Here is a 288,358-nt window from a genome sequence, read left to right on the forward strand (position 1 = left end):
CTACAAGCATGGCACACCTGTATTTGGGGAGTTTCTCCCATTCTTCTCTGCTGATCATCTCAAGTGTTGTTAGATTGAATGGGAAGTGTCGCTGCACAGCTATTTAAGGTCTCTCCAGAGATGTTCGATCAGGTTCAAATCCGGGCTCTGGTTGGGCCACTCAAGGACATTCAGAGACGTGTCCCGAAGCCACTGCTGCGTTGTCTTGGCTGTGTTGCTTAGTCTCATTGTCCTGTTAGAAGGTGAACCTTCGCCCCAGTCTGAGGTCCTGAGTTCTCTGGAGCAGTTTTTCATCAAGGATCTCTCTGTACTTTGCTCCGTTCATCTTTCCCTCGATCCGGACTAGACTCCCAGTCCCTACCGCTGAAAATCATCCCCACAGCATGATGCTGCCACCACCATGATTCACCATAGGGATGGCGCCAGGTTTCCTACAGACATGACGCTTGGCTTTCAGGCCAAAGAGTTCAATCTTGGTTTCATCAGACCAGAGAATCTTGTTTCTCATGGTCTGAGAGTATTTAGGTGCCTTTTGGAAAACTCTAAGCAGGCTGTGCCTTTTACTGAGGAGTTGCTTCCGTCATGCCACTTTACCATAAAGGCCTGATTGGATGAGTGCTGCAGAGACGGTTGTCCTCCTGGAAGGTTCTCCCATCTCCACAGACGACCTCTGGAGCTCTGTCAGAGTGACCATTAGGTCCTTGGTCACGTCCCTGACCAAGACCCTTCTCCCCCGATTGCTCAGTTTGGCCACGCGGCCAGCTCTAGGATGAGTCTTGGTGGTTCCAAACTTCTTCCATTTTAAGAATGATGGAGGCCACTGTGTTCTTAGGGACCTTCAATGCTGCAGAGTACCCTTGCCCAGATCTTTACCTCGACACAATCCTGTCTCGGAGCTCTACGAACAATTCCTTCTACCTCATGGCTTGGTTTCTGCTCTGACATGCACGGTCAACTGTGGGACCTTATATAGACAGGTGTGTGCCTTTCCAAATCATGTCCAATCAATTGAATTTACCACAGGTGGACTCCAATCAAGTTGTAGAAACATCTCAATGATGATCAATGGAAACAGGATGCACCTGAGCTCAATTTTGAGTCTCATAGAAAAGGGTCTGAATACTTATGTAAATAAGGTATTTCTGTATTTTGGATTTTTTTTTCCAGAATTTGCGAAAATTCTACAAACCCTGTTTTGACTTTGTCATTATGGGGTATTGTGTGTAGATTGATGAGGACATTTTTTATTTAATCCATTTTAGAATAAGCCTGTAACATAACACAATGTGGAAAAAGGGAAGAGGTCTGAATACTTTCTCAATGCACTGTATAATGTGGCTTACTATAAAATAACTACTGCTGTACATATCCTTCTTATCTGATCTCATGTAAATTCTCCCGATGTACATACACATAGATTGAATTTATTACTGCTACAGTGCTATTTGAGATGTTAAACAGATTTGTCCCGCTGTTCTTGATTTTTAAAATCTTGAACATATTTTTATTACATTTTTAATTCTTTGACATTTTACTGCATTGTTAGGAGCTAGTAACACAAGTATTTCGCTATAACACATCAAACTGTGTACTCGACCAATAAACTTTGATTTGATTTGAGCCCCGACTCCTCAGGGAGCCGGTCCAGTTTACATAACACTGTGCCTCCTCATTGGCTCAGCCAGAATCTCTTTGAATTTGAGTGGTTGAAATGTTGTGCTGACTGACATATTTTTGGACTATGTAAAAGTTGTCTGTAGCTATCCCCTTATTCAGAGTCAGATATTTTAAATCGCTAGCAAAATAGGTTTAAATTAGGATGTGTGGGTACAGTATCTAATCCCTGGTCTGTTTTTACAGGCAATGTGTACACTCGAGCCCTATCGTTTCAAAATTGCTGCACTTGACTTGTTTTAAATATTAGCTAGTAGCTAGCAAGCCAGACCTTCTACAATAATTGCTAGTAGGCTATGGAATGTATCCCCTCATATGGAATTTTCACCTGAAATCATTTGAAAGGGGGATCTTCTGCAGTAAGATTATTCATGTTTTTGAGGATGTATTGAAGTCAAGTGCCTATTTTTCTTGTAAATGTTCAAACTTAGCAAGCAAATCGATAGCAAGCAAATCGACAGCTAGCTAACATTAGCTACTAGCTAAAGATTTGCCGATAACCGCTTTGTTTCCTATAGCTATAACATTAGGCTTCTAGCTGTAAAATACTCTACACAAGCTAATTTGGCTATTGTCATTGGACTAATGGAGGGCTGTTGTTTAGGAGTTAACATGTGTATTGCTTGGTGTCTTGCAAATCCTTGCATGATTTTCAATGACACATTTAGTACGTGTAGATTTGACAATATTTGGTGGTCGAGTTCGACGTCATTCTCTCTCACCTCACGGGCGTGACCGCGTGTGTGCACGTGTCCACGTGTGTTCACGTGCATATGTTCCAAAGATTGCAAGCACCCCTATGCAATGACCAAGCTACCCCATAGCTTCTCCAGTGAATAATTCCTGCTGCCCGTCCCAAAAGCAGCATTTCTTTATATAAAATGTTTATATGTCCCTTTATATGTAACATTATATGAACTTCAGAATGAACACTGCTTACTGGTCAATCTTACAGAAATGTCATATTCCCCCATTATTTTCCTTATTCATGAAAGGGCAAATAGCCTGAACCAAGATTGGACATAATTACTTAGTTAGAGTATATCAATAAAAAGCAATGAGCCATAACATTAGATCACACCCCCCCTCATTATCTACAGGATATTTCCGATTTCAATAAAACAGAATCCATTCACCAAATTGATTCATGAATATCACATATAAACATGTCATTATCCATGACCTTGGGCAATTACTGCAACCAGAGTGTAAGTCACCCAAAGTCATCATTCCTGTAATGGTGGGCCACCCGTCATTCTGGAGGTTGGCTTTGTGGCAGGAAATGATATCATCGTACGTCTGACAGCGGGCGGGCAACTTGGCCTTTTTCAACATCATGAAAGAACAGTTGTAATGGAAAATGGAATGGAAGAGTGAACTGGATTATTGAGAGGGTCTGTTATTTCGAATATTCTAGAGGACCTTTTGTGTGACCAATGACTGCTTTGACTTGGACTATTGAGAGTCGTTTGCTGTTTGCCAGAAGAGACATCAGTAATGGAAGGTCACCATTTTTACCTTTCATAAACTGGACTATAGTCCTGTGAATATGGCACTATAAACACGAAATGGTCCTGTGTGGCTCAGTCGGTAGAGCAAGGCACTTTCAATGCCACGAGTTGTGGGTTTGATTCCCGCTGGAGCCACCTATACATCAAATGTATGCATGCATGACTGTAAATTGCTTTAGATAAAAGCATCTGCTAATTGGCATATTAAAAGTAGAATGATAGAAATGAACTAAATAAGTAACAAGATAGGTTGCAGCAGTTGATAGTTCACTCAATGAATCACAATTACTCAAACAATAGTATTAAACAATTTTGTTTAATAACCAAAACGAATTGAAAACTATATTTAGCGATGTGATTTGGGTGTTTGTATGCTGTCAGGGGTCCAACCACTACCACACAGTTTTGTACTGAAATATGCTAATGCTAAGCCGAAGTTAGCTAGGTGTTGCTGACATACTTGACAGGTTAGATGAGGCTTGACATTAAATTAATTCACATTAATCTACGTGTAGTTGTCTGATACAGTGCGTTTCTATCTAACGACTGAACATGCTTTCGAAAGACAAAAAAAAACTCAATTTAGCTTTCAAGTCGTGATTTGCAGTTCAGATGCTGTTGTCAGAGCGCAAAAAAAACAACTGTGGACCCTCTTCTGCTGCACCAAAGTATTTTAATCAAATCGACCACAAATGCAAATATTTATTTTACCCTCCCTGCGTCTCAACTGTGTGCGTCTATTTAAATGTAAATGAGACGGCTTGCTCGTCTTTTACCATCTTCAATGAGGTCTCCACTCCTTTTCAATTTGATGGTGACTGTTGATCCTGACTATAGTTTGTCCAAGCCTGTTTTATCCATTTCACAGTTCGCTCTTGTTAAATCTAATCTGATCCTTGTATGAAAACAGACCACCGCTGTTCATTTTCTACACAAACTGTTGCACTCCACGTCTCACACGGCGCATCAAGACCCTGCATGTCTTCTAGCATGCACAAAGTAGCACAAAGAAGAAGATAAAATCTTTATCTTATTACGCTAATTCATGTAAATTACCTCTCAGAACCCAGCAAACAAGGACAGGGCGATAAACTTGAGGAAGCTATTCAATCAAAACCTGTATTTCAGGTTCTGGCAAAATCACATTCCTTTACTCTGAAAATGTGCTTGGCTTAATTGAATCTACAAATTCAATGTTTATTACTGTATATCAATACGAAGCAGGTTTGTTTGGGGCTATGGCCAGATCAACAGGTTTGATTGAGGCTATGGACAGATCAACAGGTTTGGTTGAGGCTATGGACAGATCAACAGGTCTGGTTGAGGCTATGGACAGATCAACAGGTCTGGTTGAGGCTATGGACAGATCAACAGGTCTGGTTGAGGCTATGGACAGATCGCCAGGTCTGGTTGAGGCTATGGACAGATCAACAGGTCTGGTTGAGGCTATGGACAGATCAATAGGTCTGGTTGAGGCTATGGACAGATCAACAGGTCTGGTTGAGGCTATGGACAGATCAACAGGTCTGGTTGAGGCTATGGACAGATCAACAGGTCTGGTTGAGGCTATGGACAGATCAACAGGTCTGGTTGAGGCTATGGACAGATCAACAGGTCTGGTTGAGGCTATGGACAGATCAACAGGTCTGGTTGAGGCTATGGACAGATCAACAGGTCTGGTTGAGGCTATGGACAGATCAACAGGTCTGGTTGAGGCTATGGACAGATCGCCAGGTCTGGTTGAGGCTATGGACAGATCAACAGGTCTGGTTGAGGCTATGGAAAGATCAACAGGTCTGGTTGAGGCTATGGACAGATCAACAGGTCTGGTTGAGGCTATGGACAGATCAACAGGTCTGGTTGAGGCTATGGATCACAACATTAACATTATTATTCTGCTACATGTGGAAGTGTGCACACTTGGAGGGGGTGAATGGTAAATAGGGAGGTATTGAATGTGCCTGAGTGCATGCATCTCATTTAAGGGTTTAAGATGGAGGGCAGCACATGAACAAATGGATAAATAAATTAGATCTAACCTGCATTCATTGTATATTAACCCCCTGCGCCCTGACTCATCGATTATAATTCTCTCTAACCTGAGGCGCAGCGTGACATAGATTTACCTCGCACAGAGTAATGAGCTGTGCTTGTTTCATTAACAATGATAAAATGACTATTCTCCTGAAACATTGACTCACAGTGTGAATAATGCAGATGATTAATGTGTCATAAGGACTGTTCAGAAAACAACCGTTTGCACAGTGGGTGGGGGGAAAAAAAACCTGAGGTACTGTACATTGAGTAGCTTATCATCATTTTGGGGTGTCTGTCACGTGTTGAGTACGTTATATCTGGCGCTGGTCTCAAACGCCTGTCCTGTTGCCTACATAAAATAACATAAAAAGGAGAACCTGTTTTGCACGGTTTGCGCTCAATGCCAAGGATGGAGTTTCTGTGCCTGAAGCACCCTCCTTCTCCGAACAGAGAGGAGACATCTGCTTGCACTTATGAACTGGTTCAGTTTGCATGAAAGACACTTAAATAAATGGGGGAATCTATGAAAAAGAGACAATTAGGATGGGTGAATGTTCAGAGTTCGAAGTTTCTCTCCAAGCTTAGGGGAAGTAGTAACTTGCTGTTGGCTTTATAATCCGAATACACGGACTTCAATAGAGTTCTATTCTGAAACTTTCTTACATCCTGTCATTTTATGATAGTCTTAAATCTTTATCTTTGCAACAGACCTTTGCGCCTCTTTGGCTTTACCTACACAACATTGTTCCTCCTTCCCTTCTCTCTCCTTCCCTCCTCTCTCTCTTCCCTCATTCTTCCTCTCTCAGCCTCAACACAGATGGTGCTCATTAATAAAGAAAGCCAGTCCTTCACCCTCTTGTATTTGAGAGAGTGGAAAAAGGCTCCAGTGAATGAGAATCATCTGGCCGAATGCAGAATCAATTAGCAGCAGATTGTCTCGTTCCTGTTAATTATGCTAAAATATGTGTTAAATGAAGGAAATTAACATTGCAAACAGAATGTATTGTAACTACTTACCGCTGGAGTACGTGTCCTGAAGTTAAAGAAAGGTGGGAGAGAACTGGCCTGTGAAGCGAGGGTTGTGTTTTATTTGAACCTTTATCTAACTAGCCAAGCCAGTTACGAACAAATTCTTATTTACAATGACGGCCTACCGGTGAACAGTGCCTTGTTCAGGGGCAGAACAACAGATTCTTACCATGTCAGCTTAGGGATTTTATACAGCAACCTTTCGGTTGCTGGCCCAACGCTCTAACCATTAGGCTACCTGCCACCCCAGGGCTTGTTTTTAGCAAGGCTTGGGGAGGAAAGTTCAAAGGAAAACACACTTGTCATCAATCTTTTTCTACAGTAGTGTTAAACATGGTTTCAACAGATCTTGCGTAGGCACCATGCAATATCGCACAGTCTTGCATTTGATGTAAGCAGTTGACGCTTTTCTTAGTATCATTATTGCCATGTCATGTTTCTCATTAGCACATAGACAAAATATACTTTGAATGAGAAAACATAAGGTATCGTCATAGATGTGAGGTAGATCACTAAGGAAGGCTCACAATTGTTGAAGCGTAACCTTACCTCAGACCTGAAGACCCAGCCAACGTTGTTCAATAATGGGATGGTTACGTTGGTGCCGTGACCTCGATCACAGAAAATTAGTCTGAATACAATTTGAAACAATATACCTTCTACAGATCACGACAGACATGTCTCTTCTATAATAATGACTCACCGACGTTGGAGTTCTATGATGTGATTTTGGAGGCCAGAAATGGGTAAAAACTATACTGTACAACAGGAACCGAAACTGCAGTACTTTGTCTCCTGCTCCATGTATGGCTGGCCAGAATTCTTCATGACTAAGTACAACATGTCGTCGAGGAGAACTCTGGGGCGGGGTGTTTCGCAGCTTAAGATTGCGAGTCACGATTTGGCTCTGAGTGAGCTATGATAGCGGCCGTGCATTATCTTGTTAAGCGACGCCTGGGGTGCAATCTCTTGGCAAAGCAGAGCTGTCGAAGTAACTCACACTGGGGGCTTGATAGGCCCTCAGCTATTGGCCGTTTGATTGTGGAAAGGTCAAGCAGTGCTTTGTGGCGGCATCTCACATGGGCCCGCTGTTTGCAAGACGGGAATGTAGGAGAGACACTTGAACCAAAAGAAAACAAAGATGAGGATCAATAGAGGACCAGAGGGAGAAGATGAGTCCAGGAGCAGAGGATAACTAATCAGTCTGTTTTTCTATTAAGAGTTCCCCATGGAACTTCAGACTCCTGTTGCTAAAGAGTGGCGACGCTACTTCATCTGGTAATTGGCCAAGAAGAGGAGGGGTATCTTTGGTCTTTTCCTTTACCACTTTCTCCAGGGTTTGCCAACTCATATACCTCGCATGGTTAACGAAGTCCCGAACAAACCAGATCAGTAAGTCATAAACAGACATTAGTAACGTTAGCAATGTACTGTACCTGAGTTAGATGCGCCGACTGAAAACATGAGAAGGATATCTTATAATGGAGAACAGATGAGAGGCCCGTGAAACAGTTGTGCTAGCCCATTACCATTACTGCAATAACCAGAGACAGCAGAGGGCCATTGAGATTGCTCCATTAGTCCTTAAAAACTGGGTTAATATCATCCATCTGTGATTACAGTTGTGATTACAGGAGTTCCATCTGAAAGCTACAGGCCCAAAGGGCTGAATCCAAACTTGAACTTTGTGTTCGTAACTCAAACATTTGCGTGAGTCATAGGCGTGCATGTCTCGGGGACAGAGAAAAATCTAGGACTCATGTAACGGTCATTATAGGAAATCATATTCTCACCGAACCCCAGATGAGATGTCTTCAATACGTCTACAGGTGGTCGGATGTGGCTGCACAAGGGGTAGTGGGTCCATCGGAGATGGTCAATGCAGATATGACTGCCTGCGATGTATTGAAAGTACAAAGCACAGTATGCTTCAGCAAACAAATAGCAGTGAGAGACACCCAGCTGAATCTCCAACGGGGGATGGTGTGGGGGAAAAATAGAAAACAAGGGAAATGGGTGGAGAGAAACCCATCCCAATGCACCCTCAATTATACCATCTCCTCTTTATCAGTCTCCCCAGGTTACCAGTTTTTGCCTCAGCATGAGGTACCTGCAGCATTCACTGCTATCAAACCCCATTTCCTGAACACGACTCCACCATCTTTTCTAACAACCCCCCCCCCATCTCTTCTGAAAGAACAGAAATGGTTCAGATCAACATGGAGGGAGGAACCAGTGCTGTGTATTTTAGGTTTTTAGGTATAATTAAGTATTGTGTCTCTGCTCGAATTTCATTTACTATTTTCTTGTATTATATTATTGCACATAATAGTTGTTATACTTTAAGGGAGCCTGTATCAGAACTGTAGAAACTTGTATCATTTGAGGGAACTGGTATCATGGCAAAGTATTGATCATTCTCTAATCCACCCCTAGGCCTTTTGCATAATCCTCTGGGACATCTGATTTCATGAGATATAGAAAAGTTCTCTCTAGTTTTTTTGTGTGAGTGAGATGAGTCAATCTCACACCAGTCAGAGCAGCTCTTTGGGAAGTGGTGAGGTAGCGACACGGACAGAATCGAGCGATAAGCTCATGGTTTTAAAGCCAAAATCAAAGAGGCCACTTTTAGTGGAAGCTTTATTTGTTGTGAAATTATCAAACACTGATTGATACATTTCTGAAATGATCTTCCCTCTGAACACTCACTAGAATTCAATCAGCACAGGTCTGAAAGTCTGTTCTTTGATTAAAATAGGTTTTATGCTAGGCATGCATCACAGGGAAGAGAATTGTCAGAAGTGGCAAATCCATCAAATTGATTACCTTTTGGAAAATCTTGAGAGACGATCCTTAGATTTGACCATGTTAAACCACCCCAGCTTTCTAACAAGTTCAATTTCTTAAATGCATGAACTGTTTTAATGTTGTTTTTTTTGACAAGCAACCATTAACAAAATGTACAAAAAACAAGAAATCTTTTCAAAGAATATATGCAGACATCCTTTTAAACTACAAAACAGCTTATCAACATTAGACTGCAATTTACTTTAGGTAAAGACGCTCGAAACAGTGGCTGAGAGCTCATGTTTGATTGAAACAGCAGTTCTGAATACTCTGATGATGTATTCACTCTGTAGCCTACAGTATAGACAGGTCACACTGTAAACCAGAGCTATTTTCGCTACAGACAAAAAAGCTTTATTTGTGTTTTTTTCCATTTCCCCCCCATAACTTTCCTATGCCAAAACAAGAACATTTCATATGAAATCAAAACAGGTTTCATCCACATTTAAACCAACTAAAAAAGGAATTGATCTGATAACCACACCATGTTCTTCACCTTTAAAAATAATGATTACAGGACTACAAGTACCAGAATGCATTGTGATACAAGCAGGAAAACAACAACAGCAATAGCAAATGGCTGACTTCTCTAGACTTGTTTGACTGCAGAGACTGTCCCATCATTGATCTAGTAATTCAAGGGTCTACATTATAATTTCATATCACATATGAATAATTTCTGCTGCTTTTTTGAAAAGTAAAGTAAAAAATAACATGGAATAAAGTAAAATATAAAAGTTGTATTTAGCGAACTTTTTAAAAAAATGGTTGTTTATTTCTGAGTTTCTGCGGATGTTGTAGGCCAGCTCTCTGTGTAACGTCATGATCATGAGGAGCGTTCTATCACAAAGCCACAAAGTGCTCCTCATACATACACTTCGGTCCCCGTCTTTTCTTCTCATTTCTTTCTTCTTCATGAAACAGAAGAGTCCATTTTGTGAGCGAAAGTGCTACTGAGATTCCAAACTCCTAGTATTTTGGGGGCCATCCATTTCCCCATTGCTGTCCATGGAGGCCCGGGTCCCTTAGGTTGCACAGTGCATGGGGAGTTCACATTGTCCATTATCTCAATCTCTCGGGAAAAGTCCCAGCGGCCCACAGCCGTAGTAGTGGGACTGAGACAAGGGGACCTGACATAGCAATGGGCATGTGTCACACAGCAAAAAAAACGTCACGCGGTGAAAACTCACATTCAGAGCATGAGAGAGACAGAGAGAAGGGCTAGAGAGAATGCTAGAGAAGAAAACGTGGGAGAATGAGAGGAAGGAAGGATGGGGAAACAAAAAGCAAAACCTGAAATTCACAAAACACTTCACCACTACAGGATGTCCCACTTCTACTCAGCACCGCAGCTTGAGACGGAGACTCGTTTTGAATTCAGCACCAGTGGAAAAAAGGCAATTTTTGAAACGGTTCATTTGTTTGTTTTCTTAAGGAACATTCTTTAAAAAAAATCTACACTGCCCTGTCCGTAAGCAGGTTAGCGCTTTTCGGGCATGAATCTTGTACTTGAGGCAGCTCTGCAGAGTGGACACTAGCTGGCACAGCCACAAAGTCATAAAATCAGATTTTAAACCTAACTCTAACCTTACCCACACTGCTAACACTAATCCCTAATCCTAACTTTAAACTGCATTTTAGTTTGAATTTGTACAATACAGCCAATTTTGACTTTGCAGCTGGCCTATCTAAGAGGAAATCGCTCAGTTCTGCCACCAGGACAAGACTCATGGCAAACGTCAAACGTCCGTGATAGGACCCCCATGGCATGATTCGGAGGGTCTACACAGAGCTCTATGGCTGCTTACGACCTCGTTGGATAGCCACAGCGCCGCCATCCCACACCCCTGCCCCCCCCCCTCGTATAAAATTTCAACAAGTGTCTTTGGCAGATTTACAGAAAAGGTCCTTATCTACTCTGGATTGCTACTGCTAGAAATTGCCAGGATATTAGAGACTGGTCAGAGACACACGAGAAGAGAGGAAAGAAGAGAAGAAGAGAGATAGAGAGAGAAAGAAAGACGGTTCAGCTGTGATCTATCGCTGCAGGAGTCAAAGAAAGATACTACGATATAATACACTGTAACAGAATGAACATGTACAGGTGGGACACTATTGGGCATTATCAAAGCACAAAGACTCATAGAGAAACGCAAACAGTCCGAAGATGAACACGAGAGGGTCCTTAAGTGGAGAAGACGTCGCTGTCGACGACAACGGTCACTGTCGATCCATCTGCAATCAAGAAAGGGTGGGAGAGGAGTTCGTCCTCCTTTTAGTTCATTTCAAACCCACCCCCTCCACTTCCTGCACATCCCAGCGCTCCTCGGTAGCTGGGAGGCTGTTTTTGTAAGGTCTTTAAGGGACTCCTTCCTGGTCCCAGGAATACTCCCTTTAATCGCCCACTGGACTTGAGCTGTGTGCTGAGGGTCAGAGGCCAGTGGTCATGAAGCAGGGGTTCCGCTGAGGAGTTGGAGGGAGGAGGGTTCTGGGTGGGTGGGGGAGGGAGGGAGGGGCAGTATGAGTTTACGGTGTCCAGGTGGTGCCTGTCGAGAGGTGGAGGAAAGTGGACCAGTATGGGAGAAGGAGAGGACGGGAGATGGGGAGGAGTCGTGTCACTTTCTCCCTTTATAGGGGGTCAGAGGTGGCAGATTTGAGGGGAAGTCGATTGGGGCTGGGGGTGGAGGGATTCTAGTGGGGGGCTGTTTAATGGGGGTACGGCCTGCGGGCCCAGGATGCTATGAGCAGGAAAGGAGTAGCGTGAGCAGCATTGCTAGCATAAGGGAGAGGCAAGGGGCGGCCATGCAACAGCCACCGGTGCTGTCGTCTGTCAGGAAGGGCTCCGGGGACTCATACACCGAGTCATCTGATAGAGAAAGAGAAAAAGAGGGGGGAGGAGAGAGAGAGAGAGAGAGAGAGAGAGAGAGAGGGAGAGAAAAAGAGTGGTTATGCTTCAAACAGGTTCCATTCTAATACAGTCAAATCCTTGTGCAGTTTCAATCTGGCTGTCTCTGGGCTGTGTCAAATCGCTGGGAAAAGCATACATTGATGCCTTTTGGTTATTTTCTTCCCTGTGACCCAGATATGCTCTGTCAATAGTCATACATACAACTGTAATGTTGTTTACACCTCTCACGTTGACTGTCATCTCCACAGTTGGCATGCAGGAGCAGAGTGAGACGCTCTACGTGTTGTTGACAGGTCTCCGTTGGGAGCCTCGTCTTGAAGACACGAGTCACACTGATGGAGCCAATCAAACAATGCGTGGGGCCTAAACACTGCTTTGGCATATGGTGCACATTTTAGGACATCTGAGGTCGAGGCTTGACAATAGAGGATTGACTCAAGGAGAGTTGAGGCGTGAGGCTGACAGTGTCCTCAAATGTACTACGTACAGGCGTATGAAACGTGAGCTACAACACCTCGGCTCTCTCTCCCTTGAGCAGGTCTATTTAACATGACTTTAATAGCTTTCTGATTTTGGATGCCTTGACTAAATATTAAAGAGTAGGCTGTTTCCATTCCGCCAAAATACATTAAAAAGGGGGGTTTCTGGGGGAAAAAACAAGGTTAACCCCCGTCTCCCAAACAAGATTAGGGATTTTACCCTCTCAGAGCAGATGGAAAATAAACAGCCACACCAGACTTAGGGAGAGGAATTATGGTAATGGTTTGGGCCGAGGCTGGCGTGAGGCTAGGCCAGGTTGTTTTGGATAATAAAGGCCTTAAACAGACAGGTCCCCGCATTCTCCGCCATACTGCAATTGTAAATATGCACATATATATTTCACAATCTCCAATCCACACAGGATCCGTTCGGGCCTATGGAAATGCAATTCCCAACTTCAGAGCGAATCCACACCCGAAATCCACCCGTAAATCCTGATTTAAACCATAGTATCAATTAAATGCGTTTCTCCTCGAGATATTCAAATAGCGAGAGTGGTGCATATTATTTGTGCGGACAAGCTTTTGTTTTAAGAAAGAGCCAGAGCTTGCAAGAGCAATCCTCAGTCATAGCATCAAATGGCTTTCAGGGATACTGTTAGTGTAGATCAGGGGCATAGGTATGGGTGGGCCTGGGTGGACGCAGGCCCCCCAGCTGGGGAGCTAGGCCCTGCCAGGCCCATCCAATCATTGGCCCATCCAAATTCCTGCAGGCCCAACCACCAATTAATTTCTGGTTACACCCCTGGTGAATATACTGTAAATGGACTTGTGGGATTGCTAACTGTCGAGGGATACGTGAACATTTGTTGATGTCTAACGTCCGTGACCTGACGGGTGACTGAACAGTCGTTTCAAAAACGACTAAGAGAAACAAATCAGTTCATTTGACTGTGAAACACGCTGGTAAAAACAAAGCAAAATAGCAATCAATCATCAGCTATTGTTTGGTTACAAACTACAGTATTCTTTGTCGTTTTTGAAAAGTGTACTATTATAAATGTTGAGGTAACTGGATTGTGCCTATAGCATTAATATTAACTATGACTTTTACTTACCATATACAATTGAATTCCATCCGTTCAAACAATATATCTTAATTATACTATACTGCACAGGGAGGGAAAAAGTAGGCAAAAATGCTGTCATGCTAATATGCCGTAGCACCAAAGGAAACTGACAATTGAAACACTCCGTAATAGACAAACTGTATGACTTTCAATTTACATATAATTGTTTTAACTGCCCTGTGAAATTGATCATCTCTAACATGTTTATTCACAATTATACAGAGATAATGGAATAGCACACCCAGTCGGGTTAAATTCCAAATGAAAATCACCAAACTAGAGCTCAGGGATATTACTGCAAATAACACCGTTCCAAATATTGACACAGTAGTCTGAGCTGTGAAGGGAGTTTAATACCTTTCATTCTCCATAGGCTTTGTACAAATAGCTTGAAACGAATGAATGCCTTCTGTGAGCCGAAAGAACGTACGTCTTGCAAGCGGACCACTCTTTCTTTGGGCTCTAACTGGCCATGTCTCTGCCGCCTTTAAAAAGCGACTTGATAAACAAACAGTTGGTAAAGAAACCTCTCCATTCAAATCTCGACAACAATGCTTATGGAAAGGCATAGGTCCACAACAGTGTATGAGCCCGGGAAAAATGCTGTACCTTTTGTGGGTGCTTCATAATTCCTCCGTAATGACCCGGATGGTTTTGCAACATAGGAACATTTTTTTACGTGTATAACACTACAGTGCAACCTGCGGAGCTCTACTACATTAAGTTGTCGTTTTAAAAGAGCACTGGAGAACGTCACCTCGCACATAAAGCTGGTCTGAGGTTAAGTCAACTTTAAACCCCATTTTTAAATGGCTAATACCTGCTCCGGTGCCTGCCGCTGCTGTGACTTGTAAAACCCCAAAACAGATCCCTATGGGACGCCACAGCATCAAGCTTCGGACGAATGATGACTAGGCGGATGTCAGCGTTTGGATTGTTATCTTGACCTTGTCAGATGAATTATGTCCACCAGACTGTGCCCAGAGGGCAGCAGCATGTACCTCTGACTGCAGTGTGTGTGTGTGTGTGTGTGTGTGTGTGTGTGTGTGTGTGTGTGTGTGTGTGTGTGTGTGTGTGTGTGTGTGTGTGTGTGTGTGTGTGTGTGTGTGTGCGCGCGTGCTTAACTGGGATCCTAAGCAGTTCTGAACAGGAGTCTGGATGATAGTGTGCTGAGCAAAGACAGAGACGGCGAAGGTTTACCCTTATCAATCAAGAAGCAGAGGGCTTTGCAGGTTAGGCTCCGACCACCCTCAGCGGGGTCACTAACAACCGGATTTATCCAGTTTTCAGGGGAAATGGAAGAGAGCCTGTGACGAGACTTCCTCTTTTGAACGTAAACAAGGCGACACCATCTTAACTCCTCCTCCACACTTACTGGATTGGCTGAAGAGTGCAGAAGAGAACCTCCCCCGACAGTTTTTTCTCTCCTGTCAGGACCAGAATGTCCCGCTCTGATGTATCTTTTACGCCTGCTACTTTAGGTTCTGTTTGTCTTCCTTCCCTGGGTTAATATGGGCTCAGAATGAGAGATTTGTGGGACTGCTGAGAAAACAATTGCATGACAGTTTACACATTTTATAACCTAACGTAGCCGCCAGCTGCCCAGTGACACGGGCCTACCAGACGAGCTAAATGACTTTTGTGCGTGCTTCGAGGCAAGCAACACTGAAGCATGCATGAAAGCACCAGCTGTTCCCGGACGACTGTGCGATCACACACTCAGTAGCCGATGTGAGTAAGACCTTTAAACAGGTTAACATTCACAAGGCCGCAGGACCAGACAGATTACCCGGACATGTACTCCGAGCATGCGCTGACTAGCTGGCAAGTGTCTTTACTGACATTTTCAACCTGTCCCTGACCGAGTCTGTAATACCAACATGTTTCAAGTAGACCATCATCTGCCACTCTGATCCTCAACACAGGGCCCATCAGGGGTGCGTGCTCAGTCCCCTCCTATACTCCCTGTTCACCCATGACTGCATGGACAAGCATGACTTCAACACATTAAGTTATTAAGTTTGCTGATGACACAACAGTGGTAGGCCTGATCACCGACAACGATGAGACAGCCTATAGGGAGGAGGTCAGAGATCTGGCAATGTGGTGCAAGGACAACAACCTCTCCCTCAACGTGATCAAGACAAAGGATATGATCATGGACTACAGGAAGAGGAGGGCCGAGCATGCCCCCATTCTCATCGACGGGACTGTAGTGAGCAGGTTGAGAGCTTCAAGTTCCTTGGTGTCCACATCACCAATGAACTGTCATGGTCCAAACACAAAAAGATAGTCGTGAAGAGGGCACGACAACGCCTATTCCCCCTCAGGAGACTGAAAAGATTTGGCATGGGTCCTCAGATCCTCAAAAAGTTCGACCTCTGCACCATCGAGAGCATCCTGACTTTTTACACTGCTGCTACTCTCTTTTTATAATCTATGCATTGTCACTTTAACTCTACCTACATGTACATATGTACCTCAGTTACCTCGACTAACCTGTGCCCCTGCACCCCTGTATATAGCCTCGTTACTGTTATTTTACTGTTGCTCTTTAATTATCTGTTGTTTTAAAAAAATGTATTTTTATTGTTTACTTCAGTTTTTTTAGTAAATACTTTTTTTGTTGTAAAGATTTTTACTCAAAACTACATTGTTAGTTAAGGGCTTGTAAGTAACCACTTCATTGTGAGGTCTACCTACACCTGTTGTATTCGGCGCATGTGACAAATACAATCGGATTGGATTTGATTGAAAAGAAACACCTACAACTAAACACCCCACATTCTGGTCAACAATCCAGTAAATGTGGAGGAGGATTATAAAATGGGGGTGGTCGCCTCGTTAATATTCCGGATGGAAACAACCGTGCCATAGCTAGCTGCTCGCCGGATATTAACTAACGTCACCAGGCTGTAGACAGCGAGATGCACGTGCCAAAAGTTGCATCACAGGAGCTCCTCTTTTTCGCCTGATTGGTTGATTTGAACTGGTGCACATTTCATAGTGGAGTGCTCTCCAAGTGCTCGGAGAGTGTTGTAGGAAAACTGAACTAAGACAATTGCCTTGCCTGTTTGGTAAAACTTTGAACCATCTGTGTGATAAATGAACCCGTCAATTTATTTGTAGACATTAATACTTGTGGATGCCCATAGAACAATTTAATGCACGAGATGGGTGTGATGGAGAGCTCTACAACCTCATATAATATGTTACTGTCTCGTTTGCTGACTAGGCCCATTGTTAACGCGGCAAAGTTATCGGCAAAGTTACAAATGTAAGGTTTTTATTCTGAAGGAAGGCTAGTGTTACCAAACTTGAGTGTAAGCAATTTCACACGACATTCCCTGAAGACTGGATAGAGAGAAAAAAAAGACTCACTTGTGGGCTTGACATAGACTTTCAACTTCAAGCAGGGTTTACCGACAAGGTTAGGGTGTGGAGACGCTGGAACGAGAGAGAGAGAGAGAGAGAGATAGAGAGAGAGAGAAAGAAAGAAAGAAAGAGAGAACGAGAAATACACACAAGCACATGTTTGTTAATGAATAACACATTCAGCAGCATTTTTCTTGTCAGATCTCAGAGAAAATAGCTCAAACTACACTGGCTGGGACAGATGGTACGTATGTTCCATTAGAGGGCTATAACTGAAATGTCCACCCTCAATGGGCCGAGATTTCACAGAGGTGATCCATCAGGCACTCATTTCAGTCAACTTTCAATCTCCCCGCAAATGCATCCAACCCTATTTTAAAAGCAACCCAGCTGAGGGCCAGGGTGCAATTGTGGATGATAGCCTGTGAAAAACGGCGGCCATCTTGGTAGTAGAATTTGGGGGCCAGAAGTCAAGTTTGTCACACCTGAGGAGTTTTTGACCCGTCTTCTTGTGTGACCCTGTCCCTCTGACATTGCCACCAGAGTTGGAACTCGGAAGGCCTCAGTGACCAGGTGCTGTGTGTGCAGAGACGTTAGCGTGGCTCGCTAATCCCTTAGCAGGCTGTTACTGTGAATGGGAGTGCTAAAGAACAAAACTCCACGACTCCACGATCCAAGTGTCTCAGTGTACTCACACAACATATGGCTCAGTGAGGGAAAACAACAACTCCATGCAACCACTGATATGCTAATAGCATCACTAGAAAGAACCAGTGAGAGAAGCAGAAAGAGACTTTGGGCGTAGTGCTGCATTCTTAATTAACCTTGAAAATGCATTTTTTTCTGTCAAAAGTGTAGTCTTTTGTGACCAAAATTGAAAACAGTACTTTCCTAATTTAACCATGGCAAATTATGTTTCATTTTGTCTCTCGGGAATCCCAAAAAAAAGAACACCGATTTTTGTTGCCATTAAAAACAAATATCAGGCACCAAAATGGCCACTCTCCTGCAACAGCATTTTTGGTAATTGGTCTTTTAAAATGGCTCCGTATTTGGTGGGGTAAATGCCCGGAATGCTGCACATAGATTATAGTCTAGACAGAATAACATGAAGCCAACTAAAGACACACAAACAACACACTGACATAGCACACATCCACAAAACACATATAGTGCATAAATGCAAAGGCATCTGTCACTTATTCCTCTCTCTAAACATTATTCTTCTAACCTAACTTGAGACTTCCATTTACATGTGTGTCTATGTGCGTGTTTCTAGTTGGGGTGTGGGGTGTGTGTGTGTGTTTTCTTTGGGTTTGCGTTTGAGTGTGTGTATTTGGTATTTGCACGAGTGCACATGGGGTGGGCATTGTTATTGGTGGTGGCAGTGACTGAGCAGTCACAACTCTGTGTGTGTGTGTGTGTGTGTGTGTGTGTGTGTGTGCGTATGGAGATGCAGAAGCATAGAATTCTCCAAAACCACTGCCTGATAGGGCTCTGTGCCACCACTAACCCATCACGTCTGGGAGTTGGGGGTAGGGAGGTCACATTAGGGGTGATGGACGTGCCCCTTTGTTCACAGATAACCAAACTAAGCCCCCTTTTACCCCGGTAACTCCCCACACCCGACTTCTCAAGCATCCCCCTTTGCCCTAACACTCCAGGGGCCATGACAGCTACAATATTGGTAGTAGCCAAATCATTTTCTAAGGGAGGGGAGAAAAAAAGGAGTGCTGAATGGCGGGGCAAACTGCTTCCCAGCCTCGGCTGCTGTTGGGGACAAAGGGCCACACAATGCGGGGCCTGGCTAGGAGCTACGGGGCGGAGTACATTAAAAACAGCTCAGGACGGGGAAGAATCATCAGACACTGAATGCTAACTTTGAACTGGCTTTTCTTTTTGTTGCCAGTCCTCTGTCTCCCCTCCACTCCTCCATTCCAGAAGTGACAACATCCCGCAGAGTATAATAAGTCGAGGGACGCCCCACTGGTTAGGAGGGGGATGTTTAGACATTGTAGCACCTCCCCCCCCCCTTCCACTCTTTTCCCTCAGCCTAAATACCTTTCCATCACCCAGAGGATAATAAGCATTGAAATATATACCATATGTTGGAGGGGCGGCATCCATACACATTGCAGTGAGTGACGGGCCAGGGGGGCTGGGTTGAGGTATAGAGCCGCCCTATATGTGGTCCCCGGCCCTGATCTTGTCACACAGGGGTGCTGTCGAAATACTGTCACAACTGGTCCCTGCGAGTTATGGATTTATAGTCTGGCAGGCTACAGTACTGTACACACACTTCCACTTCTTAGAAATGTCGTCATGAAAAGCTTTCTAAAAACATTATATTTTTTAATATTTTAAATATATAAAGTAAAAAATATACAATACCATATTGTACAGTTTGGGTGTGTCATATCATAGTGGCAAATACAAATAATTATACTCTTATAACGCAAAATTTCTTGTCTTTGTGATTTAAGTTGGGCATTACCAACAACAGATGGCAGTGAACAGCTAGAAATGATGAGCTGCTGAGTAGCACTGTGCTTTAAAATGATCCTGATCTCTCCTCATCTCCCTTCACATCACACACGAGTCATGTGCTGTGTGCCGAATCAATCTTAGAAGTGCTGTCTGTCGTGTGCCTGTCTTTCTAGCCGTTCGGTCCGCCACAGGATTTAGCATCACAAGGCGGTGTCACCTTTTCTCCTGTGGGCTAAGTGGCATCCCCCTAGCAACACAAGGGCACACACAGAGAGAATTAGAGCAACCCAGTTCTTGAGTTTTATTAATATAACATGAAAAGTCCTCATCTTACACCCAACCCTGAAATTCACTGTATTTTTTTTAGGTTCTAAAGTTTTTCCTCTTTTGGAAAAACCAAGGGAAAAGATGAACTAGAAGGAGCGAGAGGGGGCACAGACAGAGGGGAGGGGAGAAAACAAAACAAAAAAGGAACAGAAATTGCCTCATTAATGCATCCGGCATGCCGCTCTGAGCCTTTTCCCTGCCTGTGCCCAGCAGGGGGCCTTTTCATCAGACCAAAGGACACCTTTCACAGGGCCATTAGCAAAACGGGGACAGACGCACCCTGGCAAACCCACGCCTGTCCTGTCATGCTCATGGACACACCGCACCGGGAATGGAATGGACCACGGGGGGACGGCTCCGACGGAGGGGAAATGGGAAGCGGCGTGCGCGCCGCGACCTTGAAAGTGAAGTGGGCGTGGAGCGTCCAGTAGGCAAGGTGTCAGGCCTGTCTGGAGAGCACGCCACCCTGGCCGCTTTCAACCCACCGCACCACTAATGGCTTTCAGCACCTCACGTCCAAAAAATGGTAATGACCACGGTCCGGAGCCAGAAGGACACAATTACCCCCATCAAGTTCCCTCGGCTAAATATGATTTGACCAATCAGCATAATTTGAGGTGTTCCGCATGAGGGCGCCGCTAACTGGTCTTGCACCGATCTCACCCTGTGAAGCTAAGCACCCAGCTAATAGCTCGCTTGCCATTTGACAAATTGACATTTTCATCAAGGGGTGGAAGGAGATGGGATGCGCCAGGGTGCCACACAAAAGGATGTCAGGTCAGGCAAAAAACACGCGGACGGACAAGTCAACCGGAAGCCGGAGATAAACGATTTGTCCGGGGCTCCCCTCTGGTTTGGCTGCTGAATGTTGTGATTGGTAACAGTGCGCCTGTTTAGTTACAGGCTATGGCTTTAGTTCACGGTCCGTGGTTTACCTGGAATTGACATTGTAACAGCACAATGACATCGCTTTTGCCTCAATAACTATCTTTTTGTTTTCATTCAATCAATTAGCGCAAGGAACCATAAATTGGAACCATCTGGTTCACAATTATATTGAATTACCTCAAATAAATACCAGTTAACAATTATCTAGTAAATACAAGGACATGTGGGTTTGAACAGCCCGTTCCTGGTTGGTTCCTAGCCTTGGCACCCATCCATGGCAGAAAAATGACACCACCACGCAAAGCCTATTAATTAAACCCCTACCGCTATTGTGGCTTCCTCCCCCGCTTCCCACCAAATTGGATCAAATCATCCTTCAAACAACCCAAAAAACGAACATGTACAACCCAAATGACATTCCCTGATATTCCCTGATAACTAAAGAGCGATGGGTTGACAGCGCTGAATATTCTTGATGGGTCACAACTGTGTCTGTTTTGTGTGGTCAGTGGGGGGGTCCAAAGTCATTTCTACTTGCATATTTTATTTCTCTACCTTACTTGGGGACATAACCAGTGTGGGGGGTGAATAAAAGGGTGTCACAATATGGGGTCTGATAAAGATTTCTATTGGCTGAAGTTAATCCTTCACCAGAAGCCTGACTGGTCCTGACTTGAATGCAGCCAATAGCTAATAGCCAATTAGATCCATGTTACTAGGCCATGTGACCCATCGGCTAAGAAGCAAGGTTCTTCATAATCTTGGTGCTAAGGACCAGTACACAGGGGTGCACATTCTTTGTTCCAGTCAAGCACTTACAGACCAGACTCTCCTAATCATCAAGTCCTTGATCAGCCAAAGAAGGTGTGTCCGTGCCGGGCAATCAGTTCTACCTGAAACCTCAAATAGCATGTATCTGTAAGGCAGCTGTGTGTGTGTGTGTGTGTGTGTGTGTGTGTGTGTGTGTGTGTGTGTGTGTGTGTGTGTGTGTGTGTGTGTGTGTGTGTGTGTGACATTCGTCCATGTGACAACTTTTCCACTTACAGATATAGTAATACTCGTGTCCCGGCCGGAACTCGAAGCCTAGTGAGAAGGGGGTGAAGAGCTGGAACTTCTCAGAGAACTTGAGCGGTCCGTTGGGGCTCTGTGGCCGGTTGCACTCCCAGCGCTTGAATCCCTTCATGCGGTGGTCGCAGGTGGTGTAGCCGTCGTAGTTGACCATGAAGAGGATGTAACGCTCCATGCGCTCCAGGGGGAGCGGGTCCTCGTAGTGGGGGCAGTAGATGTCCAGGTAGTCATTGATGGCCACCTCCACGGTGTACTCCCCATGGAGAAACCTGCGGATGAGACAGGACAAGTATGGTGTGTCTGAGGAGAAATTACCACAACAGATAAGAAATAGAATGGCATTTCGCTGACACTTTTTATCCGAAGCAACTCAAAACAGACTTGGATCTACAATAGACCTGGAACCCAAAACATCTCCACAACGAACAGCAATGGCGATCGTTTTCGTCCAACTTGTGCAGCGGATACAGACAGCTGAAGATAACTCAACATGATGCTACTATTCTATATGGATGAAGGCGCTAGGCGAGGAGGACGAGGAAGAGAAGGAGAACGGGAGCAGGAGGGGAAGAGGGCCTGGAGATTGACAGGGGTTTACAGAGTGAGGCCGGCTTCATTAAGCTCTTTCACAGGGCCCTGTCTCTCGCCCAGCTCTGGCTAAATGACTTTGCCGCTCTGGGCAATTTCGATACAAATTGAGCACCTGCACGGTGCCACAGATCTGACCCTTTAATAGCGAAATTCCAGAGAGTGGCGCCGTGTGCGAGTTTACAGGGGGCTATATCGGCAACCCTGCCATAGCTATTAACTGAAACGCAAGGGCTCAAATCACGGCCCAGAAGATGATTGTGTGGTTCCATCTCCACTCGCTCCTTGTCACAGTCCTCTGTCTGGCTCAATCCCATTCCAAATATCCACCCTCCACTTGGATTTTCCCTGGCCGTTTTACAGCTGCAGCTTAAGTGACAAGACGTGTGTCGCGCGCCCCCCCCAGTGGAACCGGATTTGATCTCTTCCACTCTGAAGAGCATAACGGGAATGTGATTTGACGGGCTTTCTGACTGAGGAGGTCTAAAAATGCTTTGATGCCTCCTGCCTCTGTTGACACACCTGCCCCTAGACCTAACGCAGTTAATGCTGAGACCATAACCTAATGCCTATTCTAAATCGCCATGAACAAATCATAGATAATCACAAATTCAATGGTTTTACAGGTGGTTTACAGATAGGAACCGTTTCTTTAAGTGTGAAATTTGATCTTGGTGTGCGCACTACATAATTGCGGGCCGTTGTGTTTCATAATTAGCCACACATAACTCTAACGCCAATATGAGAGGTTTGACACACTGACCACAAATTCACAGGCTGACCCCCGAATAGGTCACCCCCAAACAGTCCCCCTTGGACGGAGCGTCACTTCTCCCTCGACTGTCCTTATCAGTCGCGCCATGAGTGAGATCCTCAAAGAGGCCCGTAATCCTTCACAGGGCTCTGGTGGGAAGGCCATTTTGCGTCTTGTTGCGATAAACCATAGCACAAACACCAGCCATGTTGGTGGAAGCCCGCCAGATCGACTGTAGCTCATTGGCTCAGCGTAGGAAAGCACGGGGCAGAGGGAGCCAGGATGGGGGTGCGAGGTTATGAAGGGGGAGTGGTGGGTTCAGGCAGACCTGGCATCAGATGACAGCTAATCTGGGGGGTTGTCAGAAGGGCCCGGGTCCACATCCAGCTGCAGTGTAAGGATCTTCTCCACCCCCCCCCACTACCCCTCCTGCCCCCGCCCTCTGCTGCCCCCTGCCCCCAGTCGCTTATCGCACCAGACCAGAGATCAACCCCTTCCCTTCTCTCTGTGTGAGCTTGCCCGGGCTCTCTTTCCCGCATACCACTTTGTTCTCCGGTCATCATATCAACACCCCGATGAAACAGGCATGCATTTTGTGAACACAAGTCACCCTCCCGCTTCTCCACAACAGCCTCTCCTCTCCTCATTTCCTAACTTCTTGGCTCCTCTATCCCCCCCCCCACACACAGAAAAATAGTGAATCTAAATAAGAATTAAGTCGGCGCAGCCCTCACATCTGATGTAATCTCCGAGCGGAGAGAGCATTGAGAGACTTCATCCAGTCTTGACGAGGTTCATCTTCAATTATGGACTGCCAGAGCTTATGTTAGTGTGTGTGTGTGTCTGAGCGGCCGAGGAAACAGGGGGACAGGGCGCTCCATCTACTACTCCTCTTCCTTCATCTCACTGCATTACTTTTTTTTTTAGGGGGATATCGAAAAGTGCACGGGTTGCACTTCTGTATTACTCCCCTCGGCCAATCAGGCGGCGGTATCCTCACGTGTAACTACGCGGTAACTACGCAGGGAATGTAATAATCCTCCTAAGGCCACGCTGCGGATGTAAACCTGTGGTCTATTAGATGTAATTCTCTTTCCACAAAACATGTATGGGGGGGTCTTAAATGGATACCGCCTATCGTCTCTGCATATTTTCTTTCTATTTTCCCTGAGTGCATGAGGCCATCGCCATCTCGCTTTCAGGATCCAAATAGGGCATTATGTCTCGATAGATCAATACCACCCCCCTGCCTTCTCCCTTCTCTTCCTCTCCCTCACTTCCCGTCGTTCCAGCACCATTGCCAGTCATTAAGGGCCAGTGGATGCAAATCGAGGGAAGGGTTTGATGTGGCAATGCTGCAGTGCTCAGTCTTTGATTGAGCTCCGTGACGTGTTACGTGTTAGTGGAAATGACCTCGTTAGGCAGTCAGGTGGGAGGTGTGGAAGAACATCAGGACAGATCCAAATATCAATAGCAAGGCAGCCAGGGGTGTGTGATGTGTGTGTGTGTGTGTGTGTGTGTTTGTGTGTTTATGTGGATGTAAGGGAGAGCTAATGCATGCAAGCTATTTGTGGTCTTGCAATCAATCACGGCAGTCTTGGCCCGCCCCTCTCCAACTGTCACCTACATGTGGTGATTGGTGGGTCTGGGGGGGAGACAGATTCCACCCTGATGGTTGGCTATGACAGCCTCTAAACATACGCTAGCGCCTGGCCCGGCCTCTTCCCTTCCACACACCAAAAGCATTCTTGCCACATTCTCACTACCCTCAAATCCAACGTGGGCAAGCAAGCCACATGCATGGCGGACATTTTGTAGACCGCCCGGACCATTCCTCGGAGACCAGAAACACATGGTGGTGATTGATCAATTTAGCTTTCAAACTCCGAAAAAAACAGAGGGGACTTTGAAAGTTCCTGGACTTTGAAAGCTTCCAGAGAGTTTCATAGTCTTCGCAATCTGTCTGTCCACCCACAACCCCCTGTGGGAGCTTAATTAATCAGGCCCAATGTTTATAAGTGCATTATAAAGTGTTTATAGCTGGGTGATTTAGGAGGGCCGAACTTTGAAACCGGTCAGGGTTTCTTACGTGGTTTTTTCCGAAGACCACTTCTTCTCTGATTTACTGTCTTGTCAGGCTTGGCAAGGCCCCGGCAATGTGGTTTAACTCGGCCCCACTTTATGACTTCATGGGCTAAATGTTTGTCCGTAACGTTGTCTGCTTTTGAAGCCCTGCATACAGGAAGAAGCCATCAGCAAAGGGAAGATGTCAAAACCAACCAAGGACATCTGACGGGACAGAATGGGTCATTTGGAACGCTAGTCTTAGTTCCTAAGTCTTCACGGGGTGCAAAAAGAGGATGCTGTTGTCTATACTTCAATCAAATGTAGTTAAAAAGAAACTTTCACTGGTATGCAAATTGGGGCGCCATACTTTCATTGTTTAGCGATTATAGTTCATGCTTGAAAGGGATTAAAGACACAGACAACATAAAAAAAATGGTAATTGTGAATTTCAAACCATCTTAAGAAGATACTGTAAGCTGCTGACTTTAAAGCTGAACATGTTATGACAACTTTGTGACCAAATTCTTTCAAGCTTACAGCAGCATCACCCATGGAAGATGTGACCAATCATATCAGACCTTCCTGGTCAACTGGACCAATGAGGTGAAGGGAGTGGAGAGAATGAGAGAGAAAGAGAGAGAGAGGGTACAGTACAGAACAGATCTTTCCCCTTCCAGTATTCCTTTCCCCTCTCTCTCTCTCTTTCTCTCTGCAGGCCATTTCACCTCACCCGGCTAAAAGAAAAAACGTGTTCTCCGTGCCACCTGCTCGACCCGCCGTCAGAAAACTCCAGCTGTGTGTGTGTGTGTGTGTTTGTAGGGGGGACATTATTCTTCAGTTTCAGCCCAGAATACCCGCCTACAGCTACATTTCATGCCCTTAATGCCTGCACCAATATGTATGGAATCTTAAGCCTGACGCTTGCTAAGGAATTGAGCCCTAGCGTTGATTCGTTTGTAGCACTTGTCTTGGAATTCAAGGATCAACAGAAAAACCCAGACCCTGTTAGTTTACATTGCGTAGATTTTGGCTATCGGGACACGTAGTCTGGAGGTCGCCAGGACTGGTATCCTAGACGGCCGCCATTTCATTATTGACACACACCCAAAGCAAACAGGGGAATTTACTCTGCAATTAACGATGACCTGGGCAAGTTGACTTAATACAAACAAATGGACTTAATAACTTGACATTGTTCCTGGACCCCAGGAAGAGTAGCTGCTGCCTTGGCAACAGCTAATGGGGATCCAAAAAAAATACAAAACTACAAACACTTCAAACCCATTTTTCATCTGCACGTAATCTGATTACTATGGAGTCTTGGTCTAAGGCCTAGCTGGCCTGGCCACAGCAACTTCCAATCTAGGATCTCGCTTTATAGTATCCTCACTTGTTTTCTGGAGCGAGTCCAACGCAAGCATGTTAAAATCAGCGATTTTGGTGGAGAGTTTCCGAGGGACAAGTCATGTAACTGAAGTTTCCCTGTGTTTACAACTGAATGAGCTGGACAGTTGATGCTAGGAGGGAGAGAGACAGGAGAGACAGGAGAGGAGCGGGTGCTGCGCTAGGAGGTGGTTGAGAATGGCCCTTTGTGCTCTCACTGAGGCCTGTCTGGAAGCCATTTCCGCGTTTTAGTCCTCCGGTCCGGCCTGCATCTGGAGCCCACCTCTCGCCATGTGGAACATGTTTATTGTTCTTTGTGTCAGGCAGACGCACAGACAGCCCTCCGCTCTCTACTCTCTCTCCCTCTCCCTCCCTTCATCTCTCTGTAATTTCTGCTGTTATTTCAACTCGGCGTACAGCAATTTTCCTATCGAGGCGTTTGCACAAACTTAACCTCCAGTTGGTTTTCGGCCAACGCCGAGGAAAAAGCGCCGCGGCAAAACAAAAACAAACATAAGAGGGAGAAGATTTTGGGGGAGGTGAGGACCCCTCGGGCAGACACAATGTGTGTGTGCAGTGGGAGATGAAAGAGATTGAGGTCTCTGTTTAAAGTTCCTTTATTTCACTCTCTCTCTTTCTCTCGCTCTCTTTCTCTGTGATGTTAGATTTTAGCTGGACAAGCAGAGGTGTGTGTGTATACACTTTCGAGGTCGACCGAATTAATCGGAATGGGCGATTAATTATTTTTTGGACCTCGTTTTTGCCGATTTTTGAACATTTATTTTTTACACCTTTATTTCACTAGGCAAGTCAGTTAAAGAACACATTCTTATTTTCAATGACGGCCTTGGAACAGTGGGTTAACTGCCTTGTTCAGGGGCAGAACGACAGATTTTTACCTTGTCAGCTCAGGGATTCAATCTTTGCAACCTTACGGTTAACTAGTCCAACGCTCTAACCACCTGCCTCACGAGGAGACGCGAATGCAGTAAGAAGCCAAGGTAAGTTGCTAGCTATCATTAAACTTATCTTATAAAAAACTATCAATCAATCATAATCACTAGTTATAACTACACATGGTTGATGATATTACTAGTTTATCTAGCGTGTCCTGCGTTGCATATAATCGATGCGGTGCGCATTCGCGAAAAAGGACTGTTGTTGCTCCAACGTTTACGGTTAGGTACACATCAATGCCTTTCTTAAAATCAATACACAGAAGTATATATTTTTAAACCTGCATATTTTGCTAAAAGAAATCCAGGTTAGCAGGCAATATTAACGAGGTGAAATTGTGTCCCTTCTCTTGCATTCATTGCACGCAGAATCAGTGTATATGCATCAGTTTGGGCCGCCTGACTCATTGCGAACTAATTTGCCAGAATTTTACGTAATTATGACATAACATTGAACGTTGTGCAATGTAACAGCAATATTTAGACTTAGGGATGCCATCCTTTAGATAAAATACGGTACGGTTCCGTATTTCACAGAAAGAATTAATGTTTTGTTTTCGAAATGATAGTTTCCAGATTCGGCCATATTAATGACCTAAGGCTCGTATTTCTGTGTGTTATTATGTTATAACTAAGTCTATGATTTGATAGAGCAGTCTGACTGAGCGATGGTAGGCAGCAGCAGGCTCGTAAGCATTCATTCAAACAGCACTTTCATGCGTTCTGCCAGCAGCTCTTCGCAATGCTTCAAGCATTGCGCTGTTTATGACTTCAAGCCTATCAACTCCTGAGATTAGGCTGGTGTAACCGATGTGAAATGGCTAGCTAGTTAACGGGGTGCGCGCTAATAGCGTTTCAAACGTCACTCACTCTGAGACTTGGAGTAGTTGTTCCCCTTGCTCTGCATGGGTAACGCTGCTTAGAGGGTAGCTGTTGTCGATGTGTTCCTGGTTCGAGCACAGGTAGGAGCGAGGAGAGGGACGGAAGCTATACTGTTACACTGGCAATACTAAAGTGCCTATAAGAACATCCAATAGTCAAAGGTATATGAAATACAAATGGTATAGAGAGAAATAGTCCTATAATTCCTATAATAACTACAACCTAAAACTTCTTACCTGGGAATATTGAAGACGCAAGGAACCACCAGCTTTCATATGTTCTCATGTTCTGAGCAAGAAACTTAAATGTTAGCTTTCTTACATGGCACATATTGCACTTTTACTTTCTTCTCCAACACTTTGTTTTTGCATTATTTAAACCAAATTGAACATGTTTCATTATTTATTTGAGGCTAAATTGATTTTATTGATGTATCATATTAAGTTAAAATAAGTGTTCATTCAGTATTGTTATAATTGTCATTATTACAAAAAAAAAATTGTCCGATTAATCGGTATCAGCCCTTTTTTTGTCCTCCAATAATCGGTATCGGCGTTGAAAAATCATAATCGGTCGACCTCTAGTACGCTTGCACGTGTGTGTGTGTGTGTGCCTCTGTGTGTGGGCTATAATTATCTGCACCATGCTCTACCTTCAGTATGGCCTGAATTAACCATGAGCCGGTGTTTGAATCCACCCCCTCTTAACATGGTGCTCTTTTTTTCCCTCTTTCCCCCATGATGCTCTGCTGCGTAAGGCCTGGGAGAGGAGACGACTATTCTCAGCGCCTCCCTCTCTGCCTCGTAAGCTAATTGCATTTCCATGTCTTTGTCTGTTCCGAAAGAGTGCCGACTCACACTGTGACACCTCGTTTTCAGAGGAGAACCACTGCAGAGCTGCAATACTGTAAAGGTCCACTGTAAAAGTCTACTGTAAAAGTGTGAATAATAATAACATGAAAGGGAATTTACAATGGGGCACTTGAGGAATCTATGATGATGGAGGATAGGTTGTGACTCCAATTTACAGACAATTGAGAGGCTCCAAAAAATACTGGCTAGGTTATTATGCTAAGGCATAATGGTCAAAGAGCTATAGTAATGCTAACCAGTGCTTGAAGTGGACTGAAATAGGTGCAGGGGTGGGTGCCCATTCTTTTTAGGTCCGGGTAGTCATCATGTTTTAGAACTAATTGTCTCCGAGAGGTGCCGGGACTCAAGCAGTAGAACGTTCGCTCACCGGCCCAACTCAATCCCCGGCCCAGTTGAAGTACCACCGCTATCGTAAAATAATCAATAAGGCTCATGGAGCAGAAGATTACCCCGAAGCCACTTTAGGTAAGTGGGACGCATCCCTAATGTTACCACGAAATTACACCGATCAAATCACATGACGACAGCTATGACAGCTCACGACAACATGGCTGACGCCAACGCCACATGTTACCGTTTTCAGCTATGCTCCTCATAACAGTCTAACGACAGTTGCTTTTACGCGAAGGTTGTTTGAGTCATCATGACATGTTATTACACATGTGATGACACCTGTTGTGGCATTCTTCAACCTGCAATACGGGCATCAACTTCAAGTGAGGGCTTTACTGCTCTGAAGGGGAAGAATGCAAAAAAACACCTTGTTTTCTTGATTAAAAAAAGAAATAAAACACATTGCCACCAAGGGAGGTTTCTTAGTACTCGTCCGCCTTCAATTTCTCTTCCCTCTCTCCCCTGTGCTGCCAGCACAGCGAGCTCCCACCTCGACCGCGGTGATAATTGTGGAAGCAATGAGTCTTCGCTAGTAAATGAGACGGCGAAGACACTACTTCTGCATACCTGCTGGCATCTGCTGAGAGAAACTAGGCTCCCTCTTTTCTATTTCACACTCCTCCAGACAAGGGAGGAATAATTACACTTCATCTGATGGGAAACTATTTATCCCCCCACATCCCTCCATCCCGCTCGCAACAGCACACAGCACACAGCAACAGCACACAGCAGAGGCAGCAACAGCACACAGCAACAGCACACTGCAGAGGCAGCAACAACAACGCTGAACACAACAACAACAAAAACTAGAGCACATCTGTGACAGTTTGTGCAATCGAACACCCAGGAGTGGTCTGCACAAGAGGGATGGGAGGAGTGGTGAGTGGGGGGGGCGGTTGAAGACTAATTGGGGATGCTTGAGCACACACACACCTTGGGAGGGAGGCGGCTGACACGCACGCACACACACACACACACACACACACTGCAGCATCCCCCTCACCTGCCAGTATATCACCTCGGGCCAAACACAGGTGATTTAAGGCTAAGTAGCATTTAAATGGCAAATGCAATCCATGCCTTTCAAGACTGTGGGGGACCACTCTTCTTTAGCCCACAGAGTTCCATCAACTCCCCCCCCTCCGCTTGGGAATAATTGGAAGAGAAAGTGAGCGCTCTTCCCAAACGCCAGGCGCATCCCTCGCAGATGGGGCGCAGATCAAAGGGGATGGGTATTGGCAGAGGCATGATAAATTACACTCCCACTAATTCACCACGGACACTCGCTCTGTCCACCGGTTCTTCTGTTGTGGGCTGTTTGGAAAATAGCTCACCCCACTGCTGCAGTGGTCAATGAGTTTACCTCTGCATAGCAGAGACAATGGCTGCGTTCCTGTGTTTTTGCAGTCCTCCACCAGCGAGACCAGACAGAAGCCGCAGGGACAGCATTTCCTTAAAGCACAACCGGAATATATTGAAGGTAGATATACCTGTGAAATTCATTTAAAGCATAGCAAATCCTGTTCCCAAAGCATGACTCCTTTTACCTGTATTGATTGAATAAACAGAAGAAGAAAAAAATATATCCACAGATTCAGTCCCCCCCCCCAAAAAAAATAAGTCTATTACGTTACTATATCTTAAGTTTGCGTCGTCAAATCTGGCACTTTACTGCGGGCCTAAGCCCAGCATTTACTACCTGCAGATGTACAGTATGGCTGCTGGGTTCTTCTGCATAGCACCTGCTCCTATTTTTGCGCCTTCCTTTGTAGTTACACAATTTATGGATCCCAATCTGTTATCTATTTACGATGACAACAGGGATAAAGTAGCGGGACCTTTTACAAGCCGCCAGAGTTATTGGATATTCCTGAGTTGGTGAGTTTAGGGACTGGGGTTTCTATAACCCTTGACTTCAGGAGTAACTGGACCTCTGTCACTGTACCAACGAATCAGAAGTAAAGAGTCGCTGACTGCAGCTACATGAGAACCACACAACGCCAACAAACAAAAACCGTCACAAACTGTCCAGGACACTGCTTTTTTCGACAGAGGAAATTCTATTGTACATGAACCAAGTGCAGGGCTTCGTAATACACCTTCAACACAGACGTGCGGATTAACGAGGCGAAGGAAAAAGTCAATCGAGCTAACGTGGAGTTATTTGTTTTAGGGCAAGACATCAGGCGCCTGTCAAAGGCTTAAGTCAAGATGAAGCATCACAGTCGGTGCGAGTCTCAGGGAAGGACTCCACTGCATTCAACAAGGACATGATTTATGAGGCTTTAAGCTATTTAAACTTGTTTTTTTTTTAAAGGAAAAAGAAAGACGGCAAACTAGATTGTTGACATCATTCGGCCTTGGATAGAGTTTGCATACTAGCTAGCATACTTGACAGACTTCACGTCAAGATGTTTCTATTGTGCCTATCTATCTCCAAGACGCGTGCCGATATAATTTGTCAAGGGAAAACAAATGAAAGTAAGTGGCCCCTACACTGCAATCCACTAGTTCCGAGTTTGGAACAAAACGGTTGGTTCATTGGAGCCTGTCACAATTTGACTGACGGAATAGTCTTGATTAATCATAATTCTAGCCCCCCCCCCCCAAATCCCAAAATCAAAACATGTTCCCTGTGCTCTGAAAACACTCTCGCGTATGACTTTAGGATGGAGAACAAAAAACAAACGCAGGGTTCAAAACCAACTTAACCCCACTAATTCCACCATGTGCATGTGCTCACTTTCATGTTCGACAAAGTGGGGGATTTTATGGCAGCTTAACACATTAAGTCACCTATCATAGAGGGAGTGGAGAAGGTAAATACGGCCTCCATGCAAGACGACATTGACATCCTGTCCTCTAGGGGGTTTGCCGCTAGTGAGATTTTTGTCGGTAGTGAGATCTGCAGGACGCCAATTTCGTCTCGCAGTAAGACGGGGACATCATGCTGGCGAACAGATCACGGGGCGGAGCACACCTGGCTTAGGAGAAGACATCAAAACAAACTAGAGAGGCCCACAACTACTATGTACGCAGATACACTCACTTGTATGCGCACGCGGCGCTTACGGCAAAATCCTGTAAAAGGAAGAAAAGGAGAAACAAAACACGGTCTGTTTTCCTAATTTATCCCTATCAAGTTTCTCCGGGCTCTTTGTGCCATACTGGCTAAGGGGCAGGGGAGGGAGGGGGCTGAGGGGGGGAGAAGAGAAGAAGCATCAAAGCTAAATCAAAATGATAATGATGCCATCCACTTTGGAGTTAAGTGTATCATGCCCCCACCTTCTCCTCGTCCTGCCCTCTGTCTTTTTTAACACCATTAGCAAAGTGCAGGCTAATAGAGTTAGTGAACTAGCACAGTCCAGTGGTGAGGGATTGGGTGACGCTAACAGCCCAGAAGCTCACTCTCCTCCCTGGACTCCCTACTCAACTTGCAAAGTTCCCTCTCCGGGTTCAATTGTTGCCGTGCTATCACATCATTAGTCAAAACTTTTATAACCCCCCCCTACTCGTAAGGGCAGCGGGTCCATTTGCTCAGGCACTACACTCACGATTGCTTTACAAGCCTCAGTTCCAACCAAGCAATGACGTCACACGTTTGTTTCCCTCATACGATGCATTCGGGAAAGTATTCAGACCACTTGACTTTTTCCACATTTGGTTATGACGTTACAGCCTTATTCTAAAATGGATTCAATTGTTTTCCCTCATCAATCTACACACAATACCCCATAATGACAAAGCAAAAACAGGTTTTTAGACATTTTTGCAAATTTGTTAATAAAAATATCACATTTACATAAGTATTCAGACCCTTTACTCTGTACTTTGTTGAAGCACCCTTTGCAGCGATTACAGCCTCGGGTCTTCTTGGGTAAGTTGCTACAAGCTTGGCATAGTCGTATTTGGGGAGTTTCTCCCATTCTTCTTCGCCTATCCTCTCTAAGCTATGTCAGGTTGGATGGGGAGCTTCGCTGCACAGCTATTTAAAGGTTTCTCCAGAGATGTTAGTCCGGGCTCTGGCTGGGCCACTCAAGGACATTCAGAGACTTGTCCCGAACCCATTCCTGTGTTGTCTTGGCTGTGTGTTTAGGGTCATTGTCCTTTTGGAAGGTGAACCTTCGCCGCAGTCTGAGGTCCTGAGTGCTCTGGAGCAGGGTTTCATCAAGGATCTCTCTGTACATTGCTCCGTTCATTTTCCCTCGATCTTGACTAGTCTTCCAGTCCCTGCTGCTGAAAATCATCCCCACAGCATGATGCTGCCACCACCATGCTTCACCGTAGGGATGGTGCCAGGTTTCCTCCAGACATAACGCTTGACATTCAGGCCAAAGAGTTTAATTTTGGTTTCATCAGACTAGAGAATCTTGTTTCTCATGGTCAGAGTCCTTTAGGTGCCTTTTGGCAAACGCCAAGCGGGTTGTCAGGTCACCTCCCGGACCAAGGCCCTTTCCATCCCGATTGCTCAGTTTGGCCGGGAGGCCAGCTCGAGGAAGAGTCTTGGTGGTTCCAAATTTCTTCCATTTAAGAAAGGTGGAGGCCACTGTGTTCTTGAGGACCTTCAGTGCTGCAGAAATGTTTTGCTGCCCTTCCCCAGATCTGTGCCTCGACACAATCTTGTCTCGGAGCTCTACGGACAATTCCTTCGACCCCATGGCTTGGTGTTTGCCCTGACATGCACTGTCAACTGTGGGACCTTATATAGACATGTGTGTCCCTTTCCAAATCATGTCCAATCAACTGAATTTACCACAGGTGGACTCCAATCAAGTTGTAGAAACATCTCAAGGACGATCAATGGAAACAGGATGCACCTGAGCTCAATTTCGAGTCTCATAGCAAAAGGTCTGAATACTTATGTAAATAAGGTATTTCTGTTTTTATTTTGCAAAACAATCTAAAAATCTGTTTTCGCTTTGCCGTTATGGAGTATTGTGTGTAGATTGATGAGGAAAGTTTTATTTAATCCATTTTAGAACAAGGCTGTAACGTAACAAAATGTGTAAAAAAGGAAAGGGGTCTGAATACTTTCTGAATACACTGTAGCAACTGACAATATTGACACATTTTGTTCTATTTTATATGGAGAAATCTTTACATTTCAAAACACGCATATCACACTTTCCATGCACCGACACTTGAGGTCTTTTACATTGATTATTTTACATGCATTCTTGAATAAAAGCCATCTTAGTTTATATTTGAATAATTCCTCTCAAACACACACACCAGGGAGACATTGAATGCCAAAATCTGCGAGGAGCAAGTTGAAAAAAAGACCCTATATCTATGCAGTCCTGAAGACGATACATCATCACAACAAACACCTAGTCCGACCGACACATACCTCCAGCAGGCATATATATCACACGTAAACACATGAAAACACCTGAAAGGAAGGAAGAAGGTATTTTGTCGACTTCCCCGTGAGGGAGACTCATCACACATAAAGATAGACGTCGTCTGAAACAGAGAGCAAACTGGTAGCGACAGAGATCAAACAGGTAGCCAACCAAGCAGGCTCTGAGCGCCTCGCCCGCTTTACAATGATTTACGGTTCAATCTCCAGTACGACTGGAGATATTCCCTCTAAGTGGGAATGTGTCTGTGTCATTTGTCCATTTGCCACGCAGGTCCATACACGAGCAGAGATGTTTCACCCGTACTCTCCACCTAAGATCATTGCATTTTGATGAATTGCCATTGTTATCAATTGGAGCGCCATCAATACTTGATTGGTGTTAAATATGTGAATGCTTAGGCCTTTTGCTCTGTTAGTACTGGGTATAATGCTACTGATAGGGACATTCAGTGCATGAGAGACAGAGTGCTATCATGTGAGATACTCAACACATTACTTGCAGTGACTAGTACCAAGTACTGATATTAGTATTGACAGTAATCCAGGAATATCAAGCATCTTATCTCTTACTTCTAATCTAATCTCCCAGGCACCATGTGGGTTTCCATGTGGGTATGGTGGTACCCATGGGTGGGGTATACGGGCAAAGCTCAGTTACCTGGCATCTAGATTCTAGGTACACACCACGTTGCGACGTGCCAACTGGTCCCGGTCGCCAAAGTTCACACAGCGGATAAGACTTCCTATCATCTGGCCTTGTGCTGCTCTCCTCCCCTAACCTGACACCTATCCCCATTCGCCCATGCTGCATTTACCCATGAGGCCTGCTCCGCCCCTCCCAGCCCTGTCCTGCCATCCTATCATGTTGTGCAATCACGGTCTCTCTCCCCCGTTTCACAGACATGCCCGAAACCGGAGCCTTGTCGTGACAAGGCCAGGGACAATGGAGCCAGTGTTGTTACCACACTGCTTCCAGGCAAGGCTCCCAGATGTGAGATAAAAGATACAAGCAGGGAGACAAAGTTATCTGTGCCTGTATCAGCAGGTGGGGGCCAGGAAACTGGATCCTATTGTGGCTGTCGGAGCGGTGGGTCTCAGTGAGTCTCCAAGTTGCCCACAGGGGCAGCAGACAGTGCCTGCCGGGGCGGCCCGGCCCCCTGGGCTGACAGTTAGGGCTACCGGGTAACTCAAGCTGCTCTCTCCCACTGCCTGCTTTCCCAGGATCTCACACACAGAGATGCAAAAAACACACACATGCAGGTAAACGCAAACTCACACGCGGACACACAAGAGGGCATTGCACGTACACCCAGACACAAACTCTCACTCACAGATGCACACATACACAAACCCCTTGTCAGGTATCTCGCTGGAACTATCCCCGCTCAGTGACAGGATGACAGAGCTCTCAAAGAAAACGCATTGACTATTATGTTGGTTTTCAAAGGACTCTGGTTTCCGTTGCTGGACGTGAGAGTGTGCCTTTCTTTCAGGCCTATTCAGATTCCCCATGTTGAGCTGTCTCAGCGATTGGCCAGGGCAAGAGGTGGTGCATTTTTTATTGAGACAGGACCCTCCACACAATGTTTTGTGTTTGTGCTCTCAATGCCGGGTTAGGTAGCCTGTTAATCTGAGAGGTGTGCTTGGATCAAAGAGGAACTCTCTTGCCTGACAGACGAAGGGGGGAGGAGGGACAAGCAACATTGGCAGAGGAGAAAAGAAACACTACACAGAGAGAGGAAAGTAGTGGAAAACATTACGGGGAACAGAAACGATGGCCAGCTTTTTCAACCACACTCAACACAGGAGTCCCTCAGAACTGGTTCAAACTATTATGGAAACTATTTCACACGCAGTCCTTCAGTTGTGGGGCAGAACAATCCCCCCCCCACCAAAACCCCCTACCAAAAGTGAACGCGAGTGGCACCTGTTCGTTTGACCACCGTTGGCTCAACGGGACCCAAAGCCGTCAATTAGCCGCTACGAAAGATTAAAGCGGAGCAATGTTCAATGGGGTCAAAGGGAACTGATAACCTCCAAAGGGAGTTGATTGGTCCAAATAGTCCAAACCCTGGGTGCCAGACAAGCAGTCCTGTCAAGCCCCTATACGGGCGGAAGGTGAAACATGTTTTGCTTTGCCAACATGGCGTCGGGAGGCCAGGGAGAATCAATGGTGAGCCGGGACCAAAGAGTAACGCCTGCTTTAGACAGGCGAAGAGAGGGAAAGGGGTAAAGCGGCTCTGACTGAGCAGGGGAAGAGGAAACAAGGGGACGGAGGATGGGAGGGAGGGGGAAGGAGAGAGAGAGAATGAGAGAAAGGGGCTTCCTCTCCTCTTTTGTAATAATAAATAGTCGGTTGGCAAATGCTTTCATCCAAAGAAACGTACAGTTAACACAAACATTCTTCTCTTTTAAACTTAACATGTTCCATGAACCCCTCAAATACTACGGACGTGGCTTGAAATACACAAGGTTACCAAAACCTGAGAGGAACAAGTTGAAAAAAGACTACGGATCCGTCCAGTCCTGACAGCTAGTACGACCGACATACTTCAGCAGGCCTATATACAGTATCCCACAGAAACACAACAAAACACTTGAAAGGAAACAAGAAGGTATTTATTTGTTGACTTCCCCCCGAGGGAGACTCATCATACATAAAGATGGATGTTGTCTGAGTCGCTCTGAACCTCAGAATGTTGTGTTTTGAGGCTCTTGGACACATTTTTACTGGGTTTTACTCACATAACAGCGACAGAGAGCAAACAGGTAGCCAAGCAGGCTCTGAGCACCGCACATGCTTTACAATGATTTACGGTTCAATCCCCAGTTGACTCTTCCATGGTATTGATTAAATATAAACTGACCAAAAATATAAACGCAACATGCAACACTTTCGACAATTTTACTGAGTTACGGTTCATATAAGGAAATCAGTCAATTGAAATAAACGAATTAGGCCCTAATCTATGGATTTCACATGACTGGACAGGGGCGTAGCCATGTGGAACCTAGCCAAGCTAATCAGAATGAGTTTTTCCCCACAAAGAGGCTTTATTACAGACAGAAATACTTTGCTGTTTCATCAGCTGTCCGGTTGGCTGATGGCTGACGATCCCGCAGTTGAAAAAGCCGGATGTGGAGGTCCTGGGCTGGCGTGGTTACACGTGGTCTGCGGCTGTGAGGCTGGTTGGAAGTACTGCCAAATTCTCTAAAATGACGTTGGAGGTGGATTATAGTAGAGAAATTGACATTGAATTATCTGGCAACAGCTCTGATGGACATTCCTGCAGTCAGTATGCCAATTGCACGCTCCCTCAAAACTTGAGACATCTGTGGCATTGTGTTGCGTGACAAAACTGCACATTTTAGAGTGGCCTATTATTGTCCTCAGCACAAGGCGCACCTGTGTAATGATCATGCTGTTTAATAAGCTTCTTGATATGACACACCTCTCAGGTGGATGGATTCTCTTGGCAAAGGAGAAATGGAGATGTAATCACTGGGCCAATTGTGCGCCGCCCTATGAGACTCCCAATCACAGCCGGATGTGATACAGCCAGTATTTTAACCAGGGAATGTAGTGATGCCTCTTGCACTGAGATGCAGTGCCTTAGACTGCTACGCCACTCGGGAGCCCAAACAGGCTTACTGGAGACATGGTTACTGGCTATATATTTTCAATGGATTGAATGGCAGTTCTTACCTTCGCCACAAGGGGCAATGTGCCAATTTCTAGGGTGCTTTTGGCACCCGCACTGCCTCACAGCACTATTAATGGCAAAAAAAAGTACATGTGCACAACCAAAGCTCTTGCTAATAAATGAGCAATTATCAACTGTTAGCAGTCTCTTACTGGTGGTAAGAACGGACAATTGTCATCACTCAGTTATCACATTCAACAAACCAAACATTGACATACGGTTATGTAAGGTAAAGTAAAAATCCAAACCAGTCTGTGCATCAATACAGGTATAGAGTAAAATATGGTTTACTGTCCGGTCCTGTCCGGTACTTCCAAGAGATGCCAGGAGAGTAAGTCTACCCCCCACCACACACACACACACACACACACACAGCAGAAACTCAGTGCTCTAAACCACATGCCCGTTGAAATGTTATCTTCAACGGGCATCTTGGTCTCTTTGTCTCGGATTACCACTGTGACCCCTAGTGAACTCTTGGCGAACTTGTCTGGGAGGGGTACCCAAAGGAAGCAACAATGAACACTATGAAACCCAAGACATGGGTTGGAAAAAGGGAACATATTACAGTGACACACTTTGGCAATGTACTGTATCAACATCTGTAAATGTCTACATGAACCCATGTCTATATGTATAAGGAGCATGGTCAGGGTTTGGTTTATCATTTGTGCTAATTGGCTTGATGATTAACAGAGTCCCTTCATTGATATTGTTTTACACATGCCTATACTGCCTTATTGACTTATGCTACTGTACACGTATGGGATGGAAGAGAACTGGCGTAGAGAAAGAGAGAGACGGGAGAGAGCGTGAGAAGCGGAGGGAACCTGGAATAAAGAGGTGGGTGGGGTACTTGTTACTTAGGCCGCCCCAGTGATCGAGATTAAGCCCTGGTTGGGAGTGGGGGGGGGGCTTGGAGAAGCTGGAGATGACGGGTCCTGGTGAGTGGATCAATGTCGGGTCACCACCCCCAAAACCCCTCACAGTCTGAGTCACTCACAGACAGCTGGGATTGGCCGATCGATTCCCGTCCAGACGGAGGGGCTGGAGGGATGGGGGTGTGTAAGTGTTTGTGTTCAGTGTTTTCTCTATCTGCATTTAACAGCAGCCACAACATTTTTACAAATAAAAATACTGCCACCGCTGCTGAAAAAAAAATCTAGGGAAACACTGGTGTGTGTGTGTAAACTGGGGGGCATCATTTAGCCACTGTGTTAATCAAGGAGGAGGACAAGGGCACAGCGGAGCAGCAAGTCTGGGGTCAGGGATGCTGGGGCACTCCATTTTCCTGCTGTGCTCTTATTAACCGCCGATGAAAACCCCTGGAGCCCACGCCACCCCCACCCCCACCGGCCTCCATCCCCCAGCCGCCTCAGCTACAAATTAATGACAAGGGCTAAAACCACTCACGCTGGCCCATAACACGCCTCTCAATGAGGCCATTCATGCTCCGCTTGGGGACCGGCAACAGCTCTCTGCCTCTGACCTCCATTCCACAGCCAAGTACAGGGATCGGGCAAAGGGGAGAAGAGAGGAGGATCGTACGGTGACTCCGCAGCCCCATCCAGTCTCTGTGATAATTACAGCTCCTCTCTCCAATACCACTCAGGTCCAAAGCACCCAAAAGCATAAAGGGATGGTGTGTGTGCTTGTGTGTGCACAATGTCCATCACCAACGGCACTCACGACTACGCTTCCTTCTCAATACCAAGTGGTATTCATAAAGGTTATGACTGGCCGCGGTCAATATCGGGCAGCTAGATGAAGTAGGCTCTAATTGTCCTGACAGCATCCAAACACTCCATCTGTCAGCATTCTCATCGCCGGAGGACTGGAATTCTGAGCTCAGACGCGCAAGCTGCTCGCAGTTGTCTCCCAAATGTCACATTTGGAGTGGCGTCAGAGATGTTTATTACAACAACAACAAAAAAAGAGATGAGAGATTCATGGGCATATAGAAACAAGGGGAAATGGTTTCTGTTGAGCATCATAAAGCCTTAGGGGTGCTTACAAACATTTGCTAAATATTAGGTTTACCTTGAGTTATTCCCACAAAACACTGAGCCAAACATTGAGTGTTTGAGGCTGAGGGATGTCGTAAATTAACAAACCAATAGAATCACTGTTCACATATACACGTCAGTCGACTTACTTACATTTTACCCTTCAAAAATAGTATTTAGCAGACGCTCTTATCTAGAGCGACTTATAGTAGTGAGGGCAAACATTGTCCTCCATCCACTCTGCCTCTCCTCCTCTCTCATTTCCTGGGCCCTGCTGATTGGATCTAATGAAGTGTCTCTCCGTGCTGAATCCAGACAGCTGCTGCAACATGCTCGCTCTCTGCGTGTGTGGCGCTCGGCTAGTTTGCCTGCTGTGGACAGCTCAATCTATCTCAGAGCAACAAGGCCTCATGGTGCAGGTGGGAACTGCCTGGCTGGAAGGAGCAAGAGGAGCCCGGGCCGAGGAAATATACCGCGCGGCGAAAGTGTCAGGGCAGAAGCGAAGAACTCTGAATTACATTTCCTAGACGAGGGTGCCAAACGTGAGTCACTACGATCAAACGGCAGCTACCGCTTGGTGCCGCCTTTTCTCTCCTGTTTATTTATTTACTGATTGATATTTTGGCCATGTTTCGCTTTCTAGCCCAAAAAAAAAAAAAAAACATCTTCTAAGGAGAGGAAGGGAAAGACAACGGCAAGTGGCAGTGCACTCAGATCCGAAGCTGCTCAGATAGGCTCCAAAGGCAGCAGGGCTTGGCAGCGTAGCTCAATGACACACAGGCAGGCATGGGTACCCACAAGAGACAGACGCTCTCATGGTGGTGCGTGTGCCAGGGCTAGGGCTCATTACCCAGGCTCCCTACCCGAGCTGCCTGAGCCACACAGCTCGTTAAAACACCGCCGCTGCCACGCTGTCTTTCGTAACACTCGCTGGCAAATCACTGTCCAACGTGTTACTAGGGAAAAGTTCCAACTGTTTCGGCAGAACTTCATAGGCTTTTTGCAGACTGTACTGTACCGTAACATGCTGTCTAGTGTGGCTCCCTAGCATTACAGAGGATCAATCGATTTAGCGAAAGATCAAATGAATCACAGCTTCTACCCAGAAGCATTGTACTTCCACATGCACCGAGCGTTCACCTTTCGGACACCTCAGAGATACCAATTTCGGTCGTGGTCTCGAGACCAGCAGAGTAAAAATATCTATACTCCTTTCTTGAAACATAAATATCTTCCCGCCTATTGAAACCTGGGTTTCAAACTTTACTCGTAAGATTACTGTCCTTTACTTTCATTGATAAAATATCCTCAAACTTTGTCCGAATTTCCTTGATTCGTTGGTAGAGAAGAGTGGGGGAAGTTGTTGGAAAGTTGTGCACCCACTATTAGTAAGGGGAGACTGGGGGAAATAGTAACAGTCTTTATTTTTTATTATAGACATGTTTGTGCACTGGCAAACCTATTGGACCTAGGCCTTCAGTGTGTGACAGGTTAGTACAGTGGGAAACCTATTGGACCCAGGCCTTCAGTGTGTGACATGTTAGTACAGTGGGAAACCTATTGGACCCAGGCCTTCAGTGTGTGACAGGTTAGTACAGTGGGAAACCTATTGGACCTAGGACCTCAGTGTGTGACAGGTTAGTACAGTGGGAAACCTAATGGACCTAGGCCTTCAGTGTGGGAAACCTAATGGACCAGCCTGCGTGACAGGTTAGTACAGTGGGGGAAACCTAATGGACCCAGGCCTTCAGTGTGTGACAGGTTAGTACAGTGGGAAACCTATTGGACCTAGGCCTTCAGTGTGTGACAGGTTAGTACAGTGGGAAACCTAATGGACCTAGTTCTTCAGTGTGTGACAGGTTAGTACAGTGGTAAACCTATTGGACCTAGGCCTTCAGTGTATGACAGGTTAGGTTACAGTGGGAAACCTATTGGACCTAGGCCTTCAGTGTGTGACAGGTTAGTACAGTGGGAAACCTAATGGACCTAGTTCTTCAGTGTGTGACAGGTTAGTGTACAGTGGTAAACCTATTGGACCTAGGCCTTCAGTGTATGACAGGTTAGTGTGTGACAGGTACAGGGAAACCTATGGGACCTAGGCCTTCAGTGTATGACAGGTTAGTACAGTGGGAAACCTATGGGACCTAGGCCTTCAGTGTATGACAGGCTCGTGATGCTGAAAGAACAACAACCATAATACCAGCGCACTCACGTAGGAGAGTTCACTTTTTGTCAAACACAAAGGGCCAGTGGTGTATTGGAGGCTATACGCAGGCCGTATACCTAGTTTTTTTTTCAGTGGGCTTTGCTTCTACTCACTTCTTAATCCCCACTGATCCACATCAAAGCAGCGTGGTGGAGGTATAGGACTTATCAATTATGTAGTACAATAGAGAAATCATGCACAAAGTAGCCTTCACTTTCGCAAGGCACGTGGAAAATATATTCACATGCGCGCCTCACACACAGCCTAGTTTCAGCAGAACATCTTCTGCAGGCAGCAAGAGGGCACAGGTCTCAACTGGTTGTTGCATGGAGCTGCTCACGAAACGACATCGGTAGCCGGTAGGGTAGGTAGGAAAAAACAGTTAAATGTATGATAACTACCAGTAAAGGGTAACTAAGGCAACAATGGGAATGTGTTCAAACCAGGTATTGATCAAGTTTGGTCCGAAGTCTTGTTCAGTAAGCTATTTGCAATGTGCAATTCAGTCATCACGCACTGTTCGCATGAGCGTTTCTAAAGGGTTTTCAAAAAAGAAAATCTTCACAATTAAATGAAAAGTCTACCTGACAGAATGATAACAGTCTTTAAATATCTGATAGCATGCTGATTAGAATCAATGGGGATGGCATTTGTTTTGCTCATTTGAATTAAAGGGACACTACACATTCCCAAAAAATATTTGTTAGATTTTCCCCTGACCTCAAAAATGGCCTCCTGATGTGGTTGAAGCATTGTTGTGGACTTACATTTGATCTTTTTGGTCTCGAAAAAAATGTATAAATGTGATTTTGAGCGTGAAAATCTATAGGAATACCTGTAACTCACTTCTCCAGGTACCATTACACCACTGGATAGGGCCGATGGAAAGACAGCAGTCACACACAGCATGATGTTAAAGGATAAACAGACCATTCACTCTAACATAAAAAGCCAGTAGGTCCCAATCATAAGAATACAAAAAAACCACAATCATTAGGCTAAGCATTTCCCAATCGAAACATTTTGAACTCTCATCATGATGGCGATTTGACAAAATGACAATCGTGGTCTTGAATTGGACTCGCATTTCTTCTGTTCTCGGTTTTGACTCGGTCTCGGAGTTTGTCCCCTTGTCCCCCTCCCGGTCTTGGTCTTGATTCGGATTGGCCAAGTCCCAAATCAACCCCTAAAGCCTTGGGGATGTCTGAGAGGACCAGATGGTTTAAAATATAACACAACATTGTAAGGGTAAGTACCATCTTGCAAGTCCGATCTCCATAACTGCATTCAGGGTTAATTCTAGATTAGGATTAAATCTATATCATTCACACTCCACTCTACAGAGATAACACTTCAAGGAAGATTCCTAGAAAACCGCCTTCTAGCCCTGGACTCCCGGTAGCCCATTAGGCCAACTGGCAGGTTAATTGGCCATGGCGTGGAGCGCTGTCTTCACACCGGCCTGAATGCCTTCTGGCCACAGCACCCTTCCAAGAACATATCTTTCAATCTGCCCCCGGAGATGGACCGTTTTAGAGCAGACACAAATAACAGTGCATGGGGGGGGGGGAGACGAAGGAAGAGAACAAATTGTGCAAATGAGGAAGACATGTACAGTACAGTCTATTCCTTCTGCTGCACATCTGAAAAGAATTACGACAAAAAAGACAGTGTGCACATCGTATAAGCGCACACACTGTTCAGTAGGCTACACTTCACTGGTCCACACTGAAACATTCTCTCTCAGTGTTTTGGCATTACATTACATTTACATTTACATTACATTTACATTACATTTGGCAGTGTTTTCTCTCAGTGTTGTAAGCCATTACATTTATCAGGGATTGACTGGATACTACATATTAAACTATACTACATATTACACTAGGCTACATATTACACTAGGCTACATATTACACTACATATTACACTAGGCTACATATTACACTACATATTACACTAGGCTACATATTACACTACATATTACACTGGGCTACAAATTACACTAGCCTACATATTACACTAGGCTACATATTACACTACATATTACACTAGGCTACGTATTACACTAGGCTACATATTACACTACTTATTAAACTAGACTACATATTACACTAAACTACATATTACACTACATATTACACTAGACTACATATTACACTAGACTACATATAACACTACATATTACACTAGGCTACATATTACACTACATATTACACTAGAGTACACATTACACTACATATTACACGAGAGTACATATAACACTAGAGTACATATTACACTAGACTACATATTACAATACATATTGCACTAGACTACATATTACACTAGGCTACATATTACACTAGACTACATATTACACCAGGCTACATATTACACTAGGCTACAGATTACACTACATATAACACTAGGCCACATCTTACACTAGGCTACATCTTACACTACATATTACACTAGACTACACATTACACAAGGCTACATATTACACTGCATTTTACACTAGGCTACATATAACACCAGAGTACATATTACACTACATATTAAACTAGGCTACATATTACACTACATACTACACTACATATTACACTAGAGTACATATTACATTAGGCTACATATTACACTACATATTACACTAGACTACATATAACACTAGGCTACATATTACACTAGAGTACATATAACACTAGAGTACATATTACACTAGGCTACATATTACACTGGAGTACATATTACACTACAGTATATATTACACTACAGTATATATTACACTACATATACCACTAGACTACATATTGCTGCTGTTCCAGTTTCAACTGACCTGAGCCCTAGGACCATGCCCCAGGACTACCTGACATGATGACTCCTTGCTGTCCCCAGTCCACCTGGCCATGCTGCTGCTCCAGTTTCAACTTCCACCTGACTGTGCTGCTGCTCCAGTTTCAACTGTTCTGCCTTATTATTATTCGACCATGCTGGTCATTTATGAACATTTGAACATCTTGGCCATGTTCTGTTATAATCTCCACCCGGCACAGCCAGAAGAGGACTGGCCACCCCACATAGCCTGGTTCCTCTCTAGGTTTCTTCCTAGGTTTTGGCCTTTCTAGGGAGTTTTTCCTAGCCACCGTGCTTCTACACCTGCATTGCTTGCTGTTTGGGGTTTTAGGCTGGGTTTCTGTACAGCACTTTGAGATATCAGCTGATGTACGAAGGGCTATATAAATAAATTTGATTTGATATTGCACTAGACTACATATTAAACTAGGCTACATATTACACTAGGCTACATATTACACTAGGCTACATATTACACTACACTACATATTACACTAGGCTACATATTACACTACATACTACACTACATATTACACTAGAGTACATATAACACTAGAGTACATATTACACTAGACTACATATTACATTAGACTACATATTACACTACAGTATATATTACACTACATATTACACTAGGCTACATATTACACTAGACTACATATTACACTAGAATACATATTACACTAGGCTACATATTACACTAGACTTCATATTACACTACATATTACACTAGACTACATATTACACTACATATAACACCAGGCCACATCTTACACTAGGCTACATATTACACTAGACTACATATTCAACTAGGCTACATATTACACTACATATTACACTAGACTACATATTAAACTAGGCTACATATTACACTACACATTACACTAGACTACATATTACACTACACATTACACTAGACTACATATTACACTAGGCTACATATTACACTACATATTACACTAGGCTACATATTACACTACATATTACACTACATATTACACTAGGCTACATATTACACTACATATTACACCAGACTAATGTAAATTATCCTCTTCCTGATATGAGGAAACGCTATGGCGCCGCCAAATGTGCCCGGTGATAAAACACCGGCTCCTCTGGTGCTGTAAACCAGTCAGCGCCGCAAGAACTGGTGGAGTATGGAGAGGCGCCCAATCAGAGAGCTGTTTCTGGCTGCTTGGGCAACACTCCCTCCTGCTCACACCCACCACACACACACTCTCTATCCCTCTCTTTCACACACACAACTGTACAGCGACGAGCAACACCCCACCACACACAGGAAGCCATGCTCATTTCTAAAAGGGTGCTTTTTTTTCTCTCTCCCCTCTCCGACTGAACCCTAACCCTCAAATAGATCTGGAAATAGGCATATCGTCTAGGGAAATAGGGCAGAGCCGCTAACCTAATTTTATCCTCCCCTTCCCAAGAAATAGTGAAAAAAAATATGAAGAGATCAAACATGGCCTCCGTGTAGTCAGGGATTCTAGACACGTCTCCTCTCCACCTTTTTATTCCCTCCATCACCTGTCAGATGGAATCAGTTCAGACCTGGGCTAGACACACCTGCTCCCTGGACTACCGGCGACGCTTGTCCTCCGGGTTGCACTGCACACTTAGCGACACACATTGGAATGCTGGGCTCACACACACAGTGCACACACACACACACACACACACACACACACACACACACACACACACACACACACACACACACACACACACACACACACACACACACACACACACACACACACACACACACACACACACACACACACACACACACACACACACACACACACACCTGCCCTTGCATGGGCCTTTAACCCCATCATCCTCTTTATTGCTGAGTGCTGATAGAAGCTATGAACGAATTGTGGGTAAAAGTCATGCAGTGGATAAGACTGGTTTAAAGTAGAGCATTTGGGGGGCTGAGGTGTGTGTATGTGTGTATGTGTGTGTGTGTTGTGTGTGTGTGTGGGGGGGGGGTCTGAATACTACAACCATGTGGTACTTAACCCACTTTTGGTAAGTCATAGAGGTTGCTAAGTGAAAGATATTTCGTATTAAATACTTTGAATTATTAGGATAATAATTTGAAGAATCAAATAGGCATCCCAGAATTAACATCGTGGGTAGCCTGATTTCAGATCTGTCACGGAAACAGGATTATAAGGGGAATCGTTCTTGTTGCAAAACGTGTAAACGTTTTAATCAAACTATTATATTAATCTGAATATGTAAAGTACCCATTGTCATGGTTATATTTGCTGTACAACACAAAGTTTATAGCTTTATAAATAAAATACAATTACTATACATACATTTATAATGCATTATAATGCAATATACTGTGATGGTTTGTTGAAAACTAGGTCATAGACAGGTGCAGTGCTACCAAAATGTCTTCCAATGATTATTTTTCAGAAGATGAGATGAAATGAATTCATGAATGGCCCTCTTAAGAATGATGATGCAGAACTGTGTAAGAGAGAGCAGAGAGAGAGAGATGGGAGGGGTTTGTGTGTTTTATGTGTGTATGTGTGTCTGTGTGTTTATGTGTATGTGTGTGCCTGTGTGTATGTGCTTGCTTGCTTGCGTGCTGTATGTGTGTGTGTATGTATTCGTTGTGCATATGCGGTGTGTGTGTGTGTGTGTGTGCGCCGTCTGGCAGCAAAGGTAGATCCAGTCTGCTTCTAATGAGGCATGGATCAAAGGACCACAGGAGGGAGATTAGAGATGAGTATTGTATTGATTTTTAATTGACTGGAGTGGAGTTGGAGAGCGAGGGGAGGGTGGCCCGGGCCAGATTATGAAATGAGCTGGAGATGTCACTCACTAGAGAGAGTGTGTGTTTGAGAGAGAGAGACACACACTACTGGCCGGAGTGTGCTTAAGGTAAAGAAAGAAAGAAAGAAAGAAAGAAAGAAAGAAAGAAAGAAAGAAAGAAAGAGAGAGAGAGAGAGAGAGACGCACTCTACTGGCCGGAGTGTGCTTAAGGTAGAGAGAGAGAGAGAGTGTGTTTTTTAAGGTAAAGAGAGAGAGATATTGGGGCGGCAGTGTAGCCTAGTGGTTAGAGCATTGGACTAGAAACCGAAAGGTTGCAAGTTCCAATCCCCGAGCTGACAAGGTACAAAATCTGTCGTTCTGCCCTTGAACAGGCAGTTAACCCACTGTTCCTAGGCCGTCATTGAAAATAAGAATTTGTTCTTAACTGACTTGCCTAGTAAAATAAAGGTAAAAAAAAAAAAAAAAAGAGAGAGAGAGACTACTGGCTGGAGTGTGCTTAAGGTAGAGAGAGAGTGTGTTTTTTAAGGAGAGAGAGAGAGAGTTTTTAAGGTAGAGAGAGAGAGAGAGAGAGAGAGAAAGAGAGAGAGACTACTGGCTGGAGTGTGCTTAAGGTAGAGAGAGAGTGTGTTTTTTAAGGTAAAGAGAGAGAGAGAGAGAGAGAGAGTTTTTTAAGGTAGAGAGAGAGAGAGAGCGAGAGAGAGAGAAAGAGGGAGCGAGAGAGACTACGGGCCGGAGAATGATAGGTAGAGTATGTATGAGGCAAAGTACGCAGGGGTGGGGTATTCATCCACGGTGGTGGGGTGTCCATCCACAATGGAGGGGTATCCATCCACAGATACAGTATAGGGATTTGGGGGGAGAAAAATAGGGCTTCGAGAAAATCTCTGTAGCACAGGACAGCTGGTCTGAGAGAAGCTACACTGTAACCTTCACCCTCATTACTCTCCCCATCTTTAGTGGAAGAAGGAGGTTCCAGGTCAGGCATGACTGTGGCCTCTGACCCCTGGACTGGGCTGTGTGTAAAAGGACAACCAGCTGTGTGCGTCCCATACAGAGTGGGTTGACTAACGAGACTAACCCTGCCACATGTGCTCGCTCATAATGCCATTCCTCTCTACGCTTCCCATTTTCTCTACTGTTGCCTCTCCCTACTTCTCCCTGCACCTGTTTCTTTCCCTGTCTCGCTAATTCTCTCTCTTTGCCTCCACCTCCCTCTCTCTCTCCCCCTTCCCCCCCCCCTCTCTTTCTCCTCCCCATCTCTCTCCCTCTTCCTCCCTCTCTCCTCTCTCTCTCTCTCTCTCTTTCCCCCTCCCCCCCCCATCTCTCTCCCTCTTCATCCCCCTCTCTCTCTCTCTCTCTCCCTTCCTCCCTCCCTCTCTCTCCTTCTCCCACTTTATATCAGTCTCCTGAGGGAAAAGCGCAGGAGCCTTTGATCTGGTCTGGGGGGGTTTTTTCCCCTGAGGTTGAGGAATCCAGAAATGGGACGTGCTCTCCAATTTAGTTTGGGTTAAATATTTCAGAGGCTACGGCAGCCAGCCTCTCGTTTCCTTTTCTTTTCTCGCCTCCATTTTCCCCTTTCCCCTTTATAGACCGGCTTCCATGCTTCCATCAGTTTCCCTAGTTGACACTACAGAGGACGGCATCAACCTAGACTCAACCTTGTAATGCATATACTCGACTGGAACGAAACGGCAGCTAGGTTTGCGCTTACAAGGCCCCCCTCTAGTGGAAAATATCTTTGAAATGATGACTGCAAGAGAGAACGGGAAATACCAACAGGTTGGATGTTGAATCTTCAAGGGAGAAAGAGAGCAGGAAATGATGCATATCGTGACCAAGCGCGTGGTGAAAGAAAATGCCTTTGATATGAGGAATGAATATGTAAATATCAATTGTGCTCCTCATTATCCTGCTATTGTTGAATATGGTACGTTGTTTTAGTAGTGGTAGTACAGAGGTGAATGTAGGACTGGTAGCAGCAACCGCCACAGGACCAATGATGATATTTCGTTCCATGGTAATACAATTGTCATAGTCTGATGGGTGCAACGTGCAAATATCACATACGGAAATTTGTCCTTACTTGCTTCCAAATGGCAGCTCCTCAACGCTCCCACTATGTATCGCGGAGCGAACACTAAAACACATATACATCTGGCTCGGATATCTGGTCGAGATTTCTCCTTTGGGGCATGTGTTTGGAAAAGTGAAGTTTCTCTTTCAATTGGTTCCATGAAAGGACAGGAATGTGTAGTGTCGCTTGTAGGCCCTTGCTGGGAATTCGAGAGAAGAAAAAAAAACTATGGGAGAGGAGGGTGAATTCTAGGGCTTGGCTGTAACGACTTGTACTGCTACACTCTGCATTCTGACAAACACCCATTTATATCACCCTACGACCATCCAGGCCCCTGCCTCCTTTGTTAAAAGTCAGGCAACAATTCCAGGGTTCAGGCATTGCACCCAATAGGTCTATTGTGTCCGTGTTTCACCACGTTGGGTAAAAGGGTGTGGAGGGTTCAGGTCCCAAACACATCTCCACCACGCTCCTTCGCCCCGGCTTCCACTCCATCAATTAACATCAATCACTGGTGGGCTCAATGGCCCCCTTGTCCTGCGGGGTCTCCTCTTCACTGCCTCTATTGACTTCAGTGTTTGGGAAGAGAGCTGTCAATCAAAAGTCTCTCTCTCTCTCTAGTATCGCAAGCTCCTCCCCTTTCAAGACAGATGTCCTGTTCAGCCCTGTTCAACTGTTTGGAAAATGCATCCAGGCTTCCCTCCTGGCCCCAGTTGATCACCCCCCCCTCCCCCCCATCAATCATATGACATCAAACCCACTGATCAGATCACTGGCAAAGGAAGCACAAAATGCAACCATGCTCACGCGAGAAAAGACAATGTGTATGAGGAGGAGGGGAGGGGATGAAAGCCGGTGATTTTTCGGTTCTCACTCAGCTATATGGCTCTTTAACAGAATCTTGGGGAATAGCACGACAACTCAATTATTTAATTTACCCAAACTGTTGCTCGGTGATGAATTTTTTATACTTCCTTTTGAAGTGTGTTAGTAAGGTTTGCAAGCACTGCGCTTTTAGAAAAATGTGGCTTTTTTTCCTTTGTCAGCACCCCCCCCCCTCTCATGTTAATGAGCACGTTTACATAATTCGATATTAAACTGATTATGGCAGTAGGCCGAGTATGGAAATAGTCCTGTAAACACCTTGCTCTGCTTACTTTAATCGGCGTAAGGTCAACATCGAAGTATGCGTACGCCAATTAAAACACCTTTCGAATTATTAGCTTAGTCGGTGTTCCAGTCGGCGTTTCTGCCGGTGTATTTGATCTGCACACGTGCCAGCACCAGCACCAGCACCAGCCGAGCGAGCCTCCCTCTTGTGCGCGAGTGAAGAAGTGATTCCGGGGAGAGAAAAAACTGAACGGGCGCATCTTACAACTTTACATGTCCGAACTCAATCAAACAGGCCTCACAAAAATAACATGGTCAAATGTGGTCATTTCCTGCATTAGCAAAGTCCCGCCGGGAAGCCCGATTTCAGATATGTCCCTGTCAACAGGATTACAAGGGAAATCGTTCTTCTTGACAAAAACATGAGAACGTTTTAAACAAACTATCCACAATAATTGAACATAGTGTGTAACAGTGGTTAATGTGGAATAAGCAAATGAACATAAAAGAAAAGGGAGACCCGGTAGTGGATCAAAGACCTGCAGGTGAGTGCTCTGTGGCTTCTCTGACAAGGCAGGTTAAAGGAAGCTGGGAGTGCCAGGTGGGCTTATTGTCGGTATGACTGAGGAGCTCCACAAGTCTCTCAGGCACAAAGGGAGGCCCATTTTCTCCCATTTCTATTACACCAAGGGACTGGGTATAGACAGGCTTAAAAGGTTGAACAATTGCAATACCTTTCTCTGCCTTTATACGACGGAAGAGAGAGCGCAACGGTGGAAGATAGAGAACGTGAAAGAGGGGGGATGTGAGAAAATCGAGGCGGAGAGAGGGCAACAGAGAGAGAGGGTGAGCTTCGAGTTTCTATAAGCGAAGCAGTGCTGACCAATCACAGCCAGTTAAATCCATTTGTTTGCTGCACTTGGTTAATGGCTCTATTGATTGGTCTCAGTGGCTGCTCTAATGAGCCAGCAGCTCTGATGAGGCTGAAAGGTTGGTCTGAATGAAGAGGCTTTCCCAGACCCTCTTAGAGCCTGGACCCCCATCCCCAGTCCCCATCTCCCCCAAGGCTAATGACCACGTCACCCCCTTGGAGCAGCTGGAGCCTCAATTACCTGACTCAACTCGAAAAGTGATCACATCTCCAGACTCCCCACTGAGCCATCAATAAGCCTAGGGTGTCTCAACCCGCTCCTGGCTCTAGGTCCCTCCAGAGGCCCGAGGGGCCCCGGACCCCCAGCTCCAAAGTTACGACATGTCCCTAATTGTCTCACCATCGTGATGGACCTCGCAGATGAATCTGACCTGATGTTAGGGGATGCCCAGAATCCCCATTGGACAATGAACAAAGGGAGGACTGTACACTTTTCTCTAGATAGTGGCAGGTAGAGCCGTTCATGTAGAATCAGCTGTGTCAAAGCAGAGTAGACAGTTACCAGGCTACACTGAACATTAGAGACCTGAGACATCAAAGCTGAACCGTGTGGTTACATACAGTACTCTTCACCCAGTGTCCCGTTGAACTCGTCATTGTCCCCACTAACAGTGTCCTGGGGAGAAACTAATGGCACCCCTGACATGGTAAGTAATTACAACAGACTGAATTCAGTAAAAGTGCTGAACCTGTTCACTTGCATAGCAATGTACAGTAGATAGCGACAATAGCTGCTGTAAAACAGAGCCCATTTTTCCAATGTCCCTTCTGGAACTTACTCCAAAGGATCCAAGTCCAACACCATCTGTAACAATCTGGTACCAGGTACCAAATGGTGCCAAGAGGAGTTTATTCTTTTTGTGTTCCTAAGCAGTGTTGGTAGACCGGTCTTCACAGTTAAGGGACAGACAAAGCCGTGCTAAAGTGGGCAGGCCTGGCACCAAAGACTCCTGGCACCAACACGGAGGCGTCTTTTCACTCCAGTAGAAACATGAGGCAGGGCGACTGGCCAAAACCTCGGCGCAAGAGACACAAAATGAGAAATGGCCCCTTTAGGGGCGTAATCAAACAGGGGGAGATGGAGGGGGTGAAGGGGAACTGTGGCACTCCGGACAAATAAACAGCTCCAGCCCAGGATGCAGCAAAGGCTCCTCACCGAATCTGAATTCCTCCCGGTCCTGTAATGCGTCCCAGGCTTTTGGTATGTTTATCGCTGGCGTAAATGTTCGGTGATTTAACTGAGTGCCACAAAACAAGACGCTTTTCTGGATGATTTCTCTGGCTCCGGGTACATGTGCCCGGCATCTGTTACAAAACACCCAAAAGTTTAATGACATTCGGAGATTGTCAAGCCAAGCCTTCGAAACTGGGTAAAAGGTAGGGAGGGGTGTATTTTCTGTTTGTTGAGATCGGCATAGCCTACTTGACTGTGGTGTTGAAAACGAAAGCCATGATGTTGAAGCACCCAAAGTCGGTATGCGTTGTTTATTGGTTGTGTGGCGCATTGGCACAGAAACCTGGTGGCGGAAACTTCATTGCATATATTTGATATAATTACATAGCATCAATATGATTCCCCCTTAGCTGATCATCTGCAGCCAACCCCTGACCGTAGTGGAATGTACTGTAACAGGCAGGTAAAGTGAGCTCGTCCGTGGTGGTCGACGAATCCTCAACCTTCTGGCCCGTAGCCCTGAGTGGCATCGACTGTGCCACAAAATCATGCTGTGGCATAGTATATATCCACATTCATTATTTGTGTTTTTTTTTAAATGACATGACCTTTTTAATGACACCTCGATCCAACTTGTGGTTGTTTCAATACCAATGACACAAACTTGCAAACCTACAGAAATGCAGCAGGAAGAATTGCATTTTTGAAGGGAATTGATAGCTTCACTGTCCTTCTGACGTGACCTTTTGTAGCCTATAGCAATGCAAATATAGTAACACAGAGAGAGAAGATGAACAATGTAATGTACAGCCAGGAACAGATGGGTTGGTTTGGGTCAAACCGCTCGGAGCTGCTTGGGCAGGCGAGATGTCGAAGCTCATTTGTTGCCGGTCCAAAGACGTTGAGGGCTGACCGACACCGGAGAGCCTTGTTCCAGAGTCCACGGGGGAAGGAGGAAGAGAGGGTGATGAGGATGAAGCCGCACTACAGCTCCCTTCCCCTCCGTTAGCTGTTAGTGCTGTCCAGAAAGCCCAGTGGGCTCTAATAATATCTCCCGTGGAATTAGCAGGGATCAATGCGCCCAGCGAACAGAGAGCTTTGCTGAGGGAAAAAGCTCTCCAGTGGCAGATGGTGGGCAGTTTATCACTTCAATTAACTCCCAGGCCGGCGCTGGCATGGCCGATTGGGACGTATCCAGTCTCTTCTCGACTGACTCAGAATTACAACATCCTCTTCAAATCACATTACCGCAACCTGACAGGGAATTTAGCCATCATTTTCTTTTTCATTGCCATGTTCCCATCACGCTTCCCGGGTGAAGCGGAAGAACGTTTGCTCGTTCTACCCGGTAACAAGTACATCAGAGAGAAAGACTGAAATCGTCAATGTCTAAAATGCTAATTATGTGTTGACTTTGTTGGTTTTGGGGTTTGGCAAGATGCTGTTTGTCTAACAAGAGGGGATTATTTCCTATTTCATTGAGGTTTAATTCAAATTGATTGTATGAAGAGATAAAAAAGTGTTTACGGGAAGTATTGTGTCAGTATTCCTGTCTTTCACGCCTATCGGTTAGATCCGTCAGAGCAGCACTGGCAGGAGACATGGGCTGAGGGGAGATGACTGAGATTCCCTTCACTTCTCATTCCAGTAACGGGACACACACGCCTGTGCTACTCCCCCTTCTCTCTTTCTCGCTCTCAATTTCTCTCTCCTTTCGTTCTTCTGGAAGGCTGCCAAGGATTTCTTCGACAGATTTGCAATCCAAGACTGTCACAACAACCAAATTCATCCTGTTTGTCATTATATTGTGGGTGGAAGTGGGAGTATGCAAAGCCATTGTCCATTATCACTTTGCGCATGATCACTTTGTCCATTATCACTTCACGGCGCACATTATCACGTTGTCCATTATCACTCGGTGCATTGACACTCTGCCCATTATTACTTTGTGCATTATCACTTCACACTACACATTATCGCGTTGTCCATTAACACTTTGTACATTATCACTCTGTCCATTATCACTTTGTGCATTATCACTTTGTCCATTACAACTTTGTGTGGGACTTCTAGGTTTCATTTAGCTGCTCTGCTATTTACACTATGATTCTACATGAAGATCCCCACGACACCGAACCTCATGCCAGCATGTGCCTCAGAAGTCTCCAACACTCCTCTCTATCAAATTTTCACGAGAGCACGACTCTATGTATTCAATCAATACAAGCACCTTGGAGGTTTAGAGTCTTACCTCTACATAAGAGACCCAAAGGCAATCCAACCTTGTTACGTGAGAGGGTTACAGTATTATGTCAGACGCCAGTATCCCAATGCTTGTTCAGAGGCTACATTTGAATGAGGTATGTACATTTTAATATCAGATTACTAGCAGCGAGAGTAACCATAACGGGTGTAAAAAGACTGGCTCGCCCTGTGAGGTAAGGCGCAGCGCGTTGACAGTGCTTGCGTCAGACTCGGGCTAACGGTTGGTATGTGAACATCCTTTCCTTCTCTCCTTCACTCTCTCTCCCTTTCCCCTACTGCACACTTTCCTCCTTGCTTGCTCTCTCTCTCCTACTCACCTCCCCACTCGCTCGTCATCTCTCCCTTTCCCTAACTCACACTTTCCTCCTTGCTTACTCCCCCCCCTCCCACATTTCTCTCTCACTCTGGTTCTTTTGAACGAGGCCTAGCAGTGGGTAATGTATTCCTGGGCTGGTTGCGGCTCCATCCACTCTCCTCCTCAGTGGCTAAGCGAGGATCAGACGGGGAGATGTATCAGCCGTCTCCTGGCAGCGCTGGCACGCCGTCTCTCTCTCTGCCGTTCTGTGTTATGTAAAGTAACACTCACGCTGTCAAAGAATTACAAAAAAAAAACACCCCGCTCATCTCCATATCAAAGTGAACCAAGTCGCCGGGCCAGGCGGCGCTCGGGAAAAGTGGCACGCTAAGTGTTGTGTAGGTTAAACTTGACGATAAGAGAGAAATGGGATTGTTTCTTCCCCTCCCTTTATGTCTGATTTTTTTTCTTTGACTTTCCCTGAAACAAAAAGGGCTTCGTTTTGGTTGAAGTTGCAAAAAAAAAATTTTTGGGGGGGGGGTTTAGGATTATTTCATATATGAACTGGGGAGTTTCATAATGAGGTCTTGAACATGAGCACGGATGACCTTGAATAAGTGTTCTGTGACCTGTGCTTATTCCTGCTGTTAACTGCGACGGGCAAGATTAAAGCTAGACCAGATGCCTGCCGTAAGAGCCCGGCTTAGAGAGGATGTGTTGACACCAGGCATCCCCAAGCAGCTTCGGTAAGCTGGCCCGGGATGCATTCATGCTATTTGACCTAGGAAACCAGTGAAAACCAGGCACAATTCTGTTTGAAGTCTTCACGACACAAGCGGTGAGTTTGTGTTACGCATTAGCTGGGCACCACAGGTTTACTGTGTCTGTCCACGGGATCGTATTTTCCTGTCCCTGTACTAAACATAAACAAGACAGTCGCTCTGGGGGGAACAGTCCCTGAGGCCTTGAACCCCACTCCCTCCCTGAGGAACAACCATGCCTCAATCAGCAAGAACCTCACTAACACTGCCAGACCTGCAATAGTGCCCAGGAGTGGCCTTGACCAAGCCAGAGAAATCAATTGCAGGGGTGAGCGAGGACAGAGGGGCATCAACACTCTGCTAAGCTCTATGTTCTGCTATGGAGCTGCAGCCAGCTGGGGTCCTGAGCGGTGCAGTGCATGTTGGTCCCCATGTGGCGGCCGAGTGGGTCGACGGTGTGCGCTCATGTGCAGAGGAGTGCTAGGTGGAGACGAGGAGGAGGAAGGTTGTGCTGACTGAAGGTGACCTGGAGACAGATTACTGACAGGTCCTGGGCAAAGAGAAAGGGGAGATGGAGGGAGGGAGGGGCGGGCGGGAGGGGGAAGGGAGGTAGGGAGATGGTTGGTTGGCCGCCCGGGAGGAGGGCACACAGCCAGGCTCCTGAGTGGCAGACAGGTCCCGCCAGTCGAGACGGATTGACTGGGGCAGCGAGAACGAGAGCTCAGGGAGAGTCGACAGAGCATCAGTGGATGCCCGCGGTCGTGGGTAGCCAAGAGTGGCCCACCTATCCAGTGGGGCTGAGGGGGAGGGGGGGGGGGCGACGGACGGGGCGTGTGACAGGCCAGAAGTGGCCCTCGCTATCAGAGCGAACAGGTGTAGTTGTCAGTGTCATGGGGGCTCAGGGAGAGAGAGAAGGGAGGGCAGGTATAGATGGAGCGCTGCCTGCTATCTGACAGGCCTGCCACGCTCTCTGACAGAGGAGCCTAAGAGGCCTGAGTGACCAACCCAGGGTCCATGTCCCACTATTGGGGGACTTGGTTTGATGGCCCAGGACGATTGAGGAGGGGGGTGAAAGATGTGAGGGTAGCGAGATGGAGCGCTGTCACGACTGACTTTCAGAGCATGGCCGCACTTCCCATCATGCCCCTCACCAACTGTCGGAGTCCATCTCTGTCCGTCATACCTGTTTACACTGTTGACACCTCATTATCCCAGTTAAAGGGAGGGAGCAATCGGACACTCGTTTCCCGGCTCCGACTGTTCCCTTTCTTTTTCCTTTACTTCTCTCTATCTTCTGTTTGCCAAACGCACGGGTTCTTCTTCTTCTTCTCTGGGAGTTGAATTATTGACTGAATCCCCTGCACTTGATCCATTCATCTCTCTCTTCGGAGAGTGTCAGGGCTGAATGTAAAAATGTCCAATAAGAAACATTTCCTCCTCCCCGTGCTCTGCTTGACTGCGAGTCATCTATTATTGAAGTGCCCCTCCGTAAAAAAAAAGAAGAAAAGTTGAAAGCAAATGTATTTTTAGTTAATGCAACGGAGCAAATCGTAGTTTCTCTGCAGCCATCCATAAAGATCTTGAACATGAGCCTTTTAAAAATAAAAAATAAAGACGTTTTTTTAAAAACTTTGATACATTCCATTTCTAATCAAGATGGCCTGGGATATTATGCAGGAATATTATGCAGTCGCTGGATTTTGTGTGCTTGTGTATTTGTGAAAAACCTTTTGCCAACATAACACATGAAAGCATGTGTACCAGGCTGCATGTGTGTGTATGTGTGTGTACGTTTGCATGCGTGACCGTTAAGACAGGGTAAGTGACATATAGAAAACCACCATGCCCGCCGTGGCGCCGTGGTGAGCGGGCATCATCGGTTGAGATCAACATCAGCAGGGTCGAGGCTGGAGTGGAGCGGGTGACAGGGAGCACCTTGCGGGAACATTTGATTGACAGCACGGCACACTCGATGTCTGCATCGATCACTGCGGAGGGGGAGATGGGAGTGGAGAGGCCTAGAGGGGTGGGGTAGCGGGATAGGGAGAGAGGGGTGACTGTCAATCGTAGGGGTTCGGGTATTGCTTGCGTGTGTTTGTGTGTGTGGGGGGGGGTGTAGAGTGTATCTGTTTGCGTGCACTTGTCTGTTTGTGTGTATGTTCTCATGTGTGCATGCCTGCGTGTGCGCTCGTGTTTACAGTATACCAGTGCGGGAGGCAAGAGGAGCGGGCGTGGAGGGCAAGCGGAGGGGATCCAGCCCAGAGCCTGAGGCTTGTCTTTAGGATATCCTGTCTGTGTCGCGGCCAGCGTGCCCAGTCCAGAGCTCCTTCTCTCCAGGAACTCCACAGGCCCTGGTGACCAGCCATGAGTTCCAGTCAGAGTAGATTAGTGCCGTCTCCCCCTGTTAACCCTGCCTGCAGGCTACAGACCCGGCTACAAACAGCCTCGCTGCCACACAGGCCAAGTGTCATGGCTCAAACAAGCATAGCCACATCTGAAAATAGGGTTTTCATAGGGAAATGTACACAAATCTAAAACGGTGATGATCATACGCTTTCATCATCAATGCAGCAGCTCATGTCTTCGCCCGCAAGATAAACAAACTGATTTTGGAATAGACACACCAGCATTAAAGAACGCATCTCTTAAGTCTATTTAGGACAGAAATCTGCAAAAAGAAAACATTGTTCAACAATGTCCCCAATGAGGGCAATCAAAGTAATTTCTTGACCCACACAGAAGGAAAACCATTTTGGAAAGTCTCCCTACTCCTAACTCCTATGTTTGTCAAATGGTTTGGCGCTGTGGCACAAAGTTGAGCGGCCCCAAAACGAGGCCAAAAGCTTTATGTATCTCCAAATGTATGAGCACGAGAGTCACTGATGGCTTCGTTGATAGGGTAGGATTTAGCTGCTTAGCTACGGTCCAAGGCTCTTGGGTTCCATGGTAACATCGGGCAGAGGGAGGCAGTGTACAGTGCCAGATATGAGACAAGCAGAGAAGGGTGGGGGAGTGGGCATGTAATTTTCAATTCAATATCCTAATAGCAACCACGCTGCTTTTTAATGCATAGTTCATTCAAGATTCCCCGCGGAATGTCAGAGGCGGCTCTGTTTTGACATGAAAAGGCGGGCTTCGAAAAAAAAACGTCTTAAATATTCCTGGAGCTGGTGCCATTCTTAAGCATATCTAAAGAGCCCCGGTGTTAAAAGCCAAATGCGACTTTGAAAACAAACACCAGTAAAGCAACGGGGAGCAGTGTATTAACCAATAGGAGTCAGCGATGAAGAAAGACGTGGGGCCTTAGACGTCTCCTACTGGAGACGGGCCAAGGCCAAGGGAGAAGGCAGGAAAGTGATAAAAAATATATATAAAAAAACGAGCACAACAAACACACTGACTGAGCTCCGATTCTGGCAGCCGTGCCCGCAATATGTGATGAGCGAAATTAGGTTATATCCAATACTCTGCAATATTTCAATTTGCATCTAATTAAAGGCAATTCCACCACTCCGGTCGGTGCCAGAAAATGTATTTGACAATTGGGTTTGAGGAGTTATGTAAAAAAGAAACTTAAAAAAACAGAAACATCTTTTCTTCGTGTTTCGTTTATTGTCGCGTTGTAGCACCACGACAGATGTTCATGCAACATTAAGTTGTTCACAGGTGGAAAAGCACAGAGGGTCAAGCGTGAAATGTCCTTTTTGTATTTTAGACGAAGAGGCCCCTTTATTTCTGTGTCACACACTGTGTTCCACTTTAATTCTTCCCCACTCCAGCTCCAAAACCCTCGTCTGAGGTGACACAACTAGTCACCCGTGGCCAATTACCGTTACACACGGTACCTGTCTCTGTCCCCTAAAGTCCCCTTTCGACACCGCAGGAGACAAGCCGCAACCCAGGGGTGGGCCCTGCGAGCACAACACAGCCTCAGCCTGACTCACCTTGGCTCAGATCAGCTCAGTTCATCTCTCTTCCGCTCTTCCTCCCTCTCTATCGGTCTTTACCTTCATCCTCCTTTCCCTTGGATAGACACCCTTCTTGCCCTTTGTAAACCTACACCACCACTATAGAACGATCCATTCTGGAAGACGCCATACGCACAGTCACGCACACAGTCACGCACACACACACACACACACACACACACACATACACGGCAACCAGCATCACACTCCCATGAGCTTCATGAAGAGAAACATGTTTCACAAATGCTGCAATCTCTTTGTCCCCAGCCACCAACAACCCCCTACCCCCACAGCCCTCCTCCTTACCCTCCCTCCATCTCTCCAGCCCAAATACATTGTGTGGATGGTGATCTAGCATCAGAGCAAGTTTCCCAGAGTTAAAATAACAGAAATGTATCCATTAGAATAATTATTGTTGTCTCTAGTTCCTCCTGGGTTGGGTGCCCTCAGGGGGGAGGGGCCCTCTCTAAATGAAAGTAAATAAACCAAATCAATTCAATCTGCATAGGTTATGAGATGGTTATGAAAATACCAAGCATCCCCATTAAAATCAATAGCGGGTGCAACATCACAGAGTAATTCCTCAGTGATCAGATGCAGCGCGAGGCACAACAAACTGGGTATAAATAGAGTGTGTTTGCCCTGCCGACTACGCCATTTATTCTGACGGGGGAAATGTGCTCTACATAGTGTTCCGTGCTTTTCGACACGCCTCTCTTGAACAGATCTAATCGTGTAAGACAGGGGTTTTCGCATGCGGTTGTATTTGCTACATGAGTATCTAAGACCTGCCCGATCACGTATCTACGAAGTGAGCTGTATGCATCTCACTAGCTATTGACCTATTAGTTGACTCACCTAAGATGGCTTCTCAGAGGTTCTAATACTGTGCTTTTTATATGTCTAATAGTTTAACGTTTATTCATTTCTATGGCAAGAAAACTCATGTAATAACATTCATTGACATGTTTGATACTCTTCTACTTTACAGCTTGTAAAACAAATAGAAATGCTCTAAAACAACAATCCCCTGTCTCATGTTCTGCGAGGGAATGGTTTATCGAAAGAGTAGATCAACTTTTGAATTCAAGTGAAATCCATTTGTTTCACTTCCTGTTTTATCAGCGAGTGTTGACAAGAGTATCAACAAAAAAATATTGCCGTCTCTAGACATTATTCTTCAATTAGGCCCTTGGAACACTCGTGCTGCACGTAAGCTGTGTTCTTGACACGCATTTCCACACACAATGCCAGAAGTAACAGAAAACGGATCATTCTGGTTGCTTATCTTTATTAAAAGCTGTATATCTGAAATGGGGACATTTGCACGACAGACTGCTACAGACTGTTACATAGTCTGTGTGTTGTTGTTGCCGTGCAACCTGGACCAAGCACACTTCCAGGCCCAGATTGCTAAAGCAATCTGCATATTTCACACATAAACAGGAAGCAAGTGTTTCGTGGGAATTGTAGGGCGCTGCAGCTACACCCAGGAGAAGCCATACACAACAACAGGGCCCGTCCTGTAAGGCTGAGAGGCAAACCGATACGAGTGGAAGAAGCTGAATATATCGCATCCAGAGCTTTAAAAAAAAAAAATCGGCCTTAAAGTACTTCTCACATTTCTTTAAAGTGCATTGTTTACTAAATGTTTATTTCAATTTCATTTCAGATTTTGCCCATATTTCCCGTTCATTCGGGATTGAGGCATGTGATTTGATCAACAGACCAGATTTTGGGAAGTGGACATCTCGGTTTAAGAAAGGGTCCACGGTTTTGGAGTGAACTCTCACTTTCAGACGCAGCATACAGAGCAGTCCAAAGACTTGTGTCAAGTGTCAAACTAGCTCAGGCATTTTTTCGGGCTTAACTACACCTCCGAAAAGTAGAACAAGAGAATTCCCGGTTCAAGGGCACATAAGAGTCAGTGAATCTGAGGGCAGATTTGACAACGGCACTCCTGCGGCCGTAATTGTCTAGCACAAAATGAAGCGAAAACATTTGCAGCCCACTCAGTGAATTGTTATGCATTATTTCAAATAATGAAAAAAGAAACATCTAAATTGTGTTTAAATTGCCCTCTGTGGCCCTGGCGTCCCACTCTGATGACCAGTTTGGCCTGTTCTGTCTACCCCTCACATTAGTCTTCTGGGCTCTGAATGAGTCAGCGTATGCAGCATCTACACAGCAATCACTAGGACAGGCTAGTAAATCACCTAAAGGTAAACGCTAAAAGAATCAGGTGGACATGTCCAGAGGAATGCATGTGCACAGACACACACACACACACGTCTATAATGTACTGTACATAGACAACCACACACGCATGTCTACAATGTACATACAGACATGCATACCATACACACACGCACATACTGTACAGATACAAACAAACACACACATACATACACACACATACACACACAGTGCCTGGTAATATTAAGATGTAGGATGGGACATAAACCCCAAACAACTTCAATTACTAATTTCTCTGAAGAGGGGGGGAAACTATCACCAAATTCTCTGACAGTACATTACATAGTCTGAAGAAACAATTCTCTAAGCCACAGCTCCATACTACTTGTCAGACATAGAGAACTGATACTATATACTTGTTGTTGGGGTGGGATGTGGGTGTCTTTTGACCATAACTTTGGATTCCTCATGTCTTACTCATTCTTAGAAAAAAGTCTGGTCCAAATCAGATGTTAGGTACTATAATTATTGACTATTATATGAACCCTATTAATTGAAATGACCAATTTGGGTGCAGTCGATACCCCAATACAGCGTTCCTCTCCAGGGCTCCTCAATACCACATCAATACAACCTTATTCAACACATCACACAACGGAAGGGGTCTTCTTTCTTTCTCCCTCTCTCTCACACACACATACACACACTCACATGCCGACAACATACAGTACACATACTGGAGTGTACAGTGAAAACACACACAGACACCTATAATATCATGCAAATACAGACACAAAACACAGATATGAACAAATATGCATTAACACACACAAAACACCAGCTTAAAGGAGAAACAGAGCATGACATCTACTTGAATGGTGTCACGTGATGGATAGCTTCATCCATTCATATATACATGTGAACATATGAAAGGACAAAGCCATCGATTACGTGACACCATTCATTCCTATGCGAGGAGTCAATACGGCATTGAAGTCAAATAAAGTTGGTTAAGATGGCGTCTCATGGAGACATGCGCAGTTTAAGCTACTCCAGGAAGTGACAGTGCAGGCTTTGTTTGCATATTTGTTCATATCTGTGTTTTGTGTCTGTATTTGCATGATATTATAGGTGTCTAGTTCAGTGGTGCCCCCTCTCATTGAGTAACTCAAGGTGAAGGCCGACCGGGGTACTGACTTTGGCAACAAAATTATCCTTATAGCATATTTTGATAGCTATTTTAAAATAATAGTTTCAAGGACATACATCTGGACTATTAGAAGCAATTATGGATTTTGTATTTATTTCTTTACATGAAGATTGACCACGAAGATTGACATTATTCCTTTCACTCCAATGAAGGATCCTGTTTTCTGCTAACAATACCTGCAGTACCGTGGTTGGGGTTGAACGCCCATGGCTTCAATGAAAGGGGACAGTCACTCTCCCCTGATCAATACACATACACTCAATGGCCAGTTTATTAGGTACCCCATCCCATTCACAAAAATGGTTCGCTCCTACAGTCAGTGAGTCACATGGCTGTGGCTTGCTATATAAAGCAAGCAAACAGGCATCGAGGCATTCAGTTACTGTTCGATTGAACATTAGAATGGCCAAAACAAATTACCTAAGCAACTGAGCGTGGTATAGTCGTCGGTACCAGGCGCACCGGTTCCAGTATCTCAGAAACGGCCAGCCTCCTGGGCTTTTGACGCACGACAGTATCTAGGGTTTACCGAGAACGGTGCGACAAACAAAAAACATCCAGTCAGCAGCAGTCCTGTGGCGAAAACAGCTTGTTGATGAGAGAGGTCAAAAGGAGAATGGCAAGAATCGTGCAAGCTAACAGGTGGGCCACAAACAGGCAAATAACGGCGCAGTACATCAGGGGCGTGGAGAACGGCATCTCGGAACACACAACTCGTCTGCCCTTGTCATGGATGGGCTATTGCACCGGGGTTCACTCCTATCAACTAAAAACAAGAAGAAGCTGCTCCAGCGGGCACGCAATCACCAACACTGGACAATTGAAGATGGGAAAAAAACATTGCCTGGTCCGTCGAATTCTGGTTCCTGTTGCATCATGCTGATGAGTCAGGATTTGGCGTATTGCCCCATTCTGTCTGGTGTCAACGGTACAGGCTGGTGACGGTGGTATTATGGTGTTGGAAATGTTTGCCCGGCACACTTAAGGTCCCTTCATCATACCAACTGCGAAATGTTATCATGCCACAGAGAATTCGGGATGTGCTGGATGCAAAGGGGGGTACTAGATTAGGTGTACCAAATAAACTGTAATTCACTCTAAGGACTGATGAGACGGTAACAGCAGGGAATGGCCGATGTGTTTCCAATGAGTTCGTGTTGTTGGTTAATTAGTTTGGCTCTTTATATAAGACACTCCAACATGTTTCAGAGGGATCAAACCAGCCATCTGTTAATGCCGGAGAAGTGTAATTGTACTGATTCAAGTAACACCCTCCAGAGGCAAGTAATGTATGGCAAATGGAATGTATATTATATTATATTATGTAGGTATGGGGATCGTTTGGAGACAGTCGGATTGAAGTTCAGCTCTCATGGTAGCTCCACATGTGTTCAGATGTGTGTGTGTGTGCATATCTGGTGGGTACTGGAAAAGGTAATGAGGCTAGTTAATAAGCCTGTGGGTGGTATGGTGCTGCTGCCTGCCCACCCTTCTGTCACGGGCTCCCCCATTTCCTCCCATTAATTCCAGACCGGTGAAGGCCTGTGGAGGCCTGGCAAGAAGGGCCTTTCCTTTCCATGAAACTACCACTCTCTCCATATAGAAGCCCAGGCTGGTGTCTAACACACAGACACACACACACACACACAGTCACAGACTCGGACAGACAGGGGGAAAAAAAGCCCATCTGCCTGTGGAGGGCTCCTCACTCCCTGGGCTCTTGTCAACAGCGGCTTCTCGAGTGCCTGGTGACACACTGCCTGCTGCCATCTGCCCTGCCCGCCGTTGTCTAATGCAGGGGTATTCAATCAGGGGTCCACTGCAGAGGGTGTGTGAAAATAGGAATATGTATTTTGCGTCGTTCAATGTTTTTATGAATATCATTAGCAACCATGTTGGATTACATACCTACAGTAGAAAGTAGGATAATATTTTCTTCCTAATGATGTCAATTTTATTTCTCAATTCCTAATATTAAGCAAGTTATACTCATTGGATCCAATTACTGGAGTATCTGATGTACAGTTGAAGTCAGAAGTTTACATACACCTTAAACCAACTACATTTAAACTCAGTTTATCACAATTCCTGACATTTAATCCGAGTAAATAAAATCCCTGTTTTAGGTCGGTTAGGATCACCTCTAAATTTTAAGAATGTGAAATGTCAGAATAATAGTAGAGAGAATGATTTATTTCAGCTTTTATTTCATTCATCACATTCCCAGTGGGTCAGAAGTTTACATACACTCAATTAGTATTTGGTAGCATTGCCTTTAAATTGTTTCACTTGGGTCAAACGTTTCGGGTAGCCTTCCACAAGCTTCCCACAATAAGTTGGGTGAATTTTGGCCCTTTCCTCCTGACAGAGCTGGTGTAACTGAGTCAGGTTTGTAGGCCTCCTTGCTCGCACATGCTTTTCAGTTCTGCCAACAAATTTTCTATAGGATTGACGTCAGGACATTGTGATGGCCACTCCAATACCTTGACTTTGTTGTCCTTAAGCCATTTTGCCACAACTTTGGAAATATGCTTGGGGTCATTGTCCATTTGGAAGACCCATTTGCAACCAAGCTTTAACTTCCTGACTGATGTCTTGAGATTTTGCTTCAATATATCCACATCATTTTCCATCCACATGATGCCATCTATTTTGTGAAGTGCACCAGTCCCTCCTGCGGCAAAGCACTCCCACAACATGATGCTGCCACCCCCATGCTTCACGGTTGGGATGGTGTTCTTTGGCTTGCAAGCCTCCCCTTTTTCCTCCAAACATAACGATGGTCATTATGGCCAAACAGTTATATTTTTGTTTCATCAGACCAGAGGACATTTCTCCAAAAAGTATGATCTTTGTCCCCATGCACAGTTGCAAACCATAGTCTGGAATTTTTATGGCGGTTTGGGAGCAGTGGCTTAATCCTTGCAAAGCGGCCTTTCAGGTTATGTCGATCTAGGATTAGTTTTACTGTGGATATAGATACTTTTGTACCCGTTTCCTACAGATTCTGCTGTTGTTTTGGGATTGATTTGCACTTTTCACACCAACGTATGTTCATCTCGAAGGGGACAGAACGCGTTTCCTTCCTGAGCGGTATGATGGCTGCTTGGTCCCATGGTGTTTATACTTGCACACTGTTGTTTGTACAGATGAATGTGGTATCTTCAAGCATTTGGAAATTGCTCCCAAGGATGAACCAGACTTGTGGAGGTCTACAATCTTTTTTCTGAGGTCTTGGCTGATTTCTTTTGATTTTACGACGATGTCAAGAAAAAAGAGGCACTGAGTTTGAAGGTAGGCCTTGAAATACATCCACAGATACACCTCCAATTGACTCAAATTATGTCAATTAGCCTATCAGAAGCTTCTAAAGCCATGACATCATTTTCTGGAATTTTACAACTTGTTTAAAGGCACAGTCAACTTAGTGTATGTAAACTTCTGACCCACTGGAATTGTGATACAGTGAGTTATAAGTGAAATAATCTGTCTGTAAACAATTGTTGGAAAAATGACTTGTGTCATGCACAAAGTAGATGTCCTAACTGACTTGCCAAAACTGTAGTTTGTGAACAAAAAATGTATGGAATGGTTGAAAAATTAGTGTTAATGACTCCTAAGTGTACGTAAACTTCCGACTTCAACTGTAGGCTTTGAAAAGCTCTCGGGAATAGGCTAGTGCTGCTGTTAAGCTTTCTTGACTTGGACATATTTTTTGGCTAACTAGCCTAGTGAGCGCTAGATCTGCACTGTCGTCTAGGATTGATGTGCATTCCCGGTAATACGCTCGTGTCCCCCGTGGACCGGCTCGTAAATAAAGCCTCGTCCATTTAGGCTACAAAGGCATCATTTTCCTCCTTAACTAGCTTTAATGGTGAGAAGCAAAAAAATATATTATAAAATAAATCAGGACAAATATGTGTACTGTCTTAATATAATGCACTTTTCTACCACCATTTTTGTATTTTTGGACAATTTAGGATGTTGCACACCCTAGCTAATGGCTAACCTTTGTTTAACCAGCTAAACAGCTGCTCTTAGCGATGTGTTCGCAGTTGCCTTTCTAGCTAATACACAACGTTAGAGTTCACATTTCCTCTTCCAAGATGTGAAGAAATCTTTTTTTGCTAACGTATGATGGGGACCCTGGGTCGCCTGTTTGCCTGAGAGGGGGTTCCCTTAACAAGAAAAGGTTGAAGACCCCTGGGCTACAAATGTGTTGGCGTCGTGCTAACTTTAGTGGATAACACAGGCCCAGGTGTGTGTGTGTGTGTGTGTGTGTGTGTGTGTGTGTGTGTGTGTGTGTGTGTGTGTGTGTGTGTGTGTGTGTGTGTGTGTGTGTGTGTGTGCGTGCGTCTGTGTGGCGTAGAGAAACAGTGACAGAGGATCGCAAGAGGCTGAGAATGGGTAGGAAAGCGAGTCAAGGAGAAAGAGAGCTCTGACAGACAGATACTGTCACTGTAACATGAGGGTAGCTCTTACATCTATAGGACTGTGTCTTGCCCGGACCACACTCACTGCAGGACAGTCGACTTCACAGAGATTCCTTGCTGTGTACAGGACTAGAGAATCAGGGCCGGCTTGGTTAGAAAGCAGGCTCATTTCCGTGTGATCCCTCAGACCTTATCCTTTACATTCTCTGCATTCAATGTCAGGCGACGCGTCCATGGCTGCTGTGAGACACAGGCCTTTCATATCCAAAACAATCACATCTTATCAGATCATGGTGGACTCCCGGCGACATGGACTTGCAGCCTGGGAGAATGTCTAACATGTATTAGGGGCTGCTGAAAGATCCCTTTGGGTAGCATGAATCACGCTTCAGTCCGCATGAATCACGCTACAGGGAAAAATGTACCGCCGGCCTGACCCTGCTAGTGTTGGTGATTTACAAGGTTCCAGAGGACGAGGGGTCCGAAAGGGATCCTGAGAGGGGCCAGGGCCTGCCTTTTGTTGTGCCTGACAATTAATTATCCCCCTGCTAATGATGAACTCTCACCTGCTGGGAGGAGAGGGGAAGGGGTGGCCCCATTGGCTTAGAAGGGGGTTGAGGGGGTGGTGGAAGGGTGAAACCAGAGGTCACCGTCACTGTAGATGCCCAAACAGGTGTCATGGCAACCGCTCCGGAGGCCGGAAAAATCCAGAAATTAATGTGCTGTCATCACCCCCTTTATATCAGCCAGGCAGGGTTAGCTACAGCCTGGGTTGTTTTGGTCCTCCTTCAGCCTGACTGATGGCGCATGTCAAAGGCTGCACGGAAGCCGTGAGAAACTCACCCCCCCCCGGGGATCAATTCCATTCTGGGGTTAGATTCATTACCATAGAATACTTGGAGCTGTAAGTATTTCAATAACCAGTTGAATACACCGTAAATTCTTCAACAGTTGACAAATGTGTTGGCGTGGTGCTAACTGTGGTGGGTAACACAGGCCCAGGTGTGAGTGTGTGTATGTGTGTGATTTATACCCTAACCACCTCTCAGCCGTACCTCTTGTCAAGATACTATTTCACCCCAGATCAGGTTTCATAAGTCCTGTGAAACCGGACGCTAAATTGATGGAAATTACACGGCCCCCGGATTGGAAGGTAGAGGTAGGAGAGCAGGGGTCGTTGGAGTTTCAACATGGTAACCGCACCCAGGTTTTTCCCAATTACTGGTTTCAGTCAAAGCCACTGTTGTATGGTAACAAAGTGTGAGCATATGGACTGATGTACACTTTCCCCTGTCGGATCCAATCAGCTCCTAATTAACCGGCCTATGAAAGATGCATATGTCCGTGAGCATTTGTGGAATTATATACATGTCATTTTTTCTCTCAATAATAATCGTTTTTATGCCCTAGAGGTTCGCTTGTGGGAACAGCTGCAAAACTGCCTGAAAACTGCCTGAAACATTGACAGCTCGATTCCCATTGTCCGAGTGGCAATGAACACATACAGCATTAAGCAGAACAAATCTGAGCTCATGTTCTCCCTCTCTCTCTCTCTCTCTCTCTCTCTCATGATGAGCGTGGAACATGAAACCTGTGCACACGACAGGAGGTCGTGAGCCAAGCCTGTCGGCGGTTTCGTACAGACGCTTCGCACTGAACGACTGTCTGAAAGACCCGCAAATAGAACGAGGCAATGTTCTCATCTAAAATGGAGGAGATTTACTAGGTCACCATTCGTGTCCTCTGTCGTCGCCCCCCCCCCCGTGACTTCACCTCACCTCCTACTCTGGGCGCAGAAGGAGTCAGGCGGTGTGTTTACACACTTCACCACCATTCTGTTTCTGTTCCCAGAATAATCTACTGGAAATGTTATTCACAGACAGAGTTGTGTGCTGCGCAATCCAAACCACAGCCATAGAGTTGCGCTGTCTGGATTACACCCAGACACCCGGGTGAAGTAAAACTAAGAGACATCTGATGAGGTCACCGGGGAACTCCTACTGTCAGCCAGTGGGAAACCAACACTACCTCTTGTCTCTTGGGTCGCATACTGACAGTCAGGTGTCACAGTCCTCTTCTTCCCTCCTCATCCCTCTCAGCCCGTGACCCTTTGCCCCGTCCGCTAACTAATGCAGATAAATACCCTTGCTTTGTGGAAAACACTCTTAGATAATTGCCCGTGACTACTCCCCTGTGCCCCATTTCTGCCTGAGTTCCTGATTCCCAGACATCTGCCATGGAGGGTGGGCACAGAAGGAGCCTGGCAGTGCTGTTTAACCCGTGGCGAGCCCATGACCAATCGATTGGCGAGCCCGGCAGCCCGAGTGCGACTGGTTAGGGCCCTCTCTCCCACAGAGGGAGGGTCAGAGAGAAGGAAAGGAGGGCTGCAAAGTTTATCCGGAGGACAAACGCCTTTCAGGCTACCAGTGTGGAGCGTGGTGGTGTTGGTGAGGGGAGACCCAGCCAACCAGTCACTGAACCGAGACCCCCCCCCCTCTGCAGCATCTTAAGGGCTTTTTCCCAGGGTTCACTTGTGGGTTCTATTCACCCAGAGGACAACACCCCTTTCCCCCCCCATACCGTATCCACGGCATGTTTGCGTAAATAAATGACCGGCCAACAAGTGGAACTATCCACTTCACACTCGGCCCTATTTTTCATCTTCGGTAGTGAATAAGCCAGGTTTGAAAAGAGAGGACTGGCCATAAATCCTTTAAGATCCCTCCACTCCACCCTTGTAAAGGCCGGGAATATAAACTGATGGCGGAGAGAGTAAGAGGTCCTCAACGCAAGCTAGCTTACCCCCACCACCACATTTCACAGCAAAGCGGCATATGTCATTTCAAAAGAGTCCGAGAATCAATCCTCGTATGAAAAGAACACATTAACATTAGCTTCATTCTGTCCGGACTGCGGGCGGATGTGCATTCCTCACCGCTACACCGTTACATGTGTGACAAAGACAAGTGTTTCAGTAGAAAACTAAAAAAAAAAAGTCTGAGGAACTTGGCCATAAAAAGGGGGCAGTTGAATCCCGCTTCCATTATTGGTCATGACATTTAATTACTTAAAAAGGTTCCACATGGCCCCTCTTTGCGGCTCTCTCCCTCTCTCTCTCACTCTCAGCTGGTCTGGATAGATGAAGTCAAAGACACAACCCGTGGGCCAGACACTTTCACCACCCGTCATGCTGAGAAGAGTGGAGAGAACTGGAGACCTCAGAAGTCCCCCCCCACCTAACCCATTAGTTGAGGGAAGTCTCAAGTACACGGGCTAGAGAGGAATCTCGGAGATAATAAGGCTTGAGCCATGACTATTTTAACCTAATCGTACATAAGAATACTTGGTTTTTCGTTTTGTGGAGTAACTAAAGTGCTGACTAGAAACGAAATAGAAATCAACCCTTTAAATTTCAGAGTCAAAGTAATAAAATCCAAACTGTAGACAATGAACGTGGCACAAAAGTGTGAGGTTTCTCACTAATTCTCAGGTGCGTGCTCAGAGCGGCACTCGCTCAAAGGCCTTGTATGCTTTCAGCCCAGTGGGTAGTAAAAGTCATGGGTCAATGGCATTGATTTGTAGCACTTCAGAGACTGAAACTCAATGCCCGTAACACCTCCACAGCGTATGACATACAAGGTACGCAAACTTTTGAAGGGTGTTTCTTATTTCGGCATATCTAAACTTGTAAAGGAAAGCGGGTGCGAACTACCGAGCCCCACTCAAATCTTTTTCTACTTTATTTTGCGAGATTCTTTTTGCAAATGAGAAACCAGGATAGAAAGGTAGACCCCAGCCATAAACCAACATTTATGAGGTGCTTAGGTTTCACCAACGTTTCCTTAGCAATACTGGGTAATCTGATAATCGGCCTGGATAGATTTACTGCTGGTCTTGAAGATTGTCCACTGTCTTAAGAGAACTCCATTTCAAAGCATGGGATGCTATTAACTTTTTCCCTCAGCCAATCACTGTGTTGGAATGCATGGCTACGCTAACCATGGATGGCACTCAGCTGACCCAGTGTAGATCATGTTCTTAAATCCCCATTCTCACGCCGAGGAGGTATATTAGGCATTTTTTACCTCAGGTCAGAGACCATCTTTTTTAAAATTGTATTTTTTTTAATGTGAACGATATGTTATATTGTTGTACGATCTGCCTCCTGCGCCTCCTATATGAGCCAATGTTTTCCTTTTATGAGCTTGTGTATCCCACACTTTCTTTTCGGGCTACTTGCTAAATCAAATGCTATCTCCATTGATTCAAAATAGTTATATTGCCTGCACTTTCCTGTCTGGGGAGATCTTATCAGACTTAAATACAGGTTGTCGAAATTCCAAGTGGGCCCACTTCTCAGGGCTTTTCTAGGTTTTAACTCCGTTCGATCTACACACACTGTGGTCTCATCACAGGATACCTATCCTCGACAGACAGACAGACAGACAGACAGACAGACAGACAGACAGACAGACAGACAGACAGACAGACAGACAGACAGACAGACAGACAGACAGACAGACAGACAGGCAGACAGGCAGACAGGCAGACAGGCAGGCACCCACACGTAATGTAAGTTATTCAACCCGGTTGGGATTTCAAAGATGGTAACTCAAGAGGGTGAAATACACTGTTCCATATGGTTGAACACATGCCGTGAACTTTATTACATTTCAATCTTGTGGTATGGAAGTGTTTAACAGCATTGAAGAATCCCACTCACGTTGCAATGTTTTCCGTTTTTTTTTACCAGGTTGCCTTGTTCTTATGACCTTATACGAAACAATGCATTAGCGAGAGTACCTAAACACTTGAAGCCGCCAAAATATAATCAAATTAAGCCACATAATTCAAAACATTTTACAGTAAAAGATTTTTTGGCAAGGTACGACCCTCCCAACAGGTTCTATATTTCTCCATAAATAGCTTAACCTACACGAGAATAAATAGTGGAAAAGGTTTCAATTTACTACATTCACTACATTCAAAAGGAGCAATTTGCAGTTTGCTTTGGTTACTATTTATTTTGTGTGTGTTTGTGTGTGTGTGTGTGTGTGTGTGTGTGTGTGTGTGTGTGTGTGTGTGTGTGTGTGTGTGTGTGTATGTGTGTAGTGACCAGTGCCCTCAAACTTAACTACAATGATTTCAAAGAAAAAAAAAGGTTGAAAAAACCGGGAAGCAGCAGGCGTTGGGGATTTTTTCCGCTTGGTCACACCCCTGCTTTGTTCACGTAACCCCTGAGGTGGCGGCCTGTCAACGATGGATATGGAAGGCAAATCAAAGAGGTTGGACAACAATAACACTTCCCTGTGAGCAAGCCAAGGATTTTCCCAAGGAGCATTTGCATACTGTACGAGAATGGTGGTGCCAGGCCCTGGGGAGTCAAACACAGTTCTCAGTGCCCTTTCCTTTGCACTACACCATGTGCAAATGAAGGAAACCCGACAGCGATAGCCTAGACAGGCAAGCCAAGAATAAATACAGTCATTTGACTCTATCGAATGGAATACGGTCAAATCTCATTTGTCAGAGGATCGGCAATTTTCTGAACGTGTTCCCCTTTTCGGGAAATATTGCAGGAACCGAGTTGATAACGGGGGCGTTTTGTGTTGGTTTTCAAAGAGTGAATTTGCCACTAAAACCTTCAGATGGCTAGCAGTGAGCGCCAAGCCAATCGACTGCTTTAACCCTCCCGTTTGTCATTTTCTCATGAAAATGGAGCCATTAGCCGAGAAGATCATCATGGAACTGTTTTGATTTTCAGCCTTGGGAGAAAGTCTCATATAGATGGAAAATAATTGTTTGTTTGACTATAGGGGCGAGTTGATCCATTCCTGCAATACGGTCTCAGCAGCACCGGCCCAATCCCCCTGGCCTTTCTGCTGGTTCAGACAGGGCAAGCCCAGACGAGACCTGGCCATGGAGCGTAGAGGAGGGTCCTCAGCAGACGTCCCAGCCTGCCTTCAACAAGTCGCACGCTCCCCTGGTCTCAGTGGCAACGACGGACCGGGGACCGAGCCCTTATCGGCGCCCCGACCCGACCAGGATTACACGCCACAGCCCACTGGGAGTCGCACTAATCCAATCGCTCATTAATATTTCACGCAAATCCCGCCCGAGCGACGGTGTAAAAAGATTGGGACGATGCAGCTCAGTCTCTGTGGAAGATGCTCCTCTGTTGGACCTTAGCCACGGCCGCTGCATTCTCTCTAGCCTCTCCTCAGGGCAGTGAGGCAGCTCACTGCTCCCATACAATCCCTTCCCATTCGGGAAGCTTATTTCCAGTGTGTCTTGTTAACAACCTGCTCTTTGGCCCTCAGACATATCTTTACCTAAAGCCTTTATGGACCAAATGATCCATTATTTTCTAATGCACTGCACTGTGCGACTGGGACAGAGCAGTGTCAAGAGAGACTCGCAAAACCGACTGAACAGATGTGTGTGTAATGTGCATCAAAACGAGCCAAAGCACAGTTCAACGATGTGAATTGGGATGTGATATGAGCAATTTGAGTTTTGGGGGGTTTTCGTTACTGAGGCCTTAGTTACTGTACTGTAACTAAGGCCTCAATATTGTCAATTCCTTGAGCGATAAAATTATTATTTTCATTCTTTAACCTTTTTGACTGAACGCGATTTAAAAATTATTATTGTAATATATTTTTCAAATGGTACGATTATCACCAACCCCCTCTCCCACCGGCTAAACATCAATGTCAACATGCCACTACGACAGATGCAACATCAACTAGTGCACCGACTTGAGTCTGTGACCATCCCTATCTGCGGGAGTTTCATTCTCTGTTGACCAATCAATCAATGCGAAAGCTCTTAGCCATAATGACATGGAGCAGCAAAAACAACAGCGAAGCTCTCAGGCCCCGTAATGAGGCTTCCTCACCCAGCCACACATGGGGCCTTGCCACTGAAGTAGTGTCTCAGGTATCCACTTGCCCTCTGCTTAGTGGTCATCAAGATGCCTGCTCAAAGTGCATTTGCAACCAGCCCCAACTTAATGGGTCCCATGGCGCCCCTGTGATTCCGCTGTTAGTCGGATGATGGTGAGGGAGGAAGAAAGGGTTCACTTGGTAGAACAGAAGAGGGGACTGAGAGATAGAGGAGGGAAGGAGGAAGGAGAGAATATTCCCAAACAGCTGGGAATTCATAATGATAGGGTGACAATGGCCAGATAATACGCCGGGGGGCTCTCAACTCCGGAGACGTGGGAATGGGACGAGGCATCTGTTGAAGGGGCTCTGGCCGTTCCAGATGAGTAGCCAGGCTTCCTTGGCAACTGGACCTCAGGCCCTTCCAGAGATGACCCCCCCGGATCAGATTTCCGCTCCACACCGGACAATCGGGGCAAAGTTGCCTGCTGATCCTTGACGAGTCGTCGACCCAGAGCCCATGGAACGGGTGTTGGGGTTGGGGTGGTGGGGTCAGGGAGGTGGCAAATTGGTCAAAAGGTCAAGACTGACTTCTGATCAGTTTGAAGCAGAGCTTTAGCTGCAGGGTGGCCTCTCCAGAGCCTTAGACAGGTGTCAGAATGACGAGTGAGCCAATGGGGGGGCTTCAATAATCAGTAATGGGGGGCCAACGCCCCAGGAAGATGAGAGAAACCCGACAAGGGTAATTACCTGTTGAGAGGCAGTGGGGCTCGGTTAAAGGTCTCTTTGGTAAAGCAGACCACCTATTGACTCCAGCCCTCTTCATTCTCACCATGTCCCTGTCCTGAACTCTCTGAGAACACACCGGATCCCCCTCCTTCGTCCAACCGGCCTTGTGATAGACGAAGAGCTTCACCAATATCTCTGAGGTAGCCCCCCTCCCCATTTGCTACTGTAGGTGGGTAATGAACTGGGGTGCCAAGCCCAACGGACCTGGTGAGTGACGTGCTAACTTGAGCTCTTACACCTCCAATGGCATTTGCGTCACATCTTATAACAACAGAAAAAATGGGGGACACATCGTCGCAGTTACTCCCCGGGAACAGATTTCTCAAAGATAATTCAATGTGTGGAGGGGCCTCATTGAAGAATTTTTAAAAAAAGGGGCACCGGCGAGATATCGTAGGACTTTGTACATTTTGGATACGCTCCGTATCGCAGAGAGAACAGAGCTACTTCAGATTTCTTTAGGGTGAAATAAGATTTATGAGGTAGCAGGCACCAATTCCCAGTCAGAACCTTTTGACTGAATCAACATTAATTGAATCATTGGGTTCTACTTTGGAGACTAGTCTTTTTCCAGGGTTGGCATTAATATAAGGGCCTGTTCTCGTGCCATTGGGAAATGGCAATTATCTAACACAAATGACACAGTGAATAAAGAATGAAGCCCACCGCACAGCTTTAAGCTATTCTCCACCTGACTCTCATTCTATTATGTTATCACGGGAGAGCTTTCAATTCATGCCTTCCTGATAGGGGACCTTATTGAAGTCAATTTAATTCTGACACTGGTTGCCCCCAATAGAGATGGATTGTGTATTTCACCAGGACTATTCTGAGCAAAGAGCATTTGGATGGAAATTATTTTTAGGCCGCCATATTTATCCATCGAAACCTTGTTTTTATATGTTGTTGTCCCCCCCCTCCCAAACTTTGACTGTTTTTTTTTTAAGGAATCATTAAACACTGGAATCTCATAGATACTCAGAGACCAGCATTGGGATACACATAGTGGGTTGTTGTGGATATTTCTCTTGTAAGGATATCAATCCCAATTGTTTACGGGGTTCGATCCTGCCTTTGAGCCAAACACTATACATTCAAGTATTATTTATCCAACACACACATACATACACACACACACACACACACACACACGCACGCGCACATGCGGCACGCACACTTGTCACGAGGAAGTGGAATAATCAAATGCTGACGCTCTGATTGTCAGGCCAATGCAAACTGTAGGATGATGAAAAAATAGATATATAAACCAACAAAAACACACATTTGCACATTCATGCCAATGCATAAACACATGCCTATCCACACTGCAGCATCAAAATTCCAATCACATGGGTTAGAAGTGAGGTTGCTTTGCGCCAGTGGCATTCCACAGCTGTTCTTCAAAGAAACAAGTTGACTAGTAATGGGTCTGAATGTGCAGCGGAGTCTGTTTAAGTAAACGATACTGTTTGCGGTTGGGATGGATTATGTGGGGGAGTGTATGGCTGCTCTCTTCTCTCCATTGTATCAAAGCCAGCCTAAACCACTTCAAGTCCACTCCCCTCTTTACTGTCACACTATAGTTGCTGCTGCCCAATCCGTTACCCTCGGCCTGCCCACCGCGCACCGCTGTTCGAGTGCTGCCGAGGCTAACACCATGGAGAGCTGTTCCTGTCCGAACATGGTAGACTTGAGTCGAGAAGACGGACATTCAAATATGTTATCAACACATGCCAATGTTTTCCCTCCCAAGTCTGGTGCTATTTCAATGACTCAGCTAAAATATTCAATCTGAAGCCATTTGATACATTGTGGAATTGGTAGACCAATTCGGGAATTGTGTTTCCCTAAACCTTAAGTACTTCTGAGAGAAATGTTGGACAAAATAAATCACAAAGGAAATATCAGAAAAATCACTCACCTTTTTTAACACAGGTACGGGAGGAGATGGACCCAGGAAAAAGAAAGAGAAAATAAAAATAATTAACACCAAGTCGACATACAGTAACAAACACCGACATTTCAAGGCAATTACCTCAGCAAAGGTTACTTTCAGAAAATACATTTAAGCTTTCAAAAAGTTGTAGGTCTATTATCAGGCAATCAAAACTTGACAAAGGTCTAAACTTTGTCCAAATCGTTATAGTTCTCAATAAATGACAATTGGAAGTTTCCTCCCCCTCTCTTTTTCACAGCGGTTGATTTGACCCATATAGTCCCCGCCAGTCCCTTTTGTCTCCCTTCTCCGCCACTCCCTCTATTCCGCCTCAATCACTCCCCTGTTTACTTTGAACTGATCGATAATTGGACGAGTGTAAGTGTTTCTGAGAGGCCTCGCTGTGCTCCCGGACATAAGGACATGTCAATCATCGAGATTGGGGACCATCCTAAGTGGCTACACGGGGAACTCGTTCAGAGTGCTGCAGTGGATCAAATAGCATCTCTCCAATTAGCTGAGCAAAGATCTAACAAAGTGTGTGTGTGTGTGTGTGTAAGAGTGACAGGGATATCGGAGGGCACGTTTACGTGATACTTCCCTAAACAGCGTCTTCGTCTGTGTTCATGGTAAAGAACAATAAATGCTTTGGAATTGAAATCAATGTTAGAACATAGCCAGAACTGCATTTCATAACCTTTATCTTGTTGATGATGCTCTCTGTTCGAGATTTTTCCATATATTTACTATAACGTCCAACTAGGAGGTGCTAAGTAAAGTAGTCACCTCGTCCGGCCGGCCACCTAACCTTACATTTTTAGAAGGCCTTTCCGGTACCCTACAACACAGGCTATTCCCTGTGTAATGAGCTTTCTGGAGAAAACCTTTTTTCCCCCGTAGTGAGTAAGTTCAATGAGGGAGAGGGTGGAATGTTGCATGTCGTGAAAATCCTTAAAAAGGCCACGTATGACCGAGGGAGAGCGAGAGAGTCCTACTCAGTCTTTCTTCTGGCCAATGAAACACTAATTGGTCACAGAGCTCGTCTCCAGCGAAACAAAGGGGAAGGAGTCTCCCCGGACAGAACCTCTCCAGTTTTCAGAGTCCCCACATTGTTCTCCGGGAGAAGCCTGAGCACTTGAAGTACGGCTCTCTCCGAGCGGGAGAGGTTGCTCACCAAAAAGAAGAGGAGGGAGGCAAAAAAAAAAGCGGGAGTTTGTTTTTGCTCTTCGTTGAAGAATGAAAGAGGACAAAAAAAAAAAAACAGGAATGTCGGTTCTAGGTTAACAACGACAAAGCTCTGGGGATGTTTACCAAGTCCTCTTGAAACGGTAAGACTGATCAGCCAGCTGAGAGACAGAGGTTTTTCAGTTCCCCAAACATTCACCGACAACTCCGGAGGACCATCTTAACAAAAAAGTGGCAAAAAAAACAGCATAACCTACATCTGCCGAGTACTCCTCCAAGCAGATCAACAGTTTAGAGATGACTTGAAAATGTGCCTGATGTGAGAGTGCCGTTTCCACACTTTGGGTGCAGAGCGGGAAACTTATTGAACGCAGATGATTCCTCGTTGCTTCCAGTCTGGGAATGAGTGACAGGCCGGAGCTATAAACACGTCTGGTTCAGCCCAAATTGAGTCTATTTTCCATGTGGATTATCATGGAAACTATAAAAACAGCACACTCGCTGACTACAATCCCCTCAGCTTTTCCAGGAAGTACTGCACGAACAGCTTTCTCAATAAATCAGGGTGATTAAATTAGCGTTACATCTAGCCAGCCAAGATGTACTGGTTAATAACAATAAATAAATCCATATAACATCATGTTTGATGAGGATGGTAAATCAAGGGCGCATATCAAACATGTGAAAGCAAGCGGGATACAGGAACTGACCGCGCCTGCACAACTTGCATAACTCCCCAGGTTTACATGTTGGGCCCCCACGCTGTATGCTAGAATGATCTATCCAAAGGGAGGGAGAGAGAGCCTCTCTGGTATGTGCATCGCAGATGAGATATTATTACAAGAAACAGCAGGGATCTCTACCAGTTGAGTGTCATCTCGTGTAACCCAGCTATATGAAATCACTTACGGGCCACGCCTTTCATGGATACTCCTGTAAAATATCAATCTGCAAAAGGCTCGAGTCACAGCTGTCAGGCAACATTTGTCTGTCATGGGTGCAAAATTTCACACGTCATTTTATTTTCTCTCTCGCTTAGCGCCCTGATTTTCTTTTTTTCCCCCTGCATGGGCATCAGCAGTATCGAGTGCCATGTGATTGAAATGCATTCCCTATTGCAGGCTGCGAGGGGAAAGGGAGAGGGACAAAAGGACCATGAGCCTCCTAGACCCCGATTTTCCACAGTAGGAGCAGATTGGAGACCAAATGGCCATATCATGGATTCATGTAGTCCAGGACCGGTGCCCAATTTACCCACAGTCGAAAGGGAGAGGCGGTGGCATGTTCTCACTGCAGCTGAGGTTAGGCTAGGACTACTACTAATCTGCTGCTAGACCAGACCTTGATTGTGAGAGTGCGAGCTGGCAAGGAGTGAGAAAGAGGGAGGGTGAGAGAGGCTCAGACGGGGGGGGGACGGCGGGTTCTATGCCCAGACTCTGTTTTCTTCTTCCTTTCCTCATTCTTTTCTCCTCCCCTCTCCCTCTTCCTCTCTCTCCCCCTCTCCCTCTTCCTCTCTCTAAGGACTCCTGTCCTTTTGAAGAGCTGAGATGTGGGTCAATACGGGTAAACAGAAACATGGACGTTCTCATCGTTGCAGCCCTCTCCGCCGTAAAAATACATGTAAAAGCCTAATTTGCCATGATATATTGAGGCCTCTACTCAGCTGGGTACAAAAGCGAACGGACCAGGGTATAAACCTCCTCCATCCACTCTCTCTCTCTCCTCATCCTTTCTTTCCATACGCAGCTTAAAGGCTAATCAGATTGGGGGGGGGGGATGAAAAGGTTTCCAAAGGACGAGCTCCCCATAATCCTGACCCCCCTCGCGTCCCTCTTTCAGCCTTTCATATAAAATGGGGAGAAAAAAACGCCACTGAGGCCTTGCTGCTCTCCCTCCAACCTCCAATGACCTCATCACTGCCGGCTTTGTCCCGTCGCTCTGGGCAACCTTGGCCCGCTCCTGAGTGGCAGTTGGCTGCGTGAGGGGTTGACCTCCCCATTGACAGGAACATGCCCCACAGTCCCCTCCATGGGACCCTGAGGATGCCACCCCAACAGTGCGGCCTACTGCAATGCATTCTGGTTCCTTCCCTGGCCCTTTGCACGTGTCCATTGGAGAAAGAAGGCTCATTGAATGGCTAATTTACGACCGACATTAAAAAGGTGGAAATATGACTGTATTTCTTGCATTTTTTTTTGTTGTCAACCACTGTGTTATAACAGGTGACCCATTAAAGTCTAGGTATTTAGTACTTATTGGGGGGGTCGGTGCTTTAGCTCTCGCCAAGCGATGTATCTCTGTGGTGTTCGATTTCCACATGACTGCACTTACTTTATAGCCCCTCGATAGAAATGTGCTTATCTTGGTGTTCATCCATGGCCTTCCTCCACACCTGTGAAACATAACGTTGCGTTGCCTGTTGCGCCCCGTGCTGTTTTCTCTGGCCCCAGAGTGTACTCAGTCAGCGACAGAATGTCTGCGAGATTCATTCATATGTTCTCCCACGCTACTACCTCAAGTTCCACGGAACACAGTCCTTCATTGAGAAGCGGAAAAAAAAGAAAATGTCTTACTCGTGACCAATGCGAGTCAGGTAAAGAGCTTTGTCTCTGTCTTAAAGGGGCAGTGTTGTATTTTGAGTGGTCTTCGAATGAGCTTAAGTAGCCAATAGGCAGAGGGCAGCATCATTTGTCTGATTCTCTGTAATAAATGGTATTGGAATAATAATGAATGTTCTTTTTTTGAAAGTGGTTTCTTGCATCAAACAACACAACATTTTCAGTCACCTCTTTGTCTGGATAAACAGGTTAATGTCAAGCCCTGCATTTTCTTCTTCTGAAGTCTCATGGAATGTAGGCCTACGTTGAACACCACACATTTTCTGCTACTGTAGGCTGAATGATAGAACAGCTATTTCCATGTTAAAATGTTTTGGGGATGCATTTTTCTCCATTGTTTTTTGATGCTATGCCCCTCTGGTAGTACTACACTATGATCAAGTATCCACAGTAGTCTACTTGGTCACTGTTAAAATGGTAACTTAGAGCGTCAGTGTTCAGTGTTCGGGTAGATCGTCAGTGTTCACAGTAAACGTGCTGGGACTTGCACAGAATTTTCACAACGTTCAAGTTTGCACTCAGCAGACCTGAAATTTACTCAGTGGCCCCCAAGAATTGAGGGAACATTGCACACGACATAGGATATATTATGTCCACATAACACACAAAGTGTACTTTTTTCGGAGGCCCCATTTTCCCTTTGCTAGAGAAATCTACAATATTGCATCATCTTAAAACGCTATCAACCACTGGGAAGCTTTTAAAACAACGAATCACGTTGGTGGGACCTTAACCGATGGAGATGGACGTGTTTAATTAAATAAGATATAAACAACTGAAAGGTCAACGTCAGCACTTCGCTGGGAGCACTCAGTGGCGTACTTTGTTAGAGGTCCAATTTCGAGATTCCCGCTCTGTCTTCGGCCCGGGGACAATTTACCCTTCACCGTCCAACACGGAGGCTGAAAATCATTTGCATTTCAGATTAACGCCGAGCTTCATCGGGGAGAAGGAAGGGACGTTTCGATTGCCCTTTACCCGAGCATCCCCACGCATCCTCCTTCATTCCTGACACGTTAATATTTCCTTTTGCCTTTGTGTACATCCTCAATGTCTTCTCTAGTCTCTAGGTCAGCCTCTTTGGTGTGGGAGGGGGAAACAAGAAGAGAAACGCGGTCTCTCCGAGTAAAATGCTGAGAAAAGCTCAAACGAGGCTTTTCTACCACACCCGCACAATAACAGCCTTAGACATCCCAATCCCGGCTTCATCAACCCGCTTGTCAATACTTGCAAATAAACTCTTTAGCGGAGCCTATTGATTCCAACGTGTGGAAATGTGCCTCCTGCCATGTGCAGCCATGCCCCAGCCTCCTGTGTGGAGAGTGGGTGTTGAAGCAGGTGAGTGGGAGACAGGAAGGGGGAAACGCTGAAGGACTTGCCACAATTCAGGCTCATCACGGGCTTCTCGTCGTCGTTAGGGGGTCTTATTGATTGGAGAACCTCATTAGGCTGCTTTTCTCTGTCGGATCCTGGCGAATCAGCAGCCTGTAACAGGACCGGGCGTAATTTGTTCCACACAGGCCTCTAGCTATCTAGCCCCGCTCCACTTTGCCTGCTAAAAGGAATGAGATCTATCAAGCAAGGGATTCAAAAAGTGGCAGACGGACGGGCTTTCTTCTTCTTCTCATAAAGTCATTATAATCAACAGTCAAAACAGCTTACACACTCTTGTCCCTCTCGGTCGAGGGAATTTTAAGACACTTTCAACGAGAAATCCCAGTCTTTTTCACAGCGGTAGATTTCACAAACAAAAATCTCAATGAGCATCTCCTTGATCATTTTTTTTTACATCCACTACAGTGTGCACATTGGAAGCATCTCAGACACGCTTTGAGGTGGGTATTGAATGGAATCGGTCAACTTCTTTTCGGGTCATTTGGAGTTCTCAAATGCAGTTTGGAAAATCTGCAGTGCCCGACGCATTACAAACAGCGCATTCCAACAGGAACTGTGGGGGGACTCAAGTCACGTCGTATGTCATAGCTGGTTGTGCCGTGCCATAGGATGAGGGAATTGAACCGGTGCGTGCATTACAAAAAGACAAGGGAGTATGTCAGACCCTTCCAGATTACTGGACTTTTCCTCTTGTTATGATTTACTAGGATACTATCAGGCCCAGATGAAAAAAAACGAGTTGCTGGGGGAAAAATAACAACACCAGCGTAATAGAGGCCGTGTGGGAGGGAAGTCCACAAGAAATGGGAGCATGATTTAGTCTTTGATGAGATCGAGCCGGAGAGGGAAACATGACGGGGCCTGAACAAGCACCCAGGGACACGTGAATCTCTCAATTGTAAAAAAAAAAATGTTTTTTTAAAATGCATCAGCATGCTATTAAACGTACCCACTACCCACACACCCGCAAATGCACACTACTCTTCCTGCTTACTGTCATTGTGCAAAAACATGAATGGACACAGCGAGAAAAAAAACATATTTTGCGCTCATGTGGCCGAATCTGAAAACAAAATAAGAGCACCACAAGTTTACTGCCGTGCAAAATAGTGAGAAAAGCTGGTAAAGATATTTTTGGGACGAGGTGAACTAGAGCTGGGAAGTGCGGTTAGAACAAGGCCACTTGCAGCTAGTCATCTATATTTGCTAGGAGCCATAAAGAGTGTGGAGAGCTGTGTGCGAGACAGAGGAGGCCCCTTTCATTAGAGCACTTTAGCAGGGCTGGAAAAATCGGCTCGGGGGTTAAAGGCGGCAATTTTTCTTGCCATTCTCTTCCTGAGGGGGAAAAAAAACAACAGCAGACTGACTTAATCTAAAGAGACATCCGCAGCACTCTCACAGAATCCAAGAACAACTCCTCAGGTTTAGCGTTAGCATAACAACCTCAGCCACTGAAAGGGAACACAGCTCTCGAAAACAGACAGGTATCACAGCCCCCGTGCCATGTGTGAGGGACAAACTGGATTGTCTTGGCCAGACTTGGCCCCCATAGTCTCTGTTAAGCAGAACTGGGAAATTACAGTATCTTTCTTTGTTTGGTCGTGGCATTAGAATTAGCATTAAGCCGTGACGCTAATGCTAAACAACGCTAAGCCAAGTCCAAGGCACATTTACAAGGGGACAGGGAAGAAGAGCCGACAGGGCAGTGGTCGAGTCTATGAAAGTTGCAGTTCAAAGCCCCGAACTTGCTGAGGACGTCTTGATGAAGACAGTTTGAGGTCTCTAATCGCCCCGAGTTCATTATCGCCCACACCCAATCCCCCACTGTCATGGCCGGCAGGGCCGAAAGGAAGACTGTTTGCAGGAGACTCTGTTGTATAAATCATGCAACTTAACACAGCAGGCCCAATGAGGGAAAGCAATAAGCAGAGAGAGAGGGGGGTGGGGGTTGGGGTCCCTGTGCTGATGTATCGATGCCTGAGACACGTGCTTGTGAATTCATAAAGAGCCCTCCCTCCTAACACGTGTCCGTTGGTAATGAAGAGCCCTTAGGATGATGTGCTATCAAAAGCACCGAGAGAGAGAGGAGCGAGTGAAGTCATGGCACAGCTCGGTAATTGAGATTCCGAAATCAATATACTTTTCTTTTTTTCTCTCGCCGTTCCCCACCTTCCCTCCTAAACAGTGCCCGTACCTACTTCATAAACCCCCCTGTATTCTTCTTGGACACACTCGGCAACACACCTACCTCCATGACTGTAGATACTAGTCTGTGCTCTGACCAATGCCCTTCGTCCTTTCACTCACTTCCCATTGTGAGGCAAGGTTCTTAATGTCATCAGTGAATTCACTTTAAGGGATTATGGGAGGAAATTAAAGCCTCATAATCCCCATAGACCTCACACACATCCTCATATTTAGGCTTTTTCTAGAGGATTAGAGGGTGTGTTTTTTCTGCCGGCAGCACTGGTTTTGACATGGCACTCCTTATTACTTTTGTTAGGGCTACTGTAAATCTGTCTGGAAGGGTGAGTAGGAAGAGGGACTATGGTTCGACACTCCACATAAAGTACGGAGAGTCACCTATGATGTATGGCACGCACATGGCTGTACCTGATGTACCAATGGGGCGCTTACTAAAGTCAGACCGAGGCAGGACATTCATCAAGAGTGTTTTTCCTCAGATAGCCTCTTGTTATCCCATCTGTGCCTAACCCCCCCACCCCGACAAGCGCTCAGCGCCTGGAAATAAATAACTCCTGGTCCACCGGTGTTAAAACACACACACACACAGAGGCACACACAGAGGCACACACACCCACCCACACACACACACACACAAACGCACAACACACACGCACAACACACACACGTACAACCCGCACAACACACACACACACCCTCAAGACCACATTTTGGTACTTTTCAACATGCTGACTTGAGCCCTTTCCTCGGCTTGGAGCTGGGCTGTCGATACATCTTTTCAGCGCTGATGGGTGTGACGATGGCGGACGATTGATTTTGTTTTGTTAGAACCACAGGCTGGGGCCCTGACAGATTGGGTTTGTCCATTGACGTCTTGTTAGGCAAGGCCTCCGGCGCGTACAGTGTGTCTGCAGCCAGCCATTCAGTGTGGCAGAAACCCCTTGAAGAAAACCTGATGGAGGAATCAATGCATGGCTCTATAAATAATAGCCTTCAATAGTTGCCATGACCTCGTCACTAAAACATGGACCTGCCTCAACCCGACAACTTGGATTCATAGAATTCAGGGTTCATGACCCTCAACAAGTAGCATCAGTGCAAAATACTCACACTGGCACATTTGCTCAGTGATATTTTTCGAACCTTTTCACGCAACAGTGGTGAGAGAAATCTTTGTAGCCCTGTAACTATTGACTCATGGCAATATCTGTATACAAGCACAACAGCTATAATTGCCAAATAATCAACAATTGTCTGCCACCTCTACATTTCGGTATATTGGAGGCACTGCGCTGAGATAAGGGTTACGTGTACGACCATGATAAGAGAAAAGCAGGACAAACATTAGGAACACCTTCCCCTTTTTCTCTCAGAACAGCCTCAATTCATCGGGGCATGGCCTCTACAAGGTGTCGAATGCGTTCCACAGGGATGTTGGCCTTTGTTGACTCTAGTGCTTCCAACAGTTGTGTCAAGTTGGCTGGATGTCCTTTGGGTAGGTGGACCATTCTTGATTACACACGGGAAACTGTTGAGCGTGAAAAACCCAGCAACATTGCAGTTCTTCACACAAACTGGCGCGCCTGGCACCTACTCCCAATACCCCGTTCAAAGGCACTTCAATCGCTTGTCTTGACCATTCACCATCTGAACGGCACACATAACACAATTCATGTCTCATTTGACTCGAAGCATAGAAATCCCTCTTGAACCCGTCTCCTCCCTTCCAACTACACTGATCGAAGTGGACTTAACAAGTGGCATCAATTAGGGATCGTAGCGTTCACCTGGATTCACCCGGTCAGTCTATGTCATGGAAAGAGCCAGTGTCCTTGGTGTTTTGTACACTCAGTGTATACTGCAAGTTCCCATTGGCGGGGATACAACAGCACCGCAACGACTTGTTTGTTATGGGAACGAATGTAGGGCCAGCTGGTGAAAACAGCACCGCAGGAGAACACAAATTAGACACATGTACCGGGTGGTTGTGTTGACCCAATGGTAATCAAGCGGTCATCAAAACCATTACTTAAACACTCTGTTTAATCAAGGGAAAAGGAAAGGGGAGGAGGCACACGGATGAATATGGAGCTAATTAACGAAGCAGTAAGCACAACCTCGCGAGGGAGGATTCCCTTGGAGATGAGGGGGAGGGAGGGGTGTTAGGAGGGTAGTTAATGAGTACAGTTTGTGTGGCTAGCCTGCATGCTCGTCCGTGGTTTTGAGTGTCCGTCATAAAGGACAAAGTAGCGTCCTAGGGCTAGAGGGACACGGAGGTGAAAGCTGCGCCTCTGAGAGTGTGTTTGACTGGGCAATTACTGTCACCATACTGGCTCCGTAGGGCCGCCACCTGACCACCAGGCACCGGGGCACTGAGGGACACACACACACACACACACACACACACACACACACACCTTCACTTTATGCGCTCCCCTACGCCCCCGCGGTCCTGGCCATGCCACGAGCTAACCCGCCCAGCTGCGGTCGGGTCAGGAAATGAAACAGCGAGGCGGGGAGGAGAGAATCAGAATCGAGCCACCTGGAGACTCTATTTGCAGTGCCCTTGAAGTCATTGCAAGTGAGTCCTTTTTAAAACATTGATGAAGAAAAAAAAAAGAAAAAAAGAAGCTACATCACATTGGGCAAATTGTTTTCTCCATTTACTTGGCACTATCAGCCCAGACACTGTAATTGTAATTGCAGGAACTTGGGTCTGTATTCCAAAACAACGTTTCTTTATTTTCTTACTGGAGGCCATGGTTTGCAAATGGGCACAATTAGAGCTTTGGTATTAAATGTTCCTCCAGGGAGGGAGGTAATGTACTGCTAATCACAGAGGGAGGGTCACTGGTCTAGTAGTGATGGGGAGGGGGGGGGTTATCTGGGTTAAACTAGTACTGTAGCCACAGGGCCCTAAGATCATTGACCACAAGTACCCAGCACATGATCCGGACTACTGAAGTGGTGAATGTGCTGAACTTTGGGGATTCATTGCTTGTGCCACTGGTGCCAAGTAATTTTTTTTTTTAAACAAAATGTATTTTTTTTTGAAGAAGAAGAATTCTGTATTGTTGAAAACTCTGATGATCCCACACAGAACAACAGCAAACAACACAAAAAAACGGAGTAAAACGAAAACAAATGTTTTAATCAAATCCTTCATATGATAAACTACAGAGCTATTCTAGGTTCCACCAATACAAAAATGAGGCCTCGTGAGTCTTGGCAAGGACGGACATCACAGTGCTCCCAACGATATACCCGGTGATAACAGCATTAGCCAAATACACATGTAGTGTAAGCCAACACGATGCTTATACTAGTCCTGCACCAACTATAGAAAAGGGAGCTTAGGCTATGTTCTTCAGTGAAACAACGTCACTGACTTGTCTATTATTCATTCTGTGGGGAGTACAGTTTCTATCTAGTAGGATATACTCCCCTACCAAATCTACAGCGGTTTCAGCTCAGCTCTCATGCTAGGTGAACTCAACAATCCCCTCGTCTATTTTTAGACAACAAATCACTGCCTCTCCTCTCCTCTCCTCTCCTCTCCAACCAGCCCAGTGCAGTTTCAAGGAAAATGCCATCCGGTAATTCGGATAAGTAATGACCTTTTATCTAATAGAAGAGTGAGACCAAATCAATGCCGTCCCAACCTCTATTTTGGACTAATTTCAATGATCTGCTACAAACAAACAAAAACATTGCTATTTGGACATGTTACATTCAAACACCAATGTAAAGTCTGCTCTGCTTTGAAATTCAGGAGCTCCCCAAGCGCGCGAGTTCTCCCTGGGTTTGCTCCGTTTCCATTGATCAAATTAACTACCGTATTCACACGTCCCTTGAAATGAAACCGTACACGTGGGATCCAAAACAATGTCTGTAGTCTGAAAATCATGCCCTGACTGTTCTCAAGTGAAACATTGGTCACGAGTCGTGAGCTGAATTAATTGCTCTGTTCAATGAAGACCTCGTTGAATTTACTACATGCTGTCAACACAATGATAGCTATGAAAACACACAGAAACTATAACTACAAAACTATGGAAAGTTCCCTTTGTGTGTTTAGTATGAGGTCTCAGCGTTAAATACAATTACCTCAATGCTTCAAGAAACCAATTTTCGTGTTTAGAAAAAGAACAACAGAGATTTCTTGGCATTCCAATCGCTCACTTAAAAGTGCTCGCCAACATTTTCTCAAACAATTGCCTTAGAAACCAGGTCACAATTTCCTTTGTTTACAAATGTTTCCTGCATCTAAAACTTGCCAAACGTGATTTTAGTAGGTAGGGAGAATGCTTTAAAGACTTGGAAAGTAATCATCTACAGGAAAATCTCAACCTCTTGCTTATAAGTATGTATATCTATAGGTCCCTTAAATAAATGCATCTTCGCATTTATTTCCTGCTTTGGGTGACTTCAGAATAAACATGCATAATTGGGAGACCAGGAAAGCACTATATTGATGATAAGCAATGTAATATCAGAAAATCTAGACTTAATATCAGATATCCCAGACGTAATATCGGAAACTCTAGACTTGCACATGATGAACGGATGCTGTTGTTCAGTTGAACCCTGCACGGCTTCCATATCAGCTCGATTCCTACATATCCAACATCTAAAAAGAGAGTTCATCAACATTTGGAGGCATAGACGTCGTGAATAAGATCACATCAAACGTCACATCGGAAATAGACCACGCAGGTATTGTGGGTGCATTGAAATCAAGTTCAGGATCATCTGAGGCTAATTTGTCTGCGAGCTCAATCCAGTCATCTTGAAACAGAGTGAAGATAGAAAGAGTAAGACAGAGAGCAGACAGATCTACAGTGGCAAGGAAAGGTATGTGAACCCTTCGGAATTCCCTGGACGTCTGCATAAATTGGTCATAAAATGTGATCTGATCTTCATCTAAGTCGCAACAACAGACAAACACAGTCTGCTTCAACAAATAACACACAAATCAAATCAAATGTATTTCTATAGCCCTTCGTACATCTGTTGATATCTCAAAGTGCTGTACAGACACCCAGCCTAAAACCCCAAACAGCAAGCAATGCAGGTGTAGAAGCACAAACAATTATACGTTTTCATGTCTTTATTGAACACACCGTGTAAACATTCACAGAGCAGGGTGGAAAAGTATATGAACCCTTGGATTTAATAACTGGTTGGCCCTCCTTTGGCAGCATAACCTCGACCATATGTTTTCTGTAGTTGCGAATCAGACCTGCACAACGGTCAGTAGGAATTTTGAACCATTCCTCTTTACAAAACTGTTTCTGTTCAGCAATATTCTTGGGATGTCTGGTGTGAACTGCTCTTGAGGTCATGCCACAGGCATCTCAATCGGGTTGAGGTCAGGACTCTGACTGAGCCACTCCAGAAGGTGTATTTTCATCTGTTGAAGCCATTCTGTTGTTGATTTACTTCTGTGTTTTGGGTCGTTGTCCTGTTGCATCACCCAACCTTTAGCTTCAATTGGTGGACAGATAGCCTTACATTCTCCTGCAAAATGTCTTGATAAACTTGGGAATTCATTTTCCGTTGATGATAGCAAGCTGTCCATTCCCTTAGGCAGCAAAGCAGCATCAAACCATGATGCTCCCTCCACCATAATTTACAGTTGGGATGAGGTTTTGATGTTGGTGTGCTGTGCCTTTTTTTCCCACACATAGTGTTGTGTGTTCCTTCCAAACAACACAACTTTAGTTTCATCTGTCCACAGAATATTTTGCCAGTAGTGCTGGGGAACATCCGGAAGCTCTTTTGCGAACTTGAGACGTGCAGCAATGTTTTTTTTGGACAGCAGTGGCTTCTTCCGTGGTGTCCTCCCATGAACACCATTCTTGTTTAGTGTTTTACGTATCGTAGACTCGTCAACAGAGATGTTAGCATGTTCCAGAGATTTCTGTAAGTCTTTAGCTGACACTCTGTGTGCTCTTGCAGTCACCTTTGCAGGACAGCCACTCCTAGGGACAATTTGTGTTACTGGACTGATGAACATCAAGGCTTTTAGAGATACTTTTGTAACCCTTTCCAGCTTTATGCAAGTCAACAATTCTTAATCTTGGGTCTTCTGAGATCTCGTTTGGTCGAGGCATGGTTCACATCAGGCAAGGCTTCTTGTGATTAGCAAACTCAAATTTTTTGAGTGTTTTTTATAGGGCAGGGCAGCTCTAACCAACATCTCCAATCTCGTCTCATTGATTGGACTCCAGGTTAGCCGACTCCTGACTCCAATAAGCTTTTGGAGAAGTCATTAGCCTAGGGGTTCACATATTTTTCCAACCTACACTGTGAATGTTTAAATTATGTATTCAATATATATATATATATATATATATGAAAAATACAATAATTTGTGTGTTATTTGTTGAAGCAGACTGTGTTTGTCTGTTGTTGTGACTTTGATGAAGATCAGATCAAATTTTCTGACCAATTTATGCAGAAATCCAGATAATTCCAAAAGGATTTTACATACTTTTTCTTGCCACTGTACTGTAGAAAGTGAGAGAGAAAGAGAGAAAGAGAGAGAGAGAGAGAGAGAGAGAGAGAGAAAGAGAGAGAGAGAAAGAAAGAGAGAGAAAGTGAGAGAGAAAGAGAGAAAGAGAGAGAGAGAGAGAGAGAGAGAGAGAGAGAGAAAGAAAGTGAGAGAGTGAGAAAGTGAGAGAGAGAGAGAGTGAGAGAGAGAGAGAAAGAGAGAGAGAGAAAGTGAGAGATAGAGAAAGTGAGAGAGAGAGAGAGAGGGAGAGAAAGAGAGCGAGAGAGAGAGAACAACTCTCCAGAGATGTTTATTTACAATGCTAAATAGCCAGCTTTGCTCCCTCCACCCCATCTTTTTGGTTAGCTTTCGCCTTTGTAGCCTGGCTTCCAATCCCCCTCTCCTCTCCTCTCCTCTCTCCGGACCGTTACTAACCCTGGAAGCATATGCAGAAAGCAGGCCGGCCAAGGAGACCATACATTATTCATGGAGCCCTGTCTCTCTGAATTAAAGCGTGCAGGCTGAGAGCCTCACATTGTACCACGTAAACACAGAGAGAAGGGGTGGGGAGGACAGCCTAGAGGTGGAGCTAGAGGGGGAGAGAGGGGTGGGGGGGGAGAACAAGAGAGAGAAGAGAGAGATAGTTTGGGAAGGAGAGGGGGGTTAGATGAATGGGGTGATGTCAAATGTGAAAAAGTACATGTGGTATTTAAAGTTGTTTTTACATTTTAAATTATGTTGTTGTTGACGTCTATAAGCAGGAAGTCACCCCGATGTCTAGGGTGATGTCATATTGAGGAGTCTACCTTTAAGGTACTGTAACTGAGTCTTAATTACTACAGTTCATTTCTGTTGAGATTGCCAATTTGCTTGGCAAATATATTATTTCTAGGTGTATGTGTACACACTCCCAATGCACATTTCAATGACTGTGCACAGCAGAGTTAAAAGCCCAAGAATTGTACATTGTTTTAATTATCATGCACCTGGATACTTCAGCAGATTTCCCATGCTTCCTAGCAGAGTGAGCGGTTTGGATGCTGATAATAGGCTAAATAATTAAAATTGGGCATATGGTAACTTAGGCTAATTTAAAAATGTGGGCTTATGTGTGACCCTACCTGATTCAAAGGGAAATCATTTAAAGAGTGTGAAAGAAATGTCTGGAAAATTCTATTGAAGTCAAACTCAAATCAACAACAACAATCCACACATTAGAACTGCAAACCTCTCCCCCGTAAAAGGAATAGACTTTCATCGGTGTCGGGACAGAGAAAAATAACGAACATGAAACAGGGAGATGAGACATTTGGGGAGGGTGTGTGGGGGAATAAGATTTCCAAAAAAAATTCTGCCCAGTTTCTCCTTTTCAAGCAAAGGAAGATGTATGATTCGATGATGCGCGGGGAGGTAGATACAACCCAAAGCATCCTGGGAGGGCAAGGACAATGCTCAGTCCAAACATGGGACACAGTGTGTGTGTGTGTTTAGTGTATGTCCCTAAAGAGTGCAGCATATGAGATGACTCAGATGACTGTGTGTGTGTGTGTGTGTGTGTGTGTGTCTGTGTGTGTGTGTGTGTGTGTGTGTGTGTGTGTGTGTGTGTGTGTGTGTGTGTGTGTGTGTGTGTGTGTGTGTGTGTGTGTGTGTGTGTGTGTAGATCTTCTTGTAGCAGTGTGCAGGGTTTGGGTTGGGAGGGGCAGAGTATGCTAACAGAGGGCTAGGTGGGGGGGGACAGACGGGGGGCCTGCTTATCTATGCATTGAATAAAAAGCCATTTCCCTTGGCCAGCAGGCCCACCGACACCGCCCCTCCACTTCTCCATTCCAGTCTGGAAGCCAGGGATGACGGAGAAGGGATGACAGAGGGGTCGCAGGGAGGACTGGGGGGGGCGCTGGGCGAGGAAAACACACAGGGCCATTAAACCCTCATCGGGAGAATGTCATTTCAACTTTTAGCGACAGAGAGGGGACAGCGGGGACGCCCATGACGCCAACTACCCACAGTGCACCGGAAAGCACTTTGCGAGCAGCCGCGTGAGTGTCGGTCATCTCCTCTGCTCCACTGCAGGAGGAAAAGTACAGACCTGCCAGCTCCCAAAGCAAAACATGCCAAACGTGTTTCAGTGTGAAACCTTGAATCAACTTTTGTGGCATGTGCAATCTTCTGCATTGTACACATGATACTTTAATACAAAATGATACAGTGATAATACCTCTCAATCTCTATCCCCTTTCTCTCACCACCTCTGGGCAGAGCCCTCAGAGGAGAATTGGCTGAGGTGAGAGAGAGCGAGAGAAAGAGAGAGAGTGAGAGTAGCTTTGATTCAGAGACCACAGGAAGGCCGACTTTCACAGCAGATTGGTGTTAGCCGATTAGCTAACCACAGAGCACTAGCACGCATGGGGATGACTTTGATTTAGCTGAGCTACTGTCTAAGCACAAGAGACTGAAATACACACACGGGGGGGGGGGACCAAAATATTCACGGTTGTTTTTCATCGATAAGGTCTAGCCAATTTCTGACTATGGTTTCAATTTGTGTGTACGCTGTTAGCCACTTGAACTAACAAAAAATTCAGCTTGAAAAAAGTTGCACTGGTTTCAGTCATTTTCCATAATGTTGCTAGTGAACGAACCAGCCGAGACATATATTTGTCATTACAATAAAACTGTGCTGCCAGGTTTAAAGCTGGGTATTGGAGTCACTGATCACAACGTAATGACAGTAACAACACACACCAGAATGCCTGGAGGAAGGTACTGCAGGTAAATGCCAAATTAAAGCAAGGCCCATTGATCCAGCATGTCACAGGCCTCATCATTTACAAGTCAAGCCACTTGGATACAAAACTGTGTGTTCTGCTACTGTAAGCAGATTCATTAGACTGAAGGAGGGGGGGGGGGAGAAAGAGGGAGGAAAGCGAAGAGAAAGGGACGAAACTGTAGGGCAAGGAAGGGGCATCAGTTGTCTTCAGCAAAACCTGCTCCCCGTTCCGCCCCCAAGCCCATCGCCACGGCAGCCAGGGGGAAATCGCTATGGCAACACCCACCTGGGAGCACTTGTTAACACAGAGAGGAGGGGTTGGGGGAGTTCTAAACTGAACGCTTTTCAGTCTGTATATCAGCAGATTGGGGGGAGGGAGGGAGGGGGGAGGGAGGGAGGGAGGGAGGGAGGGAGGGAGGGAGGGAGGGAGGGAGGGAGGGAGGGAGGGAGGGAGGGAGGGAGGGAGGGAGGGAGGGAGGGAAACAGAAAGGGGGAGGCAGGATGGAGAGAAGAGAGGCAAGAAAGAAGGGGCCCCCATCAATCTGAGGGAAAAGTTCATCTCTGTCATCGGCTCGCCTGCTTTTCTCATGAAGCCTGTCTCTCCAGGAAAGCCCAGGTCACAGGCCCAGACGCACAGGGACTCTGGGTGCAAGGAGAGGTTGGGAAAATAAAGCCGCCATCTTGGAGTACTGTCGAAAATATATACGTCGAACTGCCTATAACTCCTCTGGTTAATCTTGGAACTCAGGCAACCCGTTTCATTTAGGACTGACATCTATTTTACCTTTACTCTTCTTGAAAGAGTGATCGAGTGTTTTGGGGGGTTATGTTGAGATTTTTCAGACACGTGTTTCAAATAAATTGAACCTGCCATCAGAACGCACAACACTAAATCTTCCGCGAATATTTTACAAGCCTTCATTTGACATTGAAAACTGTGTCCCGATGCATATATACATGCATTGGGACAGAGTGTGTTAAGCAGACGTGTCATACAGTATAGAAATAAAACAAATGAACACCGCCCACTGAACATCCCAAATCGACCCCTAACCCCTACAACATTCTCCACTTCCCATTGCCCATTCCATTCAAACCAAGGTGATCTGTGCGTATTTTGGGTTTGGGCACTTCTCCCTTGCTATCCACTAGGGAACTGGGATGAACTGAGAAGTCTCCTACCCCAAGAGAAAAGAGCCACAGAAGCTATAACTCTGACAGCCCAGCCGGTGCTTCTATTTGCTTGGCCAGAGAGAGAAAACTCTGTGGAACCGAGGCGGTATTCTCCTGAGTCTTTTATTTATTTAAAAACCACAATCACCAGTCAGTCACAAGATTGTCAGGAGAGGCAGTTACCATTGGACGGATGCTTCGCCTTTCAGAAGGAAGAAATCCTCTTCGCTGTCAATCTTTCAGACCTACAGGTGTTAAAAAACACACACACGCAAGTGTAGGCAGCTCTATTCGTTTCTGTCGTTCAGGTCCGCAGCCTGGTTTGAGACTTGAGGCGAGAAAAGTGGATTTTATTTGGAGAGCCGCTGTTCGAAAATTCACCGAGTCAATTGTATTCACCTCTGCAGTCTCCCTCGTGCTCTCTCTCTCTTTTGTGTGTGTGTGTGTGTGTGTGTGTGTGTGTGTGTGTGTGTGTGTGTGTGTGTGTGCATGTGTGTGTGTGTGTGTGCACAGGCATTGACTTTGAAGTGAAGCTGACAGAACAAGGTGTCTGTGGCTGTTTTACATTTCCAACACAGCCCTCAGAGTCTTCAGCAGCTCTACTCTTCTGACCGACCAGTTGATACTCCCTTCAAACAGATTAGTGTTCACTTAGCAGGCAGAAGGGCTGGAGTGACAACGAGTGGGGGAAAGTAAAAGAGGGCCGTTGCCAAAGACACCACATCACATAAAGTGAAGACGTTCTGCACACACACGTACACACATCGTACACACATCGTACACACATCGTACGCACATATTAATATGAAATAAGCGCACACACACGGGCGCACGCACACTTTAAAATGCGGGCCGAGCCAAAGCAGGATGACGGGGCCTACCGGTGCTGCAGCTAAGTCATCATGAATTATTACTGGTTGTCAGGACAGCTCGTACAGCTGGGATTGTGGTTGCTAGTAGACCAACTGAAGGCTCTGCTCTTAATTCACCAGCGAACAACTCAGTACAAACGGCAAGACACTGAGTAACTATTGAGGGATATCTTTCCATTTTGTTTGAAATTACAGCTATCAAGATTTTCCAAGAGAATGCTTTCGATGCTGTTTGAAATTGCACATGATTTTTTTTTTTAACTAAAAAAAAACGTTCTTGTGCCTAACTGAACTGGTTACACTTGCCATTTCTCAATGTGTTCCAAAAGTCCCAATGACTGCATATCAACCCACACACTCCATCACAGCAGCATAACACCAGCATGTGTTTTAATAATGTATCCGTCTGAATAATGAATCGGTTTCAACCGACATCATAGTAAACACAGATAATAGTTTATAATGAGTTTCTCTCCTGCTTTATACATTGTTACAAATCCGGGCGCGGGGGGGGGGGGCGACGACGACGGGACTACAGTTGAATATTTCCTGGTTTAATGTTACATTGTAAATGATACAAATCACAGGAGGCTTATTTATACCAATGATTGTGAAGCTATAAGGTTTTCTCCGCTCTCCGATCGGATTTCATATCGATTCCAACCCGCAGTTGTAGGGCCACGATGGCATCCATTACGCCTCTGTCTTTGGCCAGCAGGGCATTAAACAGTGTGACGTTTCATGTAACCCCTCTCATTGACCAATCTCCTTCTCGCTGAAGCTTTGACCTTTGTTGGCGCCCAACATAAAATCATCCCCCCCCTCAGCCCGGCCTCTCAGGAAAGGACAAGCGGGTGGCAGTAAAAGCAAGGTCGGGGGAATGTTTACGTTCCCTCTCCGACAATATTATAGCTTTATTACCGCGGCCATAAAGTACGTGTAAGATCGTCCGTCATTAGCATTTACGTATCTGTCGCCGGCGAACCAGACAGTTTCATCTGTGTTTATGTCTCTGCACTTTAAGTTGTGGGCTGCATACATGTGCTTAGGATGACACCTGGCCGACCTCGTGGATGGACTTCTAGACACACTCAATTTCTAGAAGGCATTGGGTAAGTAGGATCTCAGTATGAGAAATGATAGAAATAAATATCTGAACAACTGTCACGTCCCAACTGTACCCACTTTATCGGGGGGGGGGGTTAAAAAAAACACACCACCAAAAACAACTACAAAATAATGTCACTACATCTACACTCAACGTGATGAGGTTTTCTGAAGTTACATATTCCTGTACAAATCCTAGAATATTCTTGCGTGTGTGTGGATTTCAACTAAAGGGGTTCCTCTCATCAACAACGATACTTTCCAGTTCGTGTTTGTCCAAAGATCTCGTCTTTCTACTACCACTGCCAGGTCGTGGGGCTGAGGCTCTGCTTAGTCTCTGTAATTAAATGTGCCACGGCTTCTTTTCTTTACGACGGCAGCAGCATGTTAAATGGTTTGCGCTCGCTCAGTCCAAAAGGCAATCAACCAGCCCTCATAAAGGTAAGGCTGGGCTCCCATTCATGATAATCTCTCTGTCTCGTCCTGAACTCATGACACAATGTTTGTGGCAAAACTAGGACGGGCCAGCGCTGGCTCTGCAACGTTAACTTTCCCAAATGTAAACGTCGTTAGACGGCGTGCTTACTTTGGGAATGTAGTTACGGGCAATCAGCGCCTAAGACCAGTCGGATGTTATTTCAAATCACTCAGAGTTGTGTGTAACTGGCTGGATAGCAAACGATTGCTTCTTCTTTTAGCACGTTCATAGGATTGCTTTCCACCGCCTAACACTTTTGGAAAGGCGTAATATCATCAACTCACTACTAAGTGGTTACATGTTTCGTGATTAAGTCCAACGCAGCCACGAGTAGAAGATAATGGAGGGCAGCTTTTGCATAGTTACCGAATGTTCCACCAGGACCACACAATAGCTCCTTCAAGCCAATAGGTAAATGTTTTGCAAAAACTTGCTGGTGAGATTTCAATTTTGACCACATTACAGTGGAAGTATGGCCATAACGAAGGCAATTGAATAGATATACAGGGCCTTCAGAAACTACTCACACACCTTGACTTATTGCACCTTTTGTTGCGTTACAGCCTGAATTCAAAATGGATTCAATCGTTTTCTTTTCTCACCCATCTACACACAATATCCCATATTGACAAAGTGGAAAAGTGTTTTTAGAAATGCTTGCAAATGTATTGAAAACTAAATGCAGAAGTGTTCTCACATCCCTAGGTCGATAGAAGGACCATTGGTAGTGATTACAGCTATGAGTCTTTTTGGGTAAGTCTCTAAGAGCTTTTTCACACCTGGATTGTACAATATTTGCACATGATTATTTTTTACATTTTTCAAGATATGTCAAGTTGATTGTTGATCATTGCTCGACAGCCATTTAAGACTTCATAGATCGTCATAGATTTTCGTCATAGATTTTCAAGCTGATTTAAATGAAAACTGTAACTAGGCAAATCAAGAACATTCAATGTCGTTTTGGTAAGTAACTCCAGTGTAGAGTTGGCCTTGTGTTTTAGGTTATTGTCCTGCTGAAAGGTAAATTTGTCTCCCAGTGTCTGTTGGAAAACAGACTGAATCAGGTTTTCCTCTAAGATTTTGCCTGTGCTTATAGCTGTATTCTGTTTATTTTTATCCTAAAAAGACTCCCTAGTCCTTGCCGATGACAAGTATACCCATAACATGATGTAGCCACCACCATGCTTGAAAATATGAAGAGTGGTACTCAGTGATGTGTTTTGTTGGATTTGCCCCAAAAATTACACTTTGTATTTAGGATATAAAGTTAATTTCTTTGCCACATTCTTTTGCAGTATTACTTTATTGCAAACAGGAAACATGTTTTGGAACATTCTATTCTGCTTTCTTCATTTTCACTCTGTCATTTAGGTTAGTATTGTGGAGTAAATTCAATGTTGTTCATCCTCAGTCCTCATATGACAATCATTAAACTCTAACTGTTTTAAAATCACCATTGGCCTCATGGTGAAATCTCTGAGCAGTTTCCTTTCTCACTGGCAACTGAGTTAGGAAGGATGCCTGTATCTTTGTAGTGACTGGGTGTATTAATACACCATCCAAAGCCTAATTAGTCATTTCACCATGCTCATAGGGATTTTCAGCTTCTGCATCTTTTTAATTTTTTTTTACACATCTACCAATCGGTGCCCTTCTTTACGAGGCATTGAAAAAACTCCCTGGTCTTTGTGGTTGATTCTGTGCTTCAAATTCACTATTCGATTGAGGGACCTTACAGAGAATTGTATGTGTTGGCTACAGAGATGGGGTAGTTATTAAAAAATCATGTTAACCCCTTTTATTGAACACGGAATGAGTCCATGCAACTTATTTAGGCTTGCCATAATAACAGGCTGAATACTTATTGAATCAAGACATTTCTGCTTTTCATTTGCTAAGAATTTCTAAAAATGTTCTACAAACAAAATTCCACCTTGACATTATGGGTTATTGTGTGGAGATCAGTGACACAAATTCAGGCTGTAACAACATGTGGAAAAAGTAAAGGGGTATGGATACTTACACCCTCAACATTATTTTGGTAGGACCAATTTAAACACTGTGTTGAAATGTTCCGTTTGTTCGTCCAGTACATCATTATATGACTCACTTATGTATGTTTTCAAGGGCAGCAACAGATGTACCATCCAACATTTTCTCCGATATAGTCACCAAAGCATTTTCTAATCCCAAACCACAGGCATTACACACGAGCTATCCACCCGCATTTCACAGATCGGTTTGGCCTACAATGAACCTCAAACAATACCCGTTACAGAGAACCCAACACAATATGACGCTAATCAAAAGAGCTTGGGGGAGAAGCCAAGAGGCGAAGATGGACAGGGAGAAGCACATGAAGACAGCGAAGTCCCCCCCTAAACTCCCCCACCCACAGAATACTCCTCCCCCACCCCCCTTCCTCACACAGTCCTCTCTGCAGCTTTTCCCTCCCACCTGACACAGGATCGTGGCCCCATCCCATCTCCCATTGCAGTCCCCACTGCAGTCGAGCCGGTCCATCATATCCATTTTTTTTTGTTATTTACTTATTTATATATTTTCATTCTCCTAGCCCACACTCTCCCATTGCCTTTCATTTCCACTGCGAGCGTCTTAGCCAGAGGACCATTTCCATAATCTCCATTAACCACTTCAAATGGGCCCTTTAAGAGCGCCTTCATTTGCATAATCCCATTAACTCTCCAGTTATTGCGCTGCCTTTACTACAATCCTCTGCTTCCCCACACTCGTGGAAAAGACAAGAAAAGAGGAACTAGGTAGGGACGGAAGCAAAGGTAAAAATAAATTGATACAGTGTGGAGACCGGAAACGAATTTCCTTTGTGTGAAATTATTTTCTAAATAAGGGATGCAAGTTGGGCATTTACCACCTAGATCAGTAATACGGGAGATGGGTTTTCCTTTGCCATTTGTTGGCCACCAGTGGAAATTCATTGAATCCTCCTGTTCCATCTGAAGTCATTATTTCTGTGGGAATTGTCATTGTGCAAATCTGTTTATTGTATTTAGTGCTTTTCTGGCATAAGAGAAGTCCCTTTACTATGTGTGAATTTCCTGACTAAGAAATGATTCATGCCTCTTGATGACAAAAAAGTAGGTCAAATTTCAACTCAGTGTGCAAATCCAAACATACCCGTAGTACAGATGTCGTAAATGATAAAATCATGCATTGGTCCTTCCAAAAAATATATATATAATTCTGACGTTTTAAGATGAAAACCTGAGAAAATAAAATCTTATAACCTCTATAGGCTATAATGTGTTTTCGTCAAGACTTTAATTAATGCCCTTCATTTCTATATCCAACACTTAAAACTGGTTTCTGGAATTCTTTTGGGATTTTCATGCACTGTCCCACATTCACACAATTCCATGTAAAGTAATCCCCCCAGTTCAAAATGAGATGTGGGTAGGGAGGACCTCACAGTACTGTGATCCTACAAACACAAAAGCTTTGTGTTGCTGATGCAAATTGTATCTATGTGTGGAATAAACACACAGCACTGGTCTCTTATCAATAACATAGAGAGGAAATGAAACAATCCATCACATATCAAACTATCAATAAACAATAGATTTCTCTGGGCGGTAAATAAATCTCCCATCCCTAAGGAAAAGAGTAATGAATTAACCGTTCCACTAGAGAGGAATCTTATTAACAAGGTGCATCAGCAGAGAGAGAGAGAGAGAGAGAGAGAGAGACAGAGAGAGAGAGAGACAGAGAGAGACAGAGCGAGAGAGAGAGAGACAGAGAGAGAGAGACACACAGAGAGAGAGAGAGACAGAGAGCGAGAGAGACAGAGAGAGAGAGAGAGAGCGAGAGAGAGAGAGAGAGAGAGATCCTACCACTGCCACCAAATGTAAGATTGAGAGAAATACAACAGCCCAATAAACTCCTACAAAAAAAACTAAACAAAGCCTGGAATAAACAACAGCTCCTGTATGAGTTATTGTCTCCTGTCAAACCGAATAAAAAAAATAGAATATTGCCTCAGGATGCAACTCAAGTAAATAATGATGTTATCAAAGTAATTCATCTATAAGCTCAGTGCTAGAAACAGAACCCTAGTCAGAGGTTGCATGTAGCTCGACAAATTAATATCTGATCCTAGAAAAATGCTGTGTATATAAAGTGAGAAACTGACGGTAAAATGAACCAGAAACAGATTATATCACCTAGATAGTGTTTAGTTGGGAGAACAGAGAACGAGATATTTTGAAGGAACCATTTTTAAGAATTTCAAAACACTTTATACGGAACCAAATGTGCATTTAATGAGGTCAACTGGATGCCAGGGGCTAAATGTACTAGTCATTTTTTTAAATATTAAACCGTAGGCAATTGTGGGAGAAAACAGACTGATGGCTGCTAATAAAAAGAGGAGGATCCCATCAGCTTTCTATAGGCTAGGCCTAATATATTTATTTCTCAACTTTCCTAATATTAAACACATTGCTTGTATTTACAACAGGAGTATAGCCTACCTGACTGGCATGAAAATGAACCACGGGGAAAAGCGTCCTCCATTCACTATTTAAGTGCATAGATGACATGTTTCAATACAGGTGCGTGATAATGGTCCATTCTAAATCAAAACAAATGTCCAAAATATATTGTTTAGCATATGTGAAGACAAGATAAAATCAAGAATAGTCTGATGGGGGACAATATTATCCAATCACTTGTGAATTATATATTATCACTTGTGAATGATGCCCAGCATAAGAACCCATGCTTTTTTTTGCGAGTTTTTCTAAACGTAGTCGCACACCTCATGTAGCCTAGCCCATAGGCCTATATGTTTTGATAAGGTTTGTATCACAACTAAAGTGGCCAAATAACTTATTAAAACGAAGCACATTAATTCACTTTACAAGGGGTGTAGAGCCTAACTGGCACATATAAACCACGAGTAAGTTTCAAGTTTGGGGAAGATCATTTTCACCATAAAAATGCACCTTCATAATAAAAGCATTACGTGGATAATTGCATTTGAGGTAACTTTTGATAAATGGTGTTTTCTGCTAATGTAACATTTGCACTTATAGCCTACTACCATGTTGCACTTATAATGTGAAGAAATAGCCTAATAGTTTATCAACATTTTAAGTAAACGTTCTGATCTGTTGCGTCAGCCACATTGCATAAAGAACGTTTTTTTGATGCTAGTAGTTGTATTATTTTGGGATCTCTCATCCCACAACTGTCCCAGACTATATTTGGAATATTTATTTCTCGCACAGAATAGAATAGGTTGAATTTGTACTATGGGGGATAGTAGATTGCTATAAAAAGGCTAGTGCTTTTGCTGTTCATTAGGCCTACTATTTTGTCGGCTGACTAAAAGTAAATGTGGACAGTTCTTCCATTATCTTCAATGTGCACCTCAGAATTGGATAAGGACGCCCGCAGTTGCATCCCCGATGTGTCTGTCTTCACTTGTAGCCTGTGAGAAAGACCCGGTCACGTGACAGAGAGCCATGTGAGTGAGAGACTATTGGAGTGCGTACAGCCCGTAAAGCCTTACAATGTATTAAAAATCAAAACATAAAGCAAAACGTTTGAAGAACAATTAAAGTTACATTAATAACTCTAAATTAAGCATATAGGAGTACCAGTTTCTGTGTTAACCACTCTACACAGAATAGTACACACTCCCTAAAATCATTTTGAGAAAATATTAATATTTTATTCAGCTTTGTTCCATTGAATTCTTCATACTGTAAAATAATATTAAATAATGCCATGGAATTATAAGCAAATCTTGTCTGCTTAAATGAACTAGTGTAGCCCACAGCCATATGGCATAGCCAGATCAGGACCTAACATAAGGACAACTCAGAGAATGCTATTCTGTTCTTCTGAAATAGACTACATTTTATTCATATCATGCTTCTTTAGACCTGTCTAAAATAAATAATGGATTTATTGTGACGTTGTGGGGTATATTACATGGATTTATGTGTAGAAGCCAGGATATGCTAAATGTGTTTATGTTAATTAACGGTCAATTACCGTGAGACCGACAGTTATCTGCTTGCCATTCGCTGGCTGACGAAATTTTGTGACCGACCAAAGCCATACCTCTACAACATTCTTCATTCACAATATTTGAAATTCAATGTTATATTTTTCTGGAAATATTCATTCAAAGTGAAGTCCAATGTTGTCAATGCCAACAAAATACCAGGATAGATAGAATCCTTGAGGTATTTATTCGACCATTGTGTGAGGAGTCGTCAAACATTAAACGATAAGAATTTAATCATATTTTCTGCTTGGGGACCACCAATGCTCACGTGTTAGCCAACACGAGTGAGCCTAGATAACATGGCTAGAATATCCAATACCACACACACACACACACACACACATACACACATACACACACACATACACACATACACACACACACACACACACACACACACACACACACACACACACCTGGGCCTGTGTTATCCACTAAAGTTAAAGTTAATTCTTTGGAGAAATCCCCCCAGTTGGGGCAGTGATATATGAGTGCCACTTCAGTGGCTCCGCGCGATGGGATGAAGGGGTATCAGGCTGGGGATATTGCAGGGCTGTCGGAGATGGAATGTGGCGTGAGCAGCCTGGTTCTTGCAGCAGAGGGGATGGCGAGAGGCCTCAGCCTTTCCTTTTTTTTACCGCTCGGCTCCACTAGAGATCAATAAGCAATCTGTTAAGGTTTTATTCTGTGAAAATGTTCCTAATAAAGACTCCCTATGGGCGCCACCGATCGCTGGGCAGAAACACAAGAAACAACAAGAGCGGGCGGCAGCACTGACTGAGCGTCGCTGCTGTTACCTGACTAATGCATGTCGAGGAATTCTGTCCCCGCTTCGGGTTATCAAGATGGGGAATTCGCACACAGGCTGACTCCCGACTGATTTCTGGCTTAGGCTGCCTGCGAGCAATGTTGGAGGTTGGTTGGTGGTGCTCAAGGCGTTGATATCGCGTTACACTTTTTTTTTCCCCTTCCCCAACAACTCCCCCACCCCCACAGTGCGTGATGAATGTCCTACTGTTTCGGATGATATACTGTACGATACACGTGTGTTTGCGGCAATCGATAATCAATCACGCAAATGTGGCTAAGGTGCAGGGAGTAATTGACTTAATGTGTGGAGGTTGGAGAGAGGGGGCGGCACGAAGGAAAGATTACACTTTAAGCTCGTTCTGGTGACCTAACGAGCCTTTAAGGATCTACTGGGAAAACATTACAGGGGTCTCATTTGCTCATTTATTCCAATGATGTCCAGAGAGTCGTACATACCGACACGTAGGCCTCGCTCCCCTGTGGATAAGGCAAGTTATGAACCACTGTTATTCTTACGTTTTTTTCAAGGATTTATGAAAAGGAACACACTCATTTCAGCTCATCAATAATGAATGGTGCAAAACATTAAATGTTTTCCTTTCCTTAAGCACACTACGCCACACAGTACTCAGTAGAATCAAATAAATGCATATTAAATAACCAGGGCCTAGGAAAAGCAATAACAACAACAACAAAATCATCATTTTGTTTGTTTTTCATTACAAGAGAAAATCTCTTACTTTAGCCCCATATACGAAAGCAGCCAGGATCTGGAGGAGGTCACCCATTTACCAAATACTCTACTTCATCTTAATAAGCCCATCATCAAAATATGCCTTTTTCTGTTTGCCAAGTGCACACAGCGGTCAGAAGCGTGACGCGGGCAAGCCTAAAACATGCATCCATCCATCTATTTTGTCCATCCACACATATATCCACCGTAGTCAGTTCCATTCACCGATGACACTGACAAGTGATGACAGTCTGTGTGGCTAGGGGAAGCTGTGGCTGAAGCATGGCCTCCTCACTCCTAACTTAAGACGACTGTTGTTGGCGCTGTGCTCGCCCAAGCGAGAGGAGCGACAAGACGAGAGGGGGCCGACCTCGGAGCCGGCCAGCTGTGTCGTGGCCCCACATGGGCCCTGACCTTGGGCTAGGACGCAGGCCTGTTGGGGGGTAATCCCATCGGCCTCTCTCCTGCCCTCTGGCTGTTTGTGTATGAGGGGCCTATAAATGTAGTACCCCCATCCCCCAAACACACATGCACACACAAACACTAAGAGCACGGGGGTGGGCCTGTGCCCTATCAGCGGGCATGGAGGAGGGCGGGGGGGGGGGTCCTCCAGTGGCTCAGAGATTAAGCGTAGTATCTGCTCTTGGCCGGTGTTACCCTTCCCTCTCACACTCCAGAGGGGCGATCCAACATGGCCCCCTTCTTTCACAGAGGAACAGGGGTGAGAGCACAGAGGACCGACTTTTCAAGGACCTCGAATAAACTGTCGTCAAACTCAAACACAGCCCGTGGCTGTACCGCAAAACTAAACTGCATGCTGTTTTTTTGGGTCGATGTTTATTGTCCGTCCAATTCGATAGACCTAAGCAGTATCTCCAGATAGTTACAGAGTCAGATATGAAACAACAGAGTCCTTCAAAGGAAACCTAGTAGAAGATACAATCGGGTCATCCAGAGGGGGTGTTTCATATGGAGAGCTTTTACTGGAGAGCTTACACCGAGCCCACACCCATCATCGCCCTGAACCCTCCATCCTACTCCAACCCACTACCTAACTCCAAATTCTGTTCAAGCTGACCAGCCAAGCGACCTGGTTCAACTGACAAGCCTTAAGCCTCAGTTTCCTCAAGAAAATACCTGTACTTAAAAGGCTCAGTGCAGTCAAAAATATGATTTCCTGTGTTTTATATATATTTCCACGCCATGAGGTTGGAATAATAATGTGAAATTGTGAAAATTATGATAATGCCCTTTTACTGTAAGAGCTGTCTGAAATTTTTGCCTGTTTTGCCTGCCTGGCGACATCACCAGGTGGTAAATAAGTTAATGGACCAATAAGAAAGAGTTTCAAACCTCTCTGCCAATAACAGCAAATGTTACACCAAGCAAACCAAAATTGCTTCTGTGAACATTTCCAGAACATTTGTAAGGTCGTGGGAAATGTTCACAAAAACGGTCCTGTCGTTTTTTGCCTAATTTTCCAAGAACATTCCTATAACAGATTTCATCTGTTCTTTAAAGGTTCCAAGAATGTGTTATTAGCTCGTGGGAGAACAGTCTGGTGGGAGCATTGTGAGGGCATCACAAAATAATTGTTCCCAAAACACAAAAACTGTCCAGTAGTGCAGATGATTCTACAATGTTTCTCTCGGGGTGCCAAAAAAATGCAGAACACATTTTGCCTGTACTTTAAAAGGTTCCCAGAATGTTTCACTGGGTTGTGGTAACATTGTGTGGACATGACAAGAGATATCTTCCCAAAACAACAAAAACGGTCCAATTGTGCTTACTATTACAATGTTTCTATTAGTTTACAAAAACCATTTGCCTGATCTGAACACATGTTTTATGTTCTTTAAATGTTACAAAAACACTTATTTAGGTTGTGGGAACATTGTGGGCATATGACAAGAGATAGGTTCTCAAAACACTAAAACGGTCCAGTTGTGCTGACATTCAGATAATGTCAACATATCTTTGATGTTGCAAGAATGTTGATACAACAGCCTTTCTGAGTTATTTAAAGGTTCCCAGAACATGTAATTAGGTTGTGGGAACAGTGCGGATACATTACAAGAGATTGGTTCCCAAAACACAAAATATGCTCATATATATGACATTCATACAATGCTTAAGTTAGGTTGCACAGGAAATTCCCTTGTTGTTAGAATTAAATAAGTATGTTTTTATGATGCTGGTAGCATATTTGCTTTACGTTTAACAAAACATTCCATTGATGTTTACATACTATACATTTTACCTTGTCTTGGAGGTCCTCAAAACATTTTGAAAATTGTATCTGTAAGTTTGACCTAATATTACCACAACATTCTCAGCATGCAAATTTGTAGCTCCTTATTAAAGCATATTGGAATCCCCATTATGTTTCTCTCAAGAATTAACGTCAATCTGCATTTGAGGACTGTAATTGTAGGTGATTAAGACACACAGCATTTTAATTTCAATTAACAGGACATTTGAACAGCCTTAAATCATACAGACACAGCCATACATTTTACACTTCATATGTTGACAATCTGCACATACAGGGATTGGACCCACAACTCGTTGTATAAGCCATGGCAGTATGGTCAATGGAGAATTCCATGCTTAGACAAAACTAACCCAAGGAAAATGCTGGTAACTGGGTTATTCACCATCACTTCCACCAGCCTCTTTATATGCTGCATACTTCTGGGCCCATATCCAAGACTATGAATGCTGATCTATGATCACTTTTGCTTTTCAGATCATGAAAAATAAGTCGGGAGGGACCATATCAAGCATCTCGAAGTAGGAATTATATTGGGTGTGATTTTTTAAAAGTTGAACAGTCAATTTGTACAAACATTTTTTTTTATTTTTTTTTTACAGGTTGTCTAAATTCTTCATTTCTGACAGGATTTATAAATCTTGATGAAATAAATACATCCTCTCTTTCAGCAGAATATATTTTTTTAAAGAAACATGGTTAAATAATATGTGGGATTGAACCCGCAATCTTCAGAAAGATCATTACGCATCTGCACCAGGGGATAATTTTTTTAAACATTTACCTTTATTTAACTAGGCAAGACAGTTAAGAACAAATTCTCATTTACAATGACAGCTTAGGAACAATGGGTTAACTGTCTTGTTCAGGAGCAAAATGAGAGATCTTTACCTTGTCAGCTCAGGGATTTGATCTAGCAACCTTTTGGTTACTGGCCCAACACTCTAACCGCTAGGCTACCTTCAGCCAAGATATCTGCAGACTTGTGGGTTTTCGGCCAAATATGGTCAATCAGGACGGACACATGCTGTGTGCTTGTATCACTGTATTTTACGATTTTCTTTCTTCATCTTGTGTCGAAAGTCTTGTGAAATGTGATTTTGAACTTGAAAAAGGGGTCAAGTTGTTTTACACAAGAATACAAGTTATTTAAACAAAGCCCTATCCAACTAAAAAGACTTTCAACACGTGATGAAGAAAAAAAATCGTAAAATACCGTTTTATAAGTACACAGCATATGAAAGGAACATTTTAATGACTCTGAAATTGTGTTCTGTGTCATTCTCTGGTGGTTAATGATCTTGCTGAAGACTGCAGGTTCAATCCCACATAATCTTTAACCATGTTTTTTTTGGGGGGGGGGCTCAGATGTACTCCAGTAAAAGAGAGGATATTATTATTTATTTGATCCACATTTATAAATCCAGTCAGAAATGCGGTTGTATATATGGTTGTGTTTGTATGATTAAATGCAGTTCAAATGTCCTATGAATGAAATGAAAATGCCATGTGTCGCTATATCACGTACAATTACAGTCCTCACATGAGAAATGCCGTTAAGTCTGGAAACATAACAGGGATGTTTGCTAACCTGAGTTATTATGCATTATTATTAATTGGGGCGGCGGGTAGCCCCGTTCTGAACATGACATTTAACACACTGTCCCTAGGCTGTCATTGAAAATAAGAATTTGTCCTTAACTGACACGCCTAGTTAAATTTAAAAAATGACAACGTTGTGGTAATATTAGCTACAACTTAAATGTAACATGTTCTAAAGACCTCGAAGAGAATATAAAATGTATATTGCGTCAACACCAACGGAATATTAAGTTAAACCTAAAACAAATATGCTATGAACGTCATAAAAACATCCTTATTTTATTCTTACAGCATTAAGGGAATATCCTGTGCAACCTAACTTAAACATTGTATGAATGTCATCACAACTGAGCATATTGTGTGTTTTGGGAACCTCTCTCTTGCCGACCTCGACCTGCACTGTTCCCACAACCTTATTACATGTTCTGGGAACATTTCAAGAACTCAGAAAGGCTGTTGTATCAACATTCTTGCAACATCAAAGGAATGTCTTGTGAACCCTGATACAAACATTATCTGAATGTCAGCACAACTTGACAGTTTTTATGTTCTGGGAACATATCTTTTGTCATGTCCCCACGATGTTATCACAAGCTAATGGAACATTCTGGGAACCTATAAAGAACAGAGCAATTGTTCTAGGAATGTTCTTGTAACATCAGCTGACTGTTTTTGCACCCGAAAAATAAACATTGTAGGATCATCCGCACAAACTGGACAGTTTTTGTATTTTGGGAACATACAGTGCCTTGCGAAAGTATTCGGCCCCCTTGAACTTTGCGACCTTTTGCCACATTTCAGGCTTCAAACATAAAGATATAAAACTGTATTTATTTGTGAAGAATCAACAACAAGTGGGACACAATCATGAAGTGGAACGACATTTATTGGATATTTCAAATTTTTTTAACAAATCAAAAACTGAAATATTGGGCGTGCAAAATTATTCAGCCCCCTTAAGTTAATACTTTGTAGCGCCACCTTTTGCTGCGATTACAGCTGTAAGTCGCTTGGGGTATGTCTCTATCAGTTTTGCACATCAAGAGACTGACATTTTTTCCCATTCCTCCTTGCAAAACAGCTCGAGCTCAGTGAGGTTGGATGGAGAGCATTTGTGAACAGCAGTTTTCAGTTCTTTCCACAGATTCTCGATTGGATTCAGGTCTGGACTTTGACTTGGCCATTCTAACACCTGGATATGTTTATTTTTGAACCATTCCATTGTAGATTTTGCTTTATGTTTTGGATCATTGTCTTGTTGGAAGACAAATCTCCGTCCCAGTCTCAGGTCTTTTGCAGACTCCAAAAGGTTTTCTTCCATAATGGTCCTGTATTTGGCTCCATCCATCTCCCCATCAATTTTAACCATCTTCCCTGTCCCTGCTGAAGAAAAGCAGGCCCAAACCATGATGCTGCCACCACCATGTTTGACAGTGGGGATGGTGTGTTCAGGGTGATGAGCTGTGTTGCTTTTACGCCAAACATAACATTTTGCATTGTTGCCAAAAGGTTCAATTTTGGTTTCATCTGACCAGAGCACCTTCTTCCACATGTTTGGTGTGTTTCCCAGGTGGCTTGTGGCAAACTTTAAACAACACTTTTTATGGATATCTTTAAGAAATGGCTTTCTTCTTGCCACTCTTCCATAAAGGCCAGATTTGTGCAATATACGACTGATTGTTGTCCTATGGACAGAGTCTCCCACCTCAGCTGTAGATCTCTGCAGTTCATCCAGAGTGATCATGGGCCTCTTGGCTGCATCTCTGATCAGTATTCTCCTTGTATGAGCTGAAAGTTTAGAGGGACGGCCAGGTCTTGGTAGATTTGCAGTGGTCTGATACTCCTTCCATTTCAATATTATCGCTTGCACAGTGCTCCTTGGGATGTTTAAAGCTTGGGAAATCTTTTTGTATCCAAATCCGGCTTTAAACCTCTTCACAACAGTATCTCGGACCTGCCTGGTGTGTTCCTTGTTCTTCATGATGCTCTCTGCACTTTTATCGGACCTCTGAGACTATCACAGTGCAGGTGCATTTATACGGAGACTTGATTACACACAGGTGGATTGTATTTATCATCATTAGTCATTTAGGTCAACATTGGATCATTCAGAGATCCTCACTGAACTTCTGGCGAGAGTTTTCTGCACTGAAAGTAAAGGTGCTGAATAATTTTGCACGCCCAATTTTTCAGTTTTTGATTTGTTAAAAAAGTTTGAAATATCCAATTAATGTCATTCCACTTCATGATTGAGTCCCACTTGTTGTTGATTCTTCACAAATAAATACAGTTTTATATCTTTATGTTTGAAGCCTGAAATGTGGCAAAAGGTCGCAAAGTTCAAGGGGGCCATATACTTTCGCAAGGCACTGTATCTTTTGTCATGTCCCCACAATGTTCCCAGAAGACTGTTCGCATAACCTAATGAAACATTCTGGCGAACCTTTAAAAAACAGATTAAATGTGTTCCTGGAACATTCTTGCAACATCAGGTGAATTCTTAATACAAACATTCCACAATCATCACCACAACTGGACAGTTTTTGTGTAATACGAACATTTCCCGCAAACCTAACGAATGTTTTGGGAACTTTCACAGAACCAGCTGGTACATTGTGTTATTACATTACCTGAAAACCTAATGAGAACTTTTGGGGAATATTCTATGGTTGTGGTTACAGATGTTGTGCCCAACATTTAGGAGAACATTCCAACGATATTTCATTTAAAACATTTTGTGGAAAATATTTTGTGGTCAAAAATATTCTCTTAAAACCCCTTACAAGAACTTAATGGGAATCTTAGCTAACGTTCTGGGAATGTTCCCGCATTGCTGGATAGACAGTCTTAGCAAAATTCTTGCTTGAGAATGTTTTTTACATTTTAATTGAAAAACAATCACAGTAAGGTACTTTATTGTTGTCCAGAAATGATTTGATATTGAGATTAAAATGGCTGCATTGGACCTTTAACACTCCCACCACACACACACACACACACACACACACACACACACACACACACACCAAAGTCCCTTTCTCGCAAATTACAGCAGTGATGGGACAGGGGCTTTCTCATAGAGTCTGACCCTTTCCTTTAACTTTCAATAGGAAACTCCAGTTAATTGCAACCGCCGAACGCAGGCAAGGGTCGGAGGAGAAGATGGGGTTGGGGTGGGTGTGTGTGTGTGTTTGGGGACCAGGAGGTTTTCCTAGACCACAGTAATCCTCTTTGTTAAAGCTAATGTGGCAGAAAAGACCCTTCCATCGAAGTCCCTCTCGGCCGGTTTAATCCCAGTGTGTACGGAGCAGCCTCTGCCATAAAGGGTTCACTGGCCCAGTGCTTCCGAGGATACCCTAATTGTCCCGTTCCACCGACAGATTAAAACAGTCCTCTAAAATCTCGGAATACCGCCGCTCTCTCTCTCTCGCTCTCTCTCGCTCTCTTTCCCCTTTCCGGCTGGTATTCAGAGGGAAAGCTGGGATAGGTCCCGAGCTCCCTGGAGGTCTTCACACACTCGTTCACACAGGCCTTACAGTAGACCCTGTGAGGGAGTCATGAACCTCAGACTGCACTCTGTGAGCAGTGAAGGATGGAGGGACCCAGTCAGGAAGAGCTTTAGCCCTCTTCTTCACACTGATCCAGCCCTCCTCGTGCTTATTTACCTTGGATCTCAGAAGTGAGAAAGAGACTTGGGGGAAAGGGGCTTAGACTTCCCCCTTGCATCATTAACCACACTGTTAGTCTGTTAGTCTTACACACACACACACACACACACATGCTGATACACGCACGCACACACACACACACACACACGCGCACTCACAAAAGAATGCACACACGATACCCCCCCATACACACACACTCCCTGACAACCCCCGATCGTCACGTACTACTCTGGCGTCGGAAGTTCCGCCAAAAGCTTCCCATATTCCGCCACGTAAGCATTTTGTTTTTAAGACCAGTGCATTGCCCCCCCCTGGAGGGCTCCAACTGGCCCAGGCCATCAGACAGTATGTCACAGGGTCCCGTGAAGGCCACATCTTGCAAAGTCCTTTTCACTAGGTGTGGTTATGAACAGCGGTAATGACCCATGAAATGCCTTCTCTCCCAGGCACTACTAATGCGCACGGCCTACACCGAGTGGCAATTCAAAAACACAAGTTATTTGGACTACGCTTGAGCAAGCAGTTATAGAGACCACAGATTATCTTTTGGGGGGGGAGTCATGAAGACTATTTTAAAAAGGTGCACACAGGCGAAATGGCGAGTGCTTTTTCTAACGATGTGACCACAGCTGCCGGCAGAGAAGGCAGTTACAGTAGCAGAGTGTAGTGTAGCATATAAGCCCTTCAGATCCTCTATTGCCGGAGGAGTGATTGTCACAATGTCATGGTAACAAGGCAGTTTGAATGACTGGCACAAAAAACAGGAATACATTTATACAAGGGGTTATTCTGGGACAGCGATGGATTGAGTGAGAGGGAAATGAGTGAACAAACTAGGATCATAGAATATCTCCCGGCTTTATTTTTCTAAATGGTTTTCCTTTCTGACACAGAGGTTTAAAACACAATGCTACAAAAGCGTTAGGCTCCACAACAATGCAAAGCTCCGAAAAGATTCTGCTTGTTTCAATGATATGGAATTAGTACATGTTCTAAACTACCCTAGGTAATGTGTATCTGTCCATAGATATCAACTTGTGGAGTTCCTCGTTGCACGAGTAAAACAATTTGATTGACTTTACCGTTTTGTTTTACAAAGTTACATACTGTAGTGTACAACAATATACATAGTTACAAGTGTGTTGGTGTGTAAGATGGCGGATGTCTGTGTGTAAGGGGGTTTGAGCCTTTTTTGTACACAACAACGTGACTCGTTAGAGAATTTAAAATCATTTTGGGGGAGGCAAAGTAAATGCATTGTCTTGATCCACCAAATGGAGACAAAAGACTATATGTTGACGTTCTGAGTTTCAGAACCGCAGGATTCACCATCTGGAAAGCATCCAAGTAGTTTTAAGTAACTGTTTCCGCTCGTCGAGACTAAACATCGCTCCCCCCCCGCCCCCATGACACGAGAGATATGAGGTCAAACATTTGTCTGAATGACAGACTTAATAAGCAACTGCAAGATTTAATGGTGATTTACGATTCATGGAGCATTCAGACAGATACAAATAGGCCCTGAAGGACAAAATGTAGAGACTGCAGGGTCAAGAAGTTTAATCTGAAGGGACTATATACCGTTTGTACGTTTCAATCACAGGTCTTAGCAAGAAAAACATTGATGTCAATCAACAGCTCATAAAAATGAAGGGGAAAATGTACTTTTACGAAATAAAACCTCAAATCAAAGCCTCCGTAGATTTAAGATTAATATCAATCCAACTCATAACATGTCACAATTATTTCACTGCATGGCCATTTCAGAGTTTGTATGTATATCGGACTAAATTTGTCTAAAAAAGAATTAGTCAGTTTGAAATGGCAACAGGTGGTGAGAACCAGCTTTGCGTCTTATATTACATGTGTATAAGAAACAGCCATCGTACGATATAAATCTATGCATGGGGTCGGTGTTACAGTGCCGATACAGCACCACACAGTATAGGTTGTCATTTCTGCACTGCCTGCGAGGGTAAAAATCTATCTGGATAATTGGAGGGTGATTCAGACGAAGGGGGTTGGAGTTTGGCGCTGCTTGTGGTGCTTCCAGCTGCATGGAGGGTTAATGAGGCCGGCTCTGGAGGTAATGAGGAAGTGCCCTCTTGGTCGCTGGCATCCTCAATGAACCCCAAGCATCTGGACGACACGGGGAAGAAAGGCTGCCACGTCCTGACCCCATCAGATGCCTTGAATATTTCTGAAGGATCTCTGTCATAATGAAGTATCTGGGGAGAGTGCAATGAGAGCGGGTCACAGCACATGAGGCGGGTTCCTCGGTTCAAAAGAGTCACAATCAACTTAAAGGGTGACCCGTCAATTGGTTGAGGTTAAGGAACCAAGCTTGGGTGCACCACACCACGTTTCTTTTAATGTTGGTTCCTCACTTTAGAGGGGGAGAGAATGTGGTAACGCTTTCTAAAATAATGAAGTATCTCATAACTAAGCCATGAATACACTTTTCATAAGTAGTTTATGCTTTATTAATACATTTGTATTCCAACATTTATAAATGTAAGTAGGTGTTTATTAAAATGTTTTATATGGAAGCTCTTAGAAAGTGTTTCCAAACATACATTTCAAAACCAAATTAAAAAATCAAGACTCCTCCTCGTCTTTAAATTTCAAAAAATATATGCTGCAACAGATGTCAACAGGCTGAATAGCAAAGGCCAGACTGTACTGCAGCCTGTAGGTTGATTGTTAAGTTAACTGAGAAAAAAGCTCAAATTTACCACAAATGACACTCATTGAACAATTCCACCAGACATACTATTCAAGGCCATGATCGTCAATATTACCATCGCATACGCCATTGACAGGTTTGCTGAATGAGCATCTCTAAAATTTGTATTGACAGCTGTGGTCTGAACTGAGCATCAGCACGGCCGTGGCCTTGCTTTCATAATAATCAATCACTTACCCTGCTTTCAGCTGCATGATTGTCTAATATACAAATGACACTCAATTGAAGGTATTTGACTGCATACTACTCATCAATGCACTTCTAATCAGTCAATGAAGTAAAAGCCCAACCCTAGAGAATTCATTTCTGTGCCCTGACAGATTGCTATCAGATGGGGTTTCTGCTTTGTGTTGACTGTTGGACTGACAGGGAACCTTAACCCCCTTAAGCTAAGAAGCGGGGAGTGATAAAGCTCGTCTAGGAAGCCCAAAGCTAAAACACATGGACCATCAGTCTTGAAAGGTGGTGCCGAGGTAGTATTTCAGGGTCTAGGCTTGTCGTCATGGCTGCCCTCCCTGAGACCTAAGCCAAGACACTGCTGCTTTTAGGGTGTGAATTGTCAAAGCAGTCTTGAGACAAAGGACTACTTGCATACGGTTGCGTATTTCTTTTGAGGGTTTGGGGCGATCACCCTCCTTTATGTAGCAATCTTCGTTGGAGAACCATGCGGTGAGATAAAGGTGGTCGTGGGCAACTCAGCCTTCTGTGTTTACGTCAATTCCTGAACAAAATCACACTGTGTAGGCTGCCAATGAGGCGGGGCGAAATGAAAGGCGGGTATTGAAGAGCAGACCTAATGGTTCCTCATTGAGCGTAGGTGCTAAGTGCTTTAAATGAACAGTGCATTCTTCACATAGCTCTCTGAATCTCTACAGGAGGAGAGAGAAGCAGGCAAGCCAGGCTTTGAGGGACAGATGTAGGCCTAGCTTCAGAACATGGATCTCCCTCCAGCTAGCAGGGGGACCCTGGGAGTCCTGTCTAACTGGTGAGAAGCAGGCCTCTGAAAACTCAGAGCAGCTTCACCTGCTATCCTCCAATGGCATTCCCCCTCAGGATCTTCAAGAAGATAACCAGCTACGCCAGCCCAGAAGTGCCTCTCTTCCCGCCCTAAACGAACAAGCCCTCCCCACTTCGGCAAACGTGAACCCCTCCTATTAGAAAGGGCTGCGGAGCAGAGAGTTGTGTGAAGAACCTCAAAGCCTTTCAGAAAAGAGTGGCTTTTGAAGGCTAAACCCCGGGATTAGGTGGAGGTCCCTTACGGTTTCTCCTGTTGGCCCCCACAAAACTGGCACAAAGGAGATATCAGCTCCTCTTTTCACAGCCCATCACAGTAACCGCCCCCTAGCAAGATTATATCTAAAGTGATGGGGAAATTGATACGGGATCACTCCGGTGGAATTGGACCGATAACAGTTATCATGATTGGAGAAACTCAAATGTGTAGAGATACAGACTACTTGAAGTCATGGTGACCACTAAGCTCTAAGGGAGCATTATAAGTCTCAATGCTTTACACTCCATATCTACAAGGTCGTTTAACCAAATGTAAAGACAGGTTGGCTAAATAGACTATTCTGACAGCTGAAACTAAATGGTATAATAAACTAGACTGTCATTGAAATCAAAGGATAATACATCTAAAATGGAAAGGCTATGTGCTTCTATTCTCCAATAAAACAAAACAAAAATCTGATTCGTATTACTAAGGCCATCCTTTAGAATAGATGCTTGCATTTCCATTAAACAACTTTGTTCCTCCATCCTGTAAGTGGGTTTGTCTTTTAAGCAGCACTAATCTTTAAAGGGCTATCGGGACCGTCAGCAACAATGCAATCATCGCTCAAAACACTTCCTCCAGCAAAGTGGCTTCTGTGCCCTGAAAAATGCATGGACTAATTAAAGTTCCATCGCCAACTAAGGGGACCCCCAAAGTGTTGGGTGACAGTCAATATGGGGGTCACTCCCTTCAGAACATGTGAGGGGGATCCCCCTCCCCCCCCTAAGAGCGTTGTCTATCCCTTGTGCGTCCTTGTGCCGTCCGAATATACACCTTTGTTTTGGGGGCCCGTAATTCGTCTTAACGCTGGGATGAACAAGAAAAGGGACTCCCTAATCCTATTAGCGTAGCACCTGAGCTGGAATGGCTAATCCTGTTTAAACTCACTCCACAGGCTCTGTAATCTCCCCATATCCTGATGTTCAGCTGGCTTCACCGCCGCCCCGAGGTGAGACTGCACTTTAGCATCGCACGGGAGCGAGGGCCAAGCGCCGAGAGATCCCGCCGCCACCAGGATTACCGCAGGACGAGTTTCACACAACACCTAGAATCTCACCCCGGTATTGTTAGGTATTCATGTTTCTCTACTGTACCGGCATACAGAGAAGATACTGGAGTGTTCAATGTGTTTCTGAGGCACTAGAGATGTGCCAGATGCTTAGACATGTTACGTGTTGTCGTGGAGTGTGGGGCCAAAAGGGGCAAATAGCAGATTAATAGGGAAGGGAGTTTCATTCAATTCTAGTCATCTTTGTGCGTATGAGGTTTTCAAAACAATGTTTTTAAATCTTCCCTCGATGTGCTCAGAACTAGTATCTCATACACAGTACAATGCCATGCGTGATGCTGAAACTGTCAATTGTGCTGAATCATTTAACCAAGAAGAAACAATAGAAGGCAACTGTAGTCGCATGCAGTCATAAGCAGCAGTGCTCCAGCATGTTAGTGTTCCTAATAATGTCTATGTTACTACACTTTGTGTTCACATCTTTCATTTGTGCACATTTCTAAACAATTGGTCCATTTTCAAGCTCGACTCTTCCTAAATTGAGACACTGAAACCCAAACAAGCCTATCTAAACCTTAAAAACTGCACCGATTCCCTCGCCGCTTTTGGTAACCCACTTTTGGAGCTCCTTGCCCCTAGTCATAGAGAGATTTAGGAACATGAGTGGTGGCGGCCCTGGCTCGGGTTTCCATTGTCACACCAGTCATGTTCCCTCTCCTGTTACTGCCACTGTCCCCGTCTTCAAACAGTCTTCCATCCCCCTTCTCTCTCTCTCTCGCTCTTTCTTTCTCTATCTCTGAAGAGGCATGCCTGCCAACACAGCTCAGTCAGGAGGTCACCTCCATTAGTTTCTCTGTGATTCAGGACTTCAGTGTCACAAGAAACTCTGAACATTTCAAGGTTTTTTTGCAACCTGCTATGTGATTGCCTTTGTGCAGGTGATATTAAAGGATCCATGTCAGCCTATTCCTACCATTGCGACTGGAAGGGTAAAAAGAGCTCACACAAAAAAAGCGGCAGTACGTTACGTGCAGTTGCTGAAATCAAATCACCTCGGTTGATATCAAAGTCCTGTGCCATAGCTGACGTCAGTTCACATTCGGAGCACATCACTGTCCCGATAGCATTGTAAAAGGCCATAATACCACGCCGGGTGAAAAACGATCCTTTTGTGCAGCTTTAAGCTCTCGTCTCTCATTTCTCACATTTTTCACTTTCCCGGATCACAAGCATCCTCGCTGGATGATGTACTTATTCATAAAACGTCAGAGTCCTAATAAAAAAATATTGGGAACTTGGGAGTGTAATTCCATTTCCCATTCTGTAGGGATTGAGAGAGATTGTTAAAAAGTTTGCGATGCAAGAAATTATTTTGAAATGTTGTCAAATGCCAATTTATGAAGAGGGAATGAGATATCCAAACGTTCACAAGACACTGGGACAGCAGAGGGTTTCACAGTGGGTTATACAACACCTTCTCTGACAACAATATACAGTGCCTTCAGAAAGTATTCACACCCCTCGACTTTTTCCACATGGAAATGTAATCTATTGAAATGTAATCCATTGAAATGTAATCGATTGAAATGGATTACATTTAGTATTATGTCAAGGCCCTACACGAAAAACCCAATAATGTCAAAGTGGAATTAGGTTTTTCTAAGTTTTTACAAATGAATTGCAAATGAAAAGCTGAAATGTCTTGAGTCAATAAGTATTTGTCCCTTTTGTTATGGCGAGCCTAAATATGTTCAGGATTAAAAATGGCCTTAACTAGCCACATAATAAGTTGCATGGATTCACTCTGTGTGCAGTAATAGAGTTTAGCATGATTTTTGAAGGACTACATCATCTCTGTACCCCACACATACAATTATCTGTAAGGTCCCTCAGTCGAGCAGTGAAATTCAAACACAGATTCAACCACAAATACCTGGGAGGTTTTCCAATGCCTCACAAAGGGCACCTATTGGTTGACGGGTCCAAAAAAAACAGAAATTGAATATCCCTTTGAGAATGGTGAAGTAACTAATTACACTTTGAATGGTGAATCAATACACACAGTCACTACAAAGAAACAGATATATTACATATATGGGTATATATTCCAAAACATGCATCCTGTTTGCAACAAGGCACTACAGTAATACTGCAAAAAATGTGGCAATGCAATTCAATGTTTGGGGCAAATCCAATACAATTCATTACTGAGTACCATTCACCATACTTTCGAGCATAGTGGTGGCTGCATCATGTTATGGGTATGCTTGCAATTAAGGTGTGTGGAAGTTTTTCAGGATAAAAAATAAATGAAATGGAGCTGAGCACAGGCAAAACCCTAGAGGAAAACCTAGTTCAGTCTGCTTTCCACCAGACACTCGGAGATTAATTCCCCTTTCAGCAGGACAACAACCTAAAACACAACGTCAAATTTACACCGGAGTTGCTTACCAAGGAGACAGTGGATGTTCCGGTGTGGCCGAATTACAGTTTAGACTTAAATATACTTGAAAATCTATGGCAATAATAATTTTTATATGCATATATTAGCAATTTTTGACAGATTTTTTTTCTGTTTACTATGGGCACGCAATTCCTCCAAAGGGGGCAGTAAATCAGCCCTATCTTTAACAGGTTACCAAGGAGACAGTGGATGTTCCGGTGTGGCCGAATTACAGTTTAGACTTAAATATACTTGAAAATCTATGGCAAGACCTGAAAATGTTTGTCTAGCAATGATCAACAACCCATTTTGGAATACTTTCTGAAGGCACTGTGTCTCAGAAGGTACGTCTTGGAAAATGTATGCTGTTCTGGCATTGTGGCATCCATAATATGAAGCCAAAACATTATAAATGACCAGTTCCTTCATGAGGCCACTAATCATGAGATTGTAGAGCAAAATGGAAGGCTTTTTATTCATTTTTACTTGTCATTAATTTAAAAAATGGTCTAAGAGAATTACATATTACCTTCATAAGGCCTCATTCACCATTAGTAGTTTATGAACTCATGGAAATAGACTACACTATACAGCATCTGAGAACACTCTATTCAATATTGGCGACAATGTACAGTACACCTAAGCAGGTTAAGTGTTGGCTACTTCTGTTTGTACTGTCTGTACCTAACTCCTCCCCTCCACCTGCCCACCGAACCCCAAGACCCCAGATAAAAGCCCTTTTTTCGGTCCATGTGAATGACAGGCTTGACATGTCTGCTATTCAGGAAAGAAGTCTCCCAGATGACATGGGAGCAATGCTCCACTTTTTCACAAGCTTTTCTTTCTCCTTTCTCTCTCTCCAAATCTCCAGTTGTTTGAAGGTCAAAGCTTACTGTGCACTGTGGTATAGCAAATCCCCACCCTCTCACTTGAAGACAGAACCATGTGTGCCAAAGCCATCGCTCGTTCACCCCGTCACACAGTCACGCCATGCTAAGAAGAAACAGGTGAGGGCCTACAAGGCACAATGGCTGTTCTGCAGAGACCTACCAAGACCGTCAGGTCACACCACACATGACTGTCAAATCTAGGCTAAAACATCATCCAAGCATCCAAAACAAAAACAAAAAACATTTGTTTTGCTGTAGCCAAAGTATTGCTGTGGTTGTAAGCCTACATATTCATGTTCATTTACAGTACGTAAACCTGATCTAAATGACATTCACTGAATGAGAGGAGACTAGGCTCTTGTATTCAACCTCATTGTGTCTTTAGTTGAATTTCCACAATTCACACATCAGGCAGCTAACTCTATCCTGAGGTAAATATTGTTTTCAGATCTCCTGGTATGTGTTTTCTCAATAACTAGTTAAATATCAAGTTCAGAAATATGATTACACCTAGTTGTAGAATGGTCAAAATGTAAAACTTTACTTTTAAGATTGTAGTGTTAATTATGTTAATGATGTAGTGTTAATGATGGGTGTACACATATATTTAATAAATATTTTGGGGGTTGCGGTCAATGTTTGTTCCTCCAAACATTTTTCTCAATAGCATTAACTGTTATTTATTATTTTTGTTGGCGGTAAGAATAATGCCCAAGAAGAAAAAAAAACATTGTCTACTAAGAATTTTCGACTTACATTATAAAGTGCAAAATAAACTGCTGTATACATTCATAAACAACTCGCTAATTCATTATTTCAGATTCAACTGAAGAACTGCATGACCCCTTTACTGTTCACTCACTACTTAATGCCTTACCCTCAGTGAATTCTGTGGGATAGCCACTAATGCTAAAAGCAAGTTGTCCTAATGGCGCTGACTATTTTTTGTAGGCCATGTATGCATAAGATTATGTCGTGGTACTAATGTATAAAGTGTAAGGCGTATAGTATAAAATTGAGGTATGTTGTTTTTTGTTTTCTTATGTACGAAAAAAAGCAGATACGAGGATTTTTTGGGACGATATATGCTACATATATTTCAAATAATGACAATTAATGCAACATGTAGGATACTCCTTGTCAAAACATTATGGTGGGAAGGCATTCTGAACTCAATAATCAATATCAAAACAGTGAAAACATGTCAATATAAATAAATAAAAGCTCTAAATTATTAACTACATTATCCTCTGTATGTTACCCAGAAATCGAGCATTTATTTAATGGAGATCAATATAGAAATGGAATAGTAAAAATGTTAATAATAATTCAAAGCGTTTTCTAAAAAATGTACAACAAAGACAGCGTTAAGATATTATCACAATTTAATCCGAAAAAAAATACTAGTTCAATATCATCCATTGCTAAGAATATCAAATATATACAAATATTTTTGACCAATTTCCAACCAATCAATAAAATGATATGGACCTATTACCCATGTATAAACTATGCAAATATCTGAAGCCTAAATATACATAGGCCTAACTTCATTCTTTTACATTCTGGCCGCCATTTGGGTCAAGTTTACAAGACTACCTTTGGGGGGAGAGGATTGGACAATTATACACAGGAAATATTGTTTAATTAGTAAAGCATATCCTTCTATGTGGTGATATAAACATGATTAGAGTGTTCTAATCTATGCATCAATCCAGAACTAGCACTTCAATTCAAAGCACACATCTGTGATAATAAATTCCTGCGTACCTTTTCACAGAAATCAAATTAACACACCAGAACAACAACAAATCCTTTCTCAGAGACAGGTTAAACCCTTCTTAAAAAATGTTTCTCTACAGTCAGAAGTGCACTATTTTATCACTCGGAAGGAGTGTTGATTTTGTTTCCATTGTGGCATGTTAGTGTAATCAAAACAAGTCCGCGTATCAAAACACATGCAAGTGTGCAACGTCGGTAGCATAGTAAAAGACTCATGGGTTCAAGCCAGTTCATCTTTGTCCGAGGAAAGGACAATGAGGCTAGTAATTCTGCTTCAGCAAAACAGTAGAGCTAATCCCTACGACTTCACTGATTCAGTTGCATGTTTGATTATTTACTTGTATACATGTATATATATATATATATATATGGCCCTACAGATGTAGCAACATCCTTTCCAATTCCATGACCAATATATTCAATTGGTCCGCGGTCAAAGAAATGTATGGTGAAGAAAAATCTCTTTGAGGGAAGAGGTAAAAGACTTGGGAGCAATATGCTGGTCCTGCTGGAGTCTTCCTGTCTCCTTGACCGCCTGCATTCTAATGTGCTCCCCTGCCCTCTTATCACTGAGAGACGTTTCCCTACACATTCAACCGTGAAAGTTTGCCATTAACGTAACGCGCCCCCCCCCCCGTGATTGAATATGGTGCGGAAACCAAGGGGACACAAAAGTGGTGTCCTATTTTGAAAGGGTGCTCCATCCACCACAAGTAAATCCACCACTTCATAACACTACACGAATGGGCGAGAGGAGGACATTGACCCGAAAGCGATCGAAAATGCCTTTCACAGTTCTGAAGGAGCATCTCCACTCTCCATTATATTCATTCAAATGATGTTCTGCTGGAGGATAAAAAGCCAAATCAGAACCTGATGAAGGGGTAATGAAGAGAGAGGCAGAGCTTTACGCCCAATGTGCATCAATAAACCTAAACTATTACCGTGGATCAATTAGGGAAACACCGTCGTTACTTTTACGAGCGGGGCCCGTCCGAATTCGACAACACCCATTACATTTATCAAACGCCGGGCATTGTTTTTACAAGCAAGAAGCGATTAGGATGTTGACGCAATTAACTGCTGTCCGGCTTTATTGTGTTTGGCGGTAAAGTAATACAAGAACAGAATTACATTTATATCCCTCACACGGTAAATCACATTAAAAGGTCTACATATAAATGGGAGGAGAGCATTAGAAGACATGATAGCAATATGCCAACAACGTTCAAAAATAATGCAGGACCAGTTTCAGAAGGCCCAGGGCACAAAGCAAGGACAGGAGAATAGGCGAGGTGCTGGGCTCTTTCATCCCGGGAGGCTTTCGAAGGGTAACACCAATCTGCCTTAAATCTGCTAAAAGAAATAAACCCCACTACTGACTTGTTATGGCAACAGAGATGTGGAACGCTAAAGGCCATAGGCCTATCCTGGGCTGAGAGAGGTGGAGAGAACGCCTCACCAGTCTGCACATTTCAAGTGTAACTAATGCAGTATGTGGTTAGGGGGATTTATTCACAACCCTGATTAACAGTAACACAGAGATTTTCACTGTTTGCCCTCCTTTTGGAACATTCTCGTGGTGGATACAGTTAGTTTTTGAGAACACCTGGCAAAGTTCAACGTTTCTAGCTCTCTTGATACACGAGACTGCCTATGTGGAAAGAGAATGTGGGTCTGGCATTAAAATGCATGAGGAGTACATAAGGCTTGATGAAGTGCTGGTAAGCACTGTCGGGAAGAACAAGAAACATCAAATAAACAACGGCAAAAGGGGTCTTTATTTACCTTTTTGATAACAAATAAAATAAGCTATGGTTAATAAATGAGACGGCAGCCATTACTCGTCGTTCATCAATATTTGAGATCCCGGCGGCAAGACGGGCTGCTGTGAGCCATGCGGAACAAGGCCGACAAAACTCGCCACCTAGTTCACTGTCTGCCACCGATGTGACCAGTACAGCCATTCTCAGTGTCTCTACACAGGTGGGGGTACAATTGAAGGGAGGTTGGTGACAGACTGATTGAACAAACGGGACACCCGAGTCACCCGAAACTCTACATTTGTTCACCATATCTCAGAGAGAGAATAGAAGCGAAAAGCAATACACTCTTGTCTCGAGTCAAAATGGGTAATCGCTGACACATCTAATGCAATTTCGGGAAGAAAATATAAATAGCCAAAGTCCAAAGCACTACACTTAGGTCAGAAGATTGTTTATAGATTTTTCAAAACTATCACTGCTTGTCAGATACAACAACTGAAGAATGGGGATTTTTTTTTTGTCCGTAGGGACAAGGACTGTAAAGCAGGCGATTCATCATGTCCAACATTAGCATAACCTTGATTATCATTGGACATGAAATGCAGTGTCCTACCAAATAAAGCAGGCTTTGGGCTTACACACTCTCCGGGTCATTTTATTTCATGAAGCTTTGAACTTAGATTACTGATTAGCGAATTCATCTTTCATACCAATTGCTTTTGTAGATATTATGCACCAACTTTAATCTTTAATGAGATGTTAGAGCCATTTAATGTTCAATTGTGTCAGGCCATTAATGGCCAATTCCATGTTAAAATAATTATTCCATTCCAGGCCAATTTGCTGATTTGGAAGTGAAACTTTTTTCCCCTTTTCATTTTCATTAAGATGGGAATATGGTCTCGTATTTTCTTGCGAAAAAAAGTTGATTTTCTCTCAGTCAACCTTTTATTCCCAGATAGTCTTTCACTAGTCTGTTCCTAAAATGCCTTGGAGGAGGAATTTGAAAATTCAGAGCCAAACTAGTTCATGACCTGTGATGAAAACAAGGAACCTTCATTGGAATAGCTACGAATAGAGTTGGCCTCCCATCTTGTATAAATGAGACGGCAGTCCACATGGCTCCACATTAGGGCTGGCTAAAAGGAGGCTGTGTTTTGTACAAGTGAACATAGCAGACAATCTTTTCATTTAAAATCGAATTCCCTAACTAACAAATATGCTGAGCCTTGTGCTCAGCCATGGAAAATGCCTATTCCCCAGTCCAGAAAAGAAAAGGGTAATTTTATCAAGACAAAACAATTACGTATATACTTTTAACATATTCTCTCCATGACGGATTTTTAATTGCAGTATATTACTGAGAGAAAATGTCAGTGTTTCCACAACAACGAGCCCAATGGGGTAGACCATAGTCTCAAGCTTGTCACGAGAACTCAAGCCTGTTCAATTTCACGTCCATGCTCATCTCATCAAGTGCTTGTGAGTAAAAAGGCTTCTATTTTTTACCTTCAGGAAACAGATCTCCCATTAAAACGGGATATGAGTTTGAGCAGTACAGTAATTAGTGCATTATGTGATCCCAGAAAAGGTCGAATTCAAGTTGAGATGGCATTGCAAGCCGCCACTCTCATGACACCGTGAATTAATTACGGGGGGCATATGGGTGATGCTGAATTGTACACACACAGGGCAAGTGGCCCATAAAGTGCTGTCCAGTTTAAATTGAAAAATGGAATTAATGCCAAATGAGTAGTAAACTAGCAAAAGATTTACGACAGTGTTCTGCTCCCTGCTTGCGGGAGAACAGTCCGGTTTCAATACAACACCCCATTAGAGAAACAACATACACTGCACTTTGAAATTCAATGCCATATCCTTATATCTGAAGGCCTTAAAACAGTAAGCAAGAATTTCATTTCTACAGTAACAAATGTAACTTTACATTCAAATATGTTTTATTTTTGTAACAAATAGGAAAAAAATCGGCTACACCTGAGTAGTAACGCACAACCTATTGCACTATATGTACAAACAGTACAAACAGTGTTCTAAAGAAACACTTTGAGGACAGCCAACCCCTACTATATCCAAACTGTGTGAACCATGAGAAACATGTATTTTTCGCAACTTCACCTTTCTAAACAGCGAAAACATAAATTCTACAGCAATAATATATACAAAAGTACATATTAACATTTCTGCAAACTGCTCTAAGATAAGATACATGGCAGTTCCTCCACGATTTCGCAGAGATTTGTTTGTGATATTTGATGGGGAAAAGGCTTTATTTTGCTGCGGCAATTCTGACATTTTGCACGGCAATACGTAATGATTCTGTCCAATTTGTCGCGAAAATGCGCTGACGAGGGAAAACGTTTGTGTGGCTTGACTGAACCATATTATGCTGAAAATGTGCCGTGAATGTTTGAATTTGCGAGCGCTCTTTTTGTACTGTGGTGATGGTTAATATTATGTGAAAATATTGCGATGATTTTAGTGTTTAATTCAGAAATAGTGTGGTGATTGGTCAAATTTGCAAGCCTTCCCATAATACGCGGGGAACCTGGGGGGACTGACTTGGTCTTTCAATGCAGTGGTTCAAGTCTTGAATATAGAGGACTTTTTTCCCCAGAACGGTCCATTTGTGAATGCGAGCAGATCTTTGGGAAAGAAAACATGAGATTGTTTCCCGTTACTCTCCACTCGTCCATTCGTTTTGGCATGGAGCCGAGTGATGCTTCTCCACTTTCAACAGTATGAGGTTAAAGCACAGAACTCATTATTACTCATATGTATTGGTGTAAAAAGAGGTTAAAGTTCCTAATTTCCTTATTAAATTACATTTTCAAGATAGTTCTATCTGTCAACACCAATCAATCTTTGACTGTTCAAACCAGATTCAATTCCGCATAAAAACATTTGACCCATTTAAACTGTTGGTTACCATCTTTAATCATCGTCCATGTCATTTCTTTGTCTTGGCTCTCGACACAGCATAAATGAAGGTCTTCCTACTACGAATGAGAAAATGGCGGACCACGTTGCCGAGCAGAGCAAAAACGATGTAACGCCACCTACAGGAACCCCAAGCCACCATTGCACAGAAATGTTTTACTATCCAAAAACTCCAAGGTTATACCCTCTGAAGCTTATTTTCATGATTTGAAAAGTATTCCCTTCATCGTTGACTTCAAAGCTTCCTAAAAAAATATAATCATTGAGTACAATATAATCTAGTGTCCTCACAGGCCAGCTACCACTACTATTTCCCCTCAATACTCCCCAATAACCTCAGCGAAACTAGGTCAGAACGGAGGGGACGGTATGAGGAAAGCAGATATCATGGAATGGCAAAGCATGGCATTAAATTAGTAGGCAAAATGGAAGACCACAGTATCAAATCATAGTATTTCTTAGAGTATATCGTTCTAATAGCTTTCCGTGTGGCATAGATCATAGCCATTCAATTTACTCGTAAGTTACATAGCAACTGCAACATGCCGAAAACCAGATACGTAAAACACATACGAAAACACAAGGGGGATGTCATTAGCAGCGGAATGGCCGTTCAACTGATGACAAACCTAAATTCCTTTCATAAACCCACATTTTCTTGGGGTGCATTTGATCCACTTTTTTGTGCACCATTTATTATACAATTTTAATTGAGCATCTACAAAAATTCAAGAGTGTTGCATATGGAACTCGGGCGATCAGAAAGATGTTGACGAACTGAAATTGCTTTTCCAACGGAGCTTAAAATGCACCAATAATGAACTACAGACAAGTCACCCCCAACACACAAAAAAACCTGAAAGCGATGTTAACGGTTTAAGTACTGATCAATACATATAGCGACCTCCTTTTAAGGACTTGATTGGACCGTTCAAACGAGCAATTCTGTAATGGACACTGCAATATGCATCAACAGTGGCCCGGATCATTTTTGTTGAATGCATGTTATACTTTTGTATAGATCATATTATACTTTGACATGTCTTACTTAAGGTCAATATCAAATCATTTCAATGTAATAGAACCACGGTACACCGAAACACCAATTAATACACCTAATGCGTCATTATGCTATTTGTATTGAATTAGTGATGCAAATTATATATATATCTTTGGCTAACAATTGTTTAGAGATGTAGAGCAAAGTAGGCCAGTGGTTCTGCTCCCTCACTAAGGCCCCTCACTCGCAACCAACAAAGTCTCACCGGTCTTTTCCCCTTTTTAATCCTTACTATGCATCCGGTTTTCTAGCCTCGCTACTATCCCACAGTGTAAACCACATCACTGATTGTTGGAAACACACCTCAGACCAACAATTAACGGATATTACATATGGACTGTTTCAACAACCATTTAATTGGAGGACGGTATAGGCTAATTCAAAGGATTCCAAAATGTCTGCCTAAACCATTTTTCAAATTGGTTCTTTTGTTTTCAACCAACAAAATGTTTGCCAATGTCATAAAAAGAAAGCATATTACATCCATATGACATGCATATTGCCTTTGCCATCACATTTTTTTAAATTTTGAATGTTTAGGCAAACGAGGAAAGTTTTTACAATTCCGCTTACTGCATTCTATGATTGCTATTGGAAAAGACACCACTTAACAACTGACTTTTAAAAAATAAACCACATCATACAACCTACTCAGGATCCAAGCCCTGTTATGCCTAGTGCCAAAGTCACTCCTATCGATGCCCTACACAACTTCAAGCTCCTTTAATAGAGATATACAGTGTGAGACTCTAATAGTTCTCACATGATTTTGTGTCAGAAAGGAAGCATCGGATATCACGGTCATGTGACTCGGTAGAAAATTCACTGTTATCCAAAAAGCTCCACTTGGGCTTCAAAACACTCATGATGTAATTTTTTTTTTTGCAGAGTCAAGACAAGTTATTTCCAGTATGGCAAATAAGTATTGAAGCAGCCATGGTTCGTGTTGCATTGTAATCCATTATGTATGCACTATTATTTTTCTCATCACTCTAGGAAGGAAAATAACTAATGAATTCAACATGCACCAAATACATAGGCATATTTCATTTTCTTTCCTTTTTATATCTGTGCCCTGCCTTAAACAAAACATTGGTTTCTAGGGAGATTTGAGAAATTTGCTTATGTTACACAAACATCATCTTTGTCAATTGTGGGGGAACTTGTTTGTTTTTTTACAACAAATTGCTCTCTAAACTTGACAAGAAATGAAGTTTGATTCAATCTTTCGAGGGTGTGCTGGCACAATTCCAATGCGTAGAATATTGCAAGGGTCAAGCACAAACAATTTCCCAAGAGCTCAATACTGATGGAATGTCTTACTTAATGTCTTCCTTCTATCATTGATCTTAACCTTCCTCCAGTAATTAACTAACTGGAAAGAACTAGTTCATGTTCAAAATGGTTCCAACAGCTCCAGGCCAAAATATCAATAGTGCACCGGAGTGAACTGAGGGGCTAAAATGAAACAAGTACGGGATATTCTACATGGGAGACCAAAACCTTGCTGCGTGTCAATAAAATGACTTGACAACATTTTTTAGTTTTGTGTATAACCATGTAGTCTGCCTCTAAACCGAGTTTTGCGTGTCTTAGTGGAGATTTTTACTCAATCTTATTTTAAAGGGGGATGGGGGAAATCACATTTTGCTTTGGCCTACAGTATTTTATCACACTTTCAAATGCAACTTCATAATGACAAACTACAGACACAATGCATTTTGAATTCAATGTGATACGTTTGTGAACGTGAAACGCGAAAGCCTTGGCAAGATGTTATAATCAAGTGAAATCCTGGTTTAATGGGACTTGCTTTACACTCAGCTGGGAGAGATGTGATAATGGGGGTAAAAACAAGAGAAGTTATAAGTGATGTAGTAAGTAGGTCTTACAATGGAAGCAAAACATGGGATACATAACTAGAACGATACATAACTAGGTCAAGCACATCTCCCTAACTCAAAGTATTTGTAGTTAAAGAAGGAACTTTAACGTCATCTATTCAAAGAATTGAAGTTGAGGGGAAAACGTCTTAAAGGTGAGCATGGTTGATGAGCTTTTGAATGCGCTGGGCTATTTGTGAGGCATTTTTCTTTAGCTTAGTCTAAATGTCCAGCTATTTTATCGGGGTTCACAAATGATCTATCCAACAATGTAAATTGGCATCGCTGAAAGTTGACTCCTACAACTCCTTACCTTGGGTTCGTGCTGTTCCAGTAGACTGCATATCTGTCTGATATAATCTTGCTATCGTCAGCCCATACCGCGACCCAAGATAAGAGGGCAACAACCATAAATGTCAACTCCATTTGAAAAGCTAAATAGTTCTTGTCCATTATAGGCAGAGTCTATATAATTCGTCGCGTTGTTGTCTGTAACTTATACTGATACAAGTACAATCATGTGTTTCTGGTTGCTGTTTAAATAGACATGGTGCTCTTCAACTTGCACGAGGTTTGTTTCCAGTCCACATTCAAATTCCAGGTGCTCCCAGCTGCAGTTGTTCGTCTTCAGTTGAAGATGTACAATGTATACATTCCCATTCGTGAGAACACTAGTGAGAAGTCCAAGCAGATGCAGCGGTGTCTATGGGGTTAAATTAGATTATGTTCCATAAAGGTTCATCAATTCTGTTAATTCACAGTTTGACTCAGCTCGTTGCTCTCCTTTTGCACGGCAAGCTCTTCCAATAACTATTAAAATCCATTTTCTTCAATGACTGTAATTGATAAACGCCTTATTTGAACACATTGCGCGACACTCATCATATATTGTTGTATCTTCATTGACGCCAAATATAGGCCTACAGTCGTTTGTCCTTTAAATCCATTCCTTTCCGGCATGGCATACTTTCTAAAACTTTAGTCGTCGTAAATATAACTCTCACCCATCCATTCTGCTACCGTCCTTCAATTTACGGGTCATCCAAATCAAGATGCTTTTTACTCCACATGTGCGCGCATAACGATGTCCATTCAACTCAACGTTTCAGGTCCGTTTTGTGAGATACAATGTTTCAGTCAAGCAACCACTTCTTGTTCCTCCAGAAGAAACTCAAAATATCACAATGTTGCAGCCGCGCGATAGAAATCCAAGACCGTGAAAAACCATTGGCTCACAAGATGTGTCCTGCTCTGCTCATCGGTCAGTCACAATCTGAGGCTGGAACAAAAGCAATTATCTAATGTCGTCCGTGGCTACTGTCCTCCGCTTCCTTCATTGGCAAAAGTTATCAATAGGATAAGTTGCTTTCTTGATGCGTGCTTATCGCGTCATCCTCGCAACGCCACTACCAAAGCATGAAGTGCAGACACGGAGACACCGCATCAGTTGCAAAGTTGCTGCTGCTATTCCTGCGTTGTTTGGGGTTGCTGTTGTGAAAAGGCCAAATTCTCTTGTCGCTCTTCCCTCGTTCCTACGTGTGGTGTACAGATCAGTGGAGCTGACATGATCGATTTTCCCCCTTTTTTTTGAGTCACGGTGGTTCTCTCTCTCTTTCTCCTTCAGCACATGGTTCGCTCCCTCTGGCAAAGCCGCGCGCTCTCTCAATTCACTTCTCCCCCACACAGCGGGGCGGGGCTGGGAGACCGGCCAGCTAGGAGCCCCAAAACTTCTGGGGCCCTTACAATTTCAGAAAGCTTCAGAACAGTTTTCGATACTGTTATCCTGTTATACATACAGTAACTTAGAACTATAGCCTACAAAAAAAAATATTAAATCATGTCCAACGTCAAATGTTTATTGTATGGTCCAACTATCTGTATACATTTGTTCATCCTTGCATAAGTGTCTCTTAGGCTAATGAAAGCTTTTTATAGGAGTTAGTCATCCACTTGTTATGGTAATGTTGATTAGTCATTAGCAAAATGTTAGGTTCATCATTCATGTGTGTGTGTGCGGGCACATACATATCACAGCTGTGCTCTGCAGTGGATTAGGGGTGTCTCACTTGTCACTGTTTGTGATTCCCATGATTCTCAAGCTTCTCTCTCCCCCCCCTCCCCTCTCTGGGCCTCTGTTCCTCTCGTGGAATCAGTGAGCGTTGCTCCGATATGCCGAGGGCAAAAAGGAGAGCGAGCGTTCCGCCCAACGTGTGTGATTCAGCGTTGATAAATGTTTCACCGACTGGGTAGGCGGCTGGTGGACTGGGTTATAACCAGGGAGAAAGAGAGGGTAGAGGGAAGAAAAATACAAATGAAACTTTAATTCCTGCTTTAAAAAAAATGTCACATAGATTAATGACGCACCGGTATTAAAGTTTCAGAGGTTCCCATGCATAAATGCATAGGCCGCTGGGTGCTCAACAACTTGTGGCAGAGGCTATGTGAAATAATTGTAGTTCGGGCAGGTCGTTTTGCCACAGAGAGCAAAGGGAAGTGTCAGGCTGTTACACAGCACCAAAAGCACATTAGCATGTTCACAGGAATCATGTGCCAAAGAAAGGACGATTCCCTGAGTAAACCACAGCGGATATATAATGGAGGCAGTGTATCCCCAGACTGGAAGCCAGCTTCTGGGTCCTGCTTTACTGTATGGTTGACTTTGGAGTGTGGAGCACTAATGACTAGGTTTTCTTCAGGAAACCTTTTCTAATTCATAGGTTGTTACTGTGGAGTTCAAATGTGATCATGCAATTTCTTGGTAATTACCTTGTAATCTCTGAACCGTAAAATAAAGTGCTTCCAAATACACTGGTGAAAATGCACTCCGTTTTAAAGGGCACACAGAGACACTTGTCTCCTGTCCTTAAACAAGTGCATATGAATAAGACGAGCTGAGGAGAGGAAGCCACTATAGACTTTTGAGATACACCCATAGGTGTGGTGCACATCAGTCTCCCTGATTTAAAAAAAAAAAAAATTTAAACTTTGATGGGAGTTGTTTCCCTCGACCTCGATAGACTATGTGTTTAGAATGAATCAATAATGGAATGATGACTACAGCTGTACGGTTTTAAAGGGGGAGCATTTTTATTGTGACACACCGACAGAACAGGCAAGTATCCCACTCGCCACAGACAGATTACAACAGAAGCCGGGGGAAGGCAGGCGTCTGGGCTAGAAGTTATATTTTCTGCCCCCCCTCCCCTCCCCTCCCCGAAGGCTTTACGGCACTAATTACATCATTTCTGGGGTTACAGGAGATGCAAAGGCTTGCGGCTGGGTAAATTATTGTCGGAGACCTTCACCCTCCATTGGTCCGGGGCCTATTTGTGAAAACGGCGAGCCGCACAAGCTCAGAGTGGACAGATCAAGAACCACGGGTCCCATAATGCCACCTATCGGGAGAGGCAGGCAGCGCTAGACTAGCCTAGCAGAACCGGAAGGTTCTGAACCGGAAGGTTCTGTCAAGGGTTTCAAGCAAAGGCCAAATTGTGTGTTGTGTTACACATAACAAACATAGGTTGCTGACCACATTAGCGAATTTAGAGGAAGTGTCTCCCCAAATCTCCACTCCTCCTAACCAGTAGAGGTCTCTGTGGCCCACTTTGGGAAATCAGTCCCCGATGATTCTCTGCCTGTCTGAACAAATCACTGGGCCTTGCTGCTTTTGTCCATCTTAGCTCAGTGAGCATGTAAATTCATACAACTGAAAGTCTCATCGTGTGAATGTTTCGAGCACGGATGACACTACCGCACCATATCATCATGGCTGTGTTCACTCAAATATATTGTCCCGTTCCGTGTGCCTAAGTATCCATTTGACATATTAAGACAAAAGGAAAGAGAAAACGTCGAGATTAACAGGCCTCCTTCACAAAAGCAGTCAGTTTGAAATGTATATTGCCCTAAAGAGAGATGTGGGTTAGGAGAAAGAGACAAGAGGCCACATCTGCTTTTAAAAAAAAATCTAAATGATCAGCAGCACACGCCAGCAACGGCTGAGTGTGTAAAACAATACTGGAGGGATACAAGTGAACATATATTTTGAATAAAGCCTGCAACAAAGTCATTGTTGAATTGGTCGGCATATGGTAGAGCACTTAGTTTCAACTGAGAGAGAGAGAGAGAATTATACTGATATACAAGCTGTTTTGAGAACCGAAGCAAGTTGCAAAGGGCTACGTGAGGAACACGAGACTTGTCAAAGTTGGTGAGAGTTTGTTTGCAGGGCAGTATACCCAGCGGTATTGTTGGTCCCTACATTATTTCAGAGCAATTATCTGATGAAAGGCGAAACTGTGATATCATCAAGACACCTGGACTTTGTCTCACGGCAAGGCACCGGCTTTGACTCTGACATGTAAAGAGTCCAACAGCAGAGAGGCCTGCTTTGTTTTGTGGTGCTGGGTCCTCCATAGTGCTATTGTAAAGCTCACTGTGTGTGTGTATCCAAAGAAACTGTGGGGCACCGATCCTGGTTCTAGTGAGTGTCAGTGACACAGACCATGCCTCCTGCGTCCGAACATTCCAACACAATGCAGGCTAAGCTCTCTCCCTGTTGCTATGTGTTAAGGTCGTGAAGTCAGGGGCAAAAGCCCCGATATAAATCTCACATGCATGTTGGCACCGCAACATTGGAAAAACATTCCACTGGAGCCAGACTGAGCTTATGCTATGAGCGATAACGACCTCTTTAAATCAATGATATGTTCTAACTTTCATCCCCCTTAACCTATTTTCTATGCGCAGAACTGCGTGTGGAACGTTCAATTGTATTATTAAGTCGCTGAAACTGCTGAAAATTCAATTCGAGAAAAATGACGCTGACAACGAAGACCGTGACTTAAAGAGGATAATATCATATTGCACAGGCCAAAGCCCTTACATTCTTTTTTTATATAGGCCTAATGTGCCCTAGCAAGCACGCACAAGTGTCACTCTGTCTGAGACAGAGAGGCCGGCCCAATGGATTAGCTCCAAATCACAGTTGAGTCAATAATTACAGTGCTTTTACTCATCAACATGCTCGACTGTGAGCTAGAGAACAGTGTCACAGTGTACTTATGTATTTTATTTCTTACACAGGTCACATACGACAAGTCGTACTAATCAATTCCATCTGTTGAACGTTCATTTAACGTTCACTTCACCTAATTAAAGCATTTACGGCAGTTTAAACATGGAATACTGGGCTTGTAATTAGTTCATCAATTCATAAAGCATCTTCAGTTCTCACAGTGTTGGCTTTCACTGATGTCTACAGCTTGCAGATGGTGAAGAATTACTCTATTATACTGTGCGGTTAGTTTACCTGCTGGTCCCCCTCGTCTGTTCCCCAATGTCTTTCTGATGTTGTTCGCCCCCTGCTGAGCATCACGGATATTACACTCAGATGCTCTGTTTGCAGATTATACTGTGGAATTTTCTGAAATGTTCTCAGAAATGGTAAGATCTGAAAACAGTTTTAGAAATAAAATCATAGGTGTTATGGAGGCATAATCAAACTACCACAAAGGCTCTGCATGCTGATTAGACTGTAAAGAATTTATGAAAAGCTCTCAGAAATTTTGAGATTCGACTGTTTTAATATATTTTCTTAAGTCAGGGAACCACTATTTTTCTCTTTTGATTTATTCCAGATTGTATCTGACATAAGGGATGTACCATTTTCATTTGACAGTATATTTTTTTCAATCCATACTTTCATAGAAAATCATGTAAAATAAACTACTCAGCATATATCCAAACATAATTTAGGCATATTTCAAATGGGTTGATTGAGAATGATTTGTTCCTCCTCTGCGTATCTCAAAACATAAAGAAACCATATACACATAAGTGAGACACAACTACGTGACGTCACTAAAAACATCCGTATTTCAAAACAAAATCAGCAAAAAAAATATATACAGTAATAGTCAAAAGTTTGGACACACAAACTCAGTCAAGGGTTTTTATTATATTTGTACTATTTTCTACATTGTTGAATAATAGTGAAGACATCAAACCTGTGAAATAACACATATGGAATCATGTAGTAACCAAAAAACTGTTCAAGAAACCAACATATATTTTCTATTTGAGATTCTTCAAAGTAGCCACACTTTGCCTTGATGACAGCTTTGCACACTCTTGGCATTCTCTCAACCAGCTTCATGAGGTAGTCACCTGGAATGCATTTAAATTAACAGGTGTGCCTTGTTAAAAGTGAATTTGTGTAATTTATTTCCTTCTTAATGCGTTTGAGCCAATCCATTGTGTTGTGACAAGGTAGGGGTGGTATACAGAAGATAACCCTATTTGGTAAAAGACCAGGTCGATATTATGGCAAGAACAGCTCAAATAAGCAAAGAGAAACAACAGTCCATCATTACTTTAAGACATGAACGTCAGTCAATCCGGAAAAATTCAAAAACTTTGAATATTTCTTAAAGTGCAGTCACAAAAACCATCAAGCACTATGATGAAACTGGCTCTCATGAGGACCGCCGAAAGGAAGACCCAGAGTTACCTCTGCTGCAGAGGATAAGTTCATTAGAGTTAACTGCACCTCAGATTGCAGCCCAAATAAATACTTCACAGAGTTCAAGTAACAGACAGATCTCAACATCTACTGTTCAGAGGAGAATGCATGAATCAGGCCTTCATGGTTTAATTGCTGCAAAGAAACCACTAATGAAGGACACCAATAAGAAGAATAGACTTGTGCCAAGAAACATGAGCAATGAACAGTAAACTGGTAGAGAAATCTGTCCTTTGGTCTGATGAGTCCAAATTTGAGATTTTTGGTTCCAACCACCATGTTTTTGTGAGACGCAGAGTAGGTGAAAGGATGATCTCTGCACATGTGGTTCCCACCATGAAGCATGGAGGAGGAGGCGTGATGGTGTGGGGGTGCTTTGCTGGTGACACTGTCAGTGATTTAGTTACAATTCAAGGCACACCTAACCAGAATTGCTACCACAGCATTCTGCAGCGATACGGCATCCCATCTGGTTTTCGCTTAGTGGGACTATCATTTGTTTGTTAACAGGACAATGACCCAACACAACTTCAGGCTGTGTAAGAGTTATTTTACCAAGAAGGAGAGTAATGTAGTGGTGCATCAGATGACCTGGACTCCACAATCACCCAACCTCAACCCAATTGAGATGGTTTGGGATGAATTGGACCACAAAGTGAAGGAAAAGCAGCCAACAAGTGCTTAGCATATGTGGCAACTCCTTCAAGACGGTTGGGAAAAGCATTCCACATGAAGCTGGTTGAGAGAATGCCAAGAGTGTGCAAAGCTGTCATCAAGACAAATGATGGCTACTTTGAAGAATATAAAATATAAAATATATTTAGATTGTTTAACACTTTTTTGGTTACTACATGACTCCATATGTGTTATTTCATAGTTTTGATGTCTTCACTATTATTATACAATGTAGAAAATAGCACAAATAAAGAAAAACCCTTGAACGAGTAGGTGTGTCCAATATTTTGACTGGTACTTTACGGTTGGATGCCAAGCAGTTGCCATACCAGGCGGTGACTGAAAATATTTGGCATGGGTCCCTAGATCCTCAAAGTTCTCCAGCTGAACCAGAACATTGTGAACGTTCACAATGTTCTGGTTCAGCTGGAGAACTTTGAGGATCTAGGGACCCATGCCAAATATTTTCAGTCTCCTGAGGGGGAAAAGGTGTTGTCGTGTCCTTTTCACAACTGTCTTGGTGTGTTTGGACCATGATAGTTTGTTGGTGATGTGGACACCAAGGATCTTCAAACTCTCATCCCGCTCCACTACAGTCCTGTCAATGTTAATGGGGGCCTTTTCCGCCGTCCTTTTCCTATAGTCCACAATCAGCTCCTTTGTCTTGCTCAAATTAAGAGAGAGGTTGTTGTCCCGGCACAACACTGGCAGGTCTCTGACCTCCTCCATATAGGCTGTCTCATCGTTGATAAGGCTGTTGTTTCGTCAGCAAACTTAATGATGGTGTTGGAGTCGTGTTTGGCCACGCAGTCGTGGGTGAACAGGGAGTACAGGAGGGGACTAAGCATGCACCGTGAGGGGCCCCAGTACCTCAGCATGGCAGATGTGTTGTTCCCTACCCTTACCACCTGGGGTGGCCCGTCAGGAAGTCCAGGATCCAGTTGCAGAGGGAGGTGTTTAGTCCCAGGGTCCTTAGTTTAGTGATGAGCATTCTGGGCACTATGGTGTTGAACGTTGAGCTGTAGTCAATGAACAGCATTCTCACATAGGTGTTCCTTTTGCCCAGGTGGGAAAGGGCAGTGTGGAGTGCGATTGAGATTGCGTCATCTGTGGAGCTGTTGGTGCGGTATGCGAATTGGAGTGGGTCTAGGGTTTCCGGGATAGTCATGACCAGCCTTTTAATGCACTTCATGGCTACCGAAGTGAGTGCTACGGGGCGGTAGTCATTTAGGCAGGTTACCTTTTCTTTCTTGAGCACAGGGACCATGGTGGTCTGCTTGAAATATGTAGGTATTACAGACTCGGTCAGGGAGAGGTTGAAAATGTCAGTGAAGACACTTGCCAGTTTGTCTTTGCATGCTCGCAGTACACGTCCTGGTAATCAATCTGGCCCCGCGGCATTGAGAATGTTGACCTGTTTAAAGGTCTTGCTCACATCGGCTAAGGAGAGCGTGATCACACAGTTGTCCGGAACAGCTTTTGCTCTCATGCATGCTTTAGTGCTACTTGCCTTCAAGCATTTAGCTCGTCTGGTAGGTTCGGGTCACTGGGCAGCTTGTGGCTGGGTTTCCCTTTGTAGTCCATAATAGTTTGCAAGCCCTGCCACATCAGACGAGCGTCAGAGCCGGAGTAGTAGGATTCAATCTTAGTCCTGTATTGATACTTTGCCTGTTTGATGGTTCACCTGAGAGCATAATCAGGATTTCTTATAAGCGTCCGTATTAGTGTCCCGTATATTATTGAATATACATAATTTGTGTGTGTGTGTGTGTGTGTGTGTACTGTTACAGGTTTTTGTTTTTCCATTTATGTTTTGAGGTTGGACTTTAGTAAGTATAGTTTGTTAGCACGTAGGGTGCACCAACTGGTGTCACCTCGATAGTCAGTATGTGTTAAACCTGTGCTGGTTGCCATCTTTGTTAGTGGGAAGGTGTTTCACCTCTGCTGGCCCAGGTGCTATTTAAGAGTAGCTGTCCCAGTGTCCCAGTTGTCTTGAGAGATGTGGAGGCTCAACACCTTTAGTTGGCGCGCCCTATTGATTTCTAGAAAAACATTCCTTTGTCTGATTTCATTTTGCTCTACCTTTTCGGTTGACATTCTTGTCTTTAAGTTTCGTGTGGGTTTTTCTTTTGTTTGCCTCTTCTTGGGAAAATTTAGTGGGTGCTCATGTTGGGCGTCATTTAGGTTCCAGCTGCTGTTGCTAGTCAACTTTCAGTAAACACCCCCATGAGTGTCTTTCAGAACCCCTCCTAAACCCCGCCTGTTTTGTTTTGTTTCTTCTGTTTGAGTGACATTATTTGGTTTTCTTGCTGGCTGGGGAACATAACAGTACAAAAAACGAAACTGTATCCATACAGCCATGGAAAAGCATACCAATCAGACACAGCTTGGGGCCAGCAGTAGGGCCAGGGAAGGGTTAACTCTGCCCATTCCAGCCCAGTTGAGTTCCAGGGAGTGGGTCATGTGTCTGTGTGCATCATGGACAGGCCAATGTAATTACGGCCTCATTCCAGGGGCTCTCCTCCCATATTGCATTATCCCCCTCATAGGAGTGGGGGCTCCATCCAATGCCACTATAGTGACATAATTAGATTAGGTCTCTCTGAATCACATGCCTGAGCAGTGTGCTCGCCCGGTCCCTATAGCAGACGGACAATAGCTAGCTAGAGGTTTCACTTCACGGAGGAATGAGTGGTGTCTACAGTCAACCCAATCACACGTTGACGCTCTTCTTCGTTTGTTTTGTTTATCGCATTTCGTCTGCTTTGTTTCTCTTCCTATTTAAGAATGTTGTGGTGGGGAAAGACCCAAAACACGTTTTTTGTTGTTGTAGTGTTTTTTCTGTGATGTTTCAAGGTTTGTCAGATGATGAAAGTCGTCTGCGGTGCTTTTCGGGGTTGTTTCCTGTTATCCAGTTGTGCCGCCCACCATTTTTTGCTCTAGCTCTGCTGCAAAACAACCAGGGAAATTAGAAAGTTGAGGCGCGGTAAAAGAAGGGGTTCATTTGGAGTTGAATGGAAAAGTGGCCTGCCAATTATGTTTTTTTCCCGAATTGACATTGACTGCCCTAAATAATGATGGCTGGTGGAAGTTGATTCCCTTTCCACCCTCATCCTCCTCCTCTCTGGTCTTGATTATCCTGGGACTGAAGTCGAAGCCAAGGAGGGCTGCAAAGCAGACTCTGCCGAACTGCAAACTCTTTCCCTCTGTGTGATTGGAACGGTTTGTTTGTAAAAATAAAAAAAACACCCTGTCCGCAGCAGTGGCCAGGATACCGAGAGGACACCCACGAGGGACGTTCGCACAATTCGTAGGGTCTGGTCTGCTAGAGAGTTTGATTGGGTGACCGTACGGTTCATTTGCCAGAATTGAACAGGCAAACAAACAAACAAAAAAACTAACAAAACAAACAAACGCTGCACTCCGTAGCAGGCAAGAAAAAAAACAACAGAGAGCCCAAATGGAAGGCAGTAGGCTCTCTCGTTTCCAGCACAGGGAATTATAGGAGCAAGCAACACAAGCTGATGGATGAAATGGAGGGAGAAAGCTCTTATGGGCGGAAAAGCAGGGCCATTAATGTAAAACCAATGGTTTTCCATCCCTGTAACATGAGCCGGGAACAAGATGCAATGTTTCCAATGCCTCCTAAGAGAAAACAATAATGGTGTTAAACACATTGGTACAGTAATAGATTAAGTAGATGGAGCAGTGCTGTTCTCCTCAAAAATAAAAAAAAACAGAGATCTACAAAGCGATGGTACGACACAGTAGACTCCCCAGTAAACAGTAGACTCCCCAGTAAAAGATGTGTTTCCGTCAGAGCGAGATTACCAAAGGCTGGAGCATCGGCAGCGCTCACTTCACAAGCTCAGGGCATGCATTTGTAGTCTACTTGTGTGCTGCTATAGCCGTTTGCTTTAGCTTCTGGAGTTCGCTAAATATTTTCAAAAATAAACTGATAAAACACACAGATGCTTAATCAAGGTGACTTATCAAGATGAGGACCAAGAGCAAGAGGGAGTTATGTGATGTAATGTCCGCAACTAAAGAATCATTGTGGAATCGGAAAAGACACGTATCCCGAAAGCATGATGCTGTACTTACTATGTGCACATGCTAAAAGAAAGGAACAAGGTAGGTAGACAAGTAAGAGTTTTCATTGTAGCAAAGTATTTATAAACAAAAATCTCTTACACTTTAATTTTTTATTTTGTTGAATTTTTACCCCCTTTTCTCCCCAATTTCGTGGTATCCAATAGATAGTAGCTACTATCTTGTCTCATTGCTACAACCCCCGTACGGGCTCGGGAGAGACAAAGGTTGAAAGTCATGCGTCCTCCGATACACAACCCAACCAAGCCGCACTACATCGCGCATCCAGCCGCACCAATGTGTCAGAGGAAACACCGTGCACCTGGCAACCTTGGTTAGCGCGCACTGCGCCCGTGCGACAAGGATATCCCTACCGGCCAAACCCTCCCTAACCCGGATGACACTAGGCCAATTGTGCGTCGCCCCACGGACCTCCCGGTCGCGTCCGGTTAAGACAGAGCCTGGGCGCGAACCCAGAGTCTCTGGTGGCACAGCTGGCACTGCAGTACAGCGCCCTTAACCACTGCGCCACCCGGGATAAATCTCTTAAACGTTTGATACAGGTCGCAGTTGTAAATGAGAACTTGTTCTCAACTGGCCTAAATGGTTAAATAAAGGTGAAATGTAAAAACCTCAGGCTGCCGCTACTTGTTTCACCTTGGCACTCAGAGCATTTCATATGTGATTTAGTGGTATGTCCATGGATATCAGGCCACTTTACTGTATAATGGGTTTAGAGCAGAGTGCTTCATATGATTGTTTGTGACACATAACTCACAGCTATTCTCTTTTTTAATGGTAGGAAACCTGTTTTCATTAGATCACTATCACGAAAGAGAGGGAGGGCTTAGGGAGTGAGAGAGAAGGAGAGAGAGAGTGGGAGTGCTTTCACCATCACTGAGAACACAATGGTGAGAATTATACATCTTCAACTCCATTTCACTGGATAATAAACAAATCAAAATATGAGCAATGACCATGAGATCACCTTGCAGGGTATAACAGTAAGATAAAGGTGAGGGGAACACTCACGTTACACGCAAATGCAAAAAGGCATAGTGCAAACTGTAGCACCTTTGATTGAGCAGTTGTCTGTTCTTCTCCGTCACTATGCACCCCCCCCCCTCCTCCCCTCCCCCTTTAACAACCTAACCGACTGTTTTGTGATTGCTTGGGAAGTTCAGTACTTGGCCCATTTTGGCCTCTTATTTGCTCCATTTTCCAGTGTTCCAGGCGGAGCCGGTGCCAAATAGCAGTTATCAGCCTGGATATCTACCCTCCTGAAACCATCTAGGCACCAATATGATCCAGAGATTTACCAGAACGTGGGATCGTTTCATCAACATGAAGGAGACGGCAGCAACAGAAAGAGATAGGGAGTGAGAGAGGGAGAGAAAGAAAATAATATGAATGACATAAATTATTTGGGGAAGATGGAGAGCAGAGGATGGAGAAAAGAGCACAGGGAAAGAGAGAATAAGGTACATGGTTTATTGATGGTGGCACCAGTGCATATCTGGGCTCCAGGTGTGTCTGCGTTTCCTCTTTATGGACACTTTGCTTCCCGAAGTGTTTCCATTCGGTCGCTGCTAACACTCCAGTTCATCGGGAGTTTCATTGGCTTCCCACTGTGTATTCCTCAGATCCCCCTTTCACTGGCTGTAATCAATATTTTTACACTTGGATGTTGTAAACTTTATCTTGAGTGCTTTTTGGCAATGATATTGCGACAGGTCAACTTTCAAGGCTTGAATTACCTCGAAATATAGAACACAAACCCTCTTCGTAGCATTTACCATCATGAGAACTGGTCTTTTACGGGCAGAATTCATCCTCTTCTTTCAGTGATAGGGTTTTTGGCTTAACCTACCGCTGTAAAAGGAGCATATGGAATGAATGATACTAAATTCAAGGTCTGGAACAGTTTGTAGTGCTTCCTGTAGTTTTAGGAGATGGCCATGTTCAGTCTTACCTCAGATGTTGCTTTTTATTGTTTTATCAACTTTAAATGACTGGTATCGAAACCTGGTCGTCAGCATCTGCAACATCAAATTCAACAGTATATAACCTGACTGAAAAGGTTACTTACCAGGAATGTATTGGAGTGTAAACAGATGTAAACACCATTTACAGAATTCATTTTTATATTTTGTGAGTAACATTTGGGCACTAATTAAGCTCAATTAGCATTGTTTGCGTTAGCATTTACTTTTGCTGGCGCTTTTAACCACTCCACCCTGTCAGGAGCAGACTGGATGTGGCTCTGTTGAATCCTTACAACAACATGACCATCAAATACTTAGCATCATGCTAGGCTAACAAGTCTATGACACTACTGTTGTTAAACAGGCATGCTAATGAAATAGCCTGGTTAGCAATTAGCTTATGGTAAAGATTCATTACGTTAATTAGGAGGGCAGCTGTTATAAAAAGCTAACAATGCACATCTAAAATGTACCGCAAAGCTCTACGTTTTTACTTAATTAACCTCAATCTTCCTCCTGGGGACATGATGTTTTGATGAAGCATGAGTAGCTAAGCAAGCACATAAGATATAATTAGGTGAAAATGAACGAGTGGCTATTAGGTTACTCTCATTTAATCTGCACTCTAGTTATTTATGTAAATCAGAGGATAGAACAGGCACTGTAGCAATAATGATGAGATAAATGTGTAGCATTATCATTAATGGATGACAGGGAACTCATGGTTAGTGTGTCTGTGCGTGTGCATGCGCGCGCGTGTGTGTGCACGCATGCGTATGCATGTGTGCGAGAGAGTGCTGCGTGAGGAAGAGTGCCGCGTGTGAAAATACTTGTGCACTTGTGTCAGATTCACACACTATCCATGCATACCGTTAATACTTTCCTCTACAACTAAGCACTTCCATTTCACATGGTTTTCATTTCACATGAGCTCCTCCCTCTTCTAACTCTCTTTCATATTGGATTGTTCTCCTAATTGCCCATTGGCAGAGTATCCCGGTAAAGAAATGATCTTCTGCCTTTTGGTCTCAGTGCTGCCACATTCAACTTAAAGCAGGACTAGTCAGGAAAGCAGCAAGGTCTGCCGAGTCAGACGGAGCAAATAGGAGGCAGAGACAGAAGATATGTCCCAAATGGCACCCTATTCCCAACACAGTGCACTACTTTTGACCAGGGCCCATAGGGCTCTGGTCAAAAGTATAGTGCACTATCTAGGGAATCGGGTGCTATTTAGGACACACAGCGCAGCAGAGATCTGCCTCCTCAGATACCTCTCTATTATTAACCCCTTCCTCAGAGCTTCGTCTCAAATGGCTCCATTCCTTTCCTCATTAACTCCACGTCAACTACAACTTCCTCATCTACTTGTATTCTTTTGTACTCTATTCATGTCTGAATATTGTCTGTGTGTATCTGACAGCCTGCTGCAAAGCAAATGGCCCCGCTGAGATAAAGATTCTCTACTAACTGTCTCTCATGCAGTGATTATGAAAAGGAGATGATGAGGAAAGGAAGCTATTTGAGACTATTCGGATGCAGTTCTGAAACTAGAATGACTTTCTAGTTGAAAGCTATATCTAGTCTCTGTGCTTATAACTGGTAACAACAGAAAGAATAAGAGCAAGAAAGCCATTGACTAACATTGTGAAACGGTTCAGGTTCCCAATTCTCTGGCCTGCTGGCTCAGGGGCTGCTTCTGAACATTGTTTAAAGCTGTGTTCTGCATTGATGTCATTACATTCCGCGGTCGAGGTTCAAGGGCTAACGGCAGTGGGGGGAAAAACTGTGCAATTGACAGCAACTCTAATTGTGGGGTCTCTATTCCGATTCAAAGTGCTACCTGGGTTTTGTCCCCATGCTGAGTGTACTGGTTTTTAATGTCAAGTTCCTTTGTGCTCAGCATCTCTCTTCCCCTGTCGTGTAATGACAGCCATCATAAACACAAACACACACCCAGCTCCAAAACAAAATGAATAAAATGTGCTCATTGGAGAAAAAAATCCCATTTACAAAGCAGAGGGATTCTGCCTGGTTTTTGATCATCAATGTCAGAGCAAAGAGAAAACAAGGGGTAGAGAAAGGGAGGGTGCAGAAAAAAGCTCTCTGTGAGTTCTGATACATATTTCATGCATTCACAAAGATAGATTTTATGTTGTGGAAGATAGACAAACTAATGGACTGACTACTTTGGAGCTTTAATGGGTAGGTAGCATAAAGGTAACCACATGTAACATATGGATTTGCATTAGTACACACATCAAAAGTCCCAATGCAAAGTTACACCTCACTTTTCTATTTTTGGAGTTATTACATAAAACCCATCAGAATTCCAAAGCGGATATTATTTTTGGGGTGTGTGTGATGTAATATGGAGGACATGGCAAGCCAGCCTATTCCCTATAATGTAAACTCCAACAAAAATAACTTAAAGTTAAACCAAATCGTTTTGATTTGCACTCATGACTACTGGTTTCAAATTCATTTTACAACTTACAAGAAAATACTTTATACATTTATTGTTACAAATAAAAAAAATCAGCCAACAAGCCTGCTAACGTTAGCCCTACTAGCCTGCTAACGTTAGCCCTACTAGCCTGCTAACGTTAGCCCTACTAGCCTGCTAACGTTAGCTCTACTAGCCTGCTAACGTTAGCCCTACTAGCCTGCTAACGTTAGCCCTAATTGCCTGCTAACGTTAGCCCTAATTGCCTGCTAACGTTAGCCCTACTAGCCTGCTAACGTTAGACCTACTAGCCTGCTAAAGTTAGCCCTACTAGCCTGCTAACGTTAGCCCTACTAGCCTGCTAACGTTAGCCCTACTAGCCTGCTAACGTTAGCCCTAATTGCCTGCTAACGTTAGCCCTAATTGCCTGCTAACGTTAGCCCTACTAGCCTGCTAACGTTACATTAGCACTGAATGAGTCAGCCAGTTGCTATCAACACCTAGATTACAGTTACATTAAAGTAAACCAAAGTTTTGGAAATACATAAAGCCATCTAACCAAATAATCAAAGTATGATAGCTACAGTGCATTCAGAAAGTATTCAGACCTCTCAACTTTTCCCAGATTTTGTTAAGTTACAGCCTTATTTGAAAATTGATGAAATTGTTTTTTCCCATCATCAATCTACACACAATACCCAATAATGACAAAGCAAAAGTTCTGCAAAGAAAATTAAATATCACATTCACACAAGTAATCGCACTCTGTGTTGAAGCACATTTGGCAGCGATTACAGCCTTGAGTCTTCTTGGGTATGATGCTACAAGCACAGCACACCTGTGTTTGGGGAGTTTCTCCCATTTGTTGAAGCGTCTGCAGACCCTCAAACTGTCAGGTTGGATGGAGAGCCTCGCTGCACAGCTATTTTCAGGTCTCTCCAGAGATGCTCGATCAGGTTCAAGTTTGGGCTCTGGCTGGGGTACTCAAAGACATTCAGAGACTTGTCCCAAAGCCTCTCCTGCATTGTCTTGGCTGTGTGCTTAGGGTTATTGTCCTTTTAGAAGGTGAACCTTTGCCCCAGTCTGATGTCCTGAGCACTCTGGAGCAGGTTTTCATCAAGCATCTCTGTACTTTGCTCCATTCATCTTTCACTCGATCGTTAACTTGTCTCCAAGTTCCTGCTGCTGAAAAACATCCCACAGCATGATGCTGCCACCCCCATGCTTCACTAAAGGGATGGTGCCAGGTTTCCTCCAGAAGTGACGCTTTGCAGTCAGGCCAAAGAGTTCAATCTTAGTTTTATCAGATCAGAGAATCTTGATTCTCATGGTCTGAGAGTCCTTTAGGTGCCTTTTGGCAAAATCTTGTCATGTGCCTTTTACTGAGGAGTGGCTTCTGTCTGGCCACTCTACCATAAAGGCCTGATTGGTGGTGTGCTGCAGAGACGGTTGTACTTCTGGAAGGTCCTCCCATCTCCACAAAGTAACTCTGGAGCTCTGTCAGAGTGACCATCGGGTTCTTGGTTACCTCCCTGACCAAGGCCCTTCTCACCTGATTGCTCAGTTTGGCTGGGCAGCCAGCTCTAGGAAGAGTCTTGGTGGTTCAAAACTTCTTCAATTTAAGAATGATGGAGGCCACTGTGTTCTTTGGAACCTTCAATGCTGCAGAAAATGTTTTGGTACCCTTCCCCCAGATCTGTTCCTCGACATAATCCTGTTTCGGAGCTCCGCGGACAATTCCTTTGACCTCATGGCTTGGTTTTTGCTCTTACATGCACTAACAACCGTGGGACCTTCTATAGACTGGTGTCTGCCTTTCCAAATCATGTCCAATCAATTTAATTTACCACAGGTGGACTCCAATCAAGTTGTAGAAACATCTCAAGGATGATCAATGGAAACAGGTGTAATGTGTGCGCGCTGGGAGTCAGGAAGCAAGTTCAGGGTGTTAATAATTTAATAAATGAACGAAACATAATACAAAACAGGAACAGCACACAGACAGGAAACTGAAACAGAAACAATAATGCCTGGGGAAGGAACCAAAGGGAGTGACATAAATAGGGCAAGTCTCTCGACCCCTCCTGTCTCAGCCTACAATATTTATGCTGCAGTAGTATATGTGTCAGGGGGCTAGGGTCAGTCTGTTATATCTGGAGTATTTCTCCTGTCTTATCCGGTGTCCTGTGTGATTTTAAGTATGCTCTCTCTAATTCTCTCTCTACCTGGCCTGATGACTCCTTGCTGTCCTCAGTCCACCTGCTGCTGCTCCAGTTTCAACTGTTCTGCCTGCGGCTATGGAACCCTGACCTGTTCACCGGACGTGCTACCTGTCCCAGACCTGCTGTTTTCAACTCTCTAGAGACAGCAGGAGTGGTAGAGACACTCTGAATGATCGGCTATGAAAGGCCAACTGACATTTACTCCTGAGGTGCTGACCTGTTGCACCCTCGACAACCACTGTCATTATTATTATTTGACCCTGCTGGTCATTTATGAACATTTCAACATCTTGACCAGGTACTGATATAATCTCCACCCGGCACAGCCAGAAGAGGAATGACCACCCCTCATAGCCTGGTTCCTCTCTAGTTTTCTTCCTAGGTTCTGGCATTACAGGGAGTTTTTCCTAGCTCCGTGCTTCTACACCTGCATTGCTTGCTGTTTGGTGTTTTAGGCTGGGTTTCTGTAAAGCACTTTGTGACATCAGCTGATGTAAGAAGGGCTTTATAAATCAATTTGATTGATTGATTGAGGTAATCAAGGAGGTGATGGAGTCCAGGTGAGTCATTATGCGCTGATGCACGTAACGATGGCGACAGGTGTGCGCCATAACGGCAGCCTGGTGACCTAGAGATCGGAGAGGGAGCACACGTGAAAGTAGGATGCACCTGAGCTCAATTTCGAGTCTCATGGTAAAGACTCTGAATACTTTAGAAAATTTAAATATTTAAGTTTTTTATTTGTAATAAATTTGCTCAAATTTCAAAAACAGTTTTCGCTTCGTCATTATGGGGTATTGTGTGTAGATTAATGAGGATAACATTTCTTTAATTCATTTTAGAATATGGCTGTAACAAAACAAAATGTGGAAAAAGGGAAGGGGTCTGAATACTTTCCGAATGCACTATATATGCAGTTATCTTAGCCAGCAAGCTAGCCAGCCAGCTAACATTAGCTATTAGCCAAGCCAGCCTAGCCAACCATGATTTGACACAGCCAGATACATGAGAATGCACATCCCATATTGAGGTTAAAAACTTCTTATGGCTGCATAAGCACTATTGAGTAGCTTGGATGAAATGTGCCCAGAGGTGCCCAGAGTAAACGGCCTGCTCCTCAGTCTCAGTTGCTAATATATGCATATTCTTCTTCTTATTATTATTAGTAGTAGTAGTAGTATTGGATAGAAAACACTGAACTTTCTAACACTGTTTGTATGATGTCTGTGAGTATAACAGAACTCATATGGCAGGCAAAAACCTGAGAATAAATTTGTGATAAATCTGAGGTTGGTGGATTTTCAAACCAGGCCCAATTGAATTTACATTGGGATATGAATGAAGTTGCACTTCCTAGGGCTTCCACTATATGTCAACCGTCTTTAGAAACTTGAATGAGGATTCTACTGTGTTGTGGGACTGAATAAGAGCTGAATGAGTCAGCTTACTGGCAGAGAGCCATTTTCTGGTCACGCGCATTCCACATGATATCGACTTGAGTTCCATTCCTCCTCAAGAAAAGTTCCAACCGAATTCTCCGATTGGAACTTAATTGAAGATTTATGATAAAAACATCCTAATCATTGATTCTGTACTTAGTTTGAAATGTTTCTTCGACCTGTAATATAACTTTTTGAAGTTTTTGTCCGAAGAAATGCACGAGCGTCTGGATATGTATACCAAATGCGCTAACAAAAGTAGCTAATTGGACATAAATAATGGACATTATCGAACAAATCAATAATTTATTGTGGACTTGGGATTCCTGGGAGTGCATTCTGATGAAGATCATCAAAGGTAAGGGAATATTTATCATGTAATTTCTGGTTTCTGTTGACTCCAACGTGGCGGCTAATTGTATCATTTTTGTGAGTGCTGTCTCAGATTATTGCATGGTATGCTTTTTCCGTAAACATTTTTTGAAATCTGACACAGCGGTTGTATTAAGGAGAGGTATATCTATAATTCCAAAGGTATAACTTGTATTATCATCTACATTTATCACTGGATGATTTTGGAACTACTGAACGTAACGCGCCAATGTAAACTCAGATTTTTTTATATAAATATGAACTTTATCAAACAAAACATACAAGTCCTATGAGTGTCATCTGATGAAGATCTTCAAAGGTTAGTGATTAATTTTATCTCTATCTGTGCTTTTTGTGACTCCTATCTTTGGCTGGAAAATGGCTGTGTTTATTCTGTGGCTTGGTGGTGACCTAACATAATCATTTGTGGTGCTTTCGCTGTAAAGCATATTTGAAATCGGATTAACAACAGGATTAACTTTAAAACGGTATAAAATACATGTATGTTTGAGGAATTTTAATGATGAGATTTCTGTTGTTTTGAATTTGGCGCCCTGCACTTTCACTGGTTGTTGTCATATAATCCCGTTAACGGGATTGCAGCCCTAAGAAGTTAACTGTCTTAAGTTTGCAATTAGGAAACCATTCATTACAGGATCATACTTCAGTTTTCCTGAGCTAATTGCTTCTTATAAACCCATTTAAATCAAATTAAATTGCATTGGTCAAATCCACATCCTTGTAATTATTCGCCTACCTCCTCATGCCTTTTGCACACATTGTATATAGACTCCCCCCTTTGTTTTCTACTGTGTTATTGACTTGTTAATTGTTTATTCCATGTGTAACTCTGTGTTGTCTGCTCACACTGCTATGCTTTATCTTGGCCAGGTCGCAGTTGCAAATGAGAACTTGTTCTCAACTGGCCTACCTGGTTAAATAAAGGTGAAATAAAATGAAAATAAAAAAAATATTTAGCAGATGTTATTGCGGGTGGCGAAATGCTTGTGTTCCTAGCTCCGACAGTACAGTAGTATCAAACATTTCACAACAATACACACATCTAAATGTAAAAGAATGGAATTAAGAAATATATCAAAATTAGGACGAGCAATTTCGGAGTGGTATTGACTAAAGTAGAATAGTATACAGTATATTCATATGAGATGAGTAAAGCAGTATGTAAACATTATTAAAGTGACTGTGGTTCCATTATTAAATGTACCAGTGATTCAATGTCTATGTATATAGGGTAGCAGCCTCTAAGGTGCTTAGTTGAGTAACCGGGTGGTACTATTTAGCAGTCTGATAGAAATTGTTTTTCAGTCTCTCGGTCCCAGCTTTGATGCCCCTGTACTGACCTCGCCTTCTGGATGATAGAGGGGTGAACAGGCTGTGGCTCGGTTGGTTGATGTCCTTGATGATATTTTTGGCCTTCCTGTGACATTGGGTGCTGTCGGTGTCCTGGAGGGCAGGTAGCTTGCCCCGGTTATGCGTTAAGCAGACCGCACCACCCTCTGGAGAGCCTTGCAGTTGTGGGCAGAGCAGTTGCCGTACCAGGCGGTGATACAGCCCTACAATACACCTTCGATTGTGCATCTGTAACATTTTGTGAGCGTTTTAGGTGACAAGCCAAATTTCTGTTGTTGAGCCTTCACCACACTGTCTGTGTGGGTGGACTATTTCAGTTTGAACTTAAAACTTTCCACCTTCTCCACTACTGTCCCGTCGATGTGGATGGGGGGGATGCTCCCTCTGCTGTTTTCTGAAGTCCACAATCATCTCCTTTGTTTTGTTGACATTGAGTGAGAGTTTATTTTCCGGACACCACACTCCGAGGGTCCTCACCTCCTGCCTGAAGGCCATCTCGTCGTTGTTGGTAATCAAGCCTACCACTGTAGTGTCGCCTGCAAACTTGATGATTGAGTTGGAGGCGTGCATGGCCACACAGTCATGGGTGAACAGGGAGTACAGGAGAGGGCTGAGAAGGCACCCATGTGGGGACACAGTGTTGAGGATCAGCGTGATGGTGATGTTGTTTCCTGCCCTCACCAGCTGGGGGCGGCCTGTCAAAGGGGGGGGGGGATTCTCTTGGCAGATAATGCAGTCAGCATTTGATTGTAAGGAATTCTAGGTCACGTGAACAAAAGGACTTGAGTTCCTGTATGTTGTTATGATTACACCATGAGTTGTTAATCATAAGGCATACACCTCAGTCCTTCTTCTTCTTGCCAGAGAGTTTGTTTCTGTCGAGGCGATGCATGAAGAAACCGGGTGGCTGTATCAACTCTGACAATCTCTGATGTTACAATCTCTGATGTCTCTCTGGAAGGCAACTCGTGCCCTAATTTCATCCATCTTGTTGTATAGAGATTGGACACTGGTGAGTAATATGCTCGTAAGCGGTGGATGGTGTGCTTGCCTTCTAAGTCTGACCAGTAGGCCGTTCCGTCTGCCTCTCCTGCTCCGCCTTATTTTGGGTCGGCCTCTGGGATAAGATCCCATGTCCAGGGTGGAGGTCCGAAACAAAGGACCCGCTTCAGGAAAGTCGTATTCCGGGTCGTAATGTTGGTAAGTTGACGTCACTTTTATATCCAGTAGTTTTTCCCGGCTGTATGTAATAACACTTGAGATTTTCTGGGCTAACAATGTAAGAAGTAATACCTAAAAAAACATCTCTGTCAGTGCCATTCTGTGTGTCTAGGGTGTCAGGTGAAGCAGGTCTAGCGTGTCAGGTAAGGTAGAAGTGATATGATCCTTAACTAGCGTCTCAAAGCACTTCATGATGACAGAAGTGAGTGCTACGTGGCGATAGTCATTTCTTTCAGTTACCTTTGCTTTCTTGCGCACATTCGAGTACCTATTCTCCATTCGAGTATCTATCCCAATGTAGCAAAACTTGTTGGTTAACATTTTGCCACAAATGAGATATTCATGTCGATGACAAAGAGCGTCACTTCAGCACCATGCTACATATGCTCATCTGTATTTGCCAGTTTCAGAAACCAGATCAAAACATCTGGTTCTAGGAGGAGTTGTGGTCCAAACAGTCCTCGTGCTGTTTGTCTGTGTTAAAGAGCCGGCTAATGTTGTTGACAGTGGTGAGAAGTGGCTCCAGTTCCGTGACCTGGGAAGGAAACCAGAAGCCTAGTCTGTCAGGGCCAAAAAAAGATTGGTGTTAAGACTGCAGGCCTGCCTTGCTGTTAGTGTCGAAACAATGTAGGGCCTGAACCCATATGAGACCAGTCAGCCTGCTTTGGGCTGTATACATGTTCTTCCCTTACGTTCTGCTCCAAATCAATCCCATCTATCAAGCCTTCAGATTAAGGCCTTATGGTATGAGACGAGAGCAGGAAGAGTGTATATTTGTTCAGTCTGTCTTGTACTACTGCTGTTGTTGACAGTGATGCTGTTATCTGGAGGAGTATTGATGGAGAGACACCGAGCTCGGCTGCCTGGGTTGTGTGGCCGGCTACTGATCCGCTCATCTGGGATTTACAGGCAGACCCAGGCAGACATCCCCCATGCATTCGCCCCATACACTTCTATACCTGCAGCTTCACCAATTGCGCAAACCCTGCAACTCAAGCGGGAGAAACACAAGTCATTTGCCTTCTCAACTGACTAGAATCGGGAAAAAATTGGTTACAGCCCAGGGAGCCCTAGAGTCGATGGAGACTTTTTGTCCTTCGCCTCTTACAAAAGGAGAAGTCGACAAGGGGGGCAGGGAAAGAAGGGGCTTAGGAGGTCTGCTTTTGAATGTTGTTAATATTTTTGATTCCTTGGGGGAATCAAACAGAACACCATCTTGGATATAATGGAGTGGTCACTCGAGGATCCATCTAGCTTTAATTGGGCTGTTCACTATTGTGCTGTGGGATGGGTGGAAGCAGCTCTGGTGTCCATTTTAAGTAGTTCTAAAGCCCTTCAACTTTGAGTAGAGGACTCTGTGATAGAAATGATCGTGGCAATACCAATCTACACTACTTTTGGGGAACGCAGGTTAGGACATGGAAATGCACCTCTCTTTCTACTCACTGTAAAACGTACAAGTGTAATCAATTAGGGTAATTGAAAACAAGATGTGTCGAATTCATAGTATGAGGGAAAATGCAGGTGGCGGTGTGAAGCCGTTAGTGGTGGGGAAAAAACGGGGGAAAATTGGCAATTATTCACGTCTCACATGCCAACGCAATTACCCATCAGCTCAACACAGGAGGGGTTCTGGTAAAATAAACAACAGGATGGACGCAAACTGGCAGGTGGAGTGGGAAAGTCAGGAATTTGACCATCAGGAAAAGGCACTTGTGATGGGAAGCGTTGAACCATACCTTTGCATAATATTCCTTTTAGGACAAAAGCACTGAACTGTCAGTTGAATGCAAATGCCCGGACCTATGCATCTGTCAACATAAGCCTGCACAATTAGCTGTATTTGGAGTAAAACACTTTTCTCCACTTGTCAAAGCATGCGTGACTGCTCATCCACTCATTGTTGTCTACAAGACAAACGCATCAAAACAATATTCATTTCCGACCCCTTCCCCTAGTCTTTTAAGATAGCTAATACAAATTGCTGTTGTCTGTCTTGACAGCCATCTTGTGTCTGTGGTTACACTACAATGAGTGGAGTGACGTGAGACTGTTAGTGTTTTGCAAAATATGAGGGAAGAGACTGGTTCATAAGTACTTGGCACAGTTGAGGGAAAGCGAGGGGCTGATATTTTTGGGGTGGGGTGTACAAGAAAATACATTTGCATTTAAAGTCCACCAGGCATTACCTGCTGACCTTTTAACATTTCTGCCTAAGTTTCCCAAAAATCACTCCAACTTCTCCAAAGATGTCATGAAACCCGGTTTGCGTGTGATGTGGAGGGAACATTTTCCAGGGTACTGAGGTACACACTAAAAACAAATGGTTCTATATAGTGCCAAAGAAGGGTTTTTTTTTTTTGGTGCTCTATATAAAACCCTTTTTTGAAGGGTTCTATAAAGAACCATGCTCATAAGGTTCTAAATCGAACGTTTATGGTGCTATAAAGAACCTTTATTATAAAGGTATAACCTTTATAAAAGGTTCTATATAGAAGGTTCTATATAGCACCATCTATATAAAAGGTTCTATATAGCACCAAAAAGGGTTCCGGTATCGTTAAAACCCTTTTTGGTGCTATGTAGGACGCTTTTTAATGGTTCTTTACGGAACCTTTATGGATAATTATCGTTCTATAAAGAACCTTTCACAATCTTTTTGAAGAACCATACACTTAGTTTGATTAGCCATATTATATTGTTAAAATTCCATAGATGTTATTATTGTGCTAACTGACAAGTTGAATCAATTGTGCTAGCTCTAGAACAGCTGGGGGTCCCCAAGGAAAGAATTGAGAACCACTGAGTTAGACAACAGTTCCCAATTGACACAAGGGCTCATGTCAAGTCTTTTCACAAGATACCATTACTAGCCATAGTCATTTAACGTTCTCTTTAAATCATCACCTGAGGCAGACCTGAGAGAAAGGATCCGCTGTGACATGGCAAAGAAAACTCAACAGGTCAACTAGGTGATGAGTTGCCATACTTTAATAGTAGAATTAGAGGACCCTTTAAAGCTAGTTGCAGAGGAGTGTAATGGTGTTGCTGTTATTGGGGAATTGGATAAAAGGACCTAGATTTCCCTCACATTGTTAAATCTTCCTTTCCGTGTAACGTTTGAACAACCTTCACTGACCACACCTCTGTAGATATAACTCAAGTTCATTGAGCTGATGCATAGAATCAGTTGTTGAATTTGAATGATACAACAATCTGGGAGCCACTTTTCAAGAAAGTATTTCCAAGCATCACATATTGTATAGAGTAGATACTGTATCTGTATCTGCAGATGAGGTTTGTAGATATTGCCATGCTGAAAATTAACAATGCTCTATCCCAGTCACAGCTACATCCCAGTCACAGCTCCATCCCAGTCATAGGCTGAGTCAGGCCATAAAGGGTGCAGATTGTGGTCAACCCAGAAGTGCCCACTGTGCACAAGGGGCATGACTGGGCTGATGCCAACTCCACAGGTGGGTCTGCTCTCTCTTGGTCTTTTCTCTCTCACTTTCCACAAGAAACAACAGCTTCCAAGCCCTTCTCCCTAAGTGTATACACTTAGTTGCTCCAATCAATCCAAAATAAATAAACACCTCAACGTATGCCAATACATGTTTTTCCCCACTCACCCACCCTCCATCTCGTTATGCCAGAGCTGGTTTGCGCGCTTGTGGTATTCCTCTCCATGTATACATATTTCCCCTTTGAGTTTAATCTAAAGGCTCAATATTGTAGTGCGTAATTGATGTGATGGGGCCTGGAGCTGTGCTGAGCCCAGCTGTGGAGAATAAGAACAATGCCTACCACAGGCAGAGAGATGGGAGATGAATAGAGCAGATTCCTCGCTGAGGACTCCAGTAGTTCCCCTTGAGACGTACAGGGAGAGCCATATTCAACGTCACTGGGATCTAATCATGCTAGTTGGGTATTTTATGCTTTCTTTAAGGAATAACCGGGCAATATTGATGAATGAATGGACTGTGGATATGTTTACACTTCACTATGACCCTGAGGTGCAAATCACACCAGATTTAGAAATGCAACAACAAATTAAGAAACATACTGGTATATCCTTGCTGTTATGAAATATGTGTGCATGTACAGGGAAAGCAATGAGTAGAGTTATTTACTTCCATTGCAAACAAATGATGTGTTTATGAATGTAGCTTAAGTAAAGTTGTAGAGCAGGAGATCTTGACTTTAATCCAAGATGGCGTAGCAGTCAGACGTGTGTTTGTCTTATTAATTAGTCTGTAAATAGTCCGCTTTTCATTTTTTTTAAATATATTCTAATCTCACTTTCCATCTACGAACTAAACATACTTTCCTGCAACCCGCCTCACCCAATGTGGTACGGATCTGCTATTTTTTTTATACCTTATAACTGGAACCTCCATCAGAAGCTAGCCAGCAAACTAGCTATTAGCTACTAGTCATTGTTTGCCACTGCTAGCGGTCTTCACCTTTTAGTTCGGACACTAGCCAGCTTTAGCTCGGACAATTACCTGCCAGTCTGCACAGCGCGATATCAACCCAGAGAATATCGGACTGTTTTTCTCCACCACATCACCGGATTCCTGCCTCAAGCACTGGACCATTACACCGGATCATCGCAGCTAGTTAGCTGCAACCGAGTGGCTACTGTTGGCTATCGCCTCTGTCCCGAAGCAAGTACTAGTTAGCCTTGAGCTAGCCTCGAGCTAGGCCCATCCCCCGGCCAGCCGGCGGAGTATACCAGCTAATTCTTGGGCTACAATACCTCTTTTGCCAATTGGTCTGGACCCTTTATTGTCGACACGGAGCCCCGCCGATCCATCACGACTGGTCTGCCGACGTAATCGTCCAATGTGGTTTGCGATGTGATGTCGCCGAAGACCCATCTGCTAGCCCCGGCCCGCTAGCTTTCTGAACACCATGTCTCCCGCTCGCCTAGCGTAGTAGTGACTACCCAACGGCTCCCTGACTCACCTATTGCTGCTCATTGGACCCTATGATCACTCGGCTACACAGCTGATGCCTGCTGGTCTGTTCATTAACACTGTACCTCATTTTGTCGGACCCCGCCTCGAACCTCTCTGCCCATTCATCGCCATTTGCCCATTGTTGTCTTAGCTCTCCCGACCAACACCCGTGATTGCTTTATGCCCATCTCTAATGTCAATATGCCTTGTCTACTGCTGTTTTGGTTAGTTATTATTGTTTTATTTCACTGTAGAGCTCCCAATCCTGCTCAACATGCCATAGATGGCTCTTTTGTCCCATCCCCCATGCATGCGGAGACCTCACCTGGCTTAACTAGTGCCTCCAGAGACACAACCTCTCTCTCATCGTCACTCAACACCTAGGTTTAACTCCACTGTACTCACATCCCACCATACCATTGTCTGTACGTTATGCCCTGAATCTATTCTACCACACCCAGAAATCTGCTCCTTTTATTCTCTGTTCCCAACACACTAGACGACCAGTTCTTATAGCCTTTAGCCATACCCTTATCCTACTCCTCCTCTGTTCCTCTGGTGATGTAGAGTATTAACCAGACCCTGTAGCCCCCAGTTCTACACCTATTCCCCAGGCGCTCTAATTTGTTGACTTCTGTAACCGTAACAGCCTTGGTTTCATGCATGTTAACATCAGAAGCCTCCTCCCTAAGATTATTTTATTCACTGCTTTAGCGCACTCCGCCAACCCTGATGTCCTAGCCTTGTCTGAATCCTGGCTTAGGAAGGCCACCAAAAATTCTGAAATCTCCATCCCCAACTACAACAATCTACTGCAGAGATAGCCTGCAGAGTTCTGTCTTAGTATCCAGGTCTGTGCCCAAACAGTTCGAGCTTCTACTTTTAAAAATCCACCTTTCCAGAAATAAGTTATAGACCCCCCTTAGCCCCAGCTGTGCCCTGGACACCATATGTGAATTGATTGCCCCCCACCTACCCTCAGAGTTATTAATGTTAGGTGACCTAAACTGGGATATGCTTAAAACCCCGGCCGTCCAACAATCTAAGCTAGATGCCCTCAATCTCACACAAATGATCAAGGAACCTACCAGGTATAACCCTAAATCCGTAAACATGGGCACCCTCATAGATATCATCTTGACCAACTTGCCCTCCAAATACACCTCTGCTGTCTTCAGGATCTCAGCGATCACTGCCTCATTGCCTGCATCTGTAATGGGTCTGCAGTCAAACCACCCCTTATCACTGTCAAACGCTCCCTAAAATACTTCAGCGAGCAGGCCTTTCTAATCGACCTGGCCCGGGTATCCTGGAAGGATATTGATCTCAACCCATCAGCAGAGGATGCCTGGTTGTTCTATAAAAGTGCTTTCCTCACCATCTTAACTTTTTATGGCTGCAGGGGCAGTATTGAGTAGCTTGGATGAAAAGGTGCCCATTGTAAATGGCCAGCTCCTCAGTCTCAGTTGCCAATATATGCATATTATTAGTAGTATTGGATAGAAAACACTTTAAAGTTTCCAAAACTGTCAAAATATTGTCTGTGAGTATAACAGAACTGATATTGCAGGCGAATCCCTGAGGAAAATCAAAACAGGAAGTGGCTTCTATTTTGAAAACTCCATGTTCCATAGACTTCCTTTGCTGGATTTAAAGGGATATGAACCAGATTCCTTTTCCTATCGCTTCCTCAAGGTGTCAACAGTCTTCAGACATAGTTTCAGGCTTTTATTTTGAAAAATGAGCCAGAACGATAACATCGCGTCAAGTGTCAAGTTTGGACAGCCATTGTTTTCCCTTCTCCTACTGTGAAAGACATTTGCGTCTGCATTGTCGTGACCGCTCTTTCCTGTGGATTTCTGAACATAGCGCGACAAACAAATGGAGGTATTTTGGATATAAAAATAATCTTTACGGAACAAACGGAACATTTGTTGTGTAACGGAGTCTCGTGAGTGAAAACATCCGAAGATCATCAAAGGTAAACGATTAATTTGATTGCTTTTCTGATTTTCGTGACCAAGCTTCCTGATGTTAAGTGTACTTAATGTTTTGTCGTGCAATCGATAAACTTACACAAACGCTTGGATTGCTTTCGCTGAGAAGCATAATTTCAAAATCTGACACGACAGGTGGATTAACAAAAGGCTAAGCTGTGTTTTCCTACATTGCACTTGTGATTTCATGAATATAAATATTTTAGTCATTTATTGAATGTAGCGCTATGCTATTCAGCAGTTGTTGATGACAAATCAAATCAAATTTATTTATATAGCCCTTCATACATTAGCTGATATCTCAAAGTGCTGCACAGAAACCCAGCCTAAAACCTCAAACAGCAAGCAATGCAGGTGTAGAAGCACGGTGGCTAGGAAAAACTCCCTAGAAAGGCCAAAACCTAGGAAGAAACCTAGAGAGGAACCAGGCTATGTGGGGTGGCCAGTCCTCTTCTGGCTGTGCCGGGTGGAGATTATAACAGAACATGGCCAAGATGTTCAAATGTTCATAAATGACCAGCATGGTCCAATAATAATAAGGCAGAACAGTTGAAACTGGAGCAGCAGCACAGCCAGGTGGACTGGGGACAGCAAGGAGTCATCATGTCAGGTAGTCCTGAGGCATGGTCCTAGGGCTCAGGTCCTCCGAGAGAGAGAAAGAAAGAGAGAAAGAGAGAATTAGAGAGAGCACACTTAAATTCACACAGGACACGAGAAGTACTCCAGATATAACAAACTGACCCTAGCCCCCCGACACAAACTACTGCAGCATAAATACTGGAGGCTGAGACAGGAGGGGTCAGGAGACACTGTGGCCCCATCCGAGGACACCCCCGGACAGGGCCAAACAGGAAGGATATAACCCCACCCACTTTGCCAAAGCACAGCCCCCACACCACTAGAGGGATATCTTCAACCACCAACTTACCATCCTGAGACAAGGCTGAGTATAGCCCACAAAGATCTCCGCCACGGCACAACCCAAGGGGGGGCGCCAACCCAGACAGGATGACCACATCAGTGACTCAACACACTCAGGTGACGCACCCCTCCCAGGGACGGTATGAGAGAGCCCCAGTAAGCCAGTGACTCAGCCCCTGTAATAGGGTTAGAGGCAGAGAATCCCAGTGGAAAGAGGGGAACCGGCCAGGCAGAGACAGCAAGGGTGGTTCGTTGCTCCAGAGCCTTTCCGTTCACCTTCCCACTCCTGGGCCAGACTACACTCAATCATATGACCCACTGAAGAGATGAGTCTTCAGTAAAGACTTAAAGGTTGAGACCGAGTTTGCGTCTCTGACATGGGTAGGCAGACCGTTCCATAAAAATTGAGCTCTATAGGAGAAAGCCCTGCCTCCAGCTGTTTGCTTAGAAATTCTAGGGACAATTAGGAGGCCTGCGTCTTGTGACCGTAGCGTACGTGTAGGTATGTATGGCAGGGCCAAATCAGAGAGATAGGTAGGAGCAAGCCCATGTAATGCTTTGTAGGTTAGCAGTAAAACCTTGAAATCGGCCCTTGCTTTGACAAGAAGCCAGTGTAGGGAGGCTAGCACTGGAGTAATATGATCAAATTTTTTGGTTCTAGTCAGGATTCTAGCAGCCGTATTTAGCACTAACTGAAGTTTATTTAGTGCTTTATCCGGGTAGCCAGAAAGTAGAGCATTGCAGTAGTCTAACCTAGAAGTGACAAAAGCATGGATTAATTTTTCTGCATCATTTTTGGACAGAAAGTTTCTGATTTTTGATTTTATGACACTTATCCCGATATCGGGATTGCAGCCATAACAAGTTAAATAAGCATGCCCCATTCAAAAAATTCAAAAACTAAGAACAGATATAGCCCCGGTTCACTCCTGACTTGACTGCCCTTGACCAGCACAAAAACATCTTGTGGCGTACTGCATTAGCATCGAATTGACCCCGCGATTTGCAACGTTTCAGGGAAGTCAGGAACCAATATACACAGTTTGAAAAAGCTAGCCTTTGCTTTTCTAACAGAAATTTGCATCCTGTAGCACAAACCCCCAAAATATCTAAAGTCCATGGAGAATAAGAGCACCTCCTCCCAGCTGCCCACTGCACTGAGGCTAGGAAACACTGTCACCACCGATAAATCTACGATAATCGAGAATTTCAGTAAGCATTTTTCTACGGCTGGCCATGCTTTCCACCTGGTTACCCCTAGCCCAGCCAACAGCTCTTACCCCCCGTGGCAACCTACCCAAGCCCCCCCCATCAGATAGCTGATGTTCTGAAAGAGCTGCAAAATCTGGACCCCTACAAATCAGCTGGACTAGACAATCTGGACCCTCTCTTTCTAAAATTATACACCACAATTGTTGCAACTCCTATTTACTAGCCTGTTCAAACTCTCTTTCGTATCATCATCAACCTCTCTTTCGTATATACATTTTTCTATTGTGTTATTGACTACGTTTGTTTATCCCATGTGTAACTCTGGGTTGTTGTTTTTGTCGCCCTGCTTTGCTTTATCCTGGCCAGGTCGCAGTTGTAAATGAGAACTTGTTTTCAACTGGCCTTCCTGGTTAAATAAAAGGTGAAATAAAAACAAAGTGAGTAGCTCTGTGGAATGTAACCTTTCCAGTTTTATGGTTGGTCTATATCTGGCACTGCCCTCTGAAGACCAATGATCTTTGTTGAATGCTATCTACTTCTGAGAGAAGCCTACCCTAGTCCCAATGGCATGACAATGACCGAGACAGCAGAACTAGAACAGGACAGCACAACAGATCCAGGACCATTCTAAAAGAGGCATGGGTTTGAGTGCTAAAACCATAGAGATCCTATTAAGTTGCGTGTTCGAATTCCCAATTCTATGGCCAAAACTGTCATACTTTAGGGTACTTTTCACATAAAGGTTTGATGGATGCCAAGAGACATCCAAGTCGATATACACTTACTGGACAGTTTATTAGGTTCATCCATCTAATAACGGGTCGGAACCCCCATTTGCCTCCAGAACACCAGGAATTCTTCGGGCATGGATTGTACAAGGTGTTGGAAATGTTTGTTGCTCAATTGGTATCAAGTGACCTAACGTGTGCCAGGAAAACATTCCCCACACCAGTACACCTCCACCACCAGCCTGTGTACCAGGCAGGATAGGTCCATGGACACATGCTGCTTACGGCAAATCCTGACTCTGCCATCAGCATGACGCAATAGGAACCGGGATGCGTGGGACCAGGCAATGTTTTTCCACTCCTCAATTGTCCAGTGTTGGTGATGACGACATTATTTGTCTGTTTGTGGCACGCCTGTTAGCTTGCACGGGCTCACACGATTCTTGCCATTCTCCTTCAACCTTTCGGAGTGCCGCTGACTGAATGTTATGTGTTTGTCGCACCATTCTCCGTAAACACTAAATACTGTCGTGCATGAAAAGCCCAGGAGGGTGGCCGTTTCTGAGATAGTGGATCCAGTGCGCCTGACACCGACGATCATAGCACCTTCGAAGTCGCTGAGGTCACTCGTTTTGTCCATTATAACATTCAAATGAACAGTAACTGGATGCTGGCTGCCTTCTTTATATAGCAAGCCATGGCCACGCGACTCTGTCTGTAGGAGCGATCCATTTTCGTGAAAGGGGGGGGTGTACCTATAAAACTGTCCTGTGAGTGCATATTAACCATTTAGAAGCTCATTGATCAAGTTAACTTTCCAGATGTTACTGTAGTTATTTTCATGACATGGTATTAGATGGGGCCAGACTTTCCATTTTTGACTTTCCATTCAAAATTGAAAACGGTTGAAAAACGAACTCTGTCTAGGTCTTCTCAGTGGAGTTTCAAATTCCCAAACCTTAACCAATTTGAATTAGTTTCCTAAACTTAACCAATCACATTTCTTGGCCAAACTTAACTAATCACATCAATTTCTACCCTCTACCCTACCCTTATTTTTTTAGTTATTGTTATTGAACCCTTGCAGTAGCATAGTCAGGGATTCAGTGTAGTGGAATTCCTATACAGTCAGGTGAAGCTTTGGGAACATGACTCCTTTTCATTAGGGTTGACTTCCATATCCTCCAATAATCAAGTCTGGCACCCTGCACATGGTAAGTTAAGGGGGCAGTACTGTGTGGGGGAACAGGGTAGGCTAGGGTGGCATACCTGTCACGTTCTGACCTTAGTTCTTTTATTATGTCTTTGTTTTCGTATGGTCAGGGCGTGAGTTGGGTGGGTTGTCTATGTTAGTTTTTCTATGATTTGCCATTTCTGTGTTTGGCCTGGTATGGTTCTCAATCAGAGGCAGCTGTCAATCGTTGTCCCTGATTGAAAACCATATTTAGGTAGCCTGTTTTCTATTGTGTTTCGTGGGTGATTGTTTTCTGTTTTCTGTTGTGTGTCTGCACCAGCCAGAACTGTTTTCGGTCATTCTCTTTGTTATTTCCATGTTCATTTAATGAATATGGACACATACCACACTGCACCTTGGTCCTCACCTTCTTACACCGACGACGACCATTACAATACCACATACCGGGGTATTTGGAAATAGCCACGGGATGGTTTTTCAATACTGTCAATATGTAACCTTTATTTAACTAGGCAAGTCAGTTAAGAACTCATTCTTATTTACAATGACAGCCTACCCCAGGCCAATTGTACACCGCCCTATTGGACTCCCAACCACAGCCAGATGTGATCCAGCCTGGATTCAAACCAGGAACTTCAGTGACACCTCTTGCACTGAGATGCAGTGCCTTAGACCACTGCACCACTCGTGAGCCCAATGATAGAATAAGAAAAACTCCAATCTGAGTCTAGTCCACACAGTCTAACTCAGCTCAGTGTTTGTATTTCTCTCATCTGGCCCCAGTGCAGCCTGCTGTGTTCATTCTTAATTGGTCATGCTGATTCCTTCATCTGAGCCACTGTGAAAGTTGGTGGAGCAGTAATTAAACAGGGGATGTCTCCGTGTTAATTACATGACACAACAAACCCTGAACTAGAGCAGAGCAAGGATGGGTGGAAGTATAGTATCCAATCCCGTGTGGCTCAGTTGGTAGAAAATGGTGCTTGCAACGCCAGGGTTGTGGGTTTGATTCCAGTACGAAAATGTATGTAGTCGCACTGGATAAGATCGTCCACAAAATGCAAATATTAGGAAGACCCACTAACTGGACAAGCTTTGTCTGACAACTGAGGGACTTCCTAATATGAATGCTGTACGGCTGAGTGTTCAATGAGACAGTTCTTAGACAAGTTGTCTGACCTGGAGAGCCCACTTGTTTCAACAAGAGCAGTTTACCTGTCAAGTGGGTCTTGTGCCGTTATGTCTAGTACCTTTATATGTCTGTTAAGACAATCACACCCCCTATACGGATGATGTCAATGTTTTCGAAATAGCAGCGACTTGCCATAATAACAGCAGGCCCATTGTTATGTTGAGATACATGGGTACATTCATTTCACCGGAGGTCAAATCAGTGATCCGGAAGCCTCAGGCAGACGCCAGTGCGGTCTCACTCTTTCTCACAGATCCACTCACGGCAGTTGAGTGATGGTGCCTTCACTCTCCCTCATCACCTGTCAACTCACGACCAATCAGCCGGGTATATACATTAAAAGTGAGGAGATAAATAAATAGTAGACACCCGGATACGGAGACCGTTTTCCACAGAACACCGCAGAGCTTCCCCTTCTTCCTACATGGCTCTGGTTGATGAAGCACCCCCCTCCCCCGTCAGTGCGTTCAGCTCGGTCAACTCAGACAAGCCAATCTTCCTTAAGGATGTCAGAGCAGCAACACTGGCCAATACGCCCTCAGCTCTCCCCAACTGACAGGTGCTGAGGGAGAGCAGTAGAGGAAGATGGATAGATAGACGGACCGTCGAGGCCTGACGCATTCAGAGTTCTGTGAGAGGCATCAGTCAATGGACACGTTGGCGTGTCAGGGAGTTACTGACTGCAGTAATCCATTCAGTGCCCTCCACCATTGCTACCAGCCATTTGTCTAAATCGTTTTCAGCCTGAGTCGTCTGATGTCAACAGCCAGACAGCCATGGGTCAGAGGAAGAGGAGGCGAGTTATATACCATGACATCGGTTGAAGGGAGAAAGGGATTGGAGTAACTTCCCCATTGAGAACAATAGAAGTACTTTTCGAGCTACCATGATGACAAACCAATTTAAACGGATCATTCAGCAGCCTTACAGCATCAACTAGCTGCGTGACTCAGAAACTGACCTACTAGCCTGACAACGCATCTACCAAGGCTTGGGTGTCTTTGGTAAGAAAAGATCAAGCAATGAAGAGGTACGACACGTCAAATACCGTACTGTCACATTATCTGTCACCGGGACATGTTACTGCCACACTTCTTTGTTTGCGTCATGTGACCCTGATGCAAATTGTCAAACCACCTGTGATCCAAAGACTGCCACTCCTCCTGTATGGAACTAGGTCTTTCAGAGATGGCTTGCTGAGCACAGTAGTCTACAACTTGTCTTGAAGGCTTTGAGTCGGCCTACCCTTCAAGCCTAGGCAGGGAATACCTCAACCACGGACACACACCCACACACATCCATCCTTCTCACCCAGTCTCACCCAGTCTCAACCCGTCGCGAGGTAGAACTGAGAGTATACTTCCTGTGGCGGCTTGGGTAAAGTCTAACATAAGCGTCTTAGGAGAAGAACGTACGGTACGTTCAGATAGATACAGGCTGACAGTGGGATAGCCTTTCCCCCAGACAATGGGGATGCTTCCAGAGTGAGCACCCGCAGTGAGCAGAGGTCTCTGATATTGACAAAGTCGTGGGCAGGAAAACACCGCCATATGGGAAGTCAGCAGGACAGGCTGCTTTCATAAGCATCACGCCTGTGTACAAATCAATTAGAAGGGAGAGGGGCCAAATGAAAGGGTTGCTTCACACACAGACGCACACATGCATAGATACATACACAAACACACACACACAGAAAGCGCTCACAAGCCAAAATGAACACACATACAACCTGGCACACACACACACATCCCCCCCTCTATATGGATGCACACATACATATGTGAACTCACGCACAGCAAACAAGCTTTCAATTTCCCAAGATTACAGCGATCCAGTATGATAACATAATCAAACTACCCGTGGTGAAGGAGAGTGAATGTCAGTAGAGGTGACTTCCGCACCTCCTTGCCTCTCCGTGTGGGTTCCTGCCATAATCGCGATGGCTTTTAAGGGCCGGCGTCCGAGTCAGAGGGTCTCTGCATGCGCCCACACGCCACTGTTTGAAAGGCGACATTAGGGAAACATTGCCTGTCGTGTACTGGGGTGTACTGGGGAACAGGCAGAATTGGCTCAGTTTGGCGCCACAGTGAGACACAGAAGACCATGGAAATGTGTTCCTAAGCAGCATGTTTATCTCAGTGCCCATCACTTTCTGTTTCATGGTTATCGTGTGTGTGTGGGTGTGTGTATAGAATGTGTACGCGTGTGCTCTGCCTATATGAGTATGTATGTGTGTGTGTGTGTGTGTGTGTGTGTGTGTGTGTGTGTGTGTGTGTGTGTGTGTGTGAGTGCGTGCATAGAATAAGGAGTAAAGGATTGGGAGATTGAGAATGAGAGACACTGCAGCTCCATCTTTCTTTACACCACCGGTGCTCCACCATCGCCACAAGGGATAATTAAGTATTCAAACGAGCCATCTAGCTGTCAGCACTCAGGAGGCCATCATCCTCAATCAGGATCTGCGCAGAGAGGTGCCCTGGGTTGATTCCTAATTACAACCATGATATCCTGATGTCACTGCTGTCAGGTAACACACACAGAACAGAGACCTTTTTTTTATTTATTTTTTTACATTCAGCATCACTCTGTCAAGACAAATACAGTATTCTTTCCGACAAAGATCTACATATATGTCAGGATGTTGTCTATACCTGGACATAATCAGAATTCGGGTAAACAGTTTTGAAAGTATAGCTTGTCCAAAAAAAAAAAAAGTGATCTAGTCCGGGAATGCTGGGAGTTGAGCCGCGGGACATGGTAAGTTAAGCTCCCTACACATTTCTGTAGTGAATGAAATATTACCTCTACTTTTTTCAAACCATGTCTATCTTTACACAATTCAACACAATCACAATCGCTTGTGTCTTTTCATCATTTGAAGCATCTTTTAAAACAGGCATAACACCTAACAAATACTTTGTGATTTAAAAAAAAAAAAACTTAACATAGGCCACATCACGCCTGGGAAGAAAACCCTTACATTGACTCAACTTGCCCCAAGGCAAACATTTTCACTATATTAGCCCACACAGCTACAAGGATGCACTTTCATGCAAGGTTAAGGACCTCGAATTGAAGCTTATAGAGACCCCCAATTAATGTATAGAACAATCTTAAAATGATCTACTTTGGTTAAGAGATAAGACACAAATGTCATGAAAACTCTAACACAATAAATTAATTTGACTTGGTGAAAATCAGTTTTTTGGATCAAACTTGCTTACCACTTTTTCAAGTGGTTTCTTCCTTCAAACGCCATGCAATTATGACCTCTTCCTAAATATTAGGTCAAATGATTCATTTTGTGTATGGTTTCCTAAAAACAAGGGTGGCTCAACTTACCCCACTCTTCCCTATCCTTATCACAGAGTTCGACCAGTAATGCAGGTAGCCTAATCTGAGGCTCCTGTTTCCCCGAACAAGCCGATAAGATGGACAAACACAGTAAACCAGTATGTCGTCTTCATTAGGAGGGTGAGAAGGGTCTACCGCGAAGCCTGCCTTGTGATATAGAAAGACATTGCCTATACTAGGATCTAATAACCTGAGAAATAAGAAATCAGAGGATGATGGAATGGGTTTAAATGAGCATGGTATATTGAGAACAAGAGGAAGTAAGGAAAGTAGGCCCGCATACTTTCCCCCAATGGATCTCTCCCATGATCTCCCCCTCTCACCCTCCCTATTGATGTCAATCAGTCAATCAAATAAATCCATCACTCGATTGTATATGATCTGTGTTGACAGGGAGGTCTGCATTAGGTGGGCTGTAGTAGGAGTCAATGGATGAGGGTAGGAGTGGATAGAAAGACACACACATGAAAGCCTGCTCTCAGGGTGCCACTGCCAGACTGGCTCAGCGGCTGCTAGAGAGGCTTAGGCTGCGTGCCCAGAATTAGGAATAAAAGCCCAGAGGGACCAAGCGAAAGTGTGTGTGTGTGTGTGTGTGTGTGATAGACAGATAGGAGAAAAAGAGAGACATACAGATATCACTGTATACATGAGTTATTCTTCAGCAGAGCAGGTTAGACCAAATTACAAGGAGATTTAGAGAGTGTGTACGTGCTTGTACACATGACTGACAGGGAGAGAGAACCCAGCCTAGGGACCAGAGTGAAGAAGCCATGACGTCATTTTCCGAAGGCGAAGAGCTCGAGGTGAAATTACAATCGTGATGTGACACGGGGGCCTCAGTGACACCTTAGTGACAGCCAGGTAATTACCTCCCAGGGCTGAGAGGTCCTTGAGGTTCACCCCACCGGGGTTTGCGCCCCAAATGGCACACGATTCCCTATGTGGTGCACTACTTTTAAACAGGGGACATAGGGCTCGGCTCAAAAGTAAGTTCACTATATGGGTGATTCTACAGAAGTGGTGTAAATTGCTGTCCCACCAAGTCTCCAAATGTAGGAAATGTATTTACATCATGATATACTATATTCCAAGTAATTCCAAGGCAATAACAAACATATTGTTACATTTATATAGTACAGGCATTGTTTACACACCTGTTTCTATTGAAGTGGCCACACTCTGACTCCTAAACGAAATAATAAAGCAATTCATGATTTTTTTTTTTTTTACACTATTTCAATATAATATTTTCAGTTGTTCTACTATTACATTGAAAGATGATCTAATTAGTAGTTTTGTTTAATTTGAAACATCTTTCTCTTAAGAAATGTTGTCCCACTTTTTGATGTCACTACCGAAACACACACGTTAAAAGACTGTAGAATGAATGTTGCTCTTAAGCCTGTGTCGAAAATATACAAATTACAACAATGTTGTCACAAATCTGGGACAAGCGCCGTTGCGAACTACCAGCGCCGTTGCCAACTAGCATAGCTAGTCCCATTGTTGCAAAGAGTTATGGGATATTAGAATACCATTGTCATCTTCAACTGAGCCTTAAGCCACTCCCCTACACATATCACCAGATGATGGGGTTGCACCCCTCTCCAACATGGTAACATGGTGAGTAGTCTGTGAGCAAGTTGGTAAATCTTAATGTATTTTTAAGAAGTGTCACTACCGAACATCTAATATATATAGAAATATATAAACGTACCGTTTTGCGACTGAAATATACTTTTGCTGGGAAATTATTGACACTTGATAAAGATAGGCAAAATAGCTACATTGTATGCAATATTTTTTTTGGGGGGGGGATTCTATAATTTTATACTAATACAATTGTTCAGAGAAAGAGATGATTTTATTCAACAAAGAATATCTTTAAAACGTTCTCAAAAAGGTAGGGGTCAATTATGATTGACACCCCTGTTTTCAATACCTTGCGAGGTGAACGGCACCAAGCCTTTTTCTAAAATGTTTTATGAGTTGGAGAACACATTGTGAGGGATGTTAGACTATTCCTCTATACAGAATCTTCAATTCAAACCACAGGTTTTCAATGGGTTTCAGGTCCAGAGACAGATGGCCATTGCAAAATTTAGATTTTGCGTCCAATTAACCATTTCTTTGTGAGCTTTGATGTGTGCTTGGGGTTATTGTCTTGCTGTAAGATTCACTTGCGGCCAAGTTACATCCCCCTGGCAGAGGCAACCAGGTTTTTGGCTAAAATGTCCCGGTACTGGGTAATGTACATGATGCCATTGACCTTAACAAGGGCCCCAGGACCAGTGGGAACTAAGTGGCCCCATAACATCAAAGATCCACCTCCATATTTTACAGTAGGTATGTGGTTATTTTCTGCTTATGCATTCTCATTTAGACGCCAAACCCACCACTGGTGTGCGTGGCCAAAGAGCTCTATTTTCATGTTATCCAACAAAGGTAATGCCTACTCTGCTGTACATTGCTGTGCTCTACTGTACTTTACTGTAATGTACTGAAATATACTCTACTCAACTTGACTCTCTGTACTTAACTATAATCATTAACTCAAAGGAATCCCCATCACTTTGACTACTTTAAAATGGTGGAAGCCCTCAATTGCAATGTCCATGCTAAAACAGGTTATATCCATCAAGAGTCCTCTATCGCTATGATTGACACTTGATTGTTTGTCCACTATATTTCTTTCCATGTATTTTTTTTAAACCATTTGAAAAAATAATCTACATTAAACACACAGATACATTATTCATGCTTTGGATTATTTGTAGAGTTGTTGAAGGACAGGGACATCCATAAGGCGCCAACATGTTGAAAAGTACATCAGACAGAGAATACAGAGAGAGGATAAAAAACAGACCTGTCCGATATCAAGAATATAAGAAAAAGGAAAGGGAAATAAATCGTCAATGTCTGATGAAAACCTCATAACTCCATTTTGCTCACTTTAACTTGTTTTACATTTATTGAGAGCAATAACTCCCCTCAATGTACTCTGAACATTTCATGAATCAAAGAACGTTTATTAAAATAAATTCTAAAGTTTCGTAATTGTTCGTAAATGGGAAAATGTGGTAATTTTAGTAATTTCCTGAAAAGTTTATGGATTTGGGAATAAGAGGTTTTCATCAGACAGCAACGGAATTCTAAAAGAAAGGAAGAGGAAAGGTCAAATTAGTAAAATATTTGTCTCAGAGGGACAAGAGGTACTCAACAGCCAGATGGAGGTCAAGTCAAAGACAATACAGGGCAGCAGGGAAAAGGCAGAGAGAAACAGACTATTATAATTACGTAAATCACGTGCCCCAGTCGATAAGGTAAGCAATTAAAGTCAGAATATATACGACAGGTCACAGCTGAAACAATGACGTCACTACCGCAATGCCTGATATTTTGCCACAATAAATATGAAGTTACAATTCAAACATCTAACATAAATATATGAGTAATTCAAATAATCAATCAATAAGTTTCAGATTAATACAATCAACATGGAAGATTTTACAGAGAACAATAGAGATCATATTTAATTTAAATGTAACTAACTGTTTTGAAAAGCAGGTTACAATCATGTTTTTACTATTTTGTAAATGTATGCAGATAACATTTCTAAACTTCATCTGTAGTAAAAGGTTAATCAAAATGATCAATACTGTCTGTGCATGGTTCTGTGACAAATTTAGTAAGGTGGTATGGAATTCAGGACAATATTTCAAATATGCAACAGAAACAAATTGTCTGACATTCAGTACCAGTCAAAGGTTTGGATACACCTACTCATTCAAGGGTTTTTCTTTATTTTTACTATTTTCTACATTGTAGAATAATAGTGAAGACATTTAAACGATGAAATAACACATATGGAATCACGTAGTAAGCAAAAAGTGTTAAATCAAAATATATTTTAGATTTTAGTTTCTTCAAGGTAGCAACCCTTTGCCTTGATGACAGCTTTGCACACTCTTGGCATTCTCTCAAACCAGCTTCATGAGGAATGGTTTTCCAACAGTCTTGAAGGAGTTGGTGTATTCGCAAAAACAAAAAAACATTGTGACGTGTAATAGAAACAGCAGATATAGGATACATCCCACATATGCTGAGCACCTGTTGGCTGCTTTTTACGTGGAGGCCAGGTCATCTGATGCATGACTCCATCAGTCTCCTTCTTGGTCAAATAGCCCTTACACAGCCTGGAGGTGTGTTGGGTCATTGTTCTGTTGAAAAACAAATGATAGTCCCACTAAGCGCAAACCAGATGGGATGGCGTATCACTGCAGAAGCCATTCTGTTTAAATGTGCCTTGAATTCTAAATAAATCACAGACAGTGTCACCAGCAAAACACCCCCACACCATCACACCTCCTCCTCCATGCTTCATGGTGGGAAGCACGCATGCATAGATCATCCGTTCACATACTCTGCATCTCACAAAGACACGGTGGTTGGAACCAAAAATCTCACATTTGGACTCATCAGACCAAAGGACAGATTTCTACCGGTTTACTGTTCATTGCTCATGTTTCTTGGCCCAAGTCTATTCTTCTTATTGGTGTCCTTTAGTAGTGGTTTCTTTGCAGCAATTAAACCATGAAAGCCTGATTCACGCAGTCTCCTCTGAACAGTTGATGTTGAGATGTGTATTTTACTTGAACTCCGTAAATAATTTATTTGGGCTGCAATCTCAGGTGCAGTTAACTCTAATGAACTTATCCTCTGCAGCAGAGGTAACTCTGGGTCTTCCTTTCCTGTGGCGGTCCTCATAAGAGCCAGTTTCATCATAGCGCTTGATGGTTTTTGCGACTGCACTTGAAGAAACTTTTAAAAGGTTATTGACATTTTCTAGATTGACATACCTTCATGTCTTAAAGTAATGATGGACTGTCGTTTCCACAAATTAACTTTTAACAAGGTACACCTGTTAATTGAAATGCATTCCAGGTGACTACCTCATGTTTTGAATGCTATCTTGCCATTAATATGTGTCACATATCTGTTTGCAAACAATGTAAAAAAAATAATATCTAAATCATTGAGGTAATAAAGCTTCCAAACAAACATGGTCTCTTTTTGCTTTCTTGAGTAAGGCAGCTCCAAAATGCAGATGTTTCAGCCTAGCTCAGTGCTTTCTGTGGTGGTGGGGCAGCAAGAGGAAAATATGGAGCATTGGGGTTGGTAATGTTCTCTAGTTGCACCGTGATTGGCTCAGTGTTCTGTCACTCATGGGGACACTAAGTTACTGCCAAATCTAAGGGTAGAGCTAGAAAATTCAAGCCCCTTGGGTTCTGCCATATAGTTACATTAGAAGTGCCCATCCAAGAAGGCTCAAGGTCATTGGCCAGAGATAAAGTTACGTTAAATCACGTTATATCTACAGTAGCTTTGATTGGACTGATCATGTCAACATCATACTTTCAAAATCTTAGCCAGCAGTCATCATCAAATCAACAATCTAATTGAAAATCCTTTTTAATCCTTGTCATATGAAGAAAAATAATTAAGAGAAATTATAGAGAAATTATAGATAAAACGTATCGGTGCTCACCGGCCATTGGACATGAACATTACACAACAAAGGCTAACTGCAAGCATTGGAAAGCAATCACTAGCCTCCTTTTCAGTGGAGTGAGTGTGTGATCCCAATTCTCAGTTTAAGGGTCTCTTTTACAAGCTTCAAATTATAAACATTCAACATTGGCCATGCTGTCAACCCAGCATAATTTTTGCCGCACTCAAAACAACTTAACTCAGAACTGGGAAATCTGACTTCAGTGAGTTCAAGACAACTGGGAACTCAGGAGAAAAAAATGAGCTCTGACTGGGAAAATACATTTTGAACGGTCATCGAACTCGAAATTGTAGGTCAGAAACTCAGGCTTCTTTCTAGAGCTACGACCTGAAGATCACTGACGTCATCATTCGACCTTGTTTTTTTCAGAGTTCCCAGTTGACTTGATAGCACCATAAATCCAGAGAATGGCAGACTTTGATGACAAAGTTTGATGACAAAATCTGCTGACAAAGGACCGCCGCAACACCTTCCTCTTCAAGTGAGCACAGCACAACAAGGTGAGTCTAAAAATGTATTGTATGTTGCTGCATAAATAATGTAATATGCCAGGGAGATATGTATACTGTAGCTAGGAAAGTAATACTAAGTGCATATTATGTAGTAAGCTGTTAGTAGCCCATGTAGCTCACCCTAATAATTTGGTATATTTTCTCCACTTAATTTCACCTACTGTTCTAACTTGGTGGTGCACATGTAGCCTATAACCTGTTTTAGAGAAATGTAATCAAATAATGTAAGAGCTTTCTTTGTCTGCTTATTTGCCCCCTTTATTTATCCTATGGTTCTGACTTGGTGTACAGGGAGAACACTGTTGCTGTACATTTCAAAAGTGCTGAACAAATTAGGTATATTGACTACGTCCATCCTAGCGCGCTCATTAATGTCTTAATAGAAATTACGGATAGCATCTTATCCGCTTGTCGTCCCCTTCTGCCATAGTTTGCAGTGGTAAGGTGTTGGGACTGCTGTTGAGACAGCTTTATGTAGGCCCTAACAGTTTGTGGGTACCGTTTGTCACTGTTAAATTAACGTATTGTTTATTGATGTGTTGTGGCTTTGCTGGCATGGATCCCCCAATTGTTTTGTTTGTTTGCCCCACCAAGATGTACATGCTAAAATCACCACTGGATATGTGTGCTGAAAGACTGGGAGAAGTAGGAAATACAATTTATTTAAAAAAAATTCAACCCCCATTTTGCACCACTTCTGTAGACTGATCCATATAGGGAATAAGGTGATATTTGTGACGCAGCCAATGTTTTTTTCTGGTTTCACCTGTATAAAGAGGTGTGATAGTGCTGTGGGATTGGCTGCAGAGAGGCCGCATCTAACTCTGCACACGACCTGAATTCAGTGAGATAGAATGGCCTGCCACCACGCATCCACGTGAGTGTCAATTGCCTGTCTGAAGAAGTGAACACATCAATGCTGTTTCTGTTTCTTTCCTGAGATGCTTATCAGAGGAACTGCAATGCACTGCAATCCTTCAGCAGGGAAAATACAGATTTCTCTTTCGATTAGGAGTACCCCGTTTCGGAGTTGACCCCAAGAGGAGGTGCTTGATGTTTTCGCCTAAGAGGGCTTCATTCGTGTTTCTGCTTTGAGAAGATGATTGAAGTCAGAAGTTTACATACACGTTAGCCAAATACATTTAAACTCAGTTTTTCACAATTCCTGACATTTAATCCTTTAAAATTTCATCTTAGGTCAGTTAGGATCACCACTTTGTTTTAAGAATGTGAAATGTCAGCATAATAGTAGAGAGAATTATTTATTTCAGCTTTTATTTCTTTCATCACATTCCCAGTGGGTCAGAAGTTACATACACTCAATAAGTATTTGTTAGCATAGCCTTTAAATGATTTAACTTGGGTCAAACATTTCGGGTAGCCTTCCACAAGCTTCCCACAATATGTTGGGTGAATTTTGGCTCATTCCTCCTGACAGAGCTGGTGTAACTCAGTCAGTTTGTAGGCTTCCTTGCTCGCACACGCTTTTTCAGTTCTGCCCACACATTTTCTATAGGATTGAGGTCAGGACTTTGTGATGGCCACTACAATACCTTGACTTTGTTGTCCTTAAGCCATTTTGCCACAACTTTGGAAGTATGCTTGGGGTCATTGTCCATTTGAAAGACCCATTTGCGACGAAGCTATAACTTCCTGACGGATGTGAGGTGTTTCTTCAATATAGCCACATAATTTTCCTCCCTCGTGATGCCATCTATTTTGTGAAGTGCACCAGTCCCTCCTGCAGCAAAGCACCCCCACAACATGATGCTGCCACCCCCGTGCTTCACGGTTGGGATGGTGTTCTTTGGTGTGCAAGCCTCCCCCTTTTTCCTCCAAACATAACGATGGTCATTATGTATCATCAGAGCAGAGGACATTTCTCCAAAAAGTACGATCTTTGTCCATATGTGCAGTTGCAAACCGTAGACTGGCTTTTTTATGGCGGTTTTGGAGCAGTGGCTTCTTCCTTGCTGAGCGGCCTTTCAGGTTATGTCGATATAGGACTTGCTTTACTGTTCTGGGATTGATTTGCCCTTTTCGCACCAAAGTACGTTCACCTCTACGAGACAGAACGCGTCTCCTTCCTGAGCGGTATGACGGCTGTGTGGTCCCATGGTGTTTATACTCGCACACTATTGTTTGTACAGATTAACGTGGTACCTTCGGGCATTTGGAAATTGCTCCCAAGGATGAACCACACTTGTGGAGGTCTACAATATTTTTCTGAGGACTTGGCTGATTTCTTTTGATTTCCCCATGATGTCAAGCAAAGAGGCACTGAGTTTGAAGGTAGGCCTTGAAATACATCCACAGGTACACCTTCAGTTGACTCAAATGATGTCAATTAGCCTATCAGAAGCTTCTAAAGCCGACATAATTTTCTGGAATTTTCCAAGCTATTTAAAGACACAGTTAACTTAGTGTATGTAAACTTCTGACCCACTGGAATTGTGATACAGTGAATTATAAATGAAATAATCTGTCTGTAAACAATTGTTGGAAAAATGACTTGTGTCATGCACAGCGTAGATGTCCTCACCGACTTGCCAAAACTATAGTTTGTTAACACGAAATTTGTGGAGTGGTTGAAAACGGGTTTTAATGACTCCAACCTAAGAGTATGTAATCTTCCGACTTCAACTGTACCTGGCATAACACTGTCATAGCAGTGACATAATAGCTGTTATGAAAGGTCATGCCAAACAACTAAGTGCTATCAGTAAAAGGAGGGTGAAGGAACGAGTGTGAAAAGAAGGGATGAAGACATTTATCTCACTACAACTGTAGACGTCTACAGATTAGTACCAGTGAACGGATAGCACAAGCTTGTTATTCTGTTTGGGATAGGGGGCAGCATTTTCACGTTTGGATGAAAAGCGTGCCCAGAGTAAACTGCCTGCTACTCAGTCCCAGTTGCTAATAAATGCACATTATTAGTCAAGTTGGATAGAAAACACTCTGAAGTTTCTAAAACTGTTTGAATGATGTCTGTGAGTATAACAGAACTCACATGGCAGGCGAAAGCCTGAGAAAAATCCAACCAGGAAGTGGGAAATCTGAGGTTTGTAGTTTTTTCAATAGGCCAAGCATTGAAACAGTGTCTATGGGGTCAAATTGCACTTCCCAAGGCTACCACTAGATGTCAACAGTCTTTAGAACCTTGTTTGAGGCTTCTACTGTAATGGAGGGGCTCATAAGGGCTCTTTGAGTCAGTGGTCTGGCAGAGTGCCACAAGCTCGTGACGCTCGTTCACGTGAGAGTTAGCTCGCGTTCCATTCTAATTCTGAAGACAAAGGAATTCTCCGGTTGGAAAATTTTTGAAGATATATGTTAAAAACATCCTAAAGATTGATTCTTTTCATCATTTGACATGTTTCTACGGACTGTAACGGGACTTCTGGACTTTTCGTCTGGACCTAGTGATTGCGCGTCATGAAGTTGGATTACTGGGCTGAACGCGCTAACAACAAGGAGGAATTTGGACATAAATTATGAACTTTATCGAACAAATCAAACATTTATTGTGGAACTGGGATTCCTGGGAGTGCATTCCGATGAAGATCATCAAAGGTAAGTGAAAATGTATAATACTATTTCTGACTTCTGTTGACTCCAACATGGCGGAAATCTCTTTGGCTTGTTTTGTCGTCTAAGCGACGTACTCAGATTATTGCATGGTGTGCTTTTTCCGTAAAAAAAATTTGAAATCTGACACAGCGGTTGTATTAAGGAGAAGTCTATCTTTAATTCTGTGAATAACACTTTTATCTTTTATCAATGTTTATTATAAGTATTTCTGTAAATTGATGTGGCTCTCTGCAAGATCACCGGAAGTTTTGGAAGCAAAACATTACTGAATGTAACGCGCCAATGTAAACTGAGATTTTTGGATATAAATATGCACTTTATCGAACAAAACATACATGTATTGTGTAACATGATGTCATAGGAGTGTCATCTGATGAAGACAATCAAAGGTTAGTGATTAATTTTATCTATATTTCTGCTTTTTGTGACTCCTCTCTTTGGCTGGAAAAATGGCTTTGTGTTTTTGTGACTTGGCTCTGACCTAACATAATCATATGTTGTGCTTTCGTTGCAAAGCCTTTTTGAAATCGGACACGATAGGTAGATTATCAAGAAGTGTATCTTTCAGTTGGTGTATTGCACTTGTTAATGTGTGAAACATACATATTTCTAAAAATATTTTTTTAATTTTGCGCACTGCCTTTTCAGCAGAATATTGACGAGGGGTGGCGCTAGCAGAACCCCTAGCCATAAGAAGATATTATAGGAAAGTCTGAATGCATTTCCAGACATATTCAAGGCAGACTTGTTTACGTACTGCTGTGCGTTTTGTTGCAAAACCTTACTTTGCTACCTGACAACTTTACTGTTTGTACTTTTTAATTACAGTTTATATTTTTAGTTATTCCCTCGCTCGACTTTTTTAAATTCAACTTTTTCACTCCGGACGCTTTATCTGGACGTGGTTCGTCAAGACCTCCACCAGCCGAAGCTAAGTAGAGACATTAACATGATGCCTTCTAATTGCAGTCGCTGTACTCATAATATACAGGAGAATAATCGCCTTACGGCGAGGATAGCTGTGCTGCAAGCCCAGCTTCAGACGCAATCGTTAGGCAAGGGTCATTTCAGTGTAGGAAAGGATGAAACGGCGTCTGTGCCACCAGTAAGTACAGATAGTAGTATAAATCCCCTCGTACAGTCCCCCCTGCCGGACAACTTTCTCATGGCTTCTGGAGGGAAATGCTGTAGGAATGCTCAGCCGGTGTTGCTCATTCAGCCGACAAACTTTCAACCGGTTCTCCCCATTAAGCAGCAAGTCGGAGTCAGAGGCCTAGCCTTCTCTGGTTTCTACTCCTTCCATTACAGGGGTCTGAGACGCGGGAGCCTCCCACCATTAGCTCTCACAAATTGAAAACCCTAGCCATTGGTGACTCCATTTTCCGCAGTATTAGACTTAAAACGAATCATCCAGCGATCATACACTGTTTACCAGGGGGCAGGGCTACCGACATTAAAGCTAATCTGAAGATTGTGCTGGCTATAGCTAAAACTGGCAAGTGAAGAGAGTATAGGGATATTGTTATCCACGTTGACACCAAAGACGTTAGGATGAAACAGTCAGAGGTCACCAAGCGCAACATAGCTTCTGCGTGTAAATCAGCTAGAAAGATGTGTTGGCGTCAAGTAATTGTCTCTGGCCCCCTCCCAGTTAGGGGGAGTGATGAGCTCTACAGCAGAGTCTCACAACTCAATCGTAGGCTGAAAACTGTTTTCTGCCCCTCCCAAAATATAGAATTTGTAAATAATTGTCCCTCTCACCCACAAACAGGACCAAGCCTGGCCTGTTGAGGAGTGACGGACTCCATCCTAGCTGGAGGGGTGCTCTCATCTTATCTACGAACATAGACAGAGTTATAACTCCCCTAGCTCCACAATTAGATAGGGTGCAGGCCAGGCAGCAGGCTGTTAACCAGCCTGCCAGCTTAGTGGAGTCTGCCACTAGCACAGTCAGTGTAGTCAGCTCAGCTATCCCCGTTGAGACCGTGTCTGTGCCTCGAACTAGATTGGGCAAAACTAAACATGGCGGTGTTCGCCTTAGCAATCTCACTGGAATAAAAACCTCCTCCATTCCTGACATTATTGAAAGAGATTGTGATACGTCACATCTCAAAATGTTTATAGGCCTCCCTGGGCCATATACAGCGTTCCTCACTGAGTTCCCTGAATTCCTATCAGACCTTGTAGTCATGGCAGATAATATTCTAATTTTTGCTGACTTTAATATTCACATGGAAAAGTCCACAGATCCACTCCAAAAGGCATTCGGAGCCATCATCGACTCAGTGGGTTTTGTCCAACATGTCTTCGGACCCACTCACTGCCACAGTCATACTCTGGACCTAGTTTTGTCCTGTGGAATAAATGTTGTGGAGCTTATTGTTTTTCCTCATAATCCTGGACTATCGGACAACCATTTTATAAATTTGCAATCGCAACAAATAATCTGCTCAGACCCCAACCAAGGATCATCAAAAGTCGTGCTATAAATTCTCGGACAACCCAAAGATTCCTAGATGCCCTTCCAGACTCCCTCCGCCTATCCAAGGACATCGGAGTACAAAAATCAGTTCACCACCTAACTGGGGAACTCAATTTAACCTTGTGCAATACCCTAGATGCATTCACACCCCTAAAAATAAAAAACATTTGTCATAAGAAACTAGCTCCCTGGTATACAGAAAATACCCGAGCTCTAAAGCAAGCTTCCAGAACATTGAAACGAAAATGGAGCCACACCAAACTGGAAGTCTTCCGACTAGCTTGGAAAGACAGTACCGTGCAGTATCGAAGAGCCCTCACTGCTGCTCGATCATCCTATTTTCCAACTTAATTGAGGAAAATAACAATACAACATTTATTTTTGATACTGTTGCAAAGCTAACTAAAAAGCAGCATTCCCCAAGAGAGGATGGCTTTCACTTCAGCAGTGATCATTTGAGGAAAAGATCATGATCATTAGAAAGCTAATTACAGACTCCTCTTTAAATCTACGTATTCCTCCAAAGCTCAGTTGTCCTGAGTCTGCACAACTCTGCCAGGACCTAGGATCAAGGGAGACACAAGTGTTTTAGTACTATATCTCTTGACACAATGATGAAAATAATCATGGCCTCTAAACCGTCAAGCTGCATACTGGACCCTATTCCAACTAAACTACTGAAAGAGCTGCTTCTTGTGCTTGGCTCTCCTATGTTGAACATGATAAACGGCTCTCTATCCACCGGATGTGTACCAAACTCACTAAAAGTGGCAGTAATAAAGCCTCTCTTGAAAAAGACAAACCTTGACCGAGAAAATATAAAAAACTAATGGGCCTATATCGAATCTCCCATTCCTCTCAATTAAAAAAAAAAAGCTGTTGCGCAACAACTCACTGCCTTCCTGAAGACAAACAATGTATACAAAACGCTTCAGTCTGGTTTTAGACCCCATCATAGCACTGAGACTGCACTTGTGAAGGTGGTAAATTACCTTTTAATGGCGTCAGACCGAGGCTCTGCATCTGTCCTCGTGCTCCTAGACCTTAGTGCTGCTTTTGATACCATCAATCACCTCATTCTTTTGGAGAGATTGGAAACTCACATTGGTCTACATGGAGAAGTTCTGGCCTGGTTTAGATCTTATCTGTCTGAAAGATATCAGTTTGTCTCTGTGGATGGTTTGTCCTATGACAAATCAACTGTAAATTTCGGTGTCCTCACGGTTCTGTTTTAGGACCACTATTGTTTTCACTATATATTTTACCTCTTGGTGATGTCATTCAGTAACATGAGGTTAACTTTCACTGCTATGCGGATGACACACAGCTGTACACTTCAATGAAACATGGTGAAGCCCCAAAATTGCTCTCGCTGGAAGCCTGTGTTTCAGACATAAGGTGGATGGCTGCACATTTTCTACTTTTAGACAAAACAGAGATGCTTGTTCTAGTTCCCAAGAAACAAAGAGATCTTCTGTTGAATCTGGCAATTAATCTTGATGGTTGTACAGTCATTTCAAATAAAACTGTGAAGGAACTCAGCGTTACTCTGGACCCTGATCTCTCTTTTGATGAACATATCAAGACTGTTTCAAGGACAGCTTTTTTCTATCTACGTAACATTGCAAAAATCTGAAACTTTGTCAAAAAATGATGCAGAAAAATTAATCCATGCTTTTGTCACTTCTAGGTTAGACTACTGCAATGCTCTACTTTCCGGCTACCCGGATAAAGCAATAAATAAACTTCAGTTAGTGCTAAACACGGCTGCTAGAATCTTGACTAGAACCAAAAAATGTGACCATATTACTCCAGTGCTAGCCTCTCTACACTGGCTTCCTGTTAAGGCAAGGGCAGATTTCAAGGTTTTACTGCTAACGTACAAAGCATTACATGGGCTTGCTCCTACCCATCTTTCTGATTTGGTTCTGCCGTACATACCTACACGTATGCTACGGTCACAAGGCGCAGGCCTCCTAACTGTCCCTAGAATTTCTAAGCAAACAGCTGGAGGCTGGGCTTTTTCCTATAGATCTCTATTTTTATGGAATGGTCTGCCTACCCATGTGAGAGACGCAGACTCGGTCTCAACCTTTAGGTCTTTACAGAAGACTCATCTCTTCAGTGGGTCATATGATTGAGTGTAGTCTGGCCCAGGAGTATGAAGGTGAAGGGAAAGGCACTGGAGCAACGAACCGCCCTTGCTGTCTCTGCCTGGCTGGTTCCCCTCTCTCCACTAGGATTCTCTGCCTCTAACCTTATTACAGGTGCCGAGATACTGGCTTACTGGTGCTCTGCCATACCGTCCCTAGGAGGGGTGCGTCACTTGAGTGGGTTGAGTCACTGACGTGATCTTCCTGTCTGGGTTGGTGCCCCCCCTTGGGTTGTGCCGTGGCAGAGATCTTTGTGGGCTATACTCGGCCTTGTCTCAGGATGGTAAGTTGGTGGTTGAAGATATCCCTCTAGTGGTGTGGGGGCTGTGCTTTGGCAAAGTGGGTGGAGTTATATCCTTCCTGTTTGGCCCTGTCCGGGGGTATCGTCGGATGGGGCCACAGTGTCTCCCGACCCCTCCCGTCTCAGCCTCCAGTATTTATGCTGCAGTAGTTTGTGTCGGGGGGCTAGAGTCAGTCTGTTATATCTGGAGTATTTGTCCTGTCTTATACGGTGTCCTGTGTGAATTTTAGTATGCTCTCTCTAATTCTCTCTTTCTATCTTTCTTTCATTCTTTCATTCTTTCATTCTTTCATTCTTTCATTCTTTCATTCTTTCATTCTTTCATTCTTTCTCTCGGAGGACCTGAGCCCTAGGACCATGCCTCAGGACTACCTGGCCTGATGACTCCTTGCTGTCCCCAGTCCACCTGGCCATGCTGCTGCTACAGTTTCAATTGTTCTGCCTGCGGCTATGGAACCCTGACCTTTTCACAGGACGTGCTACCTGTCCTAGACCTGCTGTTTTCAACTCTCTAGAGACAGCAGGAGCGGTAGAGATACTCTGAATGATCGGCTATGAAAAGCCAACTGACATTTACTCCTGAGGTGCTGACCTGTTGCACCCTCGACAACTACTGTGATTATTATTATTTGACCCTGCTGGTCATCTAATGAACATTTGAACATCTTGGCCATGTTCTGTTATAGTCTCCACCCGGCACAGCCAGAAGAGGACTGGTCACTCCTCATAGTCTGGTTCCTCTCTAGGTTTCTTCCTAGGTTCTGGCCTTTCTAGGGAGTTTTTCCTTTCCACCATGCTTCTACACCTGCATCGCTTGCTGTTTGGGGTTTTAGGCTGGGTTTCTGTACAGCACTTTGAGATATCAGCTGATGTAAGAAGGGCTTTATAAATACATTTGATTTGATTCAAGATATCCATAGCGCAGGTCAACTCAAGGGTTACAGATTTTGAAATACTAATTGTGTGGTCCTTTCAACATGAACACCATGGTCTGGTTGACCCACTCTTTGAGGAACTTACACTGACCTGAAATCACAAGACCAAAAAAAGTCCTCGAGACACTGCAGAGATTAAACCTGGGTCCCCTGACAACTCCTGACACTTCAAAGTAAACTTTTTCCCCAAAACTGTGCTTCAACTATTAAAAGGGAGTGTACATTTTCACTCTGATATTGAAAGTCTGCTTGGAACAATGGCCTGTGGAAAATTGGCGAGGGAGACTGAATGGCCTATTTATACCTGGTATGACACTCTGAAAAGATCACAAAAAGAACAGTGGCTGATCTAACATTCCCTCTCGCTACACAAATGGCTTTTTCATGAAGCTTAATAGGAAATTATATGTTATTATGTCTTGCCACTTGACACACTGATTATAAAATGATACAATACAAAGACTGGGGGAGGAGGAAAAAAATACAAAATGAACCGGTGGGGGAACACACTGATTTATTTTGAAAAGAATTACATTTTTTAATTCATTACTCTCCCAAGAAGCAATATACACCTCATTAAACGGAAATGGGGGAAAAATGTAATTGTTCTTTTTTTTCTCCTTCCACTCATCTCAGCGACCGAATCCTCTGAGTAACCTCTGAAATCTCATTCTCTCCCACTTTTGCCTCCCCCTCCTCATACCAAGACTATGATATGCAACGGTATTTAGAGAAACCCTCTTTTCTCCCTCCCCTCGCCTCCATTCCCAAGCATTGTGCGGTCTCAGACAAACGAGTAGCAATCACAACAGGATCAAATCTAATCCGGAGAAAAATCTACTTATTGGTAAATGCATGGGTAAATGAGTCCCTTGTAGTCATTACTTACCAAAGGCCTATACTCTCACTACTTAATACTACTTCTCTCAGTTCCTCTAATGGTGCAGCTTTGTTTGCTGTTTTGGGGATGTACGGCTGGCTGTGCAATGCACCACCTCAAAATGAAGGACCTCGTAGATCATTTGGCGTCTGACAAAGCAATCTACACAGCTCAGAACTAGCAATATTTGTCAGGGTTTTTTTTCTCTCTCAAAGGCCATTATTCTGTCAACGTTTTCATATCGCTTTTCTATTTCAATTTTGCCGCTAGCCCTCCTTTCTTCATTACTTTAAAATTATAATGTGGTTGTTGTGTTGTTAGGAGTTCAAAGTGTTGACTTCTTTTTAAACTTCAGAGACAAATATTTAGCAGCACTCTCGTCCCAGTCGTATCTCTACAGTTGTGAAGGTGAGTGGTAGGCCGACATTTCACATCCATGTCATCCTATGTAGTACCACGGCTGACATTTGACCTCTGCCTAAGTTCCCTCAGTCAAACTGCAACTGTATTCTCAAAAGGCGGGTTTCTCATGAGAAGTATCTCTCTAAAGAAACGCTCAATAGCCAAGGTCGGACAAAAGCCTGTCACATGCATCAACCAGATGGCGGAGCTCTTATGAATTCCTCTAAAATAGATTAATGCTGGCGTGTTGGGGAGGTGAAAGGTCCACTGGGTGAATAAACAATGAGTTTAACTCCCTTTGAGTCGGGTCAGACTTACAGAATGAGGCTTGGGTCGGGGGGGAATTCAGACCCACATTTTTCGGAGACTGAGGACAAAAAGGTCAGGAGTATTAGCAGAACACACCCTGAAGCCCCTACAATCTCATCTCGAGTCCTGAGGAGGTAGGCTGCGCCCCAAACCCCCCAAAATACTGGCTACAGGCTTTTGTTCCCCTCGCAACAAGGGAAGAAAATGGCAGCGTCTAAGAGCTACTAAAAGGAGAAATCTTTAATCACCATCTTGAAAGGGACTATTGAGTGAGGCTGTGTCTCCCCTCTCCTCTGAACTGTCCGTCAGCCTTACCATGGAATTTGGGGGAGCCACTGAGGGGTGACAGGCGGGACTGTTAGATGGGGAGGGAGGGTCGGAGTGGAGGAATAGGACGCTTGAAGGGTGTCTGTGTGTGTGCATATCTGTGTAGATGTGTGTGTGTGTGGGGGGGGATTAGGCAAAAAAATATGTCCAAAAATGACTCAAGTGGAACGTTCCGTGCTTGACTACCATGTGAGACCAAGCTGGCATGCCGGCGCTTTTCCCACAATCCCTCTTTGTTCGCTGGCGTGTCACCGGGCCCGCCGTGGGGAGAGAGGGAAAGAGAGACGAGCCACTGATCACTGTGAGGAGGAAAGGGGGGATGATAGAGGGGAGCGGATATGGACCCTTCTCCTCCATCCAACAAGGCTCTCCATTCTCTCCATCTCATTTACATGGGATTGAATTCAAGGCAAGATGCATCACTTCTTTTTATTATCCGCCCTGTCTTTCTTGTTTCTTTGATTCTTATTATTCTCATTGTAGTTGAAGGGCAGGAGTACATGGCGGTAGTCTTTGATCTAGTCGGCCTTGCCTGTGATGAACTTCCACAGTCCTCTTCTCTAAAGACCAGCGCCTTCCCTCCTCACAGTGTCACTCGTTTAGATTAGAGGGCTTTGAGGTTCTCTCAGCGTTCAGGCTCTGGGGTTTCAGTGGAGAGGCTGACGGCCAAACCCGGACTTGAGATACACATGCGCAACCTGACTTTTCACGGCAACGCTCCATTTTTCACCAGCATATTATTTACGCCTTGAGGACCAGTTTTCTAGACCTTGATTGAGTCTACTCCTGGACTAAAAAGCATGCTTGATGGAGAATCTTCATTGAAAGTGGAATTAAAGGAGAAGTTTACCTGAAATCCAGAAAGTCCCATACGTTGAAACTAGTTCAGTGTTTTCCTTCTCCCCGTCTCTCCCTGGAGTGCAGAACTGAAACAGCTGCAAAAATGGTTCACGTAACTTGTGATGTTGCTGGTTGCAGGCCTTGCTCTGCTCCGTTGTCAGTGAATGCATGATTCACAAATCCGCAAATTGGACAAACTCATTGTTTTATTGACAGCGCACGGTCAAATTAGTTATTTTTGTCAAAAGTATTATAGGTTTTGAGTCAGGAAATGTGTACTTTTCCACCTAAAATATTTGCTATTATTTTGTATAATTATTTTATGTAGCCAACTGCCACAGCAGTGGAGATGGGTAACAACTGTGCATGAACGCCCTGTGTCAGTCAATAAAGAACTATTTGACTGTGTCTATTCCACTGAGACCTCCATAGACTAAAATAGTTATTCAACCTTTGCAGTAGCATAGTCAGGGACTCCGTGTAGTGGGATTCCTATACAGTCATGTGACGCTTTGGGAACCCGACTCCTTTTCATTAGGGTTGACTTCCATATCCTCCAAGAATGAAGTCTGGCCTCCTGAACATGGTGAGTTAAGGGGGCAGTACTGTGTGGGGGGAACAAGGTAGGCTAGGGTGGTATACCACATACCGGGGTATTTGGAAATAACCACGGGGTGGCTTTTCAATACCGTCAAAATGTAACCTTTTATTTAACTAGGCAAGTCAGTTAAGAACAAATTCTTATTTACAATGATGGCAATTTACAATACCTGCAGTCAACTTGTGCAATAAGTTAGGAGCTAAAACAGATCGTGTTCTTCAGGTCACCTGTCACATTATTTTACGAAACTTATCGTAGTTTCCCAGAACAGTTGAGCCAGTCGCGTGTCTGTTTGTAAATAGGCACAACGGGAGAAAGCGGGAGTGCAAAAACGATGCATGGCTATCATATTTCAAATGTTTATCATAGAAAGAATATAGCCAGCTACATTTCCTAATGAAGCGGTTCACAAAATAGGGCTCACGGCCCAATGTGGGTCACCTGAAATGAAAATGGGGTGAAAACATTGTGTGTGGAGGGACAGAAACTCACATCAATACCTTTGTCAGATAACACTGTTGAACAAATAATTAACGCTATTGCTAGCAATCAAGAGGAAACTGACTGAACGACTGTGAGGCCCGAGATGGCCCTGCATTACTTTATGTCCGCTATACATATCGGGGGATGTTATTCACCAGAACAAATTGTTCTGTCTCACAATTCCCGAGCATAAAAAGGTACTGAGGATGTTCAGTTTGCTGAATGACTAAATTGATTTTTTTAAAAACAGATTCCGTGGTGGGCTTTTGCACAGATGGGGCTCCATCTATGGCGGGACAGCGGGCAGGCCACTGCACTCTAGTTATGAAAGTGTCTCCCTCTGCCATATGGACTCATTGTATGATACAAAGAAGGAAAGTGGCAGCAAAAGAGAGCACAGAACTCAGAGATATACTGCAGCAGGTAACTTCCATTGTAAACTACATCCAACCACATCCACTGCGCGCACGCCTGTTCGCAAAACTATGTGGAGATGTGGGATCAGAGCACGACAATGCTCTCTTTCACAGCGAGGCCTGGTGGTTATCGAGGGGGAGTGCTGGAAAGATTTTTCACATTGAGAGAGGAACTGTTGTCATTCACAATGGATGTAAAAAAAAAACGAAAAAAGCATTGGTTGACTTCCTGTGTAATGAAAAGACATATTTGGGAAACTGAACGCGAGCATGCAGGGGAAATACAAAATCATTCTACAGATGAGTGACCAAATCAGTGGATTCAGAGGAAAGAATTCATATTGGAAAGAGTTTTTCAAAAGTGAGCCATAACAGCAAACAGCATCAGTAAGTGTCCCACATGAGTGACGACTGCTCACCTCCAGCGCTTGGAAGAGCACTTTAGGACATACCTCCCTAACCGTTTGACTATGATCCTGGCTCAGTTTACATGCCAGTAAGTGTAATCGAACAGCTGATCGAGCTGTCTTGTGACATTCACGGGCCACTACGGAGGAGTTATGGTTCCTGACTCAAAAGGGCCCTGCCGTCTCCCTCTGAGCAAAAATGACGCATTCAAAACAACTGGGAACCCGGAAATCTCCGACTTCATTGTATTCAAGACAACTGGGAACTCGGGGGAGAAAAACGAGCTCCGACTGGGAGAAATCGTTTTGAACGGTCATCCAACTCGGAATTCCAACTCAGAAACTCGTACCTCTTTCTAGAGCTCTGACTTTCCAACCTGAAGATCACTGACATCCTGATTTGACCTCTTATTTTTCCAGTTGTCTTGAAAGCACCGTAAAAAAAACATGGTACCCTTCGCCAGCACATATCTGTGTGAAGCTAGATTCAGTGCTCTCGTCTGCAAAACCAAATATCGATCCAGGTTGGATGTGACAGCAGAGATGAGGTGCGCACTGTCGACCACGCCCCCTGACTTTGAGAAGCTCTGACGCGCGACATGTATCAAGCACACCCATCTCATCAGTGGTGGTAAGATAAGATCAGACTAATTTGCAATTGACCCACATTAATAGTATGTGATGGTGAGTTGAGAAGACAATCAGAAATACTGTTAGAATGTTTTCAATTGACTGCCATAGCCCTAAATTTACAAAAAATAAACATAGGCTGTTAATTACATAATTATTTTCACATGGTTGGGCTCGCATACATTTTCAAATATCAAAATGTCTTGGGCCAAAAGAGTTTGGGAACCCCTAAAAAGTTCATCTTGCATTTTAATGGAGAAAAGTAGGCTGGCAACAGCGAGAAAAGTACCAGAGAAAACTACATATCAGTCATAGGCGGTCTGCTGATAGAATGTCCATTCACGAATTCTCATCCGAGTGGAGAAGTGCAGAAATTACAATAAGAAGCATTTTAAATCCGTACTTACAAAACGCAGCCAGATATTGCTTGTGTTTTATATTTTTTTCCTGTGTGAAAAACGAATAATTATTTGTTAAAGTGACCCCTAAGTTTAACTTGCTAGTTATCTAAGAAAATGTAATAAGGTGACAGGACATCATACTGTGTTAGCTTTCTGCTGTGTTTGAGAAGTCAATGCCCTTTGGATTAGTTATCTGTACAGCTGCAACTACTATCTTTTAATTTCCTTGCATTTTTTCTCCTCTGTTCTCGCCCGTCTGCTACTCCCCCATCTTCTCTGAGCAGAGCACGCAGGCCCATTGCCCAAGCACTCCAGACTAAACACAGACACAGCATGTACACATGCTGTTGGAGAGCCAGTGCTGTTCTTCCTTTGTTCATTTGCACAATGTCTCTCTTTCACATTCACCTATTAATGTCAAAATCACAAAAAATGACACTCAGTAGCTCCTACCCATCTATATATGTATAACTTTATGAGCTAGATTGCCTGTCTGTGCAATTAGTTTATTTTCATTTGCATATTTAGCTATCGGCCTACATGGAAATGCACTATTACTTGTCCTAACATTGTTAGCATTCTGGTCTAAAACACGTTTTTGGTGCCCCCTTGTGTACTAAGCCGGTAATACCGTAAATCCCAGGATGAACAAAGAACGGTATGATGATATGAAACTCTGGATACCGACCAACTCGATATCTTTTGACATTTAGCATCTGTGGTTTTATCAGTCAAACCCATAGACAGTGTATCTCCATCGAATGCAAACGGTCAAACTGCCTAATACCATCAACAGAAATCAGTAATAAAACTCTAGCTTGAAACAAGATTTCCGGTATGGCGACCATGAGGTAGTCAGGTAAAAGGTGATCCGTTTGGCATTCCGTTTCTTTAGTAAAAATATGCCTCTTAATTAGGAAAGAACTTGACTGTAAAGTTAAGAAATAACAAAACGTTATGTTGGCAACTACATGTTATGGCAAATACTAGATTGAGAAATAGAGACAAACAAACACGGCGATAAACACAGTGAAACAACGCGACCATGGACCAAGTAGCTGACGAGGCGACCATGGACCAAGTAGCTGACGAGACGACCATGGACCAAGTAGCTGATGACTCGACTGAAGTGAGTTTAGAGACACTTCTAATAGAAATTCACAGTGGCAATGAGAAACAGATTTTGTCAAAACAGTCTAAACTGATATGACTGAGCAAACGTGTGGAGGCCAAAACCGGGTTAACCCTGGAGAAAATCGTGAGAAAAGCTCCAGAAAACCGTGGATGAACAAAAAGACATCATTACGGGGCTTACTTAAAGATTAGACGAGATGGAGGACTTCAGTCGCCATTCAAGTCTTTGTTTCATGAATTTCCCCGAGAGCTGTGGATAAACTGGAATGGAGGAATTCCTGGAGGAGGTAATACCACAACTACTGGGCCAGGAGAGCATCACACGGGCTCCCACAATTGAAGGAGCACACCGAACAGGCGGCCCGAGAGGGGACACAAGCAGCAAACTAAGGGGCAAAGTTCCTTAAATATAGGGACAAAGATTAAGTTCCCACGACTGGTCATCAAAGCCAAAAAGTCAGGAGTTGGACCTTTGATGTGTGAGGGCCGATGACATGAGCAGAGACCTCTACATGAAAGGCAGATCATTTGACCGAATACAGAAAAAGCTATGGGAAAAATGAATCCCGTTGTCTTTGGTTTACCCTGCACAACTACCGGTCAAACGGAAGGAAAGAGACATCACACTAAAATCAGCAAAATAAGCAACCCGATTCCTGGATAACCTGGACATGATGGAAATGGCAATGAATGAACTGTATAGACCAGGACAGCCTCTCAACAGACGATGTACGACAGATGAGGCACTGGACTATTACACCCCACCACATCAAAAGGCACAAACGAGAAAGGTAAGCCTTCACTCACACACCTATTGAAAAGACAATCCCAGCACCATCCAGGTCGATCTGTCTAAATTAATAACGCTTTAATGACTAATGGCTATGCAGCCTAAATGACAACCCATTAATTGGTAGGCTATAGGCATGATCTATTTGTTTAAGAAACAAACTGATGAGTCAACAAAACAATGTGTTGATCGCTATAATCTGGATAATTATGTTTGGATGCTCCCAAGCAGACAAAGGCCTGAGTGGGTGGAAATAATTTAAATGTAAAACAAAAAACAAACAAAAAAGACTGATCTCTCCCAAACACTTCATGTCATACTGCCTAAGACGCTGAAATTGTAAGCACACAGTACTTTTATTTCCGTTGCTATCTTTCCCTTCCTTCCTTTTTTAAAATGTAATTTACTTTTGCCAAAATTAAGGCATTTACAACAGGGACATTTATATATGAATTGAAAAATGTGTTCAATGCGGGCACTCTGAAACTCTGAAAAAAAATCAGACCAGAGTAGAGTCATTATACCATCAGCTCTTAGTGATCTGCCAGCTCTGCTCCCCGGTGGGTCAAGACCAATGCGCCCCACGTGTGGTTGCATGCAGTACAACAGAACTGTAGGCTACTCCAGTAGTTATAGGCCTACAAATGTTTGCATTTATTTCATTGGACAATTATATGGATAGTTGAATGAATTTCTCTCCTTAATATACTATAATGATGCCTAATGGCTAAATAGTCTAATTCATTTTATTCTCAATTAACACTGGGATGGCAAGTACTTTTTCATTTTTCCCCTCTTGTTATGACCCTGAGAGAGCTAACCTATACCTTTCCTTTGGCTTAAAAAACAAACAAGAAGTAGGCCTATCACACTGGCCAGGACAAATAATGAATGTATACTACAGAAGGGTCTCATCTATCTTAGAAGGTAGCCCTAGACAGGGCTCCTTAATTATAATCACTATATTTACTTCAAACACAAATTATACTAGTTGACTACACATAGGATGGACACATAGTACTGACACTCACTCCACAGTGGTTGGGAATGGGTACGGATACTGAACACGCAGCAACACAGACCCCTCCACTGTCGGAGATTACACATACTAACTCATATATATATATACCATATATACATATATACACATATATTTGTATAAATAATAATACAATCGTTAAAAAAAAGACTCATTCAAAAATAATGCGTTTCATTTAGTCCTACTTGGGCAATATACACTACAGGACCAGAAGTGTGTGGACACCTGCTCTTCGAACATCTCATTCCAAAATCATGGGCATTAGTATGGAGTTGGTACCCCCTTTGCTGCTATAACAGCCTCCACTTTTCTGGGAAGGCTTTCCACTCGATGTTGGAACATTGTTGCGAGGACTTGCTTCCATTCAGCCACAAGAGCATTAGTGAGGTCGGGTACTGATGTTGGGGCGATTAGGCCTGGCTCGTAGTCGGCGTTCCAATTCATCCCAAAAGTGTTCGATGGGGTCAGGGCTCTGAGCAGGCCAGTCAAGTTTTTTTTCCACACCAATCTCAACAAACCATTTCTGTATGGACCTCGCTTTGTACACAGGAAAGGGCCTTCCCGAAACTATAGCCACAAAGTTGGAAGCACAACATCATCTAGAATGTCATTGTATTCTGCAGATTTCCCTTCACTGGAACAAAGGGGCCTAACCCGAACCAGGAAAAACAGCCCCAGACCATTATTCCTCCTCCACCTAACTTTATAATTGGCACTATGCATTCAGACAGGTAACAGCGCAGTAGAGATCACAATAATGAGTTAGACGTTTTTGATTGGTAATGAACCTGAGGGACGCATGATACACTGAATCAAGTGCTCTTAACAGCCCTTATGCCCGTAATAAAAACCTATTCTCAGCTTGAGCTTCCTTATCAAGTTCTCCACATGAACAGTGAAGCTCAGCTTGTCATCAACCCACACACCCAAATGTTTGTACACTTTGACTTGCTCTATAGTATGCCCAGGCAATGTAGCAATGACATGATTAGTAACATGCCTGGCATTTGAAAATACCAGGCATTTTGTTTTACCTGAATTCAGAACCAGCTTTGAATCATACAGATTCTGTTGTATGATGTTAAATGCTCTTTGGGCATTTTCAAAAGCTAAAGATAAACTACTACCACTTGAAAAAAGAACAGTATAATCTGCATAAAAATGAACATCCGCTGTTCCAATATGATCCCCAATGTTGTTGATATACACAATGAACAACAGTGGGCCAAAAAAAGACCCTTGCGGAACACCTGAGCACAACTCCATGGACTCAGATCTTCAACCATCCGCCATTACACATTGTGTACAATTTGATAGGTAATTTATAAACCAATCTAGACCATGACCAGTAATTCCACAACATTTTAACCTTTGCACTAACACAGCATGGTCCACAGTGTCAAATGCCTTTGACAAATTAAAGACAGACACACAATGTAACTTCTTGTCAAGAGCACAGTGGATGTCATTTAAAACCTTCAATGTTGCTGAATCAGTGCTGTGGCCAGATCTAAAGCCTGATTGCATTCCATTTAAGATGTTATTTTCTTGGAGGTAGGCCTTCAGCTGCCTACTAACTTAGGACTCCAGTATCTTTGACAGTACAGACAAATGTTGATATGGGTCGATAGTTGTCAAGTGGCGAAGGATCTCCACCTTTCAGGAGAGGCAGTACAAAAGCAGATTTCCATAACTTGGGGATTTCCTTAACATCAAGCATAAGGTTAAAAATACATGCTAAGGGGGAGCAATGATGCCTGCAGCTAGGTGTAGGAAACTAGGGTCTAGATCATCAGGGCCAGGGGATTTTTTTCTATCAGTTTCTTTCAGGGCTTTACACACTTCTGAAACAGAGAAGGATGAAAAGGAGAACCTGGTGAAGGAGTGCACAGGGGTGTCGGGTAAATTCATAGGGGGCTCAATTATACCTTTGACCTTTTCAAATAAACTTCCTGCATCTAGAAAATGCTGATTTAAGGCTTTCACAATGGAGGTTCTCTCAGTTACAATCTGTGTGACTACCAACAATTGTTTTGGAAGCTGTGTATCTTTTTTGCACTCCAAACCATTCACTAATTGCCAAAATGTGGAGGGATTATTTAAATTATCCGAAGTAGATTTCAGGTAGTGGTCTGTTTTCAATTTTCGGATCATAACCACACCCATATTTCGAAGATGTTTAAAAGCCATCCAATCATCCGACGAACCAGACCCTCTTGCTTTAGCCCACATAGCATTCCGTTCCCTTATGATTTTAGTAAGTTCATCAGTAAACCAAGGGTTCTCTCTGCCCTTAATTCTGAATTTTAAAAAAAGAGGCATGCCTATTGCATACATCCTGGAATATGTTGTGGAAGTAAGAAAAGGCTAGTTCAACATCAGGGATTAATTCCATTCTATTCCATTTAATGCTAGATACATAATGTAAAAAACTTTGAATATCAAACCGCTTCCAGTTTCTTTTTGTAATGACACATGGAGATTTGCTGGAAAGGTGGCATCCTATGACGGTGCCACATTGAAAGTCACTGAGCTCTTCAGTATGGCCCATTCTACTGCCAATGTTTGTCTATGGAGATTGCATGGCTGTGTACTCGATTTTATACACCCGTCAGCAACAGGTGTGGCTGAAATAGCTGAATCCGCTAATTTGGAGGGGTGTCCACATACACTATATATACAAATGTATTTTGGATTTACCAATGGAATCATCAGTCGTATTATATATATTTACACTGTATACCCCGGTATACAGTATAAATGGTATATCATCCAAACCTAGTGGTTTGATACCTTACACATGTTAGGAAGAGGATATAGTTTAGTTGAAAATAACTAATATATAATATATATATACACATATACATATACACACACACATATATATATATATATAATATAATATATATAATATAATATAATATATAATCACACAGTATAAATATGTTTTATTTATTTTCTCCTTCATAATACACCTTACTTCAAATTAGACATTTATGGTTGACTAGAGCACATTTAAGTCTGGCCAAGACTATATATATAGTCTATAGTCATATATATATATATATATATGTGTGTTTTATATACAAGTTATTTTTTAGTGTTCCATCTTAGAACGTTATATGGAGGGGATTTTAATTGTGAGCGGGTTGCAACTCTAGACAAGTCATCAACTAAACTATATCCTCTTCCTAACATGTCTAAGGTATTAAACCACTAGGCTTTGGTGATATACCATTTATACTGTATATTGGAATACAGCGGGGGGTGCGTGCTATGCCACTGCTTACAACTGTTGCCTAAATTGTTTTATGCGCTGCGCATATATATATATATATATATATATATATATAGTATGGTACAGAAATGGTATGACGGTATGAAAATCTGGATACCACCCGATTCTACAAAATCAAAGAGATGGGTCTATGTGAACTGTGGAGATCAACATCTGACTGAAAGATAATACTCCCGTTACTCTCACCTCCACAACTCTTATTCAACAATGGACTTTTTTATAGTAAACTTTTCTTTAATTGACTGTGTTTCTGAATGTCAATACCTTCCTATAATAATTACGGACCATAGCCTATTGTCATTCATGTTAAAGCTTAAAACACCTTAAGCATAAAACACCTTAAGTTAATTTCCCCCTTATCTTTTCCCTTAAAGTTTTCTTAACTTTAAGTCAGTTGCACAAAACATTTTAAGGTGAATTTCCCGCTTAAATTAAGTGAAACAGGTAAGGGTGAGGTCCCTTAACAGCATCATTCAGTATGGATATCAATGTAAACAGCATTTGTGGAGGTGAATGTTGCTTTCATCTGCTAGAGTTACAAAAGGAAAACATCAACCAGCCTGCTAGCTACTTAGCTAAAAAAAATGGAAGGTGCCCAATCCTTAGCTACAAAGCTAGCTGGCTAGTAGCTATAGGTACTCTGTTAGCTAGCTTGACTTACTAGAAAGTGATATAAACAAGTTGAGAAAAAAAGTAACTATAAGAAACGTGATGATTTATCTTCGGAAGCAATTTGGTTATCCTGTCCTATTTTCTCGCAAAATGAAAGCGATCTTTTTGAGGAGACCTCTAGTCAGTGAATCAGCCTGTCTCCATGGTAACCAGACACTCTTTCTAACATATACGCCTTCAAACTACTGTAAAACCCCTTATGTGTCCTATTTACCTGAGGAAATACTTGACGGGCTCTATGCAACACCCTTAAACAATTCCCTTCGGTAAGGGAAAATTATTCCTTAAGGGAAACACTAAAGATGTTTTATACAACCGGGCCCAGGAGTTAACCTCATATCTCAACACACAGATAGACATGTTTTAGGAAATAAATGTAGAGGAAGTATGCCCAACTGTCGTCTGGGAAGCTCTTAAAGCATATATGAGAGGTTGTATTATTGTCTTAATCTTCACATAATAAAAGACAGACCCATAAATAATTAGAAATACTAGAAAAGAAAATCCATGACAGAAAGCACACAGTTCAGATAAACAGTTGAACACTTTGACGCTTTGAATATAACACAATAAAAACACCAGATCTGCAGAGATTGCTGCCATGAAATCCAACCAACAATAAGTTGAGCAAGGTGAAAGTGCAGGGAAAATGCTTCCTTGGCAAATTAAGATGAAGAGGAACGTACCATTCACAACATTCAACCCCCCAGATGGTAGCATAACAATTGATCCTTCTGAAATCAACTCAGTCTTTAAAACATTTGATCAAACTGTATTGATACAAACTGTATCAATCCAAAAACAAAAGTTCAAGGGAGGATATAGTGAACTAGGGATGGACATGAGTAATCAAGTACTCGAATGGACGTCAAAACCCGATCTTTAACCAGAGATAGTAATTGTCTTGAAGACAACGTCAATTTGCTTTGACTCTAGTGTTCCATTTGTATATGTGCATTTGCGGGGAACAAAAAAGAAACCAACCCAAACATCACACAGTCCTCCCTAAATTCCCTTTCTCATCCATGTCTCACTCACTCAATTGCGTTCTGATCACTCCATCGATACGCTGATTGCACACACAAGCTCCCTTAAGGCCTACAGAAATAAATGCCTACAAAAACATATCTAACTGATGGGATACAGAAGCTACATTCCTTGCCAAATGACAACAGTTTCATCACAAATTCAAAATGGACTGGTTGACTGAAGTAAATTTGTGTTCCAACAATGAGCACTGCGGTTTTGGAATAACTGTGTCCTGTCTATTTCCCACTTAGGGTCATTTGCAAACTGCTAGTGACATTTAGAATTGGTTAGCCTAGGCTATATGCAAAAACATTTGTTTGATAAAGACAAAAAGGGCATATTTTCACGCCTAGGCTTACTCACCAAACAGATGTCGTGGCCGTAATTCATCCTCATGCTGTGTTCAATGTGAAATTCTTCATCCAATTAGGAAATTCCAAAGAACAGGAAGAATAAACTAAATCAAACATCTGTATATCAAAAAGACAGATTGTCTATTTTTATTCTGTTATAGTGCATCGTGTTTTTCTTTTACAATATAACAGGTGTGTCTTGACTGTAATAAGGGCTCGGAAAGTAAAGGTGTCTGGTCTGCTAAATGAACAAAACAAGGCTATGCCATTGCACAGCCATAGGCTTCTACAGCGCCACTGCTGAGGTTACTGCCTTTTTAAAGATTGTGCTCCACGATATAATATATCCAGTTGATATTACGCTTTCAATAAATTCATGTTAAAATGGAACTTGTTTTTCTATTGACTGAATATATAATCGGGCAATTTAGCAATTAGGATTTGTTATCTGTAATGGTTATGATAAATTATGCATCGATGCACACTGTTACCATATAGATAATGAGCACATTTTTCGTCTTTTTGTCTTCCAGTGTAGGCCTTGTGTTCTAAAAAATAAACAAACAAAAAAACACTGAGTACTCGAACAGTCCAAAAATGTCTAATGCCCATCCCTAAAGTGAACCATCTCCTGGTAATGATTAGATTAGTTTAGTAATCACATGCACAAGGTTTTGAAGATATAATTGCAAGGTACAGTGAAATTCTTAAGCTCTGAGCTCCAACAGTGCAGGTCAACAAGAGAAGTGAATGTAACACTGTTACATTTTTATGGGGGGAGTAGGTAGCTGCCTGGTGGTGGCTATTCGGCAGCCTGATGGTCTGGGGCTAGAAGCTATTGGCCAGTCTAGTTTTTTTACATAATGCTCCTATACTGCCTGCGTCTGAGTGATGGAAGCGGGAGAACAGGCCGTGGCTCGGGTGGCTGAGGTCCTTGAGGTCTTGTAGGTGTCCTGGGGGGCAGGCAGTGTGCAACCAATGGTGCGTTTGGCTGAGCGTATCACCTACTGTAGAGCCTTGCAGTTAGTGTCAGTGGAGTTGCTGTGATGCAGCCCGACAATATTCTCTCGATGGAGCATGCCCAGACTGGTTCCTCCTGAAGTCCACAATCAGCTCCTTTGTTTTGCCGACGTTGAGGCGAGGTTGTTTACCTGGCCCCATGCCATCAAGAGTGCCTACCTCCTCTCTGTAGGCTTTCTCGTTGTTGTTGGTGATCAGGCCTACTACTGTCATGTCGTCAGCTAACTTGACGATGGAGATCGAATTGTGTGAGGCCACGCAGTTGGTATACAGGGGAACACATTCTTGTGGGGCCCCGTGTTGAGAATCAGTGTGGAGGAGGTAATGTTGCCTACCTTCACCACCTGGGCACGGCCTGTTAGGAAGTCCAGGACCAAGTGGCATAGGGAGGAGCTCAGGCCCAGGGCCGTGACCTTTTTGGTGAGCTTGGAGGGCAATATGGTATTGAAGGCTGAGCTGTAGTCAAAGAACAGCATACTCACATATGCATTCCTTTTGTCCAGGTGGGTGAGGGTAGTGTGTAGTGCAATGGCGATTGCCTTGTCCATGGATCTGTCAGGGCGGTAGGTAAATTGGGGAGGGATGAGGTGATGTGGTCTTTGATTAGCCTCTCGAAGCACTTCATGATGATTGGAGTGCTACAGGTCGGTAGTCATTCAGTTCAGTTACTTAAGGATCCATTGTCATGCGGATCCTTCCACCCAGTATCACTCTTGTATGTCGAATACAAAATCATTGCTAAGGTATTGGCTTTTCGCATAGAAACAGTGATACAAAAGTTGATTCACTCAGAACAGGACATCTTCAGACAATCTCTGCCGTTTTTTCAATATAACCCACCATACCAAGAACTTGAACGTTCCACAAGTGGCAGTATCAATAGATTCTGAAAAAGCATTCGATAGGGTGGAATGGGCATATTTGGTGGCAGTCTTAAAAAGGTTTTGGTTTTGGTACGGTATTTATATCCAGGATTAAGCTATTGTACAAATCCCCAAAAGCATCTATATGAACAAATGGACAGATCTCTGAATCAAGAGGGACAAGACAGGGATGCTCTTTGTTTAGTTATTTATTTTCATTAGCAACAGGACCCCTTGCATCAATACTTAGAACTCATGGCTCAATCCGGAGCATAGAGATTGGTGGAGATCAACATGTGATATCATTGCATGCAGATTACATTTTACTTTATCTGAAATAGAACATTCTGTTATTTATTTTAATACTTTTGAACACATATGGTGCTGTATGAGGATTCAAAGTGAATTTGGAGAATTCTAATTTCTAATCAGCACTTCTCAGGCTTAGAAAGTATATTTAAGTGGAAATGGACAGACACATTTAAAGTACCTGGGTGTTCTGATACCATGCATTCTGGAGGAGGCATATGAAGTCAATGATTTTTAATTTAATAGATAAGAATGAATCTGATGTTCAGAGATGGAGATCTCTCCCTATCTATATGTTAGGTAGGGTGAACATAATCAAAATTAATATATTACCAAGGTTGATGTATTTATTCCAGGCCCTGACAGTTGAAATTCCATCCAACTTTTTAAAGTAAAAAATGGCCTACTCTCTTTATTTGGAATGGAAAGACCACAAGACTCTAATTGTCTGTTTTACACTACACTATAAAAGCTGGAGGTCTTGAACTAGGCTACCTCATATGGAGATGTATTGCTGGCCTGCACAACTGCGTTCACTTAAACAATGCACAGATGACTAACCTTGTGCATGGAGGAGTATCGAAGCAATCAATGTAATACCTTAAGATCTCAAATATATTCACTACCCCGGGTCCAAGGAATTGAAGAAAAAAGACAGACATTCCAGTGATTCTCAATTCTATTCATATTTGGCTAAATGTACATCAATTCACGAGGTGGAATTAACTAATATTGCCAGGCCCCCCCTACTTGGAATAACCCCACCTTATTTCCAATGTTTAATGACAACACCTTTAAGTCCTGGTGGCATCATGAATGTTTAACATGTGTACTATGATGGATCTCAACTAGTCATTCACTCAATTCCAAGAAAGATTGGGATTTTCCAAAGGCGACTTCTTTAAGTTCGGACAACTCCGAAATGTCATTCAAATCTCTTCAACAGAATCTGGATGAATCTAAAGCATCTAGCACAGAAGAAAATACTGAAAGAAGCTGCTACGCCAAATAAGTGACTTGCCAAGTTAGATCAAGGGTTGATTGAAACTCTACCTGACGGTTCAGAACCTACAAGGAAAGAATTGACAACAGATCTAAAAGGAAGAGATTGAGGAGAACCATTGGTCACCTGCTGCTACAACCAAAGACAAAATACTGCAATTGAAGATAAGTCATTGGACTTACTACACTCCTGCCAGAATGCATGTAATACACCCAGAAACGTCACATCTCTGTTGGAGATACACAAAGGAACCCTATTACACATGCTGTGGTCCTGTAATAAACTGACACCATTTTGGGATAATGCATGTGCTATCGTTTCATTTCGTCTAGGAATTTATATCCATCCATCTCCACAATTATCTCTTTTGGGAAATTAATATATTGTTCAATAGAGAAAGTTTTGTAATCTAGTTCTAATTATTGCAAAAACATTTTATAGACATCAATTAAAAAATATTCACCCTCTATAACAAACTGGAGGATTGGTTGACAAAAACCATACAGTGCATTTGGAAAGTATTCAGAGCTCTTGAATATTCTGCAGCATTGAAGGTCTAAGAACACAGTGGCCTCAATCATCTTTAAATGGAAGAAGTTTGAAACCACCAAGACTCTTCCTAGTGCAGGCCGCTTGAAGTTTGCCGAAAGGCACCTAAAGGACTCTCGGACCATGAGAAACAAGATTCTCTGGTCTGATGAAACCCAGATTTAACACGTCTGGAGGAAACCTGGCATCATCCCTACGGTGAAGCATGGTGGTGGCGACATCATGCTGTGGGGATGTTTTTCAGCAGCAGGGACTGGGAGACTAGTCAGGGTCGAGGGAAAGATGAATGGAGCAAAGTACAGAGATCCTTAATGAAAACCTGCTCCAGAGCACTTAGGACCTTAGACTTGGGCAAAAATTCCCCTTCCAACAGGACAATGACCCTAAGCACACAGCCAAGACCATGCAGGAGTGGCTTCGGGACAAGTCTCTGAATGTCCTTGAGTGGCCCAGCCAGAGCCCGGACTTGAAACCGATCAAACATCTCTGGAGAGACCTGAAAATAGCTGTGCGGCGACGCTCCCCATCCAACCTGACAGAGCTTGAGAGGATCTGCAGAGAATGGAAGAAACTCCCCAAATACAGGTGTGCCAAGCTTGAAGCATCAGACCCAAGAAGACTGGAGGCTGTAATCGCTGTCAAAGGTGCTTCAACATAGTACTGAGTAAAGGGTATGAACATTTTTTATTTTTATACATTTGCAAACATTTCTAAAATGGGGTATTGTGTGTAGAATGATGAAAAAAACAAAACAATTGAATTTTAGAGTAAGACTAATGTAACAAAATGTGGAAAAGGTCAAGGGGTTTGAATACTTTCTGAAGGTAATCACCTTGGGCAATGTGTTGTATAGTGGGCTTTTGTGTGTGTGTGTGTGGTGTTATTTGTGGGGTGCTGTGGAAAAACAAAATGGTAAAAAGATAAATCACCCCCCCCCCCATTTTGTGTGTGTTTATGGAAGTGAAGTTTGCTCAGGATCCCACTCGCCCCTCCTGTCACTCCTTTTGTGGAGAGAACGTGACATGAGCAAATACAGGTAGGCATACAGGCTCCGTGGATATTCAAACTGATTTTAGTCCTTCACACATCCCGGTTCCAGTTATTCCCAAGCCGTCGCTAGCAGGCCCTAAATCTCAGCCCCCAAAAAAACAGGAGTTAAAGTGCCACACCAATCGCTCTGTGCCATGAATAAAGAACCATTGATAGATAGTGTGTTCAACTCCACCGTGGCATCCCGGATGCTGCACAATATCCACCAGGTCCGGGAGTGAGCATTACACCTTTACAATGAATCAATCCAATTATTAAGGGTTGATTTCCCTATCCTCACACCAAGAACCAAATATGGCTTACTGCACATGGAACATTATAGGGGGAGTACTGGGTGGATAAATGATGCCCCTGAAATGTAGGCTGTACCCTTTGAAGTTTAGCCTCTGTGCTTCTATCGGCCAACCCCAGTGTGAATAAGCCTCGAGAACAAACCCCGAAATACCACCAACCAAAACAATTAACATAGCCAATCATCACCATTACCCCCTTTTGTGAGTGTGTGTGTCTGTGTGTGTGTTTATGGAAGTAAAGTTTGCTCCCCCTCCCCTACCTCCCATCCTGCCACTCTCCTCTTTGCAGATCTATTCAGTTCAGGTCTCCTTTGTTCGGGAGACTTCCTTTGAGGCCCCCGGAATCTTCTTCTCTCCGTTCTTTGTGTCGGAGATGAAAAGGGCGCCGTTTATTATGTCTCCCAGTAGCGCTCCAGCAGCCAGGAGCAGCCCAGCCACTCAAGCATTGAGCAAGGTCAGGAGCGAGCGTCTCCTCCGACTTGAAAAAGTGTGTGGAAAGGGGAGAAAGATGGGGAGCGAGATGGGGAGCGAGAGTGTGTGGGCAGGAGACAGTGGAGGGAGATGGGGAGGGGGGGGGGAGAAGGAGAGAGGGAGGGTTCAATAGAAAGTAAAGGAAGAGGAAAGAGAGTGCTCGAGTTCTACCTCTGCATCTCTTGCTTCTGAGGAGGCTTTTCCTGTGGCTGGGAATGACCTCCGAGTGAGTGGAGAAAGGACTATCATCTCACGTCTAGTCTCATCACACACAGTGCCAGCTGGTAGAGCTGTGCCTTGGGCCACACAGTAGGAGCCACACAAGATACTGGGGGCGACACTGCTTGTGAAATTTACTGAAGCTTTTTCTGCTACAGTTTCCGTAGCAAGACAGAATATCACAAGTTCAACAGGGCCAATATTGTATAAATGGATACAGCCAGACATTATCCCCAAACGTACCATAGATACAGTAAGCTTCTGGTTTCAGTTTGAGAACTCGAGAGGTAGGCCCGATCCCTAACTCTGTAAACAGGTTTTCTAAACTCCCTTTCACAGCAGATTAAATATTATTGAAAAGACGAATCATACGTACACTATAATCATAGGAAGAATGAGAAATACAGTAACATATTTTAGTTCTCAGGATGTCACCCATCACTCTAGGACGGGTCGGCAACAAGCGGCCCGCATGCCATTGCTGGCACGCGAGTGATTTTTTTGGGGCACCCTAAAAAGTTTGACATTTTTGGGTGGGAAATCTGCTCCCAAGTGTTCACTCGATTAAAAAATTAAGGTAATGTCTCAATCAAGGTATGAATCAAGGTATGAAATTATTGGTATTTTAAAATACAATCTCTTATTGGGCTTAGTTGTGGTCAATTTGCAGTGTACAATTATAATTATGTTTCCAGCCCAGCAAACATCCGCTCTGACAAAAATCAGCCCGTGGTTACCCCTGCTCTAGGAAAAGTCTTTCTCTATCTTATCAACTCCCTCTCTTGAGGAGAAAACAGGACAATCAATGAGTGTAGGCTGTAGGACATTGTATAAGATTCAGCATAATCTGATAGGAACAGTGTTCCCTCTTAGCCAGTGTGCTACAGCCAAAAGCTGAGGGACTGAAGTGGGCCTTACAGAAGTAACTCACAGTATGGAGTGCATCCAAAAGCACAATGTATCCCCCCTCCTCATGTATTACAGGCTCAAAAAATTGCTTTAAATTATTTCTACTGTGTTGAAAATGGCTGGTGAAAAGTAAGCAGAAAGCCGACACTGAAGATTCTGAAAGGAGATGGAGTGCGGAATGACGCAGGATAAAGAAAATAAGAATGATCAACATCACTTGGTCGGTTTCTCTTCTTCATTGAAATGCAGAGAGGATCCAGCCCAGGCCATACGGTCCCACAGTTGGATTTGGAATCAATTCATTTCTGTCTTTGCTCTTCTTTCTTCCATTCCGCTCCCTTTTAAATATCAGATTTTCATGCTTCAGTCATTGGATTTCCAGTGAAATTTCTTGGAGACAATTTCTCGCAGCTCCAGCTGTGCCACTCAATGGCATTCGTTCCCCTTGTTGGCTCGCTTCTCCACATTTTTTGGAGTGCGGCAAATTGCCGTTGACACGAGTCAACCGGAATTACCCAATGCAAATCCTCTTCTGGGCCGGGCCCGGGTCTCGGATGTTTGCATCGAGCGAGGATGTCACAGTGGAGTTTAACAGAGGTAATTGGGAAAGCATATGCAGCCCAGGCCAGGATGACACACACACTGGGTGCACCTGGCATTGCTCGACTCCTCTCCAACTGATACACAGAGGGACTGACAAGGAGAGGGAGATTAACTATTTGTGAATATAGGGTATATTGGCTGTTACACACACCATTTCCTCCTACACTTAGGCTACTTGTAATACCTGGCCTCTTTGCAACACCATTATCTGTTGTCCTGTGAACCAGCCATACAACTTTCTTCAAACAGTTGAAGGGAAAGTAAGTGAAACAATACTCTTATTTCCTCAAGTTCTGATGTAAGGATAAAACTTAACATTGTTTAAAAATACATTTTGTGTGATTGCCTCCCAAAACAATTTTGTGCCGACCTAAAAATATATCTGTAAAGAAAGTAATAATCATTACATCCTTGTATAAAAACAGGCAAATGATGCTTTGGATATTCAGATGAGAATTTACTGAGCAGTAGGATGAACTGCCATAATGATGATGGGTCAGAGAGGACTAATGGGAGTAGAGAAAATATACCCCATTAGAGAACATATGACACACACGAACGTGGTAACATTCTTAACTTCTAGGCCTGTCTGAGCAGAGCTGGCGCAAAGCGGAAGCTTGGCAGTTTAGGTATTGTAACTGGAACTAGTGGAGTTAGGATACCACCTGGTGGCAATTCTTTGTAATGAACACACTAAATAACTGACATGTGAAGGAGAATTGGGGACCACACCATATTATGTGAATGAGTCTAATTGACACTACATTCAATACATCTCCTAAATTGCAGCAGTTTCAATGCCTCCTATCCTGTCGTGTATACAGTTTGTTATAATCTCAAATGGCATACGACAAAGATAATGGAAAGAGAGTTAGAACCTTCACACCAAGCTAGTCTTGCTCAAAGTCTCACTTTGATTTATTTTTCCTTTTCAACATGATGTGAAAAGAGCCCACCGTAACAGCCTAAGGATCCCACCACCAACCAACCAGAAGGCCTCAGACCTGCAGCACCAACACAGCACTACTAGTCATTAAATCAACAGAGAATACAAGACTCAACACACACACACACACACAGATACAGTACATACACTTTGGCCTCATTCAAAACACGACTGGGACTTCTCTATCACACAGGCCACAGTATTGACAAAGGAACGGTATTGCTGATCAGAACGTACATACAGTTCATAGACGAAGGCAAGAAATGGACCATGAAAACAATCATGATATTTGTTAGAGCCAGTCAAAGCATATACATTTTACTGGAGCCTTTGTTCGCCGAGGTCTTTATCATATGACTGACCTTGCTCCCGTTAAATACAAGATTTGCACAGACAAAAAACCACCTTCAGGAAACAAATCATATGACGAGGGAAATGAGTGATTCGGCAGTTGTTTTGAGCTCAGGACCAGCAGGCATTAAAATTCTTAGAAAATATGAATCTAGTTCTAGTACAGACATTGACATTGTTTGAAGGTTTACAATCCATTTCCAATAGGCTAAATCCAGAGGGACACCTGGGAGGATTTTCAGTGGGGTTGATGCTCATTTAAGATAAATCTCTTGCCTGTGTGTTTCTTCTGATTATCAGGAACGTAAACTATAATGCAGTTACCTCTCGGAAATGGAGGCACAATTAACCAAGATGTTTCAATTTATAAATCAATGTGTGACATTCTATTCATTTTCCCCTGGGAATTGCTATGAAGCAAGCACAGTAGTGACAAATACTTATGCAGGGATCCTCTTTCTGCAACTTGAGTATGGTATGGAAAATTAAGACACCACAATCAATTCAAAACCTTAATTTGACAAAGCAGGTTGGAAAAAGCTATATAAAAAATAAATAGATTGTGTGGACCCTTCTTTGTTCATTTAGTAGCTTGTGTAAATGCAACAGCAAACTGTCTCTGGACAAATTACAGGAGATTTTACAGTCAACAGCAACCATGTATTAAGGAGAAAGAACCAGCTCTGAAATGTGTTGTTTTTGAAAAATAAAAAGAAGCAAAGGTTCTCAGAACACATGAGATAATTTACAGTTAGCTGGATTTGAAAACAATGGGTTGGGCATTGGGAAATTACTGGTAACCAAAACCTGAAATTACAGTTGAACTGATATGAGTAGGCCTAACAAATTATTATACGTGCTTCTTCTACAGAGTTACAAGTAGCCAAAACAGAGGGGAAGGGATGGATTTTTCAATCGCCAGTGGAATTGCATATTGATTAGCCTGCATAAAAATGGGGCTATAATTACAGACACATTCCATACTGTCTAAGATTGTCAAAAGTTTTGGCTTAAGTCTTGCTTTTTCAGCAACTAACTTCTTGAAAGTATTACAAACTTATTAGGTCTAGCTTACCAAATAGAGCAGGTATATGCGACAGTACAACATTCATGTGTGGGTGCATAGTACAAAATGGGATGGGAGATATTGGTAGGCTAGCTTAGTTTACAGTAGTTTGTAAGCGCACTCACTAATCAGGCTATTAGCTACTAGCCGAACTCTAATGGTCCAGGTATGATTCAAGGTAGACATAAAATATATAGGATGCCATGGCAACAGAATATTGTCAAGAGACAAAGAAACAAAACCTTGGCAACACCACATCGACCGGGAAATTGAAGATCCGTGTTGATGATTAGAAGAGATCTTTTGTTGTTTGTTATGCACAGTTCAAGGTGGGCACAGGGGGATTTGAAGAATTACCCCGCGCACATTCACTTAAGCAACTTTGGCATTAGACTCCTGTTATGTTACAAATCCTATTTCCTCCTCTTCATAGTTAGAATCAAAAGGTAAGTTTATTTGGTCACCAAAAACACCATGTCTTTTTCATACTCAGGCAGCTAGACAAAATAAGTGTTCACCGGAGGATAGAGCAGTCATTTTGAAAGCCAGTTTTCCTTTTTTCAGGTGCAAGAGAAAAAGAAAAATATGCCTTAATAACAGTTGAAAAATGCACCTTAGGAATGTCTCCATTCTTTCCCCAGTCCAATGTGTGTTATTTGAAAAGATCCAGACTCATCTGATAAATACAAGACAAAGACAAACAGAGAAGTTAAATAAATACATTTCTTATTTATTTTATTTAACTAGGCAAGTCAGTTAAGAACAAATTTTATTTACAATGACGGCCTACTCCGGCCAAACCCGGACGACGCTGGGCCAATTGTGCGCCGCCCTATTGGACTCCCAATCACAGCTGGTTGTGATACAGCCTGGAATCAAACCAGAGTCTGTAGTGACGCCTCTAGCACTGAGATGCAGTGCCTTAAACCGCTGCGCCACTCAGGAGCTCAATGATCAATGACGACACTAAGGTTAAAAGGTGAAACTGATTCACTGCACATTTTCACACAATAACATGTTAAATATGGATGGTACATAATAACAACTGTCCTTTAAGGTTATTTGAGGTAGGCTTACTGTTCTTGTGTTTGAGGTATTTCAAGTTTGCACTTTCGCAATCTCTAGTCTCAGTGTCAGTACAAACTTACAATGTAAACTCGCAAAAGAATGGGATTTGTATATGATGAGCAACACTAGTGGATGATGCACCTTCTTGTCATTAGATCTCACTCACCTTCTCAGGGACCTGGCCTCATATACAGTGTCATCCTCCTCATCACTCTCCAGCACAGCCATCTCAACACTGTCATCATAGTTTGACAACAGCCCATACTTCTTCTTAGAGGTTGTTCTTTTCTTCTGCCTAAACATAACGTAATTAATTTTAAAAAGTCACGGACATTGAAAGCTCAAGTGAAAAAAAAAATGACTCAACGATTGCTACCAATAGATAATGGTCTGTTTTCATCAACATCATTAGCTTGTTCGACTCACCGCACAGCTCTCACGAGGAAATAGAATACGCCAATGGTGGTGACTCCAATAAGGACGTACAAGGCCCGTTGTATCATTGAACTATCAACGTCGAAAGAGTTGAAAATGCTGCTATGATTGTTCTTGGACGTCGTGTTGCTGGCACTCGAATTCGTGACATGCTTGGTGTTGCCAGCAGCAGTAATGCCTGTTGTTGGCGACTTCGTTTTTTCGTCTGCGAAGGTTGAAATAGCCCACAACGTCGGTAAAAGGATCCTCATAACTCCTTGAAATGGCATTTTCGTTGTCGCCTTACACTGTAAAAACGGACTAGCACACTATAATTAAACCGTGTCGTCGTTTCAATGGAGAAAACAGCAACTTCACATGAGCATTTTGTTGTAAGCATAAGTGGTTTCGATAAGTACAACCAGGAAATGCCAAGTTCCTGTTAGTGACGTGTACAGTGTCACGGGCATTGATATCGGACTCAATGAATTCCTATTTCTATGGTCACGGGTGTTCGTGTCCGGAAAGAACAAATACTTAATACATATTCTTACTCATAAATATACCTGCATAGATATAGAACACATACCTCTATGGTTGTACCTCTAGTTTACTGTGAGGTACCTTCATTTACAATGTTTGGGGACATTATAAAAATTAAATAAAATAGCTTATAATTTCAACTATAAAATCCAATCAGCACAGAAATTCAAGATGATCTAATAGGTTTTGTAGGCTCACCAAAAAGTGGCTTTAAAAACGGAGAAATCCCTTCTAATAAAGTTTTTTTTATATATATATATATATACACACTACCATTCAAAAGTTTGGGGCCACTTAGCAATGAACTTGTTTTTAGAAAGAAAAGCAAATTGATCAGAAATACACTGTAGACGTTAATGACTATTTTGAATGAAAATGTCCCAGTTCTTCCATGGCCTGCATACTCACCAGACATGTCCCCCATTGAGCATGTTTGGATGCTCTGGATCGACGTGTATGACAGCGTGTTCCTGTTCCTGCCAACATCCAGGAACTTCGCACGGGCAGGGAGGAGGAGTGGGACAACAGTCCACAATCAACAACCGGATCAACAATGCGAAGAAGTCACGCTGCATGAGGTAAATGGTCACCAGATAGACTGGTTTTCTGATCCCATGGCCCTACTTTTTTGTTGTTGTGGGCAACAGATGCATATCTTTATTCCCAGTCATGTGAAATCCATAGATATGGGCCTAATTAATTTATTGGAATTGACAATTTCCATTAACTGCTGTAACTCTTTGAAATCGTTGCATGTTGAGTTTATTTGTTTGGTCTGTCTAACCAGGAAAAACTCTGGGTTGTTATAGCCACACCTTTTCCTGGTCAGTGAAAAACACAGGGCCCCTAATTACATCAAATACAACTTGCAAGCAACTACACAACACAGTTAGAAGTTGCTCCCCAAATTGCCAGTACTTAGCATACAATGCAACATTTCATTGAAATTCATGCAAAAATACGACCACCTGTGAACCCCAAAACTGTATGGACGCACGCCCGACAGCGCTTTCCAAGAGTAGTTGGAAACCAAAAAGCTTGGGCGCTATACTCAAGTATTTTTATGCACGTTTTATCATTTCAAATCAATAGTGTACTGTCCTAAGTATTTGGCTCAAACAATAAGTTGCCTATATAGATCCAATGGTTTGCAGGAGAAGGAAACCAACTGATGAGCAAGGAGGCAAATCTAAAAATGGCAGAACCCAAAAAAAGGAAATAACAAACTGAAAGCAGTGAAAATATTTATTGAAGGCACAATTAAGAAAAGTTTAAGCTACACGGAACACTAATGACCAAAAGGGACCCATTTTGTTTGTTTTCTAACAATTCAATTGTGATGTTTGTTTTCTTTACTGAGAGGCCCAAGAGACAAGGTCCCAAGCTAATTGTAATCAAAATATGTGTTTCATAGATATAAAACCTATCATTTCAGAATACCTATTGTGGGGTACAAAAAAAAAAAAAAAAAAAAAAAAAACCGCTTTTCACCCCCTGACAATCATCTCACTTGAAGAAATCCTGCCATCTTAATGTTAAGTGATCGAGGTAATGATTTTCAATGCTGTGCAATTTTGCATAATGGGGAAATCCACTCCTGGGGTATGCAAAGCAAGTAAAATACCTTTAATAGCAATACATGCTACATATTGATATGGAGACAAGTGTCGCATATTCTTGAGTAATCTACAAACAAATTGTCATTCTTCTGCATTGCTGGAGTCCAATTATGAATAGGTTAGCATGTAATAAACTGGTGTTCAAGAAAACTAGTGATCGAACAATGTCTGAGCACTGGTTCCTCACATGACCCTGAAATTCTATTGCTTTGAACCAATTTAAAATAAGGAACTTGATGCACAATTAATTGTGAGAAAAGAACCTCAACATTTGCCCAATATAAAATGATGCACATGTGGAATGTCCAAGTATTAAGACTGATAATTACCTTTTACAATGTGATCTACAACAAAGTGTCCACCTTCACTGTAGCAAGCGCCCAGAATCACTGCAGACCTTTACATTTAAGCCAGATGTGTGCATTTCCTATGAGCCCGAGGGCACTTAAGGCAGGAACATACGTTCATTACGTAAACATACGTGTATAAACAGATCAAAAAAGGCTTCATTTGAAAGGCACTTCTCCAAAAACGCAAAATGGATCTCAATTTAAGATGAACGTTGTCCAAATTCACAAGTCCAGTCCATAGACTACATGAAAGAGGGTGCCGCATTGCCGTTAGCAATGACTGCATTAAGGTAAAGTCACAGCCCTGTACAATAAAGGTTACTAACCTGTAAATATCAAATAACCATCATTCATCTTGGCATGCAACTGAGAGACGCTTCCAATTCATACGTTTATTTTATAATGCACAGCAGCAGAGTCACAATAGTCCGCTTCTGTCCGATCCCCGTAAGAGCCTTGTAAAATGTGCTATAATGGGCAGGCAGACTACCACAACTCTGTGGCAGTGCATTATGAATAAAGCTGTGTATACAGGTTCGCTAAAATAACTTGAAAAGGGCCTTATTTGGTTTTACGCTGTAGTGTATCACAAAATTGTATAAATATACTAAATTGACAGCCACTGCATCAGGAGAGGCAAGCCATTAAGACAAAAATCATAAGACATTGTAAGCCATACTTATCAGGAAATTTCTAGTAAGACCTTTTGCTAAGGCACAGTCGTTAAGGCAACCACTGACCAATACCTATAAGCTACAACCAACAGTATATAGGAATAACAATGTGTACAATACTGGATTTGTACAAAACGTATTGCATAAATTTCATAAAAAATGCAAACCTACAACTAGACATACAGTAAACAAGACTAATAATCACAAACCCTGGTACAAGGGGTTTACATATTTAAAAAATAAAAAAGCTAGATAATGAGTTGTGGATTTAATCTTCAACTAACTAGCTCATCTTAATTTTAAAATAAGACTAAAAAGAAAACCTTCATAATACATGGGGGGGGTGAACCACCTTGTAATACATTTTATACAAACGGTAAACCCATATCAGCTGTAAACCTGGTCTTAGCAAGCAAGGATTGGGGAGAGGAAGATAAGCTAAATTTAGTTTTGGCTGTAAAATGCCAACGTATCAAATTGAAGGACATAAGACTTCTGGAATAAGGCACAGAAAACATCTGAAGGCAGAGGGCATGAGGCGTCTGCCTCAGAACCTAGTGGTGTTGGAACCCAAGGGCAAATGGAATTTACCAAAAGACTGAAGTTTAGGCTACGCCAATCTCTTAAATCAGACTTGGACAGGCAAGTGTAAACTACTTCTGTCGGTGCAGAGAGCAAGGAATGCATTTACCTCGCAAAGGCAAGATGCTAGAAATATAAAACTTTTCTTTTTTTACCCAGTAAAATCGGGTGTGCACGTTTCTTTTCCATATGGTTTATAGGTCGACATATGTAGATATGCGTATATAAATATACTAGGAATGATGGAAGTGATTGCTGTGTTGGATGCTACTTCACGACTGAAGAGTCGCTTCCCCACAACTTGACATAGTAGAGGTCGTGAAGGGATGTGAGCGGCCCATTAGCAGTGTTTTGGGCTGCACCCCTCAGATGGTAGATTTGGAGAAGGAGACCCTCAGGTGGTGGTTCTCACCCAGGTCGTGATTGTGGAACTCGATGAGGGACTCTATGGCCTCCTCAACTGAGCTCATCTGGACCAAGGCCATCTTGCGGTCTTTCCTAAAAAATAAACATTGCACACAGTCAGATATGCGGCCTTTCATTAAACATTCAAAGGGATAGTTCATCCAAAATGACATTTTGGTTTCCTTACCCTGTTGCAGTATATGGGACAAGGTGTGGCAACAATCCATGTCTTAGTTTAAGTTGTTTCACTGGCACTTTCACAGTGCTAATGTTTAAGCATTTATGGCACAAATCTCATTCAAGTCATAGGACCAATATTAGCATTTATTTATTCATTCAGGGGAAACCCATTGAGACCAGGGTCTCATTCTCAAGGGTGTCCCGATCACTGTAATACAACAAATCAATTCAATTTGAAAAGAGTACAATCAATGTTTTAAAAAATTACATTTAAAAAATAAAAATAAAGTTACATTCCTCATCTACTGGGTCCACAACACTAAAATTGCCAGAGCAGCACCAGAACATTCACTTGTAATGAGTTTTGTAAATTGTTCCAGCAGTGATATGCATTAAAACTGAAGTTGAATTACCCAATTCGGTGGACAAAAAATGTGGCAAAGCAATTCACTTTTTGTCCTGGATACCAATTATGTTCAGGGAAAATCCAATACAACACATTAGAGTACCACTATCCATATTTTCAAGCATAGATGTGGCTGTATCCTGTTGTGTAATCGTTAAGGACTGGGGAGTGTTTCAGGATAAAAATAAAAAACAGAATGAACTAACCACAGGCAAAATCCTAGAGGAACACCTGCTTCGGTTTGCTTTCCACCAGACCGAGATTTCACCTTCCAGCAGGACAATCACCTAAAACAATGCCAAATCTACACTCGCTTACCAAGAGTGGTCAAGTTAGTTGACTTAAATCTACAGCAAAACCTGAAAATGGTTGTCTAGCAATGATCAACAACTAATTTGACAGAATTCTTGAATTAAAAAATATGGGATAATGTTGCACAATCCAAGTGTGGAAAGCTCAGACATTCAGACATATCCATAAAGACTCTGTAAGCTGTAATCGCTGCCAAAGGTGCTTCTAGAAAGCGTTGACTCAGGCATGTGCATACTTAAGTAAACAAGATATTTCTGTATTTCTTTAAACATGTTTTCACTGTCCATTTTGAATTCAAGTTGTAACAAAATGTGTTACAAGTTTAAAGGGTAGGAATACTTTCTGAAGACACTTTGTCAGACTGCCATCATTGAAGTTGTTTGTGGTAATGTCAAAATGAGGGGTGTCAGAGTACCAAAGCCAAAGAAATTTTCAAACGCTGCATTACCCATGTGTGTTCTGGCTCTGGCCAACCCATTGGTTTTTGGAACCAGTCAGACGATCTAGAATGGATTACTATTCAAGAAATCAGGGAGGTACTACGACCCAGGCGCATTGCATTTGGCCGGAGAAATGAGTTTGGGTAGCCAGGCAAGCATAGTAGAGCTTTGTAAACAAAAATAGTTAAGTGAACAGTGGGACTTTAATGAGGACCAGCAAACCTTTTGATACAGGATGCAGTGCCGAGTATTAAAACAGTCACCTGTGATAAAGCGAAGGGCGCTATGGTAGACTGCATTCAAAAGGTTTCAGAGTAGCAGCTGCTGCATTCTGATAAATGGTGTCACCCTAGTCAAGAACTGGCAGGAAAATTGACCATACAATCTGCTTTTCAGGGAGAGGCAAGATTTATTTAGGAAAAATTACACTTTAAATCTTAGTTTCCTTGCTCAGTGTTTAAAACTAAATCCAAAATATGTAGTCAAGAACTCAATCGATGGGGGAACCAATTCAATAAATATGTAGCACGGCAAACATTTTTGCCAGAATTCAAGAACATTTAGTACGAGTTTTTATAAAGGCAAAAAAGTCAGATTGCAACTAACGACTGGTCTACAGTTGGGGCGATTGCATACATGACAGAAACCTCTGCATACAAATGAATATTACACTTTAACCAATAGACAAATATATTTATATAAATAGTAAAGAGAACAGGTCCCAATACAAACCCCTGCGGTACACATTAAGTAATAGCCAGAAAACTAGACTTAACGCCATCAGAAATGGAAGTGTTCAGACAGAATTTTCAAACCACTTGAAAGAAGCCTGATCCAGGTCTATATCCGTCAACTTTTAAAACGATAATGTGATGGTCAACCATGTTGAAGACCTTGAAAGGTATCAATAAGGCAGCAAAAATAAAAAATAAAGTATCATATAAGCAATGTAACACTAAAATGATACCATGTTCAGGTCTAAAACCAGACTGGTGCACATTAAGAATAGAGTGAGAAGCTGTGAGTTTCTAGGGATTATTTATTTGGAAATTGGACAGCAGTTATCTAAGTCAGAAGGATCTCATCTTATGTTGGGGGACGACATGTGCCGCTTTCCAGATCTTCAGGATAAGACCAGAAACAATCGTCAAATTAAAAATAGGGCAAAGGTTCTGAAATAAGTGGGGCAGAAAACTGCATTGAACAGGATTAAGTGAATCAGACCCTATGGATTTTAAAACAATCTTTAGAAAAGCACTTAGTACATCAGACAAATGGTAGAAAGGAAAATAAAGTATGTGAGTGTTAGAAAATATTGTACAGAATGATGCACTGAGTCGACTAAAGTACTCCAGAATGAGGCATTTTCAAAGGCTATCCTTTCAAGTAGGTGGCCAGCTGAAGAAAAATGGTTATTAAAAGCACCACAAAATGTCAATTTTGTCTAGCATGGGACAAGAGGCTGTCATAACCTGCTGGGGCAACCAAGGGGTGGAGTTGTTTTTCAAAGAGTTGACCACTTTCCAGAAGTTGGCTGGATTACCAACCCTCTGTTGAGCTTCAATCAATTTTAGATACTTTCAGATGATTTGGACATAATGCCCGAATGATTTGAATGGGATTCATGACACATTCTAACATTTCTGAATTTGGAAACAGTGCCAGGGAACCTAAACCGAAGAATGGATTGCTAGCATACCTTGTTCATACACTGCTTACAGGGTAAGGAAACCAATGTAATTTGTTATTTGGGTGAAATACTCCTCTCACACGGTCAGATACAGTGCATTCGGCAAGGATTCAGACCCTTTCCCTTCCCCACATTGTTGCATTACAGCCTTATTTTTAAAATATTTTTAGATATCCTCAATCTCCACACCCCATAATTACAAAGTGAACAGGTTTGGACATTTTTGCACAATTATAACAAAATAGAAACAAATGCCTTATTTACATAAGTATTCACACCCTTTACTATGAGACTCAAAATTGAGGTCAGGTGCATCCTGTTTCCATTGATCCTTGAGATCCTACAACTTGGAGTCCACCTGTGGTAATTTGTAATTATTGGACTTGATTTGTAATGGCACACCTGTCTATATAAAAGGTCCTACAGTTGACAGTGCATGTCAGAGCAGAAACTAAGCATAGGAGGTCGAAGGAATTGTCCGTAGACCTCAGACAAAATTGTGTTGAGGCACAGATCTGGGGAAGGGTACTAAAATATTTCTGCAGCATTGAAGGTCCAAGAACACAGTGGCCTCCATTCTTAAATGGAAGAAGTTTGGAACCACCAAAACTACCTAGAGCTGGCCACCCAGCCAAACTGAGCAGTCAGGGGAGAAGGGCCTTGGTCAGGGAGGTGACCAAGAACCTGATGGTCACTGACAGAGCTCCTCTGTGGAGATGAGAGAATCTTCCACAAGGACAACCATCTCTGTAGCACTGCACCAATCAGGCCTTTGTGGTAGAGTGGCTGGATGGAAGCCACTCTTCAGTAAAAACCACATGACAGCCCTCTTGGAGTTTGTCAAAAGGCACCTAAAGGACTGATCATGAGAAACAAGATTCTCTGGTCTGATGAAAACAAGATTGAACTTTGGCCTGAATGCCAAGCATCATGTCTGGAGGAAACCTGGCACCATCCCTACAGTGAAGCGTGGTGGCGGCAGCATCATGCTGTGGGGATGTTTTACAGCGACAGGAAGACTAGTCAGGATAAAGGGAAAGAAGAACAGAGCAAAGTACAGAGATCCTTGATGGAAACCCTCTCCAGAGCACTCAGTACATCAGACTGGGGAAAAGGTTCAACTTCCAACAGGACAACGAGCCTAAGATACCGCAAGAGTGGCTTCTGGACAAATCTCTGAATGGCCTTGCTTGGCCCTGCCAGAGGCCGGACTTGAACCCAATCGAACATATCTGGAAATAACTTAATAGCTGTGCAGCGTCGCTCCCCATCCAACCTGACAGCGCTTGAGAGGATCTGCAGAGAAGAATGGGGAAAAACTCCCCAAATACAGGTGTGCCAAGCTTTAACCTTCATACCCAAGATGACTCAAGGCTGTAATCACTGCCAAATGTGCTTCAAAGTACCGAGTAAAGGGTCTGAATATTTGTACTTTTTTTAAATTTATACACAAACTTGGAGAAAAAAAATTCTAAAACATGTTTATGCTGTGTCATTATGGGGTAGTGTGTGCAGATTGATGACGCTATTTTAGAAGGTGGCTGTAACGTAACAAAATGTGGAAAAAGTCAAGGGGTCTAAATAGTTTCCAAAGACATCATACACACGAGCAGATAGAAAATAAAGTTTAAAATTATGGCTGTTTGAGAAGGGAAAAAAGACAACTTACTGGAAGAACTTGAAGGCCTTGACCATTGCACCAGAGCTCGCAAACAGCATCTTGAGGTCATCCTCAACCACAGAGGGACTAAAAAGACATTGTAAAACTTGATAAGCTTTTAGCAGTAGTTTACCAATACATTTGTAGAATTTGTTTTCAGACCACAAAAGCAGTACCTCAGGATTAGCAGCTATCAAAAGGGTCAGGGGAATCATTGCAGGAGAAACTCCTCCAGTCTACTTACGGGATGTTTGAGAGGTGCAGGGTGGCTGAGGGTGGGAATATGTTAGAGTAGTTCTTGGAGCCGGGCTTCTTAAAGCGGTGCAGGGGTGAGTTGCTGTAGTCCTTTGTCAGGCCCTGGTCCTCATGGCCCTCGCGGGGCAGCTGGACATTGGTGTGTTTGGACAGGGTGACGCGCAGCGCTTTCCCGTGGAGCCTCTGGCCATTCAGGTGGCTCATTGCTGTTGAAAACAGAGTTAAGCAGTGAGTCTTATATTCAAAGTTTTAGTATATTTCCATCGCTAAATAACCTCAGGTTATTTATTTTTTATCCCTTTAGCATCATTCTCAGATGCACATCACTCCCTACATATTGCTGTTCAGTTAGAACTAGTTCTTAGATGGTAGTTGGAGGTATTCCTTCCCAGGAAAGTTAAGCTGGGCCTTACCTAGCTGCGCCTGAGTCCCATCAGACATCTGGATCAGAGCGTTCTCCTTCTTGTTGAACAGGATCTTCACTCTCATCACATCTCCATATACACCTTCACACAGATTTAAGGGGGGGCGACAACCATTTGAAAATCAATTTAACTCTAAACCAGACCATCCAATCAAAACCATGTCTATGGGCACTTAAGATTTGGTTAACACCCATCTACACACCACAGGGAAGCTTGTGTATATGAATAACTTCAGTTCATAATCAAGATGCTCCTCTATTTATCTAAATGATAAGGGTGGCAAAATACATTCTAGCAAGAGTGACTGAAGCCACTGATCATTGCAATATTGCATCATGGCCACTAGTGGGAATTGGTAATTTACCATCTCAGAGGTACTTGTGTGACTTTACTACACCATAAAAACCCATTTAAAAAATATCAAAGTGTAGGCTACCGTTTGTACATCGGTTTTAATACATTCAAAGAATTGAAATAGTCTGAGACAGGCTGTGGAATTTAATGTTACTATACTTGGACAGAAAAGGTAAAAGGGATTTATGTAGTTTATCAAGGAGGATATTACTTTTGCGTCTACAAAGGGGCGCCTCCCTGATAAATTGGTAAAAAAAACATTTAGGAAAATGAAGGCACTTAATGGTTAAAAAACAGACTGCAAGTCAGAAATTTAGAATAAGGATCAGAAGGAATGCAAAATTGGCCATATGTACTCTGCACAAATGGGAGTCTTGACCATTAACCAAAAGCAATTGACACAGCGTTCATAAAGGGCATGCAAGATGACAAATCAAGCATGCAAACTATGACAATAGACAGATGATAAATCTAAATGTACAGTGGCAAAGTTACAGCATCTCACTGAACTTCCCACAAGATATTCTTAGAAATTATAACGCACAACGTGCAGTCTAGTCATTTGCACTATGTTTAAAGGAATATTCAACTGTGATCTGGAAATTATTCATAGGTTTTCTTGACATGAAATTGGTCCATAGTATTAAAAAGACTAGTCTGCAATATTCATATAGCGTGGGACCGAAAATTGCAGCATTGAGACATCTGCCCAAAAGTGCATTTAAGGTCCACGTGTTCTTGACCTATTTGGCTTAAGTTGATGATCAGACTCAAAACAATAACTATAGACCATTTTCAGAGAAAGAAAATAGTTTGATAAATAGTCAAATCAGTATCCCTCTAAAGACAGCTGTGGACAGAAACCCCATGAAAATGCTGCAACATTTTGCCAAGTGTCTCAAATCAACACGCAAAATATTTGAAAACTAAAATAACAAAAAAACTGAAACAAATTAGTTAAGAAAAGGAAAACAGAACAAACAAGTAGTAATAATAAAAAAGGTGCTAATGATAACATACCGAAAAGAATAAAGAGGCATTGGGGCGTAACTCTCTTTATAAGACAGCAGAGGAAGGCAGCGGAGGGAGGAAGGGACAGGAAAAAGATCGGAGGCAGGAGAGTGGAGGTTCAACATATCATCCACAGCGGAGGCAGTTCCACGGGGAATGGCAAAAACAAAAAAAACGGTGGTTGGATCATGAGGGTTAATAAATTGGACAGGAGCAAAGAATGGGAGGAGATGTGGCAGTGGTGGAGGGGTGGTATATGTAACAATATGATATGAGCAAAGATCAATGGATATGTTTACGTGTGTGTTTATATGAATGTGATGTGTACACAATGGATGATGTGGTATCATGGTTGAGAGAAGAAAGTGGGAGAGGGAATTCATGGGGCGTGCAGTCAGTTTGGCAAAAAAAAAAGTTTCCAGGTGAAGGTATTAAAACCAAAAAAGAGGGGGAGGGGGAATGGGAGGGAGAGAAACAAGAAAAGGAGGTAAAAAACAAGGTCAGTATACAAAGAAATATGAAGTGTTCCATCCAGTATAGAATGTGCTTTAAATCAGAGTGAAGATTACAAACCAACAATGAAACTAGGAGGAATGATACACATGAGGCTGAGACAATACTTCTATAATTCTGTCTGTGTTGACGTGCACCATTACTATTGGAGATACATTCTTTAAATGAATGATTCTATAAATATTTGTTGGGCTTAAGCTGAAGGCCATGTTAAATGTAAAAAAGCAATATTGCCTCTAAATCTGATGAAAAAAACCGCACTGCATGTACGGAGGTTACGGAATGAGCTGTCCAATAATTTAAAGTTTTAACATGCTCAGTAGATTAAGAGCGACTGGTACGATTATGTTGATGAATATAATGTTCAGAAATTCCAGTTAACGTACAATATATAGGTCCAACTGGATGTATGGTAAATAATAGCCATGTATGAGGGTGCAAATAACCTAATCTTCAATTTGAACGAAAACTTGCAAATATTTGGAATAATAGTGATTGAATGAGTAAACAAATTAATATTCATGAAGTTAGTGTATCCTAAGTGTTTGCATCTACTGCTAGCGAAACTTCGGTAACGGGGATGGTACAACACTTTCAGGGGAGAACAGGAGTAAAGAAAAACATTAGGGAAAGTCAAGAGCTCTGCTACACTGTACGCATTGCATTATTGCAGGAAGTTGACAGTAATTGGGGCTCTATATCACCTAGGCATGACTTAACGCAAGGTTTGTTTGTGTGTGGGTAAAGGGAGAGGCCTGAAAAACATTCAATAGAAGTGGATACATTAACATCAATGTTGTTACAGAGAGCCAGCATATAATACACAGCCCAATTTACTTGGCATGTGGGCCAACTGAAACAGACATCTTTGAATATGTGCTGCAGTCCAATTCTCTCCAAAGTGTGCTCTCATTCACTCCCCTGCATGAAATTACAAGAAATGTACTGGTGCGAGAAATTGTGAAAACTCACGAGGTAGCCCATGCTTACGACAAGCAACTTCTAGGGGTGAGTGAGCAAGTGCACACTTTGGGGCGCAGGGTAGGGAACAGGAATAAAAACCCACGTCCACAGAGGCTTCACAGCTCAACTCAGCCCATCTGGGCCATTATGGGTCGAGAAGAAGTCAAGGAAGGACTAACCTCTGGGTTGAGGTTGCTGACCAGCATGACACAGTGGCCACCGGAGAGTTGGTGGAAGCCCATTCTGCCTGCAGCCGCCGCGGCTGCAGCCACAGGCATGGTCAGTTGAGCCAGGCCTCCAGGGACACCGTGCATCGTCAGGCCTGCAGAGGGAAGCAAACAGGAGGCAGGCATTTTTTTATTTTTTATTTTTTTAACTCAGTGAATGGGTTGGTAGAGTAAAGGCCGGACTGGAAGCCACTGAGCATGACTGCTAATAGGTCACGGTCTGCAAAAGTTTCAAAGTCGTAGTGTTGCCACTCAATGGTAGTGGATGAGGCCAGCTTCCCCCTTGAAGTGTAAAGTGTTAGTGAAAATGTCCGTGTAACTACAATCCATCAATGTTGGTCAGGAGCGAGGCAGGTGTCAGAAAGAGGACGATCAGACTCACCTGTAGCTTGCTGAATGGCGAATGCCGGGGGGAAGGCATGAGCTCCTGCGTATGGGTTGGCTGAGATGATCCCGGGAGCACCTGGAGAAACACACATGGATACAGAGTGTTAATTGATTAGTTACCTTTAGTTTGTTGTAAAATATTCTATTATTACATGTTGAAAATGAATGGACAGGTGAAGGGTACGGGTTCAGCTGCAGAGCTTCCACCTGTCCAATCATGTCTAAATGAGAAGGGAAGGAGGTAAATTTAAAATGTATTCACCATAGTACTCACCGAAGGCTGCAGCCATGGCCTGGTGGTCGATGGAGGGCTGGCTGTCTCCCGTGGGCAGGTCAGGCCGCGTGTAGTCACGGCTTTTGTCGTTGTTGTACTTCACGTTCAGGCTGGTCAGCTTGGAGAAGTTGATGCGGAGGGTGCAGCAGGCGTTGTAGATGTTCTGCCCATCTAAAGACTTCACAACAGGGCACCAGTTTCAGCATTAAATCAAATCTGATTTCTCACATGCGCCAAATAGAACAGGTGTATGTATGCCTTACCGTGAAATGCTTACTGACAAACCCTTTTCCAACAACGCTGTTCAAGAAGTTAAGAAAATATTTAACAAACAAACTAAAGTAAAAATGTTTTAATAAACAATAAAACGCAATTAAATGAGGCTATATAGAGTGGGTAAGCTATATAGAGTACCAAGTCAATGTGCAGAGGTACAGGTTAGTCGGGGTAATTTGTACATGTAGGTAGGGGTAAAGTGACTATATGCATTAATAATCAGTGAGTAGCAGCTGTGTAAAACCAGGGAGGGGGGGCACCGCCTAGTATATAGGTCCTGGATGGCAGGAAGCTTGACCCCAGTGATGGACTGGGTAATGGTACAGCTGTAGAACTGAGGATCTGGGGACCCAAGCCAAATCTTTTCAGTCTCCTGACTGTCTTGGTATGTTTGGACCATGATAGTTCGTTGGTGATGTGGACACTAAGGATCTTGAAACACTCAACCCGCTCCAATACAGTCCCATTAATGTTAATGGGGGCCTGTTTGGCCCACCTTTACCTGTAGTCCACGATCAGTTCCTTTGTCTTGCTCCCATTGAGAGGTTGTTGTCCTGGCACCACACAGCCAGTTCTGACAAACTCTCCCTATTGGCCGTCTCATCGTTGTCAGCAAACTTAATGATAGCGTTGGAGTTGTTTGGCCACGCAGTGAACAGGGAATACGGGAGGGGACTAAGTACACACCCCTGATGGGCCCCAATGTTAAGGATCAGCGTGGATGACGTGTTGTTGCCTACTCTTACCACCTGGGCGGGCAGCGTGTCAGCAAGTCCAGGATCCAGTTGCAGAGGGAGGCATTTAGTCTCAGAGTCCTTAGCTTATTGATGAGCTTCATGGGCACCATGGTGTTGAATGCTGAGCTGTCGTGAATGAACAGCATTCGCACATAGGTGTTCCTTTTGTCCAGGTGGGAAAGGGCAGTGTGGATCACGATTGAGACTGCGCCATCTGTGGATCTGTTGGGGCGGTATGCAAATTGGAGTAGGTCTAGGGTTTCTGGGATGGTGGTGTTGATTTGAGTCATGAACAGCCTTTCAAAGCACAAAATGGCTACTGATGTGAGTGCTATGGGGCCTTAGTCATTTTGGCAGGTTACCTTCACATTAGCCTGCATCCAAGGATTTGCTCATTCATCTTTCAGACTATTCTTTTCCCCACACTCCACACTTAGAACACATTGAAGTTAAACACAATGAAGAAAAATGGGAGGGGAATAAGAACTGCTGTATATTATTGTGGCAGGTAGATGGCACTACTTACCAGTTTAGCGTGCTGCGCGGTCAGACCGTCCGAGTACTGCAGCAGGGCCTGGAACTGGTTGTTTTTGGTAAAGGTGATAATCTTCAGCACTGTGCCGAGCTTAGAGAAGATCTGCATGCAAGGAGGGCATGGTCAGGGGGAATACAAGCTCAGACCAATATACAGTCATTAATGTATTGAAAAGTGTGTTTTACCTGGTGCAGCACGTCCAGGGTGACTGGGTAGAACAGGTTCTCCACTATAACGCGCAGCACAGGGCTGTGCCCGCCCATGCCCCCTGAGGCATCCACCCCTGCCATGGGCATGCCCCCTGCCATGGGCATGCCCCCTGCCATGGGCATGCCCCCTGCCATGGGCATGCCCCCTGCCATGGGCATGCCCCCTGCCTGGACTGCGTTCACTGCCTGCAGTGCCGCCTGGGCTCTCTGAAGAGAGGAAGATGGTTCAATGGAAGTGGCAAGAAGCAAGAGAATCTACCAACGCTCAGGTAGAGCTGACCCGACTCCCACAGAGTCAATATGTTTCAATGTTACTAATGTTCTTATTGAACAGCCTCAGGTAAAGTTGCTGGACATTTACAAGAAAATGCCTGTAAAAATAACTTTTGGGAAGTAAAAGATTACATTCCAGGGTGCTGCTGACCACTCTGTCCGTGACATGTTTGTATACACAGTGGAAACTCTGGGGCCCGTTTGAGAGTAAAACACCTGGTGGGAAGAAAAACAGAGGAACAACATGGAGGGAAACCTAGTTTCTACCAGCAATACCTAAACATCTGGGAATGTTCATCTACACTGCAGCAGTGTTTACGTTACCTTCATTGACCTATTAGCAGATAAGACCAGAGTAGAGTAATTTGAAGGGGGAGTAGAGTGGACAGCTGGAGCTTCCATTGGCCATTGGCATGCGGTCTCCCAGGAAAGTGTTTAGAAAAAGGGAGGGTCTTGTTGGGAGGGTGCATGGTACACACTAGACCATAAGATATCAGTTGGAACCAAAATTATTTTCCTATCACGTCAGGTCTGAACAACCATTTTTTCCCCGTTCATTCCACTGTTCTGACCAGCAAAAAAGTTGTGAACCGGTTCGAACCCCCCAAAAAGTACTGGTTTATATCATTCCTTCTGGGGGGTTATATTATACATTTTTATTTATTTTATTTTTTAACATGTGAAGTCAATTATTTTGGCCTTTATCTCATTAAATTACTTCACCAATCAGTGAGGATGGAGCAGGCAAGCTAGTTGTTTACCTGCATGACAAACAGACAAGTGTAGCTTAATAAGGCCCAAGATGCAACAGATTTTGCGGGTGGGGAGAGCGAGAGGGTTGAGGAGTCATAAAGCGCTGGGTATCTTATACCTACGAGGTGCGGCTCCTATAGAGGAACTTTGAATGTTCTTTGAGACAACTAGGTAACCAACTTAAGCTAAAAACACATCTTACCTTAGTTAATAAATCCAACGTGAAACCCGATCACTAGGCCTATAGTATCCTTGACAAGCATTGGGAAAAGTTCCTGTTCTTGCTAATTAAAGAAAATCACTCCCCATCTTCTGAATCAAGCTTGTAAGGTCAGTGCAGTAGCCTGTGTCGGAAAGTGGAGGGGCGGGTAGCCTAAACACGCACTGGCAAAGATTTTTTAGCATGCAGGTAGACACTGGAATAAGTCTGAGTGAGGACTTCGCATACATGCGCTTTGTTGGGGGACAATTGTTTTTGGTGTGCCTGGGATGTAAAGTATTAATCTGTTCCCGTGCTTTTAAAGTAACACTTCTGTTCTGGAACATTATGGATCACTTTTGTTCCAGGAAGCATTTCAGTTCCTTGAAAAAAATCTATTTTCTGGTTTTCAGTTGTGTTCCCTGAATTGGGTCCAACCCCTGCAAGATATTCAGGGAAAGGTAAACTTGAGACCTACTTTATTCTGCAAGAGTGTAAGTTGAACAAATTAGCAGTCGAATGCAGACAGCTCCATTTTCAGCAACACAGCAGAATATAGGTTCATTCTGATTAGCTCAAGTCAGCTGACAAGTAGACTGGTGGTTTGTTTGTGCAACCACACAAGCCCTGGCAAGAACAGAATGTTTCCAAATGAGTCATTTTCACCCAGCAATACAGGAAACAGAAGAGCGCAAGACGCCAATTCAAAATAAAACCCAAAAAATGTGGAACACTACCACAGCAAACTAGTCCGCTGTGGAGGAAACCCACTTCATGTTGGCTCTAAGCATCAAACACTAATTGCTCAGAGAAAACTACAAAATTTGTTACCTTTATTTTACTAGGCAAGTCAGTTAAGAACTAATTATTATTTTCAATGACGGCCTAGGAACAGTGGGTTAACTGCCTGTTCAGGGGCAGAACGACAGATTTGTACCTTGTCAGCTCGGGGATTCGAACTTGCAACCTTTCGGTTACTAGTCCAACGCTCTAACCACTAGGCTACCCTGCCGCCCCAAAATGAATGAAGAGTAATTATGAAAGGTTCAGGGTGGCAGCTGAAATCCCTTGCTGATGTGTTTTGTAGACATGCTCCTTTGTCCAAGTAATGTTGAAAACATGAAGCGCACTCGAGTTCAGCCTTCTCTTATGGCCTTCCAGAAGTAGTAAGCCTGCACAGATAAAGGGTTATGCAACTGTTGAGGAAGTAGCTGCAGCAGAGTGACTCACCACTTGGTTGGGGGAGTTGTCCGTCTTGAGCTCCTTGTGGTTGGAGTACTGCATGAAGATGGGGTGGTTGCGGATGACCGGCGTCACCGAGGAGTAGTAGCTGACCATGGTCTGAGCTGCATCCTCGGTGTTCATCTCTATGAAGGCCTGGACACAGAAGAATGCCATAAGAACACAAGTCCAGCTACGGATATCATCCACTCTACTACTACAACAGTTGTATGCTCCACTCTAGTTAACAGGTGGTTACTACTAGCTTATGAAATGGTAATACACACACACACACAGACCCCCCCCCTCTGAGTGGAGGGCAAGACAACCCTGCTAAAGTGAATGAGCTAGGGTTGTCATGCGAGACCACTTACCTGGTTTTTTCCTTTGAGCATGAGCAGGTTGGTGACTTTGCCAAAGGGCAGGCCCAGGGAGATGACCTCGGCCTCATTGATGTCGTTGGGGAGCTTGCGCACGTGGATGACGCGCGACGGGATGCCCGGGCCCCTTATGTCACCTTTGAACTTCTTGCTGTCGTTGCCATTGGCTGTGGAGGAGAGGGAGCAAGAGAGCGCCTACTGTTGGGATGTACACCCTTTTGATAAATCAGCCAAAGTAGATCAGAATTGGAAGAGGTGGTGCTCAAACGTCACTCAGTGTATTCAAATGTTTACTTGGTTGATATTAATACAAACGGAGGTTTAAACACTGACCTGCTGCGCTGGTCATTATATAGGGTCCGTTTGCCACGCAGGAGAAAAGCTCGTCTGATCCTCTCTGCAAAGGGAGAAGGACATGCTATTGAGACCAATGCAGAACTGCACCACCAGCATCATTTTAAAGACATGACCAGCCCAATGACTGAATAGCACATTTCTCACATTTTATTTTTAGGTAAGACCTATGGTTTACAATGGAAAAGGGAGGAATGTCTTGTCACGTATGCATTGGGACCAAAAAAAGAAACTCATAACAGCCACAGGTAAAACCACCCACTTTGACCTACCAAAATAATGGGAAGAACAATTTTGACAATCACAAATCTTGGCACGGGTGCCACCCCATCACAGCCAAAACAAACAGATGGACTACTAGGCTGTCCCTTTACTAGCCTTTCCCGTGGACCTGTATGAAGGTACCGGGTGACCCATTGTCTTGTGACAACGGGAACAGGAGAAGGTCAGCTGCTTAGCTAACATGAAAAGTTATGTGAACCTGAGTCTACAGCCCGCGAGCTACAAGTAGAAGAAGCAGACAAAGAAAGACGAGAGGAATGCGCATAGATAAGACCATACGCAGACTGACAGGGATCCAATGACCGGACTTGCTAACCTCGTTAAGTCCTCTATGGCCTAAGGTAGGGGAGGGGGGTGTAAATGGACACAACCCAATCTCTCTCCATCCCAACCCCCACTGCCCTTGCATTTCATGTGCATGCATGCGCTTGTGTGCATGTTGGGGTCATCCGTATTGGCATAGGTTTAAGGGAGGGAACCAGAGAATTCAGTGGGAAGGGAGGAAAAAAACAACTCGGTTTCTGGGTCGCCAAGCAGCAGGAATGAGAGGGCGGGGGAGGGACGGGGGAGCAGAAACCCAAGTCATGGGCCTGGTGGTACATCACTTTGCAGTCTGGCACAACTCAGGTGGGTACTGGTAGGGGGTGATGGCTCAAATGGTGACCTGCTCACACACTCCCCCCCCCCATAGTCGATGGACCAATCCCCCAAAAATCAAATTAGCTAAAAGCCTCAACCTCATTTTGCTTGAAACAAACTTATAAGTTTCTTTTATCACCTACATAGCCCAACTATATTTTCCTTGAACTATGAGCCTATACTGATAAAGAAAAGCAAAAACCATAGTAAAACCTGATTTAAACAAATACAGAGCCATAAACATACAATACCCTATAAAACAGAGGTAGTATGCTTTACAGCGTGTGTAAAACAAGGCTGAACACCATCTGTCCTCTATAGTCTATAACACCAACAATAGGGGGAAACAGAGACAACTCAAGGAAATGATTCACCACCAGCCAGCCAGCGCTTTTCATGTAATCGACAATGTGGACGGGAAGCTTGCTCTGGCTAACACAAGGAGTACACAGCTAAACAGCCTTCCGCAGTGCTGAGATGGCAACAGAATGTGCTCTCCTCTCCCCACCAACCCCTCCAAATTCCACTGGTGCGGGACTCAATGAAAACCATATGTAAGGGGTATGGGGGCGAGTGTAAATTGTGTGTAAAGGTCTGCAAAAGATGTTTGGTAGCAAAAAGCATGTTCCTGGTCCTGCTACAGACTAACAAATTTTAAAAATAACACTTAGCAGGACTGGCAGGCCAAGTCACAGAGCAGGCTGTCTGCCACTAACACTCAAATGGCTTTTACAAGGGTAAGGAGAACTTACCACTTAATTGGCCAGACTGTTCGGTAAAAAAATATATACCTTATTGATTAAAGACATAACACTTGTTATGTATCCAGTTGTCAAAAGTTAAGCCCGTTAAGTATTATGTCCTATAAAATAACTATGCGATAGAACAAGACTTGTTAGAAAACTCAGTTAAGCTGCAATGCTTTAAAAAGCTGTGCCAAGGCTTTCAGTTGGTTAGCAATGTTAATGAAGTGAGTGGTTTTCTAATGGAGTTTTCAGAGGGCCTAAATTAAAAGATTAGAAAGGTGTGGAGAGGGAAAGCAGTGGGGGTGAAAAAGACTGAGTAGGCAAGCAGGAGACAATGCACCGCAAGAATGGGGTCGTTACCAGGGCAGCACTGAATGTCACTCCGTCCCCATAGAAACCCTAGACTGTGGCTCCAGGTGAGGTGCGCTGCTAAGCCACACCCGTGACTCTTAGCCTAAATACACAAGACTGATTCTCTTCAGACCCACAGCCAGGTTTAAAATTCTCCTGACAATTACCCTGCCGCACACAAATGTTCGCAAAACAAGTTTAAAAGGCCAGTTCCGATAAAAATAGGGGAGCCTTGGAGGTGGCCAAGTGAGAGCTTGTCACTTATCAACATGTAAATTATTGAACGGCAATTCAATCCTCTGCCTCTTAAAGCTCATGCACATTGCACCGAAGTTGGATCTAGCATTCGTATCCCTATCGTTCACAGCGCTGTGTTTTAGGGACCACCTGCTGTATACATCGGACTGACGAAATGTTTCATGCCACGTAAAAATCGTTGCGCACTTGGAGAGTTATGTTCAGAAGTGCTAGTATTCTTGGCCAGCAAACACTAATGGTGTATCTGAACCCCTTAAAGCCACTAAGTTGCGGCTGCCGTGAGTTTTAATCTACTTCGTAGCCTATATGCTGGCTACCTAGAAACTTTTTCCAATGGCGACTGACATGATCAAACACAGGCCACCCAGCCCTTTCCCATACCATCCTTTCCCTAAACAGATTGTGTGGGGGAAACAGAGGCCAGAGGAAAAACATGCATGTTGAAAATGGGGGCAAATACATTTGCATGTGGTCAATTGGTTCCATTCACCCCCACCACCCTCCCATCTTTGAAGAATGAGATTGAGAGGCCATCTCCACAGCCAAGGTAATTACCTAGTCATTACATTTAATGACCTATTCCGAATCTTTAAAATCTATATATTTTAAAAAAAAGATAGCTCACAACAGTTTTCCAAGCCTATGGAAAACCCCCAAAATTACATTTGAGGATTGAACCTGTTCACTACACCTCCATATTGTGCATTTCAAGAACATTGACATTAACTATTACATTGGCCTAAAATAGCTGCAGTCTTCAACTATCACTTACAAAAATATAGGCCTTTTATATCACAATAACATCAAAATAATAAAAATGTTGCACTCACCTGGTTACAATTTTGCTATCTAAATGTTAAGGGGCAACAATTTGTACTGATCCAAATTACAGTTCCACCCAACCATTTTGAAACAGTCAACAGGCCATTCTTTGAGGCCAGCAGTTTGTAATGACACACCCCAGGGGGAGAACAGGAAACACAAGAAGCAATTAGAAAAATGGAGTGAAAAAAAAACACCCGCATTCCAGCAAACTGCTCCCTTTTCCTGTGAAGATAAGGTGGTGGTAATACATAGCCAGGTTAAGGTTACCGATGTGCGCTGGCTTGCGTGTAACAAAATGGCCTTCTCATATGCACGTGGTACCTGTAAGAATCAGTCTTTGTGCTGTGTGCTAAGAGTCCCCCTTGGCTAGGTACATACCACAGACGATTATCTGTGCGAAAAAGAGATGCGAGGAATGCCGTTGCTGTGGGGTGGCCTTTGAAGACCAAGCTGGGAAGCGACAGTAACAGTCTGTAGAGCATAGACGTGCAACACGCACCGAGTCAGGAACACCGGCTCTGTGTGTTTGCTCACCATCCCAAAACCACATATCCTGGAGTCACTCAACATCCATCAGGGGAATGAGACAGCACTTACAACTGCATATCTGCTGCGTAGAGCATAAAATTCCTCAAATTTCCACCATCTAGAAACATCTGCTTTTGCTCAAGTTAGCTAGCCCTGGCCAATAGACTGCAGGGGCCATTTGATGGTAAAAGTAGACATTTTCTTGAGAAATGACTCAAGGGAAGTATGGGACCAGCCTATGAGTGGTACAGCATTACAATTTGCTAACACTTACTGGGACATGTGCTGGTGTATCAGTGAAGAGACAAAAAGTCCTTAAGCGAGATTAGCGCTTGGAGGAGTCAGAAAACTGGAATGTAGCAAGAGCATTCCCGGCACAATGCCAAAGCCAACCAATAATTAGGCTCGACTGTTTCCACAGCAACAGCAATGTTCTCACCATACAGGATGAAAACAGTTTGAGAAATGTAAGCTTGGTAACTGGTTACCAGTGACAAGGCAGAGTGGTTTACTTTTGCTTGCCCCCATAAAAGTGTAGCCAAGTGTCACGAAAGAAAACATTAGGGAGGCCTTTCCACTTAATTGTATCCTTTACTTGGCGCATGCCTCCTCTACAGTTCCACAACACGGTTTAATCAGTCAACTACCATGAAAAAATGCTAACAAAAGGAACCTGTTGGGTGACTTGAAGCCAATTTAAAAACTTGCAACCTACACAAACAGGATTTCCCACTGCCAGATCCAAACTGGTTGTAGGTGTGCCTTCACGTGCTAGCTCCTTTGAAAGCTTTCATTTTTCATGGAGCAAATAGTTTGCATGGCTGCCGTAATAACAAATGCAGCCTGAGCAACAATTGGTCAAATCCACAGGTCATTATAATCTGAAGCCCTTCTCAAACACCTCTTGACATGTTGAAACAGGGGAAAAGCGAAAGGAGAAAAGAGGGTGCCTACCTTTGTACCAACTGTAATATCGTGGACACTGCTGTGAAGAAAAGAGAAGACAGGAATGTTAGAAGCAGTAAAGATGAAAAATTAAAATGCCCAAATTAAGGTTAAATGATCCAGAAACCCCAAAAGGAAGAGAAAAGCTAACTAGATTTATTCATCAGATGCAGAAAAGTTGGAAAGCAGAGTCAGTCACTGGTACAATTAGGCTACTCAACTTTTTTAAAGTGCATTTTATTGTCCAAGTGTCTAACCTTAACATGAAGCAAAACTGCCATATGGGCTGCCTAGCCAACAATAAAAAATAGTTATGTCAAAATAAGAGCAGAATGTTACCTCAGAAAAAGCGTACCTAAGACCAAACACTTCCAAAAACACTACCAAAATAAACATGCTTTGCAGTTAGGCCCGAACTAGAGTTAATAGGCAGGTTTCCATGGACCCAGGTTTATACTACAAAAGCAATGTCGCAATGTTTATTTTCTATGCGATCCTTCTAAATGTTGACAAAAAATCCCTGGACAAGTTAATGGAAAAGTAGCTAATGACATCTCATTTTTATTTAAGCTTTATTTAACTAGGCAAGTCAGTTAAGAAACTCTTATTTACAATGACAGCCTAGGAACAGTGGGTTAACTGCCATGTTCAGGGGCAGAACGACAAACGTTTTACCTTCTCAGCTCGGGGATTCGATCTAGCAACCTTTTGATTACTGGCCCAATTCTCTAACCACTAGGCTACCCCTCGGCTACCCCTCAAAGGAACCATGCAGAACATACAATTGTGAAGTTTCATAAACCGAATTCGCAATAGTATTGGACATCTGGAGCGGTACTGCCACCAGTAAGGTCGGGTGCTAGATATGTTACAGATAGTTTATTCTTTTAACACAAATAAGACTTGGGAGATTGCCAATGCCTCGCCACTTCTAAATGTATGTTGAATGTCCATAATAAGGAATTGCTAGAAAGTAAAAAATTAGAATGTATAATTCTATCAAGATCAATTAGAAAAACAACGTTGACCAATTGTCTAAATTGCATGTAAGGCAAAGCATTCCCTTGATACCCCCTAATGTTAAAGGTGGAAAGAGCAAACAGTTTCCTTTCCCACAGCTTTGCCCATGAAAAATGAGTGGTATTTGGCGGACACTCGGTTGAAGATTAACCTCCACATCCTGTTTCTCATGTGAGACAGCCAGGAAACTCAGCCCAAAAGCTCTCAAGCCTTCCTCCCATCTACCACCCTTTCTCAATTAGAATTAGATTGATCAACCACTGTTCAATATAAATAATTTGACCAGTGGCTGAAAAACCAGTAACATAAGTATGTGCCGTTCTTTAGGACAAAAGGAATACACATATGCAAAACGGTCTTGTGGCAAATCTGCCCCTCAAATATGCCCCATAAGCCAAATATCTGCAGCCATGACCAATTCCTTGTGGTTTCTAAGCCCACACATGACAATTTGACAAAAAAAATGCTAAATGCTTCCTTTACACGTTGGAATCTACTGAAAAATCAAACTAAATTCCATCTTTTAGGATTATATGCTTTCAGAGTAGACTTGATACAAAGTACACAAATAAAGGCTACATTGACTGTAAGGGGGAGGATAAGCAAGACAATGCAACAGCTCAAATCACTCCCTCAAGTCTCACCAAGTCATTGCATGCTGAGAAACCTGATCACCACCATTATGGAGGTTACTTAGCATCAACGGGCATCTCACAGTACTACATGAATTAGACGTAAAAATGGATTCTAACATACAACAAAAAATCTAGGTGATATGACAATGAGTCTAAAAATCATGTTTATTATCCGATATTCACAACTAATGAACTGGTATCTTGCATTTAAAAATATGAAAATAAGAACTTACTCTAGTTCAGTGACGTAAGTAGATCCCATAGGATACAAATCAGTCTCTAGACGGCTGGAAGAAATGTGGGGTTAACAAGCCTATAATATCATCTTTTAACTGTTTACTCTGAATTTCAAGCATAATGATCACTAGCAATATTAACATTTCAAAATTCTCAAGTATTGTTCATCTCTGAACGTCTGCAGCAGAAATGTTACTTGTGTACAACAAGCATGGTTGGATAGCCACGTTAGTAACGTCATGGAAATACTTCTAAAACTAGGTAAAAAGCTATAGTTTAACAGTCAGCAAAGCTAGACAATACGGTAGGTAGATAGGACCATCTACAATACAATATCCTGGCAAACATTCTTGCAACACACACTAATCCAACGCCGTACTGCCACAGGTGGTTCCAATTTTCAGTGGCTAGAACTAGTGCCTTTAGCCAAGCTAGCAGCCATACCACAGAAAAGCTAGCTAGTCCCCTCAAAATGCGTCAGTCTTGCTTTTTATTAACCATAGAGCAATTTAGTCTAGACAAAAACAACAAAAAGGAAGCCTGCTAGTGTTAACTACAACGCCAAAGCAACCATGTTGGTTGGTAACTAACGTTAACGACGTTAAGCATCTCGGAGTATCTCACCGATGCACAGCAAATAAGCTTTACCATGTTTCCATCGCAACCAAAATACAATAACACAATACTAGGTTAACTAGCTCATTTTCGTTACAGGATATATTTAATAAAGCATGTTAGTTTGTTGCTCTCTTCTCGAGAGCATAACTTCTTCCTTGAACTTACCCGTCCATTGCACAACACGGAACTAGCTACACAAGTTAGACCAACAAGTCTGTAGCCTGGCTGACTTTTCTTATACCCTTACAAAATGGCGGAGAACAGAGAAGCGAAATGTGATTAGCCTAGTAAAACCCAACGATTGGGGAGAACAGAACAATTGTGGGCGTCTGAGACGAGAAGTGGGTGCTGATAGGACAAGACGAGAGTTGCTAGAGAAAGGCGGTCTTAAAGAAGTTGGCCATGGACTTTGATTGTAAATGGTCAATTGTCCGTCGCAAATTAAATCCGCGTGACCATGTAAATATTGTTCTTTTCATTTTTTTTTAATGCAGAATGAATTTGTGATACAACTGTCTACATATGTGTTGAAAGAATGGCATATCCTGTTATTGCATGGCTGAACCTGTGCAACCAACACAGTAAGTTCGTGGACGACTGTAAAGGAAAATAGGCAATACCTTATTCTTCATTGGTCTAAAGAACAAATTAAGGGCAAAGACGCTATCAAATATGCAGATCATTTTTGACAATTTATCCAAATGCGTTGCTACGATTTCCAAGAAACAGATTCAGCTTTGGGCCTATGGGCACAGTAAAACAAATTATTGTTTCACAAGATGGCCTAAATCCGTGAGCATGGCCTTGACAAATATAGGAGATGGGAACTGGGAAGACAAAAACAGTATGGAATAGATTGTATACATTGAAACCCTTACTTCTCTTTGCCGTGTCAGTGGCATACCCTCTGTTCCGTAACAGCTGCCTAATCAGACCCTTATCTAGTCGGATTGCTGTCGTTCGAATTTCAACCTTGTCTGGCATCAAAGGTTATGGGACTCCTTTGATGTGGGAAAGCTTCTGGAGTGAGACAGAGGGAGATCGAGCCTCCTGTACCACCTGGTCCCAAGACTCCTCCTCACTGCTATGGCAACATCCTGAAAAAATAGCAAAATTCCTCTACCCTTCATTAAAAAAAACAATAAGACAACATATGGAGATGGGTTGAGTGCAATTTGATGCAAAATGGCTAGTCTACACTACAGCAGATTTGCCTCTATGTATATTCACATTGAACAAATACTGCGAGAATGAAATAAACGTAATCTGAATGGAGCAAATATGCAGTTGAAGCTCCTGGACTCAGTATATCACAAGGATCTTTCTGTATCAGGTAACACACCATAAATAATTACCTCACATGCTCCCTTTCAGGAAATTACTTTTCTGTTTGGGTGCAGGTGACACACCTGCCCATAGATGAATAATTGATGGGGCCCACATCGACCAGACTGAAGCCCATTGTCTCTCTAGGCTTAGCCTACAGCACTCATCATTACACAGCCAAAATACATTAGGCCACAGGTATGTATGTCTCTCTGGGCCTGTGAGTCATGCACTGAAGGGGAATATATGAACAATTAGGCTGTATTCATTCTTAAAAGTTCTAAATATTTTGTATATAGGTAATGTACCCTTACCTAATAGTTTGAAATAATACATACGAGTAAGAATACACTAAGACATCATAGTAGCTTCCATTTATAGCCAACCAATACAAACATAGTTCAACATAGGCCTATAGTCCTACATGACAGCTGTTATTAGGCTACCTGATGAGTACAACAAATAAAGGATATTTATGGCATTTCAACACATATTTCTATTATTTTTGTGATATTAAATTACTCTTGATAATGTTTTAATCTGTCCACATTCAAGTAACATACAGTATGCCTAGACTAGGCTTCTATCTTTTTTTTAATGGAAATATGCTGCAGTAAATTTGAGAAATTACTTTGCATCCAAATCATGGCTGATTCCATCTGAAATGTTTAGCATGTGCAGGTTATTATACACAATATATACAAATGTATGTGGACACCCCTTCAAATTAGTCGATTCGGCTATTTCAGCCACACCCGTTGCTGACAGGTGTATAATATTGAGCACGTAGCCATGCAATCTCCATACACAAACATTGTCAGTAGAATGGCCTTACTGAAGAACTCAGTGACTTTCAACGTGGCACCTTCATAGGATGCCACCTTTCCAACAAGTCAGTTTGTCAAATTTCTGCCCTGCTAGAGCGGCCCCAGGTAACTGTAAGTGCTGTTATTGTGAAGTGGAAACATCTAGGAGCAACAACTGCTCAGCTACGAAGAGGTAGGCCACACAAGCTCACAGAACGGGACCGCCGAGTGCTGAAGCGTGTAACAATCGTCTGTCCTCGGTTGCAACACTCATTACCGAGTTCTAAACTGCCTCTGGAAGCAACATCAGCACAAGAACAGTTCGCCCGGGAGCAAGCCTAATATCACCATGCGCAATGCCAAGTGTCGGCTGGAGTGGTGTAAAGCTCGCCACCATTAGATTCTGGAGCAGTGGAAACCCGTTCTCTGGAGTGATGAATCACATTTCACCATATCCGACTGATGAATCTGGGTTTGGCGGATGCCAGAAGAAAGCTACCTGCCCCAAAGGATAGTGCCAACTGTAAGGTTTGGTGGAGGAATAATGGTCAAGGGCTGTTTTTCATGGTTCGGGCTAGGCCCCTTAGTTCCAGTGAAGGGAAATCTTAACACTACAACATAAAATTACATTCTTGACGATTCTGTGCCTCCAACTTTGTGGTAACAGTTTGGGGAAGGCCCTTTCCTGTTTCAGCATGACAATGCCCCCGTGCCCAAAGCGAGGTCCATAGAGAAATAGTTTGTTGAGATCGTGTTGCAGAACTTGACTGGCCTGCACAGAGCCCTGACCTCAACCCTATCAAACACCTTTGGGATGAATTGGAACGTCGACTGTGAGCCAGGCCTAATTGCCCAACATCAGTGCCCGACCTCACTAATGCTCTTGTGGCTGACTGGAAGCAAGTCCACACAGAAATGCTCCAACATCTAGTTGAAAGCCTTCTCAGACGAGTTGAGGCTGTTATAGCAGCAAAGGTGGACCAACTCCCTTATAATGCTCATGATTTTGGAATGAGATGTTGGATGAGCAGGTGTCCACATACCTTTGGTAATGTAGTGTATTATTATGGCAGTGGCACACATTTTTGTCATGTCGATTGACTTCATTTTGAGACAGGTTCATGTTCAGGTTCATGTGGACTGCTCTTTTTATATACACTAAGCGTGAGCGACACCATGTGGTTAACTGATGCATTGTTGCGTGGTGAAAACGTTCCATACTTTTCTGTTTTATTTGAGTGTTCTAACATTCTCATTCCAATGACAGATTGTATGTAATGACATTCAACGTAGAGTGTTGTCACAATGTTCTATGATTGCTTGTTGATGTTTCAAAAGCAAGTGCACCGACTCATGCTCAACATTGCATAGGCTAGAATTGTGTTTTAAATGCGAGAATACGTTTGGTCATTGATTTGAATTACCACTCTATTGTAAAGGGCATTAGGAGAAATTGAAGTGTTTTCCACTGATCTATTTTGTATTTAGGCTACATTTTCTCTTCAATACAGCTACACTATAGACTAGTTTGAGTTTTCAGACTAAGGTTCATTTTGCTCGGCTATATTGTACACTGAGTATACCAAACATTAGGAACACCTTCCTCATATTGAGTTGCACCCTTTGCCTTCAGAACAAGCTCAAAAGGACGGGGCATGGACTCTACAACGTTGTCGAAAGGGTTCTACAGGGATGCTGGCCCTTGTTGTCTCCAATGCTTCCCACAGTTGTTACCCCTTTATCTACACTGATTGAAGTGTATTTAATTAGTGACATCAATAAGGGATCATAGCTTTCACCTGGATTCACCTGGTCAGTCTGTGTCATGGAAAGAACAGGTGTTCTTAATGTTTTGTATAATCTGTGTATTTTCCCCAGTTATGTGAGGAGACTTTGAAAACCAACAGATCCTGAGAGGACTATTTGGCCAGTTCAAATAGTTTATAAAACTGTCACTGGTTTTCAGACACTCAAATCTTACATTTGTCTTTTTTTTTAACTATATTTTTAAAATGGCCCATCTGCCATGTCTAAGCAAGTGCAATGCTTGAACGTTTGAGCAAATTATTCACCTGGGCTCACTGCCATGGCTCCCACTGTCCCCACAAGCTCTCACACAAAATTAATTGGAGATGTGAGGATGGCCATGGCTACGATTGGGAATTCACACTTGCCACAGAGGTGAAAGTTGAGGAGGATGTGGGTCATAGGAGCCAGAGGGAAATGATACAATGCCTATCCTCAGATGAGGAGGAGGAAGGGGAGATTGATTATGCACCATTCACAGGGAATATCATGAATGAAACTGGGGATGAATCTGACGTTAGCCACTGCAGCCTTGTGACCTGTGTGTCAAGAGAAGGAGGAGATGCCCCAGTGAGAAAGCCAGAAGAGGCCTTGACTGGAAACAAAGGCAGGAAGCCCAAGCAGCAGAGAGCGGTGAAACAAACTTTTGTTTTCTAGGAGGATTGTTCAAGAGGACCCCAAAGGCAATATCCACATGGAAGTTTGGGTGGAGCAGGAGCATAAGAACAAGGAGTCAAACCACTGAGAGGAGGGCAGTCCTAATGGACTATTCTTTACATCACCCGTCTCCTGAACTCTGCCCTTTCAGAAATTGAGTGCGACCCCAGAAGATAAGAAGTGGTCGACCTCTAAAGGTGGATAGGGTGCCCCGTCCCCTTCTAAACCCAAGCCCCTTTTCCAGGGCCAGGGTGAACCCCGCAGGCAGTGCTCCGGTAGTGCTGTCCTCTTCCCTCCTACATCCCAGAGGTCTGGTGCGGCGGCAGTGCACCCTGCTTCTGATAAATGCAAAGTGAAGGCAATACCCAAGAAACTAGCAGAGAAAAGTGAGCATACTATATCTGCTGTAGAAATGATTCTCTACATTATTATTGGGCAGAATTACTTTTGCACCTGCTTTGTCCAGAGGTTACAGCAATTCTATGTGTATGTGTGTAGCACTTCACAGTGCAGCACAGAATAAATTGGTTATAAATAACATGGTAATAGTAAACTCAGCAAAAAAAGAAACGTCCTCTCACTCAACTGCGTTTATTTTCTCCAAACTTAACATGTGTAAATATGTGTATGAACATAACAAGATTCAACAACTGAGACATAAACTGAACAAGTTCCACAGACATGTGACTAAGAGTAATGGAATAATGTGTCCCTGAACTAAATCAAAAGTAACAGTCAGTATCTGGTGTGGCTACCAGCTGTATTAAGTACTGCAGTGCATCTCTTCCTCATAGACTGGACCAGATTTGCCTTTCTTGCTGTGAGATGTTACCCCACTCTTCCACCAAGGCACCTGCAAGTTCCCGGACATTTCTGGGGGGAATGGCCCTAGCCCTCACCCTCCGATCCAACAGGTCCCAGATGTGCTCAATGGGATTGAGATCCGGGCTCTTCACTGGCCATGACAGAGCACTGACATTCCTGTCTTGCAGGAAATCACGCACAGAACGAGCAGTATGGCTGGTGGCATTGTCATGCTGGAGGGTCATGTTAGGATGAGCCTGCAGGAAGGGTACCACATGAGGTAGGAGGATGTCTTCCCTGTAACGCACAGCGTTGAGATTGCCTGCAATGATAACAAGCTCAGTCCGATGATGTTGTGACACACCACCCCAGACCATGACGGACCCTCCACCTCCAAATCGATCCCGCTCCAGAGTACAGTCCTCGGTGTAACGTTCATTCCTTCGACAATAAACGCGAATCCGACCATCACCCCTGGTGAGACAAAACCGCGAGTTGTCAGTGAAGAGCACTTTTTGCCAGTCCTGTCTAGTCTAACGACGGTGGGTTTGTGCCTTTAGGCGACGTTGTTGCCAGTGATGTCTGGTGAGGACCTGCCTTACTACAACAGGCCTACAAGCCCTCAGTCCAGCCTTTCTCAGCCTATTGCGGACAGTCTGAGCACTGATGGAGGGATTGTGCGTTCCTGGTGTAACTCGGGCAGGTGTTGTTGCCATCCTGTACCTTTCCCGCAGGTGTGATGTTCGGATGTACCAATCCTGTGCAGGTGTTGTTACACGTAGTCTGCCACTGCGAGGACGATTAGCTGTCCATCCTGTCTCCCTGTAGCGCTGTCTTAGACGTCTCACAGTACGGATATCACAATGTATTGCCCTGGCCACATCTGCAGTCCTCATGCCCCCTTGCAGCATGCCTAAGGCACGTTCACGCAGATGAGCAGGGACCCTGGGCATCTTTCTTTTGGTGTTTTTCAGAGTCAGAAGAAAGGCCTCTTTAGTGTCCTAAGTTTTCATAACTGTGACCTTAATTGCCTACCATCTGTAAGCTGTTAGTGTCTTAACGACCATCCCACAGGTGCATGTTCAATTGTTTATGGTTCATTGAACAAGCATGGGAAACAGTGTTTAAACCCTTTACAATGAATATCTGTGAAGTTATTTTGATTTTTACAAATTATCTTTGAAAGACAGGGTCCTGAAAAAAGGGACATTCCTTTTTTTGCTGAGTTTATTTGTGTACGTTATAGTTCCTCACAATGAATATTACTTTCAATATAAATGGTATGTGGGCAAGGTATGTAATGTGTGATTATTATTTGTCTATGTTTTCTTCAGGTGGACCAAATAAAGTGAATCCCAACCTGGGCAATATCATGAGCTTTGTCCCACGACTAAACTCTCAAAACCATCCAGGGGCCCGTTGCCCAGGCAGCCTTTCTATCGCCGACCTAGACAGGTTATTGGTCCCCTTTTTCCAGTACGTGTGGGAGGAGTTCCTGAGCAGGAACACCCTTACAACTTACGCCCCCTTATGCTGGATCGTGATCTACAGAACCAAGGGTGCAGCTTCAGTATCTGGAAGTCAGATGAGTTCACGAACACCATTAGGGAACTGAATAACTGCTGTCAGCACTTGAAGCAGAGGAAGTGGGACAGAGCCATCCGGGTGATCCAGAGCTTGAGGAGAGAAGAGGAGGCGACACTAAGGCAGGCAAGGTTCCTGTCTAGAGCCACACCGGACGGGCTGCTCAACTTGGTCCTGCTCAACAATCTCAAAGCCTTTGGGAAGTTCTACCTTCAGGGAGTCTGGCTCGGGCATATCTCTAACTTCCACATGACCACGGAGACCCACCTATGGTCAGGCGATGGGGGAAAACTGGAATACCTGGAGTGGAACAATACTCATTTCCCAGACCAGTGGCCCGTACGGATGCACGGCCTGGCCGATGATCCAGAACGCTGCCCTCTGCGGGACTACAAGCTCTATGTATCCAAGCGTGTTGGAAGCCACCTTATCACCACTGATGCAATGTATTGTTGCCCACTGAGCCAGTCTGGGGCCTGGTATGATTATTGGTTCCACTGCCAAGCCATGCCCAAACCTCGCCTGGACAAGATTATCAAGGCTCTGAGCCACCATATCCTGTCCGTTCGTAATAAGAGGGCAGCAGCCGTATATTAATAAAAAACTGAGCAGGTCACACAGAAGAACATTACTTGTATTTTTGTATACTGTACATGCATACATATATTTAAAGTGTAATATCCAAGCATGACGTGTGTCATTGGATGCTTTGTATGCTATGTTATTGTTGAAATTGTGCTGAGAGTCGGGAAGCAAGTTCAGGGAGTGAGTTTTTTTTTTTTTTAAATAAAAGAAACAATGAACACAAAACACAAACAACGTACCGATATGAAAACAGAGTTAATAACACCTGAGGAAAGAACCAAGGGGAGTGACAGATATAGGGAAGTAGGTCCTGGTCCTAAAGGTGGATGTGTTGCCGTCTCTTTTGTATTTGGCATATGGAGTCCAGCTGACGTGACAGAAATACTCAATAATAGTATTAGAAAACCATTTTCCTTATATTCATCATAGGGATTTCTTTAAGTTACATCAGCCACTCTCATACTGTAAATAACCTTCATTCAGTTCACTCATATTTTATTTATTGTAGCCTTCACGCTGTAGCCTGCATGAGAGACAGTTAAAACCTCTTAAAGATCAGACCCTTTTTTTCCATTTTCGCCTAAAATGACATACCCAAATCTAACTGCCTGTAGCTCAGAAACTGAAGCAAGGATATGCATATTCTTGATACCATTTGAAAGCAAACACTTTGAAGTTTATGGAAATGTGAAATTAATGTAGGAAAATACAACACATTAGATCTGGTAAAAGATAATACAAAGAAAAAACATACAAAGAAAAAACATAATACAATAGAAAAACATTTTTATTTTATTTTTTGTTCCATGATCTTTGAAATGCAAGAGAAAGGCCATTATAAAACTTAGGAGTCTTGGCACAATTTAGATTTGGACCACTAGATGGCAGCAGTGTATGTGCAAAGTTTTAAACAGATCCAATGAACAATTGCATTACTGTTCAAAATGTTGTATCAAGTCTGCCCAAATGTGCCGATTTGTTCAATTGATACATGTTCAAGTACATAACTATAGAGAACATACAAAAATGATATGGTAATACAACATTTAAGTTTACACACTTCCAGGAATGATGGATAATTAGCTTCCCTACAGACAAGAAAAGACACTAACCTTCACATCTCTGGGACCCTCAGGGTGACAATTCAGAGCAAGATTACTGAATGTAAGTACATTATTTACCTTCAGAGGTGAATGTATCAAACCAGTTACTGTGAGAAAAGTTTTTTGTTGTTGTGCACTCTCCTCAAATAATAGCATGGTATTTTTTCACTGTAATAGCTTCTGAAAATTGGATAGTGCAGTTAGATTACCAAAAATCTAAGCTTTTTGCTCATGTAAGACATGTCTATGTCCTGGGAAATTGTCTTGTTACTTACAACGTCATGCCAACCACATTAGCGCACTTTAGCTCAACCGTCCCGCCGGGGGGACACCAATCCCATAGAGGTTTAAGAATTGAGAAGAGAGAGTACCTCACAATCATATAATTCAATAGAACACATCTCTATGTTCACACACATATCTTACTTGTCAAGAAGATCACACATGCTAATGCTACATTAGCAGCTAGTGGTGAAACGAAAAACGGTAAAAAGCTGCCCCTTTTTAGTCTAGATAGAGAAGACTTTAGTCTTGGATGTAGACTTTAGTCCTGTACGTACACATTAAATGAAACGGATCTATTATTTACAATGACGTTCAGGATAGAAGTACACTTTTAAGAGAGCATAATAGTTGGGTCTAGGAGCGAGAGAAACAGGATATGGAAAGGAATGTAACATATCAAGACTGATTGTAAATGAGAAAAAAAGTAATACTTGTTTAAACAAAATCTCTTTGAGCATACAGCATATAGCTCAGTATTTTAATTTTATTTTGTACAGTCATTTTTGCTCATCTTTATCAAGGGTGTCAATAATTCCAGACCCCACTGTAGTTCCCATCTTATTAAAAAATATTTAGATATCAGAATGTCAATTTATTAATATGAAACTCTGTGTAACTGTGGAAACCACTTTGGGGAGCATTAGTTTGCAGATTTTTTCTGTTTTCTAACTGTTCACTTAACCAAGCACCTGATAAATCTATCTTTAGATTTACACTATGGCTGAAGATACACCACATTAATTAAGAGTATATTGATGCACCATCAAAATGTATCTGTTTAAACTAGAGATATTGTGTTTTTTGCACGGGCTGCATCGCAATCCACCACGTCGGCCTTTTGCATCTGCGGTGGAAGGTGGCCATGCTACAGCGATGTTTATCTGACCATGAGACATCCCGGAAATCGGTCTTCTCACGTCTGTAGCGTCCAAACGGTTTGTGACCATGCTAACTTTTATGACCACTCTATGGAAACGGGAGACTCTCACGAACACGATGGTGTTCTCTGTTTTCTCTACAACCCCCACAAGTGTCACATGACTCCTCTAAAGGTAACCCATAAACAAATGGAAGAATGGGCCTCCCGAGTGGCTCAGTGGTCTAAGACACTGCATCGCAGTGCTAGCTGTGCCACTAGAGAACCTTGTTTGAGTCCAGGCTCTGTCCCAGCCGGGAGACCCATGAGGTAGCACACAATTGGCCAAGCGTCGTCCGGGTTAGGGGAAGGTATGGCCGGCAGGGATGTTCCTATCCCATCGCAAACTAGAGACTCCTGTGGCGGACCGGGCGCAATGCACGCTGCGTGCGGCTGGTTTCCGGGTTAAGCGGCCATTGTGTCAAGAAACAGTGCGGCTTGGCTCGGTTGTGTTTCAGAGGACGCACAGCTCTCGACCTTCGCCTCTCCCAAGTCCATATTGCAGTGATGGGACAGGACTGTAACTACCAATTGAGGAGAAAAAGGGGTTAAAAAATGATATCAAAAATATATATAAATTGGAAGTATGGAGGCAATTTTGTGCCAACAAAAATAAGGGATTAAATGTGTCCAAAAAATATATATTTCCTGAGCTTTCTTATATCTCCTAGATATTGGACAGACACTTCAAAATCTTTTTTTGGGTGTGTCCCCCATTCGGTGTGTCCCTCATTCATTTTTACTTCCACCATTGGCTCTTTATTAAATAATTTATGGAAAAATAATGACACATTTTCTTCCCTAAACCAGATAAGTTCTGAACTACAAATATGCCGCCATTTTGTAGTTTATTTTTTAATCCTAACCGGATGCTTATTAATATCTTTGCCAATATCATTCTAATATGCGTGCAAATTCATATGTACCTCCATTAAAATCTACATAATGCTGTATCAGCACATACCAACTCAATGTTAGAACTGGGGCACTTTTTAAAATGTGTTTTTCCGTCATTAATATTTAAGCTTGAAATATTGGAACCTCATAATTTAATTAGGGTCCTTAGTAAACCTTCTTGTCAAATAATGTTTGGATATGTTCATCTGTTCTTGACTTACAAATCATAAAAGTTTGGATAAATTGCACCTTTGGGGGCGCTACAAAGCACCCCATAGCCAGCAGGGGTATGAGATTTCACAAATATGTTTGATTCATCCCAAATATATTTTATGCCAAGCCACAAGTCTGAGCTACAAAAAACAAAACAACATTTTGCGGGGGATTCCATGACCAGACATGGCTTGTTAAAATATAACGTTTCCTAGTGGTGTATAGAGCTCCATGGCAGAAAACAAGTGTATGTATGTAAATGCTTATAAAAAACGGTGTTATATCAATATTGGAGCCTTGAGAACCTTGAAAATATACTACACTGCTCAAAAAAATAAAGGGAACACTTAAACAACACAATGTAACTCCAAGTCAATCACATTTCTGTGAAATCAAACTGTCCACTTCGGGAAGCAACACTGATTGACAATACATTTCACATCCTGTTGTGCAAATGGAATAGACAACAGGTGGAAATTATAGGCAATTAGCAAGACACCCCCAATAAAGGAGTGGTTCTGCAGGTGGTACCACAGACCACTTCTCAGTTCCTATGCTTCCTGGCTGATGTTTTGGTCACTTTTGAATGCTGGCGGTGCTTTCACTCTAGTGGTAGCATGAGACGGAGTCTACAACCCACACAAGTGGCTCAGGTAGTGCAGCTCATCCAAGATGGCACATCAATGCGAGCTGTGGCAAGAAGGTTTGCTATGTCTGTCAGCGTAGTGTCCAGAGCATGGAGGCACTACCAGGAGCAAGGTGTGTGTTTATTTTTTAAGTGTTTCAATCTAATCTCTTAAATCTGATAGCACCTCCTTCGATACCCACTTTTATGTCATGCTGCACAATTTTCAAATCATAAGTATCTACAGTCCAAATACACTGCTCAAAAAAATAAAGGGAACACTAAAATAACACATCCTAGATCTGAATGAATGAAATATTCTTATTAAATACTTTTTTCTTTACATAGTTGAATGTGCTGACATCAGAATCACACAAAAATGATCAATGGAAATCAAATTTATCAACCCATGGAGGTCTGGATTTGGAGTCACACTCAAAATGTGGAAAACCACACTACAGGCTGATCCAACTTTGATGTAATGTCCTTAAAACAAGTCAAAATGAGGCTCAGTAGTGTGTGTGGCCTCCACGTGCCTGTATGACCTCCCTACAATGCCTGGGCATGCTCCTGATGAGGTGGCGGATGGTCTCCTGAGGGATCTCCTCCCAGACCTGGACTAAAGCATCCGCCAACTCCTGGACAGTCTGTGGTGCAACGTGGCGTTGGTGGATGGAGCGAGACATGATGTCCCAGATGTGCTCAATTGGATTCAGGTCTGGGAAACGGGCGGGCCATAGCATCAATGCCTTCCTCTTGCAGGAACTGCTGACACAATCCAGCCACATGAGGTCTAGCAATAGGAGGAACCCAGGGCCAACCGCACCAGCATATGGTCTCACAAGGGGTCTGAGGATCTCATCTCGGTACCTAGTGGCAGTCAGGCTACCTCTGGCGAGCACATGGAGGGCTGTGCGGTCCCCCAAAGAAATGCCACCCCACACCATGACTGACCCACCGCCAAACCGGTCATGCTGGAGGATGTTGCAGGCAGCAGAACGTTCTCCACGGCTTCTCCACGGCGTCTCCAGACTCTGTCACGTCTGTCACGTGCTCAGTGCGAACCTGCTTTCATCTGTGAAGAGCACAGGGCACCAGTGGCGAATTTGCCAATCTTGGTGTTCTCTGGCAAATGCCAAACGTCCTGCACGGTATTGGGCTGTAAGCACAACCCCCACCTGTGGACGCCGGGCCTTCATACCACCCTCATGGAGTCTGTTTCTGACCATTTGAGCAGACACATGCACATTTGTGGCATGCTGGAGGTCATTTTGCAGGGCTCTGGCAGTGCTCCACCTTGCACCAAGGCGGAGGTAGCGGTCCTGCTGCTGGATTGTTGCCCTCCTACGGACTCCTCCACGTCTCCTGATGTACTGGCCTATCTCCTGGAAGGTAAGGGACCCCTCATCATCCTGATGAATTAAGGTTGCTTGGGGACAAGGGGCAATAAAACACTTCAAACTGACACTGGCCCAATACAGTACCTTCAGCAGAGAGCATGCTGTCGACCATTGTCTCTCTTTTCCCCCCACTTTTGTGCACACAAGGTCTGCCTCTCTGCCCAAGTCACCTTTGAGGTTACATACAATCTGGCCCTGTGAAACTCCCCAGCACCTGCTCTAGGTCCTGCATCAGGGAGTCTTGTGGAGATTTTTTTTTTTTTTTTAATTATAAAAATTTCATGACAGAATTGATGAAAAGAATAGCTTGGCTGTATTAAGTTTTTTTAAAGTTTGGTTTGGCATTCTAGCATACTGTACCTGTATCTTGTGGGGATAGGTGCAAGAGCATGGGTACTGCAGGAGGATGGGTACTGGTACTCAAAACTATTAAATAAAAATGGTGTTATTTATATAATGTAACTTAAAGGCATTAGTATAACTGAGTTTTTTGGGTGACGAGATAGGAATCCACTTTGACAGATATGTCATCAAATGATGATATAAACTCTAGGTCATTATATTAGATGCATATGTCATTCAATTACAAGTCCATGACTATGTGGTTTTAATGTACCGTAGCTGTGGTTCCTCTTATTTTGGGATTGATATAACATTTTGAATCTATTTTTAATACATACCTAAGAGTTCATGCCTGCAAGACAGAGGCTTAGGTTACAGTCAATCGGTCCGAGCATTTGAACATTTTATATCACTACTTTGTATTTAATACCACATTGAAATAAAAGCCAGTGAGCCAGCAAAAAATTGTTAGTATTTTGCAACAGCATTTAGTAGTAGTTAGAAATGTCCTAACAAGGTAGTCATGCTGCCTGACAGTTGAACGACGCTAGCCTTGAGGAGGCCCTTACTCTTTTGGGGTTGTTGTGTGTAGTGTGATTTCCTCAGGGTCAAGCGACCTGGCTTCACGCCTACCTCAGGTCAATACCCCCTCCTACCATTTGCTAATCTGATGCACAGGGTAGGATAGTGCATGAGGGTCAAATGCATGTCCTGTTAAAGCTGAATAATTTGTTAGAGAAGCACAGGTTGTGTCCTGTGAACCGAGGGACTAGTGTAAAGATCCTAGCCTTGATAAGTCTGTTAAGAAATCCCGCAAGGGAGATCTCGCTCTTGGCATCTCTCTTGGAGTTTCTTTAATGCAGGGTTTCCCAACCACATTTTACATTTTTGTTTTAACCCTTATTGGGTCATTAAAGGTCAAATAAAAATTAAGTCACCAAGGACAAGGATTCGTTATTGTGGGGATAGGTGAATTTTCTTATTGTGGGATTTCATTATATTGTGTAAAAGCAAAAGCCTCCACAGTTAACACTCAAATGTTTTTGTTATTGCTCTGCTTTAATTCACTCAAATATTAGGTGTGAGCAATCCTGGTATTATTATTTATTAACTATATTTGTATATTCACATTTGCACAATTGATATACAGGCAGCGAAAAGAGACTTAGTTTACAGTTTTAAATGTGCAGACACAAGTGTAACTTTGGAATCAGTTATATGGGACACATACAGGCAATAAATAAACTAGCTACAGTACACCATCAAAGATCTAATTAAAATTGTTTATTATATGGTATGTATTATATGCAGAGTAATTTCTTATTTTAAGTTGGGTGAAGTATTCCACACAACCACTGAAGTGTAACAACAACGAACACAACACTATCAGTTCCGGTACAAATGATGATAGTAAGTTCCGGTACTACGGAATCATGGGAGATTGAGTTTCACAGTCCGTCACTCACAGCCCGCCACTTTTAAGTCATGAAATAAATAACTCAATAATTCACAAAACAATGATTTCCATGTGCTTAAACAATTGATATTGTCTTTTTACATAATTAATAACAGCGAGTAGCTAGCTAAAAAGCCCCAAATGTTCACTTTGAACCAAAGAGCTAACGTTAGCATACAAGATACGGTTGGCCAGAGTGAATAAATATCACTTGTCTACAAGGTGAACCAATACGCGTAACTAGGTGAAATAAAATAAGAGTTTAGAGTTATACGGGTCGAAATACAGAAAATGCTATATTACGGCTCAATTCTTGTCCGATGGCGAACCTTGCGTTCTAACAGTAAAATAGCTAGCTACATCCAAATAAGCAGTTATGTTTATTTGTACTAATAGCACAAACTCGCATCAAGTTTAAAGGAATTCAGAATGGGCGTGGCATCAGGTCTTCGGCGTTACAGTTGTGAGCGAGATGCGTCATGAGTGTGTTCTATTATTTAGTACATAAAAAACTTTGTGCTTATTTGTACATAGTTAATGAGAGACTGTGTCGCAACCACACGACTGCGCGTGTTAGCGCCACCGGTGTTTAATTTTTGTTGGACGGAAGAGAGAAAAAAAAAATAGCTGGCTAGCTTGGTCGCCGCAGATTTGTTTCTAAATTGGTTTCCGCGTACAGGTCAGTTTTTCGGCCTATTATTAATCACAGGAGTAGCGGTAAAGCAGGTACGTTAATCCAATGACAATGTATTTAGTGACCTAGTTATCTTTCCCATTCGTGCACAATGTAACTAGCTAGTAAGTTAAGTAGGTAACGTTCACTAACTATGTATGTGCAATGCGGTCCAGACAAACCGGCCTAGTAACGTTAGTAGCTAGCGAATGCTACTATGCCTTTATTTACTAATGTTACCTAAATAGCAAGCTATCTATTTATTTCCTACCGTCTCGTATTGTCTGCGGTGTTCACTAATGCAAGACATATGGCTTATAAACATATGCCAAACTTGCATTGATAGTTCGCTAATAGTGTTAGCCAGAGGTGAATAATAGGGGAACGAATTTTTTTTTTAAAGTCTGGTTTCAATGACTTAAGTAGACTAGGCAGTTATCGCATGATTGGTGTCTGTGAGCCACCCCCGGTCATTACGTAGACACACTTTTCAATGGTAAACTGCCTGAGTGAACGATTTTCATTTATCGACCATCATTGGTGTTAGTTAGTTACTGCATACTGCCAAAGATGGTCAGCTAACGTTACGTCTTAACGTTATCTGACTGTTGAGTCCATTTCGTCCTCGTCTGGTCCAAAGCTGCCAGTACTGGCTAACGTTAGCTAGTTAGTCAAATTAACGACGTTACTACATGCAATTTGAGCATAAATCGCGCCAAATAGAGCAATAAACCCGTCTTTAATCGAGCTCATTGGCTCCCAAATATGCCTGCCCTGCCTGCAACGATCTTCATTTACTGCCGTTACGCCCGGTATCTACTTCCAAAAAAGGTCTACATAAAAATGTACAAGCCACAGAAAAAATGTTAATGTATCGTTTTTTTTAAAACCTCTTCCAGTCAAGAACAATGCATACAAAACATCGGTTGTTGTGCATTTTTATTTCGATTTTTTTGGAAGTACATACCGGGAGTAACGGCAGTAAATTACAATAGTTGCAGGCATATTTGGTGAGTAACGGAAATATTTTGAGCTGGTGAAGGATAGCTTGAACCACATATTTTTATAACTTAACCAAGATAGACCACAGCCTGTCGTTTCTAATGGGAACACATCAACCAGTTTTTTTTTGTCGTAAATCCAATCTGGGGTGTGTTCATAAAGTCACTCTGGCTATCTACTCCGATTGTAGAGCGCACTCATCTGAGTGTCAGAGCGCATAATAACTGACGAATTTACAAACGCTCAACACCCGTTGAATATGTCGGTGTCAGCAAACGTCCACAGTTTAACCAGCTTTGCTAGGTTAAGTAAAATGGTCAGAGTGAAGTGTTCTCTCATTTTATGTCTGGAAGTAGATAGCCAACATTAGCTTGTGTACTTGACTGCCGTTGTGAGGTCAGAATGCTCGACTCAACACTACTCCTCAGCCAGAGCCTCCAGTGTGCACTCTGACCGCTCCGTGCGCGAAACGCTCTTAATTTACGAATGGACATTCTGGCAACACTGAAATAATTCAGAGCTTGCCAGATTGTTCCCCGCTGACCATTATACTCGCCCTAGCAAAGCTGTTTTCATGTTATCCAGATCGTTGGTGACTGTAACTGCTGCTGGCAACAATTGAATTACGCGTTTTTGCCGACGTTTACGGACACTGGCCATATTCAATGGGTGTTGAGCGTTCGTAAATTCATCCGTTATTCTGCGCTATGGCACACTTAGAGGAGTGCTCTGAAATTGGAGTAGATAGCCAGAGTGCATTTATGAAGGTACCCCCTGGATTTCCAGAGTGCGTTCTGGGCGTATGTAAATTCAGAGCATTCAGAGCCCACACTGGACGCTCTGGCGGAGGATTAGGGTTGACCCGAGGGTTCTGACCTTAAAATGATAGTCAAGCACCCAAGCTAACGTTGGCTAGCTTGCTAGTTATTTCCAGACATAAAATGAGAGAGCACTTCACTCGTACCATTTTACTCGCCGGTTAGGCTGTTTTCAGGTTATCCAGATCGTTGGTGACTAACTGTGCTGCTGGCAACAATTTAATTTAATAAATGTTTTTGCTCACACTGGTCCTATTCAGCGGGTGTTGCACATTTGTAAATTCATCAGTTTTTCTGCAATCTGGCACAGTCATGCATTGCATATTTATATTAAGGAATGCCTACTCTGAAGTGTGCATTTGCAATTACTCATTTCGCCTTTGCCGTCCTAAACAACGCAATTTAAAACTTAGTCCACTGTTCAAAACAGATTATAGACATCTACTTTCTGCATGACACAAGTGTTTTTTCCAACAATTGTTTACAGACAGATTACTTCACTTATAATTCACTGTATCACAATTCCAGTGGGTCAGAAGTTTACATACACTAAGTTGACTGCCTATAAACAGCTTGGAAAATTCCAGAAAACTATGTCATGGCTTTAGAAGCTTCTGATATGCTAATTGACATCATTTGAGTCAATTGAAGGTGTACCTGTGGATGTATTTCAAGGCCTACCTTCAAACTCAGTGCCTCTTTGCTTGACATCATGGGGAAATCAAAAGAAACCAGCCAAGACCTCAGATTTCTTTTTAGACCTCCACGAGTCTGGTTCATCTTTGGGAGCAATTTCCAAACATCTGAAAGTACCATGTTCATCTGTATAAACAATAGTATGCAAGTATAGCCACCATGCAGCCATCATACTGCTCAGGAAGGAGACACGTTCTGTCTCCTAGAGATGAACGTATTTTGGTGTAAAAAGTGCAAATCAATCCCAGAACAACAGCAAAGGACCTTGTGAAGATGCTGGAGGAAACGGGTACAAAAGTATCTATATCTGCAGTAAATGAAACCTATATCGACATAAACTGAATGGCCGCTCAGCAAGGAAGAAGCCACTGCTCCAAACCCGCCATAAAAAAGCCAGACTACGGTTTGCAACTGCACATGGGGACAAAGATCGTACTTTTTGGAGAAATGTCCTCTGCTCTGATGAAACAAAAATGGAACTGTTTGGCCATAATGACCATCACTATGTTTGGAGGAGAAAGGGGGAGGCTTGCAAGTCAAAGAACACCATCCCAACCGTGAAGCATGGGGGTGGCAGCATCATGTTGTGGAGGTGCTTTGCTGCAGGAGGGACTGGTGCACTTCACAAAATAGATGGCATCATGAGGAAGTAAAATTATGGAGATGTATTGAAGCAACATCTTAAGACATCAGTCAGGAAGTTAAAGCTTGGTCACAAATGGGTCTTCCAAATGGACAATGACCACAAGCATACTTCCAAAGTTGTGGCAAAATGGCTTAAGGACAACAAAGTCAAGGTATTGGAGTGGGCCATCACAAAGCCCTGACCGTAAAATTTATGGGCAGAACTGAAAAAGCTTGTGCGAGCAAGGAAGCCTTCAAACCTGACTCAGTTACACCAGCTCTGTCAGGAGGAATTGGCCATAATTCACCCAACATATTGTGGGAAGCTTGTGTAAGGCTATCTGAAACGTTTGACCCAAGTTAAACCATTGAAAGGCAATGCTACCAAATACTAATTGAGTGTGTGTAAACTTCTGACCCACTGGGAATGTGATGAAAGAAAGAAATGCTGAAGTAAATTACTCTACTATTATTCTGACATTTCACATTCTTAAACTGAAGTGGTGATCCTAACTGACCTAAAATGGGGGATTTTTACTAGGATTAAATGTCAGGAATTGTGAAACTGAGTTTAAATGTATTTGGCTAAGGTGTATGTAAACTTCTGACTTCAACTGTAAATGTTTAATCGATGAGAGAATTTGGTGAATCTCGGCCAAAATCCCCATCTCATTCCATCTTCTCCCACTACCGACTAGTCGGCTTCCTCTCTACCATATTTGGTAGTGAGTGGATACGCCAAGTGGTTTCTTCACAGATATTTCAACAGATTTATAAATGTCTCGTTGTTCTATCGGTGCTTGAATGGTAGCTTTCTGGGCAGAAAGTAGATCTCGTCATATTCATCCTCTCCTTTGCCAAGATACTGGTTCAGCTAGGACCCCCTCCGCCTGACTTGTTTGTTCATTTGTAGCGAACTGTTACTTTTTTTTTATTTCAGCATCTGCATTTGTGAAGCATCTACATGGCAGTCAGAAGGGGACACATCAGATACCTCAAAGTGAGTGGCTCTGTCAAATGTTTTTGAAAGTTATTTTGTAACTATCCCAGTGGGCAAAACCAGGTTGAAAAGACGTTTTATTCTGGTTCAAAAGGGACACGTTTTTTTTCACGTCTTTTTACTGACCAGAATATGATGCATTTTTCTGACCAACTAAACAACCAGTTGGTCATAATTGTGACCTTTTAATCTGACCAAATGGTCATCATTCTGACCACCTATATTATGTAGCCTACTGGTCATAGTTAAGACCTTATCACTTATCATAACCTGGTAATGACCACCTGACTGCAGTATATTACCTACTGTAAAAAGTATTTTGGAGGATAGTTGGATATTGAAAACATTGTTCATTATATTTCTATTTATTTTCCAAGTTACCAATTAAAGTTGGAATCTGAAACGTATATTCTTACATTTAAAATAAATCACGCAATGGCAAAAACAAATGTTTTAACAAAATTGCACATCTGCATACAGTAATTGTTTAATAATTCACCCACAGGCTTTACACGCATAGAAATACTGGTACAGAGTATATAAAGTCCCATTGTTTTATTTTATTAATGATTAAGAGTGGCGGGGTGGGGTAGATCCTCATCAAGGACCTCTGAGCACAGAAGGTGAACTGGAGCATGGTGGCCCTCTTGAAGAGTGGTGTGATGGGTCAGATCTGCAGTGAAGAGAATCGGCACATTTCAACTTTATCAGTCTGAGATTTGAAACGGACATCCCTGAAGAAACTTTGGACTCAGCTGGCTAAAAGTTTCGCAGTTATAGCTTAGAGGGGTGGCAGGTAGCCTAGTGGTTAGAGCGTTGGACCGGTAACTGAAAGGTTGCTAGATCGAATCCCTGAGCCGACCAAGTAAAAATCTGTCATTCTGCCCCTGAAGTAGGCAGTTCCTAGGCTGTCATTGTAAATAAGAATTTGTTCTGAACTGACTTGCCTAGTGTTAGGTTCTAACTCTTGAGTGTAAAAACTCTACAGGCACTATGAAAGCTTAACCAAGTTTACTTCCTCCCAGAGGATAAATACAGCTGCATTAGCCAGAACATGTTTCCACCAACACAAGTGGGTGTATGTACAGTGGGGCAAAAAGTATTTAGTCAGCCACCAATTAAAAAGATGAGAGGCCTGTAATTTTCATCATAGGTACACTTCAACTGTGACAGACAAAATGAGAAGAAAAAAATCCAGAATGAATTTATTTGCAAATTATGGTGGAAAATAAGTATTTGGTCACCTACAAACAAGCAAGATTTCTGGCTCTCACAGACCTGTAACTTCTTTAAGAGGCTCCTCCTATGATGTAAATTACAGGCCTCTCTCCTTTTTAAGTGGGAGAACTTGCACAATTGGTCGCTGACTAAATACTTTTTTGCCCCACTGTATATATATCGAATTAAGATGCACTCCTCCTTCTCTCCAACCCTTATATATTTTATGGTTCGACAGGATGGGGTGTTAAACCGTTCTCTCTACCTTAAGTTGGCCTGACCTCAACCCCCTTGATGCCTCCACCCGTATCACCGATAGCAATCCTGTGACTGCCTCCCCTCTACCCAGCACATTCCAAATCCATCTGGCTCATACAGATAACCATTAACTTCTGATGTAAAAACCAGTCTCTATCACTCCTCAGATACTAGAGTATTACTTCTGATGTATCATGTCTCTAGTATAATAATGTTCCAAGTTTAACCCAGAATCTAACAGTCCCCCGTTTGGAACATTTAACTCCATACTGTTCAACACTAGGAAATTACTTAAATTGACTAAATAATGATGATAACAAAAAAATGATTGACATTCCCAGTTATGCTTATGACCATTGGTCTATATGCACACTCTTCATCACACAACACAATGCCATTCCAGCTGAAGTTGTTAGCTTCCTCCGCTTCAGCTGGAGCTGCTTTTAGTTTCTCCGCTTTCTCCCTCTGGTTCCTAAGAGAGTGATGGCACAAAACTTGCAAAGCAACGAGAAACACAAAACATAACAGTATTAACAATGTGGTAAGCTATGTGTAACAGTATAACTTTAGTCCGTCCCCTCGCCCATACCCGGGCTCGAACCAGGGACCCTCTGCGCACACATCAACAACAGTCACCCACGAAGCATCGTTGCCCATCGCTCCACAAAAGCCGTGGCCCTTGCAGAGCAAGGGGAACCACTACTTCAAGGTCTCAGAGCAAGTGACGTCACCGATATTAGCGTGCACCACCGCTAACTAGCTAGCAATTTCACATCCGTTACGTATGCTTAATTATATATGCATGAAACCCACAGTCTGAGACCATGACAATACCAACTCTCTTTTCACCTGACTCTATGCCTCCAGAATACTTTTCTGCTGGATTCCACAAAAATGAAAGCCCTAAAAAGCCTCCTCATGCTTTCGCCCAGTCTTCGCCTTTACGGCCCCAGGTTCCGAGAGGTGTTCCCAAGTCATGTCATTTTCACTTTATTCCCCATCTCCTCCATTGCCACCTGATAGACACGTCACCTGATAGGCAAGTGTGTATCCCTAATCTATGCTTCATCCTCTTGAGGTAACTCACTGTATATGCTTTCACATCAATGCCTTCAACATGTTGTTGAGAGTACAATTACCCCCAACATCTATCCTTTCAAATGATGCATTAACCAAAAACGGCTAACCCAACTATGATGTTAAAGTAGCTCCCAGACCCAACCCATCTGCATGCCTACAGTGGAATCTAGTCTCTCTAGCTCCACTTCCTCTGTCATGGTGTCCTCAAGCTCACCCATTATGCAGCTGGACCTCACTTCCCGTGAGAACTGTGCACCCACCGAGGAGAGACATGACTATCTTTACCGCTGCAGGTGCTGTAAGGAGTACTGTGTGTGGACCAGACCAACGCTGTCCCAACACCCTGCCCGGTGCATCTTGATGTACACTCACTCTCCAGAATTCAGCCCCTGCCCTTGGTTATCTCCTGCTCCTCATGTGCTGCTTTCACCTAAGGATAAACGCACTGCGACGAATGGGTCATTTCCTGACAACATGGACTCCCCCTTATGGCAAGATCACTAATTTGTGACATTTGAATAACAGCCCCTGTTTCCCATCGGTCTCGCAGCTCCCCAGCCATGTGACATGAGTCCTCATTAACTGATAACCCAACAATGCTACTAAAGTAACCCCTGCTACTACTAACATGGCCCATGATTACAGCCTCCTTCAATTACGGTCCCTACAGCGACTGCCGTGAGAATAACTACTGCATGTAATCTGTCAAGTGTTCGCCGGCTGTTAGAAATTGGGAAAGAGATTAATGAGTTGAAGAATATCCAACCTAACAAAACTCTGAGCCACAGGTTTCTTGAAAGTTTACCATAGTGTCTGAAATGCCACCACTATCTCTTCTGTCACCATGATCTGGGTATATGTAATGTTCAATTTAACGTCATAATAGTCCCTATATTGTGCACAGTTAGCTCGTAGGAGAGGGAGGACAACTATCTCCTGTAACAATATACATAGTCTGGGAATGATACCACATGTATCATGTCTCTAGTATAACAATGTTCCAAGTTTAACCCAGAATCTAACACTTTAAATAAAGAATAAATGAAAGAATAAAAAATAAATGTCTTCAAAAAAGAGCATCTTGCTCATATAAACTGAATAGAAATGCAACATGCAGCAATTTCAAAGATGTTACAGTTCATATAACGTTAGTCATTCAAATAATTTCATTAGGTCCTAATCTTTGTTTTTCATATGACTGGTAATACAGATATGCGTGACACATCTTCTTTGCATAGAGTTGATTAGGCTGTTGCTCGTGGAATGTTGTCCCACTCCTCTTCAAGCTGTGTGAGTTTGCCAGATATTGGCGGGAACTGGAACATGTACACACAAATCCAGAGCATCCCGAACATGCTCAATGGTTGACATGTCTGGGACATTTTCAGCTTCCAGGAAGTGTGCACAGATCCTTGCGACATGGGGCTGTTCATATCATGCTGAAACATGAAGTAATCATGTTTATACACTGAACAAAAATATAAATGCAACATGTAAAGAGTTAGTCCCATGTTTCATGAGCTGAAATAAAAGATCCCAGAAATGTTCCATACGTACAAAAAGCTTTTATAAATTATTTGACCACATTTGTTTCCATCTTTTTTAGTGAGAATTTCTCCTTTGCCAAGATAATCCAACCACCTGACAGGTGTGGCATAACAAGAAGCTGATTAAACAGCATGATCAGGATCACATTGGGCTGGGGACAGTAAAATGCCACTGTGCAGCTTTGTCACAACACAATGCCACCGATGTCCCAAGTTTTGAGGGAGTGTGCGATTTTTACCATACTGACTGCAGGAATGTCCACCAGAGCTGTTGCCAAATAATTAAATGTTCATTTCTCTACCATAAACCACCACCACCATTTGTTGTTTTTTGTGAAATTGGCAGTGCAACCAACCGGCCTCCCAACCGCAGAACACATGTAACCACGCCAGCCCAGACCATCCACATCTGGCTTCTTCACCTGCGGGATCGTCTCGGACCAGCCACCCGAATAGCTGATGAAACTGGGGGTTGGCACAACCGAAGAATTTCTGCACAAACTGTCAGAAAACGTCTCCGGGAAGCTCATCTGCGTGCTCGTCATCCTCACCAGGATCTTGACTTGACTGAAGTTTGCAGTGGTAACTGATTTCAGTGGTTAAATGCTCACCTTTGATGGCCACTGGCAAGCTGGAGCAGTATGCTCTTCATGGGTGGTTACAACTGTACCGGGCAGATGGCAGACACGTGTATGGAATTGTGTGGGTGAGCGGTTTGCTCGATGGTGGGGTTATGGTATGGGCAGGCATAAGCTACGGAAAAAGAACATGATTGCATTTTATCGACGGCAAATTTGAATGCACAGATAGCGTGACGAGATCCTGAGGCCCATTTTCTTGCCATTCATCCGCTGCCACTTCAGATCAAATCAAAGTTTATTTGTCATGTGCGCCGAATACAACAGGTGTAGGTAGACCTTACATTGAAATGCTTACTTACAGGCTCTAACCAGCGGTGCAAAAAACAAAGTGTGTGTCGGTAAGTAAAGAAATAAAACAACAGTAAAAAGACATTTGACAAAAGAGTAACACGGCTATATACAGGCACCTGTTAGTCAGGCTTATTGAGGTAGTAGGTACGTATCGTTAAAGTGACTATGCATATATGATGAACAGAGAGTAGCAGCAGAAAGAGGGGTTGGGGGGAGGCACACAATGCAAATAGTCCGGGTTACCATTTGGTTACCTGTTCAGGAGTCTTATGGCTTGGGGGTAAAAAGTGTTAAGAAGCCTTTTTGTCCTAGACTTGTCATTCCTGTACCACTTGCCATGTGGTAGTAGAGAGAACAGTCTGTGGCTGGGGACTTCAACAATTTTTAGGGCCTTCCTCTGATACTGCCTGGTGTAGAGGTCCTGGATGGCAGGCAGCTTTGCTCCAGTGATGTACTGGGCTGTATGCACTACCCTCTGAAGTGCCTTGTGGTCGGAGGCTGAGCAATTGCCGTACCAGGCAGTGATGCAACTGGTCAGGATGCTCTCCATGTTGCAGCTGTAGAACCTTTTGAGGATCTCAGGACCCATGCCAAATCTTTTTAGTTTCATGAGGGGGAATATATGCTTTGTCGTGCCCTCTTCACGACTGTCTTGGTGTGTTTGGACCTTTCTAGTTTGTTGGTGATGTGGACACCATGGAATTAGAAGCTCTCAACCTGCTCCACTACAGCCCTGTCGATGAGAATGGGGACATGCTCGGTGCTTCTTTTCCTGTAGTCCACAATCATCTCCTTAGTCTTGGTTACGTTGCGGGTGTGGCACCACACGGCCAGGTCTCTGACCTCCTCCTTATAGGCTGTCTCGTCGGTGATCAGGCCTACCACTGTTGTGTCGTCAGCAAACTTAATGATGGTGTTGGAGTCGTGCCTGGCCATGCAGTCATGGGTGAACAGGGACTACAGGAGGGGACTGAGCATGCACCCCTGGGGAGCTCCAGTGTTGAGGATCAGCGTGGCAGATGTGTTGCTATCTACCCTCACCACCTGGGGGTGGCCTGTCAGGAAGTCCAGGATCCAGTTGCAGAGTGAGGTGGTTAGTCCCAGGATCCTTAGATTGGTGATGAGCTTTGAGGGTACTATGGTGTTGACCGCTGAGCTGTCGTCAATGAACAGCATTCTCATATAGGTGTTCCTTTTGTCCAGGTGGGAAAGGGCAGTGTGGAGTGCAATAGAGATTGCATCATCTGTGGATCTGTTTGGGCGGCATGCAAATTGGAGGTCTAGGGTTTCTGGGATAATGGTGTTGATGTGAGCCATTACCAGCCTTTCAAAGCACTTCATGGCTACGGACGTGAGTGCTACGGGTCTGTAGTCATTTAGGCAGGTTGCCTTTGTGTTCTTGGGCACAGGGACTATGGTGGTCTGCTTGAAGCATGTTGGTATTACAGACTCAGACACTGGGTGTTGAAAATGTCAGTGAAGACACCTGCCAGTTGGTCAGCACATGCCCGGAGCACACGTCCTGGTAATCCGTCTGGCCCCGTAGCCTTGTGTATGTTGACCTGTTTAAATGTCTTACTCACGTCGGCTATGGAGAGCGTGATCACACAGTCGTCCGGAACAGCTGATGCTCTCATGCATGCCTCAGTGTTCCTTCCCTCAAAGTGAGCATAGTGATTTAGCTCGTCTGGTAGGCTCGTGTCACTGGGCAGCTCGCGGCTGTGCTTCCCTTTTGTAGTCTGTAATAGTTTGCAAGCCCTGCCACATCCGACGAGTGTTGGAGCCGGTGTAGTATGATTCAATCTTAGCCCTGTATTGACGCTTTGCCTATTTGATGGTTCGTCGCAGGGCATAGCGGGATTTCTTGTAATGTTCCAGGTTAGAGTCCCGCACCTTGAAAGCGGCAGCTCTACCCTTTAGCTCAGTGCGAATGTTGCCTGTAATCCATGGCTTCTGGTTGGGGTATGTACGTACAGTCACTGTGGGGACGACGTCCTCAATGCACTTATTGATAAAGCCAGTGACTGATGTGATGTATTCCTCAATGTCATCGGAAGAATCCCGGAACATGTTCCAGTCTGATAGCAAAGCAGTCCTGTAGTTTAGCATCTGCTTCATCTGACCATTTTTTTTATAGACCGAGTCACTGGTGCTTCCTGCTTTAATTTTTGCTTGTAATCAGGAGGATAGAATTATGGTCAGATTTGCCAAATGGAGGGCGAGGGAGAGCTTTGTACGCATCTCTGTGTGTGACAGGTGATCTAGAATTATAATTTTTTTCCTCTGGTTGCACATTTAACATGTTAGAGATTTGGTAGAACTGATTTAAGTTTCCCTGCATTAAAGTCTCCGGCCACTAGGAGCGCCGCCTCTGGGTGAGTGGTTTCCTGTTTGCTTATTTCCTTACTCAGCTGACTGAGTGCGGTCTTAGTGCCAGCATCTGTCTGTGGTGGTAAATAAACAGCCACGAAAAGTATAGCTGAGAACTCTCTAGGCAAGTAGTATGGCCTGCAGTTTATCACAATATACTCTACTTCAGGCAAGCAAAATCTAGAGACCTCCTTAGATTACGTGCACCCCCCGTCTTACCAGAGTGTGCTGTTCTATCCTGCCAGTGCAGCGTGTATCCCGCTAGCTGAATATCCATGTCATTCAGCTCCGATTCCGTGAAACATATAGTTTTTACAGTTTTTGATGTCCCATTTGTAGGATATTCATGATCGTACCTCCGTCTAGTTTATTGTCCAATGATTGCACGTTGGCGAGTAATATTGACGGTAACGTCTTCTGCGGATCCGGACGAGGCATCCGGCTCTTCTTCCCCTGCGTCGCTTCCTTTTGCGAATAATTGGGATGTCTGCCCTGTGGGGTGTTTGAGTCCTGCTTGTTGTTGTTGTTGTTGTTGCCACAGACCCATGTTGCAAGGATCTGCACATAATTTCCAGAAGCTGACACTATCCCAGTTTTTCTATGACCTGCATACTCACCAGACATGTTACCCATTGAGCATATTTGGGATGCTTTGGATCGACGTGTACGACAGCGTGTTCCAGCAACCTCATACAGCCATTGAAGAGTAGTGGGACAACATTCCACAAGCCACAATCAACAAGCTGATCAACCATGCAAAAGCGATGTCATGCTGCATGAGGCAGTCATGTGAAATCCATAGATTAGGGCCTAATTTATTTATTTGACTTCCTTATGAACACTAACGCAGTAAAATCTTTTAAATTGTTGCTTTTAATATGTTTGTTCAGTGTGGATAACTGGTCAGATTTGAACCAAATATCAACTAAATTAAGATTTCTTGAAAAACACTCATCTGGTTGTGATCTGGTTATAAGACGATCCGACCAGATTTCAACCAGTAAAATACGTCTTTATCATGTTGTATGCCCACTGGGATGCATTGTGCTGTTGCGTAGAAGTTTTGGCCTGCATTGTATTATGACTGTTGTGAAATGGACAAGAACTGGGAAAAGGAGTGGAATGGTGTCAAGTGCTCAGTTGTCTGCATCAAAGGATTGTAAATTAACCTGTGTTTCTTTTGCAGGTGTGTGAGGTACAGAGTTGTCAGGGTGACAACAGGGAGTCACAGCGGCATGGAAGTAAGGGTTCAATTAACATAAAGGTAAGTCCACCGATTTAACTTTGGCTGTATTTTGAGAAAGTATTCTGTTTTGCATGTCTTATTCTTTTGGAACATGGGCAGCATTCTCAATGATTGGATCTAGTTTACTGTTTCTCACCCTTGATGAAGTTGTCTTCAGAATGGCTCACTTCCTCTCATCCCATTCTTGTGAAATTATAGCAAGTAGTTTATGATAACGATTACGACGAACACATGGCAGATGAGCCTAAAGATGCCAAAACCAACCTTATCGTCAATTACCTGCCCCAAAACATGAGCCAGGACGAGTTGCGGAGTCTCTTCAGCAGCATCGGAGAGGTGGAGTCTGCCAAACTCATCCGCGATAAAGTGGCAGGTAATCCCTATCACAAAAACCAGAGTGAGTCCAAACCCTTTTCTTTTGACCTCAGTTAATTTACTTGAATCACTCTCCATAAGGTGGTACATGGCCCTGACCTTCTGTGTCTGTCTGCACATGTAGTCCACTACAAAAGTCTGATGTTGAATGTGACATCAAATATTTTTGTTTGACTTTACCAATATTTTCTTTCTTTATTACTACTCTGTAAATTCAATGCAGTATTTGTTGGTTACCGTAATTGTATTTGACTTTGTATGCAACTCCTGTGTGTTTCCTAAAATGTTTATTTTTTATATTTTTTATTGCAGACTACCTGATTTAGTGTTGGGATCAGGGATAGTATTTTTATTATTTTTTTCAACTCCTGTTTTTCTGTGCTATATATTACACCTTGTTACATCTGTTCTTTAAACTTTTGTTACTTGAGTATCTCTTTTAATGGTGGTCTTTGGAGTTTTGTTTATGGTCTTTGCGGTTGTTTTCTTGATTCATTGGGCATTATGGCTGCTCTATGTTATTAGATTTGGTGATAACTCCATATTGTAAAACCAAGCATTAAATACATTTTCTTTGGTGAGTAGTTATAATGGGATTCTATTTAATTTCAAATTGTAATGTGTGAATATTTATTGGAAAGAGGACGTTCAAGTTTTTTTTAAATTAAGTGTTCGATATCAAGGGTCGCATTAGCTTTTCATAAATCTGCATTTTCACAACGCAGACCATTTAAAAAAACATTTCACCTGCATTTTATATTGTAAGTCAAGTGTTTTACTTGAAGTTAGTCTTGCATTTTAACCTACTACTGAAGAAAAACTACACCGGAGGAAAGTACTGGAGAAAAGTACACTACACATCAGTGAGTCTGGTGATCCAATGATGAGCAAAGATACTTTATCTGAGTGGAGGTGAGGAAAAAATAAGAAACATGCACACTGCTCTTGCTAGTATCACTGCTTTTTATTAAGCTTTATGTATCGGCCTCAAGGCCCCCAAAAGCTCTGACGAAGTCCTTGAGGCCGTTACGTAAAGCTTAATAAAGAGCAGTGATACTAGCAAGATCAGTCTGCTGGTTTCTTCATTTTTCTCATCTTATTCCATTTACTATGCACCTGCAACAAAGATGGCATAGATGTGCGAGTGCCTTTTTGAATCTGAGCGAAGTGCAACCGACGCACGAAATAAGTCCTTTTACATTTAATGATTTTGCGCGAACTGAAGCCGAGCAGAATTGACCATTTTTGATCTGCGTTTACTAAAATGCAGCAAGATATATTTTTTCTGTTTGACCTTTTTCAGAATCCTGCATTAACGTGACCCCTGGATCATTTTGATAGAATACTAAAGCTTTAATCTACTGTTATTATATAAGGCTGTTACTCCCTTCTATTTGAAAAATGTTTTTTCATTTACACTATTTCAATGTGGGTCTTTTTTTCTTGAGCCATATTTCGCAGAAAATGTTTTCCTTTGCAAATGTTTTTGCCAAAATGCATTGTGCTGATATCTCCTGTGGGAAGACTGGTATCCAATCTGTAAATATGGACAAACTTTTGTTATTTTATTTTGTTGTTTTTTCCCCCTTTTTTTTTCTCCAGGCCACAGTTTAGGGTACGGATTTGTTAACTATGTTAACGCTAGTGATGCAGAAAGGGCTATCAATACCCTCAATGGGCTGAGACTACAGTCTAAAACTATCAAGGTAACGTGCAATCAGGTGTTTTCATGTTTCAACTGATGTGATATGTTTCTCAAGTAGTCCCTGGGCAGTTGAGGGGGAGCCCTCCTGCAAAGTGTCTATTTGCAAAAGCATATAAAGGTATTTGGGTAACATGTCTACTTAAACAATCATGTAATATTTAAATGTTTTTGTTCTATAATTTATCGGTTTTGGAAAGTTTGATTTGAAGCAGTTGGCCTGTGTGGGTAACCTGACATGGTTTTATTTTTGGCACATATTTATACTGAAGCTTATTAATTTTGTTCAGACTACTTTAGTTTTTAGTTTAACACTACTGGTTATTGCAGAGTTAATTTTGCTTGAGTGTGACGTGCCGACTCAAAGCCCTGCATCATTTCACAATTACATTTATTTTTATTTTCCTTTTATAGCTTAACTTTTCAAAATGAACCCATTTTTAGAAATTATATTTATTTTATTAAGTAGCTGCTCGGCAATGTGCATTCTCGCTCAGCACTGACAGAATTTTGTGGCTTTTAATATTTTTTTGTTCTTTTGTTTTTCTTTTAAAGTTTACGAGACATTTTGGGAGTTTTGATTTTGAATCGGATAAAAAAATATGTTTGTAATTTTGTCAAATTAATTCCAAAGCATTATTTTTTAAATAAATATTTTCCCTATAAATTGCACAATGGAAACTGACCTGTTGTCTTCTCATCAGGTGTCCTTCGCCAGGCCGAGCTCTGACGGTATTAAGGATGCCAATCTTTACATTAGTGGGCTGCCCAAGACCATGACACAGAAAGACGTGGAGGATATGTTCACACGCTATGGCCAGATCATCAACTCGCGTGTCTTGGTCGATCAGGCCTCAGGTAGGCAGGCACTGCACAAATATTTCTCATTCAGTCTGACTCAATTAAATGAGCACAAGGGATGCCACTCAAGTGGACTTTCCACTCTCCAAATCCTAACTATTAGAGCAAAACAATTTCTGGGCATCTGTAGCCTATTCCATTAATGGCTTCTCCATTTTCTTCCCTTGCTTCTCAGGCCTGTCCAGGGGTGTGGCCTTCATCCGCTTTGACAAACGGGCTGAGGCGGAGGATGCCATCAAAGACCTGAACGGGCAGAAACCCCCTGGGGCCTCGGAGCCCATCACAGTGAAGTTTGCTGCCAACCCCAACCAGGCCAAGAACTCCCAGGTCATCAACCAGCTCTACCACAACCAGGGTCGGCGCTTTGGGGGCCCGGTACACCACCAGGCCCAGAGATTCAGGTGAGTGGCCGACTGCACTACACAATGCATGTCAGTGCCCGTTTGTTAGCAAGGGTATTTTTGTGATCTCTGGGAGTTGAGACTAGAACCCCAGTCAACCTAGACCCCTGACTTGTTAGTGATTTATATTCTATATTTCCTTGGTCAACAGGCCTGCACCTTGTTTGTGGGTTATTTTAAACTGGCATCTATGGAGTAGTATTTGAAGAAGCGTTGTTCTGTGCCCCTGGCAGGTTCTCTCCGATGAGTGTAGACCACATGAGCAGCATGTCTACGGTCAGCGCTGAAGGGAACTCCACGGCCGGCTGGTGTATCTTCATCTACAACTTGGGCCAGGACGCTGACGAGGGCATCCTGTGGCAGATGTTCGGGCCCTTCGGAGCCGTCACCAACGTCAAGGTCATCCGCGACTTCAACACCAATAAATGCAAAGGCTTCGGCTTCGTCACCATGACCAACTACGAGGAGGCGGCCATGGCCATTGCCAGCCTCAACGGTTACCGGCTTGGAGACAAGATACTGCAGGTTTCCTTCAAAACCAGCAAGGGGGGTCACAAGTAAACCCAAAAGGGTGAAGGGGTACTTGTTTACCATACTTACAATAATAGAGGAGTGGGCGGGAACTAAATGAGATTGGAAAGGCTACACATTTGTTCTTGCAAGGGGATATCTACTTGGTTCTTATAATGTAATTTCTAGGCTAACTATCACTTAAATATTTCTTAGCTAGTAGAAAAGTAGTGTCTTCTTGCTGTGACATTAAAATAACCTACGCCATTGTGTTTTTTGTTGGGCACGGGGAGGGGTTCTGAAGTTTGCAGAAAGGTTGTTGTCCAATTCTTGTGGGTTTTGTGTGTCTGTGTGCCACATGCATGGTTGACGGTGACAATACAAAATCCTGCCATGTCTAATGGTTTGATTCCTACCTTCTTGTAATTACTCAATATTTTACGTAGCCATTTTATCATGATCAGTAGTTCTGATCCGGGCCTTGAATCCCTCGAGTCTTTCTACACTTCCATTCTGTCATTTTTAACACAAGCGTCCTTTGCTAAATTGGCACATCAGAGTATTAGATCAAGCTTGCCCTTCTAGATGTGGAAGTGGGCATGTGCTGGCAGTGACTCTTTATTTTGATATTTTTTGGGATTTGAATAGGTTTGAGGAAAGATTGCTATTTAATGAGTGACCAAAGGGGAGGACTGAAAAAAGAAAAAAGAGGTGTGTGTGTATAAATATATATGCGCGCACACACACACACACACACACCAATCATGCCCTCTGACATCCTTTTAATATCTGAAATGTAATAGAAACCTCAAGGTTTAAATTATTCAGTTGATTAGAAGATATTCTTCTGTCAACTGTCATTTTGATAATTGAGTATGCAAGCTGTACCTAGTCTTGTGTTTTTATTTGATTGAAACTGCCTTTCAATGTCACCTTGTTTCCCGTCATCTTTTTTTTTACTCTTTCCATTTAAACATTTTTGTAGTGGAAATTTTAGTTTGTTCCCGTTTTGAAAATTTTTGGAAAGTTACACTTTGCTTTTAATTTGGGTCATTTTAATTTGAAAGTTACATAAACATGACTAAATACCATTCCAACTTGGCTCCAGTATGTCTCCATACTTTACCTCTTAATTTGAATTGGAAAGCCTGTCTGCTTGGTTCAGTTAATTTGAACCTAATCAAGGTAACGCAGGAGGTTGGTTATGGGGTTTCTTATATGCTAGTATTTCCTCACAAGGCCAAATGATGGTCCTGGAAGGGAAGCTCACGGTTTCCCAGTTAGATGTGCATTATGGCCACTTCTGCGATTTGTGTGTACAGTCAGTGATTTTTTTTTTCTCCATTTGACTGTCCAGAAAAATGTATGTATTGGTCTTTTGCTGAGGAATGAAACATTTTTGGTAACAGCTGATAACATCCCCATTCTCAAATAATAAAACACTTCTCCATGTGAGAAGTTAAAGCTATTTGTTTTATTCTGGTTCTAGTTGCCTTCATTTTACCCTGAAACCAACCCTTGTGGGCTTGACTGGCTTGCGACAGACTAAGACCGCCTAGGCTTTGTGTGGGTGTTCAGCTTCTGGAAGGATCTGAAATGTACTGCACTGACCAGATGGACAAAACCTCTAAACGACACAGCAAACACAGCTATTTTTGGTGTCGTCTTCTGATAAAGGTTGGGCAGTTTTTTTTTATGGAAACCTTATCCTGTATCGATGGCCACAAAAACAACAACAAAAAACACTTCTGCGTTGAATGCTCCAATGAGTAATAAGTCATATGATGTAGCTGATTAAAAATCCATAATGTACCCTGATGAATGTTGATACATCAAAGGGTCTAGCTAGCTTTTATTTCTATAGTAGATATGAAAAGCTCAATACCCATGATTAGTTCACACAGTGCTGTTTTTGCTATAAGGTGGTTTAGTTACAATGAGAACCAGAACCTAACGCAAACCCAAGATGGTTGAGTTGTGGGAAAACCATTGACGCTAAGCAATCCTATAAGGGCTCACACGTCTGAAACATTGATAATCCACATGTTAACTTATTCTATTGACCACATTCCCATCAAATCCAACAAAATTGGCTGCATAGTGCCTCTGCCAAATTAGTCTTTACATTTAAGATGATAAAGTGAAAATGTTTATTTTCCACATCTGGACATTGTTTGCCAACTGTAATAAACTGCCTGGCGTGGAATTGTTGAATCCCTTATTACAAGTCTGTTTAAAAAAAATTGGGCATAAAAATAGATTCCAGGAGATTGTCAATTTGACCCAGATAGAGGCTGGGAGCATCAAAGTCCATTTTACAGCTTTATCTACAGTAAGGCTTGTATGTGATTATAGCACAGGATGCCTTCTGCATAGTAGGTCACAAAGTGCCAGCCTGCCAGGTTTACAAATGGCTTGTGTATTCAACATCTCAGTGTGTGTTGTTGGAGAAACAGAGGGCTTGAATTGAGGGCTGCAGTTAAATTGCCCCCCTCCCTCCTATAAACAGCTGTACACATGACCTGAAAATGTGTCATCCAGTGTGACCTAATTTAGCCACCAGGCAGTGGCATGCACCTTTCCTGTTCTTTAACCCTGACCAGACCAAGATTTGGTTGTGATTATACTGATCCAATAAAATACGTCTATTTTAGACTATTTTAATGCACTGATTGAGTCTATTTTAGACTATTTACACTTTGAGTTTTCAATATTTGTAGTCCACTAGATGGCAATATGCACCATGTTTCTGGGTTTTGTTTCTCCTCTCCTGCCAGCCTTATTTTTGCTGTGTGCCATATATGGAAATGCAGAATTGTTTTCTGCCCCTTGGTAATATGTGTAAAATTGCAAGAAATTAACTTTAAAACAGCAGCATTTTCTCTCAGCCTCATGGCAAAATGTGTGTGATGGCATGAGATTCACTATAAAACTGCACTTTTCTCTTTGCACCATGGCAAAATGTGTAGAATTGTAGGAAGTTAGCTGTTTTCCCCCCTAAATGTTTTTGTTTGGGGGGGGGGGAGGACTTGCTCAGACCCAGCAAAACTGTGGTATGCCACTGCATGCAGACTCCTAGGTTTGACCTACTAGCTGGTTAGTAAGCTGAGCTCCCTGAAAGTTGTTTTCACTCAGAGGACATTCTTTCCACTCAAACCAGGTCAGTTATTCCCACCCCTCTTCCTCGCTCTCTATCACCTCCAACAGAGCCAACAGGCAGCCAGGGGCATCTAGCAGTGGCCTACTACTCTGTGTATGCAAGTAGTCTGAAATATACATTGGATTTGATTATCATAAATTGAAGTGTTTTTTTTTTTTTGTCAATTTTGACCCGTTGTTTAACTACACAAATGAGAAAATATAACATAAGGCCCCCACTGAACATCTAAAACCACTTGTCACACCAGTGGTTTTCTATCATACTCAATCTCTCATGACAATGCATTTATGGTTTCTTCTTTCTAAACAAGAATGGGACCAGTTGTTGTTATGCCTGTCCACGCTCCAAATTGCCACTTTCCCTCCACAATGAAGCATGGCGCCCTGTTTATTTTGCAAGATATCAGATGTTGCCTCTAATCCTATTTCCTTTTTATGCCGCTGTTTTGTTGTTTTAGAGAAGCGTTACTCTCCCTAAAGGACATCTCTTTATGTGGTTGGACTGGAGAGGCAGGGTTTCTTAAACTATGAATGGGTCGGGACCCAAAGTGGGCCCTGGGCATGTGAGAGGACATATCAAATTAAAGTGTATTTGTTGCATACACAGTGCAGAAGATGTTAAAGTAGGTGTAGTAAAATGCTAATAATTCTAGCTCCAGCAGTGCAGTAAGTGTCTAACAGTACAATACGAATGCACAAATAACCCCCCCTCCCCCCATCCATTAGAACGAGCAATGTCAGAGTCCTTGAATATAAGTACATGGTTTGTATAGACAGTATGGACAATGTTTAAGTAGGAAAAGGTATGTACAGCAGTAGTTATATAGGATGAGCTATGTCGACAATAGAGTAAATACATATAAAGTGAGTAATCGATTAGCTTAATTTCGGAGATCAAATTCAATTTAAGCAGGAATGCTTATCATATCTAACTACAGAAACGATTTCAGAACAAATTGTTAGTGACCAGTGTTCAATGCCTCTATGGTAGTAGGGGTGAAATGGCCGTGGCTCGGGTGGCTGAGGTCCTCGATGGTCTTCTTCGCCTACCTGTGACAACGGGTGCTGTAGATGTCCTGGTGGTGTAGATGCGCCCCTGGTGATGCATTGAGCTGACCGTACCACCCTCTGTTGACAATGGTGCATCTGTAGAAGTTTGTGAGACTTCCGTCAGCCTCCTGAGGTTGAAGAGGCTTTTTTGCATCTTCACCACGGTGTCGATGTGGAGGGACCATTTCAGGTCTTCAGTGATGTGCACGCAGAGGAACTTGAAGCTTTTGTGTAGGTTGCGATTATGAGAATACATCTACAGTGCCTTCAGAAAGTATTGACACCTTTTGACTTTTTCCACATTTTGTTGTGTTACAAAGTGGGATTACAATTTATTTTATTGTCATTTTTGTCAACGATCTACATAAAATACTCTGGAATGTGGAAGAAAAATTCCAACATTTGTAAAAAAAAAAATATATATATATATATATATATATATATTGATATAATATATCTTGACTAGATTAGTATAACCCCATGAGTATGCATTAAGGTGTCTTCTAGAATACACATTTCAAACACGAATGTAGACAAATGTATGCATTTCTATAGCTTTGAAAATATGTTTTACAATCGTGAGGGAGGGCCAAGATGGAGGCATGGTGGCTTCAACACAGCGCCCCCTATTAGGCACCTAGTGTATATATAAATCATTAGTCAATACATGTTATAATCACCTTTGGCAGCGATTACAGCTGCCTAAGAGCTTTCCACACCTGAATTGGGCAACATATGATATTCAAAATTCTTCAAGCTCTGTCAAATTGGTTGTTGATCATTGCAAGACAACCATTTTCAGGTCTTGCCATAGACTTTCAAGTAGATTTAAGTAAAAATGTAACTCGGACACTGTCTTCTTGGTAAGAAACTCCAGTGTAGATTTGGCATTGTGTTAAAGGTTGTCTGCTGAAAGGTAATTCCTCTCCCAGCGTCTGGTAGAAAGCAGACTAAACCTGCTTTTCCTCCAGGATTTTGCCTGTGCTTAGCTCCGTTCCGTCTATTTTTTTATCCTGAAAAACTGCCCAGTCCTTAACGATTACAAGCATACCCATAACATAATGCAGCCACCACTATGCTTGAAAATATGGAGAGTGGTATTCAGTAATGTGTTATGTTGGATTTGCCCCAAACAACACACTTTGTGTTCAGGACAAAAAGTTAATTGCTTTGCCACATTTTTTAAAAATATTGCTTTAGTGCTTTGTTGCAAACCGGATGCATGTTTTCTGTACAGGCTTCCTTCTTTTCCCTCTGTCAATTAGGTTAGTATTGTAGAGTAACTACAATGTTGTTGATCGATCGTCCATTTTCTCCTATCACAACCATTAAACTCTGTAATTATTTTAATGTCACCATTGACCTCATGGTGAAATCCCTGCACGGTTTCCTTCCTCTCCAGCATCTGAGTTAGGAAGGACACCTGTGTCTTTGTAATGACTGGGTGTATTGATATACACCATCCATAGTGTATTTAATAACTTCACCATGCTCAAAGGGATATTCAATTGTGTTTGACCAGATACAATGCTATTTTACAGTAAATAAATTGACAACAGACTTTCAGCACGCTTATAGGGAAGGATATTCAACAAGCACATCACTTACACAAATGACTGATGATTGGCTGAGAGAAATTGATGATAAAAAGATTGTGGGGGCTGTTTTGTTAGACTTCAGTACGGCTTTTGACATTATCGATCATAGTCTGCTGCTGGAAAAACGTACAGGACCAGTCAAAAGTTTGGACACATCTACTCATTGCAGGGTTTTTCTGTATTTTTACTATTTTCTTCATTGTAGAATAATAATGAATACATCAAAACTGTGAAATAACCCATATGGAATCATGTAGTAACCAAAAAACTGTTAGGAAAAAAAGTGTGTGTATATATATATATATATATATATATATATAGTTGTTGTTGTTGTTTAGACTCTTCAAAGTAGCCACCCTTTGCCTTGATGACAGTTTTGCACACTCTTGGCATTCTCTCAACCAGCCTCATGAGGTAGTCACCTGGAATGCATTTCAATTAACAGGTGTGCCTTGTTAAAAGTTCATTTGTGGAATTTCTTTCCTTATTAATGTGTTTGAGCCAATCAGTTGTGTCGTGACAAGGTAGGGGTGGTATACAGAAGATAGCCTTTATTTGGTAAAAGACCAAGTCCATATTATGTCAAGAACAGCTCAAATAAGCAAAGAGAAATGACAGCACTTCATTACTTTAAAACATGAAGGTCAGTCAATACGGAACATTAGGAACTTTGAAAGTTTCTTCAAGTGTAGTCACAAAAACCATCAAGTGCTGTAATGAAACTGGCTCTCATGAGGACCGCCACAGGAAATGAAGACCCAGAGTTACCTCTGCTGCAGAAGATAAGTTCATTAGAGTTTCCAGCCTCAGAAACTGCACCCAAATAAATGCTTCACAGAGTTCAAGTAACAGACACATCTCAACATCAACTGTTCAGAGGAGACTGAGAATCAGGCCTTCATGCTCTAATTGCTGCAAAGAAACCACTACTAAAAGACACCAATAATAACAAGAGACTTGCTTGGGCCAAGAAACAAGAGCAATGGACATTAGACCGGTGGAAATCTGTCCTTTGGTCTGATGAGTCCAAATTTGAAATGTTTGATTCCAACATCTGTGTTTTTTTGAGATGCAGAGTAGTTGAACAGATGATCTCCGGTAGTGTGGTTCCCACTCTGAAGCATGAAGGAAGAGTTATGATGGTGTGGGGGTGATTTGCTGGTGACAGTCACTGATTTATTTAGAATTCAAGGCACACTTTATCAACATGGCTACCACAGCATTCTGCAACGCTATGCCATCCCATCTGGTTTGCGTTTAGTGGAACTATCATTTGTTTTTCAACAGGACAATGACCCTAAACCCACCTCTGGGCTGTGTAAGGGCTATTTGACCAAGAAGGAGAGTGATGGAGTGCTGCATCAGATGACCTGGCTTCCACAATCACCTGACCTCAACCCAATTGAGATGGTTTGGGATGAGTTGTACCGCAGAGTGAAGGAAAAGCAGCCAACAAGTGCTCAGCATATGTGGGAACTTCTTCAAGACTGTTGGAAAAGCATTCCAGGTGAAGCTGGTTTAGAGAATGCCAAGAGTGTGCAAAGCTGTCATCAAGACAAAGGGTGGCTACTTTGAAAAATCTAAAATATATTTTAATTTAACACTTTTTTATTTACTACATGATTTCCATATGTGTTATTTCATAGTGTTTATGTCTTCACTATTATTCTTACAGTGTAGAGAATAGTAAAAATAAAGAAAAACCCTTGAATGAGTAGGTCGGCTGGCCCTCGCTACATATTCGTCGCCAGACCCACTGGCTCCAGGTCATCTACAAGTCCATGCTAGGTAAAGCTCCGCCTTATCTCAGTTCACTGGTCACGATGGCAACACCCATCCGTAGCACGCGCTCCAGCAGGTGCATCTCACTGATCATCCCTAAAGCCAACACCTCATTTGGCCGCCTTTCGTTCCAGTTCTCTGCTGCCTGTGACTGGAACGAATTGCAAAAATCGCTGAAGTTGGAGACTTTTATCTCCCTCACCAACTTCAAACATCTGCTCTCTGAGCAGCTAACCGATCGCTGCAGCTGTACATAGTCTATCGGTAAATAGCCCACCCATTTTTACCTACCTCATCCCCATACTGTTTTTATTTATTTACTTTTCTGCTCTTTTGCACACCAATATCTCTACCTGTACATGACCATCTGATCATTTATCACTCCAGTGTTAATCTGCAAAATTGTAATTATTCGCCTACCTCCTCATGCCTTTTGCACACAATGTATATAGACTCCCCTTTTTTTTCTACTGTGTTATTGACTTGTTAATTGTTTACTCCATGTGTAACTCTGTGTTGTCTGTTCACACTGCTATGCTTTATCTTGGGCAGGTCGCCGTTGCAAATGAGAACTTGTTCCTCAACTAGCCTACCTGGTTAAATAAAGGTGAAATCAAATAAAAAAATTAAAAAGGTGTGTCCAAACTTTTGACTGGTACTGTAAGTGTTATGGATTTACACCCTTGCTATATTGTGGATAATGAGTTACCTGTCTAACAGATCACAGAGGGTGTTCTTTAATGGAAGGCTTTCCAACATAATCCAGTGTCTTGACTGTCCTGTGAGGATGACAATGGGTCAGATCAGCACGGCAATAGCTGACAAAAATTGACCTTCTCTCACCCGCAGAGGGGAGGAGGGAACTGGTGTGAGGGTTTTGACACCGCCACACCTGGTCGTAAACTAAGCGGTAGAGGACTCTCTCTACCCTCCAGTATTGGCTAAAGGAATGTCCCTTTGTCTTCAGAGACCTTTGCCCATCCAAAACTCTAAAGTCCAAAAAGTGGATAATGGAACAATAATTCTAACATAAAGAATGTGGAGAACGATCAGTGGGGAAATGTAGAAAACTAATGTAATTGTTTTTCATTTTGTGATGTCATTAAAAACTATGGATGAAATACTTGGAAAGGATGTCCCCTTTATCTGTCAATTTTCCATCCAATACGTTGAGCATATGTGACCACCACCACCTCACACACCCATTTCTTTAAATGTTGATCCAACCGTTCTGTACTAACCTGCCAGCTACTTCCAGACATCTAAGAAAGAGAACAGCTGACTGAACATTACTCGCCCTATCGTTCTATCTGTAGTTTGGCTTTCAGAACGCACACTGGACGCTCTGGCCAATAAGTAGGGTTGTTCCGAAAGCTCTGACCTCACAACTACAGTCAAGCACCCAAGCGAACTGGCTAGCTACTTCCAGGCAAATAATAAGAGAAACCCCCCACTCTGACCATTATACATTAGTTTTACCCATTTTATAAGAGAATTACTGGAATTGAAAAAGTCCAGGCATTTATAGATAAAGTAAAGTCTTACTTTATCAAATGCCTTTTCAAAATCCACTATCAATACCAGGCCTGGATTCTTAGACGTTTCATGATGTTCTATTATTTCTAGTAGTTGTCATATATTATCTCCAATGTATCGTCCATGTAAAAAACCTGTCTGATCAGGATGAACAATACCTGGTAAAACACTTTTAATTCTGAGTGCTATGCATTTTGCTAGTATTTTTGCATCACACATTGAAGTGTAAGGGGCCTCCAGTTTTTTAGATAGACTGGGTCTTTATATTTGCCATCTGGGTCTTGTTTTAATGATCGAGAAATCAGACCTTCCTGCTGAGTACCTGACAGACTACTAAAAAAAGAAACGTCCTCTCACTGTCAACTGCATTTATTTTCAAACTTTACATGTGTAAATATTTGTATGAACATAACAAGATTAAACAACTGAGACATCAACTGAACAAGTTCCACAGACATGTGACTAACAGAAATTGAATAATGTGTCCTTGAACAAAGGGGGGGGGTCAAAATCAAAAGTAACAGTCAGTATCCAACAGGGCCCAGACGGTGCTCAATGGGAGCCATGGCAGAATGCTGACATTCCTGTCTTGCAGGAAATCACGCACAGAACGAGCAGTATGGCTGGTGGCATTGTCATGCTGGAGGGACATGTTAGGATGAGCCTGCAGGAAGGGTACCACATGAGGGAGGAGGATGTCTTCCCTGTAACCCACAGCGTTGAGATTGCATGCAATGACAACAAGCTCAGTCCGATGAGGTTGTGACACACCGCCCCAGACCATGACGGACCCTCCACCTCCAAATCGATCCCGCTACAGAGTTCAGGCCTCGGTGTAATGCTCATTCCTTTGATGATAAATGCGAATCCGACCATCACCCCTGGTGAGACAAAACCGCGACTCGTCAGTGAAGAGCACTTTTTGCCAGTCCTGTCTGGTCCAGTGATGGTGGGTTTGTGCCCATAAGCGACGTTGTTGCCGGTGATGTCTGGTGAGGATCTGCCTTACTACAACAGGCCTACAAGCCCTCAGTCCAGGCTCTCACAGCCTATTGCGGACAGTCTGAGCACTGATGGAGGGATTGTGCGTTCCTGGTGTAAACTCGGGCAGTTTGTTGTTGCTATCCTGTACCTGTCCCGCAGGTGTGATGTTCGGATGTACCGATCCTGTGCAGGTGTTGTTACACATGGTCTGCCACTGCGAGGGTGATCAGCTGTCCATCCTGTCTCCCTGTAGCGCTGTTTTAGGCCTCACAGTACGATCATCGCAATTTATTGCCCTGGTCACATCTGCAGTCCTCATGCCCCCTTGCAGCATGCCTAAGGCACGTTCACGCAGATGAGCAGGAATCCTCGGCATCTTTCTTTTGGTGTTTTTCAGAGTCAGTAGGAAGGCCTCTTTAGTGTCCTAAGTTTTCATAACTGTGACCTTAATTGCCTACCGTCTGTAAGCTGTTAGTGTATTAACGACCGTTCCACAGGTGCATGTTCATTAATTGTTTATGGTTCATTGAACAAGCATGGGAAACAGTGTTTTAACCCTTTAGGATGAAGATCTGTGAAGTTATTTGGATTTTTACGAATTACCTTTGAAAGACAGGGTCATGAAAAAGGGATGTTTCTTTTTATTCTTTGTTTATTTCTATAGGAGTAGTTAAAACAATCTAACAATGGAGCTTTTAGAATATCAAAAAGGCTTGATATACCTCTACCGGTATGCCATCAAGCTCTGGGGGTTTTCCAGACTGATACGATTTAATAACCTCAAAAAGTTCTTCCACTGTAATTTGGCCTTCGCTCTGATCTTTCTGTACATTTGTTCATTTTCAATTTTTTATATTATTTGGAATTAATTCCTTACCGTAATCTTCATTCAGTGAGACATCTGCCTAAAATAATCAGCTTCCTCTTTTAAAATATCATTTGGCGAATCATAGCCGACTCCATCTTCAGTAATCAGTTTCTGCAAATGATCTTTGTTAGCGTTCCTGTATTGAAGTTTCAGGAAGGATTTTGTGCGTTTTTCTCCATATTCCATCCAGTTTGCTTTATTTTTTATAATAGATGACATTAGATCGTTCTTCAATAAGTTCCTCAAATGTTTTTCCTCTAACTTATTTTGTATCTCTGTAGTATAATTTTTTATTGCTATCTACCTGTACTATTAGTTCATGGATTTCCCTTCTTCGTCTTTTCTCTTGACCCAGAAACTGCTTTTGTTATTATTGATGAATATTGAATTGAACGACCTCTGAAGGTACATTTAAAGGTATCCCAAACAATAAGGGGATTTGCTGAACCTATATTATGCTGGAAAAATTCAGTTCTAAAAGATTTTGTCTTAGTTAAAAGTAAGTTGCCCTCCAGTAAACTTTGATCAAATGTCCAATATCCCCGTCCACGTGGAAAATCTATAAGAGTTATGTGAATGTCAATTAGATGATGATCCAATCACATTCTGTCTCCTATTAAAACGTTTTTAACCTTTGATGCAAGAGAGAAAGAGCCAAGAAAGTAGTCAAGACAACTAGCTTGATTAAGTCTCCTCCATGTTTTTAAGTCTCCAAATATCCACTATTTCTAATGTGTCCATATTATTTGTGATTTCCTTAAGGGCACGGTGATGATAGTTTGTAGAATGATTACCTTTACGGTCCATTGAGGTACTTAACACTGTGTTACAGTCTCCTACCATAATGATTTGATCATTTGTAGCCTACAAGTTCAATAAATTGGAAAAATGTTTTCGAAGAAGTATGGATCATCCTGATTTGGGCCATATAGATTAATGAGACAAATCTCTTTTTTGTCCACTTTTCATTTTCAAACGGATCCACCTTCCTTGCGAATCACTCCTGACTATTTGCACATTCAGATCAAAATTTTTGTTAATTAATATCATCACACCTTTTAAGTTCCTTTGTCGATGACAGAAACTTATTTCACCACCCCATTCCTTTTTCCACACAACTTCATCTAAGGATGTAGAGTGAGTTTCCTGTAAACAGTATATGTTATATTCCTTTTCTTTGACCATATAAAGACGGATCTTCTTTTTTTAATAATCTGCTAAACTGTTACAATTCTAACTATACTTATTTCACCCATTACCATAACTAGATACTATTCTCAGTCTAAATTGACAATAATTAGTGCTTGTAAAGTTACTGCCATCAGAGGAATTATGATGGTGAAAACTAGAGCTTTCAAATGTCTGATATTTAGAATTCAAGATATAGTTTCTAGCAATATTTGTTTTATTCCCTTGCCTGTATGCCTGTGAGCCAAATTAATATTTGGGCTGGGGGAGGGTATCAAGTCAGGTCGAGTCATAAGACTCAAGTCCAAGTCAAGTCACGAGTCATTGGTGTTAAAGTCAAAGTCGAGTTGGAAGTCATCATATTTGTGACTCGGGTCCAAGTCACGTGACTCGAGTCCACACCTCTGCTAACAAAGCCGATTGCTTACCATAGGCCTGCCTACCCAACAAATGACAGCAATAGGCTAATGCTATTTATTTTACAACAGGCTTACTTTAACCTTAAACTAAATACAGAGCACAAAATTAAAGACTGTTACAACTTCATTTAGCCAACAAAAAGAAGTAAAACAACTATTTAAAGAACTGGTTTCGATTATTAAATAGGCCTACAATAATACTACTAATAATAATGATGGCGATTTACAATAATGATAATAATAGACTAAACAATTGATGATAAATATAAAAATAAATAAATGAAAGGTATAAAATTGCATCAAACCTGAATAGTGAGTTGCACACAGTCCATTTGGTCGCACCAACTTTGTCCACAACAATGTAAAAACCTGTCCCTGAATACATTCACCTTGTCGGCATCTTTTCACAATACTCTTTCTTCTCTAACTTTCATTTCACTTCAGTGAAAAAGGACTCCATCTTCGCAATAAACAGTAGCCTAGGTCAAGGCCCCTTTTACTCGCTCTCTCTCTCTCTTCTACGCATCAGGCGCACGTGAGGTGAGCAGATGGAACCAGTTTCAGCTGGACATCATCTATACTTTTATTGAGTTGCAATTGGCTAACACAGATAACAAGCTTTACACAGTTCTCATCACACAAACACTAAATTAACAGAGGACAGGTCCAATCGTGTCCAGTCGATAAATCGATTTTAATTGCACATACCCAAAGCCGAGACAAAAGTCTGAATTTAGGACCTGCCTGGGTCCTGTGTCGGATCTCAGAAGTTGTTGAAACCCGTGAAGACCCCATACCCCTCGGGGACAGACCAGATTTCTTCAGAGTTGCTGCTGTGCCTTCTTCACCATGGTGTCTGTGTGGTTTGACCATTTCAGCTCCTCAGAGAGGAACTTGACGTTTTTGGACCATCTCCACGGTGGCCCCGTTGATGAGGATGGGGCCCAACCTTGGTTACTCCTGAAGTCCACCATCGGCTCATTTGTTTTTCTGACGTTGAGGGAAAGGTTGTTTACCTGGCACCACACCCTCAGAGTGCCTACCTCCTTCCTGTATGCCGTCTCGTCGTCGTTGGTAATCAGGCCTACTAATGTTGTGTCATCAGCGACATTGATGGCGTAGTCGTGGGTATACAGAGAGTACAGGAGGGGACTGAGTACGCCGTGTTGAGAATCAGTGTTGAGGATGTAATGTTGTCTACCTTCACCACCTGGGTGGCGGCCCGTCAGGAAGTCCAGTGCCCAGTTGCATAGGGAGGTGTACAGACCCAGGGTTCGAGCTTAGTGATGAGCTTGGAGGGCACTATGGTGTTGAAGGCCGAGCTGTTGTCGATGAACAGCATTCTCACATATGCATTCCTTTTGTGGGTGAGTGATTCCTTGCATTCCTTTTGTGGGTGAGTCACCATGGGTGAGGGCAGTGTGTAGTGCAATTGTGTCGTCCGTGGATCTTTCAGGGCGGTATGTTAATTGGAGAGGGGAGGGAGGGAGGAGTTGACTAGCCTCTCGGAGCACTTCATGATGACGGAAGTGAGCGCTACAGGTCGGTAGTCATTCAGTTCAGTTACTTTCCCTTTCTTGGGCCCGAGGATGATAGTGGACATCTTGAAGCAGTTCGGGATAGCAGCCTGAGCTAGACAGTGATTGAAAATGTCCAAAAACACAACAGCCAGCTGGTCTGCACATGCTCTGAGGGCGCGGCTAGGGATACCGTTTGGGCCCCCAGCCTTGCGAGTGTTAACACATTTGAATGACTTACACACGTCCTCCGTGGAGACCGTAAGCCCTCGTGGTCCTCAGGGCCTCTCCTTGGCCGCTCAGAGTCGTCGATGTGCTCGACGCGAGAGAAAAAGGTGTTTAGCTCCTCCAGTAGGTGCGGCGATGGTGTCCGTGATATGGCTGGCTTTATTTTTGTGATCGTGATCGTTAGGATCCCCTGCAACATACGCCTCATGTCCGAGCCGTTAAATTGCGCCTCCACTTAGTTCCTATAATGTATCTTGCCATCTTGATCGATCTGTGTAGGCCGTATTTGTACTGTTTAACCATACTATTGTCCCCGTTCACCTTGCCATGTTTATAAGCAGCATCTCGCTCCTTCAGTTGAATGCGGCACGACAACCAGGGGTAGAAGGGTAGATGGTAGATGGTCACACAAGGTTCACTGCAAATAAAAGGTGTGTGTGTGTGTGTGTGTGTGTGTGTGTGTGTGTGTGTGTGTGTGTGTGTGTGTGTGTGTGTGTGTGTGTGTGTGTGTGTGTGTGTGTGTGTGTGTGTGTGTGTGTGTGTGTGTGTGTGTGTGTGTGTGTGGTGATGGTGGGGTTGTGTCTATTTACTGTTCATGTCTGTGAGTATGGGGGAAGTGTCGCCACGGATGTCCTAGACGCTGCATCCACCAGTGTCTCTGTGTTCTTCAAGAAGCGTGTTATCATCCTAATCACCTCAATTTTGTTTAAATGTTGTCAGCAGAACCCCGAGGTTCACAGGGGAATGTTGTGTCAATGATATGAAGTAAAATCTGTCAATGTTTACTCCTAAGATACAACCGATACACACCTCCCCAACATGAAGCTGAAGAAACGATCACTGGTAAACAATGATACAGTATTATTGTCAAGCTCAGTTCAGTTTTTGAACATGTATTTTGCGATTGTGGGAGGGATTTGATGTGTTATGTCAAGTGCAAAGAGAAACACTTCTGGCCAATACATTTTCTACAACTGTTTATCCGACTCATTACACAGATTGTAAAAATGCCCCTTTAAACAACAAATTGCTAGACAATGTCACACGTCACCCTAAAACCCCAAAGCCTCCACTCAGTGATAAATGAAAGATTATGGACTATCAGTGTTTGTCAAGTGAATCTTGTCTTAACACACAAACCTAACTATTCCTAGTGTCAAACTCATCAAGGAGTCAAGTGGTGACCGGTGGTGTGACAAACTGGGAGACAAAGGGGGCCATCTGAAAGGACCCTCCCCCAGATGAGGACCCCTACCCTGGGAACTGTAGTGGGGGTCGGGTGTGAAGGTAGAAGGAGTGGAGGATGGGTGAGATCAACACATTCCTTAGGGAATAGCTTTGGCAACCCCCTGAAGCCCTGTGTGTGACAAACACTCATGCAAGCACAGACATGCAAGTGTACACACACACACACACACACACACACACAAAAGCATGCACGCACACAAACATGAATGCATGCACAGACACACGGACACGCACACACACTGTCACACATCACCTCCCCAAATGTATGGACACTCCTCCCCCTTGTCCTTTCAAGACCTTGAATGGACCCCAACCCCCACACACTACTCTGTTACACACAAACACATGCTAAAGTACACACAACCACACACACACACCAGCCCCCCAGGGCACAGGGGCCAACCTCCTGCCAGCAGGCTGTCTCTATTGTTCAAACGCAGCCACATTAGCAGGGAATGTTAACATACACAAATACAGCATAATAGGGTCTTGCATTTCCATGACAGCTAATATTAGCCTCTCCATGATAGAATCCTTCCTAAACACATTTTCATCTTTAATCAATATTAAGCTAAAAGGATTTACACAAAATCACTTGGCTAATGACGTTCAAAGCCACAAATGTCCCAGTAAGTGCTATGGGTTTGAAGTGAACGAACATGAAGTCACGCAGTGTGTCTATGCACAAAGTGTGTTTGTTTGTGTCCACTGCATAGCGGCATGGTTTGGTCTGCATTTTCATAACGCCATAAACAGCATGTAATCCCAGTGTGTGTGAGCGAATACTCCCCTGCACAGCTGTTCCTCTACATACTAATGGAGGGAATGATCTGTGACATGGATCACATTAGCATGTCTGACTGCCAGGTACCAACACAGCCTGTCGTTACACATCCCCGGTGAGTATATGTGGGAGGGGGTTGTGTGTCAGATATGCATGAGTATGTTTGTCAGTGTGTGTCATTAGTGTGTGTTTTAGTCATTAGTGTGTGTTCTTTTTCTGTGTTTCCGTGTCTGTGGGTTGTGGGGCGCACGTGTGTGTATGTGTGTGTTGTGAGCAAGGCGCCGTCGCCTGTGTCTCCATGTTTGTCACAGTGTGGAACACAGATGATGGCACTTCCCCCGAAAGACTAACTAACTCCACGCCTGTCAAAATACACTCCTTACACATCCATCTCCCCACAGAACCCTCAGTCAGACACACACACCACCCCTCCCCCCGCTCAGACATACTCCCCTGAGGGCGACGGGACTGAGAGCCAGGAGGGTCATAGTTCCACACCTGAGGTACACACACTCACAGACACAAACACCCCCTTCCCCCTGCCTCAAGCCACTGTTTATGTAAACACAATGGCTAAACTCTGGGAAATTCAATTGGCCTTGTGTCTGTGAATGTCTGTCAATCTCTATGTTATAATACCGCTGATCACACACACACACACACACACACACACACACACACACACACACACACACACACACACACACACACACACACACACACATATACACACACACACACACACACACACACACACACATGTATATATATATACACACACACACACACACACACACACACACACACACACACACACACACACACACACACACACACACACACACACACACACACACACACACACACACACACACACACATATATATATATATATATACACACACACACACACACACACACACACACACACACACACGAGGTAACAGCGGCTCAGTGGTGAGGACGGCTGCATCCCCGCACCAGATCCAGTGTGGGCTGTAGGATATTTATAGCACAAAAGGAGAGGAGCAGACAGTGCCCTGAGAGAGAAACACAGAGAGAGAGAGAAATGGAGAGAGAAGAGAGTAACAGAGAGTGTTATGAGAGAGAGACAGGGGAGGGGAGGGAGGGGGAGAGAGACAGGGAGGGGGAGAGAAACAGGGAGGGGGAGAGAAACAGAGAGAGAGACAGATGGGGAGAGAGAGACAGGGAGGAGGGGGAGAAACAGGGAGAGGGAGAGAAACAGAGAGAGAGACAGGGAGGGGGAGAGAAACAGAGATAGAAAGAGACAGGGAGGAGGGGGAGAAACACGGAGGGGGAGAAACAGGGAGGGGGAAAGAAACAGAGAGAGAGACAGGGAGGTGGAGAGAAACAGGGAGGGGGAGAGAAACAGAGAGAGAGACAGAGATAGAGAGACAGCGATGGAGAGAGAGAGAGACAGGGAGGAGGGGGAGGGGGAGAGAAACAGAGAGACAGAGATGGGAGAGAGAGAGAGTAGGCGATGATGAATCATCCTCCTAGAACAGGAGAGGGAAGGAGAGAGCGCGCGTCTACAGACGCCTCCCCTCTTTTCATCCCTCTCTCCTCTCATCCACCCACTCCCCTACGTCCACGCATCACCTCTTCAGAGGAGGAGAGAAAAAACAAGGGTTGACTAAAGCCTGTGCGTCATGTCTATAAAAAGATGCTGATGTAACATTATAATTTAATCATTTAGCAGATGTTCTTCTGCAGAGAGAGACACACTCACCACAGTTATGTTAACAAAAGCACAACACCCATGTGAAGTCTCGAGAATAATATTGCGATACCTTATGCAACCCTAAATTCAACATTACTAGGTCTGACATATTAAACCCTTACGCAACCGTAATACAACCGTATTGTCCAGGGGATGAATAGAATTGGATTTCCTGCTAAACCCCATTGACTGCTGAGAGAAACCCATGATATTAGCATCAGTCAGCATGCAAACCCCACACCTCCGCTCACCTACACCACTAAACCAATAAAGAGGGTGTGCGCCCTGAACACATGCCACTGACCCCATTTAGCCATGTTTGTTTAGGAAACATATGAGCTGCACTGTTGCGTCGAACAACCGAGGCTAAACACTCCCAATGGTATTTCTGTGCGACTAAACACAGAATTTCACATCACACTGTTTAAGTGATTTACAGTTGAAGTCGGAAGTTTACATACACTTAGGTTGGAGTAATTAAAACTAGTTTTTCAACCACTCCACAAATTTCTTGTCAACAAACTATAGTTTTGGAAAGTCAGTTAGGACATGTCAACAATTGTTTACAGACAGATTATTTCACTTATAATTCACTGTATCACAATTCCAGAGGGTCAGAAGTTTACATACACTAAGTTGACTGTACCTTTAAACAGCTTGGAAAATTCCAGAAAACTATGTCATGGCTTTAGAAGCTTCTGATAGGCGAATTGACATCATTTGAGTCAATTGGAGGTGTGCGGCTGGCTGGTGCGGCTGGCTTGGATGGGCATTGTGTCAAGAAGCAGTGCGGTTTGGTTGGTTTGTGTTTCGGAGGATGATTGGCTCTCAACCTTCGCCTCTCCCGAGTCCGTACGGGAGTTGCAGCGATGAGACAAGACTGTAACTACTACCAATTGGGGAGAAAAAAGGGGTAAAAAATACACTGCTCCAAAAAATAAAAGGAACACTTAAACAACACAATGTAACTCCAAGTCAATCACACTTCTGTGAAATCAAACTGTCCACTTAGGAAGCAACACTGATTGACAATAAATTTCACATGTTGTTGTGCAAATGGAATAGACAACAGGTGAAAATGATAGGCAATTAGCAAGACACCCCCAATAACGGAGTGGTTCTGCAGGTGGTGACCACAGACCACTTCTCAGTTCCTATGCTTCCTGGCTGATGTTTTGGTCACTTTTGAATGCTGGCGGTGCTTTCTCTCTAGTGGTAGCATGAGACGGAGTCTACAACCCACACAAGTGGCTCAGGTAGTGCAGCTCATCCAGGATGGAACATCAATGCGAGCTGTGGCAAGAAGGTTTGCTGTGTCTGTCAGCGTAGTGTCCAGAGCATGGAAGCGTTACCAGGAGACAGGCCAGTACATCAGGAGATGTGGAGGAGGCCGTAGGAGGGCAACAACCCAGCAGCAGGACCGCTACCTCCGCCTTTGTGCAAGGAGGAGCAGGAGGAGCACTGCCAGAGCCCTGCAAAATGACCTCCAGGAGGCCACAAATGTGCATGTGTCTGCTCAAACGGTCAGAAACAGACTCCATGAGGGTGGTATGAGGGCCCAACGTCCACAGATGGGGGTTGTGCTTACAGCCCAACACTGTGCAGGACGTTTGGCATTTGCCAGAGAACACCTGCAACATCCTCCAGCATGACCGGTTTGGTGGTGGTTCAGTCATGGTGTGGGGTGGCATTTCTTTGGGGGGACAGCCCTCCATGTGCTCGCCAGAGGTAGCCTGACTGCCATTAGGTACCGAGATGAGATCCTCAGACCCCTTGTGATACCATATTCTGGTGTGGTTGGCCCTGGGTTCCTCCTAATGGAAGACAATGCTAGACCTCATGTGGCTGGAGTGTGTCAGCAGTTCCTGCAAGAGGAAGGCATTGATGCTATGGACTGGCCCGCCCGTTCCCCAGACCTGAATCCAATTGAGCACATCTGGGACATCATGTCTCGCTCCATCCACCAACGCCACCTTGCACCACAGACTGTCCAGGAGTTGGCGGATGCTTTAGTCCAGGTCTGAGAGGAGATCCCTCAGGAGACCATCCGCCACCTCATCAGGAGCATTCCCAGGCGTCGTAGGGAGGCACGTGGAGGCCACACACACTACTGAGCCTCATTTTGACTTGTTTTAAGGACATTACATCAAAGTTGGATCAGCCTGTAGTGTGGTTTTCCACTTTCATTTTGAGTGTGACTCCAAATCCAGAGCTCCATGGGTTGATACATTTGATTTCCATTGATAATTTTTGTGTGATTTTGTTGTCAGCACATTCAACTATATAAAGAAAAAAGTATTTAATAAGAATATTTCATTCATTCAGATCTAGGATGTGTTATTTTAGTGTTCCCTTTATTTTTTTGAGCAGTGTATATATAATAA

General features: G+C 43.2%; 4 protein-coding genes across 12 annotated transcripts; 1 reads left to right on the plus strand and 3 right to left on the minus strand.

The window, feature by feature from the left end:
- Window positions 1-9,145: 9,145 nt before the first annotated feature.
- On the minus strand, window positions 9,146-133,544 carry efna2a (ephrin-A2a). 2 transcript variants are annotated; one of them, XM_042322000.1, is made up of 4 exons: window positions 132,180-133,538; window positions 21,737-22,029; window positions 16,997-17,062; window positions 9,146-11,964 (listed from the first exon to the last, which is right to left on the minus strand). In XM_042322000.1, exons 1-4 carry the CDS (start codon window positions 132,317-132,319, stop codon window positions 11,837-11,839), a joined length of 627 nt encoding a protein of 208 aa, XP_042177934.1. In that variant the 5' UTR covers window positions 132,320-133,538; the 3' UTR covers window positions 9,146-11,836. The 2 variants fall into 2 exon arrangements, with proteins under 2 accessions (XP_042177934.1, XP_042177935.1); XM_042322001.1 differs by lacking the exon at window positions 16,997-17,062 and having other exon boundaries at window positions 132,180-133,544.
- Window positions 133,545-207,509: 73,965 nt separating this feature from the next.
- On the minus strand, window positions 207,510-210,922 carry LOC112250686 (protein FAM174C). The gene is made up of 3 exons (XM_024421035.2): window positions 210,476-210,922; window positions 210,216-210,344; window positions 207,510-209,657 (listed from the first exon to the last, which is right to left on the minus strand). Exons 1-3 carry the CDS (start codon window positions 210,751-210,753, stop codon window positions 209,654-209,656), a joined length of 411 nt encoding a protein of 136 aa, XP_024276803.1. The 5' UTR covers window positions 210,754-210,922; the 3' UTR covers window positions 207,510-209,653.
- A 1,315-nt stretch (window positions 210,923-212,237) lies between these two features.
- Window positions 212,238-236,058, minus strand: LOC112250687 (polypyrimidine tract-binding protein 1). Of its 4 annotated transcripts, none has more exons than XM_024421037.2 (16): window positions 235,920-236,058; window positions 235,133-235,186; window positions 233,254-233,284; window positions 228,650-228,713; window positions 228,311-228,483; window positions 227,946-228,092; window positions 225,467-225,697; window positions 225,273-225,383; window positions 223,722-223,911; window positions 223,455-223,535; window positions 223,025-223,167; window positions 221,379-221,412; window positions 219,993-220,085; window positions 219,569-219,785; window positions 219,334-219,411; window positions 212,238-214,729 (listed from the first exon to the last, which is right to left on the minus strand). In XM_024421037.2, exons 1-16 carry the CDS (start codon window positions 235,925-235,927, stop codon window positions 214,597-214,599), a joined length of 1,788 nt encoding a protein of 595 aa, XP_024276805.1. In that variant the 5' UTR covers window positions 235,928-236,058; the 3' UTR covers window positions 212,238-214,596. The 4 variants fall into 4 exon arrangements, with proteins under 4 accessions (XP_024276805.1, XP_024276806.1, XP_024276807.1 ...); XM_024421038.2 differs by having other exon boundaries at window positions 223,734-223,911; window positions 235,920-236,057; XM_024421039.2 differs by lacking the exon at window positions 233,254-233,284 and having other exon boundaries at window positions 235,920-235,979.
- A 14,945-nt stretch (window positions 236,059-251,003) lies between these two features.
- LOC112250688 (ELAV-like protein 1) lies at window positions 251,004-269,340 on the plus strand. 5 transcript variants are annotated; one of them, XM_024421041.1, is made up of 8 exons: window positions 251,004-251,285; window positions 255,313-255,372; window positions 263,964-264,041; window positions 264,222-264,420; window positions 266,001-266,104; window positions 266,805-266,958; window positions 267,137-267,362; window positions 267,596-269,340. In XM_024421041.1, exons 2-8 carry the CDS (start codon window positions 255,337-255,339, stop codon window positions 267,921-267,923), a joined length of 1,125 nt encoding a protein of 374 aa, XP_024276809.1. In that variant the 5' UTR covers window positions 251,004-251,285; window positions 255,313-255,336; the 3' UTR covers window positions 267,924-269,340. The 5 variants fall into 5 exon arrangements, with proteins under 5 accessions (XP_024276809.1, XP_024276811.1, XP_024276810.1 ...); XM_024421043.1 differs by having other exon boundaries at window positions 264,222-264,396; XM_024421042.1 differs by having other exon boundaries at window positions 251,004-251,238.
- The last annotated feature ends 19,018 nt before the right edge of the window (window positions 269,341-288,358 follow it).

The sequence above is a fragment of the Oncorhynchus tshawytscha genome, linkage group LG05, assembly GCF_018296145.1.
Source record: "Oncorhynchus tshawytscha isolate Ot180627B linkage group LG05, Otsh_v2.0, whole genome shotgun sequence".
In the NCBI taxonomy this organism is placed as follows: Eukaryota; Metazoa; Chordata; class Actinopteri; order Salmoniformes; family Salmonidae; genus Oncorhynchus; species Oncorhynchus tshawytscha.

Excerpts from the sequence above, each read along its gene's own strand:
- LOC112250688 (XM_024421041.1), top strand. The coding sequence starts at position 255,337 with ATGGCAGTCAGAAGGGGACACATCAGATACCTCAAA. Across the intron at positions 266,105-266,804 it reads TACAGTCTAAAACTATCAAG|GTGTCCTTCGCCAGGCCGAG; the intron begins GTAACGTGCAAT and ends TCTTCTCATCAG. Across the intron at positions 267,363-267,595 it reads CACCAGGCCCAGAGATTCAG|GTTCTCTCCGATGAGTGTAG; the intron begins GTGAGTGGCCGA and ends TGCCCCTGGCAG.
- LOC112250687 (XM_024421037.2), bottom strand. Across the intron at positions 223,168-223,454 it reads CGCCATTCAGCAAGCTACAG|GCCTGACGATGCACGGTGTC; the intron begins GTGAGTCTGATC and ends TTCCCTCTGCAG. Across the intron at positions 221,413-223,024 it reads TCAGCAACCTCAACCCAGAG|AGAGTTACGCCCCAATGCCT; the intron begins GTTAGTCCTTCC and ends TGTCTTATAAAG.
- LOC112250686 (XM_024421035.2), bottom strand. The coding sequence starts at position 210,753 with ATGCCATTTCAAGGAGTTATGAGGATCCTTTTACCGACGTTGTGGGCT. Across the intron at positions 210,345-210,475 it reads TTCCTCGTGAGAGCTGTGCG|GCAGAAGAAAAGAACAACCT; the intron begins GTGAGTCGAACA and ends CGTTATGTTTAG.
- efna2a (XM_042322000.1), bottom strand. The coding sequence starts at position 132,319 with ATGGACAAGAACTATTTAGCTTTTCAAATGGAGTTGACATTTATGGTT. Across the intron at positions 22,030-132,179 it reads TGGAACAGCACGAACCCAAG|GTTTCTCCATGGGGAGTACA; the intron begins GTAAGGAGTTGT and ends TCTCATCCGCAG. Across the intron at positions 11,965-16,996 it reads AGTCTATGTCAAGCCCACAA|ATGACTCGGTGTATGAGTCC; the intron begins GTGAGTCTTTTT and ends TTTCTCTATCAG.